Source organism: Bufo gargarizans, chromosome 5, assembly GCF_014858855.1.
Source record: "Bufo gargarizans isolate SCDJY-AF-19 chromosome 5, ASM1485885v1, whole genome shotgun sequence".
Classification (NCBI taxonomy): Eukaryota; Metazoa; Chordata; class Amphibia; order Anura; family Bufonidae; genus Bufo; species Bufo gargarizans.
The window spans coordinates 110,184,809-110,423,789 of record NC_058084.1 but is presented as its reverse complement, the minus strand read 5'-3'; the positions used below and the strand labels follow the sequence as shown (position 1 = coordinate 110,423,789).

General features: G+C 43.3%; 1 protein-coding gene across 5 annotated transcripts; it reads right to left on the bottom strand.

The window, feature by feature from the left end:
• Positions 1 to 15,871: 15,871 nt before the first annotated feature.
• On the bottom strand, positions 15,872 to 237,929 carry ASPH (aspartate beta-hydroxylase). 5 transcript variants are annotated; one of them, XM_044295090.1, is made up of 26 exons: positions 237,751 to 237,929; positions 203,275 to 203,421; positions 181,703 to 181,771; positions 157,583 to 157,651; positions 141,064 to 141,129; positions 139,523 to 139,570; positions 136,803 to 136,874; positions 134,648 to 135,208; positions 131,980 to 132,030; positions 131,298 to 131,363; positions 128,467 to 128,496; positions 123,464 to 123,502; positions 122,163 to 122,204; positions 120,118 to 120,162; positions 101,905 to 101,940; positions 89,253 to 89,338; positions 79,271 to 79,357; positions 71,216 to 71,366; positions 59,426 to 59,562; positions 57,553 to 57,651; positions 56,612 to 56,701; positions 54,764 to 54,901; positions 29,775 to 29,910; positions 28,485 to 28,576; positions 23,583 to 23,716; positions 15,872 to 18,824 (listed from the first exon to the last, which is right to left on the bottom strand). In XM_044295090.1, exons 1-26 carry the CDS (start codon positions 237,782 to 237,784, stop codon positions 18,674 to 18,676), a joined length of 2,676 nt encoding a protein of 891 aa, XP_044151025.1. In that variant the 5' UTR covers positions 237,785 to 237,929; the 3' UTR covers positions 15,872 to 18,673. The 5 variants fall into 5 exon arrangements, with proteins under 5 accessions (XP_044151025.1, XP_044151026.1, XP_044151027.1 ...); XM_044295091.1 differs by lacking the exon at positions 237,751 to 237,929 and adding an exon at positions 213,736 to 214,013; XM_044295092.1 differs by lacking the exons at positions 15,872 to 18,824; positions 23,583 to 23,716; positions 28,485 to 28,576; ... (7 more) ...; positions 89,253 to 89,338; positions 101,905 to 101,940 and adding an exon at positions 108,105 to 110,666.
• Positions 237,930 to 238,981: the final 1,052 nt, after the last annotated feature.

Below are 238,981 nucleotides of genomic sequence, written 5' to 3'. Positions count from 1 at the left end.
TCGCAATAATGAGAAATAGAACAGGTGTTCCTAATAATTCTTTAGGTGAGTGTATATCTCTTATTTATCACTAACATCCGAGAAGAAACAAAGTATTTTATGACTGTGGAACCATCTGGCTTATGGTTAGAGCAACGTGTTGGTTATATTAAGGCGAGGTCTAAACGGTGACATGTGTGGTACAACTATATTGTGATGTGTCGTCCAACATTTCTGTCGCACCAATATCGCACAACATTTTTTGTAATGATAAGCAGTGGTGTCAGACTGCGACATGCGACTGTGACAGTTGCACAAATATCCAACATGTCGCATGTCTAAGTGCGACACCACTTTTTATTATAATTTTTTTTGTCACAGTTGCAGCGTTACAACACCATTGACTATCATTTTAAAAAATATTGCGCCTTTTTTTGCACGACACATGTCGCCGTGTAGCCCTAGCCTTAGTCTGGTCCTATAGGCAATATTCAGATTAGATTTCCTTGACCAGCCATGGAATGCTTATCACAAAATTAAGTATCATAAGTCAACCTATAAAGCCCCACAAACCATATGTTCTTTAAAGGGGTTCTCTTGACATTAAAAAAATGAAAATACTTAAATATTACTTCATTATAAATATATTCCCAAATACCTTACATTAGTTATAATGGCTCGTTTTGTCTGGGGAGCAATCATTAGGAAAAACAAAATGGCCGCTCTCCTATTAGTACACACAAAGCCTGTCCTAATCACACAGCAGGACAAGTTACTTTACAGCGCTGAGCTAAAGAGCTGCCTCATCCTCCTCTCTGCTCTGCTTGTCAGGGATTATGATCCTGAATACAGTTTAATATGGTCAACAGCTGAATCTCTGTAGGAAAGGAGTTCATGAGCAGATGTGGCTAATGAGCAGCAGCACTTGTATGCAGTCTCCTTAACCACAGCCCCACATTACCACAGTCTGTCCTGTCCATCCTCTCTGTACTTCATGTCTCCTCATGAGCTCCATTCCTACAGAGATTCAGCTGAAGATCTTCTCATCTGTATTCAGGATCATAATCCCTGACAAGTAGGAGAGGAGGATGAGGCAGCTCTTTACCTCAGTGTTGTGAAATAACTTGTCCTGCTGTGTGATTAGGACAGGCTATGTGTGTACTAATAGGACAGCAGCCATTTTGTTTCTCCTAATGATTGCTCCCTAGACAAAACTAGCCGTTATAACTCATGAAAGGTATTTGGGAATATATTTATAATAAAGTAATATTTACATATTTTCATTTTCTTCATTTCAAGAGAACCTCTTTAACATCAAAGGCAAATCCATATATCTGTCATTTATGCTCAACCAGCGGTAGCAGCGGGTGCCTGTACAGCCCACTGGACTATGTTATTCATCTCATTAGCAGGCTTTAGTGACCAAGCATCAGAATTTCAGGCCAAAGTCATATCGCTGTGTTACGTTCCACTACGTTATGCAAGAAAGAAATGTATGTTGTCCTCCCATGATTCATGTATCTGTTCACTGGCTATTGTCGGCAGTGCAAGGAATTATTCAATGCAGTGTCACAGAGCTATATTTTGCCCCTTAAATTGAATAAAAAAAAAGAAGAATCAACAAGAAACAACAAAATGGTATATATCTCCTGTGACCATCTCTTGTGTAGCTGGGGCTGTGGAGAGCAGAATAAACATATATGTTGTGGAGTTTTTATTATCAGAAGTAGTGTGAGTATGATACCAGGTACTGCTCCTACAAGTGCACTGGAGGCGGAGCTTTACTGTGAAGTGCTTTCTGAATTGCTCCTGAGCCCCTCCTCACTGCTCTAATGTCTGTTGCGGTATCTTGGGTGGATCAGTGCAGAGGGGCGGGGCCATGAAGCAGCTCACTGTAGAGATCAAAGGAGAATAAACTTCCAATAACACTACTTGTGAAGATAAAACCTCAACAAAAGGTACTGCCCCCTATCTAGTGCTGTCAGCTGTTTAGCATGGTCAAAACTGCTGACAGATTTTCTTTAAAGAGGTTTTCCGAGATTTAGATATTGATGACCTATCCTCAAGATAGGTCATCAATATCATATCAGAGGGGGCCGGACACTCTGCACCCCCAACGATCGGCGTTCCTGTGAGCGCTATAGTCTCTTCGCAGCTTAGGCTTGTTTCCCATTTTACGCTATACATCTCCAGCAGGCTGCTCCGGCAGGTGAGCAGCAGCCTACTGGAGATAAAGACACACGTTTCACCAGTTTTATAACGTTCCATCCAAAAATAAGGCAGAGGCTTCATTTTTGGATGAAAGGTTATAGAGCCGGTGATACTTGTGATACTTGCTCCTGGTTTCTCCCTGCTGTGCTTCATCTATGCATTTAGGTGCCTAACAACATTTACATTTATATTAGCCTGCCGGAGATGTCTGGATCCGGCACTGGCTGATGCTAACTGACATCCGCCAGCCCCTCTCGCTATAATGGGGACTGGCGGAGATCCGGCTGCAACCCGGCAAACATGCTGAGAAGCAGCTGGACGAAAGACTGCTGCATGCTGCTACATTTGTCCGGCCGCTTTTGCCGGGTTGCAGCCAGATTGCCACCAGTCCCTATTATAGAGAATTGGGCCGGACTGTGATGTGTTTGCTTCCGGCAATGTCGAAATGCAGAGAGATCCGGCAGGCTGTTCCCTGCCAAACAGCCTACAGGATTCTCTTTAACGCAAATGTGAAACAGGCCTTACCAAGCACAGTGCTGTCCATTGGTTAATGGCTGTGCTTGGTATCGCAGCTCAGTTTCAATTACTTCAATAGGACTGAGCTGCACCTTGGCCACGTGAACGATGAACGTTACGCCACTGGCCTAGGAAGAGGCTATGGAAGTCACCAGAGCCTGGCAGTCTCTTCAAGCAGCTGATCAGCATGGGTGCTGGACCACTGCCAAACTGATATTAATGACCTATCCTAAGGATAGTTCATCAATATCTAAATCTTGGAAAACCCCGTTAAATCTGTGACAAATGTCAACACAAAGTTCCGTAGGAAGAATATAAGGAAGAACTCAACAGAAATATTTCAAGTGCCAAAGATTCCATTAGCTTTTTTTATTATTTGCAATGTTCTTCACCATGTAATAAAATGTATGCTATATCTGATTTGTCTTTGCTTGACTTTTTTGTTTAATAAGTGCCAATTTGGATGTAAACATTGTACTGTGCGAACTTTGGTTTTACATTGACTTGTGTTGGTGCAAATGACTTGCAAATACCATGTTTTATTACAACATTACGATGCAAAAGTTAGAAAACCGCGTTATCAGCCATTATTTCTGAAGAATCCCTGCTGTGGGTATGGTGGAGTAAGATGAATGTTGCCCATTTACTGCCTACTACAACTGTTCCTACCAGCTTCAGATGTTGCAGAACTACCACAGATGTTGCACTGCAAATCCATGGCACTAGACAGTACATACATGTGGACGGTGTGTTCAAAACCACTGTCCACATTTTTCAAATCCACAGCAAGCTAATTCTGAAGAAGAAATGTCACAGATTGCAGGGTGAAAGCCATGACAAAACACTCAAACAAAGATCCACCTTTAACACAAAACCTGCAATAAAGCTGTGCCAAAATGTAGCACTTGAGGATTTTGTAGTGGATTTCACCCTATGCATTGCACAGTGTGAAATTCGTGCTATAAACGTGACATATCTGCAATAGAATTGATAAGCTGTGGATTTGAAAACCACATTGTGCCCTAAATTCTGCAGGGTTCTTATTGCAGCGTCCCACATATATGTGTAAATGGGACACTTCAAACATCTGAATATATATTTATTGAATTGTAATGTATGATATTCTTTATTATCTAGCTGGCAAGTTCATTTACATCCATTCGCCCCTAGGTGGTGCTGGCAAAACATAATATATATAGTGGGGGGGGGGGGGGAGGGGGTGTCTAGCTTTGAGTAGAGTAAAGGAGGAGCAGAATGTAGTCAGAGTAAGGAGAAGCAAGTTCATGGAGTCGAGAGACAGGCTAAAGTCACCATGCGGCGGTGTTCCTTTCCTCCGGGCCCTGATCAAGCCTGGAGAAGATAACTACAGAAACCAAGCACCAGACAGTGAGTCTATACACCAAGATGTAGAGAGCCTAGCGAGGGTAACAGCTAAACTTAGCTTATGGACCTCATTAGCACAAGTGACTAGGAGTAGCTTTGAGAGTGCCTGGACACAACTGGATGATTAAGGCAAAAATTGTCCTTATCCACTACACAAGCCTTCCGGGTCATAGTAGAAAAACCTATTTATAAAAGTATCCTGCCAAATAATGAAGCAGATGTGTTTGCCTGCCACAAGGGAGATCGCCCTTAAAGGATAGCTCATAGTGACTATATATATACTGTATATCAGCATCTTTAGTGCCAGAGTGCTGTAAAGAGTGAATTTAGGATTACCACCAGGATCCTTGCCTCTAAAGTATCAGCATTAGAAGAATCCCTCCATTGACAACTGCCATTGCCTGATAATAGGATTACAAGTCAACTTATTATTATTGCTATACAAAAAGCTTTCTATTGATGAACTGTACCAACTGTCCAGAGACTATTGATTCTTCAGTAAATGTTCAACTGGTTTACAACTGACTCCTCATCATTTCCACTACTACTCTCAACATTTGCACCTATCGGTGATGGCATCACGAACCAGGGGCCCAGCCTCAAAAGCACATTACACCCATTACCATCAAGGGCACCTCAACTTCCATCTGCTTGGTGTTCCCTGTAACCGAGAGTGCCCCGGAGGATTTCATGCTGTCTTCCCATCCACTGTACGCCAGCCCAGGGAGGCATCTGCTAACTGTGAGTACATGAACTATTGTGCAACCAACAAACTTGCAGGTCCTTGAGGAGGTGGCCACGCTATATATAATATATTGTGAAGTTCAAAGGTCTCTAGGACCTAAGCGTGGCTTCTGTACACCTCTCTGACTAATATTTTATAAAACATAAATCTTTATTAATTGCTCTTTAAAATCTCTTAGAACTCTTAACAAAAAGTGGTTAAAATTCCTGAGTTAGAGAGGTAGGGATATGTGTTTTTTCATTATAGCTGTATCAATCTTTCAGATACACTGTATTCCGGCGGGGTGCCTGATAGTTCCTCAAGTCATTCCCCCTTTCCCTCTCAGTTATTTCTATCTATACATCAGCTGTATATTTAGCTGTATGTTGTCTTTCTGTCACGGATGGTGTTTCAGAAAACAAGAAGTAACAAATAAAGACCCGACTGGCTTGATCCCAAACTAAGGAACAAATGGGTGAGCCCTATAAAAGCCCTAGAGCTCTCCCTGACTGCTCAGCCCATGCAAAGATCTTTATGATAGAAAGTTGCATGTCCACGTACCTAGACTAAGTGACACCTGCAAACCCTATAATAGTGAGGGGACACGACCACCGGCACCCTACACTTAATACGGAGGGAGTCAGGGTCACCTAGAATCAAGCCAACAGGAAAAGACAAATACAGAAATAGACTTAACTGAGGAACCAGCAGTAGTAGCATCTAGCAATGAACACAATCCAGGAAGTAGTATAAACCGCAAAGTGAGGCAGTATGGGAGGGGATATAAAGGGAGGAAATGACTGCTAATAGATGACAGCTGGAAGAGGGAGAAGAAATGTCAAAGCGAAACCAAAACAAAAGAACATCATTGCATGAACTTTATATACCACTGAGCACCACCTTCACCACAGAGGTGTGCCTCTTTTCTCATATCGGACCTGTAATATGGCCATGTGCATGAGCCTTTCAGGTGCATTAACCTGGATGTAAATCTGCAAAAAAAAGGGGGTCAGTCAGCACCTCCCAGTGCGCAGGTGCACGCTGCCATGGCAAAGACCTAGAGGAAAGAAAGAGACAATGCAGCAGCATTGCTGCATTGTCTCTTTCTTTCCTTTAACCTGGATGTACCCATTCTGCACCCATAAAGGACACACCCATTTTTTCCCCAAAAAAATAGAACAGATCCCTTCACGGCCCAATCTTGAATAAGGTTTACCTTTTTTCTCCGGTTCTGCTCAGACAGATAATGCAGCCTGATGCAGCAGAATCTGAACATATTTCTGGTGCGATTTTATTACACATAATAAACAATTTCAGGTTAATTGACTTTTTGAAGAATTTGGATCCATTACAGAGAGACGGCATTAGATCAGATTTTATATTTTCAATTTTAAGATGCAAAGCTAACAGAGAAGACAGGTCATTGTGTGCATTTAATTACCAAGATACAAAAAAGGATGACAACTCATTCACCTTTATAATATCAGTATTTTATTAAAAAATCCAAGAAACAAAAGCAAATCGAAAAGCACAAATTACAGATCTTAAAAACCTTTCTTTAGAAAAATATTCTGGGTTCTGAATGAAGGACACAAAACAAACGAGACACTTATCTGGAGGCCTTGCAGATCTCAAGCCCTTTAAAAACTACACACCGAATCATGTCTTGGCAGCCATAGGCTGACAGGGCATGCTGGGATTTTTAGTTTTGCAAAAGCAGGAGACCAACCTTTGCTGTATCTTTTGATACTTGGATTTGTGATTGTAGCAAAATTTAAGCCTGACCTGTCAGCTCTCTTGATAGAGTTATTTTATTAAAGGGGTTTTCCAGGATTTTAGTATGATCACCTCTCCTCAGGATAGGTCATAAATATCAGATCAGCGGGGGTCTGACACCTGGGACCCCTGTTGATCAGCTATATGAGGAGTGCGCACGTCCCATCTCCTGTCTCTCTTCCTGCTCGCTGCTATCTCTATGGCAAGCAGAAAGAGAGACAGGAGACAGCACATGCGTGCCCTGTCCTCATACAGCTGATCGGTTGGGCTGCTGGGTGCCCGTCGATCTGATATTGATGACCTACCCTGAGGATAGGTCATCAGTATTAAAATTCCAAACAAATACAGATAGATAATAGAAGGATAGTATTGGTGTCCTCAAACAGTGGAAGGTAATATACATTGAAAAATGGATCCTTAAAACATAAGTTTTACTAAAGATAAAGATAAAATCACCCTGTAATCTCAACAGAGGATAGATAATAATCAAGGGAAACAAAATGGCCCAACTAACATTGTACATGTAGTATCCCAAAGGAAAAATGGGGGCAGGGCTATGGGACGGTTGAAGTTGAGAACAGGGAACACTTTCCCTATAGAGGCCCTGATTACACCTAAGCCCAAGGACAACCCCTAGTGGTGGGATTTCCCTGTCCTCGTGCCTGTCCTATGAAACCCTAGAATGCCCTAGATGGTTTTAAAAAATTGATATCAACACCCCGACACATTTCCCCTGGTTAGGTTCCTCAGGGGGTCAGTAATAGCGGGAAAAAAATTGCATCTAAATTTATAACATAATTGATAACATATTTGATAAAATAAATACAGATGTAACAGATTAGGCAGACTTTGAAAATGGGTACTAGATACATCACATGTTCCTGCGTAACTGGTAGGAGAGGATGCAACCTAGAAATGAAGAGACAACAAAAATATATGTGCCTACAACGAAAGTCCAAATCACCATATATACAGTTGCAAGAAAAAGTATGTGAACCCTTTGGAATGATATAGGATTTCTGCACAAATTGGTCATACAATGTGATCTGATCTTCAAGTCACAACAATAGACAATCACAGTCTGCTTAAACTAATAACACACAAATAATTAAATGTTACCATGTTTTTATTGAACACACCATGTAAACATTCACAGTGCAGGTGGGGGTAGATAGGGGGTATCCCAAGGCCTTTCTGAGACAAGCTTTTCAACATGCATTAGTCACAGAAAGTGAGACTCTACTTACCTCTAAAAGACCATCTGAGGGAGAACGGACACTGACCCGTCTCATCTCCACTTTTGATGTGGCGAATATTGAGGTTAAAACGATCCTGAACAGATTTTGGTCTATTTTACGGATGGACCCTGATGTGGCACAGAACATTTTCCCCTACCCCAGTGTAACATACCGTAGGGGTAGGAGTCTCAGGGATCGCCTGGTACATGGTCACTATGCACCCCCGACTATACCAGGTACGTGGCTTGACCGCCGACCCCTCGGTATGTTTAGATGCGGGACTTGCAAAGCATGTGACTTCATTTCTGTATCGGAAATGGTCACATGATCTGCTACTAATAAGGCCTTCACTATCTGTGATTTTGTCAATTGTAAAAGCAAAGGCGTAGTGTATATCTGCCAGTGCCCCTGCCCTAAGGATTATATCGGAAAGACATTTAAGGAGTTGAGAAGGAGGGTTTGTGAGCATATAAATGACATACGTAAGAGAAATATTACGCCAGTTGCTAGTCACGTGAATGACTATCATTCAGGCAATCCCCGAGTCCTGAAATTCTCAGTTCTGGAGTTGGTCCCTCTTTCTCCCAGAAAGGGAGACTGGGACAGGAGAATTCTCCAGAAGGAGGCAGAATGGATATACAGATGAAGATCCCAATCACCTTCTGGCCTTAATGAGAGACTGACTTTCACTTGCTTTATATAATATGTGTATTTATAGCTCTATGCAGTCCTCTCAAACATTCTTCCCCTTTTGTGTGTTAGACCTCTTCTTCCGTTATTGCTAATAGCCCCAACTGGTCATTAATGCGGAAAGCATTCGTATGAATATGTATCAAAAAGGGTTATGTTATATTAGTCACCTTTAATTCCTTAGAAGCGAATAGGCGAAACCTGGGTCGGGCGGATCCATGAGCTTGGATGTTTGCTTAAAGCTTTTTAATTCATCTCCTTTGTGAGTATAATAAAACTGTTAAAGATTACTTTCCTGGTGGATCTTCACTATGTGCACAAAATTCTAACCTCCGCAGAAGGATCGTTTGTGATAGGGCTATCCCTGCTGGAACTCGGATGTTTGGTTCCATGGAAAGAGCCTGATATTTCCTGACCTCACTTGGCAGTTACTACCTGTATTTGGCAGAGCCACCTTGTGCTCTCATTTATATGGGCAGGACATCTTCTAGAGAAGATTTAGCTTCCTGGAGGTCAGCACAGTATTGTGCTGTGATTAGTACTAGAGATGAGCGAATCGAAGCTAAGTGGAATTCGATCCGAATTTCAGGAAAAATTTGATTCGCACCGAAGCTGAATTTCCTCACGCTTCATGGTAACGAATCGCATTTTTTCCTAAAATGGCTGCTGCATGTGTGAGGACATGGAGAAAGGAACTCTGGACTTGGAGGCCTTTAGATAATTTGTGGCCATTGGCACACCGCAATGGAAGGTCCCCATAAGGAAATATTTCTCCCAGAAGGGCATCCTGGAGGCCATGTTCAGCAGCAAGTGAATGTATCTCTGGCACACAGTGTCGGTGCCAAGATACATCTTACCACAGACACGTGGTCTAGCAAACACGGGCAGGGAAGGTACATAACTTTTACTGCCCACTGGGTGAACCTTCTGACGACCGTCAAGCATCCAATCTGTGGCACCCGTGTGGATTTGGTGTTACCACTACGGATTGCATGCAGGCCTGCCTCTTCTTCTCCTCCTCCTACTCCATCCTCCGTCTCCTCCTCAGCTGACTCCTCCTTTTCCACTGCTACCGCCTCTTCCGCTGCGCCCCCCCAAGCTCCCCAGAACCTATTCGACATGCCAGGTGAGACGTTGCCATGCTGTGCTGCGGCTGTTGTGCCTGGAAGCCAAGAGCCACACCGGTCTAGCACTCCTTTCAGCTATGCGGTCACAGGCCGATCAGTGGCTAACCCCACTCAATTTGACAGTTGGTAAAGCCAATATGCTGAGCTCGCTGAAACAGGGCAAAATCACATGTCCTGAACTTAGTCATGCGGCGATTCGTTGCCAAATACCCTGGGGTCCAGGACATCTTGCGGCAGGCCAGGAAAATCTCTGGCCATTTTAGAAGATCTTACACAGCCAAGGCTCACTTGCTGACGTTCAGTGGCAACATCACCTGCCTGTCAGACGTCTCATTTGTGACTGCCCGACACGCTGGAACTCCACCTTGTATATGCTTGAAACGTGCAGTTAACAACTACCTGTACGAACTCTGTGGCAGGACAGGTTCTGGGGAGCTTGTTTATTTTCACCGTGCCACGCATGCAGACTTCTGCAGCCATTTGATGAGATTACCAAACTGGTCAGTCGCAGCCAGGGTTCCATCGTACCTTACACCTTCTTTCTGGAGCGTGCATTGTGTCGTGTCATTGATCAAACAGTCGAGGAGCAGGAAGATGAGGAAGTCGCAATGCTGGATGAACTCCTGGGGGGGGGGGCTACTCCATCTGAGACAAGTCAACAACAGGAGTCTGAAGAGGAGTCAGAGGAGGATGGTGCCGGGGCGGAGGAGGAGCAAGAAGAGAATGCTTTAAACTTTTCTGGGATCCCGCAGCTGGGGGTAGGAGACCAAGGACGACATTATCCGGGACGGTGAGCAGGTGCCAGGCCACTCCACCGCTTCAAGTTTAGTGCAAATGGGGGCCTTCATGCTTGTTTGAAGAGGGACCCCCGTATAAAAAGCATAAAGGGCAAGGACCAGTACTGGGTGGCAACGTACTTAGACCCTCGGTACAAAAACAAAATGACGGACATGTTACCAGCATCACAGAGGGCTGTCAGAATGCAGCACTTCCAGTCCTTGCTTCGAGAAATGCTGCATTCTGCTTTTGCGGGCGCTGGCAGAGGAATTTCCACTCAGAGAAACAGTTGCGGGTACCAATCCAACAGCGCATGCAAGAAGAGGGTGGTTTGAAGATGTGTTGGTCACTACCGATATGAGATCATTCTTGCACCCAACCTATCCATCCTCAGGGAACACCTAGACCGACAGGTGTCCGACTACATCGGGTTAACAGCCGATGTGGATGCTCTGAGAAGCGAGGAACCCCTGGACTACTAGGTGTGCTGGCTTGACCTGTGGCCAGAGCTGGCACAATTTGCCATGGAACTCTTGGCTTGCCCCTCGTCCAGTGTCCTGTCCGAAAGGACGGTCAGCGCAGCAGGGGGGATCGTGACTGATAAGCGCACTCGCCTAGCTTACAACAGTGTGGACTACCTCACATTTCTAAAAATGAATGAGGCATGAATCTCAGAGGAATTCAACACTCCGTTGGGGGGCTGTACTTGTATAAGCGTTTAATAGAACAGGGTCTGTAGACATCTATGTGGAATCAGCTGACGACGGTGTAAAAGGAGTGCGCTTCTTCTTGGCGCTAACATTGACCTGTAAGGCTGAGTTCACATTTGAGTTACTTGGTCAGTTTTGGCCTCGTAACTGCCCTAATAAGTGAAGTATGCAGTGATTCTAAGACCGACGCCTGTCATCTGCATGTCATATGGACTCACAGTATTATTTCACTACCAAAGCAGACTCCCTATGCGTGTTAATGCAAGGCACAGTGTTCTACACCACTATAAAGGCTCTCTGCAGACAGGAAATAGCTGTTTTTTAACGGAATTTGCCAAGAATATATTCGGATCAAACCGATTTTTTTCAACAAGAATTTGTCCAACCGGGGAATTGAATTTTTGAAAAATTCGCTCATCTCTAATTGATACGTTTCAGTGACCTCATCACTATCATTTCCTCCCCGAACATTATGGGCACCATTCCTGCTCCCAACATCAGTTTTTTAAAACCCTAAATGACAAATCTGCCTTTTTACACTGAGATAGAAACTGAATTTACAGTACAAAGCATCAGTCATGGGACTGAGCGCATTATCCCAAGTCTAGATCGCAAGAATAAAACACAATTACGTTCTGTTTTTGTTGGTAATGGGTTCCTTAATTTGAGTGCCTGAGCACAGGACGTGGATAATAACATACTCATGGTTTTCTAATGGCTGCCTTATGAGCCTTAGTTCAGCTGTGATTTAAGATGATGAAGCAGCCCACACTTGTATTACTAAAAGATCAAACAGAAATATATAAGATTACCATCAAATTGAACAAGATTTCCGCTGCGAAGGGAGTAAACATAAGATAAACTGCATGCAATATATTCACCCTGCAATCTAAATGAAAGCAATTTCACTGTATATGATAAATAGCTTATATAGTAATCCTGACCGAAGTGCTCAATCTACTTACCCTCTAACATTGAAAAAGAGATTTATAAAATGCAGAATATACAACTGACATATACAGCAGCATGAAAAGATAATGACCGCTCACACATTTACCATTTTAATGCATCTTTTACATCTTAAGATGTCATTTTCATGAGGAGCTGTTTTCATATGAGTTGTGTACTCTGGTGTGTGTATATTATAGAGACGTTTGATCAAGTGGTTTCCCTCAAAAATAGGATAAAAAGGCAGTATTAAAAAAAAAAAAAACTAAACATGGTGAAGCCAGAGTGCTTCTATACGCATCAATTTTGTCTAGTATTTTTTTTTTTACACCCTAAAAAAAATGCTGGGAAAAACACATCCATTTTTCTATGCATTTTTGGTTTACACCCCAGGAACAAAAAAAATTATTTGTGTACCATATCTCATAATTCCCATAGACCTATACCTGCATCTGGAGCTGGTGTTTTATATATATATATATATATATATATATAAAAAATTAAAAAAAATTAAAAAAAATTAAAAAAAAAGCATGTAAAGAGACACGGAAAACACTGCAAAAGTTGGCAAAATGCCAGAAAAATACTATAGCCCAGCCCCAGATTTCATTATTCTAAGACCTGTTTCAGATGAGCATGTCCTGTGCGGAAATCACACTCCGTGTGTCAGCGTGATTTCCTGTTATATACACTGCTGGTTTCGCAGGCATTTTACTGATTTATAATGCTGTGTGTCTCTGCATGACCTTACTGCTACTGAATTATACTGGCAGCATTACGTCAGTATAATTCTGTAGAATTAAGGTCATGCAGAGACACACAGCATTATAAATCAATATAATTCCGTGCGCTCCTGCGAAACCAGCAGTGTCTATAACAGGAAATCACGATCAAATACGCGGAACGCGATTTCAACACAGGACATGCTCATCTGAAAGGGCCATAAAGAGGGCATTAGCTTAGGTTTATCACAGTGGCTCAGACTGGATGATAAATGTGGTGCAGGGATAGACACTTTTCTTTGACTCTATACCAACTATTGGCTGGCTTAGGCTACTTTCACACTGGCGTTTCTGGGTTTGCCTGTGAGATCCATTTCAGGGCTCTCAGAAGCGGTCCAAAATGGATCAGTTTAGCCCCAATGCATTCTGAATGGATAAGGATCCTTTCAGAATGCATCAGTTTGGCTCCGTTCCGCCTCCATTCCGCTCTGGAGGCGGACACCAAAACGCTGCTTTACTTTGAGACTTGAGGTGCAAAATTGTGCATCTAAGACCCTGCCACACCCCTTATTGAGCATGTTGGAAAAAAGTGCACTAATTTGCACCACTTTTCAGACAGATTCTTGGAACAGACACATTAGTAAATCTCGGCTTATGTGTGAACCCAGCCTACAGCGGTTTTCTTGCATCACAGTTTATTAAAGGGCATCAGAATTGAACTTATGAAACTGGCTGACCTGTTACATGTGCGCTTGGCAGGTGAAGTTGGTCCCATGTTCATGTGCCCGCATTGATGAGAAAAATTATGTTTTAATCTATGCAAATGAGCCTCTAGGAGCAACAGGGGCGTTGCCGTTACACCTAGAGGCTCTGCTGTCTCTGCAACTGCTGCACTTTGATTGACAGGGCCAGGTGTGATGATGTAAGGGTTCCCCATCCATATAACTGAGCACCGCTCCATTTAAACCATCCAGTGCCCCAACACTGCAAAGGTCACACTATTTGTGACTTTATTTTCAAATTTTCACTTCTCTTGCTGATTTTCAAATATGGCAAGAAAAGTGGGTTGGTTGTAACGGTAAAGGGGTGGCTCAGCTGCCCAACAATTTACAGCTATTTATGCCAGATCCAGAAGTTAATGATAGTTCAAATCTGGCACATGGACTGCCTGGAGATGCCCCAAACTTATTGAGAGGCCTGTGACTGTTAATGAATTTGGCGCATTCTGCGCTGCCTGACTTTAAGCTAAGACTGGCACTCGTAGTGATGAAATGGGTACATGCAGTGGCGCTCACTTCTGTGGATTTCAATCAAGGGGAAGGAAAGGACTTTTTATTTTAAAGGAACACAACCTAGAACTGAATAATGGAAGCAGGAGATAAACTTGCCCACGGCAGGGCACCACCAGGACCTCTACACAAAGTATATTTGTGAACTTTCGTATTTTATTCGCAAGGCATTCAATTTCAAGACACTGCAGAACGGATTTATTTGATGCATTTATCTACAGAAATTCAACATACAGTGATCACATCACCTCTATCTATATACCGTCTCTCCATAAAAACCCACAAGAGTGAATTAGACATGATATTGAGATTTTGAGAAATAGTATTTTTTTTCTCCAGTGATGAGTTCTTCTCAATTTCCTCAATTCCTTCCTTCACCTACAGTACATTTCTTCATGTTTGTACAAAAGAAATATAATGTCCATATTTACACAACACATTAATTACCAAATCACCTGTCTAAGGTGCATGAACCGTACGTGGGAAGTTAGGGCAAGACCTAAAATACTGGAAGAAAACTGACCTGACTCTGCATCCTGCAAACTACTGTACATCAAACCGAATGATCATTATACAGAATTAAAAAAAATTTATCATGAAAAACTAGTGTGCAAATGATGAAAACTCCCCCAAAAAAATAAAAAATAAAACAACCTATGGACTACAAGTGTTTCTAGTAAAAAAATAAAATAAAAATTGTGTATTCCTGTATAACCTCTTAAGGGCTCATGCACACGAATGCAAGGGCTCTGTGCCCGTGCTGCGGACCGCAAATAGCGGCCCGCAATGCTTGGGCACTGGCCGTGCGCACTCCATGTTGCAGATGCAGACTCATTCAAATAAATCCGCAAGATAAGGCAAAAGATAGAACATGTATTATCTTCTGTGGTGAGGAGGCACGGACCTGAAAGCCCACAGAAGCGCTTCGTAGTGTTTCCGTGGGCTTCCGATCCGTGCCTCCGCTCCACAAAAGATAGGACATGTCTATCTTTGGCCGTATCTTATGCAACGCGGACCTATTCAAGTCAATCTGCAGCACGGAGTGAACACTGCCAGTGCACGTACATTGCAGACCCACCGTTTGCAGTCCGCAATAAGGGCATGGAGCCTATACACTCGTGTGCATGAGCCCTAAAGGAGAATTCACACAAAGGCCATGTAAAAGGCTTTATAGTGACCTAGTATGAGCTTTAATTTCTCAAACAAACTAAAGAAGCACTTTTTCTGATTTCAGCGCACATTGGCTACTGAGATTCTAGGTCCTATCTGGCCTTCTTATAGCAGTCATAGCCCAAAAGTTTAAGAAGGTTGGATAAATGTCATTTTACAAGGCTTTTATACTGCCTATGTGGACGTTCTCCAATAAGAAGTTTTTATTCCTATAAAACCATTCAATTACTCTTCTAAATAGACAATGGACATGACTAAGCAACTTCAGTTTAAAGGGCACCTGTCAGCAGATTGGTACCTATGAAACTGGCTGACCTGTTACATGTGCACTTGGCAGCTGAAGGCATCTGTGTTGGTCCCATGTTCATATGTGCCCGCATTGTTGAGAAAAATGATGTTTTGTTGCTGTCACACCTAAAACCTCAGCTCTCTCTGTAACTGTTGTACCCTCTGCACTTTGATTGAGAGAAAGCAGAGCCTCTAGGTGTAACGGCAACGCCCCCGTTGCTCCTAAAAGCTAATTTGCATATAGTAAACCACAATTTTTCTCAGCAATGCAGCCACATATGAACATGGGACTAACACAGCTGCCAAGTGCACATGTAACAGGTCAGCCAGTTTCATAGGTACAAATCTGCTGACAGATGCCCTTTAAAATGAGGAACTAAATAGTCTCCGATATTCATATCATCCTAAATTTATGAACATATAAAGATCTACACTATATGGACCTAATGAAATTTAGTAACATTCAGATTCAGTAACACGTTCATCTTATATTACATTCTTATAGTAGTAAGCCGTCAGTAACGGTCATCAATCCAAAAGGCAACATCAGGAAAAAACAGCAGGTCAAACAATAACCTATTGGGATCTGCCATCATCTACTTAAAGGCTATGTACACCTCGGGGGGGGGGGGGGGAATTTATGATGGCATTTTACTGATTTTGGGCTCAAATAATTTTTTTAATTGGTCTTTATTAAAAAATATTGAGCCCTTCTGTCAGAACGGGTTAACTGTTTGCCTAGCTGTGCTAATGGTACTTTCCTTTTCACTTTGTGCCTGTCCTCTAATAAACCTTATCTCTAAATTAATAAAAGGTCATAAACACTTATTTAAGCCACATTTTTGTCAGTAAGAAAAGAACTGAGCTATAATGAGTGTTTATAAGTTTAGAGATAAGGAGCCGTCAGCTGAGCTACCTGATGGAACAGTGTGAAAATTCAGAGCATGCTACTAGAGAAACTCAAGGCTGCACAGAGACAAAGGTTCAATTTTTTTAATAAAGACCAATGGGAAAAAATTAGTTTTAGCTCAAAATGAGTACAATGCAATAATAAAAAATTGCCCCCAAAGGTGTACATAGCCTTAGCCTCAGTGAATAGCAGCTAAAAGGGAAGCTCCAACTTTTTATTATCAAATTTTAATCTTTTGCTGATTAATATCATCAAGTCTTTATAGTGATAAGATGTTCTTGCACAGAGCTCCAAATTCACTTTAATGCCATAGGAGTGAAACATGACATACTTGATGCGTATATCTGCCACTAGAAGGAGAATGGGGCTTACTGCAAACCATCTTAAAGGGAACCAGTCCTAATAAACATGCATTCCATTCCAGTGGGAGGTCCTACTTACTGACAGCTATCTATGCTTAGTCGTGCAGAATTAGCTGTCAATCAGTCATTAGGACCACCCACTGGACTCCTAAGTCCAGAAAGAGCAAAGGTTTAAACCAATAAATTACAAGTTATACTGAATCTTTTCCCACAAAACCATATTTCAATCTGTTTAGCTTCTTCTGCTCTATAATAGGATGCCTGCGGATTGTGCTGCATTTTCATTGTGACAGGTTCCCTTTAACTGTACACAGTTGTCTCTTACGCTACTGACAGTGGTGGCGGCTGGTTATCAAGATGATATTTCATAATCCTATGCCTACATAAGGAACTGAAGCTCTCTGTCAGACAAGTGGAGCCCTGATCTCTGTAAAGATATTTTATTAAAATAATCAGCCCAACATGTTTAAATTATTCAGGGGAGGGGATTATTCATGGCAGTAATGCAAATCTTTTAAGAAAAACTCAAAAAACTTTAGACATACAGGACTGGTGTCAATATTATTTGTTCTGTATGAGATGTTGTGCCTTAGGACCTTGATGGACAATGTCTTTGGAGTCTGTCACGCGGAGTCCTTCTGTCAATAATCAAGCAATAATCAGCAATGACTATAAGACTAAAGCAATCAAAACGTTGTTGTTAAAGGTGAACTTCCATTTGTGGTATAATAATAGCATTCAGTCCAAAAATATTTTTCATTTAGTGATTTATGTTACGGGTCCATGTCTGTCCTCAAGACCACACTTCATGTCCTCTCCTCAGCTACTGTCCTAAATCTCATAGAAGTGAATAGAGAAAGTGGCACATGCACTGTGCGCTCTTCATTCACTGTGAGACCCCATTCTTGAGATAGAAGCAAATCCCAGAGGTGGGACCTGCATCTGTCAGATATTATTGTCATATCCTTTTGATAAGACATAAATGTCACCTGATGGAAAAATGTAAAGAAGTTGTCCATGCTTTTACTCTGATGACCTCGGCCGTTTCCCATCTCTCTTCCTGTCTGCTGCTTTGTCATAGACATACAGAAACGGACAGTAAGATGCGCGTGCCGTCTCCTCATACAGCTGATCAGCGGGGGTGACAGGAGTTAAACCCCCAGAGATCTGATATTGATGACCTATCCATTCCTTAGGAAAGGTGATCAATAGCAAAAGCCCTGGACAACCCCTTTAAAGTCAAGACCTAAAAGTAAAGTAGTGAATTTTTTTTATATACATTAAAGTGTATTTTATTTAACGCTATAGGGAGGGTGTTTTCCATCTGTATCCTTAAAATAAGCTACAGGGGAGCAAATTATACTGTTTTGGCACATTATTTTCAAGGCATTCAGAGTCATTTCACCAGGTTCCTGCTTACACAATGGCTACATTCAATATATTTTAAGCATTATATGGTTATGATTACATATAAAAAAAATGTGAGCAATGTGAATCATTATCGATAAAAAGAAACTGCTGAATATTTTTCCATTACATATCGCAGTAAATATTGGTAGTGAGGATCTGGGTAAAGGGTGAGGCTGGTTTGTACAAAACTGTTTAAATATAAAAATACAATTCTAGAAACAATTATAGTGGTTTTTCTTCTTTCACAAAAAAAAACTGGAAAAGAGAAAATATATATGAAACTCCTTCAATTAGTCTTCATACTAAAACAAATCAGTTACATCTTGTTCAGATAGGCAGCAAATAGACAAATAGGCAGCAACAAGGGGAAACGTTGTAGGGCTTTAGAAGGTGGCCCTATTCTCCTTCACATACTGGACCCCGGGAAGCTCTTCTGCAGATGACTAGATAGCTGGCAGTGTCCGCCGCTGATGCTGTGTGAGCTCCGGATGCCAGGCGTCCACGATAAAGATCAGGCGGTAAGAAGCAGCTTCCTGCCACACCTCATGTTCAAAAGAATCATCAAATATGAGCACTTTGCCTTCTTTCCATGACCTGTAAAATAACGGTAGCTGGTTAAAAGGCTGCTACATTTTGGTCCTTGCACTTAAACGGAATCTGTCACCTACTTTTACCACTTGTAACGCATGCCAATGCACTGCAGTGCCCTCACACATCATTCCAACCATACCTTTGTTTTGTTTATCCTCGTTTCTCACGCTGACTTTTATCCATATTCCACTGAGTCTCAAAGTGCCCAGCGGGGCATCATTAATTGCTGAAGGGGCCTAAGACTGCCTCCTCCAAGAGCCCAAGCCCACCCCTTACAAAAGCCCCAGACCGCCTTCTCACTTTGTGCCAGTGCCTTCCCTTGCGATTATAATTCTGTCCCCTCTGCTGCAACGCCCACAACATTCACCGCCCTCTGCCCACAACATTCACCGCCCTCTGCCCACAACATCTGCTTCTCTGCACTTAAAATCTCAGTCTGCAAAATTTGCTCTGGGGCCCAGAGGAGTCTTGTTATACTTCTGTACATAGGTAAGGATGGGTTCACATCACGTTTGTATCATCCATTTAGCAGATCCCTGAAAACAGATACAAATGGATGCTAACATAAGGGCATCTGTTTGCACTCATTTTATACAGACTCAGATGTTACAAAAAACATATATCCGCCACTGTTCATATGTGTCTAGTAAAAAGCTGGACAGTGACAAATATGTTTTTTTGTAACACTGAAATCTATGTAGGAAGGGTGCACTTGTGTTGGCATCTGGTTTTCTGGTATCTGCTGGCTAGATCTGCTAAGAGGATGTTAGAAACTTGATGTGGACACAGCCTAAGTCTCTTCTTGCCTTAGTTTTCTTTTTTCTTATTTATTTCTTCTTGCACCCCCACAGTTTCAATCATACTCATGTGTGTAGTACAGTGTTCATTTGAGATATGTTTGGGGCCATTTTCTTGAATATTGCGCCTATTTTTGGATTCAGGACTCCTCACCGATTCTAGGACACTAGCTTCCTCACTGAATCCATTCTTCCCTCTATTATCACAATATTCCCAGTGCAAATAGTTAGCAAGCAAGTCCAAAACATAGCAGAACGATGACTTTTGTGAACGCATCACTGGTAAGTTTTTCTGCTCATGGCTGCAAGGCCATGTTGGTGCAAGGAACACTGCATGGTGCATTGGTACCACTACTATGGTCCTTGTTCTTTGGGGATTACAATATCTCCTTAAACATTGTGAGGAGTGTTGTAGGCCAGGCAATGCTCCTCTGAAATTCTGGGAAGAAAGCATGCAAATGACCTCTTACATACCTCCCAACCGTCCCGGATCTGGCGGGACAGACCCGGATTGCAACGGTTGTCCTGCTGATCGGCATGTGGAGGGATGTCCTGCTTTCTGGCAGCTGTCCCTGTGTCCATAGGAAGCAGAGACAGTTGCCTATATTATGATGAAGCAGAGAGACAGCATCGGCTCCCTGCTTCATCATCCCTCCACCCTGCCAGTCTGTGCGTGGGGCGGGGACAGCTGGAAGTCAGCCTTGGCTCTGCCTCCTTCACAGACTAGAGCAGCCGATGTCCTGCTGCTGTTGGAAGAGGGTAAGTATACGGTGTTTATTTTTTTTTATTTTCTGAGAGGGGCACAATGTGGGCATACTACTGCAGGGCACAATGTGGGCATACTACTGCAGGGCACAATGTGGGCATATTACTGGGGGCACAAGGTGGGCATATTACTAAGGGCACAATGTGGGCATATTACTGGGGGCACAATGTGAGCATATTACTGGGGTAACAGCTGGGCATATTACTGGGGGGCACAACTGGGTATATTACTGAGGGCACAGCTGGGCATATTACTGGGGGCATGATGTTGGCATATTACTGGGGGCACAATGTGGGCATATTTCCTGGGGCACAATGTGGGCATATTACTGGGGGCACAATGTGGGCATATTACTGGGGGCACAGCTGGGCATAATTCTGTGAAGACACAATATGGGCATAAAAAATGAGCGGTGGCATGAAGGAGGAATAATTACTATGTGGGGGTATTAATGGGACTGGGTGGAATTAGGTGTATAGTTATGTTTTGGGCAGAGTTAGAGGCGTGGCCTAGTGTGGAAAAAATTTGCCGCAGAATGTGTCCCTCTATTCATTTACAAAGTTGGGAGTTTTACAAGATTTAACTATTCTTTTTTTTACTATTTTTAGTACCTTTTATTTTATTTTTAATTTGTTTATGGTCTTAATTTTGTTTATACATATGTGGATACAATAAATATCAGTTTATATATATATATATATATATATATATATATATATATCCTGGATACATTCCTTGGTGATTGAGTGCCTGTTAATATATTTATATTATAAAGTTGGGAGGTATGCCTCTTATATAATGTGGGTGCGTCTCTTCGTACATCTGACCAGTCTATGAGTAGTTCTGTCAGAAATATGTCAGATCTTGCCTTGACATCAACAATTCCTCTTACTTAACAGTATTAATTATACATCAGTGAGATACAGTACATTTGGATGGTTTCTTTTCTAACCTTCGTATGAGAATCCATTATCTTTATTTCAGAGCTGTTTTGAGGAGCTCATGGATGATGAGTATGACTACAACATCCAGACAGGGTTGAAAAGTCACAGAACTTTTATTCCAGACTTTTATTTAAGCCTCACAAGTTACTATCTTTTTGCAAAGCTTTTCATGTCATAGAGACATATCAAAAGTTTAGATTGGTGGGGCTCCGAGCGCTGAAACCTCCACTGAGGGAGAGAAACACGTGCACGGCACACTCTCTTTGCTTGCGGCATGAGATGGGCTCCACAGAAGTCTATGTGCCTGTCTCGATTCTGTCCTTCAGCAGCTCGTAGAGACTACGCTACGTGCGCTCTTCTCTCCCCTCGTTCTAAGGATTGTGGGGGTCTCAGCACTCAATATCATATCAAAGATTTAGTGAAATGTTACTGACCCTTTAAGTTCCTTACATTAAAAAGAAAAAATAAATTACAGAAAATTGAAAAGGAGTGCCCAAATTATGATACCCAATGTATTTGGAGTGTGCTACCAGTGGAAAGATCACAAGACCTGCTTGTTATAGCTTCAAAGACATTTCTACTCTTAGAACGCCGAAAAGTGAAAAGACAGATAAAACCACTGGGGGAAGTAAAAGATGAGCTGAGACAGCATGCCATCAACTGCAAGGACTAATACAATAAAATCTTAGCTTAATTGGAAGCCTTAAGGACAGCTTTCATGCTTCCAGCAGTGTTGACTTATTTATAAGGTACCGTACATGCTTTACTTAAGCCGGATACAACCATGCTTGAGAAGACAGCCCTTCACACAAACATCTGCAATGCCAGCTAGACACAGAAAATGGCAATGTCAGATTCTTCAAAAAATAATTGAAGCTGCAGAAGTCCTCTTCAGTCTTTTTTTTCTTGTTTTTATTTTTAAAATACAGTTAAAGGGGTTGTCCTGGATTTTTGCTGGTATAAATTAAAAAAGAACCAATTCTTCAATTCATCTGATGCTGCTGCAGATTATGAAACAGTGGTCACCTATTCATGCAGCCAATCAGTGGCCTAATGCTTGCATGTACAGCACAAGGCCGCTGAGGCCAGTGATTGGCTGCAGTTGTCAAGTGAAAGCTGTACCTAACGTCATCACTGAAGAACCGGCAGGCATTAATGGATAAGATATTTTTTTGTTTATTGCATACAATCTCCTGCTGGTAGGCAATATTCTTAACGTCACAGACAACTATTTTGAGAGTAAAGTGCTTCTACGATTCAACAAAATGTATAAAAAACAATCCTTGGAATGATCCCCTCCCATCTGTTACGTTGTTCTACCGGACACAAATTCTGTACTGCGCAAAGTTGCCTGACAGAAGGTCTAAAGCTGGCCACACATTTAAGATGTTCATTCAGACATGTCAAATCCTTCTTACCCTCAATGCCTGCAATCGGAAGCCCATAAACTTTAAAGGGTTGTCTCTCTTCAGCAAATGGCATTTATTATGTAGAGAAAGTTAATACAAGGCTCTTACTAATGTATTGTGATTGTTCATATTGCCTCCTTTGCTGCCTTGATTCTTTTTTCCATTGCATTACACACTGCTCATTTAGAGGAGCTACGGCCACCCTGTAATTCAGCAGTGGTGGTCATGCTTGCATACTATAGGAGAAGGCGCCAGCTTCTGTCGTGGCCGTGTGCTATTGTGATATGAACAATCACAATACATTAGTAAGGGTGTTGTATTAACTATCTACATAATAAATGCCATTTGTCTGAAGTGAGACAGACCCTTTAAACCGACATCTAAATAATGTGTGTGGGCTCTTTCGTCTTTTGGAATTTCATAGATACATCATATTAAGACTGTAGAAGTGTATAGTACTAAGACTTTGTTCACAAGGGCAATTTTCCTTCTTCATCGGGGTCCCAGAATTTTTAAAAGCAAGACTAACACAGTCTGGGCCATTTTTTTTGCTGTCAAAAATACCAGAACCCCAACAGAAACTTGACAGACCCCTATTAAGTCACAGGTTCATCGGGATTTGCCAGGATCTGCTGCATCTGCAAATTTGAATGTAGCCTAATATTTTCAAATGTAAAAACTTATCAGTATTCATCTCAGTAGCAGCTATGCTTTCAGATCTATCCAGAAGACTGTAAAACAGAATTGTGTAGAAACTGCGTAGGGAATATTTTAAAGAAAGTAACAGGAAATATAATGACACTACAAAAGATGCATTATACTAATATGCTAGTGGTAAAACATACCTGGTATCATTAGCACATCTTATCCTGCAGCCTTGACTCGGTATAACCAAACCCAAGTGCATTCGTAGTCTACAATTTGTTGGTCCTGTGTGAGGCCACACGTGAGTCCCTGGGTGCATTACAGAATATTTAATCTATGGGAGAAAACACAAAGCCTTCAGCAACTAGGGAACAGATTGCATCTAGAGTTTATCTGGAGACAACGCTCAACAATCAAGCCATGACCTAAATTTATTTCAACAGGTCAAACTCAGGTGTACATCTGCAAGCAAAATAGCACAATGCTCGTTATTACCCACTTTTTGCAGATTCTACCAAAGCATAAAGTTGGTCATTATTGCGAAAAATAGCTAAAAGATGCAATATAAAGGGAAAAACGCCCATTGTGAGGTTCTGCTGAGCTCTCCTTCCTACAAAAAAAAAAAAACTAGGTGTCTGACGATTTGGAGATAAGCCTCCTTACAGTTTTTTTGGGCACTATAACAAAAGCAATAAAGAAAGCAACTTTTTCTAAATTTAACTCAGAGTGAAGCCCAAAATTGAAGGCAGGTTGTTATAGTCCATAAGATGTGCTTTACAAGATATTTACTTGCATACTGCCTCTTTAACCCCCCCCCCCCAGGGGGCGCATTCATAGCAGCCGCTTCCTCCTGCTGCAGCTAGGGAGGCTCATGCCTGTCGTGGCCTGCTATTGCTGCTCTTCCCCACTGCCAGATGGGGAGATGCAGCAGCAGCAGTGTAGGGATCCAGAGCGACACGGTTGTTGGGAAGCAGGTAAGTATAATGAATATGAGGGGCCAGGGCATTGGGGGCAATATTTTAGACTTTTGATAACCCCTTTAAATGGTTTTAGTGAGGGAAGTGGCATATTACACTGCAACACAGAAGTTTTGCAGTGTGTTATTTAAGGTATTAAAGCATTGCAGGTTCAAGTTCTCTTCTAAAACTAGAAAAGTCTTAGGGCTGTTTCACATGAGCGGATGCCGTGCGTGTCATCCGTAGCGTGAAATGACAGCCAAGCCCCGCTCCGGACAGCAGAGACACGGAGCAGTAACATGATTGATCATGCTCCTGTGCCTCTCTGTGATCTTTTTACTACAAAATCACAGTGAGATAAAGTTGTCACCGTGATTTTGTAGTAAAAAGATCACAGAGAGGCAAAGAGCATTATCAATCATGCCAATGCTCCGAGTCTCTGCTGTCCGGTGCGGGGCTTGGCTGTCCTTCACGCTGAGGATGACACGCATGGCATCCGCTTGTGTGAAACAGCCCTTAAGTGTCTAAAAGTTTAAGAAAAAATATCTTTCTTTCATTTGGCAATGCTTTATTATCAACACATCCATAAAGACTCGTAGTATAAAATAAAAACATTATTTATTCTGCAGGTAAATGCCAGAATAGTTGTTTTCTGTTTATCTTGCGTCTCAAAAACAGAAATCAAAAAGTGGTACAATGCATTCAGAAAGTCTTCAGACCCTTTCACTTTTTTCACATTTTGTTATGTTGCGGACTTGAGCTAAAATAAAAAAATAATAACGTTTTTTTCCCATTGTTTTGCACTCAGTACCCCATAATAACAAAGTGTTAGAAATGTTAGAAATCTTGCACTGACATAAGTATTCAGACCCTTTACTCAGGACTTAGTGGAAGCATCTTTGACAGTGATTACAGCCTCCAGTGTTCTTGGGTATGATGCCATAAGGTTTGCACACCTGGATTTGGGAATTTTATGCCATTCTTCTATGCATATCCTCTCTAGCTCTGTCAGCTTGGGTGGGGATCATCGGTGGACAGCAATTTTCAGGTCACTTCAGAGACAGTTGATTGGATTCAAGTCAGGGCTCTGGCTAGGCCACTCAAGGACATTCAAATAGTTGTCCCTAAGCCACTCCTGTGTTGTCTTGACTGTGTGCTTAGCATCACTGTATTGTTGGTAAGATGAACCTGCAGTCCAGTCTGAGGTCCACAACACTCTAGATCAGGTTTTCATTAAGAATATACAGTTGCAAGAAAAAGTATGTGAACCCTTTGGAATGATATGGATTTCTGCACAAATTGGTCATACAATGTGATCTGATCTTCATCTAAGTCACAACAAAAGACAATAGCAGTCTGCTTAAACTAATAACACAGAAATAATTAAATGTTACTATGTTTTTATTGAACACACCATGTAAACGTTCACAGTGCAGGTGGAAAAAGTATGTGAACCCTTGGATTTAATAACTGGTTAAACCTCCTTTTGCAGCAATAACTTCAACCAAACGTTTCCTGTAGTTGCAGATCAGACGTGCACAACGGTCAGGAGTAATTCTTGACCATTCCTCTTTACAGAACTGTTTCAGTTTAGCAATATTCTTGGGATGTCTGGTGTTAGTTGCTTTCTTGAGGTCATGCCACAGCATCTCAATCGGGTTGAGGTCAGGACTCTGACTGGGCCACTCCAGAAGGCATCTTTTCTTCTGTTTAAGCCATTCTGTTGTTTTACTTCTATGCTTTGGGTCGTTATTTGGTTGCAACACCCATCTTCTGTTGAGCTTTAGCTGGTGGACAGATGGCCTTAAGTTCTCCTGCAAAATGTCTTGATAAACTTGGGAATTCATTTTTCCTTCGATGATAGCAATCCGTCCAGGCCCTGACGAAGCAAAGCAGCCCCAAACCATGATGCCCCCACCACCATACTTCACAATTGGGATGAGGTTTTGATGTTGGTGCGCTGTGCCTCTTTTTCTCCACACATAGTGTTGTGTGTTTCTTCTAAACAACTTAACTTTGGTTTCATCTGTCCACAGGATATTTTGCCAGTACTGCTGTGGAACATCCAGGTGCTCTTGTGCAAACTGTAAACAGTGCAGCAATGTTTTTTTTTGGACAGCAGTGGCTTCCTCTGTGGTATCCTCCCATGAAATCCATTCTTGTTTAGTGTTTTACGTATCGTAGATTCGCTAACAGGGATGTTAGCATATGCCAGAGACTTTTGTAAGTCTTTAGCTGACACTCTAGGATTCTTCTTCACCTCATTGAGCAGTCTGCGCTGTGCTCTTGCAGTCATCTTTACAGGACGGCCACTCCTAGGGAGAGTAGCAGCAGTGCTGAACTTTCTCCATTTATAGACAATTTGTCTTACCGTGGACTGATGAACAACAAGGCTTTTGGAGATACTTTTATAACCCTTTCCAGCTTTATGCAAGTCAAAAATTCTTAATCGTAGGTCTTCTGAGAGCTCTTTTGTGCGAGGCATCATTCACATCAGGCAATGCTTCTTATGAAAAGCAAACCCAGAACTGGTGTGTGTTTTTTTTTAGGGCACGGCAGCTGTAACCAACACCGACAATCTCATCTCATTGATTGGACTCCAGTTGGCTGACACCTCACTCCAATTAGCTCTTCGAGATGTCATTAGTCTAGGGGTTCACATACTTTTTCCACCTGCACTGTGAATGTTTACATGGTGTATTCAATAAAAACATGGTAACATTTAATTATTTGTGTGTTATTAGTTTAAGCAGACTGTGATTGTCTATTGTTGTGACTTAGATGAAGATCAGATCACATTTTATGACTAATTTGTGCAGAAATCCATATCACTCCAAAGGGTTCACATACTTTTTCTTGCAACTGTATCTGTACTTTATTCCATTCAGCTTTCACTTAACCCTGACCAGTCATGGCTGCCTAGTTTTCTCCAGACATGACGCTTAGAATTGAGGCCAAAAAGTTCAATCTTGGTTTCATCAGACCAGAGAATCTTGTTTTTTCACAGATCAAAAGTTCTTAAGGTGCTTTTTTTAAATTCCAGGTGGGTTTTTGTGGTTTATTTGTATTTTTTTTTACTGAAGAGAGGCTTCTTCCTGGCCACTCTTCCAAAAGACCTTTTTGTTGAAGTGATGGTTGACCTGAGTTCCTCTCATCTGCACACAGGATCTTTGGAGCTCAGTCTGAGTAACCATTTGGTTCTTGGTCACCTCTCTTACCAAACCCCTTCTCCCCTGATTGCTTAGTTTGGTAGGGCAGTCAGCTCCAGGAAAAGTCCTAGTTGTTCCAAACCTCTTCAATTTAAGAACCATTGTGCTATTTCAGTGCAACAGAAATTTTGTTTACCCTTCTCCAGAGTTGTTCCTCCACACAATTATGTCTCCGAGCGCTATGGGCCATTCTTGTCAGACTTTATATGGACAGTGGTGTTTCTTTCCAAATCATGTCCAATCAACGGAATTTACCACAGGTGGACTCCAATCAAGGTGTAGAAACACTTCAAAGATGATCAAGAGAGATAGGAAGCCCCCAAAGCTAAATTTCAAGTGTCATAGCAGAGGATCTGAAATAGTTTTTTCTTTTTCATAAATTTGCAACAATTTCTGTTTTCCCTCATTATGAGGTGTTAAGTGCAGATTAGTTTTTTATTTTATTTTAGCACAAGTCAGCAACATAACAAAATGTGAAAAAAGTTAAAGGGTCTGAAGACTTTCTAAATGCATTGTACTGTATGGACTCGAAAATTACTCGAAAACTACAAGTCTTCTTGCAGAAAACAAGCCCTTATAAAGCTGCATCAATGAAAATGTTACATTCCTTGGAATGTGGAGACACAAAAGCAAATTATTTTGTAAAAAACTAAAACAAAATATTGTCTTTATCATGCACAAATATAAAACATGTAAAACATAAAAAAAACATACATTTCTATTCATTGTAATTGTAACTACCAATAGAATAAAGTTAACAAATGATTTATACCACACAGTGAACACCATAAAAATGAATAACAAAAGCATGGTTCATTGAAATTAATACTGAAAATTAAAAAAAAAATCATAACAGACATATACTGGGAAATCAGAGTATATTCATTTTCTTTGCTCAAAAAATTGTGAGACACATGTATTCACAATCATCCTTTACCTGTCCTCTGCGGCATCCCGTGGACTCTGGGAATCTTTCCAACAAAGCACAGGTTTTAGGTGCGGCTTTACAAGATTTCTCATTCTTTCGTCCTATTGAAGAGATAAATTAGTTTAAAGTAAAGAGCAGCTGCTGGAAAAATCTGCAAATATTTCCTCACTTCAAATTTTTTTCTATGCTTAAGAGTCCAGAAGGCAGTCCTATTTGGTGAATGACAATATTTCCTGTATGACTGTGCATAAAGGGATAGCTGTATATCACTATGTAGGCAGCCCACTGAACACCTAAGCATAGAAAAAGACTATGGCATATTTCAGATGAAATCCGCAACTTTTCCCCGCTCACACCAGATCTCTAAAAGTGGGTGCGTCAGGGAAGAGGAAAGGCCGGCAGGCCTGTCTCATTTACTATTTTCTACACCTGTTTTAGGCATAGAAAAAGGTTTAAATGTAAGACAGCTCGGAAGCTGTCTTACATTTAGAACTGGCGGAGGATCTGCCGAAGCTATGGAGAGGCCAGTTTAGAGGTCTATTAAGAACTTTTAGATGCCGGTCTTAATAAATGTGTTTTTGAGCGGTATGGTGAGGCGCTAAAATAAAAAGCTAATCTTTATTATTACTAATCTATTTAAACAAACAGAAGGGGGTATATAGTAACCCCAAATAAACCGGACCAGACTGTCAACATATAAGTTGTGTGTGTCCAGAGTAATGGGAGTGGTCCAGTATATATAGCTCGGACCCACTGAGAGAGTGCTCAACAAAAAAGTGCCAAGGAACCCACATGGTCACAAAGGAAAATTCCAATTCGGGGGTGTGAATAAGGGACACCATTGACTGGGTAATGCCGCGTGGTGCAAAAAACACAAGTGAGATAGGGTGTAGAGGGTTAACGTGTTCCCATCATGGGCAATATAATTCACAGCCCTCGGGTAACAGCTCCAATAAGGTAAATCCTCTCAGGTATTAGTGGTCACCAGGGTTTAAGTGTCAATATACCTGAGGGGAAGTAAAAACAATCACCCTAAAAATCTTAAGGAAAATAGCTAGCTAAAACTTCCACATCTTGCGTCTAGGCTTGACGCGTTTCTTCAGAATGAATCATCAGGAACTACTGGTGTGCACAAGTATAGCTATGAGAGCGCTGCCACACTAGTGGTGTGTGGCAGCGTGCCCGGCACTAGGATGCCAACTGGCCACCTGGGATAAATCTAGCCATTTTATTAATCTCATATATAGGTTCTGATGAGGTCTGCTTTACAGGTTGAGAAGCACTGCTCTAAAAGATTACCTTGCTGCCACAAGGTATATTGGCTCCAGTCTCCCTTTTCTCTCAGGTTTTCATCTTCAGGAAGGAAAAGGCCTTTGCTTTCATCCATGACAGCAAGGCCCTCATCACGGATCACCTTCCAGTTGGCTTCCAAAGCCTTTGTGAGGGGGGGAAAGAACAAGATCATTAAGGCAACACACACAGCATCTCCACATCCTAGGAAACAGACTGTTCCTTCTACATAGCACAGTCATTATCTAAAAATAATATAGATCCAGTAGGTATCACATCTCAACAAGGATCTCAGAACGCAAGAAATGCTTTAGTTACTGGGGTTCTCACTGAATCAAAGTGTTGGCGGGGGTGTAAAGCAGGTAACTAGCTGTGAATAATAAGAACGACTGATGTTTTCCTGGATGCAGCTCCTCCAGCTCGGCTCATTGGTATGCAGTAAGCATCTCACCTAAGGAGAAATCTTATCATTGCCTACAAATATTACATTCGCTGTAGGAGAAAGTGAAGGACAATTTACATATTCTATTGAAAAAAAAAAGGTTGGTAATATATTTCAGGACACTGTTTCTGCCCTAATCCTCAAGTCTTGTAAAAACACAGCTTATAATAGAGATGCTAATATCATTCGCATATATCTTTGTGACTGTTTTAAGAAGCTGATGTATAAAGATTAGATCAGCTCACCTGATATTAGGTAAATGGTGCGGTGCTCAAACAACAGAGCTGGCCCTAGAATGAAAATATCTGTGAAGAAAAAAGGACTGCACTTGCTAAAAATCTACTGTACTTTATTAATATTTGGGACACTTACAGAAGGTTAAAATCAAGTCTGCTTACACGTTTAGGACTAAGTGCATTTGCACTCGAAACACATAAGCGGATTTCATTTTACCTTTTGCATGTGTCCTGAAGATGAATAAATTATAAAAGATTTCAGCAAGTGCAGAACTTTCTTCTTCATAGATATGTTCCTGGAGGTCGAGTTATACGTGAGATAACATCATGGCCAGGGGAGGATTGGTCAAAGACCATACAGGAAAATTTCCCGGTGGGCTGATACCAAGGGGGACACTCAAGCCCTCTTGATGGCTGCAGGCCAGGTACATAATGATTTGATGCTTCAACAGCTGCAAGGTGCCCTCCTGAACTTAGCTGTATTACTGTCCTCATGATGGTGATACAGTTGAATACTGTGGTGAGGTCAGCAGTATTTTGTGCTGTCCTGTGGTATTTGGTTCTACTGGGGCGGTATTCTGCGCTGCACTATAGTATTGCAGGCCCCACCTACTTCAGTTGTCTCCGCCTACTTGCTTTGGCCCATTTTCTGTCAGTTTGAACCCACCTACAACATGAAGCCACTTTTAGGCCCTTTGACAGTAATCCTATTAATAATGGCTGTGTATACACCAAAGATCACAATCATTTGAGTGGAAATCGTAGAGAGTACAGGGGACATTTACTTGTGCTAATTGTCAGACAGTGTTTACCACAATGGGGCATGCTGTGTGATAGACTTTGAGAACTTTGCATGGAGTTAGACACTATTAATTACACCAGCTCAAGACTGCTCTGACTATAACTTTGTGACAAAAAACAAGCTATCGTTTTGGAGGCACAATAATGGTTATCTTCGTTTAGGAGTAAAAGTCATAGAGGCATGGAAACAAATGCTGCAGCAAATATTTCAGACTTTTCCAATTATGTCTTGATTGTTCGCTTACCATGTGCGCCATGAAAGCCTCCAGCGCATCCATTAAATGGGCCCATAATAGAGATGCCACTAAGTGGCATCTGCCCCCCAAAGGTGCCCACACTGCATGAAATGGCGCAATCTGCTGCACAGAATCTCCAGGATAGGCCATCAATACCACATTGCTGAGAGTGTGACTGCTTTCACCTCCAGCAATCAGCTGATTAATGGGGTAGCCGCACTCAGACGAGTGAAGTGGCCTTCCTGTAGTGTACCGAGCACAATGCTGTACATTCTATAGCAGTTGTGCTTGGTATTGTAGCTAAATCACAATTATTTCAATGGGACAGAGCTGCACGAAGACCTAGGGGACTGATGAATGTGACGTCACTGGCCTAGGAAGAGGCAGCAGCGCTCACCACACCACCATTACTCCTTCCAAATGGCTGGGGAGTCGGGAGGCAGACCTCACCAAGGTGATATTGGTGACCTATGTCGAGGGCAGAGCATCAATATTTAATGCCTGGAAAACCTCTTTAAGCCCTGCTGTCTGGCTATACCTCCACAGTCAAATCTTGTAGTGACCTACAAAATCTACATTTCAAGGCCTAGTGATGCCAGTGATGTCCCCTAAACTGTAATGCTCATAATAAACCGTCTGCCACTAGGCAGTAGTGCTAGTAAAGTATTACCATTCACAGAGTGAGTGCCTACTAGGCAAAGAAGATGACCGCCATGGTTGGATGGGACCTAGCACTGTGTTTCTTCCTCTGCATGCCTTGTGTCTATTGGGAGCTTCCTGAATACAGATTTATATGGCTCCATCTGAGTCATATATATTTCCATATACAGATAGCTCCTCCTAGTGGTGGCAGCATGTAGCCAGAATGATTTAAAGGGAATATGTCAGCTTCAACTCCAGCCGGCTGGTTAACGTTGTCTCTTGGCAAACTCAACTTTCTGTCCTTGCGCACTGAATGCCCTGCAGTGGGCATCGGCCTCACTATATTTAGTGCGCCTGCGCCAAGCTGGCCGGAGATGAAGGAGGATTGTGACGTCACAGAGGAGGGGGTGGGCTGGATGGAGCAAGGAGAGGTAAAGGGAACAAGTGAAGAGGAAGGCTTGGGTTCTGGCAGAAGCCGTGCCTGGGCTTCTATAACACTTATACACGCCCCACTGGGCACCTTGAGACCACATTTGCATATGAATCAAAGTAGTTTTTCTGCACTATGGAAATACACATAGTATTAAGAAAGGTACGGTATGTTTTTCATTGTGTTAAGCAGCACCATGTAGCATTGGCTTCGGTTACATATAGTTAGATTTGCTGACAGATTCCTTTTAATTTATTAAGTCAGAAAAACAAAAAAAAAATATTTGGATATAATATAAAATTAACCAGAACATAATAATTTTGTACCTAAAGATTAAGTACATTTGGTGGAAACAGAACCCGTCCTGAGATTTGCTATAAGGGCTTATGATTTCTGTGTATGCCCTTGAATCCACACAGAATTACCCATATTTATCTCACCCACCAAACAGAACTGCCTTGTGCCAGCCACTTAACAGTGACCATAAAATAATCACATAGAAAGTGCTGTATGGAGGTACCTGGAATCATTGTGGATGGAAGGTATGTGTCACCGAGGTTCCTGACCTCGGTGAAGTAAGAGCCGGTATTTTATGTGTCAGCAGCAGCTATTGCTAATTGACACCTAAAGATTTAGCATGGTTGTTATAGCTGATCCGGGACGGCTACTAATGGGAGTAGTCAAAGTGCTGGTTGGGTGACTACGCCCCATGTTCCAGGCAGGGTTTTGGCAGGCATAAAAACCAACCAGCACTTCCAGGTGTGGTGGATTTAACTCCCTCTGACAGTGGAGCTCAGGAGTCTGTATGCTGTTAACTGAGGGCTGTGATGGGATTTGAGGTTTGAGCTGGGCTGGAGGACTCGGGTCCCTCTAAAGGCGAACAGGGTGTGAATTAACACCCAGGAGAAAAGGTGACTTTTATTGTTTATGCTTTCCTTGTGTGTGAACAAACACCAAGCCACCTGCGTTTTGTGATACACTTTAATTGCATTTTGTTATACACCAATGTGTGAATAAACACCGCTGTTTGATTCAAGAACTGTGTACTTTGCCTCTATACTGTATCCGCTAGTCCTAACTACCAGAGCGAATCCCCACAGTGCTTATAGATTACTTACGGCTACAGAATGTTCCATACCAATGCATGTGAGCTCTTATACAGTATGCATTATGTGCTCAGAATCCAACACTATATTTAAGGTGGTTGGGGACAGAATACAGATCTAAACAGACACTAAAGAGTAAGTGTTACGCAGCAGGCGTAGACCCACTGTGTCACTGAATGGATTACACCTAAGGGCATTATCTAGGTGCCCCAATAGTCTTAACCCTCTCACCCCAATACAAGGATCTGGCCTCTGCTGCATGGACACCACCAGACCACTACCTCTTGAAGTAGTCTCCACTCAATGATGGATAACCCCGGCAGGTCAAGGGACAAGAGATCAGGATATGCATGAGTTGGCCCTTAAAGTAGGGCTGTGTAGTCAGAGTCATGAAGTCAGAGTTAAAGCTGAGTTTTGGGTGGAGTCAGTAGAAATGTACTAACTCCAACCTATTGTTTAATTAATTTATTAATGATCATATAAATGTAGAAAAGTTTAGAAATGTTAATAATAATATATTTTATTTTCTGTCAATCGAAGGCCTTTATTTATCAAACAGTGATAAGAAGGGTGTTCTAGTGGTGATAGATAATATGTTCTCATCTCTCCTGTCCTTATACTATAAATAATGATAAGCAGAGTGTTAAAAACTTGATAATCAGTTCTTACCTCTCCTGTTATTATACTAGTGGTGATAGATAATCAGTCCTCATCTCTCCTGTGTTTTCTCCTGTCCTTATACTATAATCAGTGATAAGCAGCAGGGGTTTTGAGTGGTGATAGATAATCAGTTCTCACCTCTTCTGTGTTCTCCCCTGTCTCTTATACTACAGGGTGAGTCAAAAGACGCAGAACATCCTATTATTTCAGAAACTAAAAGGAAAATGCAATATCTGAATACCCCAGCAAATAATGTGTGAAGGGGCCTATCTTTTAGGCTATGTCTGGAACATGGCTGCCATCTTGACAGCCACCATATTGGATCAAGGGCAAATTTTTCCATGGGGAAGTGGGTCATGTAGCATCAAAGAAGACCAAAATTTTCTTAGAAGTTGATTGCTGATCGACACCCAGAGAAAGAAATGCCGAAACATCGGGGCTGATGTCATCCTGGCTACACACACCGTGGGTAAGATTAACCTTGTTCCTTGTATTTTGGCTGCATATACAGTGAGGAACAGAAGTATTTGAACACCCTGCAATTTTACAAGTTCTCCCACTTAGAAATCATAGCGGGGTCTGAAATTCACATTGTAGGTGCATTCCCACTCTGAGAGACAGAATAATTTTTTTTTTTCCAGGAAATCACATTGTATGATTTTTAAAGAATGTATTTGTCTTGCACTGCTGAACATAAGTATTTGAACACCTGAGAAAATCTGTGTTAATATTTGGTACAGAAAGCTTTGTTACAAGCTTTGTTGCAATTACAGAGGTCAAACATTTCCTGTAGTTCTTGACCAGGTTTGCACAGACTGCAACGGGGATTTTGGCCTACTCCTCCACACAGATCTCCTCTAGATCTGTCAGGTTTTTGGGCCGTCGCTGAGCAACATGGAGTTTCAGCTCCCTCCAAATATGTTCTATTGTATTTAGGTCTGGAGACTGGCTTGGCCACTCCAGAACCTTGATATGCTTATTACAGAGCCACTCCTCGGTGATCCTGGCTGTGTGCTTCGGGTCGTTGTCATGTTGGAAGACCCAGCCACGACCCATCTTCAATGCTCTGACTGAGGGAAGGAGGTTGTTGCTCAAAATCTCACAATAAATGGCCCCATTCATCCTCTCCTTAATACAGTGCAGTCGTCATGTCCCCTTCACAGAAAAGCACCCCCAAAGCAGGATGTTACCACCCCCATGCTTCACAGTAGGCATGGTGTTCTTGGGATGCAACTCATCCTTCTTTTTCCTCCAAACACAACGAGTGAAGTTTAGACCAAAAAGTTCTACTTTGGTCTCATCTGACCACATGACTTTCTCCCATGCCTCCTCTGGATCATCCAGATGGTCATTGGCAAACTTCAGACAGGCCTGGACATGTGATGACTTGAGCAGGGGAACCTTCCGTGCAATGCATGATTTGAAACCATGACGGCGTAGTGTTCTACCGACAGTGACCTTTGAAACTGTGGTCCCAGCTCTCTTCATGTCATTGACCAGCTCCTCCCTTGTAGTTCTGGGCTGATTCCTTACCTTTCTTATCATCAGTGATACCCCACGAGGTGAGATCTTGCATGGAGCCCCAGTCCGACGGAGACTGACAGTCGTCTTTAGCCTCTACCATTTTCTAACAATTGCTCTAACAGTTGATCTACTTTCACCAAGTTGCTTGGCAATTGCCCCATAGCCCTTTCCTGCCTTGTGGAGGTCCACAATCTTGTCTCTGGTGTCTTTTGATAGCTCTTTGGTCTTACACATGGTAGTAATTGGCATCTGACTGACTGTAGGGTGGACAGGGGTCATTAAAGAGCTCAGACAGGTGCTACTAAGTTAGATTAATGAGTGGAGCAGAGGTGGACTTTTTAAAGGCACAGTAACAGGTCTTTGAGAGCCAGAATTCTTGCTGTTTCTCAGGTGTTCAAAATACTTATGTTCAGCAGTACAAGACAAATAAATTCTTTAAAAATCATACAATGTGATTTCCTGAATTTTATTTTTAAATTCTGTCTCTCAGGGTGAGAATGAACCTACAATGTGAATTTCAGACCCCTCCATGATTTCTAAGTGGGAGAACCTGCAAAATCGCAGGGTGTTCAAATACTTAATTTCCTCACTTTATGCTTCACCATACATTTTGGCATCTACATATATACTTTTTTCTGTTGAAATTAACCTTATGTTTGGAGGTTGCTGCTTTACTTTCTGGAACCCCTGCACTTGGCCACTACCTTCTATTGTCTGCTACCATATGAATACTGATGTTGTTACTAATAATGGTACTACCCTTTAAGGCAATGTGTTTTCCAGTGATGACGCCTCACCCTGCTTCTCATCCTTATTTTATGTACTGTGCTTTTTTTAAATAACAATATCAATTCAATAAAGATTTTCATATTTTTGTATAATTGTATGTAGTTATAATGGTATGTAGTTTTTGTAGGTTATTTATGCTAATGGACTTTGGAGTCATACCAGGTACTATATTTGGTTATATAGGTAGTATAACATATATTTACCAGATTTTTTACTTGATAGGTCCCATGAGTACCCATATTGTATGTTTTTTTTTCTTTTTTATAAAAAGTAATAAGCAGGGTGTTCTAGTGGTGATAGATAATCAGTTATCCCCTCTCCTCTCCATATACTATAAACAGTGATAAGCAGGGTGTTCTAGTAATGATAGATAATCAGTTCTCATTGCTCCTGTGTTCTCTCCTGTCCTTATACTATAATCAGTGATAAGCACGGTGTTCTATCTAAATAAATTGTTATTACTAAATTATTCCCCATTTATGAATGATTAGGAGCCAGAGCTAAAGTCGGAGTTTGTTAAAATGCAGGAGTTTGGCTTACTGACTCCCCAGTCCTGCTTTTAAAGGGAATCTGTCACCAGCAACCTTTCTATCCAACCGTTTCAATAGTCACATAGTTGCAGTTCACCTGATCAAAAAAACTGTTTTTCGGGACTGAACTGCCACTCTCAATTTTACCCACACTATTCGAGATACCACATAAGTCATCAAGGTGTGTGCGTGTCCAGGAAAACGGTTACAAAATCCTGACACACTGGTATATCACCCCAATTAAATCCTCACACTACTCAGGATCCTCATCAAATACATGCTGGAGATGCCTTAGGGAGAAGGGTACCTTCCTCCATATCTGGTGGCAATGCCCCCCTATCAGTAAGTGGCGGGAGGACATTATCAGGATCTGTAATTAAATCTGCTCTTCCTCTGTTAAAGTGTCCCCCTATGGAGTTTTGCTTTCCTACTTTGACGAAGGTACGGTCCCACCTCCTTCTTTTCTCTTTAAGCAACTTCTGATTGCAGCGCGTCTCCTGATTCCTAAATTTTGGCTACAGACCCACCTTCCCTCGGTTGAGCAGTGGAGGCTCAAGGTAGATCAGCTATACCGGTTTGAGGAACTCGCCTCATGGGAGTCTAGAACCCATCCAGCCTTTATTAAACGTTGGGCACCATGGACAAATTACAGGTTCCTCTAGGCCTAATAACAATTTTAAATTGCCCTCAGCTGGTCCTCCTTGACTCTCACTCTGACACTCCACTATTGGCTAGAGTAGAGGTCAATTATCGCTTACAAATGGCTCAGATGAATATGCCGAGAGGCATACTAGCGATTCTTTGATATCTCGTAAGCTTCTGTCAATGATGTGTAGACTTGATGTGAAGGTCATGACCGCTATATTGTTTCCCTTCTGTTCCCCTGCGAGACCTGGTATACTCATAATGTACTTTTATATATCATTTATAAATTTCCTGCCGCTGTTCATCACCATTATGTCTTTAAAAAGACGTGTTCTCAGAAAGATGTATCTTGTACCGATTTACACCACTGTTGGTGTTATGTTCATGCTGTCATTTTATTGATTATGAAAATAAAATAATGAATAAGATAAAAAAATAAAATAAAAAAAACAACAGTTTTTCTGTTGTAGACCTGCGGCTCCATTCCCGAGTTATGATACTTTTTCTTAACTTGCAAATTAGGACTTTGGTGCAATAAGGGCGTCACCATTGCTTCTGCTGCACCCAAGCTCTGCTCTTTTTTTGGGCAAGCCCCTCCCTCGCTGTGATGCTACTTCCTGGCCCCGTCAATCAAAGCAGCTAAGGAGGGAAAGGCTACAGTAAATAAGCGGAGCTTACGAGCAACAAGTGCAGTGGTGATGCCCTCATTGCACCAAATGCTTAATTTGCATATTAAGAAAAAGTATCATAACGCGGGGAAAGGAACCTTAGATCAACAAAATAAAACTATAAACAGGTGAACCACAGCTGTGTCGATGAAAACTGTTGAATATGGAAGTCGCTGATGAGAGATTCTGTTTGTGAGCCAGAATAAGCGCCCGCCCTATGGGCGGAGAGAGGAACTGCAGACAGGAAGAGGAAATCTGCAAGCCCAGTGTGGAGTGGAAAGGCAGAACACCATTCTGGTGGTCTTGCCAAACGGAGTTGAAAGCTGATGGTGGGCACAGATTGCCAAAGAAACAAAGCAAGAAGACAGGTGAACATTCAAACAGCCATGCCCACTGAGAGCAGGCTATCAGTTCTGCACTCTACACACAACTCTGCACCCTTTTGCAGACTTTTCATTCATAGCCACATAGTCAATAGGCCTAAAGGGAGACTACTGGAATCACTCTACGAATACATTTCTACTGCCAATGGATGCACTCCTTGCGTTTGCTCCTAATTTTTACATGATTTTGCCCAATAATGTCAAGAGGTCTCCATCATCTACTCCATGTACTGCAATGAACTACATGTTCGAAGACATCAAATCTTAAGACTCAGCCTCTTTAAGTATACTCGTCTCAAGCATTCATCTGATCACTTTTGTCCTTTACATTAGAAATCTGTCCTATCTGACAGAACTGAAAACCTCATCTTCTTCTCCCCAATACAGAAGTACCGATTTTCTGTCATGTAAATGAAAGTACACAGTATAGCGTACCACAAGTAAATATCGACCCAAAGCCTTGGTGACAGCACAGGCTTTGTACACAGATTACATACTCATGAATATTGTCTCAGCACACGGTAGCCTCCATTGTATGTAGGTGACAGATTCATTTAAACATAGTAATTGCCATGATTTGACTGTCGTTTGAGAAGTGATAGCAAGACAGAGGCTTTGTCCCCAAAGCAGTTTTACACCTACGCTGAACTTGGGCTAACATTCATTACAGAAGAGATGTTCAATGGCTATGAAATATTATAAATAGTTCTCAAATACATTATATAAAATGTTATTCTCTAGCTACATAAATAGTCACTTCTGAGGAACATAATGATCCTACAAAACAACATTTACATCATGTATCTGGCTGCCATGGTAAGTTATACATTTTACACAGAGTTTTAGCGGAAAAAGCTATCAAAAGTGTAAAAAGCTAAAGTTTAATGATTTGTAATATCAATAGAGCCAACCATAACATTGACTAGCAACTCTCTACTCAGAAGCTGCACCGTACAAGTCTCATACACATTATACTATTGTCAGTCAAACCCCCTTATTTTGGCAGAAGCGGACAACAATCTAATGTGTATGGGGAGCTCCTGACTCTCCTCAACGATGATCTCAGGGGAGAAACTGAAAAGCACACATAGAAAACACATGCACCCACAGCCAAACTGACCATCTATGTATATGGAGGAGTTGGAAGAAATATCTGTTGGTAGAACGTTATCAAGCTAGACACCTTGTCACAGCAAGGGTGGAGCTGGAGGATTATAGGAAAAAACTATCCCCAAAAATAAAATAAAGAAAACCCAGCATATCCAATTTTAGTCAAATGTAGAAAAATATTAATAAAAGGAAAGGATGAACTTAAGTGAGATGAGAAGAAGCATCATTCAATATCCCTAGATGTTAGCAGCTCAGTAACATATGATTGATGTCCAACAGCTCCTGCTCTATGTATGTGCTGGACTGTGACATGACACACTTGATACAGTAAACAGGTAAAGTCATTATGCTTGGTCTCATATCTAGAATTCACCATCAGCAAAGACAGCGCTCCACTAAATCTTTACTCATGACTCATCTGTATTTTGTTATTTCCCAATGGAAATGCTAAGATAAAGTGTTAGCTAAAGGGCAACTACCTAATTTTCTGTGGACAATATGAAGGCTTTTGAGGTTCATCTATCATTTCAGAGCTATTTCAACTTTCCTAATTTTCTTTTACCAGGTTCTAGCTACAGGGATAGATATGTTGTTTACACCAGGTCACAGATGGACATAATGCACCAGTAGGATCTACATTGATCCATATGTTTAACCACTGTGTTCTATGTTTGTCAGCCAAGTGATATTACCTCTTTTCCAAGGACATACATTTAAGCACATGACTAAAAAGGAACACAATCGACGGGCTAAGTACACAAAAACGAGGGGCTGCTCTTGACTACCTGCTTTCTGTTATGGCTCATAGAGGAAGGTGTTGAGAAGGTCCCTATATGAGGTCCACATGTGCCATGTTAACAATTTTGTGCATCTCACTAGTGTGCTGCGGATCATAGCACTATGTTCTCTATCCAAAGCACCAAGGGGGTCATTTATTAAGACCAGCATTTAAGACGCCAGTCTTAATAACACCTTTAGCTGGTGGCAGATCCGCCAAGGTTATGAAGAGGCACCGGCCGCTACATAACTTCGGTGTATCCTGTGCCAGTCTAAATGTAAGCCAGCCTTCCGGCTGGCTTATATTTAGAACATTCTCTATGCCTAAAACAGGCCATGCCCACTTTTTTAGACCTGGTATGAGTGGGGAATAGTCACAGATTGTGGCGCAAAGGTTAATATAAGCAGATTTCTGGATAGTAAATGACCGCCCAAGTGCTGTTTAGCAATGAATGTATATTACGTTATGAATGCAGTGCTGGTTTTGACACAATTTTAGTTAGTGCACGGATATTGTATGTTTAGCAATTACTTACACAGTTAGTATGGTTTATAAAAAAGACATATGTCCATCAACTTCACCCAAGAGAAGGCAGAGGCTGTGAATGACGCAGCGCTCACCACACCACCTTTACTCCTTCCAAATGGCTGGGGAGTCAGGAGGCAGACCTCACCAATGTGATATTGGTGACCTATCCCGAGGGCAGAGCACCAATATTTAATGTCAGTGGGTCCGTCACACACAACCCTTAGTTGGCATGGCCCGGGAGCAGGCCCTGTGCCCTCCCCTGTCCTCAACCTGACTCTGTCCTTTTCTGTTCCCAGAGCCACAGAAGTATTGTATGCTGTGGGCTGAGCTCCACTATACAGCGAGGACAAGGTACTAGAGGACAGTCTGGAGCTACTGCCCAGCCAAGATCTGGAGGAAACATCCGCCGCTTCCTCCACTAGGCAGGCAAGTAGTGATGAGGAGAGTGGCGTGGGAGCTGGTGTAGCGAGCGGTCAGACTCCTGACCCAGAGACAGTTGAGGAGGACATCAGTGACGTGCAAACAGTACTCGATGATGATGATGTAGCTGATCGCACTTGGGAGCCGGGTGATGAAGGGGCTTCATCATCATCGGGAGAAGAAAGTGGCAAATTGCCCGTGAGCCAGCAAGTCAATAGCGTGGCCAGGAGTCAGCAGGATGGCAGCAGTGTAAGGTTAGGAGCCAAACATGCCTGGGGTAGACCGCCTGCTTCCCGGGAGCCTACCTGCCCGGGAAGTAGCGGTGCACAAGTTCACAGAGGCAGCGGCGGTATCAGTCAGTCAGTGTGTAGTGTTGGGGGTAAAATCACCTACTCGGCAGTGTGGCAGTTTTTTTCTTAAGCCATCGGAGGAGATGAACATGGCCATATATAGAATCTGTGGGCAGAAGGTGAAGCGTCGTCAAGGTGCCAATGTTGGCACTACGGCCCTGCGTCAACATATGCAGCGTCGCCATAAAGTGGCCTTGGAGAACCGTGGCTCCAATGTGGTGGTCCAGCCTGCCACAGCAACCGCTGTATCACCCAGTGGCACGCACCCGGTTACAGGGAGTCAAGGCTCCCTCAGGCGAAGGGAGCTGTCTGTCATTCCCATCATCTGCTGGTCCCAATGCTCCTGCTCCTCCTTCTCGTCACTCATTCCGTCAGCAATCGATCACCGAAGCGATTGCCAAGAGACAACAGTATGCGTGCACGCATCCAACGGCGCAGAAGCTGAATGTGCTCCTGTCCAAGTTGCTAGTGCTGCAGTCCCTACCTTTCCAGGTGTTGGACTCTGAACCTTTCAGAGAACTGATGGCTTGTGCCGAGCCGAGGTGGAGAGTCCCAAGCCTGTAATTTCTTTGCCAAAAAGGCAGTACCAGCCCTGCACACACATGTAGAACAGGAAGTGGGCCAGTCCTTGAGCCTGTCGGTTTCTGCCAAAGTGCACTGGCAGCGCCGACGTGTGGAGCTGTAACTACGATCAGGGACAGTACATTTCCTTTATGGGCCACTGGGTGAATGTGGTTACTGCACAGCCACACCAGCAACTTGGCCAGGTGACGCCGCTTCCGCCTACACGTTGCCATGCTGTTGGTCCAGCGACAATGTCCACCTTTGCCTCCTCATCCTCCGCCGTGTCCTCAGCCTCCACTGCAGGGACAATTCACAGTGCCCCTCCAGCATACCACATGTGCAGGGCACGGCGGTGTTATGCGGTTTTGCACCTCATTTGCCTGGGTGAACGGAGTCACACAGGGGAGAAATTGCTCCTTGTCCTTCAGCAAGAAATCAAATCCTGGATTTCTCTGCAACAACTGAAAATCGGAACCATGATGACCGACAACGGGAGGAACATTGTGTCAGCTCTGCGTCAAGGAGGGCTGAGCCATGCGCCCTGCATGGCACACATGTTCAATCTGTTTGTTAAGCGGTTCCTGAAGTCTTCCACCAATCTGCGAGACATCACAAAAAATAGGCAGGAAACTTTGCATGCATTTTAGCCACTCGTACACTGCAAACCACACCCTCCTTGAGCAGAACGGCATCCTCCAGCATAGGCTAATATTCGACGTTTCCACCTGTTGGAATTCCACCCCCAATATGTTGGACCGACTGTACGAACAGAGAAAGGCCATGAACGATTTCTTGATGATCCAAGCGGACAGGAGTACTCCCTGTGTAACTTCGATGTCAGCCAGTGGCCGCTTATGCGTGACACCTGCCATTTTCTCAGGCCCTTTAAGGAGGCCACGTTATTTGTCAGTTGCTAGCATTACGGGATGAACAATGTCATTCCATTGCTTCATGTCCTGGAACAGATGCTGGCAAATCTGGCTGGTCAGGGGACTGGAGACGTGGCCCCAAAGATCTCACGGCCACATGAGCCCTATGGGGGCTGAACTGGAGGAGGAGGAGGAGGATATTGGAGCACATGCAATGTGTAGCGAAAATGGGTGGTTTTTTTCGACACAGGTGATAGGAGAGGAGGAGCAGGAACAGCCGGAGGAGCAAGAGGGAGATGAGGAGATGAGACGAGGCAGATGACCCAGGCACACCATGGTAGTATGCAGTGGAGATGGAGGCAGGGAGTCCCTATGAGGTCACTTGCGCAAATGGCCAGCCTGCATGCTCACTTGCTGGGTAGTGACAGCCGAATTGTCACCATTCGGCAGAGGGATGACTTCTGTCTCTCCACCTTGTTGGACCCTTGCTACTGGTCCAAAATGGGAGCCTTTTTTACACCCGCTGAGAGGGAGGACAAACTGAAGTAATATAGAGAATCCTATGTAGTCAGTTTGCCGCTGCCTATCTGCGTTATCGTCCTATCCTCTCGCAGATCTGACCGGGGGGCCCTCTGAGCTTATGTTCCACTGCCATGGCTGCTGGGGAGGGGTAGGATGGCAGGAGCAGTACCAGCTCCATCAGCAGCAGCCTGAGTCTAGAGTCACTGATGAGCAGCTTTCTTCACCCACATAGTGAAGAAACTACTCAGCAGCAGCTAGACATAGAGCAGGACCTGAACAAGCAGGTAGTGACATACTTGGCCAGCACCCTGCCACCCCACATTGAAGATCTGCTGAACTACTGGGCAGCCAAACTGGATTTGTGGCCACAACTAGCAGAGTTTGCCCTGGAAAAGCTGTCCTGCCTGGCCAGTAGTGTGGCATCAGAGCGGGTGTTTAGTGTGGCAGGGGCCATAGTTACCCCAAGAGGAATTGACCTGTCCACCCAAAATGTGGAGAGACTGACCTTTGTCAAGATGAATCAGGCGTGGATCAGCCAGGATTTCCAACCACCAATTCCTGATGCATCAGACTAGATCATCCATGGTGCCACACCAACACTTTGACAAAAGAGACTGGTTTCTTCTGGCTACCATTCTGATGCTGTCACCCGCCTGATGCCACACATCTGATGCTAAGTGCTCCTTCTTTCACCCACCATCTTCATTGGGTACTGGTATTGCCACCCACCTCCACACTACGTCATTGTGCCACTCTGTAGCCTCCTCATGCTGCTGCCACCTCCATTGTCATTGTGCCACTGTGGCCTCCTCATGCTGCTGCCATCTTCACTGTCATTGGGCCACTCTGTGGCCTCCTCATGCTGCCGCCACCTTCAGACTCCTCATGCTGCTTCCACCCTTCCCACTTCATGACTGGGCCACTATTTAGCCTTTTTGGCTTGGCTGACATCATTGTTTACTTAACCCGTCTTCTGATCTGTCAGAAGGAAGGAAAAATGAGACACACAATGGATCCTCTCTGTGTAGCAGCTGTAAGGCCTGTATGGTCCCATCCGAATTGGTTTATGATTTGGTAGCCAAAAGCAGGAGTGGGTACAAAACACAGAAGACATGCAAATAATCCATTCACGTGTCATCTCTGTTTTGCATCCACTCCTGTTTTTTTTTAGCATTAGCAATACTGATGGATTACTGACCAAATGCTGACCAAGTGAAGGCGGATGCTCCACAGACAGGATCCGTTTTTTGTGGGTTATTGTTCTGACAGATCAGAGGAAGGGCAAAATAATCAATGACACAAACTTACTGCTGACACCCTCACTACTCTGTTGGGGGGCTCTACTTGTATAAGCGTTTAATAGAACAGGTTCTGTAGACATCTATGTGGAATCAGCTGATGACGGTGTAAAAGAAGTGTGCTTCTTCTTGGCGCTAACATTGACCTGTAAGGCTGAATTCATACGTGAGTTATTTGGTCAGTTTTGGCCCCGTGACTGCCTAAATAAGTGAAGTGTGCAGTGATTCTAAGTGCGACGCCTGTGATCTGCATGTCATGCGGACTCACAGTATTATTTCACTACCAAAGCAGGCTCCCTATGCGTGTTACTGCAAGGCACTAGTGTTCTACACCACTATAAAGGTTCTTTGCAGCCAGGAAATAGCAATTTTTTACGTAGTTCGCCGCAAATTTATTCGGATCGAACCGAATTTTGGTGAAACCAGCTAATTCGAATTTTTGAACAATTCGCTCATTTTTAATAGCAGATCATTAGGGGTCGGCACCCTGCACCCCTGCTGATCAGCTGTTACCTTGTAGCTGTGCTGCTGAAAAGTACATAGCTCTGTCCATTGTGCAAGTGGATGGGGATGGTAAGTGCAGAGGTGCACCTATTCACTATAATGGAAGCAGTACTGCATTTACCAGCTCTGTTCACAATACAATGAATGGAGCTGTTTAGATCTAGTGACAACTTTCAGTGGAGGAACTGCAAGGTAACAGCTGATCAGCGGGGTGTGGGGTGTCAGACCCTCGCTGATCTGATGTTGATAGTCTATCCTGAGGATAGACCATCAATATCAAAATAATGGACAACCCCTTTAAAGTTTTCACACATACAATAAAGCAGTGAGAGTATTTGGCATTGGCCAGGCATAAAATATATCGAAATTCAATGCCAGTCTCACCAGCAGAACGAGCAGCATACTGTGAATAATTGAATGCCTGCTAATCAACCTCCTGAATAAGAAGATGCTCATTACTCAAAGGCAATGTTTCAAAGTGAGAAAACGAGATTTTTGTATAACTTACCAGTAAAATCTCTTTCTCGCTCTTTCCTTGGGGGACACAGAAGACCTTGGGTATAGCTCATCTCCATAGGAGGCGTGACACTAAGTGAAAACTGTTAAGCCCCTCCTCCACAGCTATACCCTCAGCCTGGAGAGAGAGACTGCCAGTTGCGTGTCCAAGCAGTGAGAAAAGGCAAAGACCAACAAGGAACCAAAAAGCCAACTACCCAACGGGTAACAAAAACTCGGAAAACGCACAGAGAAAAAACAATGAATGGGTGGGTGCTGTGTCCCCCAAGGAAAGAGCGAGAAAGAGATTTTACTGGTAAGTTATACAAAAATCTCGTTTTCTCGCCCAGTTTCCTTGGGGGACACAGAAGACCTTGGGACGTTCAAAAGCAGTCCAAAAGGGGGAGGGACCACAGCACCAAGGTGAAGCACCCGAAAGGCATCAATGAACCGCCGCCTGTAAACCCAGGCGGGGTAAGGCAGCATCCGCCAGAGTATGCACCCTGTAAAACTCAGTAAGGCGTGCAAGGCAGACCTGTGGCCGCCGTGCCCAAATGCCCAGCCGAAGCCCAATGCCTCCGCCCAGGAGGCACCGACCGCTCTGGTGAAAGGAACGGTGACACCAAAGACAGAATCCTGCCCTAGGTGCGGTAACCTCAGCAACAGCCAATCTGATCAAGCGGAGGAAAAACACCCTGGAGTCTGTCAACCCTATGCACAGACCTCCTGGAAACCCAAGAGGCCGAACGTCTGCAAGAGTCGGAGATCTCCAAGTAAAAACGGCAAGGCCCAAACAACGTCCAAATAGGTGAGGTGTTGAAGCGAAAGGCAAACGCCACCTTCAGAAGGAAGGAAGGAAGAAACGGGATGCAGAACAGCCCTGTCCTGGAAAAGACAGAAAGCTCGTAACAAAAAAAGGGGCCATTCCGGCACCCGTCAGAGACACGACTGATACGGAACACAACCGTACAGGACAGAAGGGATAGAGAGAACTCCTGTAACGGCTCCAAGGACAAGATTGGAGCGCCGAGAGCTCAGAATACAGTCCCCAGGGCGGTACCGAAGGACAGTACAGAGGAACCAAGAGCCACTCCGAGGAAGAAGGTCTTGGCAGGCCAGAGGGCCGGGAACGCTGGAAGAGGAAGAACAGCGCCGACACTTGACACCTCAAGGAAAAGACAGAACCTTGGGGAAAGAACTTCAGAGTGGGGAATGCACAGCTTCCCACAGAACCCCAGACAAAAAAAAAAAAAAGTAAAAATCTAAAATTTAAACAAGGAGAAAACAGCCCTGCAGAGCAGGGAGTGTCTTGCCTCCTTGGACACTAAGCTAAAAACTGGCAGTCTCTCTCTCCAGGCTGAGGGTATAGCTGTGGAGGAGGGGCTTAACAGTTTTCACTTAGTGTCACGCCTCCTATGGAGATGAGCTATACCCAAGGTCTTCTGTGTCCCCCAAGGAAACTGGGCGAGAAATATCTATTTTACCGGTATTTTAAGCGTCAATGGAGAATGTGATAATAAGTATGGCTTACTATATTATTCTCCAGCTGCTTTCCTATTCAGGCACAGAACAATACCATTCTGATTACAAAAATCTCAATTTCTTGTATGAATAAATCACACTGGAAATCACTATACTAACCTCTGAATGGTTGAATTATTCTAAAAAAAAAAAAAAAAAAAAGGAGTAAACAAACTTAAAGGGATTATCCCATGAATTAAAAAAAATGCTAATAAAATGTCTGGAGTAATGCACACCATTATTTTAACTGTATCAATGGGAAAAAAAATCACTGCTCTCCAGTATAACTTTCACCTTTGTTAGCTTCTTTACTCAGCTCTCTGTAGCTCTGGTCCCTTCACTTTCTGAGGGTGGGTAGCAGCTCATTAAATGTAACAAATCAAGCATCTGCATCTCCCAGGTGTGCACGGCAGTCAGCTCTTGATTACCACTTTTCTGGGCTTCCTCTCCTGCCATAGAAGATAGTCCCTCACAAACAGCCCCAGTGACTCCACTATTAAATAGCACTATAGTATGTACTGTGCCCCCAGCCCCACAATCACGGGTACCTCCTCCACTGTCTAGAAGGACATATAGCTATATACTTCTGTGAATTTAGAAGTAGGGATGGATGAATGAACGCTATCTGGGCTGCTTCTCTATGAGATCACTGTGCCAGAGAGGAGGAAGGGAGCAGGGAAGCCATCACTGAATGCAGAAGGAGGTAGAGCAGAATTTTGCCCCAGGAGAAACAGCAGGGAGTGCTGCCACAGAGGAAAATGACAAGCTTCTACTCCTGCCATTATACATAATGGGCCAGATTTATCACTACTCTGACAGCTCACTCCACTTTAACATATGGCTAAAGTCAGTTTTAGCCAAGTCAGATTTATGATCGGCCCTTTAAGACTGTAATAAATGTGGTTTGACGGTAGCAGTTTATCCGTCAGTAAGCAGCTTTACAAAAGTCGCACATCTTTACGAAAAAGTCGCATGTTCTATTAAAAAGTCTCATAAGATAAGCATGGTCCTCACTGGAGTGAAATTGCGACTTTTCTGCGACTTTTTAAATAGTCCCAATAGTAAATCTGTCTAGAGATTAATTTACATAAGAAAACACGCCCACTTTCAGAAAACTGGCGAGCAGAAAAAAGTCGCAAATTTGTGCGCAGTTTTAGCGTTTGGGACTTTTTCACTCCATTATTCTGACCTGAGCTAATGATAAATCTGGCCCAATAATGTCTTCATAATAAAGCAAGTGGATTTTTACTAATTGAAATGGGTAAAAGATTTTGCTTTTCTGTGAAACAGTGCCACTCTTCTACATAGTTTCTGCCTGGCATTGCAGCTCTTCCTCGTTTAAAGAGGTTGTCTGGTTTCCAATACTGGTGACCTATTCTCAGGACAGGTCATCGATTTCACATGGGTGGAGGTCTGTCTCCCAGCACCCCTGTCGATCAGCTGTATGAAGAGAACGCAGCTCTTCTATGAGCTCTGCATTCTCTTCACTGTTTACCTGCTCGCCGTCGTCGCAGCCTTCTCTTCGTTGTTTACCTGCTCGCTGTCGATATAGCAGTGGTGAGCAGGTGTAACCACAAGAAGCCGTCCCCATTCTCTTCTACGCTGCTGCTGATGCAGGAGGGAGCTCAGGGGGTACCTTGTGGACATCGGGAGTTCTAATACACCTCAAATTCAGTAACTACATGACTGCAGATTTGTGCCCTGTGTTAAGAATTTTCTACCCTGGCAGGCTTCTGATCTCCCCAGAAGAATCTTTGAGAACCCAAGGAAATAACATGTAGTAAGGATAAGGGTAAACTAGGGTGTAAAAGGATGCATCACTGCTCTCATCAGGGCGGCAGTTCTATTCTCCAGGTCATATAAAGGGAGCAAAGTTATAGTGTAGTGTTTTCTTTCTCCAAAGAAAGTTTATAAACAGTTAATTAATAAGTTGTATGTACCCCAAAGTAGTTTCATTTAAAAAGACAACTGATCCTGCAGAAAACAAGCCCTCATACAGCTACGTCATCAGGACAAAAAAGTTATGGCTCTAAACATTCCGGTGGGCCTTACTGCCTAAATAGGCTTGGTACTTAAAGAACTGCAGCAAAAATGTTTATTCTCTGACCTGTTAAAAAGGTACATGATGTAATCTGTAGTGAAGGTAATCTTCTCATCAGTGACTGTATTTGTGAGCTATCATCTTCCTTCTGATCCTCAGCTGTGTCATGTGACCAACTCTCTGATCTCCAGTTGACACAGGACAGGAAGTCAGGTTACTTCTCTGTTCATTCCTATGAGACAGACATTGAGGCTCCTATAGAATACATAGAGATACTGGCTTCCTGTACACACATAAGATGCTGTGTTATTTGGAAAGTCAGATTGCTGGTCACATGACACATCCGGGGATCAGAAGGGAGGGGATAACTCACAAATAGAGCCACTGGTAAGAAGATTACAGGTCAGAGAATAATTTTTTTTTGCGGGAGTTCTTCTTTAAAGGGGGTTGTCCAAGTTATTTATATTGATGACCTATCCTTAGGTCATCAATATCAGATCGGCAGTGGTCCGACCCCCGGCATGTCTGCTGATCAGCTGTTTGAAGAGAAGGCCACACTCTGTGAATAGGAAGGATCCATCCCATTGACGTGAATCGGACAGCTTACTTGTAATTACACCTGCTCACCGCTGCAGTTGCGGAAGCGAGCAGGTAAACAATGAAGGGAAGGCAGCTGCTCGCAATGAGCAGGACCTTCTCTTTAACCACCTCAGTCCCCCTAGCTTAAACACCCTTAATGACCAGACCACTTTTTACACTTCTGCACTACACTACTTTCACCCTTTATTGCTCGGTCATGACAACTTAGCACCCAAATGAATTTTACCTCCTTTTCTTCTCACTAATAGAGCTTTCATTTGGTGATATTTCATTGCTGCTCACATTTTTACTTTTTTTTGTTATTAATCGAAATTTAACTAAATGTTTGCAAAAAAATGACATTTTTCAGTTGTCAATTTTTTTAAAAAAAACGACATCCATATATAAACTTTTCGCAAAATTTATTGTTCTACATGTCTTTGATTAAAAAAAAAAATGTTTGGGTGAAAAAAAAATTGTTTGGGTAAAAGTTATAGCGTTTACAAACTATGGTACAAAAATGTGAATTTCCGCTTTTTGAAGCAGCTCTGACTTTCTGAGCACCTGTCATGTTTCCTGAGGTTCTACAATGCCCAGACAGTAGAAAAACCCCACAAATGACCCCATTTCGGAAAGTAGACACCCTAAGGTATTTGCTGATGGGCATGGTGAGTTCCTAGAATTTTTTTTTGTCACACGTTAGCGGAAAATGATATTCCACTAACTTGTGACAAAAAATAAAAAATTCTAGGAACTCACCATCCCTCACGGAATACCTTGGGGTGTCTTCTTTCCAAAATGGGGTCACTTGTGGGGTAGTTATACTGCCCTGGCATTTTAGGGGCCCAAATGCGTGCAAAGTAGTTTGAAATAAAAATCTGTAAAAAATGGCCTGTGAAATCCAAAAGGTGCTCTTTGGAATGTGGGCACCTTTGCCTACCTAGGCTGCAAAAAAGTGTCACACATGTGGCATCGCCGTACTCAGGAGAAGTTGGGGAATGTGTTTTGGGGTGTAATTTTACATATACCCATGCTGGGTGAGATAAATATCTTGGTCAAATGCCAACTTTGTATAAAAAAAATTGGAAAAGTTGTCTTTTGCCGAGATATTTATCTCACCCAGCATGGGTATATGTAAAATGACATCCCCAAAACACATTCCCCAACTTCTCCTGAGTACGGCGATACCACATGTGTGACACTTTTTTGCAGCCTAGGTGAGCAAAGGGGCCCACATTCCAAAGAGCACCTTTTGGATTTCACAGGCCATTTTTTACACATTTTGATTTCAAACTACTTCGCACGCATTTGGGTCCCTAAAATGCCAGGGCAGTATAACTACCCCACAAGTGACCCCATTTTGGAAAGAAGACAACCCAAGGTATTCCGTGAGGGGCATGGTGAGTTCCTAGAATTTTTTATTTTTTGTCACAAGTTAGTGGAATATGAGACTTTGTAAGAAGAAAAAAAATCATCATTTTCCGCTAACTTGTGACAAAAAATAAAAATTAAAAATTCTAGGAACTCACCATGCCCCTCACGGAATACCTTGGGGTGTCTTCTTTCCAAAATGGGGTCACTTGTGGGGTAGTTATACTGCCCTGGCATTTTAGGGGCCCAAATGCGTGCAAAGTAGTTTGAAATCAAAATCTGAAAAAAATGCCCTGTGAAATCCGAAAGGTGCTCTTTGGAATGTGGGCCCCTTTGCCCACCTAGGCATGCAAAAAAGTGTCACACATCTGGTATCGCCGTACTCAGATGAAGTAGGGCAATGATCATTGGCTGGCAGGTTGATGATGTAACCCCCCTCGAACTTTTTCCGGCCCACGATGCGCATGCGCGGGCCGGCTTGGAGCGTAATCTCGCGTCTCGTGAGATGACGCGCCGATGCGTGACTCTGTCTGGGACAGCCGCCTCTGGAACGCGATCCTGCGTTAGGCGGTCCGGAGGCGGTTAAAGGGCTTCTGTCACCCCACTAAAGTTGTTATTTTTTTGGGGGCTACTTAAATTCCTTATACTGCGATAAATCAATATATAATGTTCTTACTCATTTTCCTTCAGCAGTTTCTTCAAAAAACAGACTTTTATGATATGTAAATGACCTCTCTACCATTAAGTAGGGCGGCTACTTGCTTGTAGCAGCCGCATTCTCCTTTCATAAAGACACCCCCTCCTCATGTTGATTGACAGGGCCAGCGAACGCGCTCGTCTTCTGGCTGGCCCTGTCTGTGTTCAAAATCTGGTGCCTGCACCGTACCTGTCATCAGTCAGCGCAGGCGCACTGAGAGGAGGGCGCTCGCTCGGCCGCTCCATCCTCAATGTGCCTGCGCCGATGACATCACATCTACACTCGGTGCAGGTGCAATGAGGAAGGAGCGGCCGAGCGAGCGTCCTCCTCTCAGTGCGCCTGCGCCGACTGAAGACAGGAACGGGGCAGGCGCCAGATTTTGAACGCAGACAGGGCCAGCCAGAAGACGAGCGCGTCAACATGAGGAGGGGGCGTCTTTCTGAAAGGAGGATGCGGCTGCTACCAGCAAGTACCTGCCCTACTTGCTGGTAGAGAGGTCATTTACATATTATAAAAGTCCGTTTTTTTAAGAAACTGCTGAAGGAAAATGAGTAAGAACATCATCTATTGATATATCGCAGTATAAGGAATTCAAGTAGCCCAAAAAAAAAAAAAAAGGTCTTTAGTGGGGGTGACAGAAGCCCTTTAAACAGCATATCGGCGAGGGTGTGGGGATTCAGACCCCTGCCAATCTGATATTGATGACCTAACCAGAGGACAGGTCAATACTATTAATTACCGGATAACCCCTATAATACATCATTTATTCCCATGATATCAAACCTACAAATCTATCATAATTTTCCTGAATTACATTCTCATTGTCATACTTGTACAGTATACCAGATACACATAGAATAATTGTGTCTGTATTGTAGCCTAGTGACAGATGACACATGATAACATTTCTCTGTGATCTATGATGATTTTATCTTACCAGTTGTGTGCAGCAAGCACAATTAAATACTTGTCCCTATGCTGACCGAGAGTAGAAAAAGAAGCTTTATGTAAGTGTGTGGCTGAAAGCGAATGTCCACCTTTTCTCCTTGGTCTGTTTTTAGGCCGGGAGATGTAGGATATACAAAGGAGAAAACCTGCAAAGATGTGAATTAATTTCTTTCCACTTGAAAATACCTGCAACTTACCAGCCAAACCAGAGGCACCCATGTGTAGATAGCACTTTCTACTCTCTGGATTTTTGCCCCTCATCAGTGCAAGGCAGAATACTGGTTGCTACATAAAATGCCTTCAATGTTTCTCACTGAAGTGGAACAGTGATGGTTGGACACATTTTTCAGGCAATGTTCCATGGAGGAAAAAAAGGATGCAACTTAACTTATACCAGTCATACAAGAGACACTGATGAGGGGCAAAAACTCTGAAACAGAACTGTCTATAGATGGATGTCTCTGATTTGGTTGGAGTTAAGTAGCACACTTTTTTTAATCTAGTAAAAAGACTGAAAACAGGCACTACCACTTACCTCAACGGATATCCTGAGACTTATGGTTCCACAGTGTCTGTGGGTACTGGGTACTGTCTGTGCACAACAGAAGATCCTGCAATACATCCAAGTTAGAAAGAAACAGCACAGCACTTGCCTTAGGACAAATTCACCTTCACAGGTATAACCTGATAATCACAAACTGGCCTATGGCCGTTTCATGACAATCAACACTTTCTAAAGGCCCTGGGAGAGCGTTGATTGATGTCAAATGGATGTAAGCCGGTTTCAAGTTATACTCGTGATATGTACCCGTTGTGGAGAAAATAAAAGAAGGTGAATTTGTCCTACGGCAAGTGCCGTGCTGTTTCTTCCTAACTAGGAAGCATACTTTTTTAACCATAGGACATTGCCTGGAAAATAAGTCTCTATAGAGCCCTGTGTCTTTTCAATGGAACACCCAGCTAAGGCTCCTTTTTACATATGCGGTGCAGAATTTCGGCAGGAATGCTAAGAATCAGCCAGACAAAGACCGTTGCGTGCAGTCTTTTCTTTCCGGTTGAATCTCAAATTTGCTGGGTAGTGGCCAGATCCCCGCTAGACCCCATTATAGTTAATGGGGCCGGTAGGTATTTCTACAACATCCGGCAATGCCAGATCCGGAGAACTCTGGCAAGCTGTTCTCTGCCGGAATGCTGTGCCTCAAATGTGAAACTATTCTAACTGGCTCAAACAATATATAATCAGTCACTATTGGACAAAGAAGTATGGCAACTGATTCTGCTGTGCTTGATGCTTGACTTTTCAAGGCTTACCTTCACTAAGTCACTGTAACCAGTTTCTTTTGCGGTCCACCATGGCTGAGCTTTGAGTCCATCCACATTGTAAAGTGACCTCTGCCAGACAGAAGCAAAATGTCCTCTCTTGTGGCCAACCTCGTACCATGTATATGCCTATATAAAAAAAATCGTATAACATTTCAGACTCTTGGAACTCGTATAAAGAGATGAGCAGAGAATAAGTAGAAATTTATTAGCATTAAAATGCTTTAGAAAGATGGAACCGATTTTCAATTACAAAATGTTGCGCTGCCGTACGGAGTCCACAAAACATTCATATTGTTACTGCAGTCATTGTACGGTAGAAATGCCAAACTGTGCAGAAGTTTAAAGTCAGAGAGAAAAATACTCATTGCCTTATAAACATTTGATGGTCAGATCAATGTTACAAACGATCCAACGGACGACTGATTAGCTCCATTCTTATCTTATGTGTATGGCTGGCTTTAGTGATTGTAATGGCAATATAATGTTTCACGTATTCTACCGTGTCCATCTGATTACTTAGAAACATAGAATGTGTCAGCAGATAAGAACCATTTGGCCCATCTAGTCTGCCCAATATACTGAATACTATGAATAGCCCCTGGCCCTATCTTATATGAAGGATGGCCTTATGCCTATCCCATGCATGCTTAAACTCCTTCACTGTATTTGCAGCTACTACTTCTGCAGGAAGGCTATTCCATGCATCCACTACTCTCTCAGTAAAGTAATACTTCCTGATATTACTTTTAAACCTTTGTCCCTCTAATTTAAAACTATGTCCTCTTGTAGCAGTTTTTCTTCTTTTAAATATTCTCTCCTCTTTTACCTTGTTGATTCCCTTTATGTATTTAAAAGTTTCTATCATATCTCCTCTGTCTCGTCTTTCTTCCAAGCTATACATGTTAAGGTCCTTTAATCTTTCCTGGTAAGTTTTATCCTGCAATCCATGTACCAGTTTAGTAGCTCTTCTCTGAACTCTCTCCAAAGTATCAATATCCTTCTGGAGATATGGTCTCCAGTACTGAGCACAATACTCCAAATGAGGTCTCACTAGTGCTCTGTAGAGCGGCATGAGCACCTCCCTCTTTCTACTGGTAATGCCTCTCCCTATACACCCAAGCATTCTGCTAGCATTTCCTGCTGCTCTATGACATTGTCTGCCTACCTTTAAGTCTTCTGAAATAATGACCCCTAAATCCCTTTCCTCAGATACTGAGGTTAGGACTGTAAATGTGATTTAATATTCTGCTCTCGGGTTTTTATGCCCCAGGTGCATTATCTTGCACTTATCAACATTAAATTTTAGTTGCCAGATTTTCTACCATTCCTCTAGTTTTCCTAAATCCTTTTCCATTTGGTGTATCTCTCAGGAACATCAACCCTGTTACAAATCTTTGTGTCATCAGCAAAAAGACACACCTTACCATCGAGGCCTTCTGCAATTTCGCTGATAAAGATATTAAACAATATGGGTCCCAGAACAGATCCCCGAGGTACCCCACTGGTAACAAGACCATGGTCTGAATATACTCCATTGACTACAACCCTCTGTTGCCTGTCCCTCAGCCACTGCCTAATCCATTCAACAATATGGGAGTCCAAGCACAAAGACTGCAATTTATTGATAAGCCTTCTATGTGGGACAGTATCAAAAGCCTTACTAAAGTCTAGATAAGCGATGTCTACTGCACCTCCGCCATCTATTATTTTAGTCACCCAATCAAAAAAATCTATAAGATTAGTTGGACATGATCTCCCTGAAGTTCCCTCACAGAAGTGTTTCATGGTGACAAGTGTTCCCCATTTTTTTTGCTTTAATGAACTACGGTTCAGTACCTCTTTGTCTCCAACTCTCTGCAAAGCATCCCCCAAGTGAAAGTAAAACCGACCATCATCAGTTCCAGGCTCACCAGACAACAGTCCTTCCTGAAATAGAAACACCATCGTGGATTTACACCAAAGAGCATCAACTCTGCAATTTATACACATGTGATGCCATAATGAATGAAATTCAACAAACAGGATAAACACCAGGCCTGCTTTGTGGATTTTGCTGCAGTTCCGGCACTGATTTCATTCATTGTAAAGGGTGAAAAAGATGGAGAAAATCAGCAGCATAAATTGAAATGTTGCAGATGTAAAATCCGGTCAATTTAGGCTGCAGATTTTAATACGGTGTGTGCACAAGATTTCTTAAAATCTCATCCACATTGCTGATGCTGTAAAACACTGCAGATTTTTCACATGCAAATCCACGGAGTCAAATGTTCAGCGTTAGTTAGCTGGACCATGAGCTGCACCAATACTTAACACTTTGGGGGGTCATTTATTAATCAGAAATATGCCTAAATTAGCCATATTTCAGGCGCAGATCTCAGTGAAAGGTCCTTTGCGCCACAATCTGCGACTTCTCCCCGTTTACACCAGGCCTAAAAAAGGATGCATGGCGTGGGCGGGAAAGGGGGACTGGCCGTCATTTTAGGCATAGAAAATGGTCTAAATGTAGGACAGCTTGGAAGCAGTCCTGCATTTAGAACTGGTACTGGATGTGCTGAAGATATGGAGAGGCTGGCGCCCCTACATAACTCTGGCGGATCAAGCGCAAGACTTTCTTAAGACCAATGTGTAAAACGTCAGTCTTAATAAATGACCCCCTTTGTGTCTAAATAAGATCAGCATTTCCTTATTTGTTGATGGTCTTCTGCACTAATTTAGAAAGAAGCAACGAATGCAACGATGAGCAACAAAGCTTTTTCTTTAGAAATAATGTTGTTTACCTTTAAGTAAGGAATGCTTTCAGCGATTTTATTTTCTGCTTTCAGGATGAATCCGTAATGTACTTTGGCAAAACCGTTCTTAGCATCTGATAATAAAACCTGGAAGAAGAAAAACACTGACATGAGTAAATTTGATTCGGAAAAAAAAAAAAACTGCTTTGAAAAACAGCAAGTCCCTGCTAACCAGTTTGTCCCAGGATCCACAGGTCTTGAATCGTGGATTCCGTTCATGAAATAAACCACAGCACATAGTCAGATCCATTGCCTAATGCACACCCCCAGCACCCAATCAGGGTTCATTTAGGTTCATCAGGTTCTGCACACAGGCCCATCATTTCGACAGGAAAAATATTGCCGACATAGACTTCTGCAGATGTGAACAAAGCCTAATAATGAAATGGAGTGCAGTGTGACCAAAGGGCATGGCCAGAGCCAAATGTACCCAAAGGCCCAGTAGGTGTGTATATGTTAATTATACAATGATAGTGATATGGCAATGAAAAGAGAACAAAGATTCATTGTAAATGGTATATTCTTAAAATGGGCAAAAGTCAGCGGTGGGGTACCACAAGGATCTCTGTTAGGCCTCATTCACACGTCAGTGTTTTGGTCAGTAATTTCCATCAGTGATTCTGAGCCCAAACCAGGTGCAGCTCTAAACACAGAACGAGTGCAGATCTTTCCTTTATACCTTATGTCTGTGGAGGCTCCAATTCTAATTTTGGCTCACAATCACTGATGGAAATCACTGACGTGTGAATGAAGATTTAGGGCTCATGCAAAAGAGATCGGATGCAGACCCATTCTCTCCGTTTGCAGTCCACGTCCACACGTCCGTTCCATGCCGATCTAAAAATTATAAACATGTCCTATTCTTGTCCACATTACGGACATTAGGGGCCGGCCATTCCGCTGCATTTTGCAGAACGTACATAGGTCGGTATCTGTATTTTGCAGATCCACAATTTGCAGACCGCAAAACAGTCGTGTGCATGAGCCCTTAGGCTGAATAGAGGTGGTCTATGTATAAATATATGAATGGTCAATAAAAAGAAATGGCTAATGATTATATTTTCCAAGGACATTCAATACTTGTGGAGGAAAGGCTATTTGGGCATCGATAAGGGAGAGGGTTCTTTACAGTTAGAGCAATCAAACTATGGAATGCCCTACCCGAAGAGGTAGTAATGGCAAATACTATGGCAGCAATTAAAAACTATCTAGATGCTTATCTAATAGCAAATGGCAGAAGGTTATAACTCATCTAACAACTAATGATGTATACTTGCTCTGAGAATGGTTACATTTGATGGACTTGTATCTTTCAACCTATGTAACCCCCAAGAAGTGAAAAGGGGAAGGCTGCCATTTTCTGCTTTACTGTATTTTGATAGAGCAAACATTTAAAGCCATACATGACTTTCGCATTGTGCTTTATGAGCAGAGTATAAAGGTGTTGTATACCTTTCAGAAGGTAGGCCCAAAAAACAGCTGATTATGCCAAGAGAAGCCAAAGTCAGCCAGACCTATGGTTATCCAGATGAATAATCACCCTTGCAATACGTGGGCAGCTTGAGTCCACCAGAAAGGAAGCTGCTGCATTTATTGATCGAAGGGGAGGGGTTCTTGATTGGGTGTGCTGATTGGTGAGAGTACAAAGGATGGGGCTCCCAAAGTCACATATTGATGGCTTATTCTAATGTTAGGCATAAAGATTATGGGGCACATTTTTTAAGGCCAGCGTTGTTGACGTTGGTCTTAATAAAGCCATAACCTGGTGGTGGCCTCTTCATAACTTCGGAAGATCCTCCATTAGTTCTAAATGTAAGACAGCTTTCCCATTGTAAAAACTATTTTAGTGCACTTGATTTACCTCTTCATACACTTGTTTGGCTTGCTGATTTTCTCCAAGCAGAAGATAGCCAACACCAAGCTCGTTCTTGAGTGATAGATCTTCAGGGTAGAGCTGTACTAACTTCTGAAGAGTAAGTATAGATCCTCGCATGCGGCCTGGGGTGTAAAAAAAACAAGCTGGAAAGTTAATATACAAAATTGATTTAGTTACAAACAGAGAAAGCAACATCGTGTTGTTGTTTTTTTAACGGTATAGTATCTTTAGAAAAGGCTTCCTGCATTGTGAGATCAATGTTCTATCAAAGCTGTACTGGTGCTAATCATTGCGTGCACTTGTAGTTCATTTCTCTGCTACTGCCTTTAATAAATTATGAGGATTTGGGGGAGGAGGGGTGTGAAGCTTCATGATATGCACATCCATATAGGCAGACCAATAAAAGGTTGTATTGTTTTGTATAGCGTATGGTTAGAAGATCGTAAAAAGAACCGTTCATTCGCTCCAGTATTGCTTCACTGCAGCACAGAATATATGAGTTCATTATAATGCATCTTAACAGCACAACCTTCTCTGGTTGCATAAATGAGAATGACTACAGGTGATAATGGAAATGTTTTGTTCCGGTAACTTTGTCATTTTCATTACAGCTGTGTTATTAATGTATCCAGGGAGGGAACATTGAGTCCACTAAGTAATCAGGCTGAGTGACCCATCATGTCACCGCCGCGGAAGCCCTGTCTAAACGCCTTGTCTCCAGTACCTGTCACTTGGTAATTACAGAGTGAAGAACTTCGCAGCATTATCCCCAACAAATTTCAATTCTCAATCAGTAAAGATCTGAATGTTTTCATGGGCATTTAGCTGTGTCTCTATCTGCCAATGTAGGTACATGCATCTAAAATCATGTGCACACAACTTCAGCTGTTTCTGATCTGAATATAAAGGTGATAATTATCCATAAACACGGAACTAATATCTGTACAAGGCCGAATGCACGCGGCGAGAGCGGTCCGTGGTATGCCAGGCTGGATTCCTGTTCAGAGCAGGAGCGCACGGTGTCATTGGTTGCTATGACGCCATGCGCTTCATGCCGCCGCTGCTGTACAGTAATACACTCGTATAGATCATACCAGTGTATTACTGTAGTGCAGCGGCGGCATGAAGCGCACGGCTTCATAGCCACCAATGACGCCGTGCGCTCCTGCTCTGAACAGGAATCCTGCCCAGTATACCACAGACCGCTCTCGGCCGCGGAACACGGCCATGTGCATTCGGCCTAATTCACGTCAAAGCAGGATCTACTACTGACATGCATGTAAATAATATGTGAACAGCTATATAACTGTACAGTAGAGAGTAATACTTCAGCTTCATTTGCAAAAACGATATCCAAATGACAAGGATATCAATGGGGTTCTCAGTTTTTGATATTGATCAATATCAAGGTCATCAATATCAGATCGGCAGAGGTCCGACACCCCCGCAGATCAGCTGTATGAGGAGACAGTGTGCACGCGCCATCTCCCTTCTCTCTTCCTACTCACTGCTGCTGTATGTCTATGGCAAAGCAGTGGTGAGCAGAAAGAGACGGGAGATGGCGCATGCACACTGCGCGCACAGTCTCCTCATACAGCTGATCGTTGGGGGTGCCGGGTGTCGGACCCCCGCCAATCTGATATTGATGACCTATCCTCAGGATAGGTCATCAATATAGGAGAGTCCGGAGAACCCCTTTAAAAGGGTATTGCAGCCTGGTCAATACACAGTATTAGGCTACATGCACACGACCGTATGTGTTTTGCGGTCCGCAAATTGCAGATCCGGAAAAAAAAACGGATGACATCCTTATGCCATTGTTTTTTTTTTGCGGATCCAAGAATAGGACATGTTCTATTTTTTTTGCGGGGCTACGGAACAGACATACTGATGCAGACAGCACACTGTGTGCTGTCTGCATTTTTTGCGGACCCATTGAAATGAATGGGTCCGCATCCTATCTGCAAAAAAAACGTAGCTGACACGGAAACAAACAACGTTCATGTGCATGTAGCCTTATCCACATTACGACTACTGTAGGGCATATTTTAGCATAACTTGAAACTCCTCTTTCTTGAGCTAGTATGCATTACAGGGTAAATTTTTCCGTAATTCTACGTTTCATCTTCAGCGGAACTTCATTTCAAACAGAGCAGCTTAAAGGGAACATGTCACCATGGATCACACTTCAATTTGCAGATAGCATATTATAATGCAGGCGGAGCGCAGCAGAAAGCTTTATAGCAAAAGACTGAATATGACATAAAATTTATTAATTTATACATCTGCTCATTCTATGCTGAGAAGTCATGTGGGTGGTGCTTTCTGATTAACAGCTAGCTCTCTATGGTTAGTCATGCAGAGTTAGCTGATGTTACCACCCACATGACTACTCAAAAAAGAATGAGCAGAGGTTTAAAAGACCACTAAACCCTGAAAAACATGAAAAAAGACTCTGAAACAGATGTACTACAGTCAGAGATGTGCCTTCTTTCGTCCTGACTTTCCATCTTCAGCTGGAGACTGGCTCTGTGCGCTAGCATTAGCTCACTGGCAGATAGGAATTTTGGGCAGGGTTGCATTCACTTCAAAAGATAGTCACATACTGTGAAAGAGTATAGAAGATTCAAAACTTCAGCAGCTTTTTGCAAAACCTCCCCTGTATATCTGCAGGGATACTACACAATACCACACCACTGATACTACAAGAAAGGGCTACCCAATGTTCCTGAAAGGCAAATCTGTCTAGCTATGGAAGTGTTATAGGGGTTGCCCGGGTTCAGAGCTGAACCCGGACATACCTCCATTTTCACCCCGGCAGCCCTCCTGACAGGAGCATCGGAGCAGTTCATGCTCCGATGCTCTCCTTTGCCCTGCGCTAAATTACGCAGGGCAAAGGCATTTTTTGGAGATCCGGTGACGTACCGGGGCTCTCCATGGGGCTGCCAGGAGCCCCGGTGACGTCACCGGCACTGATGGGCGGGATTTAGCTCTGCCCTAGCCAGTAAAAAGGCTAGGGCAGCGCTAAAGCCTGCCTATCAGAGCTGGTGAAATCACCGAACACACTGCCGGGCGGAAGTTTCCACTCGGCCATGTGATATTGAAAACAAAAGAGCCCTTGCTCTGCGCGATCTAGTGCAGGGCAAGGGAGCGCATCGGAGAATGAGATGCTCCGATGCTAGCCTCAGGGGGGCTGCCTGGGTGAAAATAAGGGTATGTCCGGGTTCAGCTCTGAACCTGGACAACCCCTTTAAGGAGTGTTGGGGGGTCTTTAACTTAGTGGATTTAGTATTCTGCAGTCTATTACAGCTCCCCTGGTGATAACCCAGCTTTCCCAGGAACCTGAAAGACAAATCTGCCTAGCTATGGCACTATTTAGTAGTGAGGAGTAGGATTTTTCTTGGTAGATGTATTATTTGGCAGTCTATTACAGCACCACAGAGTGATAGACCTGCTTTCCCAGGAACCTGAAAGACAAATCTGCCTAGCTATGGCATTATTTAGGAGTAATGAAGGGGATTTGTGTTGGTAAATTTAGTATTCTGCAGTCTGTATTACTGCTCAACATGGTTGTAAACGATTTTACTTGGTAGATTTATTATTCGGCAGTCTATTACAGCACCACATGGTGATAGACCATCTTTCTCAAAAACCTCAAAGGAAAATCTGCCTAGCTGTGGCACTAGTTAGAAGACAGGAGGGGGCTTTATCATGGTAGATTTAGTATTCTGCAGTCTATTACATTTTCTCATGGTGGTGACCCAGCTTTCCAAGGACCATGAAAAACCAATCTACCTAGCTATGACACTATTTAGGAATGGGGAGCGAGATTCATCTTGGTTGATTTTGTATTTTGCAGTCTATTCCATCTCACATATATGGCGCCAACATATTTATTATCGTTTTACATGCATTATCATCAATAACTTGTTACCTAGCTTTCCTGGGACTCTGAATGACGAATCTATCTAGCTATGCTACAGTATAGAGGGTTTGTCACTGGGAATCTTACTCAGATTTTTCAGGCTGTTTGCTAGCAAATCCAGCTAGGTACTCTACAATACTGGGGATTTACTAATTCATAAACAGGCTGATCGAACATTCTGCAGTCTGGGACAGCTGGGTAACTATTTCTGTGAGGCGGTGATGGGGGCATGTTGATTATATAAAATAAAAACCGTCCTAATGTGCTGTTACTCCCACGGTCCTTGCCCATGGCAGTCTTACAGTACCCTGTAGGTGCGAATGCCATCCAGAGTCTTGCTTCCTGGCATTCCCTGCATGCTACCACCTCCATACTGCTGCCCACTGCTCCAGCCTGTCTTCTTTAGAACATGCACCTGCTCACCTCTGGCCTCTTAAACAGCCAATGTGAACACTTGCTAATCCTTCCCCAGTCAATGGCTAGGGGTCCCTGAGTATTCAAGACATCCTCTTCAGGCAGAGGGTGCCTGAGCTTCAAGTTTCCTTGGTGACCAGGTATATTAAAGTCTAGTGTTTCAGCAAATTCTCTGCAATTTGCCTGCTTTATCGCCTGCCTCTGTATCCAGTGTGTCTCCAGTCCTGACCCACACTGCATGTGTGATCCTGCACTTTCAGTTTCAGTTTTGTTTGTGTTATGAGCTAACCCAGTTTGTCAGTCTTTGTCTGCATTCCTGCAAATACCCAGCCTGCCCTGCCCATGTCTACTATATCATCCTACTAGCCAATCTATCCTGTGTCGGCATTTATCTACAGCTCCAGTGTACTTTCTGGACCCCAAAACCAGAATTCAAATCCAAGTGACTGCTCAGACCATACTTGCAGTTTTGTTGTCTTTCCCTGACCTCCGTGATTCAGCTGTGAACTATACTGGGACTATCCCATGAGGTAGCGGTCTGGTTGCTCCCCTACAGCAAATTCCAGATCCCTGTACAGGGCTTAAAAGGAAAAAAACAGGGGAACGACAGAATAATGCCCTTAGGGTTTAGCCCAAAGTGAAACCAGTTGGATGGCATAGTGGGTCTACCTGGAAAGCTGATTAACTATCTCTGCAGAGATGTAAAAGCCACACTTGGTACATACATTCTGTATACACTATATCCATAAATATAATATCAGGACAACCATGAGTAAATAATATATATGTAGTTTGATCTCCAGCCTACCTTACCGTGCTCCCCGGCTTTAGAAAAGCTGCTGAAAGACAAATCTGCACAACTTGACAGATTAGCTATTAGGCCTCATGCACACAACCATTTTTCGGGTCCGCATCCGAGCTCGGGTGCGGAACCATTCACTTTAATAGGGCCGCAAAAGATGCGGACAGCACTCCGTGTGCTGTCCGCATCAGTTGCTCCGTTCCGAGGCCCGCAAAAAAAACCATAACATGTCCTATTCTTGTCCGTTTTGCGGACAAGAATAGGCATGTCTACAATGGGCCGCCCGTTTCGTAAATTGCGGGAGGCACACGGGTGGATTTTGTTTTTTGCGGATCCACGGTTTGCGGACCAAAAAAAACTTCACGGTCGTGTGCATGTTGCCTTAAGCTGTATGTCTTATAGCTAGTAGTATGACTGGTGCTGTTACCAAATCTATGCTGTACTATTAGTATTAGGAGATTTCTTCCAACAAGCTGTGTACAGTTCTGGGCTCCTGTAAACAAGGCAGACATAGCAGAGCTGGAGAAGGTCCAGAGGAGGGCAACTAAAGTAATAACTGGAATGGGGCAACTACAGTACCTAGAAAGATTATCAAAATTAGGGTTATTCACTTTAGAAAAAAAGACGACTGAGGGGAGATCTAATTACTATGTATAAATATATCAGGGGTCAGTACAGAGATCTATCCCATCATCTATTTATCCCCAGGACTGTGACTGTGACGAGGGGACATCCTCTGCGTCTGGAGGAAAGAAGGTTTGTGCACAAACATAGAAGAGGATTCTTTACGGTAAGGCCTCCTGCACACGAACGTTTTTTTACACGGTCCGCAAAAATGGGGTCCGTAGGTCCGTGATCCGTGCCCGTTTTTTCTTCCGTGGGTCTTCCGTGATTTTTGGAGGATCCACGGACATGAAAAAAGAAAAAAAAATCTAAGTCAAGTTTGCCATTGAAATGATAGGAAAAAACGGACACGGATCACGGACACGGACACGGATGACAAGCTTGTGTGCATCCGTGATTTTCACGGACCCATTGACTTGAATGGGCCCGTGAACCGTTGGCCGTGAAAAAAATAGGACAGGTCCTATTTTTTTCACGGCCAGGAAACACGGCTTACAGATGCGGCTGCCAAACGGTGCAGTTTCCGATTTTTCCACGGACCCATTGAAAGTCAATGGGTCCGCAAAAAAAACGGAAAACGGCACAACGGCCACGGGTGCACACAACGGTCGTGTGCAGGAGGCCTAAGAGCAGTGAGACTATGGAGCTCTCTGCCTGAGGAGGTGGTGATGGTGAGTACAATAAAGGAATTCAAGAGGGGCCTGGATGTATTTCTGGAGTGTAATAATATTACAGGCTATAGCTACTAGAGAGGGGTCGTTGATCCAGGGAGTTATTCTGATTGCCTGAATGGAGTTGGGAAGGAATTTTTTTCCCCTAAAGTGGGGAAAATTGGCTTCTACCTCACAGTTTTTTTTTGCCTTCCTCTGGATCAACTTGCAGGATAACAGGCCGAACTGGATGGACAAATGTATTTTTTCGGCCTTATGTACAATTTTACTAAGGCTACTTTCACACTAGCGTTCGGGGCTCCACTTGTGAGTTCCGTTTGAAGGCTCTCACAAGCGGCCCCGAACGCATCCGTACTGCCCTAATGCATTCGGAGTGGATGCGGATCTGCTCAGAATGCATCAGTCTGGCACCGTCTGTCCTCTGCTCTGCTCAGCAGGCGGACACCTGAACGCTGCTTGCAGCGTTCGGGTGTCCGCCTGGCCGTGCGGAGGCATGCGGATCCGTCCAGACTTATAAGGTAAGTCAATGGGGACGGATCCGTTTGAATATGACACACTATGGCTCAATTTTCAAACGGATCCGTCCCCCATTGACTTTCAATGTAAAGTCTGGACGGATCCGTCTGAGGCTACTTTCACACTTAGAATTCTTTTTACAATATAATGCAGACGGATCCGCTCTGAACGCAAGTGTGAAAGTAGCCTTAGCTGGCCACAGTCACTCTGTAGACAAATATTATCCAGACTAAACCCAGTCTCATCCTCCTTAACTTCATGACTCACGTGCACTAGCATTAAAGGGGGGAAAAGCAGGGGGGAGGGGTAATGGCTGCAGTCTGATAGAACAAAGCAATGCTTTTTTAGAGCATTTTTTCATGGTCTTCAATTGTGAAATCTGACGACCACAAGATCAAATAACAAAGACACATAAGAAGATTATGTTAAGTTTTGCTAGTTCTTTTTTCCTTTGCACTCTGAGTTTAGTGGCCCCTTAAATAGAATCTGTCACCACATACCTGAATAGTAGTGAAGTGTTAGATGTGTTATGGTTTCCTGATTACAACATTTTTGACCCCATCCAGATCGGTGCCTGCATTTCAAAACAATCTTACATTTAGGCTAGGTCAGGGCGCAACAGTTGTCGCGCGACATTTTGTTGCACTAATGTCTCGCGACCATTTTTATAATGGCAGTCTATGGTGTCGCACTGCAACATGCGACATGCTGCGACTGCGACGCGACAGTCGCCGAAAAATCCATCTTGAATGGATTTTCTGCGACTGTCGCGTCGCAGTCGCAGCATGTCGCATGTTGCAGTGCGACACCATAGACTGCCATTATAAAAATTGTCGCGCGACATTGGTGCAACAAAATGTCGCGCGACAAATGTCGTTGTGTAGTCCTAGCCTTAGTTTTAGGCAAATGAGCTGTCCGATGGAACGAGGACATCACCGTATAACTTCCTGCCCGCTCCTCCAGCTTTGATTGTGAGGGCCAGGCCGTGAAGATGTAACCTCACCTGGCCCTGTGTTCCAACACATGCACCGTTGTTTTGGCAGTCAGTGCAAGCGCAGTATGGTTCTGATACTTGCCCGAGCTGCACACTACAGATGATTTCAGCCCTGGCAATCATCAAGGTGTGTGCACCGACTGCTGAAGCAATGGCGCATACACAAGACGTAAGTCAGAGACAAGGAAAAGAAAAAAAGAGGGTTAGTCACTGGGCCTTTCAGAATGATGGTCCAGGGATAACTTCGCAGGGCGCCAAAGGTAGGTCAAAGAGTACGTATAGTTCGTTTTGTACCAGAATTTTTGGAGAACAAGTATATGTATATATTAAAAATTAGTGGAACAAAGGAGGGCAGGCTGCCTATGGTCTCGACCCACCCTGATGCCCTCAAGGTGGGTGATTAGGAAGAACAGTGGGGTTGCGTAAAAAACGCTAGAAAGGACCACAAAGAGGCGCCAAGATCCCTAGTATCTAGGGTTGTGATGGTATATACCCAAAGGGTGTTAGATACACATAAGTGGGGTGACAGTACTTTCACACTCACCAATTTATTTGTTAAAATTCTCACGGTCAACTCGTATATGGTGTGCAAATGGCAAATGTAGTATTAGGTAAATACAAATATAAAACCTTTGACAAATATAAAATCTAGAAATAAAATCAAGATATAAAATCAAAATTTTTCAAAATTTTAGTGACTCACTTCACCCAGGAGGGTAATGTGGGATAAAGCACAAGACACCCACATCACACCTCATGCGCCTGGATCGCCAGTAGAGTCTCACGGATGAACAATGATCACTCAGGAGTTCTTGTTCATTCTTTATATTCTTTTAATCCAAAGCCAGGGTGGGGGAGTGAGCAGCTCAACGCGTTTCGGGGCCTCTTAATGGGTCCCCTTCATCAGGAGCATATAAAGTGGTAATACAATACAATGGCGTTTAAATAACAAATAAAACACAGAAAAACCGCCAAAAACGGCTTCCCATTACGTCACTTCCGGTACTGTATGCGCTCCAAGGTGGAACGCACCGGAAGTGATGTCATATTCGTCCTCCAGAATGTCGGCTATAATACCGATAAATCCTGGAGAGACATCACAGTATTTGGGCATGATAAGGTCCTGTAGGGCCGATGGGGGGCACATACTGGCTGTTCCAGGCTTGTTTTGGGAGGGATCGTGTCCTTTTCTCTATTATGCTCACGGTGGAACGCATCCTGTACTTCCGGTGCGTTCCACCGTGGAGCGCACCCGAAACCGGAAGTGCCTCTCAAGACAGGAGTAACTGTTTTAACAACCAAAGGAAGCAGAGAAAAAAAGAGGAAAAAAAGGGGGGGGGGGGGGAGGTGCCTAGATGTTAGGTTTACACAGATGTGAGATGTGGATGTTATGGAAATAAATATGTAAATGAGTTTATTACAAAGGTGAAGGGGAAAAAAGGTCACATGACCAGCTACCTAATCACATGATCGGGGGTTACATTTCTGTTGATGACAGAATCGGATATATATGTTTCTGTACACTATTTTGTTGGAGTAATGGGAAAGTGTTTTTATGATGTTAACAAGGTGATAAAAAAGAGTAATGTTGGTAATACTAATATTCGACAGCAGTGATCAGAGTACCATATAATATGTGTTGATGATAATTAATAACAGGGAAAAATACCACTTTATATGCTCCTGATGAAGGGGACCCATTAAGAGGCCCCGAAACGCGTTGAGCTGCTCACTCCCCCACCCTGGCTTTGGATTAAAAGAATATAAAGAATGAACAAGAACTCCTGAGTGATCATTGTTCATCCGTGAGACTCTACTGGCGATCCAGGCGCATGAGGTGTGATGTGGGTGTCTTGTGCTTTATCCCACATTACCCTCCTGGGTGAAGTGAGTCACTAAATTTGAAAATTTTTGATTTTATATCTTGATTTTATATCTAGATTTTATATTTGTCAAAGGTTTTATATTTGTATTTACCTAATACTACATTTGCCATTTGCACACCATATACGAGTTGACAGTGAGAATTTTAACAAATAAATTGGTGAGTGTGAAAGTACTGTCACCCCACTTATGTGTATCTAACACCCTTTGGGTATATACCATCAAAACCCTAGATACTAGGGATCTTGGCGCCTCTTTGTGGTCCTTTCTAGCGTTTTTTACGCAACCCCACTGTTCTGCATACACAAGACCACAGGGCCAGACAAGATTACATTTCCACTGTGACTGAATGTCCTTGTCACTCAAAGTGGTTGGGGTGGAGCAGCGTTAAAAAGTGGAGCTATTGGTGCAACGGTGCACCAAACAGCTTGTTTGAATATCACAAAATCTAAGATTTCTCTGGAATGCACATTGATCTGGATGGGGACAAAAATGTTGTAATCAGGAGACCATAACACATCTAACGCTTCACTACTATTCAGGTTTGTGGTGACAGATTCTCTTTAAGGGGCCACTAAACTCAGAGTGCAAAGAAAAAAAAAGAACTAGCAAAACGTAACATAATCTTCTTATGTGTCTTTGTTATTTGATCTTGTGGTCGTCAGATTTCACAACTAGTTTACTATTAGGATATGTGGTGACAGATTCCCTTTAAAGGGAGTCTGTCACCAAAATATGATGTTATACACCACCTACGTGGCTCTCTAGCAGACCTATCCATGATTCAAATGATACCTTTGTAATTTTCTTCTGACTTTCACCAGTAGGAAAAACGCAGTTTAATCCATATACAAATGAGGGCTCGTTCAGTGTGTAGGAGCCCAGGCTGCTCTGCCTTCTTTTTACATTACTCCTCCCCAGCCTCTTCCTTGGCCCGCCATGCAAGTCCCTTGCGTCATCCACAGGACCAGCCGATATCCCACGTGTGCTCCAGTCCTCCTGATTGCTTCTGGTCCGCCCCCTAATCACTGGTTTCACGCTGTTTCCTGGCGCATGCACTGCGCATGCGCGGGATATCGGCTGTCCCTGTGGATGACGCAAGGGACTTGCAGGGCGGGCCGAGGAAGAGGCTGTGGAGGAGTAATGTAAAAAGAAGGCAGAGCAGCCTGGGCACCTACACAGCGAATGCCGCCCCTGGGCACTTGCAAGCCCTCATTTGCATATGGATTAAACTGTGTTTTTCCTGCTGGTGAAAGTCAGAAGAAAATTACAAAGGTACCATTTGAATCATGGATAGGTCTGCTAGAGAGCCATGTAAGTGGTGTATAACGTCATATTTTGGTGACAGACTCTCTTTAAAATAATATATTATATGTTATATTGAATCTTTTCCTATGAAGCTATACATCAATCTGCTCAGCTTCTCCTGAACTATAACATGCTGCCTGAATACTGCAATGCATTTACATGGTGACAGGCTCTTTTTAATGGTAATCAGTGATTGATGAAACTATGCCATCCCTTTATGGATGTGTATAAGAAGGCATTATGTTCCCAGTAGAACTATGGCCTCACATTCATTGGTCTTATAGATACACGTTAACGATGTGTAGCAGAACGATACATAATCCCGTTATCTGTTCTTCAACGTCAATAGGATTTGGTTTGAAAATAAAGTAAAAGTCTTTCGGTCTTCTTGATAAATCCTAGCAATTGCTCTGCTTGCCAATCAGTTGACACAACTGAAAATCCACATGCCAGGTAGGTCACACATTATGCAGCAGAAGAACCAACATCACGAGCATGTGTGCCCTCAGCATTACATCACATAACTGAGGACCCCCAGATCTGGACCATGGATTGTCAGGTAAATGTCACTAGTATTGACACTTTATATAAAGATCATATCTGTACACCATTACTGCTTCACGTTGGGAAGACTTACCCAAAAATTGTTGGCGATTGGCTTTTCTTCTTAGTGCAACTTTCACTAGATCAGCAGGAACATTGGGCAACCCAGCCACTTCTTCATATGAGCTAATAGCACGCAACAGAATATCATTGCTCCTCACCTTCTCGGCCACGTCATCTTCAGACTGCAAGAAGATTTATAGGTGGGTGAAGTTTGTTCAACCTGACATGTCTAAGTTAAGATCTGTTCATATCTGTGCTAGAGTTTGTGTGCATAATGGAAGCCATAACGTGCCCAATCTGACATGTGACATACCTAAGTAGTGTTTGGCAGGCCCCACTGACCCATAATGGGGTCTATTGGGGTTCGGTCAAAGTTTTTATTTGTGTCTTGACGGCAAGAATAGCATTAAATCCTCTGCAATATTTACAACCAAAAGTGGTGGAAATCTCAATGAAACTCATAGAAAGTACTACATTGGATGTGAACAAAGCATTATCTAGAAATAGACTTTTGTTGCTTGACTTTCTTACAAAAACAGTCATTTAAAAAAATATATTGTAATTCATCATCTGTCAGTTCTCTAGGCTTCTTATTTCCACTCCATTTAACTTTCTCCCTCCCCATGTTTTCCCTTCACAGCTATGGAATGGCTAATGTGAATCAATACGGAGATGATTCCTGTTATTTAAGCAGTGGTGTATTGAGAGCAGCTAAGTGTATTGTATTTTCTGCACTATTCCTCTGCTCACATGTAAGAGACTTTGACTTCTAGAACCTGTCATGTTAAACACTTCGATCTACAGGAAATATGTTATAGAGCAGGAGGAGCTGAGCAGATTGAGATATAGCTTTGTGGGGAAAGATTCACTATAATTTGTAATTTATTGATTTCAATTCCTGCTCATTCTGGGTTTAGCATGAGTAAGTATAGATACAGCAAGTCACTAAGTAGGGTTGTCATCCTAAACCCAGAATCTTTCCCCACAAAATGATATATCAATCTGCTCAGTTCCTCCTGCTCTATAACATGCAAACAAAGATTATTCATTGTATCAGGCAAAATTATAACATTTTATAATAAACTTTCTTTCCAACAAGCTTTGTAAAAAAAAAAAAAAAAAGGTGAATATAATAAACTTTGTATTACATCTTATCTAAGAAAAAAATCTCTCTTTCTCCTCCAATTCATAACTAACATTCTCTGCTGAACCCTCTTGAGATACAAAATGGACTCCCAGTTCACTGAAGGATCATATTCCATGCTGTCCATAGAAGTCGATGGACAATGCAAGGGAAGAGGGGGAAGAAGTGCAGAGAGACAAACACAGAAATACTGCCCATAAAAGTCTAAGGAGAGGGGGTGGTGACAAGGAGTGAGCTGCTAGAGGGAAAAGAGGCATTTTTATAACCTATATTGCAAGTTACGTGTACTATTGATTTATGTAAAGTTTATTTAAAGTACAGTGATCATTTGATGGCATTCAAGATCTTTGCTTGTAGTCATTCAATAGGAAGCTTCATTCTTTATTTCCAGGGTGAATGACTGTCCTGGTCATATGATGGCCACACAGGTGCATGGCTCATTATGATTACAGTCGTATCTTGTAACCAGCTATACTCATGTCTATCCATTATGTCACTAGGATAGATTTGCATCCCCTGAAAGTATGCAAGGAATTTCCTATTGAATAACAACAAGCACATATCTTGAAAACCACAAATAATATAGGATTTTTAATATTTTGTGAGATGGCTCATATATACAAAATGGAGAATAAGAATGCAAGACATCTTGTTTAAGTATAAATGAGGAAATTATCCATCATGGTCTCAATACATTGTTCCATAAATTCTATATACGCTTATTTGGAAACTACTTGGATAAAATATAAGCATGGTCATGCAACAAAAAACTGAAAAAGATCCAAATACCTCTCACTAAAGAAGACTACGCGAGAACGTAGACGTCCTTCCAATCTCGCAAGAAGCCTATAACGGGAGCATAGAGCGGGCACAGACGAGACGCCGAACTTACATGTTGGCTACCCGCCCGCTCCTTGAATATAGGGAGAGGTAAGCGCCCACATTTAGGCCACTACAGAGAAGTACCCTGCACATCTCAATCGTGAGTACAGTCTAATAACTGTATGTCGAAACTATTATAATGGTCCTGCGAATGGTGAGGTCCTGTGAATGACATGGTTGTGAAACAGGGGAGAGTATACCACCTTGCCACTATATGTATTTGAATGGTCTCGTGAAAGACATAGTTGTGAATTATTGAACATCTCAAGAGGATCCATCTATTCGCCAGGTTATTCATCTATTTTGCGTATAATATGAACAGTTGGAATACAGTTTATCTTATGGAACAATGTACTGGGACCATCATGGATCATTTCCTCATCTATGCTTAAACCAGATGTCTTGCGTTCTTATTCTCCATTTTGTATATATGCCAGTAGAATTATAACGATTAGTTGGGTGAAACAACTTTTGCAGCGGTGTCATATGGCCAAGACAATACAGATACTTGACCTTTGACATCTGACAATGCAATTCTGCATTATATACCATACCTCTTGTATATTTTATGTTTATGATTTTATCTTAGTTTTTGTGTATATACACATTTTATATTTCATGTTTTATATTTTTAAAATGTTTGAATTACATTAAATAGAACCTAATTAACAGATACTTCTCCCGTGGTCCCATCTGTGTGAGTGCCTGTCCATTTCAAATTATAGTATATTCACAAATAATATAGAAAATACACTATATGGACAAAAGTAATATAGGAGTAAATCAATATGTTAGAAGCAAACTTGAAAAAAAAAAAAAAAAAAGACTGAGTAGAATTGGAATTTCTTCAGATACGTTTGAGTAGAATTTTTCGAGAGAAATATTTTTCAGGAATTTAAGAACGTTCAATTCAGGTAGAACCGATTTGTACCCAAATGTAATTTCTTGGGCAATTGGGACTGAAACTAATTTTAATTCGCTCATCTTCAAATGGGACACCTGCACATTACACCTACAGGAGGTTTTTTTGACATCCCATTCTAAATCCATAGGCATTAATATGGAGTTAGCCCACTCTTTGCAGCTAATACAGCTCCCACTCTTCTGGCAAGACTTTCTACAAGATAATGGAGTGTGTTTGTTGGAATTTTTGCCCATTCATCCAAAGGTCAGACGCTAATGTTGTGCGAGAGAGCCTGGCTCACAATCTCTGTTCAAGGTGATTCTAAAGGTGTTTGGTGGGAATGAGATCAGGGCTCTGGCAGACTGCATAGATTGGTGCTGGATTTTATACACCTGTGGCAATGAGACTGAATGAAGCACCTGACTCTAATGACTAAGATGTGTGTTCCAATCCTTTTGTCCATACACTGTATACTGAAAATTTGAATAATTTATTGTATAACTTTCATTGTACAAACAATAACCTCTATTTTGTGAAACCACAATATCAATTCAATTCACTGCCATTGCCAGATTAAAAAAGGCAAGCAGAGGTCGGCAGAAAATGCTGCCATCAAAATGTCCAACAGCAGTTGAATCCGGTTTACATGCAGTGTTAGAACAGGCATCTTCTATAGTAAAACAGCAATAGATTCTGTCATTGTGACTATTTTAGATCTGGGGTGTCCTCTCGATATTTGCAGTAGAAGGACCGGTCTGAGAAACTTCTGAGATTCTCTCAGCAACAAAAAAATATCATTGGATGTCAAAGGCTCTAGATTTTGCGAGGCTAACGGCATTAAAGAAACATTTTCATGATATACCGGCACATTTCTGTATTACAATACTATACAGTAGGCAAGTCAATAGCCCAGATGCAAACGCAAGTCTACATTGTGGAATATTATCACCTACCCATATCACACAATGCAGTAGGACCGCCAAAAGAAGAGAATGAAACATTAGACATACTGAAAAAATACATACAATACATGCTGTTAGTATAATCTAAAAGGATGTGACTACCTGTATAGCATCTGAGTTTGTCAGGTGGCACACTACAGCACGATGTAAGTGGTTTACATACAACTGCATGTAAAAGGGAGTCTGTCATCAAAGTTTCACCTTTTTAACCCTTCCCATAGCTTTCTAGCAGCCTTACGGTTAATAAAAACGTTAGCTTTATGAGCAATCCAGGACTTATAAAACCGGCAAAAAACAACTTAGTAGCGTATTCAAATGAGGGCTCGCAAGTGCCCAGGGGCGGCGTTACCCTCGTAGGTGCCCAGCTAGCTCAGCCTTATTGTCGCTTCCCCCCCGCCCATTCTTTCCCTCTGACCGCCCATCTACTTACTTCTTGTTTCGCCGAGATCCCGCGCCTGCGCACTCAGTTCATCGTTTTTATTAACTGTAAGGCTGCTAGAAAGCTATAGGAAGGGTTAAAAAGGTGAAACTTTGATGACAGACTCCCTTTAAATGCTGCATAGTCTTAAAAGGAATGTGTCACCTAAAATTATATCTGCCAATTAAAATCAGATTTAGTGATATGTTCTTTATTCTAATCTTTTATTTTCTGATTTTAGATTTTTTTATTCAGATTTTTATGCAAGATTATGCATGCTGCCATTTTGCCTGAGCTGTTGTTAACAGCATTTAGAGGAACAAAAAAAAGAAAAGAAAACGGATAGTCAGGGGTGCACCTAGCCTTTCTGCTGCCTGAGGCGAAAACTTAAAAAGGCTGCCCCCCACCATGGCAATTTCTTAACATAACCCCTTTGCCACAATAAAAGCGGTCATTGCCCATGGCGCTTCTGCTGCCCCTCTCTTGCCCCTACCCGGTGCTGCCTGAGGGGATCGCCTCATCTGGCCTCATTGGTGGTGCACCCCTGTAGCTATTACATTCTCATCGCTATACATTGATCTATTGCTTCTCAGCATAATTAATAGTATACAATGCCATAATTAACCCCTTCAGCACCTCCACCATATATGGCAGAAATGCGGGGTTCAAAAATAGAGTCTTCTTACGAGCGCAGTGGGCGCTATAGCTGCCAGGTTTTAGCTGTTTTAAACAGAAGAGGTCCGGAGCGCATGTCTGCGATCTGTGATAATGCCGATCGCAGACATTTAAACCCTCAGATGCTGTTTCAATTGTGACCATGGCATCTGAGGCAGCGCTTCCAATGCCCAAATGGCTTTCTCGTGCTGAGGAGTATAAAATGGAAACACAAAAATGGAAAATTGTCTGGTTCTGAAAGGGCTAATAAACTGTACACTAGGCATTTGTATACATTCTGATGAAAACTAATAAGCCCACTCACCACCTCAAGATTACTAATTTCGAATGGGTACCTACTCTATGATGTTGTATAGTATTAATTATGCTTAGAAGTGATGTGAACTGTGCTGAGAAGGAATTCTCTTTTCTTTGGAATGTTAGTATTTCGAGATATGCTACAGCAGCCACCATGGCCCATAGACACAAAAGACTGGCGGGGGCTCATTGACTTGGGAGAGTTTTCTAGGCATGTTCTGTGACCTCTGCTAAGGTCACTGTACAAGGATGGGGAGTAAATAAGCTATGACCATCCCCTTTTGTTAATGGTCAGTTCTGTGTTATCTATACATAGGTGTAATCTGTCAACACAGCCCTTTATGATAATGAGATGACTGCTGAAAAGTGATCTGTACAGAACAAGAAGTCTCAACCTATTATTAGCCCTTTGAACTTGCGCTTTTTGTGCGCTGTGAAACTTTATGACCAGTGCACTTAAAAAATATTGACACTTGATTTAAACCAAATATAATTTTCTGATTATACTTTTCCTTTGTGGACCAGTCATTAAATAGACTGTCATGACGGCGGTCCATACCCACATGTCTCCCCTTAAACCACTCAAGTGTTGTTTTAGCAGTGTGCTTGGGGTTATTGTCCTGCTGGAAGGTGAACCTCCGTCCTCAAATCACGCACAGAGTGGTACAGGTTTTGATCAAGAATATCCCTGTATTTAGCACCATCCATCTTTCCATCAACTTTGACCAGTTTCCCAGTCCCCGGCTGCTGAAAAACATCCCCACAGCATGATGCTGCCACCACCATGTTTTACTGTGGATGGTGTTTTTTGGGTGATGTGATGTGTTGGGTTTTTGATGGCTGAAAAGTTTAATTTTAGTCTCATCAGACCAGAGCACCTTTCACCATACATTTTGGGAGTCTCCCACGTGCCTTTTTTACGCAAACTCACAACATGCCTTTTTGTTTTTTACTGAAAATAATGGCTTTCTTCTGGCAACTCTATGGAGCGTACGGCTTATTGTCGTCCTATGTACAGATACTCCAGTCTCTGCTGTGGAACTCTGCAGCTCCTCCACGGTTACCTTAGGTCTCTGTGCTGCCTGATTAAGGCCGTCTCTTGGCAGCTTTGCTGTTGTGCCATGTTCTTTCCATTTGGTTATGATAGATTTGATGGTGCTCCTGGGGATCATCAAAGATTTGGATATTTTTTTTTTTATAACTTAACCCTGACTTTTACTTCTCAACAACATTGTCCCTTACTTGTTTGGAGAGTTCCTTGGTCTTCATGGCAGTGTTTGGTTAGTGATGCCTCTTGCTTAGGTGTTGTGGCCTCTGGGGCCTTTCAAAAAAGGTGTTTATATGTAATGACAGATCATGTGACACTTAGATTGCACACAGGTGGGCATCATTTCACTAATTATGTGACTTCTGAAGGTAATAGGTTGAACCAGAGCATTATATGGGCTTCCTAACAAAGGGGGTGAATACATACACACATGCCAATTTTCTGTTTTCTATTTCTAAACAATAGTTTTATTTATATATTTTTCTCATTTCACTTCACCAACTTAGACTATTGTGTTCTGATCCATCACATAACATTCCGATTGACAAAACATTGAACTTAAGTAACTGTAATGTAATGTAACAAAACACGAAAAAAAGTCAGGGGGGGTGAATACTTTTGCAAGGCACTGTAAATGCCACAAGGGATCCACATATGCTTTGTTTCATAGACATACTTAGACATTTGGTTGACAGTGACACAAAAAGGTCACAGCCGTAACAATTTCACAAAGTCAATACAATCAGTCATATAGTATTCCCTTTATAAAACCAATGTATAAATTTAGTTTTAGATGGAATGAACAAGAACTTGAGTGCTTTCAATACAACCATGCTCCTAGGACAGAAAAAAGAAGAGAGGCAGAACTCCAATGGATAAGGATAAGGTGAAGTAAAATAAAAAAATAAAATGCTCCTCCCCGGCTGGTTTAAAACAAATGATGGAAAAGGGAAACAAGAGGCATGATTGTATTTAAACCGTGGATACAGTAAGATGGATATTTCTAGTGTAGCTTCCAATGATGACTGTTTTGCAGCTTAAAGTGAATGCTGAACACAATATACTGAACACTTTTATCATATATTTAAAGGAGTTAGAATTCAGTTTTTACTATAGTATATAGGTCTCCAATTCCCTTACAGAGACATAGAATTAATGAATAAAATTCTGTCTGCCTGTGGTAGTCACTAGCGGGAGAATCCATTGTGTAGTGGATTGGGCTGATTCCAGAAGTGATGCACCCAATGAAGTAAATGGGAGCAGTAGTAACCAGCTGCGTCCACTACTCAATGGATGGAGCTGCGTAGTTCCAGCACCGGAGCTACTCCCAAACAACTGACCGGCAAGGGTGTGGGATGTTGGAGCCCCCACCACTCTGATATTGATGCCCTATCCTAGGCAAAGGTCATTGATTGTTAAATCCTGGAAAACTATTTTAAGGGAATTGGGGGCGTTTTATTAGGAAAATGGAAATTAAATCACTATCAAGATATTTGAAACAACAATCAGAGTTAAATTTTGAACCTACTTAGATTAAAGGGGTGTTCAGTGGTAGCCTTTCGATGTGTGGATCATTTAGTCACACCATGGTAGACATTCGCATATTTTCTATAAGACTATAGAAGGGAAACAAGGCCAGAAAAAGATTTTTCTAAGATACTACCAACTTCTTACCTAAAAAGATCCACCTCATTATACAACCTTCTTAGACTGTACAGACAAAGTGTAATGTAATGTTCTTATTGAAATAACATACCTGAGCTTTCCCGTATCTGGCTCTTGGACTCTGGGGATATTTTGTCACCAGAAGTTCAAAAGCTTTTAAAGCGTCTTCCACTTTTCCCTGTGTATCATAAAGAAAGTAATAATTAGTGTCAATATTCAATGTAAATCTCAAAAGTAAACAGGGCATAAAACTGGCAAAACACACAAATATGTCATAACAGCAAAAATGACAGAACGAGTGGGCAAAGGTAAGTAAGCCGTGCTCAGAATAAAGAGCCCTCAAATGACCGCCTCAAAGGTGGACCTTCTGATAAACCTCTCTGCATTAGAAAGCAGCTTGACTGCTTCTGCTAAATGTGGAGATTCATATAAAATTCACCCCGAGTTCTCAGTTTGAGTACAAATCATAATATTCCATATCACCAAAGGTGGATTAGCTGTGTGACCTTGCATCGGTATCATCCAGAATCCCAGGTGCCGCTGAACAAGCCAGCAGTGGAAGAAAAGGATATGATTTAGACATGCTATAAATAGAGCAATGATTCTCAGGAAGAAGTTTATTAAATCCTCAAAACTTGGGAAGAACAGGCCCAGTTCACTTACAGATCACTGAAAACAAACTGCTAAGTCTTAAAGTCTATGGGAACCTTCATGTGGAAAACAAATAACATAAGTTTGATTCTGCAATCTTCATTGCTGCATTCCCTTGATGTTCAGTCTGCAACCTTCCCCTAGTCTCTCCCACTAATACATGCAAATGAAAATTGAGTTATGTGTTCTTTTCTCCCCATCTACATCATGTGTGAACTGCCCTTCTTGGAAGCTTACCCTTCTCTCCACATTTTGATCTGCTATGTAAAAAGTCCTGTTGTTCATTAACACTGAGCGATGGGGTAGGAAGAGCAAGGAGAGATGTAAGAAACAGGAGCAGTTCTCTGAGGGATGGATTTATCTCAGGCTGAGGAGTACCAGTCGGTAGGTGAAAAACCTACACACTCTGCAAATGCAAAATGGTTGGATGCTTTCCCCCTCTCCACATTTTGATCTACCATGTACAAAGTCTTGCTGTTCACTAACACTGGGAGATAGGGGAGACAGAAAATAGAGAGCTGTGAGAAACAGGAGCAGTTCTCTGAGGGATGGATTTATCACAGACGGAGCACTACCAGTAGGTAGGTGAAAAACGTACACACTCTGCAAATGCAAAATGGTTGGATATCTATAATGAACACTATATAGAAAGGCGCTTATATTTTTCAATTTGTAAATAAATTAATAATAAAAAAAATAGTGCAAAGCTTTCGATAACTTTAAAATATTGATTATTCTGTATGTTCCGATTGATTTACATGTTGACAGTAATAACGATGCGACAATGGGAAGTTGTACAGCTGCAGGACTATGGCTGCAAAAGACCTCGTATAATCACAGGACAAAAAATGTGTCTGAAGACTCTTAATGATATTTCTCAACGATCTCTTGGGAAGTGTAAAGTGGATCTCCATCCAAATAACAAAACCTACAAGCACTTATGAATGTTCCTCTTCTTGTGACAATAAAGTGAACTTGGATAAAAACCTAAAAGTAGCCCCATGGATCAGGAAAGGCTTAGTGAGGAGGGCTTGGGCAGTCCCCTGGGCTTTGATCCACTGGGAAATTTCCCTGTAAGGTCTATGGCAAGTCCGCCCCTGATTGTCACTTGTCAGACCAGACACTTATGCTCCAGAGCAGCTCTTCATGGTGTGACTAAGGGCAATTGTTGAACTCAGGACCAACAAAGTTTGCTAGAGATGGCACAATAAAAAGGGAAAACTCTTGGCTTCCCATTGACTGTTTATAGAACTAACACGAAATGTGCACACGGGACTAGGCACTTAGCACAAAATGCATCCATCTCCCCTACCTTGAGAAGGGGCAGCCAGCACTGTCAGCTTTAGATCCCTTCGTCACTTGCTAATACCATATTGTCGCTATTGTGTCTCCAGTTACCCGTTATTTTGGTAGCTGGCCACCTGAGCCCATGCCATGTGCATTCAAAAAGGGGGGAAAACCATGATTTTTGGGATTTTACTTTAACTGCTTGATGTTGATATTCCATAGTGGAGGACATGGTGATGCAAGGGATATACTATTCTTATTCAATGAAAGAATGATGCATACACGGAATATAATTTCTCCAGCTGCTGATATGCAAAGACAGACTCTGACGTATCACTTCTATATGGCAGCGAGCACCATAGAAATGTGAAATGCAGTAACTATGACAAGATAACCGTTCACTGAGCTGCTATGAACCGGCACAGCTGTTGCTTGGAGAATGACATGTTCTGAAGCCAAATTCTGCCTGGCGCAAAGGCCTCCATGAAGGGGAAACGAATGAAGCTTTTTTTTCATTTAGGTCGGCTGGTTATAACTGGGAGATATGGTCAAATAGGATTACACTGTGTGTGATGTAATGTGATCACTTAATCCAAGATCCCAGAGTCATGCCTTTGTTTACCACCAGTATTACAGTCCTACTCCGTAATACATCAGCCTACAGTATATGTTATTAGCATGCAACACTTGACAAACATTTCATGCATGTAACAAACACCCCCCACCCATTTCATAGGTGAAGTAGAGCCAATATTCCGTCTCTGTAAGAAAGTAATGAGATCACAAATGCCTCTGTAATGTCAGTGCTCTTGGTAACGCGATATACGGCAATCTCCTGAATGCTAAGTAAGCCCCACACTGGTGATTAGAGGTGGTTAGCCCTGCAGCGCTATCACACGAGAAGAACTGAAGGGAAGATCGATTTTTTTTTTTTTTGCGCTAAAGGCTGCGACAATAAAATAACAAGTACACGTATAAGCTGCTGATCAAACACTCAGATCATATTTTTACTTCCAAGAAGTGATCACTGGCCGTTGTTGTGTTCCGTTACGCAAAATGGGGTTCCGTTGTTCCATGATCCGTTTCCATTTTTGTTTCAGTGTGTCTTCGTTTATTTTTGGAGGACCACCAGACATAAAGGAATGTAAAAAAAAGTCTAAGACAGGTTTGCCATGCAAATGATAAGAAAAAAACGGAAGCGGACGCGGATGACAATCTTGTGTGCCTCCTCGTTTTTTAGCGGTCCCATTGACTTGAATGGGTCCGCAACCGTTTTCCGCGAAAATAATAGGACAGGTTATATTTTTTTGACGGACTGGAACCACGGATCACGGACGCAGATGGCAAACGGTGCATTAGCCGAGTTTTCAATGGACCCATTGAAAATCAATGGGTCCGCAGAAAATCACGAAAAACGGCACAACGGACACGGAATAAAACAACGGCCGTGTGCATGAGGCCTAAAAGGAACAGCAGCAGAGCTGGAGCAGCTACAGTCCAAAGTATGTTATTTTTTAATTTAGGGTGCTCCTCTTCTTTAGGAAAAAAACTGTATACTGAACAACCCCTTTAAATAATAAAGGGGATGTCCCAGTTAAAGGGAACTTGTCACCGGGATTTTGGGTATAGAGCTGAGGACATGGGATGCTAGAAGGCCGCTAGCCCATCTGCAATATCCAGCCCCTATAGCTCTGGGTGCTTTTATTGTGTAAAAAAAAACGATTTGATACATATGCAAATTAACCTGAGATGAGTCAGAGCTTGAAAATATGACTCTTCTCTGGTCACACAAGTAAGATATGACTCTTATGTTAATTTACATAAAAGGCGGGAAGTACAAAAATGCATAATACTTACTGAATTCCTCTGCAAATTAAATTAAAAGTGTAATTTATATGTTTAGGGTAACACAATGAACATTTATAAACGCTCAGTGAGGGTAGCATAGTAGAGGTGACAGGTTCCCTTTAACCACCTCCGGACCGCCTAACGCAGATGTGCGGTCCGGAGGTGGCGGCCCTGCGCAGAGTCACGCATATATGCGTCATCTCGCGAGGGCCGGGATTTCCTGTGAACGAGCGCACACAGGCGCTCGCGCTCACAGGAACGGAAGGTAAGCGAGTGGATCTCCAGCCTGCCAGCGGCGATCGCTCGCTGGCAGGCTGGAGATCCGAATTTTTTAACCCCTAACAGGTATATTAGACGCTGTTTTCATAACAGCGTCTAATATACCTCCTACCTGGTCCTCTGGTGGTCCCTTTTGTTAGGATCGACCACCAGAGGACTCAGGTAGGTCAGTACAGTCGCACCAAACACCACACTACACCCCCCCCCCCCCGTCACTTATTAACCCCTTATAAACCCCTGATCACCCATGATCACCCCATATAAACTCCCTGATCACCCCCCTGTCATTGATCACCCCCCTGTCAGGCTCCGTTCAGACGTCCGTATGATTTTTACGGATCCACGGATACATGGATCGGATCCGCAAAACGCATACGGACGTCTAAATGGAGCCTTACAGGGGGGTGATCAATGACAGGCGGGTGATCACCCATATACACTCCCTGATCACCCCCTGTCATTGATCACCCCCCTGTCATTGATCACCCCCCTGTAAGGCTCCATTCAGACGTCCGCATGATTTTTACGGATCCATGGATACATGGATCGGATCCGCAAAACACATGCGGACGTCTGAATGGAGCCTTACAGGGGGTGATCAATGACAGGCGGGTGATCACCCATATACACTCCCTGATCACCCCCCTGTCATTGATCACCCCCCTGTAAGGCTCCATTCAGACGTCCGCATGTGTTTTGTGGATCCGATCCATGTATCCATGGATCCGTAAAAAATCATGCGGATGTCTGAATGGAGCCTTACAGGGGGGGTGATCAGTGACAGGGGGGTGATCACCCTGATCACCCCCTGTCATTGATAACCCCCCTGTAAGGCTCCATTCAGACGTCCGCATGTGTTTTGTGGATCCGATCCATGTATCCATGGATCCGTAAAAATCATGCGGATGTCTGAATGGAGCCTTACAGGGGGGGTGATCAGTGACAGGGGGGTGATCACCCTGATCACCCCCTGTCATTGATAACCCCCCTGTAAGGCTCCATTCAGACGTCCGCATGTGTTTTGTGGATCCGATCCATGTATCCATGGATCCGTAAAAAAACATGCGGATGTCTGAATGGAGCCTTACAGGGGGGGTGATCAGTGACAGGGGGGTGATCACCCTGATCACCCCCTGTCATTAATAAACCCCCCTGTAAGGCTCCATTCAGACGTCCGCATGTGTTTTGTGGATCCGATCCATGTATCCATGGATCCGTAAAAAATCATGTGGATGTCTGAATGGAGCCTTACAGGGGGGGTGATCAGTGACAGGGGGGTGATCACCCTGATCACCCCCCTGTAAGGCTCCATTCAGACGTCCGCATGTGTTTTGTGGATCCGATCCATGTATCCATGGATCCGTAAAAAATCATGCGGATGTCTGAATGGAGCCTTACAGGGGGGGTGATCAGTGACAGGGGGGTGATCACCCTGATCACCCCCTGTCATTGATAACCCCCCTGTTAGGCTCCATTCAGACGTCCGCATGTGTTTTGCGGATCCGATCCATGGATCCGTAAAAATTATACGGACGTCTGAATGGAGCCTTACCAGGGGGGTGATCAATGACAGGGGGGTGATCCGGGAGTCTATATGGGTGATTACCCCCCTGTCATTGATCACCCCCCTGTCATTGATCACCCCCCCTGTAAGGCTCCATTCAGACATTTTTTTGGGCACAAGTTAGCGGAAATTTTTTGTTTGTTTTTGTTTTTTCTTACTAAGTCTCATATTCTACTAACTTGTGTCAAAAAATAAAATCTCACATGAACTCACCATACCCCTCACGGAATCCAAATGCGTAAACATTTTTAGACATTTATATTCCAGACTTCTTCTCACGCTTTAGGGCCCCTAAAAAGCCAGGGCAGTATAAATACCCCACATGTGACCCCATTTCGGAAAGACGACACCCCAAGGTATTCGCTGAGGGGCATATTGAGTCCATGAAAGATTGAAATTTTTGTCCTAAGTTAGCGGAAAGTGAGACTTTGTGAGAAAAAAAACAAAAAAATCAATTTCCGCTAACTTATGCAAAAAATAAAAAAATTCTAGGAACTCGCCAGGCCCCTCATTGAATACCTTGGGGTGTCTTCTTTCCAAAGTGGGGTCACATGTGGGGTATTTATACTGCCCTGGCTTTTTAGGGGCCCGAAAGTGTGAGAAGAAGTCTGGGATCCAAATGTCTAAAAATGCCCTCCTAAAAGGAATTTGGGCCCCTTTGCGCATCTAGGCTGCAAAAAAGTGTCACACATCTGGTATCGCCGTACTCAGGAGAAGTTGGGGAATGTGTTTTGGGGTGTCATTTTACATATACCCATGCTGGGTGAGAAAAATATCTTGGTCAAATGCCAACTTTGTATAAAAAAATGGGAAAAGTTGTCTTTTGCCAAGATATTTCTCTCATCCAGCATGGGTATATGTAAAATGACACCCCAAAACACATTCCTCAACTTCTCCTGAGTACGGCGATACCAGATGTGTCACACTTTTTTGCTGCCAAGGTGGGCAAAGGGGCACATATTCCAAAGTGCACCTTTCGGATTTCACAGGCCATTTTTTTACAGATTTTGATTGCAAGGTACTTCTTACACATTTGGGCCCCTAAATTGCCAGGGCAGTATAACTACGCCACAAGTGACCCCATTTTGGAAAGAAGACACCCCAAGGTATTCCGTGAGGGGCACGGCGAGTTCCTATAATTTTTTATTTTTTGTCACAAGTTAGCGGAAAATGATGATTTTTCTTTTTTTTTCTTTTTTCCTTACAAAGTCTCATATTCCACTAACTTGCGACAAAAAATAAAAGATTCTAGAATTTTTTTTTATTTTTTGTCGCAAGTTAGTGGAATATGAGACTTTGGGGTGTCTTCTTTCCAAAATGGGGTCACTTGTGGCGTAGTTATACTGCCCTGGCAATTTAGGGGCCCAAATGTGTGAGAAGAACTATGCAATCAAAATGTGTAAAAAATGACCGGTGAAATCCAAAAGGTGCACTTTGGAATATTTGTAAATCCCAAAGCATATTTTATGCTTCTTATCAAGCAGGGTGGCACCAAGACTTATTATTCTGAAGTAGGGGACCTCCAACATACATAGATGCTCTTGTATTCAAACAGAATGCCAAAATTCCCAGATTCTGCTCCCCCGTCACATCAGATCGTCTGGCTTGGATAGACGTCTTGCCTCTTGACTAAGTGGAATGAGTGTATGTCTTTCCTTCCAATACTCTGATTTCCAGAGTACTACAGAAAATCAAACAGGAGAAAGCATGCGCAATTGTGGGTCCATTCTGGCCATGAAAGACATGGTCCCCTCTCTTGTTAGAACCTTCCAATGGTATCTTATGTGGGCTTTCAGATCATCCAGATCTTATTCAGAGAGAACTCAGTCATTCGTTCCCATCCTCATTCCATCTGTCAGCATTTCATAGAATTTGGTGTACCTGAACTTGTGGTAGATACTTTGTTGGCATCTAGGAAAGCAAGCATTAACAAAGTCTATTGCTAAATGAGGTCCATTTTCCAGAACTTGTAGGACTCTAAAGCCCCCTTCAGACAAGCAAGTTTCATGCTGCAGGCTCGCAGCGTGTGTATTCAGCAGCTCCCGGCCTGAACTCCCAGCACTGCCTGGGTCGCATAGCATTATTGATTTATGATGCTATGTAACCCTTAGAGTTCTGGAATCTATTGTATAACACTGACAGCATTATACCAGTGTTATACAATACATTCCAGAACGGTTTCACACGGGCGTCATGTTTTTGGGACGGATAAGATGCGGGTGCGTCGCGGGAAAATGCGCGATTTTTCCACGCCAGTGCAAAACATTTTAATGCGTTTTGCACGCATGTGAGAAAAATCGGCATGTTTGGTATCCAAACCCGAAAACTTCTTCACAGAATTTTGGGTTTAGTGTTGTGTAGATTGTATTATTTTCCCTTATCACATGGTTATAAGGGAAAATAATAGCATTCTTAATACAGAATGCATAGTACAATAGGGTTGGAGGGGTTAAAAATAAAAATAAAAATTTAACTCACCTTAATTGGGCTGTGCGAACTGGATTAAGGTGAGTTAAATTATTTTTTTTATTTTTTTTAACCCCTCCAACCCTATTGTACATCATGATCAAGAGTCTATTCATCTACTGTTTGTTGGAGGGGTACCCTGGACTCCTGATATTGATGACATAGGTCATCAATATGAGATCTGTAGGGGTCAGACACCGGGCCACAACACAGGTGAACCGTCACCTGCAGCTACCTGCGCTGGAACTAGCACTTTGAGCACAGCTGGAAGCACAGCTCCATTCAATGTGTAGTGGCGGGTTACTGCAGCTCATCTCCCATTCACTTGTTCTGGCACTGGAGGCTGCAGGGAACAGCTGATGGGTAGCGTGCTGGGTGCAGACCCCCGCCGTTCGGATACTGATAACCTACCCTGAGGACAGGTCATCAATATCAGGAGCCTGGTAAACCCCTTAACTATATTCAAGAAACTTAGCCATTTAGGAAATTGAAATTATTTTCTGTTCTATTCCAAGGTTCCTACAGAGAGAGTAAGGCAAGCAAAAATCCCTTGCTAACTGGATGCATGTTCCCTGCCTAAAGCTGCTACTGAAGGAAGAACAGGAAAGTCAACATTTGAGATGTTTTATTTCTTGAAGTCCGGAAGGCCATGCAGGTTACCCAGCTTTAATAAATTATCATGGCTCAAAATTATACATCTGTTTCTTTGTTACTAACATAGGGCTTAAAGGGCATCTGTCAGCAGATTTGTACCTATGACACTGGCTGACCTGTTACATGTGCACTTGGCAGCTGAACACATCTGTGTTGGTCCCATGTTCATATGTGCCCGCATTGCTGAGAAAAATGAAGGTTAAATATATGCAAATGAGCCTCTAGGAGCAATGGGGGCGTTGTCCTTACACCTAGAGGCTCCGCTTTCTCTTCTGCACTTTAATTCACAGGACCAGGCAGTGAAAATGTCATCAGGCCTGGCCCTGCCAATGAAAATGCAGAGAGAGCAGAGCCTGTGGGTGTAACAGCAACACACCCATGGCTCCCAGAGGCTCATTTGCATATATAATTGTTCTCAGCAATGCGGGCACAAATGAACATGGGACCAATACAAATTCCATTCAGCTGCCAAGTGCACGTGTAACAGGTCAGCCAGTGTCATAGGTGCAAATCAGCTGACAGGTGCCCTTTAATTATAACTAATTAATCAATTATATGTATTAATTGGTCTTCTTTTCTTGTGTCCAATCGGGCACCAGAGGAACTTAACCCATTTCCATTCTGTACTGCCTTTTGGACTCCAGGAGAAAATTCATAAAAATGAGGTAGAAAAATGTAGACTTTTTCCATAGTTACTGATGTTTTACATGCCCTAAATAACCTGTATAACTGATGTGCACCAACAACACAATGTCTACATGAGTGATGTAACCAATGACAAATGAGTTCTCGTTTGTTCATAGGGTATAATTACACCGGGTAGCGATCGGAAACAACTGATCATGCAAGCGATCGATGGCTGGTGTAAGGGTACTGCCACACTAGTATTTTCTGCAGAAAAATTTCCATGCCAGATTTTGTTGCACATTTTACCCTCTGTATTGCAAACGGTGAAATCTGCGGAACCGTAAATTGACAAGTGTATTTAAAATCCCCATCACCGTCCAGTTTAGGCTGTAGTTCTTTTGCAGGGTATGCATTGCATTTCTTAAAATCTCATCCACTTTGCTGCTACGGTAAAACACTGTGGATTTGCTGCACAAAAAGTCATGGCAGCAAATCCTTAAATCCTTGGCGTTATCTGTCTGGTGTGGATGTAGCCTAGAAGGGCTTCCATTTTCAGAACAGCATATCAGACAGGGATTCCCTCACGCTGTAACTCCTCCTTAACTAATTCAGCCAGCAAACTACGGTATCGTACAGCCCCAAAACTGTAGCGGGAAGAGGACCTTTGCTGAAAAAAAAAAAAAGTATAAAGACTTACCCTTTTGCGTAATTTCTCTGCAGCATCAAGTTCAGTCTTTATTGTTTTATCAAACTTGTTTAACAGCTTGGGCTTTTTTTTCTTGGCTGTAAAAAAATATATACTTTATTAGATTTGATTATTAAAGTATGATTAATATATGGCTAGCTCCATGGTGAATGTGCACATTTTAAAGGGGTTTTCAAGGACTTTGATATGGATGATAAAATCGGTGGTAGTCTGACATTCGACAACACCAACAACTGGTAGCTAGCGGGATCTGCGATCACCTGAACTGCAGGCAGACAGTTCCATACACTGTGTAGTGGCCGTTCTGGGTAACTGCAGCTTAGTCCTCATTCTATTGATGCCCCACTAAAAGGGGAGCATCCAAACAACTCAAGTCAACACCGTAGGCTAATGAGCATATGAAGTGAAGTGGTTCCCGTACAAGTTGCCCCCGCTACAGACATCAAGGCGGTAATGTAACTATATAGTAGCAAACACGATCCGAATACGTTTCACTTTTAAAGTCTGAACGAACATATATTGATACATTTTTCATACCTTTTCTTTTTATATTATATTTTATGAGTTTTTTAGATATGAAATGATGTATCACATGTATTAGTCTTGATGTATTTTTGTATGAAAATCTTTTGATGAATTATTAGGGGTGATAAATTATTATACTTCTAGTTTCCATTTGTTTTGAAGTTTATATTTAAATTAAAAACATTCAGTTTTTTAATGCAGCTCCGAATGGGTGTTAACTATTTACAAACATATAATTACGATAAAGCTTAAGATTCAGATCTCAGTATGTACGTGTATTCGCTTGATGGTCAGACAATTAAACCACTCATTTTAGTGCTGGGTGTGCACCATGTGACTATGACTAGGGCCGCCATCAGGGGAGTACTGGAGGGACTGCACTTTGGTCTGTGGCATCATCAGCTACATTAGTTTTCACTATAGAGCAGTGAATACTAAGGAAACTGTGGAGCCATTTAATTCAATATGGCCCTCTCCCAGCACACAGACATTTACTAAGCTATTTATTTTACCGGTTATGGCAGAAAATTGTAACTTATTTTCCAGCATTTCTTTTACCATAAAAGGAATGCTGGAAAGTAAAAGTTAAATTTTACTGCCATAACTTGTACTAAAGAATGTATTTTACAGGTCTCTGTTAGGAACTGACCCTCAGGCCTTCACATGCATAATATAAAAAAAATATAGCATTACTGATTAGTAGCTTTATATGTACAGAAAATCCTGTGTAGTTCTATAGTGTAGTGGGAAACCTGCTGCCTGCCCTACCGAAGGTCTGGGGTTCAATTCCTAACAGACACTTGTAAAATAAGTTATTTAGTAGACAGCATTGCTGAAAAATGTCAATTTTACTTTCCAGCTCTTCTTTTATGGTAAAAGAAAAGCTGGAAAAAATAAATACATTTCTGCAAAGTAAGGCCTCATGCACACGACCGTTGTGTGCATCCGTGGCCGTTGCGCCGTTTTCCCTTTTTTTTTTCGCGGACCCATTGACTTTCAATGGGTCCGTGGAAAAATCGGAAAATGCACCGTTTGGCAGCAGCATCCGTGATCCGTGTTTCCTGGCCGTGAAAAAAATAGGACCTGTCCGGTTTTTTTCCCGACCAACGGTTCACGGACCCATTCAAGTCAATGGGTCTGTGAAAAATCACGGATGCACACAAGATTGTCATCCGCGTCCGTGATCCGTGTCCGTTTTTTCCTATCATTTCAATGGCAAACTTGACTTAGATTTTTTTTTCATTTTTCATGTCCGTGGATCCTCCAAAAATCAAGGAAGACCCACGGACGAAAAAAACAGTCACGGATCACGGACCCCGTTTTTGCGGACCTTAAAAAAAAACGGTCGTGTGCATGAGGCCTTAATGTTAATAAAGAAAAAAATAAGGGAGCAAAGAACATTACAATAATTGTGTTTTTGTTACATACTCACTATTACATATCACAAAACAGTATTTTGTATCCCTGTAATCATAGTAACTTGTGCAATATAGTGAACATATTATTCATGGTGATCGGTAAAAAGCATAAAGAAAAATGGTCTAGCCTGATGCAAAAAATAAATAAAAAATTACCAAAAAGATACGGCTATGAATGTAAGAAGGGCCAGTGGATGGGGCCCACATGGTTTGCCCCTATGGACCTCTGAAATTCCTGACGGCAGCTCTGACTATGATCACAATTTCATACTGAGGAATTGTTAATTGTAAATTTTTCAAGACAAGCGCCAAATGATGGGTGAAAAATTGCTGAACCATACTCAAAGTGTGTGAAGGCTCTCTAAAACCCAGTGGTGTTATACCTAACCCTGGATGAAATATTCTTCCGCCAAACAGAGGATGCTGCAGTCGCTGGCAGCACAAATCAGGAGACATTAAGATTACTCGTTCCTTTTGTAATGCCTAACTGCTTAATTACCAATTTGTCTAATTAGGACAATTGAGCAACTCCTGAAGAATAAAGTAACGCTCTTTTTAATCTGACTTATTATCTGAGGCCTAATTAGAAAATGTGTGCAAAAGCTAATAATTTCATGTAATTAAATATTGATTTTCTTTCGGCATTGGATTTAACAAGTACATGTTAATTTCTTAAATACTAGTAATTCAATATTTATCTAGAGTTATGTAAATAGCTCATTAGTGATGTGCAATTAGCTGTTAAAGGCTGGGATGGTAAACCTGATCTTGCACATAATGCATGGCAAGGAACACAATGCATCAGAAGATGTAACCAACCATTCAGGAGGTATACGGCCCAAACTATATACTGTAGTAACAAAATGATATAGTAAGACGTCTTTTGAACTTTCACACTTGCGTTTTGAGCGGATCCGTCATGGACGGATCAGTTCAGATAATACAACCGCATGCATCCGTTCAGAACGGATCAGTTTGTATTATCTTTAACATTGCCAAGACGGAGCCGTCTTGAACACCATTGTATATCAATAGAGGACGGATCCGTTTTCTATTGTGCCATATTGTGTCAGTGAAAACGGATCCGTCCCTATTGACTTACATTGTGTGTCAGGACGGATCCGTTTGGCTCAGTTTCATCAAGCAGCGTTTTGGTGTCCGCCTCCAAAGCGGAATGGAGACTGAACTGATGTATTCTGACGGATCCTTTTCCATTCAGAATGCATTAGGGCAAAACTGATCCGTTTTGGACCGCTACCGAAAGCCCTGAACGGATCTCACAAATGGAAAGCCAAAAAGCAAGTGGGAAAGTATTAAATCGATAACACTCAAAAGTATCTCTGAAACATAATATTTCCACCCATATGTCTACTGTCCGATGCGTTTGCTATATGGGCGCAATTAGGCAGCTTTTATAATGCAGAGCTGACTTATCACGGGAGTGTCTAAGTACTTAATAACATAAAACACAGAATAATGTGCTGACCCTACACATAAGGCCTCATGCACACAACAGGTTTTTTTCACGGTCCGCAAAACGGGGTTCCGTTGTTCCGTGAACAGTGTCCGTTTTTTTTTCCTGTGTGTCTTCCTTGAATTTTGGAGGATCACCAGACAAGACAAGAAAAGTGAAAAAAATATCTAAGTCAAGTTTGCCTTGAAAAGAATAGGAAAAAACGGACACGGACGCGGACGACAATCTTGTGTGCCTCCATGTTAGGCATTCTAATATACTCAATCCATGTGCCCTGCGATATCAGCGGAAGGTCAGGCTTTCCAAATGTGTTTTGGGGTGTATTTGTACATATACCCATACTGTGTGTGAGAAATATCTCTGTAAATGACAACTTTTTCCATTTTTTTATACAAAGTTGTCAATTTACAGAGATATTTCTCTCACCCAGCATGGGTATATGTACAAATACACCCCAAAACACATTGCCCTACTTCTCCTGAGTACGGCGATACCACATGTGTGGCACTTTTTTGCAGCCAAGATGCGCAAAGGGGCCGAAAGTTCCAATGAGTACTTTTAGGATTTCACAGGGTATTTTTACGCATTTGGATTCCGTGAGTTCATGTGAGATTTTATTTTTTGTCATAAGTTAGTGGAATATAAGACTTTGTAAGGAAAAAACTAACTTGTGCCAAAAGAAATTCTATGAACGCGCCATACCCCTTAAAAAGTGATCTTTATAGCGTCACATTGATTTTACGGTGTTTTTGCAGTGATAAAAAAAAAAGAATTCTGTCACTGCGGTGGGGCGGACTGAACGCAAGTGTGCGCACAAGATCAGGCCTGATCGGGCGAACACTGCGTTTTTTGTAGAGCCTATAGAACATGTCCTATTCTTGTCCGCAATTGCGGACAAGAAAAGGCATTTTCTATATAGTTCTGGCAATGTGCAGATCCGCAAAATGCGAAAACACATTGCCGGTGTCCGTGTTTTGCGGATCCGCAAAACACATACGGACGTCTGAATGGAGCCTTACAGGGGGGTGATCAATGACAGGGGGGTGATCAGGGAGTCTATATGGGGTGATCAGGGGTTAATAAGTGACAGGGGGGGACTAATGTGTATATGTGTTGATTGATGCTACTTACTGAGCTGCCTGTGTCCTCTGGTGGTCGATCCAAACAAAAGGGACCACCAGAGGACCAGGTAGCAGGTATATTAGACGCTGTTATCAAAACAGCGTCTAATATACCTGTTAGGGGTTAAAAAAAAATCGCATCTACAGCCTGCCAGCGAACGATCTCGGCCCTCGCGGCAGGCTCTTGGCTCTCGCGGGATGACGCATCAATGCGTCAAAGAGGAATAACCCGGCCGCCCGCAGGACGCATCCCTGCGTTAGGCGGTCGGGAGGAGGTTTATATATGGCCAGATAGGTTCCTTGCAGACAGACTATAGGAAAACGTGTCTGGGTTCCAACCAGAAACACAGAAGAGTTCTAAAATGGACATCCATGTGCGTCCGTTTTTCCCACAGGACCATTCATGGGAATAAATGAGTCTTACAGGGAAACTAGACAAATACAGAATATGCCGTCATCTTTTCTGCATGGACCAATGGTCTGTGCGGAAAATCGCTTATGCGGATGTAACCCTTCATCTTTCACACCTGCGGCTGGGAATTCGGGTAGGGCAAATATGGCAAGAATCAGTCGGACGAAAAATGCTGCACGCGGTTTGTCTGTCCGAATTTCGGCATATTTCCTGGTTAGAGGCCTAATCTCAGCCTGACCCCATTATAGTCAATATGGGAGGACTGGGAACTTAAAGTGGTCCTGAAAAAAAAGTAAAAATGGCCCCATGTTGTAGGCTGATCCAAATTGACAGAAGGCAGGGCAACACAACTAGGCAGAGACAACAGAAGTAGGCGGAGCCAGCAATACCACAGCGCAGCACAGAATACTGCCTCAACGGAAACAAAGACCACAGTGCAGCACAGAATACTGCCTCAACGGAAACAAAGACCACAGTGCAGCAGAAAATACTGCCTCAACGGAAACAAATACCACAGCGCAGCACAGAATACTGCCTTAACGGAAACTAATACCACAGTGCAGCACAGAATACTGCCTCAACGGAAACAAAGACCACAGCGCAGCACAGAATACTGCCTCAACGGAAGCAAATACCACAGCGCAGCACAGAATACTGCCTCAACGGAAACAAATACCACAGTGCAGCACAGAATACTGCCTCAACAGAAACAAATACCACAGTGCAGCACAAAATACTGCCTCAACGGAAACAAATACCACAGCGCAGCACAGAATACTGCCTCAACGGAAACAAATACCACAGTGCAGCACAGAATACTGCCTCAACAGAAACAAATACCACAGTGCAGCACAAAATACTGCCTCAACGGAAACAAATACCACAGCGCAGCACAGAATACTGCCTCAACAGAAACAAAGACCACAGTGCAGCACAGAATACTGCCTCAACAGAAACAAATACCACAGTGCAGCACAGAATACTGCCTCAACGGAAACAAATACCACAGTGCAGCAGAAAATACTGCCTCAACAGAAACAAATACCATAGTGCAGCACAGAATACTGCCTTAACAGAAACAAATACCACAGTGCAGCACAGAATACTGCCTCAACCGAAACAAATACCACAGTGCAGCACAGAATACTGCCTCAACAGAAACAAATACCACAGTGCAGCACAGAATACTGCCTCAACAGAAACAAATACCACAATGCAGCTCAAAATACTTCCCCGCCCTCACCACCATATTCAACTGTATCAATGTCTTGAGGATGGTGATACAGTTGAGATCAGGAGGGCACCTGCAGCCGTTGGCCAGGTGCACAAGTATCTGATGTTCATAAAATTAATGCTAAAAGCATCAGATCATTATGTACCCAGCCAGCAGCTATGAGAAGGGTTTGTGCGGCCCCCTGGGCATCAGCCCACCAGGAAATTTCCCTGTAGGGTCTATGACCAGTCCGCCCCTACTATTGCCTCTGAAAGATCTCTGAAAGTATGTTCCACAAATATCTCATAACTGCGACTGGATGTATTTCTTTCTTCATCCCAATATGTGTATGCGGTTCCTGCTCAGCAACTTACCATATGTGGGGAAAAAAGGTAATCCACTCATGAGACATGACTTACTGTACACCTCAGTCATGACATTTGGATAAAAGATAGTGCAGACATGTCAAGTACATCCTTACTTTTATTTCCAATACATACTCAAAGGACAAAGAATAAAATGCAGCTGATCCACTGCACTGAGCACCTGGAAATGTACCATTTACTGCTCACAAGTTGATTGCTGGGGCCACCTACTGGCCACTTTAGGAATGTACACATTCTTAGTGAGGATTTACCCTGCTATATCACTACTCAAGAACATCAGATCTACCATGTGATTTACTGAATTCTGGCGAACACAGTCCATGATAACGTGTGAACCAGTATTCTTCATAAAGTAAAATCCACAGCGTAGATATGCAGCATAAATTGTCAGGCTGTAGATTTCAAACGTGCACCACAGGTCAGTATACAAGAGATTTTTCATGAGGGTGGATGAGATTTCTTAAAGGGGTTAAAGACCTATGCTCTGGATAGATCATCAATATCAGATCGGTGGGGGTCGACACCTGGGAACCAGGGACCCCTGCAGATCAGCTGTTAGAAGAGGCCAGTCCTCCACAGCCTCTTTCTAGGTCATGTGATGTCACCATACATTGGTCAGATGGCCTAGTTGTAGCTCAGCCCTGGGTAGGATAGGTCATTGTCATCAATTCCTGGATAACTTCTTTAAAGTCTCATGTAATTTACTAATACTGCACATAACGGAACGATGGGGGTGTACTTTTAAAGTGATTCTTTTGACAAATATTAAAGGGAATCGATATGGACATGGACATCATAATGTTCTTCAATGCCTGTGGACAATCAAGACAGAAGGCATCATAGCTATCACACAGCACCCAAAACAATTGAGGGTCACTCAGCCGAGGCAGTAATTCCGATTTATTGTAGAATACCTTTTAATGGCTAACAGCAAGACAATGCCGGTCTCTTCATCGGGCAGAATATAACCTTATAATACACTCCTCAACATGGAAAATGCAACACCAAGGATGAGTCATAACGTTATGCAAATCGAAGAACCAGCAGGTGTCACTAAGATCTGCAGATGATCAAAGTTGCAAGCAATTTTGACCAAAATTTCTAGCTCCAATCTGTGGCATGTAGGAGGGGCATAAAAGCCAGATTGAAAGCAAAGTTTTTTAGCCACATGAAACCTCAAAAATGTAACCAAGTTGTGTGGGATTATTGTGCGATGCCTCCTATTTGTTGACACGCCACTTGTCGCAAACTGAGAGGGACAGAAGTGAAACACCTTGGTGTATTGCTCCGGTAAAAGGCAATGCACCTAGGCCAAGATGTCAGCACTGTTCAACGTTTTTGTGCCCTAATGGTTGGGTGAAAATTAATAAACTGGAATGACAGCAAGAGGTGCACAGAGGCGAACCTCTGCATGGACAGATCATCTGATTAGAAGAATGGCACGTACTGATCCATTCTGTACTGGAAGTGAAATTGGCCATCACATCCCAAGCCTAAGGCGGCAAACAGTGTCTACACAAACCATTAGTGATGAGCGGCAGGGGCAATATTCGAATTCGCGATATTTCGTGAATATTTTGTAGAATATTCATCATATATTTGTGAATTCGAGATTATATTCTTGGTTGAGAAATGAGCAATGTATTATTCACGTAATGAGCGCAAAATACCAGGTTGGCACAGGCAACTTTTCTACTGGTTGCTAGGGTTGTTGCTAAGCTGTGACAAAGCCTTCTCATTGGCCCACAAGCTAGAAGAAGGGAGGGATGATCACCCGATGTGTACTGTGTTAAAAACAAACAAACAAAAAAATACGAATATTTGTCATTATGAATACATAGCAAAATATTCTAAATATTCTTGAATTCTCAAGGTGCCAATATTCGCAATAGAATTCCCTTTTTTCGAATATTCGCGCTCAACGCTACAAACTATCAGAAGGTGTTCGTACAACATTGCTGCAGTTAATCCACTAACCTCATGACACCATTCTCAAAGGCTATCATGGTGCACAGCAAGATGTGGTGCTCAGACAGGCACAGGGGTCCTTTCAAAGAGCTGATCAGCAGGGGTGCTGGAAGGCGGACCCCGCCAATCTGATATTGATGATCTAGCCTGAGGGTAAGTCATCAATATCTGCAGCCTAGAAAACCTCTTTAAAGTAGTCTGCCTGATTATGAATTGGAATTTTGTAATCGAAGGGCCACAAAACTGCACAGTTGGCTGTAAAGCAGGCTGAGCATGCGCTCTTGTTCTCCATAGAGATCAAATGTGGAGTTGGAATTAGACAAGTGTGTGTTGCTAACATTTTACATGGAGCAATCAGAGGTGGGATAAGAAGCCATGGTGCTCCAAGTACATGTGGCGCTATAAGAGAATCCAGCAATCAGCTGCAGGGTGCTACCTCCTCTTCTGTATGGGTGCCCCAATCAATTGCACCTCAAATAGATAATAATGGAAGCTACAGTACATGGTAATTATCGATGAGCTATGCAGAGATCCCCGCACCATGCCACTAATATAATTGCTTCCCCTTTTTCACGGCTCCTCCTCTACGCGGCTTGCAAGCGATTACCATCAGTTTGATAAGATTTAACTGTTTCAGGCTCAAGGGTCATTAATATGTTTTGAAATGATGCTTTCTAAAGATTAATATTCTTTTATATTTTAGACTTTACAAAAATGTTTTCTTTCCTTAAATTTTTCTTTTCAAAACAGGTCCGTCTTTCTTACAGCATCAAAATGGAAGCTCTGACTTTATGGTTTGTTTGCATTATTTAAGGAGGAATAGAAAAAAAATGAAATGAATTCAAGTTTCTTTGGTTCTTTACCAATCTACTACAAAAAATGCATTTCCCTAAGTAAAATGATACTAAAATGGTACATTATTCGCATTCACTTGGAAAACCACCATCCTGTATGTTATGGGCATTGGCATCCTGGACAGGGCCTTCATTTTATGAAGGATGTATGATAAATGTATGCCTGTACTGGAGGGTGAGAAACTTTGATTTATAAATTTTTGTTTCCATATTTTATGATTTTTCTTTTTATAAGGTGGGAAATTATGTGTTTGTTTCTACATCTACAGGTGGTGACATGTGTGTCGTTTTAGTAACAAGGACATTATTTCAGTTTTGGTCACTTCCGTCACAAGTTGTGACATTGACTGCGTGGACCAGGAATTTACAGTGTCGTATTAAAAGTAAATCAAACTGCAGACTTAAAAGGGACCTGTCATGTTGAACACGGTGTCTGATCTGCCAGCAGCTTGTTATAGAGCAGAAGGAGCTGAGCAGATAGATATAGAATTTTATGGAAAAATATTCAGCAAAACTTGTATTTCATTCATTTAATTTCCTGCTCATTCTGGGCTTTATCTCTATTGTAATCTGAGTGTACCTTAAATAGGTTAAAACATAACTTTTACTTCTAACAATTTAGATAAATCTGAAGGTAATCGTTTAAATTAATAATAGTGGGGGTAGAAATTTGTAGCTAGGTCCCTTTATAGTGGTTCAGATGGCTGGGTCGTTCCAATGATCAAAAATGGCGAGTGTCACCTAAATGCTTCTGCAGTCTCAGTCTACTGTCCCTCAGGAAATCTGGTCAAGATTCGGGAAAAGCTGGCGTGGCTGTAGTTGGAACACTCGCCCTGAGAAGGGCGATCCCCAGCCTTAGGAACCTCGGGCCTAGTCTATTAACCCCTCACTAATGCTACCTAGATAACTCCTCCAACGCGTTTCGCCATATAACATAGTAACCGGTCCGCCCCCACAGCGCGTCACTTCCGACACGTGGGGAGAGAGGAGCGCAGGCTCTGGAGCTAAACGCTTACTTTCTGAGCCTCCCCCGCCACCTCAGGGTAGCTGATGCAATGGTGAAGGGGCGGAGTTCGCTGTATATAAGACCGGTAATTGCAACATATCCTTGCCACTGCTTTAGATTAATTGCTGCCGCAACACATATTGCTCCCTGAAGAGCCATTGTTATATGGCGAAACGCGTCGAAGGAGTTATCTAGGTAGCATTAGTGAGAGGTTAATAGATTAGGCCCGAGGTTCCTGAGGCTGGTGGTCGTTCTATTCAGAGTGAGTGCTCCAACTACAGCCACGCCAGCTTTTCCCGAATCTAGACCAGATTTCCTTAGGGACAGTAGACTGAGACTAAAGAAGCATTTAGGTGACACTCGCCATTTTTGATCATTAGGACGACCCAGTCATCTGAACCACTATAAAGGGACCTACCTACAAATTCCTACCCCCACTATTATTACTTTAAACAATAACCTTCAGATTTATCTTAATTGTTAGAAGTAAAAATTATGTTTTAACCTATTTAAGGTACACTCAGATTACAATAATACAGATTATAAGGCCACTGAGTTAATGAGAGGAGGACCGCTACTGTCACACAACTCTCTTTTTTCTGCTCATTCTGGTCTTTAAAGGGAATCTGTCACTAGCAATTTAGCAAAAAATTTTTTTCATGAATCCATGTTTAATAAAGAACCTTTTTTCCATCTGTGTTGTTCTTTTCATTGTGAGTCTTGTCATTTCTTCTAAAAATCAATTCTTCTGATATGCAAATGACGCTGTAAGGAGCCCAGAGGGGCGTTTTTCTTCTCCATGGTGCCCAGGAACGCTCTGCAGCAAACACCCCGATCCTCCTCTCGCCGGCATCCCAAATCCTGCGCAGGCGCAGTGCCAGCGATTGCCTGCGCTCTGATAATACGACTGAGGGCAACAGCTTCAACATGCGCCGATCCCAGTGACGTGTTCGCTGTTGCCCTCAGTCGTATTATCAGAGCGCAGGCAATCGCCGGCACCGCGCCTGCGCAGGATTTGGGATGCCGGCGAGAGGAGGATCGGGGTGTTTGCTGCAGAGCGCGGCGCTGGGGGGGGGGGGGGGGGGCGGTGTTGAGCACTTAGCCGCGCCTCTGGGAGGCGATTTAGCAGAACTTGGAGGAGTTATCAGTTTTAAAACTTAGGCGGGCACGGCACTTCAGAGGGGCGTTCCTGGGCACCGTGGAGAAGAAAAACGCCCCTCTGGGCTCCTTACAGCGTCATTTGCATATCAGAAGAATCGATTTTTAGAAGAAATGACAAGACTCACAATGAAAAGAACAACACAGATGGAAAAAAGGTTCTTTATTAAACATGGATTTATGAAAAAAAAATTTGGCTAAATTGCTAGTGACAGATTCCCTTTAAAGTCCAGGAGGCGGCCCCATCTGTGATTGACCGCCTTCCCTCTGACTCTGTATAAAAAGATAGCTGTCAATCACTGATAGGACCGGCTCCTTGTCTTCAAAGCCCAGAATGAGCAGAGATTTAAATGAATAAAATACTGAATCTTTTTCCAGAAAATTCGGTAACAATCTGCTCAGCTCCTCTTGCTCTATAACATGTTATAATAGGACATGTTCTATTTTTTTTTTTGCAGGACGGCCATGCGGACACGGAATGCACACAGAGTCTTTTCCGGGGTTTTTTTGCGGCCCCATTGAAGTGAATGGTTCAGCAAATGGCTGCAAAGAAAAACCCGAACGGACACAGGAAAAAAAAATACGTTCGTGTGCATGAGCCCTTAGGAAACTGTAATGAACGTTCTCATCAGTGTAAGTGTAAAATGGAAAATGTGTAGAGAACATAAGCCATACAATGATTCCACCTGTAGGATAACTTCATACGTCACCAGGTTGTTCATCCTAACCCTGGGTTCAGACCTGAGCGCTCTGTATGCGCGATTGTACGGGCGTTTACAATCGCGCATACAGAGACAGGCGTGCACACATTGTCGCGCGTTCCCGAATATCTATGTGAGGGAACGCGCGACAAACACCCCAAAAAAAGCTCAAGAACTTGTTTGAGCGTCGGGCGTTTTACAGCGCGATCGTACGCGCTGTAAAATGCCCAGGTGAGAACCATTCCCATAGGGAAGCATTGGTTTCTCCTTGTTGAGCGTTTTACAGCGCGTAGGAACGCGCTGTAAAACGCTCAGGTGTGATATCTGTGATACTGTCCTTTGTGATCGCTCAGTCGTGAGCATTAGTGGCGAAAACACATACACTATACAGGAAGAAATTGCTCTACCTGTCTCCTTTTTCTCTTGTGATGCCGATTCACCTCCTACAGAAAAGAGAACATAAGGACATTATAAAGATAATTATCATTTTTGTACAAGGCAGAAATCATACATTTTGTTTCCTGCAAACACGTAATACCTGATTGATCAGGGCTACAGCCTTCATTGGCTTCTAATATCGGTCTATTCCTAACTATATATTATTACGGAAATTGTTCATATTGAAATTGTTCATATTATTATATTATTATTAACGGCATTATTATGGGATGCCGTTAGAAAAAACTGAATGTGGTACCAAGACCCGAACCCAGACTTCTTCACTGAAGTTCAGGTTTGGGCTAGGTGTTCTATTCATTTTATTATTTTCCCTTATAACATGGTTATATAGGAAAATAATAGCATTCTTAAGACAGAATGCTAAATAAAACGTAAGATTCTAGCTTCATTTAGCAGGACCTGCGTTGACGTCACTGCGCTCACCAAGTGGTGAGCGCGATTACGTCATCAAAAGGTCCTTTTGCAGGTCCTGAAAGATGAAAAAAAGAAGACTATAACAGCTGCACAAACAAGTGCATTTTAGTAAGCATTCTGTATTAAGAATGTTATAAGGGAAAATAATAAAATGAATAGAACACCTAACACAAACCCGGACTTCAGTGAAGAAGTCCAGGTTCGGGTCTGGGTACCACATTCATATTTTTTTTCACGCGTGTGCAAAACACATTGCACTCGCGTGGAAAAAACGGCACATCGGAATGCAATCAGAGACAAAACTGACTGCGATTGCGTGCCTACTCATGCGGTTTTCCTGCAATGCACACACGACGCGTCCGGAGCAAATCCAGGACGCCCGTGTGAAAGAGGCCTTAGGGTACCTTCACACTTGCTTTGTGAAGATCCGGCAAGCAGTTCCGTCGCCGGAACTGCCTGCCGGATCCGGAAATCTGTGTGCAAACAGATCCGGATCAGTCTAACAAATGCATTGAAACACCGGATCCGTCTCTCCGGTGTCATCTGGAAAAACGGATCCGGTATAGATATATATTTTTGCAATTTTAAAGGTCTGCGCATGCGCAAACCGGATCCATGTTGCCGGAACACTTGGTGCCGGCATTAATGCATTTCAATAGAAAATAATGCCGGGGCCAAATACAGTAAGAGTGACTGAACTGAAGACATCCTGGACAGATTTCTCTCCATTCAGAATGCATTAGGATAAAACTGATCAGTTTTTTTATCCAGTATTGAGCCCCTGTGATGGAACTCAATACCGGAAAACTTTAACGCTAGTGTGAAAGTACCCTTCGCCTGTAGCATGCCATCCCTATAACATAAGCAAAGGTATGTGTACAGAGTTGCTAATTAGTGGGCCTGGTTACCGCCTTTCCTCTACATCAGTTACAGGAACATAAAGAATACCTCCTTGTAGCTGGTAGGGTTAATCTGGCTGATTGATATAATACCTGTCTTGTTTAAATTGGTGGTGTTCTTCCCAGGGGAAAAAATACATTTATTCTCTATGCAAATGAGGCCTTCAGCACACAAGGGGTGTAGCTAGCATTAGAAAGCAGGAGAGCTCAGGTGCACCTAGAGGATAGGGCACACCCCTGGGTGCACTGAAGCCTTCATTTGCATAAAGAACAAGTCTTCAACCACAACTAATTGTCACTAGTAATGTATTGTTTAATCAGCATGATCAACCTTCCGGGCAGTATGCCTGGTTTTATAGGGTTGATCCTGCTGACAGGTGCTCTAAGTTTAAACTTCACAGCAGGATACACAGACTATTGGGCAGTATTGTTGCAAAGTACGCAGCCTCGTCGTATAATTTCCATAACTGTGAATTCACACGACCTTATGTGTTTTGCGGTCCACCAAAAATACAGATTACGTCAGTGTTGTCCCTTTAAGGACTATTAACAATTCTCCCCCCTCTGTATGAAACCTTACATTTTCAGAACAAGTTGCAGTTTTTATAGGAACAATTTGGGGGTACATATAATGTATAACATAACTTGTATTATTATTTTTTTTACTGCAGTATGTAATGGGTATGCCCAGAGAAGCAGTCCACAGGTTTTCCGCTAATAATCCTGTATGGAGAGGATAGGGACAGTGTAAAATAGGAACTTAATTGGTGTTTGTGTGTGGGGTACAAATGTTTGGTGCAACTTATTTAACGCCATGATCCAGACACTGGTATACATCTGGTTTATGGCATCAATAAACTGACTAATTAGGTGCAAGGGTTGATTAGATGGGTGAGCAATCATCTTTAAGACCCTATATATGCCAATCAATAGATCAAGTATGCCATCTAATTAATTGGGAATAGGTCCATGTTACCCTACATTTAGGAACATGTACAGTTACGCAGGGAGACAGAATCTGTGTCAGTCCTCTACCAGCCTGTCTGCACTTCCTGACTGACCCCTTTTTCCTCCTCCAGGCTGGCTGAGATTACAGCCCGCTGAAGGGAGGGCCGCTTTAAACCTGAATATCTTAGGCTGTGTAGCAGCTAGAGATGTGATCCTTAAGCTTTTAAACAAGACAAAAATTGCTGTGCTAGCTGAGCTACATCAGAGGATAAAGCATCGGGAGAGAATGCTACAGTATAGGCAGCTCTCACTGGAGCCCATTTCTAAGGGCTGTAACTCACAATGTATCATTGCTAGGGCAGCGATCATAGTATTGTTTTAAAGCTTAGATTGTCAGTTTTCCAACAAGAATCATGGCTGAAGCCCATTCACCTGAGCTATAGCCCCACAATCCCAGAATGGTGTTCGGTCAAAACAGTATTGTCCTAGTCTGCCTGAACGAACGCCGTTCTGAATGGTCAGTGGGGGAGTTAAAGGGGTTGGTCAATTCCTATAAATATTTTCTAAGAGGTCCTAATCTATTTTCTTCTGTGACATACATCTGTATGTAACATCATAATTTACCCCTGCTCGAGCAGAAAGCCCCTGGGTCCCATCTGTGGGCTAGGTAAACACAATTCTTGTCCACTGCACCGATTAAAAATTCACACCACAAGTCAATTTGACTCTTTTTTTGGGATGAGATTTCTTAACTCACCCACTTTGCCAACACTCTAAAACGTTGCAGATCTGTCAAATCCACAGGGTATACTTCCCGTGTAGACTTAGGGTACTTTCACACTTGCGTTGTTTGATTCCGGCAGGCAGTTCCGTTGTATGCAAACGGATGTCATTTTTTCTGACTGATCCGGCATTTTTCAGACTGATCAGTCTGAAAAATGCCTGATCAGTCAGAAAAATGCATTGCAATACCGGATCTGTTTTTCCGGTGTCATCAGGCAAAACGGATCAGTTTTTTGTTTTTTTCTCATTTTTAAAGGTCTGCGCATGCGCAGAACGGAAGGACGGATCCGGCATTCCGGTATTTTGAATGCCGGATTTCGGCACTAATACATTCCTATGGAAAAAAAATGCCGGATCCGGCATTCAGGCAAGTCTTCAGTTTTTTTTTCACCGGAGATAAAACCGTAGCATGCTACGGTTTTCTCTTTTGCCTGATCAGTCAAAATGACTGAACTGAAGACATCCTGATGCATCCTGAACGGATTGCTCTCCATTCAGAATGCATAGGGATATGCCTGATCAGTTCTTTTCCGGGATAGAGCCCCTGTGACGGAACTCTATGCCGGAAAAGAAAAACGCTAATGTGAAAGTAGCCTTACCCTAATTAAAACAAGATACTGATACATATTTCTGTTCCTAATAGGTTCTTATTTTGTGATGGCAGATTTTGGGTGCAGCCATCTTGCCTGAGCTTGTAACAGCATTTTGAGACCTGCTTAACAGTAACTACAATCATTTACAAATAATAAAATAAAATAGGCACCCAGAAAGAAATGTTGGATTGCTGCAAAATGTGGCATGCCATTATGTCTCAGACAGATATGGAAACGATTACAGGTGTCTGATTAGACACTGGGTCTTGCCACAAGATAGCATAAAAGTGCTTCCCGAAGTGCCCCATAAAATGCTCTCAGAGGCAACTTTTGGGAAGTGTACTTTTTTGTGAGAGTTTGCTGAATGCTAGACATGCCTCTAGGACTCACTCGAATGGCGACACATCATTGGACAGAGAAGCAGGATGGTGGTTTTGACATATTGCCCATCTAGGCTGTTCTGACCGAGCTGTTGGGAGCAGTGGTTACGTGAGGGCATGCATACACAGTGAACAGGCTTCGGATGCCCCAGACAGACCACCAGTAGAGAGGATTTTCTAATCAGCCAACAAGCGGATCTGGGTACGAGTATTGAGGCCTCATGGTGAGCACTTCAATCCTGCCTTTGTTGTGGAGCGACACAACTGCTCCAACTGCTGGTGTGAGGATCTGGGAGCTATAGCATATGACAATTGAAGTCCCCTCTGGAAGTGACATAACGGGCACTAACAGCTCAGCCATATGTACAAGACATCCTACGGCCACATGTGTTGCCTCTCATGGCAGGGCTTCCAAATACCACTTTTCAGCAGAATAATGCGCACTAACAGCAAGCGTTTCACAGGAATGTCTCCACTAGATTGCACCACTTCCTTGTCTTGGCTGGTTGCCAAATTTATCACCAACTGAACATTTATGGGATCAGCTGGGATGCCCTATTACCTAAGGTGTGATCTATATCAGAGGTTACCACTGTAATCCAGCCTGTGAAAGACTCCTTAAAGTGTCAGTCTATTATGATGAGGAGCAGTGGCTAGTGTCAACACTTCAAGTTTTCAGGATGTATTTTTTTTATATAGAGAATACAAAAAATAAAAAATAAAAATTCTGTGATTCAAACAATAAGTCATTTTGTGATTAAATGTTCCTTTCAGTGTGTGTCATCCACTATGTCATTAACCAAGATTGAATCTCAATAAAGTAAATGGGATTTGTTTTAATATTCATTTTATACCATGCTTTGGTGACAAATCGCTACGTCAACTGATTTCAAAAGATGGAAACGTGTGTATGCAGCAATGACTTGTTCTTGATTGGGAATACAGATTAGATGCAGGTCAGATGGCACGTTTATTAACTGCAGTACCATATCCCTCGTGTAGTATACAAATGGGAGCAACAATATAATGTGACTACACAGAACATGGTCAATCTGAGAATGCATATTTATGGGGGAGATGACAACCAGTCTGCAGTAGGTTTATGTGGACTCATACGTCACTCTCAGTAAAGAACTCAAAAGCTAGAGCTGTGACCCAAACCTTGCTACATGGCTCATACTACATAGAAACAGAGCAATATAGCAAGGCTAAACTAAGTTCACATGTGCACTGAAATTCCAGTACTCTTTTCCAGCATAAAATATCAAAATACCAGAGTCACTGATTTCGGCCTATGCCGGTGCCTATCAGATCCCACTGTCTATAACGGGGTCCGTGTGGGTTTGATCATGGACACCACCATCCTGCTGGACAAAATAATGCTGCATGCAGCGGTATTTAATTTATTCTTTTTTGCTGGATCCTCCACCACAGATGTGAACTTAGCCTCAGGATGTATTTTTTTTTAAATAGATAAAACATTTTTTTTTTTAAAATAAATAAAAATTAAATGCAATTCAAACAATAAGTCATTTTGTAATGAAATGTTCCTTTCAGTGTGTGTCAACCACTGTCATCAACCAAGATTGAATCTGAATGAAGTCAATGGGATTATTATTTTTTTAGCTGGATCCTCCACCGCAGATGTGAACTTAGCCTCAGACCATGAGGCTGTAATAGGTTCTCCGGGATTTACATATTGATGACCTATCCACAAGATAGATGATCAATGTGAAATCGGCAGGGCTCCCCCTCCCGACAACCCTGGTGATCAGCTGTTTGAGCACCGCGGCCTTTTCGCTGCTATCAAGCAAAGCACCATACATTGTATAGCGCCTGTGCTGGAATGGGGCTGCGCTGAGCCCAGACCATGTGACAAGCTACATGGCCTAGGAAGAAGCCTAAGCGCTCATGAACCATTGCGGTCTCTTCGTACAGCTGATAGCCGGGATCTCGGGAGTCAGATCCCTGCCGAGGATAGGGCATCAATATGAAAATCCTGGAAAACCCATTTAAAATAAAAGACTGATTTAAAAAAAAAAATAAAAAAAAAAAAACCACAAACAAACAAACACAGTCCTACCACATTTCATTGTTTCTGTATTCAAATAATGACACAGAGCTGGTTTACTCTTCTGTATTTTATTTCAGACAAAAATACGAAAGAGGATTACTGTACATTATCTTGAAAATCCTATAAACCTAGTGAAGGTTGGCACACTTTCAAAAAACACCAAGCTTTAAAAAATTCAGTATGGGATAACAAGCTCCAAGTAAAATCATCTCACAGCATAATGCATTCCTAACCTCAGCAGCAACCTATGTTCATTATCACATACAAACTAGACAACTTATTTCACGCAATCATTCATCAAGAATTAGCTATATAATGTATTAGGCAAGAATGTAAACCCCATTATTTTTTTTCAAATCGAAGACATAAAAATAAGCAACTGCAAACTGTTATCTTTGATCCCTCTCAAAATATGGCTCTGATAAAAACACATTAGTAAATTACAAAATAAACTTGACTGTTCTTTTACCCTACATAATAATAAAAAATCACATCTTTGGAAGATTATTGCTAGTCTTTCCTACCCTGGAGTTATACATGTAAGTACGACCAACGGCCACATTTTAAGCATTACTGTCTATAGTAAAAACTGTTACCATGTACATCATTGTGGCATTGGTTTTCTGGTAAGTAACGATTAGTGGTAAATAACCCTTTAAACTAAAGAAAATCTGCTTTAAAAAGAGGTTTTCCTAGAATGGACATTTAACACTTATCTACGGGATAGCTGATCAGCGATTGCTGGAGGTCCTAGCGTTGGGACACCCTTAATCGCGAGAATGGAGGTCCCATGACTGCAGTAAAGAGTTTAAATGGTGGAGTAGTGCTCCATTCAAAGTCTACAAAACTGTCTACATGACTGATGAAGACCACCAAGAACAATGCTCAGCTATCTTCATGATTGCCATGGACTTTGAATATATTCAAACTCCTCTTCAACCACAGCAAAGAGGAATATGTGAATCAGAACTCCTGTTCTCTTGATCAGTGAGGGTCCTAGTGGTAGGGCGTTCAGTGGTCAACCACTGTGGATAGGTCACAAATATCAATTCTAGGAGAGCCCCATAAAAATACGCACCAGACATCTACCCATCAGTCACGTTCACATAGAAGGAGGAGGAATTATTGAGGCAAGGAATGTATAGCCTACAAACTTGCTTAGAGGTTGTGATGATATAAAGCACGTGACATTTCAAATGTCAAGCCCAAGTACTACCACAGGCAGTATGCAAAATAAAAAGATAATAATATGTTTGTACTAGGTAACAGTCTTAACCCAATCAATGCAATGGGAAATCCTTAAAACAAAGAATGGAGGTACTTCAAAAGAGGGTCCAAAAGAAGTAGTGTGTGGAAACTAAGATCTTTCATGTTACAAAAACTGCCCAACAAAAAATTGTGCTCCTTGCGACAACAAATTTAGTGTGTTCAAGTTTTAGTTTCTACAAATACTACGTTTCAGAAGATCTTCATTTTAGTTCTGGAGGAACATGACTTAGCCACACTTGAAGGGCACAAACATCAGTGTACACACATCTATAGCTTATGTTGTGGAACGCAAAACGAACATCATGCCGATCTCCAGCCATCCACAGCCCTAATACAAGGCAATGAATCTAGAATACTTTTCACAGTTGCCAAGGAGAACATACGAGGCATCATCCACTTTGAAGGTTTATGTTGCACTATTAATATTGGCTCAATATCAGAACATGCAACTCGCACAAAGTATGTGTCCTTTACCCCTGAGTACTGTCCAGCCTGACAGAGGAAGAGATCAGTAGAAAAATACTACAAATCTAAGAACTACCTCAGAACACAGTTGCTAGATCATTAATAGCAGAAGCAGTGATTGTCTATGCATAACCCAAGAGAAGGTGCAATTATTTGATACTTGATTACTAGTATGGGAAAGCAGAAGAAAACATGGGTCAACTCTCAGTGTCGATTACACCATAAACCCACCATGTTGTAGTGTATAATAGCCTAAATGTAATTTCAGTACACAAATATCTACGTAGAAAGTGTGTTTGGTAAAACACAAAAACGAGAGAGATCACACACTATTTTCCTACATAAAAATAATGAATTTTGCTTTGTTAGTGTTTCGTATAATATCCATTTAGTCATTATAAATTACACAAGCGCACATAAGGCTCACGCAAAGCCTACCAAAGGTCTCGGTATGTACCCACAACATAAGTTATATATTAACATCTAAAAAACAGACCCAATGCTTCTACCTCATAAATAGATTAACAAACTGTCCATTAAGAAGGGTAGATACAAACAAATGCAACAACAAAACAGAGAAACACACAAGTAAAATCCCACACAGATCTCGGCTAGATTGGAATGAAATTAAAAACTAAAAAAAAAAAAAGCCTAAAGGCTTAAAAAAAAAAAAAAAAAATAGATAGTTAAAACATAAAAAAAAGTGTACCCTAAAAAAACCTAGAAATATGGTCTAATGTGATAGTGTTCTTTCCCAGAGACTCAGGAACTGCTGCTTTGTAATATACTTCATGGGTTCCATTAAACCCTCTGTTCCCTTGAGAAGTATTTGGTTGGGGCTGGTCCTCTTGATGAAGGGGCAGGCTTTTTGAACTTCTTAAGTATCTGTAAAAATAAGGGGAGATCTAAATTAAGGACCAACCAAATACATATGAAATAAATAAAATATATAAAATAAAATAAAAATCATATACAGGACTGATTTGCCTGTTTACATTGATTAGTTGGCAATGTTTTCTAAAAGGTGCTATTTGGGGTGTCCACACTCAAGGTGCGAACATGATTCCAACCTCCAGCTACCTGTATAACTATATTGAGGTCTAATATGTGGATAACAAGCCAACCCAACTTTACTTCAAAAAGCCAATTCTGTATGCAAACCTGTGCATCCATCATTTCATTCTAACCTAGACAAGAGACAGTACTAATAAAACAAAAGACTAAATCTTAATGCAATACTCAAATGAGTGACACCTGGCATATATTAATCTAAACCACAACCCCAATTGTATGTAAATAAATGCAAATAAAACAGAATTCAGTGATTTCCAACTCTCATAGACTCATATTTTATTCACAATAGACTGTAGGACACATATCAGATGTTGAAAGTGAGACATTTTACCATCTACTGAAAAAACTATTCGCCATTTAGAACTTGATGGCAGCAAGACATTTCAAAAATGTTGGAAGAGGAGCAACAAGCAGCTAGAAAATGAAGATCCTAATAAAAATCAGCTATAGGAGCAATTTGCTACAAAATCACATGACTGCGTATAAAAGGAGCAGGTCAGAGAGTCTCTCAGAAAATAAGCAGAGGTTCGCCAACCGGCAAAAAACTGAATCTAAACATTGTGTGAAATTTGTTAATTTCAGAAACATATACCTCAACGTAAAATTGCAGAGACTTTGAATATCCTACCACCTACAATATATATCATCATCAAAAGATTCAGAGAACTGGAAAAATCCACGTGCGCAAGGGACAAGGTAGAAGGTCAACATTGGATGTATGTGATCTACAGTCCCTCAGGCAGCACTGCATTAGAAATCACTGCATAGGCTCCGGAACACTTCCAGAAATCAGTGCCTCTGAACACAGTTCTCTGTCCAATCTTCAAATACAAGTTAAATCTGGACCATGCAAAGAAAAAGCCATATGTCAAAATGAGCCAAAGGCTAAATGGAAAACTGTTCTGTGGTTAGATGAATCAAAGTTTGGAATTCTTTTTGGAAACCACGGGTGCCATGGCATGTGGGCTCCAGAGGAGAGGGACTATCCAGCTTGGTATCAGCGCACAGTTCAAAAGACTGCATCTCTGATGGTATGGGATTGCATTAGTGCCTATAGTATGGGCAGCGTACACATCTGGAAAGGCACTATTGTTGCTGAATAGGAGGTTTTAGAACAATACGTGCTCCCATCTGGACAACGTCTCTTTCAGTTAAGACCTGGCATATTTCAGGAAGAAAATGCTAAACCATATACTGCATCCATCATAACAGCAAGGTTTCGCAGAAGAGTTCGGGTGCTGACCTGACCTGGCTGCAGTCCAGACCTTTCACTAATAAAAAACATCATGAAACGAAAATTCTGGAAAAAAAGACCTTGGACTGTTAAGCATCTGAATCCTACATCAGAGATGAATGGGACTACATTCCTCTCCCAAAACGCCAGCAATTGGTCTCCTCACTGACTGTTGTTAAAAGAAGGGGGAATGCCACACAATGGCCAACATGGCAATATCCCAACTTTTTTGAGATGCACTGCTGTCATGAAGTTCTAAATGAGTAAAAAAAAAGTTCAGGAAATGGATAAAGGGTTAGGGTTACCCCGCTCTCCCGCTGCTGCTTCTCCCTGTACACGGGTGAAAACATCCTGGTGACGAGGGGAAGCAGCTTATGGCAGGCGGGGACTGGGGATGTTTTCATCTCTGTACAGGGAGAAGCAGCAGCCGCGGTGCGGGGACCAGGAGCGGCGCCAGGAACAGGGTAAGTATATTACCTGTGAGACGCCCGGCACATGGGGGGGCTGTTTGCAAAATTGGATAGCCCCTTTAAATGTCTCACTTTCAACATCTGATATGTGTTCTATGATCTATTGTTAATAAAATATGGGTCTATGAGATTTGCAATACAGATATATGCAGCCAGACCCCTTCTTTAAACTCTTTAATTGAATAAGCAACTGCCTCTGGCACACCCAGAGTCACTGCTCTTACAGTAAAGAATCTTCTATAGGCTGATGGTGAAGGCTTCTTTCCTCTAGACATAAAGGATGTCCTCATATTGTTTGGTCAGTATAAACTTTTATTGACTGCTAGACTACAGCCAAAGTATATAGTGCAACCAATATGGCTAGCCTTTCTCACTGCCTCCATCCTGATTGTACACTCCTCCCTGCACCTGTCCTAGGCGGTTTTTAATTTGTGCAGAATGAAGCTGGTTCTTACCCATCATGAAGGGACCTGTAATGACCGGCGTCACGCAAAGGGAGGGAAAAGGGAAGGCCCTGCCCAAGGGAGAGGAAAGGTGGTGACCCCTGACTCACCTTGTGGCTGGCACCTGACTGCCCTGACGTCCCTAGTCGGGTTCCTCACCCGTACGCCGATCACGTGCCTAAACCCTGGCTTTCCCTCAGATCAGCCCTAGGTAGTGAACGGGGCGGTGGGATCACTAGTCCGCACCACTGACACTAAGAGGAAAACACCAAGGAGAGGACAGACAATACAGACAAACATATAATCCCAGGTGGGCGACAACAGCAGACCACAAAGGCCCAACAGGGATACGGAGGGAAACGTTCTGGAACAACAACCAGGGAACACAGCAACACAGCTCCAGTGGGTCAGTATAGAGGAAGTTCTATATCTAGCAACCAGAGAAGTGTGTGAGGGGAATATAAGGTGGTTGGGAGTGCTGGACAAGGAACAGCTGAGGAGAAGGAGCTACGGATCCCTGAGTGAGCCAAAAAGGGTTGCAAAGTAAACCCAGAAAGCTACCATAAAGAAACAGCCCTATCTTACTACATAGAGCGCGCAGCCAACCACTGCGACTTCCTGACCCCGGGTATAACGGAGTCAGGAGTGGGTCTTGACACCCTCGTGACAGGACCTATCTGAATAAGGTTTCCTTTTTGACTCACACAATTAGATGTGTGTTAAGAACCTCAGATATATAAAAGTACAACACCTATAGCGGTAATGCCGGCTAAAATGCTTAAAGATATTTTAGATTTGATGTTCTATATGGTATATTAGCACCCTGCAGACTGCGCCTGCATCTTTGCGTTTGTATCTTTTTGCATTGCAGTCCTAGCAGATTTTTTGCCTGTGTACTTGGTTAGGAGGTGCTGACTTTGTAATTTGCATTACATTTGAATGAACCTAAATAGATCTAGGAGTCTCCTATGAAATTTAAGTTCATCTTTCGGCAATAAGTATTTATCCAAAGCATTACATTTTACCATTACTGATTTATTAATTTCTTATTTAAGGGAAGCACAGCATATTCTCTACTGCCTTGATAAAAAGTAATTGTCTATATGTGAAAGCACAGGTTCTGGTCCAAAATAACATAACCTACACTTGAACAGACCAACATAACATGGCAACATAATCTTAAAGCATCTTATATCCATGAAGGTGTGATACTAATAAATCACAACGCTCCACAATGAAAAGGGTTGGGCAGTAGCTTAAAGGCTGTGTACACCTTTGGGGGGGGGGGATTTTCTAATTTTTTCAATTGGTCTTTATTAAACATTTTGTACCACTGTCTTTGTACAGGCTTGAGTTTCTCTAGTAGCAGGATCTGGATTTTCACTGTGTTCCATCAGGCAGCTCAGCTGATGGCTCCCTATCTCTGACCTTATAAACATTCATTATAGCTCAGTTCTTATGTTACTGATAAGAATGTGGCTATATCTGTAGATAGTTGACTAGATCATCGCTAACAAGTGTTCATACAGCAGGAACGCTCGTTAGTGATTATCTGCCTGCGTAAAAGTGTTCTAATCATGGTCTTCTGAATCTGTATAGGGAACAGTGATGGTATTAGTGACCGCTCCTCCCCATACTGTGGAGGACATTGCTGTAGGTAAATGCAGTAGTCTCCTTCACTGACGAGCGGGCGATTGTTGATAATCGAAATGCTGATCTGCAGGTTTAATACAGCCCTTAAATAAATGTTTAGGACCTTTTAGTAATTTAGAGATCAGGTTTCTTAGATGACCGGCACAAAGTAAAAGTAAGAAGTACTATTCAAACAGCTAGAAAAACAGTTAACCCTTTGTGACAGAACGGCTTAATATTTTAAATAAAGACCAACTGAAAAAATAATTTTTAGCTCAACATGAGTAAAATTCAAATCATAAAAAAATAAATTGCCCCTGAAGGTATACATAGCCTTTAACATTGATTACCTATCCTCATGATAGGTCATCAATATCAGATTAACTCCTGGCACCCTCGCCGAACAGCTGTTTAAAGAGGTAGCAGAGCTCATGCCAGTGCTGCTTCCGTCGTCTCCTTTGCAAAGGCGGCACAGTGTAATTACAACTGCTTGTTGAGGACAGTCATTGGCTATAGTGGCATCTGTTATGACACTTATAGGAACTGAGACCAAAACAGCAGTTAGGGGAGCTAAAATGGAACGGCCAAGCGGGCATGTGTATGGGGCGGATCAGGAGAGGCAGCAATTGGTCAACCGAGCATTCGGCCAACCAATATCTTATGGGCATGGCCATCGCTGCAAAAAAGAATCATGGAACTAAATTTCCGCACATAAAAAGCATTTTTTTAAAACCACCAAAATGTATACACAAAACATATCTCAACTATGTAGGTTAGCAGAAATGCTCTTTAAGAGCTGAGACCAGTGAATCTCTTGCCTTCTCCTAGATGAGCAGAAACATGTTCTTCAAGAAAAGTCACAAAAAGCATGACCACAAAAAGGAATACACAGGGATTTCCATAGATTTAAAGGTTTAGGATCAGAAAACCCTTTTAAAAGGATATTCCTACAAGATACCACTGTAAGGAACACACTATAACAAACTCATTAGGTTTTCAGTATTAGTAAAAAGGAATCCTGCCTATAAGTATCAGACAGCTCCCTCTTTCCTCTGTATGACTGATGAAAGACTGATTAAGGCCTCACGCACACAGCCATTTTGAGAAAGTCCGTTCCGAATAGTCAATCCTACTTTGATCGCAGCAGGTTTCAGGCGTGGTGGGTTCTTTTCACACCAAATTACAATCTTTATAATATTAAAACCGCACTGCTCACCAGAGAATCCACTCAGACCACTTCAGCTTGCGTCGACATTAATCAATACGCCAATCACTGGTTCCTTGCTACACATCCATTCACCTGTCCTATAACAGCCAAGGCCAGATAGGCAAAGATAGTGAAGCACCGCAATAAGATTTAATCACACACCAGTTTTTATTAAACTCACAAACATGCAGAGAATATAGACATATAAAACAATTCAGGCGGCTTCCCGTCTATCACCCTTCCCGGAATAAGACATGTTCTCTGCCTCAGGGACCCGCCCAAAATACAGGTCTGTGCATGGCACCATAGAAGTGAATGGGTCAGTATGCTAATCTCAAGAAAATCAGATAGCACATGGATAAAAAAATACGGTTGCGTAAAAGCGGCTGCTGTGCGCCGCTGTTCCCCTGCTTACCGCCACAGTCAGCGGTGATCTGCTGCCAGCACTTCCCATTTACCGCTGCAGTCCTGGGCTCTGTCTGTGTAGGTACTGTTGTTCTGGGATCCACTCCACAGTTTCCTTCCAGTCCTGGCCACAGCAAGCTTGCTGCTTGCTCCCTGCTGCACTTTCTTAAGGGCCGGCGCGTGTCACTTCCTGTGCTTTATGTGTTAGGTCTGACCGACTCGCTGACCAATCCTAGCCCTCCTGCACATATACAAGTAGCTCAGCCCCCTTCCCAGATGCCTCAGTGTCAAGGTCCTTGTTAGGGTTACTGCTAGGGTTCCTGACTCGTACTTGGATTCCTGGACTCTGCTACCTGATCCCTGCCTGCTTGACTTGACTCTCCTGTTGCCGATCCGGACTGCCTGACCTGTACCTGTGCCCTGACCTATTGCCTGTTTGTCTTTGCCTCTGCCTCATCCTTCGATCCTGCACTATTGCTCCTGGTTAAGACTCAGCCTGCTGACAACACCTGTACCTCTGGTACCTTGCTCAGGTACCTCCTGGTCCGCATGGACCAGCTGCCTCGTGTGCCAATCCTCCTCAAGAGGTAGCAACCTGGTGTTCCCCTCAGGAAAGTCTATCCCCACCATCAGGGGTACTGTGAAGATCGAGGGGTTCACTTAGACAACGCCCTTAGAGGAGGTAGGACACGTGGCACAGTCGGTTCACACCCGCTGGTTCGTGACAGGTGGTGTGCATGAGGCCTAAAGTCAGTCACTGAGGATTAAGAAAATAGTACAGGCTATCATCCATCACACACTGATCACTACCAGTCCACCGCAACCCACTAGGAGACAACAGATTTCAGAAGTCCCTTTCAAAGGTACTCCCCACCCCCTCACCCCAATATTATTTGACAATAATCATCACGATTCAGAAAGGCTGATTCTTAGGGGGCTTGCCGATAACCCATCAGTAAAGTCTGCTGTACAGCAGGTTAATTCTCATCTGCATTATATTACAGGCGTTGTGCGATCCATCACTCGGCTTCATTTAGCCATACTGCGGTAAGGTTAGTGATCACCATCTCAGCTGTAACTCACAGACATAACCTATAATCCTTTCTCGGATGTAACCACGTTAAGAACCTCTGGGACAGAAATCAGCGCCAAATTAAGTTTCCTTGGGGACAGAGAACATTAATTTGCTATCCTTTGGGCAAGCATCAGTCTCATTATCCATCAGAACACAACACAGCAACAACAAATTCATTCCCGTATCCAAGGCCGTCCAGAGACACCAGATTAATCCCCTTGGTGACACAGCAGCAGATTAGTTGATTCTAGCTTTGGATGACCTCAGCATTGCCTTATTATCTACATCAAGATGAAACGTATGCATTCGCCGCCATGGTTTCTGTTTATGGCAAAAACTAGTGTCGAGAGAATCGACGTTCACACAGTGTACTTCTATCCGTATTTTAGGAAAAATTCGATTTGCTGCAAAGCCGAATTTCCTCGTGCTCCGTGGTAACAAATCAATTTTCCCTAAAATGGCGTTAGAAAAAAAAAAAATTCATACTCACTGCATCCATTTGCGCATGGCCATCTTGATTGAAGATCCCGCACAAAATCTTGTGCGAGTTTTCACGCTAAATCTTTAAATCAAATCAAGATGGCTGCGGCAGACTCTTCTCGGTCAAATGGATAAGGTGAGTATTTTTTTTTTTTTTTTTTAACAGATTAAACCTCAATGGTCATTTCCGATGCCACAATCAGTGATGAACGAGGCATCTAAGTGGTTCAATGACAGGGGCGGCGCAATCGCCATTCTCAGTCATTGCAACGGCTACTCACAAAGAAATGCACTTTGTGACTAAGTCATTTGTCACGTAGCAAATTTATTTGTGAAATTCAAGGAAGCAACCGAATCGAATGTGAAAATCGCTGGATCCATTGCACGATGGGTACCTCTGCCATCAAATGCACCCTTACTGACTTGTAATGGGGTCCATTGGGTTTCATCATTTGGACATGCAGTGCTATTCTAAATCTGCCTGAATCTGTGAGGCTCTCACGTACATGTGAAGCACAAAAATGCAATACAATTTACATCACAATTTGAGTGACTTTGTAAATGCAACAAGATGGGAAGAATTTATCACTGGCTTTACACCAGGAAACTGGCCTTAAAGGGGTTGTCTCACTTCAGCAAATCCAGCAGTGGTGGTCAAGCTTGCATACTACAGGAAAAAGTCTCTAGTGGCCGGGACTGTAGAAGTACACACAGAATGGCACTTTTTCCTATAGCGTGCAAGCTGGATTGCAGGGTGGTCATAACCATGGAAACGAGAAGTTTATAATGCGATTGAAAAAATGAATCCAGCCAGCAAAGGAATCAATATGGACAGTCACAATACATTAGTGTCTCATATTACCTCTGCCTATATGTTAAATGCCACTTGCTGAAGCGAGACAACCTTTAAAAAGAGTCATACATTTTGGTGCAACTATTGGCCGTTTTCAACAGTAGGTGTGATGGGGGAGGCAAACTTTCTACTGACTACTGTATAATTTACACCAGAAGCCGGCAGAAACTAGAGCTCAAATCTACACCAACTCAAAGCTGGAGTAGATATGATTTTCTGGTGCATGAAGAGCAGAAGATGCAACAAATTCTCAACAGTCTTGTGGATCTTACTACATTGCACTTTTTGTTAAGACTGGCATAGGAAATACTAGTCTTATTAAATTCGGACCTTTATTTATTGTGAACTGACCCTGAGCTAATGTGATATCCCAGAGCCATGTCAATTCTCCATTGTCAATGGAAACAACTGACAAGCAAGTTGTCAGATGTATCCCTAATACGATAATGTTAGCGGACAGCTTCTCCCTATATCGGATTACTGTACAAGTTATTGCATAAAAAGACAATGGCCCCAATTCATTAAGACCAGTGTCTGCTGCGCCAGTCTGCCGGAGGAGCCATGTAATTTTTGACTAGACGCAGGCCTCATCCTAAATTACGTGGCTCCTCCAGCTGTCTGTGTGGCAGAATTAAATCAGTGTATTTCAGTCATTGGTGACGCCAATGTCACTTTTCATAAAATTGGCAAGGGTGGCGTAGAATGCCAATTGTGGCTACAAATGTCACGATGGCATTGAAAAAAGTTGCAAATCCTGTAGATTTATACATTTTCTTCGCCAAAAAAGTCATGGGGGAATAATGAAATCATGAATTTCACCCCATACTTCCAAATTCCAAAAAGGGAAATTGTGAGGGCAACTCTGGACTATTACCATAGCAAAATTTGTATGTATGCCAAAATCCCCTGCTTCCTCAATCACACAGTCATAGACTTACAGACAATGGGCACATTTTGGGGCTTCATTTTTATTTTTTACTGAAATGCAAGAGCCATAATTTTGTATAAAATACATTTTTTTGTAATTGGCTTTTATTAAACATTTTCAACCATTTGTCTTCTGCAGACTGCACGTATTCTCATACTTTCCAGGCTGCTCAGTCCCGTTCAGTGAGAAATGCTTCAGACGAGCTCTGTTTGGTCTGTAGTCCCTAGGGGTTATCACCCAGTCTTGGAGAACATTCTTAAGCATCCCTCCTACCCCCTCCCCAGTGGCTGCCATTTGGAAAGATTAGTGTCATATGGCTAAACTGATCTCGTAAGTCAGGTAGAACAGTCAAAATCCTTACGTGTCGGCAATTCCTGCCTGTCATATTAGGCAGCTGTGCCTCCTAGACAATATGAGGGCGCTTCACTCCACATAGGTACCTCAATAGAGTGTAACCTTCAAAAAGCAATTTACCAAGGTAGTTGGTACCAAAATATCAAGCTCCGGAAAAAGATTGAAAAAGCGTTTTATTTACCTGCATGTTCTCCTTGCTGACCCTCGGAAGTCTCTGCATGATGTTCTGGAAGAAATATTATAGAGATTTCAATTTGTTATGAAGATTCTTAGTGAATGCAAGGATTGCCTCAAAATTAAAATTAAATCCTCCTGATATCTCAGCCGGTTCCATGACAGCACTCTTGTAGCGCAGCCAGCTTTCCATATTAAAGTCAGGTTCCTGTAATCCATTAAAAGGTTTGTGCTTTGCCACATTTTGTAGAATTTCTGATATTTTCAATGAAGAGTTACAAAGATATGCCCTTGTCGGCTTCATGTTAATTGTGGAAGTGGAACTGTTCAGTGTGGTCTAAATGTCTCTCAAATTACTGAGCCAGATACTCCTACATAAAGGGTCAGCTTAAAGGGGTTGTGCAGCGATATATATTGATGACCAATCCCCAGTGATCAATAGGAGATCCCCGACGATTAGGTGTTTGAAGAAGAGGCAGCGTCAGTGATGTGACCTGCTGCTTGTGGGCCCGGTGCATTTTCCCTATGGTTGAAGTAGACCTGAGCGCACTAGGCAAGTAGCTTAGCGCTCTATTACATGGTACACAATTAGAATAGCATGCCGTTTGGTAAAGGGGTTGTGCAGTGATTTATATTGATGACCTATCCTCAGGATAAGTAGTCAATGTCAGATTGTCGGGCGTATGACACCTAGGACCCTCCTCGATTAGCTGCTTGTCGAAGCTCTATGCGAGCGCCGCTTCCTGCTTATTACATTACACGTCGTCTCCGAGCGAGTACTCGTTACACTGCCCTTCCGAGACGAAGTGCAGAGTAATGAACAGGATGCGGCACTCTCACGGAGAGCTGCCTCTTCTTCAAGCACCCAATCGTCGGGCCTCCCGGGTGTCTCATATTGATCACTTATCCTGAGGATTGGTCATCAATATAAAATCACTGCACAACCCCTTTACCAAACGGCATGCTACTCTAATTGTGTACCATGTCATAGAGCGCTAAGTTACTTGCCTAGCACACTCAGGTCTACTTCAACCATAGGTAAAATACACAGGGCCCACAAGCAGCAGGTCACATCACTGATCATGCCTGCCAGCCTTCCCGAATACAACGGGATGCAGAAACAGTTGGATACAATGGTGAAGCAGGACGCCATGAGCTCCCTGCTCCACCATTCACTGGCCTGTGCACACCGCAACAGGCAGGGGCAACGCGGTGACGTAATGGAGCCTGCTGATCTGAGTAGAGCACAACCCGGGGGATGACGTGCTCCATTCATTGGAGGAATGGGGCTAAAACTACAGGGGCAGCACTATTGTCAGGGGAACTAAGAAGACAACACTATTGTGAGGGGGCACTAACGGGGCGTAACTACTGTGAAGCATGAACACTTGTTCATAGGTAACAGATCATTTGTGTGGACACCTAAAAAATAGTTTCTGGGCAGCAGATCGTGCAGTCTAAACAGCAGTCTGCTGTCCACAAGCAATAATTCTGTATGGTGCTGAACAATGGCATTAGCCATTACTCATCCCCATACTGTGGAGGAGATTGCTGTATGTAAATTCAGAGGTCACCTCCACTGAAAAGCAGGCGATTGTCCAGAAGGAACGCTTTCTTCCAGACAATTGTCTGCTCCAACGAGCAGTGTAAAGGGGCCTTCACTAAGCTTCAGTTTGTCTTCTGCACCTCCTACTCAGGGGATCATTTCTGGGACCTCCTGGATGGAAACAGCAGGCAACGTTGTAAGAGGCATTATTGTGCTTGTGTAGATGTGGTCCAGGCTGGCAGATTGATGGACTTGCCTTTACAGATTGCACAGTAACCACTTACAACAGCTATCTTGCTGGTCTGTTCGTGAAAACCAGTAGCTACAGAACAGTTCTGTAGGCGGCTCAAGCTGCAAATCCTCCTCCTCCAGAAAACCAAAGACATTCAAAGTGCACAGAAACATGCAAAAGGGTTTGAGTGATTTTTTGTTTTAGGGGCCAGCTAGGAGTGAAAAACTTTGTTTGTTATCTTTAAACTTTTAGCTATCCATCTGGATGTACATACCTTCTGTCTTTTCACTTGGCCTGTCGTCCACGACTGGATTTTCTGTAAAATAAAATCATTTTATAAGATGGGGAGGTAATACTAAAATGTGTTTCTTTTCTACATTGGAATATACGTGCACCACCATCAATTATCTTATAGGTCAAGTAATAATACATATGGATCACTGGTATACTTCAACTGGTATGAACAGTATAATACACAATCATGTTATATACTTATAGACAAGCAGATGTGTAGCCTCACAGAAGAATAGGTATGCAACGAGCCCCTTTTCCACTGTATGGAACCATCTTGACTTTACCTGACTCTACCCTGTTTTTCCATTTTTCCACCAGGTCAAAGTTGAAAATAGTACCTGGTACCTTTGTGGAACTTGATCTGATGGAGTTAAAGTGAGTCAAGTCGGTACCATGAAGTTACGTGACCACACTGCTGACTAGTGATTGGTCCGAGAGAATCTTCAACATACTGCTATCAGCTACACCGAAAAGGCACCACCTTATGCCAAAACAAAGTAGACCCAGTACCATGCAGTAGAGAAGTGGCTACAGTCTAACAGAATGTACAGAGGTATTCTCAATTCAGACACTAACGATGCACCATAAATGTCCTGATGGGTGTGGGTGAAGACACCCCCGATACTTAAAGGGAGTTTTGTCAGGAATTTTCACTATGTAAAAATTCAGACAGATATTAATGGCATATCCTGCACATATGCCAAACATTTCTGAGAAGAGAATACCCCTTTATGGCTGTGGATACCTGAATTATTATTTTTTTACTGTTCATTTACTGCAAATGGTTTCAATCTGGTCGAGTTGTGACCTCTGCTGTATAATTGTACACATTGGGGCAGATTTACTCTAGAAAATGCACCAGTTTTTGGGTTAATTTAGCAAAAAAAAAAAAAAAAACTTGCGTATGGGCTTTGCACTACGTTTGCCAAGTTTTACGCATTTCTGGAGCAAAACTACTCCAACTTATGGGTGGTATAAACTTAGACTAGATTGTTTTTTAGGCGCACTGTCTCACTCCCAGACAGCACGTCTGATACTCCAAGTTCACAAAGGTCCATGCGACAAAATAGTAGCATTTTTATAAACACTGTCTAGTATCAAGACTGTGATTCCTATTCTTAGAACGTTTACAGTCTGGGAGTATTAGTAAATCTGCCCCCCGTTATTAATTTAGATCATGTAGGAAATAAAAAAACGTATTGTTCATAGCAAGTAAATCCTTAAACAAGGTAAGACCTGAAACACATCATACGTGTTATTAGGGCACGATTCGGTCCTTACCAGGAATTTCATTCTGTTCTACTTCAATATGTTCATGTGCTGAAAGAAAATACAATATAAACATTACAGCAACAGAAAAACCAAATGTGAAGAGTGTAATAAAGAAGCAAATAAGAGTTTGGAATAAATCCTTGTGCGTCGCAACGCAAACTTCCCATGAGTTCCCGGTGAGACGTAAGTAACAGGCTGGGTTCAAACATGTATGTTGTGTGCCATCCAGTGCGGCAAAGTTGCATTTATCATGTAGAGGAAGTTAATATAAGCCACTTACTATAATATTGTTATTATCCATATTGCTTCCTTTTCTGCCTGGATTAATTTTTCCATCACATTATACACTGCTCGTTTCAATGGTTACAGAGCACCCTGCAATCTATCAGCGGTGGTCGTGCTTGCACACTATAGGAAAAATCCCTAGCCTATGTGCGCTCCCATCTCGGCAACCAGAGAGGCTGACGCTTTTTCCTACAGTGTGCAAGCACGACCACCACTGATGGATTGCAGGGGGTCTGTAACCATGGAAACGAGCAGTGTATAATGTGATGGAAAAATGAATCCAGCCAGCAAAGGAGGCAATATGGAGAATCACAATACATTAGTAAGTGGCTTGTATTAACATTCTCTACAAGATAAATGCCACTTACTGAAGTGAGACAACCCCTTTAAGGTACCCAGAGACATTAGTTTAAAGCCGGTCATACACATTAGATTAGATGTTGGCGGGACCAACCGACCATCTAATGTGTACGGGTGCCTTGTGAACTTCCCTGACAAACGACGCTGGGTGAGATAAGGAAATTGCCCAATTCTTTTGTTCTTGGGGAGACTAGGCACAACTTGGAATGCCTAGCAGTGACTTTCTCCCCACACTCCAGTGACACCACATCCACGTTTGGCCAGACAAGAAGGTGGCAAATTCTAAATCTATAAAAACAATGGTTTGCACAAGGACATCTCTGAATGTACAGCCCATCCAACCATAACATGAAACACAGCAGTATACGGGAAAACAAAACCACAGACGTAGGCATCGTGAAAAGGCTTATCCAGGAATTTGATATTGATGACCTATCCTCAGGAGGCACGGTGGTCGATAAGCTGTGAAGAGACCACAGCACTCACCGGAGCTCCTGCTTCTTCAAACAGTTGATCATCAGGATAGGCCATCAACATGAAATTCTTAGCTAACCCCTTTAAGATAACTGCTGGCGATTTATCACATTGCAGATGTCATTTTCCTAAAGTATGTTAACTTAAAGGGGTATTCTGTTTGTATAATGTTATCTACTGCTGGGACCCATGCTAATCACAAGATCATGGTACTTCTGGAACATGTACAGCGATCAATTTAAAGGAGGAGAGAATGTTTAAAAGAAGAAAAACTGCTACAAGAGGACATAGTTTTATATTAGAGGGGCAAAGGTTTAAAAGTAATATCAGGAAGTATTACTTTACTGAGAGAGTAGTGGATGCATGGAATAGCCTTCCTGCAGAAGTGGTAGCTGCAAATACAGTGGAGGAGATTAAGCATGCATAGGATAGGCATAAGGCCATCCTTCATATAAGATAGGGCCAGGGGCTATCCATAGTATTCAGTATATTGGGCAGACTAGATGGGCCAAATGTTTCTTATCTGCCGACACATTCTATGTTTCAATTACCTCTGGAACTCCTATAGAAATGAATGGAGTGGCTGAACACATGCCATCCCGCCCGCATTGTTCATCACATGGAGCTCCTCAAGGTACAGGGCCGTTTTCGTGATTGTGAGGGTCCCACCGATCTAATAGTTATCCCCTATCCTGTGGATAGCTGATATCTTTATATAACCAGAATGTCCCTTTAAGTGCCTTTTTAATTCCAGTTTTGGCCAACAGATGGCAGCAAAGTGCACAGAGGGAGTGGATCTATCCTATCTACTGATAAGAGTTTAACGGGTTTGGCCACTTTCTAGCTGCAGTTGATCAATGCATTTATAAGATGACAACATCACAATGATAGCCTTTGTTGACATTCTGTGCCATTTTTTATATTTCACAAGGTACAATCCCTTGTTAGCCAAAACTTTTCTGCTGTCCACACAGAGGTCATGTCCATAAAATAGCTGCTGATGGAGGGTCATGTGACCAGGCAGATCACTCAGGAGGTTGATCGATGTGTCGGATTACACGACTGTCAGCTTCCATCTTATAAACAGGACCTCTGTGCGCACAGCACAGAAGGGGGCACAGCTTATGGAATGCAGCAAATGGCACAGAATTCACAAAATCATAAAAAAACTATATTAGTAAGAGCCATATAGTCGTCTTACATACACACTGGTCAACGGTAACCAGAAAGTGGTCAATCCCATTAAGGATGATGGCGATGTAAAGGAATGTGCCAGGTATTATTGGAACAAGTTAGGAGCTTTAGAACACCTGAGTATTGTGTAAATGCCACAGTCCTTTATGGCCTCAGCTAAACCTAATGGGTAATATCACCCATATAAATAAAGGGCACGTCTTCTCGAGCATGACAGTGAATTCGATGGACTGTATAGCTTCTAGTTTCTCAACTTTTATGTAGAGCTAATCTAAAATCTATTTAAAAGGTAGAGATACCAGTTAACATCTATATCTATAGTAGCTATACTTAACATGAATATGTAGTTAGAATAAGGTACACCTATGAGAGGGATAAAATATTGGATTTCAGGCACATTTAAAGCGTACTTAACCTTCCAATAAACTCTATATTAATTAATATTAATTCGTGTGTGCATAAGGAATAATACTATTTCTGCTCATTATATGTCTTGTATCTGGCTTTTTTTATTTTTTTTTTGCAGTTTCCCCTGTGCAAAGATGGTGGAGAGTAGTTCCACTTCACACAGAAAGTAGAAGAGAATCTGCTTACTAACCTCCTTTTACTCACTCAGAAGCAGCTCCAGGATTATAGAGAACATTACAGTGAAGTACTGACTTGTACTGATGTTAATAAAGCATTTGGGCTGAGATATAAACTTCCTATTTAGCAGCCTCTTTAGACAGCAGTCTCATTGCCAATGTGTTTCTCAATCACTTCTTGCTCACTTCTCTCCCTACCCTCTCAATAGACTTGTACTGACATGCCTAATATGATGCTTCACTGAAGCTGATCTGGTGGTGAGAGGTAATCAGCTGATAACATGATAACTAGTCATTTCTCTGATAAAATATGGTAAAAAGTTTCTTGTGGTTGCCTGCACTATTTATTTATGCAAAGTTAGTGACCAATTAAAGAGGATCTCTAGGATTTTTTTTTATATTGATGGCCTATCCTCGGATGCCTCACATAGATGCCATAATGTGGTATCCGTGACCATAGAGTTCCATTGTAAAAAAAAAAAAAAAAAAAAAAAAATCATATATGTTAATGTACACGTCTTTTTACAGCACTCTGCAGGATGGGAAAGAGTAGTGTACCACGTTATTCCATGCAAAGTCCAGCAACCAAAAATGTATGTTTTTGTACAATGGAACTCTACAGTGATGGATGCCACAGTATGGCATCTGTCTCGGCTATCCGTTACATAAGTATAAGCTTTTTCATGTATGTTAAACGTATAACAAAAACGTGATGGGAACCCAGCCTAAATGACAGGAACAGAGCTGAACAGACTCTACTGACTGACTCCGTTCGGGATCCTGTCTTTTTACCCGACAAAAAAGTCCTGCACGCAAGGATTTTTTTTGTCCGGTCTTTTTGACAGAACCTGTGACAGAGGTCCCTAACAAATCAGGTGTGAACAAGCGCAGGCTACAAATTATGTATTTAAAGTTACTACAACTTTCGTTCTTCCGCTCGGCTAAAAATACTCCTCAAAAATGGTAAGAGGAGAATTCTTACTCTTCCAGAAAAAAAAGTAGCACAACCTCTGCTACCAGGTGATCCACTTCAACCCACTAGGAGACAATAAAAGATTTCAGTTTCAAAGGTGCTCCCCCCTACCCCCTTATTTGACAATGATCATCTTGATTCAGAAAGGATGATTTTTAGGGGGCTTGATAGTTATACTGGGGCCACCTGCTACTGGGCCAGGTATGTGTTATCAAGAGGCAAGAACCAGACAACCCATCAGCCACGTCTACATCAAATTTAGATGTAGCCCTCAGCAGCAGGGGTGGCAGACCATACAACTGCTATGGGGCCCAGGGCAAGAGGGGGCCCAGGGCAAGAGGGGGCCCAGTCTTAGTTGGGATTATCTCCTCTTTTACTGGAGGTGAAAACTTGGTCAGGGCTATACCCTCTAAAGCAGGCATGCTCAATATGCGGCCCTCCAGCTGTTAAAAAACTACAACTCCCACAATGCCCTGCTGTAGGTTGATAGCTGTAGGCTGTTCGGGCATGCTGGGAGTTGTAGTTTTGTAACAACTGTAGGGCCGCAGGTTGAGCATGCCTGCTCTAAAGGAACAACTTTTAGCAAGTGAGGCTGTGGAAAAATGGCCCAAGGGTCATTGAAAGGGGTTTAGGCAGAAAGCCTTCTGTCCTGTGTGTGTGGGGTCCTGGTTTGATCCTTGCTATGGGGCCCTTACTTCTCTATGTACTCCACTGCTCAGCAGTCCTCGCAGGGAAAAATTACATCTTTACATACACTTCCCATACAGCAGCCACAAATACATTTAACTGGTCATCCACCTTATGCAAGGATGATCAGTTCTGTTCTGTCACTTGGTGGTGGGGTGGAAAGGGGACACGACTGGGGGACCCCACTTATATGACGTTCATATGCCCTATTAAGGCACACCAAAAGAGGTTACTCTTCAAATACATTAAATATAATGAGGACTCTGTATATGAATTTCTTCACTGGTATTTTCTGGTACCATCTTATCTAGACAGGCAAGATGCCATCTGCAGGTTATTAATCATTTACTGACATATCTAATTATTTCTGTGTAACTTGCACAAAATCCACGTCACAAGCATTGCTTAGAGATGTAGTGTGGTGTCATCACATAATTACTACAAGCAGTCCTTACCATTAACCTCTTCTTCATGGTCATCGTCTTCTGTAGACAGAAGGGAAAGAGAAAACAAAAATGACTAAAAGACTGAGAAACATAAAAATTCTAATGGAAGAGTCACGTGTAACACCCTGATCTCATTAGTAAGAAAAGTGATGATGATAAACTGAGAGATGAAAATCCCAACTCAACACAAAGCTAATTGCGAGTTGGCATCGATTCTTGTAAAGTCGGCAAAAAGAAAGGCGACCGTACAAAGAATTATTACATCCTCTGTAGAGCAGGTTTAAAAAGGAGCATCGGGATCACTGTAAATGTAATTCGATGACTAAACCCTGATGAAGCCTGCGCAGAGAGCACGTTGGGGGTGTTGGACAGTGGGAGTAGTAGTTGTAATGGCAAGTGGTGGGTGTTGTGAATATTATCATAGGGACTCGCTTTACTTGATGTTGCTATCCGTAAATATGAATGGTTACAAAGCCATGGTGAATTCAGCATAGTGTTTGAGGGATATAGCCTCTCCTGCGATTCCCACTGCCCACGATTGTTCGGCCAAACTTCAGGTCAAAGTTCGTATTCGGGACCTGAACCCCATTGAAGTCAATGGGGACTGGAACTTCACTTTATTATTTTCTGATATTACATGGTAATATCGGAAAATAGCATTCTTAAGACAGAATGCAAAAAGAATATGGCCATTTAGGGGTTAAAAAACAACTCACCTCATTCACTTGATCGAGCTGCAGCAGTCTCTTCCATCTTCACTCAGCAGGACCTGCCATGCGCGCGAGGAAGTCAACGCGCTCTCCCACGTGGTAGAGTGTGGTGATGTCATCGCGCACATTGCAGGTCCTGTTCAGTGAAGATAGGAGAAGCTGCTGCAGCGTTATCAAGTGGATGAGGCGAGTGGTTTGTTGTTTTTTTTAACCCCTAAATGGCCATATTCTTTTGCGTTCTATTGTTTTCCGATATAACCACTTTATAACGGAAAATAATAAAAATCACCCGAACCTCAGTGAAAAAGTCCAGGTACCCGAACTCTCAAATTTTTTTTTTTCTTTTTTTTTAAGTCCCCCTAGAGGACTTGTACATGCAATCTTGTGAATACTGACTAATGTGACTGATAAATGTGACATCAGCTGCTTAGTCTAGTTTTCACACTGGCGTTAGTGTAGTGAAATAGTGAGATCTGGATCCTGCATTGCCGGAAACGACATGATTTCCGTCTGACCCCATTAACTATAACCGGGACCGCCGGAGATCTGGGCGCAAACCGGCAATACGCGAGCAACATTTTTAGTCCAGACGATTCTCTGCAAATTTACCATGTTGTGGCTGGATCTCTCCTGGCCCCATTATAGTTATTCCAGAGATATCCAGCAGGCTGCTAACTGCTGCGACAGCCTGCCGAATCTCACTAAGGCTACTTTCACACTGGCGTTTTGGCTTTCCGTTTGTGAGATCCATTCAGGGCTCTCAGAAGCGGTCTAAAACGGATCAGTTTTGCCCTAATGCATTCTGAATGGAAAAGGATCCGCTCAGCAGGCATCACTTCCGTCTCCATTCCGCTTTGGTGTCAATGGGGACGCATCCGTTTTCACTGACACAATCTGGCACACTAGAAAACGGATCTGTCCTCAGTTGACTTTCAATGGTGTTCAAGACGGATCCGTTTTGGCTATGTTAAAGAGAACACAAACTGATCCGTTCTGGACGGATGCAGACAGATGTATTATCTGAACGCATCCTTCTGTGCAGACCCATGACGGATCCGCACCAAACGCGAGTGTGAAAGTAGCCGTGTGACACTAGCCTTAGGAAGAGGCTGTGGGGTGATCAGCGGGGTGTTAGGGAGTTATGTATTACAGACATTTTGTAGATAGATTTATACAAAAAAAAAAAAAAAAAGTCACCTATAATACACTGACCTGAAGGGACCACAGATCTAGGCAGTCAGTCACAGCCTCCATGCCAATAATATAAAATAATGTATATAAAAAAAGAAGAAAAGAAATGAATCGCACATCCAGCTACTATGCTTTCATCTCATCCCTGCTACTTTAGCAGAAGACAGCACTAAATAGCGCATGTGTACCGCCTCCTATGCTACATGCTAAATGAGGCATTAGTGTACATTTTGATCAGGTGATTTTTATTAGCCTAGTATTCTGCAGTAGGGGTTAAAATAACCTACCATGCTCTCAGTTGGAGTTCCTGTGAGCTTCAGAGGAGGTGAGCTTTGACAACTGTTCACATGGTGCGGTGCTGCACGGGGGCCACTGTGCTGTTTTTCTGGCTGGTTGGTGGGGCCCAGAGCTAGGTGTGGCATAGTCAGGCAGCAGGGGTGCTGTTTGGCCGCTGGCCGGGATGGCGCCGCAGCGCCGGTGGTCGCCGTGCAGCGATGCGCCAATTTTAGGTTAGGACCCACACATAGAGGCAACCTTGGCATGGTGAGTGGTCTTATGCCTTTTGATCAAAATGTACACTAATGCCTCATTTAGCATGTAGTATAGGAGGCGGTACACATGCGCTATTTAGTGCTGTCTTCTGCTAAAGTAGCAGGGATGAGATCAAAGCATAGTAGCTGGATGTGCAATTCATTTATTTTCTTCTTTTTTATATACATAAATAAAATAACCACAAAATAATGAATTTCGGGCATACCCAACTTATTATGTCCCTGCCCACAAACCAGTAGCAGTCCTCTATATCTGTAGATGGCACACGTCCACACACATTAGATCAGCCCTGGTAAAATCAGCAGCTCCTCCACGTATTATCTAATCTAGATGACCATCTTAAAGGCTTCCAGGCTTATAATATATAAAGATAAAAAACATGGTTACCTAACGTTTCTGTTGCAGATTCCTCTGTTTCTTTCGGCACAGCTTCCCCATCTGCCTCTGGAACATCTGCAAAAACCCAGTGAACAGAAAGTTATTAAAAAAAAAAAAATTAAAAGTACTTCACTACAAAAAAAAACACCACCACAAATAAAAATTAGCTAGTTTAAAATTAGGCTACTTTCACACCGGCGTTTTGGCTTTCCGTTTGCGAGATCCGTTCAGGGCTCTCACAAGCTGTCCAAAATGGATCAGTTTTGCCCCTAATGCATTCTGAATGGAAAAGGATCCGCTCAGAAAACATCAGTTTGCCTCCGTTCAGTCTCCATTCCGCTTTGGAGGCGGACACCAAAAACACTGCGTACAGCGTTTTGGTGCCCGTCTGACGAAACTGAGCCAAACTGATCCGTCCTGACACACAATGCAATAGATAAAACACACCCGTCCTCCATTGACTTTCAATGGTGTTCAAGACGGATCCGTTTTGGCTATGTTAAAGATAATACAAACGGATCCGTTCTGAATGGATGCATGCGGTTGTATTATCTGAACGGATGCGTTTGTGCAGATCCATGACGGATCCGCACCAAACACGAGTGTGAAAATAGCCCTAGTTACAATTTTGCATACAAGGTTTAGGAGTTCTCTTGACATCTATGTATGGTAAAAATGACTCCCTACATACCGGATAATTCAGCTGGTTCTTCCTCTTCCAGCTCTGTCTGAGGACGAGTTTCTTAATAAGAAAATAAATAAAGTCAAATTATATACAAAACTGTGAAATACAAGATATTGCTTAATGAATAATAGGATTATGTGCTTGCCAATGTTTATGAGGAAAACAATACTGACATCTGGTGGTGCTCGCCTTCAAATTCTGCTGTAGACTAAAGAGCCCGTCTTGGGCATCTTATTTGGTCCCATCAATATAGGGCCTCATGCACACGACCGTATGCATTTTGTGGTCCGCAAAACAACGGCACGGCAAAAAAAAAGTCTGCATCTGTGCGCATTCCATATTTTGCGGAACGGCTGGCCCCTAATAGAACAGTACGATCCTTGTCTGTAATGCGAACAATAATCAAACAGGTTCTATTTTTTTGCAGAATGGAAATACGGACATAAGGAAACTGAATGCACACTGAGTACCTTTGCGGACCCATTGAAATGTATGGTTGCATATACAGTCCGCAAAAAAAAAAAAAAAAGGCACGGACAAGGAAAGAAAATACGCTCGTGTGCAAGAGGCCTAACTTAGATATCAAATTGCACCAATCAATGTATTTTCTGCAAAATGATATTAATTGGTCATTGAAATTAAGAGGCGCCAAATTTTGGAGAGACTGACTACAGAGTTCTCCAATGAAGGGACAAGTCCACAGAAATGTATCTCCATGATGACATATCTCATCAGAAATGTACCTTATTGATCACCTCCAGAATTTACATTTACAAGTAAAGCATATTAACAGTATAAACTACAACACTTCTACTTTAGGTTTAGAGAACACTTTAACAGGCTTCATTCTGTCCCATAGGACAACCTATCCCCTATCCACAGAATATAGGATAAGTGTATGATAGGCAGGGTGCGACCACTGGGGTCCCCACTGATCACGCTCCCCATTTCAATGGAGCAGCAGACGTACATGCATGTCCACAGCTCCATTGAACTCTATGGGACAGATGGACATTCAGGCAGCCCCATAAAGCGGAATGGAGTGGCAGCTGCTGCTCCATTCAAAGGGGGTGCAGAGGCCCCCATCTGGTGATTTTTTTTTTTTAGTTAGTTAGCAAAACTATGAGCTGGTGTAAAGTTAAACTATTATTTACACTAGTTTCTGTACATCCAGAAGGCCATACGAGGCCATGCCCCCTCCTGCAAAGCCCTGCTGAATTTTTAAAAGTGATGAGACAAGTGAAAAGTTGCAAATTATTGCACAATTATAGCATGAGCCATAATTTGCAATTTTTTTATGCCACAATAGTGGCATAAAGACTTGTAGATGTCCCTCATTATTTTGGCGGCAATGGTGAGGGTCCTGGTTTATGGCACAAGACCACTGTCTGCAGTGTTTTCTTTTAGGCAGATGGGAAATAGTTTCCTTCCTCCTGGAGGAAGGGTACCGTGTTTTTTGCTTTACAAGACGCACTTTCCCCCCTCCCCCCCAAAAGTGAGGGGAAATTTTGTGTGTGTCTTATAAAGCGAATAATAGTGAGCGCTTCCACTCATTAGTATGCATTAGGTCCGCGAGCAGGGAAGAAGTGCTGGCAGCACTTCTGGTACTCACCCTCCCTGCTCTTCTTTGATGGGGCCGGTGCTGCACGGTCCTGACCCAGTACAGCATCAGGACGTAGTGCGCACACTATGACCTGACGCTGCACGCTGTCAGGTGACAGTGCAGCGCCGGCTGGAGAAGACAGGGGAGCGCGACTGCTGCCAGAGAGGAAGAGAAGCTGCGGCGCAGGAGAGGTAAGAGGAGTTTTTCATTTTATTCTGATCTGAGGTCTGATGGGGGTATATCATTAATGGCTGATCTGGGGTCTGATTGGAGTCATGAATAAAGGGCCGATATAAGGTATGAAGGGGGTATGACATTAAGGGCTGATCTGAGGTCTGATGGGGGTATATCATTAATGGCTGATCTGGGGTCTGATTGGAGTCATGAATAAAGGGCCGATATAAGGTATGAAGGGGGTATGACATTAAGGGCTGATCTGAGGTCTGATGGGACTGGGGGGTCACAAATAAAGGGCTGATATAAGGTCTGATTGGGGTAATAAATAAAGGGCTGATATAAGGTCTGAAGGGGTTAGAAATGAAGGGCTGATTTGAGGGCTGATCTGAGGTCTGATTGGGGTCATAAATAAAGGGCTGATATAAGGTCTGAAGGTGGAATGACAGAGGGCTGATATGGGGGTCTGATAGGATGTCCTGATATTTATGGGGGTCCGATCTGAGGATCTGATACGAGGTCTGATGAAAAATATTTTCCTCCTCCAAAATGTGGGGTGCGTCTTATAAAGCGAAAAATGTGGTAATTTACATACCGTACTTTTTTTTCCCCATGGAGCACTACCTGTATGTCAACCTCTATACACCACCTGCATGTTTTCAATAAGACCCAGTACCCCACCTCAGATGTGTCAATTATATATGTTCTTTGCTGTATGCAAGTGCTGTACACTCACGCAAAAGAATAAAAAAAAAAATACTAAAAAAAATACTAAAATTACTGTAAAATAAGCTCCAAGACTGCACTACCACAAGTCCCTATATGTGTAGCCACATCTTCATCTTGAAGTAAAAACTTTTCTTTTTATATATTTTAAGAAAAGGGTTTATAACATACCTTCATCATAATACACAGTTTCATATACTTCGGGGTCGACACTGAAGTCTACTTGCACTGACATAAATGATTTTTCAGGTATATCAGATTCTTCTTCATCTGTTGGCAATTCAGCCTCTTGGTTATCCTCAAAATTGTCATCCTGAGGGTCTTCTTCCTCTGTTGCTACCTCTACTTCAGGTTGTTCATCTTCTACATGTGCTGGTATTTCTTCTGCTTCTTCAACAGCTTCATACTCAACATCATCTAAGTCTACAGGCTGTTCTGTTTCTGTATAAGGAGCATTCAGGAATTCAGTTTCTGTCTCCTCTACCGCTTGCTCATATACAGATTCTGGTTCTTGCTGCTCTGCTGGATCTTGCTCATCTCCTTGTGTTAATGTTTCTTCTTCCACATCATCATCATCATCATCATCATCATCAGCAGCCGGTTCTCTCTCCAAAACCTGCTCAGTATCATCATCAATTTCTTGCTCTTCAACCACAGGTTCTTCAGCATAAACTTCTTCCTCTATTATGGGTTCTTCTATCACTGGCTCTTCTTCTGGCTCTTCATTTACTTCTAAGATGTTTAAAACCGTAAGTAAAGGTTTATTAACGGGGTTCTCCGGGAATTAAGAAAATAAAAATACTTAAATATTACTCAAATACCTTTCATTTTTTATAATGACTCGTTTTGTCTGGGGAGCAATCATCAGGGGAAACAAAATGGCCGCTGTCCCATTAGTGCACACAAAACCTGTCCTGATCACACAGCAGGACAAGTCACTTTACAACACTGAGGTAAAGAGCCGACTCATCCTCCTCTCTACTTGTCAGGGATTATTATCCTGAATACAGATGATAAAAAGAACTTTAGCTGAATCTCTGGGGAATTTAGTTCATGAGGAGATATGAAGTACAGAGAGGACGGACAGGACAGGCTGTGGTAATGTAGTGCTGTGGTAATGGAGACTGCATACACGTGCTGCTGCTCCCTAGCCACACCTCACCCTCCTCTCATGTCTCCTCATCATCTCCATTCCCACAGAAATTCACCTGTATTCAGGATCATGATTCCTGACAAGCAGAGCAGAGAGGAGGATGCCGCAGCACTATGGCTCATTGTAGTGAAGTAACTTGTCCTCTTGTGTGATTAGGACAGGTTTTTAGTGTACTGATAGGACGGCGGCCATTTTATTTCTCCTCCTATTCTAAGTAATGAAAGGTATTTGTGAATATATTTATTATAAAATAATATTTAAGTATTTTCATTTTTTTTAATTCCTGGAGAACCCCTTTAAGTGTTTGGCAACTAATGACAATACAACCAATTACCATTGACTCAGACACTGATACTAACGAGTAGTGTTGAGTGAACTTGTGTTTTCAAGTTCTGCATACAAGATTCGGGTTTGGATTACGCTCCCATGGACCATAACTTATAGTCCATGGTAGCGTAATCCATAACTGAATTCTTAGATAACCCCCAACACGAACCTTGTACGCCGAACTTGAAAACACAAGTGCGCTCAACACTTTTAACGAGCATTTAATTCCACCACCGGCAGAATGCCATCAGTTTGTGTCTCCCAAGCTACCCTCTGCCTTGTACATCCTCCATGCTAGTATCTTAACACTAAGAGAAAACAGGGCAGAGTAGAGAGCGAGACACGAGCTGTGTGCTGCCAGCACTATGTTAGAAGCAGCAGCACCAGTAGCTATGTGAAGGTGTTACACAGACTATACTATAGTACAGGAATGCTCAACCAGCAGCCCTCCAGCTGTTGCAAAACTACAAATCCCAACATGCCCTAATAGCTGTAGGCTGTCCAGGCATGCTGGGAGTTATAGTTTTGCAACAGCTGGAGGGCCGCAAGTTGAGTATTCCTGCTTCAGTAGGACATTTTCATATCAGAATTATTGGTTAATTGTGCATTTAGGAAGTAAAGGAAAATAAGTAAATAAAAAAATAATAAAAATAATAAAATCAATGCAAAGGTGTCCATAGAATTTACTATTTAAATTCACAAAAGAACATGCTTGCTGTGATCATGTATAGAAAATGAGAAAGAAACACAGACAAGCTTTCTCCAATGAACAGGATATGTTAACAACAGAAGCAAGCACAACACATTTATCTTTATTGTTTACAGCTTCATTCATTTATATCATACCTGGTTCAGAGCGAAGTGATTCATGAACACTGGGCTCCACAGCATCTTCTAAGGAGAATTCACTTGGTGCATCTAAGGGAAGCAATAAAGCTAATATTTTCTCCCTTATTACATGTGGATTTTCATACAAATAATTATGAACTATAATCTTACAGGTCGTTCTTGTGTGCGATATTATATAGCTGGTTTAGATAGTTTAATTTGGATTAATATACTGAAGGAATTTGAATTAATAATGCTTAATGAATTTGGATTAATAATTCATAATACATTTGGATTAATAATATTTAAATCCCATATAACGTATTTTTCGCTTTATAAGACGCACACCAAAAGTGGGGGGAAATGGCCCTTTATAAAGTGAATACTAGTGAGCGCTTCCATTATGGAAGCGCTCTTTAGTACCGGAGGACCGGGAAGCGGTGAAGGCTCTGTACTCACCGCTTCCTGGTCCTCGGCTGTCAGCTGTGCTGTGGCTGCGCACAGCGTGAGGGCACTCTGTGTGTGTCGGGTCACAGCACAGCCGAAGCAGGAAGAAGACAAAGCGTGCTGGAGGTGAGGAGCAGCAGAGTCCAGAGCAGGAGAGGTACGTTTTTATTTATTTATTTAGATCTGTGGCATGGGGGCTCATAATGGAGGCTCATAAATGGCACTGGGGCTCATAATAGAGGCTGATCTGAGGCATGGGGGGGGCTGATCTGAGGCATGGGGGGGGGCTGATCTGAGGCATGGGGGGGCTGATCTGAGGTCTGATTGAGGGTCTTATTAACATTGTGGGTCTGATTGGGGCTGTCAGATTAGGTCTGATTGCTGGTCTGATCTGAGGTCTAATGAAAAAAAATTAAAAAAAAAATCTTATTGTCCCCCTCTAAAACCTAACTGCGTCTTATCAGGTGAGTCTTGTAAAGTGAAAAATATGGTATACGTATTTAAACAAAAAACTTTTTAATATACTTTATGCTCCAATTCCTCACCAAGATATATGCTACAAATGAGAAAACTTTTGTTTACATATACAAGCTGCAGAGGGGACTGTATCCTCCAGTCCATGTCATGCACGACCTCTAAACGGGACCTGTCACCTATTTGTTTTAGTAACTAGTTGCATTCCCCATGTTATAATAATTCTGGAGCATCTATTCTTATGACTTTATGTTATTCCTTCTTTTATTATTTCTTCTAGAAGTTATAAACTGATTGCCAGCCGTTTGCAATAAAGGTCCAGATGGGCGTTACCAGTTGGTGGAGTGTCCCTCTACAGTCAGACATGGGCAGCACTAAATGGCCAGTGCCAGACTGTGCAGGGAACACCCCTAACTGGTAACACCTATCAGGACCTTCATTTAAACAGCCATTCATTTACTATTCCTTTTAGACGTTATGAAACAATGGTTTAACAGAGTCACAAGAATAGATGCCCCAGAGTCAGGGCCGGCGCCACTTGTAAAACGACCTAGGCAGCCGCCTATGGCTCAATTTAGCAGGGGGCGCCAGCCCGTGCGGTTTAAAAAAAAAGTTTTTTTTAAGTACGGCGGTGGGCCCTCCCCCGCACCGCCCAGAGAGAGGGACTGACAGGGGGGGGAACGCCTCTAATGTAGCGTGGCCGAGCTCTGTTCGTTCCGCGGTACAGGAGCTTTTGTTTCCTGTACCCGGCCGGACTGACAGGAAGTGCTCACTTAGTGTGCACTTCCTTTCAGTCCGGCCGGGTACAGGAAACAAATGCTCCTGTACGGCGGACCGAACAGAGCTCAGCCATGCTACACTAGAGGTGGGGGGAAATGGAGTGAGTGACAAGGGAGGGGGGAGGGGGAGGACTCATCTCAGGCTGGGCTGGGGGAGGACTCATCTCAGGCTGGGGGGGGGGGGGGGAGGACTCATCTCAGGCTGGGGGGGGGGGGGGGGAGGACTCATCTCAGGCTGGGGGGGGGGGGAGGACTCATCTCAGACTGGGGGGGTCTCACCTGAGGCTGAGGGGGCCTGATCTAAGGGTGGGGGGCCTGATGAGGGTCTAATCTAAGGCTGGGGGGTCTGATGAGGGCTGATCTGAGGCTACTGAGGGTCTGATCTGAGGTTGGGAGGTTTGAACTGAGGCTGGGGGTCATATGGGAGTTAATCTGAGGCTGGGGGGGGTCTGAACTGAGGCTGGGGTTCTGATAGGGGTCTCATCAGAAGCTGAGTGGTCTGATATGAGGTTGGGAGCTCTGATCTAAGGCTGGGGAGGGTCTGATGAGGGTCTGATCTGAGGCCGATGTAGGCTGGGGGGTCTGATAGGAGACTGATGGAGGTGGGGGCAGATCTGAGGCTGATAAAAGGACAAAGGCAGGGACAGTTGCCAGGAAAGAGGCAGGGACAGTGAAAGCTGGGGGAACCCCTCTCTGGACTCCCCTGGGTTTAGCTTGGCTGCCGTTAATGCCAAATAAAGAACTAAATATATAACATTCTCAACTTAAAAGTTAGACTGCTATATTTGGTCAAAATGGCGCCTGTACTATATAGTGCAGACGCCATTTTGTGCTGCAAAAATACAGCATTTTAGTTTTTTTTTTATAGAAGTGCAATTTCTGTAACTTAACCCTAAGTCACTTATGTGTTTGACCAAATATAGCAGTCAAATTTTCAAGTTGAGAATTTTGCATGGCCCCCAAACGATGTTACAAATATCCAAACGGCCCTCAGCAGCAAAAAGGTTCCCCACCCCTGATTTACAGGAAGGTACTTACCATCTTGTGTTTCATGATCATCCAGAGCATCTTCTATGTCAAACACATCTTTAAAAAAAAATATATATATATATTTTAAAACAGAAATAATTTACATCAGAGAGAACCACATCAAGGAGCACAAAAGGGAAAGGTGTTTTCCTTGTTTTCTTCTACATCTGAGCAAAACATAGCTTCTATATCTAGCAGAACCAGAGGACATCTTCTCTACAAAGAGGCTTCGTGGTGAACTTACTTCATGGTCCCATCATGGTATGTACTCTCCACCAGGGAAGAATAGTGCAGCACTGTGCTACATGGTCACTTTATTTGGCCACTCACTGGCATTTATGTAAGCAGTGCATGGCAGCGTTACGTAGACTATACATGGTGCTGTTATTTAGCACTGTATTCTTCCTTGTTTTACCCAAGGGCATTCACAGACTTTGACACAGCCCTGCACACCAGTCACGACTGCAAAACAACCCTTTAATATACCAAAGGGCAATAAGAACAGATTTGGCATCTAGGGCTAGTGATCAGGGAGTTTGCACTACTAGATAAACGACATACAGGTCTCAACAACTAACCGTATCCCACTTCTGTGTGCGCTGGATTGATAATATGGTACAACAAAAATTATATTTAGCGAGTTCACACTAGGTGTGAGAAAGATGGGTCTATAGCCAAAACTCATAATATCTAACACAGGGCAGTCTTTAAAGAGCTTGTCTAATTTGCACTTATTTGCCGTATTAGTGCATACTGCACTACTAGAATCGGGTAGGGTCCCCTCTCGGGACCCCCGCTATTGGCCGAAGAAGAAGGTTAAGTCTGTAGCTTTCCTTAAACCTGGAGGAGCATAGGCTTCTTTAGAATACTCTAGGGCAGTGGTCCCCAACCACCATGCAGAGTATCATCTGGTACTGACCCACAGGGAGCACCGGAGTTGAACGGCGGGGACGGGAATTAATGGCTCCTTTGCCTCGCTGTTTAGTTTCATAGGCTGAAGGCCGCTAGGATTATTACGGTGTTTTATTATGTGCGTGATTTACCCCCATCGGTCCACAGGAAAATTATTTTGCATGAAACCGGTCCCTGGTAGAAAAAGAAATGTTGGAGACTTCTGCTCTAGAGGGGAGATCCATCAAAACTGGTATAAAAGAAAACTGGCTTTTAAATTCCACCTTTCATTTTGCAAAGGAGATCTGAAAAATGAAAGGTGGAATTTGATTGGTTGCTATGGACAACTAAACCAGTTTTCCTTTACACCAGTTCTGATAAATCTAAGTGCCTATTCATATCAGTGGTCACCCTGTAAGGTGTTTACAATGTGCTTCCCCCTACCAATAACTACTGATTCTTGTGTCTCACAGGAGCCGGGTTACCCCATCCTCCACCCCTAAGATCACATTGTCCAGATCTGATTAATGAACCTTTAATGAGAGTGATTTATCAAACTGAAAGCATTTCAAGTGTCAAGGAATTTTTCTGTGGACATAATGAGATAACAGCTGAACTTGGCATTGCCATTTATTGGAGGAACCCGGACATACCCTTACCGTTATCAGGTGTCAGGGAATCTTTTATAGCATTAATAGCTTCCTCCAGTTCTGCATCAGAGATATCTGGGGGAAAATGAAATAAAGTAAAACAGAATGTTCTCTCGGTAACTGTGTAGACGTGCCATTTACACAGGATTAACGTGTCTTATTAAGGTCACTGTATATCATTACACAGCCCTATGTACACAACCGGACTGGTTCCACAAGCGTAAACATGGCACAGGGGATGTGAACATTTACATTTGGGATTAGTAATGTAAACCTATGATCCCTATATGAAATATCCTGGCACACTGTGAAGCTTCCAAAGCGCAGGCACTAAGACGGTCAAACATCATGAAAGTCATTAGTGCCAACGATGCATTTACATGCTGCAATGACCATCATCGGTCTGTAGTGATTACTGTGGATCTAGTGATCGGCTAGAGTTATCAGATCAGAAAACCTTATCATGGGTATAAACAGAGGTCTGGAACACATTTTATCTTAAAAAGTGCCTTCATTTCAGTCAAAAATGTTTTCAGTAAATTGTGCGCAATCCTAGGCTCGGTTGAGTGTGTTTATTTCAATGACAGAGATCTTGAATCCCCTTGCCAGCGAGTTCTAGCCAACAATTAACAGGCAACTCCTCTACATATGCAATATTAGGACCCTCCCCAAAAAAAAAAAAAAAAAAGCCTTTGGTCACCATGTAATCTTCTTCAGACAATTGTTGGGGTCTTGAAAGCTGGCATCAATCTGATATAGAAGAGCAGCCTTAGAAAACTGAGTGGAAACTAAGCTTAAGGGCTCATTCAGATGATCGTATGAATGGGTCCGCATCAGTTTCTTTCAATGGGGCTGCAAAAGATGCGGACAGCCCAAGGTGTGCTGCCTGCATCCGTAGTTCCGCTCCGCAGCCCTGCAGACAAGTTAGAGCATGTCCTATTCTTGTCAGCAATCACGGCTTTTTTATCATAGGGCCGGCCATGTGTGGTCCACAAAACACTTATGGCCGTCTGATTGAGGCCTAAAGGGTATGTTCACACGCCGCAGATTTGTTGCTGCAGATTTCCGTGTGACCAAGTTGAAGCATTGTACAGTACCAGCAGTGGATGAGCTTTCCAACAAAGCTCAAAGTGGCCCAGAGATCTCTCCATTCATTGCTCCAGTTATTCTGATCAATTGATTTCAGGCTGGCAGCTCAGGGGGCATGTCTTTTCTGCTGTAGCTCTCTCCCTGTAACGGTCACAGCTTCTAACAAAAGATGGGGTTGGTGACGGTAGAAGATTTTAAACTGAGCGTGTGTGACCACCAAAGTGAGATGGACAAGAAATAAGAAAAAGAAAAAACAGCATGTTTTAAATAACTCAGTGCCTATACTAAATTTTTAATTGCATGCAATTACAAGAGTATTCAGATCCAGGATCTGGTTTGAAAACTGTGCAATACTATACGACTTCATAGGAAAAATGTGCAGGTGAAGAAACGCCCACCTGCCGCAAGTCGCCTGTGCCCTTGATCTGAAGCGCTGGGCCAAATATCCACCCTGACAATCTCACAGCAGGTGGATTCTTCTTCAGCTGCAGGGACAGCCCCTCACAGGTAAAGATGCCCTCATGAGGAGACTAATCGATTCGGTCATCTCTAGCATAGAGCAATTTGACCTGTGGTGTGGCCCATTGCAGCAGTAGAGAGAGAAATTCATAGCCAATTCTGTGCCAAAAAACACATAATACGATTTTTGCAGCAAATGTATGGCAAAACCCAAAGTGGAGTTTTCTGCTGTATTTTCCATCTCGTATAGAGATACCTTAAAAGTTATAAAGTGACCGTGGCAAAAAACAAAAAGCCGCTACCTATATCGTCCAGAAAAACATTTAGAGTATTTCCTCCAAGTCCATGCATCACAAGTGTATAAATTTGCTTAATTTAGCACTAGAAAATTATTATTTAAAAGGGTTTCCCGATACTGATGGCATATCCTCTGGATAGATCATCGGTATCTGATCGGTGGTGGTCCTTCACTCGGGATCCCTGCCGATCCACTGTTCAACTGTTCTTGCAACTTACTATGCACAGCTCCGTACATTTTATAGTGGCTTGGTATCGCGCTAAGCCCCATTCACTTCAATGGGTCCGAGTTGTGCCTAGGCCACGTGACTGATAAATGTGTCATCACTGGCCTAGAAAAAGCTACGAGTTCTGCTGGGGAAGGGGGGTCTGGGTGTCGGACCCCCACCGATCAGATACTGATGACCTATCCTGAGTAGAGTTGAGCGAACACCTGGATGTTCGGGTTCGAGAAGTTCGGCCGAACATCCCGGAAATGTTCGGGTTCGGGATCCGAACCCGATCCGAACTTCGTCCCGAACCCGAACCCCATTGAAGTCAATGGGGACCCGAACTTTTCGGCACTAAAAAGGCTGTAAAACAGCCCAGGAAAGAGCTAGAGGGCTGCAAAAGGCAGCAACATGTAGGTAAATCCCCTGCAAACAAATGTGGATAGGGAAATGAATTAAAATAAAAATTAAATAAATAAAAATTAACCAAAATCAATTGGAGAGAGGTTCCATAGCAGAGAATCTGGCTTCCCGTCACCCACCACTGGAACAGTCCATTCTCAGATATTTAGGCCCCGGCACCCAGGCAGAGGAGAGAGGTCCCGTAACAGAGAATCTGTCTTCATGTCAGCAGAGAATTAGTCTGCATGTCATAGCAGAGAATGAGGCTTCACGTCAGCCACCACTGCAACAGTCCATTGGCATATATTTAGGCCCAGCACACACACAGGCAGAGGAGAGAGGTCCCGTAACAGACAATCTGGCTTCATGTCAGCAGAGAATCAGTCTGCATGTCATAGCAGAGAATCAGGCTTCACGTCAGCCACCACTGCAACAGTCCATTGGCATATATTTAGGCCCAGCACACACACAGGCAGAGGAGAGAGGTCCCGTAACAGAGAATCTGGCTTCATGTCAGCAGAGAATCAGTCTGCATGTCATAGCAGAGAATGAGGCTTCACGTCACCCACCACTGCAACAGTCCATTGGCATATATTTAGGCCTAGCACACAGGCAGAGCAGAGAGGTCCCGTAACAGACAATCTGGCTTCATGTCAGCAGAGAATCAGTCTGCATGTCATAGCAGAGAATCAGGCTTCACGTCAGCCACCACTGCAACAGTCCATTGTCATAAATTTAGGCCCAGCACCCAGGCAGAGGAGAGAGGTCCCGTAACAGACAATCTGGCTTCATGTCAGCAGAGAATTAGTCTGCATGTCATAGCAGAGAATCAGGCTTCATGTCAGCCACCACTGCAACAGTCCATTGTCATAAATTTAGGCCCAGCACCCAGGCAGAGGAGAGAGGTCCCGTAACAGACAATCTGGCTTCATGTCAGCAGAGAATTAGTCTGCATGTCATAGCAGAGAATCAGGCTTCATGTCAGCCACCACTGCAACAGTCCATTGGCATATATTTAGGCCCAGCACCCAGGCAGAGGAGGGAGGTCCCGTAACAGAGAATCTGTCTTCATGTCAGCAGAGAATCAGTCTGCATGTCATAGCAGAGAATGAGGCTTCACGTCACCCACCACTGCAACAGTCCATTGGCATATATTTAGGCCTAGCACACAGGCAGAGCAGAGAGGTCCCGTAACAGACAATCTGGCTTCATGTCAGCAGAGAATCAGTCTGCATGTCATAGCAGAGAATCAGGCTTCACGTCAGCCACCACTGCAACAGTCCATTGGCATATATTTAGGCCTAGCACACAGGCAGAGCAGAGAGGTCCCGTAACAGACAATCTGGCTTCATGTCAGCAGAGAATCAGTCTGCATGTCATAGCAGAGAATCAGGCTTCACGTCAGCCACCACTGCAACAGTCCATTGGCATATATTTAGGCCTAGCACACAGGCAGAGCAGAGAGGTCCCGTAACAGACAATCTGGCTTCATGTCAGCAGAGAATCAGTCTGCATGTCATAGCAGAGAATGAGGCTTCACGTCAGCCACCACTGCAACAGTCCATTGGCATATATTTAGGCCTAGCACACAGGCAGAGCAGAGAGGTCCCGTAACAGAGAATCTGTCTTCATGTCAGCAGAGAATCAGTCTGCATGTCATAGCAGAGAATGAGGCTTCACGTCAGCCACCACTGCAACAGTCCATTGGCATATATTTAGGCCTAGCACACAGGCAGAGGAGAGGTTCATTCAACTTTGGGTAGCCTCGCAATATAATGGTAAAATGAAAATAAAAATAGGATTGAATGAGGAAGTGCCCTGGAGTCCAATAATATATGGTTATGGGGAGGTAGTTAATGTCTAATCTGGAGAAGGGACGGACAGGTCCTGTGGGATCCATGCCTGGTTCATTTTTATGAACGTCAGCTTGTCCACTGCAGAAAGACGCAGCAGTTGGCACCTGTGTTTCGTCATCATCAGAGACATGCTGAGGTGGTATTCCCATGTCCTCATCATCAGGAAACATAAGTGGTTGTGCGTCAGTGCATTCTATGTCTTTCACCGCTGGGGAAGGGCTAGGTGGATGCCCTTGGGAAACCCTGCCAGCGGAGTCTTCAAACAGCATAAGAGACTGCTGCATAACTTGAGGCTGAGACAGTTTCCCTGGTATGCATGGGGGTGATGTGACAGACTGATGGGGTTGGTTTTCAGGCGCCATCTGTGCGCTTTCTGCAGAAGACTGGGTGGGAGATAATGTGAACGTGCTGGATCCACTGTCGGCCACCCAATTGACTAATGCCTGTACCTGCTCAGGCCTTACCATCCTTAGAACGGCATTGGGCCCCACCATATATCGCTGTAAATTCTGGCGGCTACTGGGACCTGAGGTAGTTGGTACACTAGGACGTGTGGATGTGGCAGAACGGCCACGTCCTCTCCCAGCACCAGAGGGTCCACTAACACCACCACGACCATGTCCACGTCCGCGTCCCTTACTAGATGTTTTTCTCATTGTTATGGTTCACCACAACAACAAATATATTATTTGGCCCAATGTATTGTATTCAAATTCAGCAGGATATAAATTTGAGGCCTAGTATTTAGGCGCTGGGTGACCGGTATGGATTTAGTGACAGAATTAGACTTGGAAATGCACAGAAGCGTGTGTGTGAAGTTATTCTGAATGACCCTATGTGCACCTTCAATATGATCTACCCTTTTAGGGATAGATTTCAAATAGCTCTGATATAGCAGAAACGACTAAATTATGAAATTGCTAAATTGGGAATTGTATTTCAACCCAGAACAAAAAATGTGCTTTGACGGACACTAAATAACTTTCCCAGCCACAACAGGACAGCGGTAACGAGAGATTTAGCGGGATATAAATTTGAGGCCTAGTATTTAGGCGCTGGGTGACAGGTATGGGTTTAGTGACAGAATTAGATTTGGAAATGCACAGTAGCGGGTGTGTGAAGTTATTCTGAATGACCCAATGTGCACCTTGAATATTATATACCCTTTTAGGGATAGATTTCAAATAGCTCTGATATAGCAGAAACCACTAAATTATGAAATTGCTAAATTGGGAATTGTATTTCAACCCAGAACAAGAAATGTGCTTGAACGGACACTAAATAACTCGCCCAGCTACAGCACTAGGGACAGATTTAGCTGGATATAAATTTGAGGCCTAGTATTTAGGCGCTGGGTGACAGGTATGGGTTTAGTGCCAGAATTAGACTTGGAAATACACAGTAGCGGGTGTGTGTGAAGTTATTCTGAATGACCCAATGTGCACCTTGAATATTATATACCCTTTTAGGGATAGATTTCAAATAGCTCTGATATAGCAGAAACCACTAAATTATGAAATTGCTAAATTGGGAATTGTATTTCAACCCAGAACAAGAAATGTGCTTGAACGGACACTAAATAACTCGCCCAGCTACAGCACTAGGGACAGATTTAGCGGGATATAAATTTGAGGCCTAGTATTTAGGCGCTGGGTGACAGGTATGGGTTTAGTGCCAGAATTAGACTTGGAAATACACAGTAGCGGGTGTGTGTGAAGTTATTCTGAATGACCCAATGTGCACCTTGAATATTATATACCCTTTTAGGGATAGATTTCAAATAGCTCTGATATAGCAGAAACCACTAAATTATGAAATTGCTAAATTGGGAATTGTATTTCAACCCAGAACAAGAAATGTGCTTGAACGGACACTAAATAACTCGCCCAGCTACAGCACTAAGGACAGATTTAGCGGGATATAAATTTGAGGCCTAGTATTTAGGCGCTGGGTGACAGGTATGGGTTTAGTGCCAGAATTAGACTTGGAAATACACAGTAGCGGGTGTGTGTGAAGTTATTCTGAATGACCCAATGTGCACCTTGAATATTATATACCCTTTTAGGGATAGATTTCAAATAGCTCTGATATAGCAGAAACCACTAAATTATGAAATTGCTAAATTGGGAATTGTATTTCAACCCAGAACAAGAAATGTGCTTGAACGGACACTAAATAACTCGCCCAGCTACAGCACTAGGGACAGATTTAGCTGGATATAAATTTGAGGCCTAGTATTTAGGCGCTGGGTGACAGGTATGGGTTTAGTGCCAGAATTAGACTGGGATATGGCCAAAAAATAAACAGACTATTGCTGGTTAAATGCACTTGGTGTGACAGCTTCACCCTGATGTAGGCTTTAGCCAAAAAACAACCACACCATTGAGGGTTAAATGCACTTGGTGACAGGCGCAGCTTGCCCCTGATTTAGTATATGGCCAAAAAATGAACAGACTATTGCTGGTTAAATGCACTTGGTGTGACAGCTTCACCCTGATGTAGGCTTTAGCCAAAAAACAACCACACCATTGAGGGTTAAATGCACTTGGTGACAGGCGCAGCTTGCCCCTGATTTTGTATATGGCCAAAAAATGAACAGACTATTGCTGGTTAAATGCACTTGGTGTGACAGCTTCACCCTGATGTAGGCTTTAGCCAAAAAACAACCACACCATTGAGGGTTAAATGCACTTGGTCGCAGCTTGTGCTGGCGCACCACAAGACACAAAATGGCCGCCGATCACCCCAGAAAAATGTGACTGACAAACGGTCTGGGCAGCCTAAAAACAGTGAGCAATTGAGGATCAGCAGCTCAATGATCCACAGCTGCAGATCGATCAGTTAATCAAGTCCTTTGGAGGAGTTAATCTGCCTAATCTCGCCCTACTGTCGCAGCCGCAACCTCTCCCTACGCTAATCAGAGCAGAGTGACGGGCGGCGCTATGTGACTCCAGCTTAAATAGAGGCTGGGTCACATGGTGCTCTGGCCAATCACAGCCATGCCAATAGTAGGCATGGCTGTGATGGCCTCTTGGGGCAAGTAGTATGACGCTTGTTGATTGGCTGCTTTGCAGCCTTTCAAAAAGCGCCAAGAAAGCGTCACAAAAGCGCGAAGAAAGCGACGAACACCGAACCCGAACCCGGACTTTTACGAAAATGTCCGGGTTCGGGTCCGTGTCACGGACACCCCAAAATTCGGTACGAACCCGAACTATACAGTTCGAGTTCGCTCATCCCTAATCCTGAGTAGAGTTCACCAGTATTAAAATCTCGGAAAACCCCTTAAAACCTTTTTCGCGTACTTAAAGAGGTTGTGTAATCTGAGACACTCTACATTCACTTCTATGGGACTGCCGAAAACAGCATGGCCAGTGCGCAGTTTTTTTTTGTAACTCCCATTAAAATGGAGGCAGACTGCACTTGCGCAGTTCACTCTCATTCACTTTAGAATGGGGCCTCCAGAGATAAAGGTGGGACCTGCAACTATATGACATTGGTGGCATATCCTAGCAATGTGCCACCAATGTCTCAGATAAGACAACCCCTTTAACCATTTGGAGATTGAGTAATTTTATTCTAAAAGGGTTTTTCTGGGAAGAGCTAACTTTTGAGTGATGCCTACAGCCTGGACTTTGAAGAAATACTATGGCTTTAGCAGTGACGTGAAACTTCTAGAAACAACACCGCTAAAGCCAGTCACTCGGGACAGACCGGAGCGGAAGTGAGCAGGTAACTATGACATTTCAATAGCATAAGCAGGCTGTGGGCATCACTTAAAAGTATTTTTTTCTGAGAACACCCTCTTATAGTTCAAAATCTATTTCCTGTTTTTGCCTCTAGACATTCCAGTAGTTGTAACGTTTTTAATTTTAGGTTGACATTAGAATGAGGCCTTGTTTGTTTACAGAACTAGTTGGTGCCATTTTTGGGCACATCTGTCTTACCGATTAATTTAAAGATTCTAAAAAGTGATTTTGCAGACAGAGGAGCTGTCGTCTGTTCTGCCGTCCTTGTATTGTAAAGGTATTTTTTAAGTACCGATTGGTTCTTTCCCTTTAATTCAGTTCCCTTTTAGTACTACCATTCTGTGGAATGATGTGCCTTGTAATGTAGTGGGTTAGAGATCATACCTATCCCCCACTGTGCTGATAAGAACACATTCCTGAGTGATCTCAGAGACATGTGTAATACACACTGGAGGAGGGGCTGATGGGAATAACTGGTCTGCACTAACAATTAATTGGGATTCAACCAGGCACTTCATCCTAGGTAGGATGTAAGTATTGATTTGCCCTTTCTGTTGTACACCCTGGGGTGTCATGTGTTATAACGTGGTAGACAGCCATGTGTTATATGATCGACCGAGAACCTACCCCATATTTAGGCTGGTGATAATTATTTACTTTTTATCATGCTGTACGTGGCTTATTTGTGTTATCGTATATTTAAATCACACTTTGTAAATATATTTATTCACTTAGCCTGTGTACGTGTATTCATTCTCAAATCTGTTGAATTCACGTTACAGTCCTCATCTCTGCACTTCTGAGATTTTGTGAACAACTCATTTAAGCTCACATTTCATTAACCACTTCAGCCCCGCTAGGTGAAACCCCCTTCATGACCAGGCCACTTTTTACACTTCGGCACTACACTCCTTTCACCGTTTATCGCTCGGTCATGCAACTTACCACCCAAATGAATTTTACCTCCTTTTCTTCTCACTAATGGAGCTTTCATTTGGTGGTATTTTATTGCTGCTGACATTTTTACTTTTTTTGTTATTAATCAAAATATAACGATTTTTTTGCAAAAAAATGACATTTTTCACTTTCAGCTGTGAAATTTTGCAAAAAAAACGACATCCATATATAAATTTTTCGCTAAATTTATAGTTCTACATGTCTTTGATAAAAAAAAAATGTTTGGGCAAAAAAAAAAATGGTTTGGGTAAAAGTTATAGCATTTACAAACTATGGTACAAAAATGTGAATTTCCGCTTTTTGAAACGGCTCTGATTTTCTGAGCACCTGTCATGTTTCCTGAGGTTCTACAATGCCCAGACAGTAGAAAACCCCCACAAATGACCCCATTTCGGAAAGTAGACACCCTAAGGTATTCGCTGATGGGCATAGTGAGTTCATAGAACTTTTTATTTTTTGTCACAAGTTAGCGGAAAATGATGATGTTTTTTTTTTTTTTTTCTTACAAAGTCTCATTTTCCACTAACTTGCGACAAAAAATAAAAAATTCTAGGAACTCGCCATGCCCCTCACAGAATACCTTGGGGTGTCTTCTTTCCAAAATGGGGTCACTTGTGGGGTAGTTATACTGCCCTGGCAATTTAGGGGCCCAAATGTGTGAGAAGAACTTTGCAATCAAAATGTGTAAAAAATGACCGGTGAAATCCGAAAGGTGCACTTTGGAATATGCGCCCCTTTGCCCACCTTGGCAGCAAAAAAGTGTCACACATGTGGTATCGCCGTACTCAGGAGAAGTTGGGGAATGTGTTTTGGGGTGTCATTTTACATATACCCATGCTGGGTGAGAGAAATATCTTGGCAAAAGACAACTTTTCCCATTTTTTTATACAAAGTTGGCATTTGACCAAGATATTTTTCTCACCCAGCATGGGTATATGTAAAATGACCCCCCAAAACACATTCCCCAGCTTCTCCTGAGTACGGCGATACCAGATGTGTCACACTTTTTTGCTGCCAAGGTGGGCAAAGGGGCACATATTCCAAAGTGCACCTTTCGGATTTTGCAGGGCATTTTTTACACATTTTGATTGCAAGGTACTTCTCATACATTTGGGCCCCTAAATTGCCAGGGCAGTATAACTACGCCACAAGTGACCCCATTTTGGAAAGAAGACACCCCAAGGTATTCCGTGAGGGGCACGGCGAGTTCCTAGAATTTTTTATTTTTTGTCACAAGTTAGCGGAAAATGATGATTTTTTTTTTTTTCTCTTTTTTCCTTACAAAGTCTCATATTCCACTAACTTGCGACAAAAAATAAAAAATTCTAGGAACTCGCCATGCCCCTCACGGAATACCTTGGGGTGTCTTCTTTCCAAAATGGGGTCACTTGTGGCGTAGTTATACTGCCCTGGCAATTTAGGGGCCCAAATGTGTGAGAAGTACCTTGCAATCAAAATGTGTAAAAAATGACCGGTGAAATCCAAAAGGTGCACTTTGGAATATGCGCCCCTTTGCCCACCTTGGCATCAAAAAAGTGTCACACATCTGGTATCGCCGTACTCAGGAGAAGTTGGGGAATGTGTTTTGGGGTGTCATTTTACATATACCCATGCTGGGTGAGAGAAATATCTTGGCAAACGACAACTTTTCCCATTTTTTTATACAAAGTTGGCATTTGACCAAGATATTTTTCTCACCCAGCATGGGTATATGTAAAATGACACCCCAAAACACATTCCCCAACTTCTCCTGAGTACGGCGATACCAGATGTGTCACACTTTTTTGCTGCCAAGGTGGGCAAAGGGGCACATATTCCAAAGTGCACCTTTCGGATTTTGCAGGGCATTTTTTACACATTTTGATTGCAAGGTACTTCTCACACATTTGGGCCCCTAAATTGCCAGGGCAGTATAACTACGCCACAAGTGACCCCATTTTGGAAAGAAGACACCCCAAGGTATTCCGTGAGGGGCATGGCGAGTTCCTAGAATTTTTTATTTTTTGCCGCAAGTTAGTGGAATATGAGACTTTGTAATGAAAAAAGAGAAAAAAAAAAAAATCATCATTTTCCGCTAACTTGTGACAAAAAATAAAAAATTCTAGGAACTCGCCGTGCCCCTCACGGAATACCTTGGGGTGTCTTCTTTCCAAAATGGGGTCACTTGTGGCGTAGTTATACTGCCCTGGCAATTTAGGGGCCCAAATGTGTGAGAAGTACCTTGCAATCAAAATGTGTAAAAAATGCCCTGCAAAATCCGAAAGGTGCACTTTGGAATATGTGCCCCTTTGCCCACCTTGGCAGCAAAAAAGTGTGACACATCTGGTATCGCCGTACTCAGGAGAAGTTGGGGAATGTGTTTTGGGGTGTCATTTTACATATACCCATGCTGGGTGAGAAAAATATCTTGGCAAACGACAACTTTTCCCATTTTTTTATACAAAGTTGGCATTTGACCAAGATATTTTTCTCACCCAGCATGGGTATATGTAAAATGACACCCCAAAACACATTCCCCAACTTCTCCTGAGTACGGCGATACCAGATGTGTCACACTTTTTTGCTGCCTAGATGCGCAAAGGGGCCCAAATTCCTTTTAGGAGGGCATTTTTAGACATTTGGATCCCAGACTTCTTCTCACGCTTTAGGGCCCCTAAAAAGCCAGGGCAGTATAAATACCCCACATGTGACCCCACTTTGGAAAGAAGACACCCCAAGGTATCCAATGAGGGGCCTGGCAAGTTCATAGAATTTTTTTTTTTCGCATAAGTTAGCGGAAATTGATTTTTTTTTGTTTTTTCTCACAAAGTCTCACTTTCCGCTAACTTAGGACAAAAATTTCAATCTTTCATGGACTCAATATGCCCCTCAGCAAATACCTTGGGGTGTCTTCTTTCCAAAATGGGGTCAGTTGTGGGGTGTTTGTACTGCCCTGGCATTTGAGGGTCTCCGCAATCATTACATGTATGGCCAGCATTAGGAGTTTCTGCTATTCTCCTTATATTGAGCATACAGGTAATGAGATTTTTTTTTCCGTTCAGCCTCTGGGCTGAAAGAAAAAAATGAACGGCACAGATTTCTTCATTCGCATTGATCAATGTGGATGAAAAAATCTCTGCCAAAAAAAAAAAATGGAGGGGAAAGGCGTCTGCCAGGACATAGGAGCTCCGCCCTACATCCATACCCACTTAGCTCGTATGCCCTGGCAAACCAGATTTCTCCATTCGCATCAATCGATGTGGATGAATAAATCATTGCCGGGATTTTTTTTTTTATATATATATATATATATATACAAAATGCTTGCCAAAGCATAGGAACGCCGCCTCCTCCTCAGCTCGTATGCTTCGGCAAACGTATCTGTCACTGCAGAGGAGAAAATCCCGTCTTGCAGCGCCGCATACACCGACTTGCGTGTAATCTGACAGCAGCGCAATGCTTCTGTCAGAATGCACATCGGTGCTGCAGCTAGTTCATCGGTTGGTCCACCTGGAAGGTAAAAAGACAAAAAAAAAAAAAAAGAAAAAACCAGGCCACAACGCAATAATTTTATTAACTTTGGAACAGAACATTTAACTTTAACTTTTGGAACTAAACATTAACCTGTTTGCTTACCTGTTTTTTTTTTTTGTTTTTTTTTTGTTTTTTTACCTTTATAGAACAAACCTCTCCTCTCCCATGGGTCAATGTGCAAAGCGCAAATCGCCCAAAGATGTGGCGAAGTGCGTTATGCACTTTGTCCCATGTGAAAGGAGACGTTTGCAGCAGCTGTGTGAGTGAATGGGCCCTAATAGCCCTGTGTGCCTATCCTGGTGAGATGATCCCTATGCTAGGTGTACCTGTGTGTGGTACTTTCGGAAACAATCCCCTAAGCATAGGGCAGGGTGGTCGGGACAGTCAGGACAGAAATACCGGGTGTCACGCCTTATTCCACTCCTGCTACAGACACGACATCTTTTTCGGGGTGACGGTTGGGTTGAGGTACCAGCAACGACATTGGGGAAATGTCGCTCGTGTAGACGGCTAACTACACTGGTGGATGGGGGCACGGAACCTTCTGGATACAGGAGGTTCTCAATGATCTCTTCCTGAAATTTGAGGAAGGATCCAGTTCTCCCAGCCTTACTGTAGAGAACAAAACTATTATACAGCGCCAATTGAATCAAATATACAGACACCTTCTTATACCAGCGTCTGGTTCTGCGGGAAACTAAATACGGAGACAACATCTGGTCATTGAAGTCGACCCCTCCCATGTGGAGGTTATAGTCGTGGACTGAGAGGGGCTTTTCAATGACACGGGTTGCTCGCTCAATTTGTATTGTCGTGTCTGCGTGAATGGAGGAGAGCATGTAAACGTCACGCTTGTCTCTCCATTTCACCGCGAGCAGTTCTTCGTTACACAGTGCGGCCCTCTGCCCCCTTGCAAGACGGGTGCTAACGAGCCGTTGGGGGAAGCCCGCGCGACTAGTTCGCGCGGTACCACAGGCGCCAATCCGTTCTAGAAACAAATGCCTAAAGAGGGCCACACTTGTGTAAAAATTGTCCACATAAAGATGGTACCCCTTGCCGAATAAGGGTGACACCAAGTCCCAAACTATCTTCCCACTGCTCCCCAGGTAGTCAGGGCAACCGACCGGCTCCAGGGTCTGATCTTTTCCCTCATAGACACGAAATTTGTGGGTATAGCCTGTGGCCCTTTCACAGAGCTTATACAATTTGACCCCATACCGGGCGCGCTTGCTTGGGATGTATTGCTTGAAGCCAAGGCGCCCGGTAAAATGTATTAGGGACTCGTCTACGCAGATGTTTTGCTCAGGGGTATACAAATCTGCAAATTTCTGGTTGAAATGGTCTATGAGGGGCCGAATTTTGTGGAGCCGGTCAAAAGCAGGGTGGCCTCTGGGACGGGAGGCGGTGTTGTCACTAAAGTGCAAGAAACGCAGGATGGTCTCAAATCGTGTCCTGGACATTGCACCAGAGAACATGGGCATGTGATGAATTGGGTTCGTGGACCAATATGACCGCAATTCATGTTTTTTTGTCAGGCCCATGTTGAGGAGGAGGCCCAGAAAAGTTTTAAATTCGGAAACTTGGACTGGTTTCCACCGGAAAGGCTGGGCATAAAAGCTTCCCGGGTTAGCGGTTATAAATTGTGTGGCATACCGGTTTGTCTCTGCCACGACTAAGTCTAAAAGCTCCGCAGTCAAGAACAGCTCAAAAAATCCCAGGGCCGAACCGATCTGAGCCGTCTCAACCCGAACTCCAGACTGGGCGGTGAAAGGGGGAACTACAGGTGCGGCTGAAGTTGGGGGCTGCCAATCAGGGTTTGCCAGCACCTCTGGGATTCTAGGGGCTCTACGGGCACGTCTTTGCGGTGGCTGCGACGGGGTCACTACTGCTCGTGCCACCGTACCAGCTTCAACTGCCCTTCTGGTGCTCGCTACTTCACCAGGTTGTACGGCAGTGCTGGTACTAGGTCCAGGATGGGCTGGGCTGCTGGTGTATGCCTCACCACGTAATCCGGCAGCACCAGCCCCACTCTGATGCTCTTGAAGCGGATCCTGCGCAACCTGCGGTCTAGCAACACGGGGCCGGGTACGCCTGGTTCTATCAGGGACCTCAGCCTCCTCGTCCGAACTTTGGGTCAGAGAGCCGCTGCTTTCTACAGGTTCGTATTCTGACCCGCTGGATTCATCAGATGAGGGTTCCCACTCCTCATCCGACTGGGTCAGAAGCCTGTAGGCCTCTTCAGAGGAATACCCCCTGTTTGACATGTGGGCAACTAAATTTAGGGGTATTCCCTGAGACTACCCAGGTAAAAAAAGCAAGCCTGTCTTACAAAGGGGAGGCTAGCGAAGTACCGGAGGCCGCTGCGGTTGATAAAAAATATCAAAAGTGATTTTTTTATCGCCGCAGTGCGTGTAAAGTGGATGTGCAGCGATCAAAAAAAAATTTTTTTTGTCACTGCGGTGGGGCGGGTGTGGGCGAACGCACGTGTGGGCGACCGATCAGGCCTGATCGGGCAAACACTGCGTTTTGGGTGGAGGGCGAACCTAAAGTGACACTAATACAGTTATAGATCTGACCGTGATCAGTTTTGATCACTTCCAGATACTATAAAAGTACAAATGCTGATTAGCGATACGCTAATCAGCGAATAACGGACTGCGGTGCGGTGGGCTGGGCGCTAACTGATCCCTAACTACCTAACCAAGGGACCTAAACTATACCTAAAACCTAACGGTCAATACCAGTGAAAAAAAAAAGTGACAGTTTGCACTGATCACTTTTTTTCCTTTCACTAGTGATTGACAGGGGCTAGAAGGGGTGATCAAAGGGTTAATAGGGGTTCAGGGGGGTGATCTGGGGCTAAGTATGTACTGTTGGTGTACTCACTGTGAAGCCTGCTCCTCTGCTGGATCCAACCGACGAAAAGAACCAGCAGAGGAGCAGGCAGCCATATAACAGATCATATTTACTAATATGATCTGCTATACTGCTCTGTGATTGGCTTTTTTGAAAATCAGCAACCTGCCAGCCAATGATCGCTGGCTGGCAGGTCCTGACGAAATGCTTCTCGAAGAAATGCCGGCCCGCGATGCGCATGTGCGGGCCGGCTGCGGCGAAATCTCGCGTCTCGCGAGATGACGCGCCGATGCGTCCAGGAGGAGAAAAGCAACCACCTTCCGGACGCATCGGCGCGTTAGGCGGTCCGGAGGTGGTTAAAGGGAACTTGTCACCGGGATTTGGGGTATAGAGCTGAGGACATGGGTTGCTAGATGGCCACTAGCACATCCGCAATACCTAGTCCCCATAGCTCTGTGTGCTTTTATTGTGTATAAAAACCGATTTGATACATATGCAAATTACCCTGAGATGAGTCAAAGCTTGAAAATATGACTCTTCTCTGGTCACACAAGTAAGATATGACTATTTTATGTTAATTTGCATATATATCAAATAGTTTTTTTTACACAAGAGCTATGGGGACTGGGTATTGCGGATGTGCTAGTGGCCATCTAGCAACCCATGTCCTCAGCTCTATACCCAAAATCCTGGTGACAGGTTCCCTTTAAACTTGTAAGAACCTAGCTTAAAGCAGTCTTTCCATTTTCAACATTTATGGAATATGCACAGGATGCACCATAAAGTCTGATATATATAGGTTACACCTTTGGAACCAGCCTTTGTCACTGTGTAAAGAGAGGTGGTCATGCATGCATAGCCCTCTCCATTCACTTCCATAGGAGTTCAGATCTCCTAGATATGCCATAAAGATCCGAGATGGGAATACTCCTTTAAGTCCCATAATGGTATGTTTATTATTAATAATTTTACATAATAATGTACTTACATATCTACAGATAAGTACATTACCCTGCGCACAGGGATACATTAACAGCCAGCCATACATTATGGAAACTTGTGATGTGGTGACAACACCACTTCAAGTAAGGAGGGGAAGAAAAGTCGAAACGTAATACAAGACTGGAGTCGGAAATTGACTTACCTGATGGTAGGGAGTCCGTCTCATCAATGTCTTCAGAAGTTTTCTTAGACACGAATCTTTCTTTCAGGCCTGCATTTCCCAGTTATACAGTTTATTAATATAAATGTCTATATGCAAAGATTAAAATGCAAATAACACAAATTTCCATGTATGTTTGCTCATGTCTCCAAAATTCTAATTACTACATTGTGACAATTTGGGTCTCATTTTTAAAGGATATGCAGTCCGCTTTTTTTCTACTGGCTGAAACGATGCATCAGACTACACCGTCATGGGCACCACAATATTGACAGATCAGAACTAGTGTTGAGCAAACTTGTGTTTTAAGTTCGGCGTCTAACGTTCGGGTTATTGAAGAATCGCGTTATGGATTCTAAATTCCGTTATGGTCCGTGGTAGCGGAATCCATAACGCGATTTTTCGATAACCCGAACTTTAGACGCCGAAATTAAAACACAAGTTCGTTCAACACTAATCAGAACCATAAATGTGAACAGAGTCTGAAAAGGAACAGCAACAGGTATCTACCAGTACTGCAAGTAAACCTCTGTCCTTCCAGCTGTTGTTATGGAGCTACCACTCCGAGTATATACTTAAAAGGGCATCTGTCAGCAGATTTGTACTTATGAAAGTGGCTGACCTATTACATGTGCTCTTGGCAGCTGAGGGCACCTGCCTTTGTCCCATATTCATATGTGCCTGCATTGCCGAGAAAAATGATGGTTTAATATATGCAAATTAGCCTCTAGGAGCAACGGGGGCGTTGGCCTTACACCTAGAGGCTCTGATCTCGAAACACTTTGACAGGGCCTGGCAGAGGGCACGGCAGTTTCAGAGAGAGCACAGCCTCTAGGTGTACTGCAACACCCAGTTTCTCCTAGAGGCTCATTTGCATATAATAAAACTTCATTTTTCTCAGCAATACGGACACATATGAACATGGGACCAACACAGATGCCTTCAGCTGCCAAGCGCATATGGCGTAACATGTCTGCCAGTTTCATGGGTGCAAATCTGCTGACAGATACCCTTTAATAGGGTGTTCAGGATTTTACAAGTGATGGCCTATCCTCAGTGTCCATGTCTGATTGGCGAAAGTCACCCTACACCTTCACTGATCAGTTTCAAAGCTGAGCTTTTTCAAAGTAGCTCTGTCAGCGGAAGTCTGTAAAGGCCCTACACAGCTTTGTCAGTTGTGTCCTCCTATTCACTTTAATAGTAACACAATTTTAAAAGTAAACAAATTCTTTAATATACCAAGATAACTCAATTACATATTTCTTATGTTATTGCAAAATGCAGTATATGGACTTCTGTTGCTGCGCCTGCGCCCACTTTGATGACTATGTTTAGACATCATAGACAATTTCTGAACTGTAGCAAAACAACCAATCACAGCGCAGCTCTAATTTTTCAAGAGCTTGATTGGTTTCTATGGACAAAATTCTTTGACAATTTTCGTAAGTGAGGTCTACTGTATTTGCCCAGATAAGAACTTGGCCTTCCATGTGTTTTATGTCTTCTATCTGTTTGATAGGAAATGTCATCAGACTAGAAGCAAACTTGAGTGCAGATAAAATAAACCCAACTTCCATTAGCAAGGATATGGTATTAAGATGTGTTGAGTTGCGTTTTTTATGCAGGAAGTATTACAGTTAAAAAGGGATTTAGATGACCGTTTGACTCCTGAAATAAAATGACCGGTAATGACTCAAGTCTACAGATCTCCAGTCCAAATCATCAATGGCAGCTTAGACTCGAAGCATAAGTTGAACTGTGATCATCATTTTATAGCTGATCATCATTTTTAATATCCAAATACACTGTTCCCTCAAGTTACAATATTAAAGGGGTTCTGCAGTTCTTTTAAACTGATGATCTATCCTCTGGATAGATCATCATTATCTGATCGGCGAGGGTCGGACACCCAAGACGCCTGCCGAACAGCTGTTTGAGAAGGCAGCGCGCTCCAGGACCGCCGCGGCCTTCTCTCGGTTTCCCTCAGGCCCAGTGACGTCACGACTAGTATCACACTGGGCGGGGCTAAGCTTTGTTCACTTGAATGGAGCTTAGCCATGCCCAGGCCAGTGATACTAGTCATGAAGTCACTGGGCATTCTCAAACAGCTGATCGGCAGGGGTCCCGGGTGTCAGACCCCCGCCGATCAGATGCTGATGATCTATCCAGAGGATAGATAATCAGTTTAAAAGAACTGCAGAACCCCTTTAGAGGTTGTCCAGGCTTTTACTATTTATGACCTATCGGACCCCGCCGATCAGCTGTGCCGTCTCCCTTCCTGCTCTCTGCTTTATGTCTATGGGACCACAGTGCTGAACAGGAGGAGAGAAGGGAGACAGCACGTGCGAACTACACACGCTGTCTCCCCAAATAACTGATCGGTGGGGTGAGAGCCGGGTGTCAGACCCCTGCTGATCTGATATTGACGATATATCCTGAGGATAGGTCATCAATAGAAAAATCCTGGACAACCTCTAACTGGTTTGGAGAGGACCAATGTAAGTTAAAACCATTGAAACTTTGAGTCTATGGAAATCTAGTCGTTTTTTAAAGCCATGAAAGGTCATCCCAAAATAAGAGAAATTAAGATTTAAGAAAAATACGCAGATAACCAAGAATGATCAAACAAGTCCTTACATATCACAGTCAGGAATAGATGCTGGAAGTTGTAAATCACTTTCTATGAGGAGGACAGGAACTTCTTCAGGGTCCTATATAGCACACGGTTAACCAGAAAAATACCACAGAGCCGCCCTCACCTGACATCCCAAGAAGCAGCTTACCCTGGTATAGACAGAGGGTAATACAGGACATGTAGTGCCACACTGTACTGTACAGAGGAGCTATCAGACAACTGATACAGGGGTTTACCAGTGAAATGGCCATGTCAATTGGTTAGATCTTAGTCCAGGGCACAGTACATGTTAAGACCTCATGCCCACAGCTGTTGCCTGGCCGTGACCGTATTGCAGCCCACAAATAGCGGGTCTGCAATATACGGGCCTCAGACGCGTGCATCACTGATGCGGACCCATTCACGTGAATGGTTTCGCAATCCGGCAGGTGCGGTGTGGAACGGAGGCACCGTGCCTTCGCACAGCTAAAAAAATAATAACATGTCCTATTTTTTTGTGGTGCAGACGGATCACAGACCCATTCAAGTTGAATATGTCTGGATCTATTTGCGGCAGACGCATGGATGGTCCCCGTGCATTAGGGACCACAAACTGGCCCCCAATGCATGGAACAGTCGGGTAACGAAGTCTAATTTCAACCTATGATGGCCCAGGAAAGACCGTTGTAAGTTAAAAATATTGTGTCTCAAGGCCACTTCACTCATGTTGAATTGTCATATTGGCCATCGTGATCCAGGACATGAAGGAAACAAAAAACACCCCCAAAAAACACTGCAGAAGAGAGCACTGAATATTTTATCTTGGTATATTTTAAAGAATTAATAAAAAAAAAAAATAATGTCTACATTAATTTAATGAATGAAGGCACTGTTCAGGGCTTGAGCACAAAAGAACACAAATATGTTTCCCAAGGCAAATAAAAAAATAATAAAAATAGGATAAGGCGCATGTTGGCTAGACCGGTAAGGAAACACAAGGATTAAAACAACTGAATTTATTTCAACCCCTAATATGTAGTCATGCAAGGAAACATTACACAAGTGCCACCAACATCTCAGTTCCATCTCATATTACGACAGCAGAAACTACCACTTAAATAAAATGAAATATCAAAGAAAGCAAGTAAGAAGAAAAAAATAAAGGCCAAAAAAATAAATAAAAATCTAAAGTGGCTGAATGTACCTATGTAGCACGGAAGTTCCAGTCATTCACAAGCCAATTTACAGTACTCACTGTATTATATTGCACATTAAATATAGTAATTTTTTATTATTCCAAATCCAAAGTACTACTTAAGCAGACAGAGCGAAATGCAGATCATTGATACAATTCCTTCCCGGCTGATTTTTCTAGACAGGACAGAAGGTTCCTCTGCATCCTGCGCTGGACTCAATCATTTGTCCACCTTTGTCTCAGTCTTTTTCCCCCGGTCTCCACTGGAGGTCCTGCCGCTTGCTGTCCTCCTTGTGGTCTCCCTAGGTTTCTCATCTCTTTTGCTCCTCGATTCACTCTTCTCTACCGGTTTTTTCTCCCGGTCAGATTCTTTGGGGGGTTTCTCCTTCGATTGTTCTTGGTCATGACCTACAAATTTTTCTTTTACCTTTTTAAGTTGCTCTTTAATACCCTCTTTAACTTGCATTGTAAAGAAAAGAAAAATCAGTCACCAAGGAAGCCATTTACTAATGACACAACTTCCACTGCACACTTAACCCCATGTGGAGGTGGGAAAGGTACCCCAGATAGTCTACAAGACACTGCTCTCACGTGCGAGTTTACACAAGGTGCATTTAGACAGAAAAGAAAAAAGTTGTATGCTTGCGTTACGGTGCCTTTTTCATTATCAGCAGATTGGTACCTATAAAACTGGCTGACCTGTTACATGACCGCAAAACACTGATGCCACACATTGCCAGCAATGAATAGAGGACAAGAATAGGACATGCTGCGGACAAGAATGGGACATGCTCTATTTTTTTGCGGAGCCGCGGACCGGAAGTTCGGGGTTGCGGACCGGAATTGCGGATGCGGACAACACACTGTGTGCTGCCCGCATCTTTTCCGGCCCCATTGAAAATGAATGGGTCCACACCAGTTCTGCATAATTGCGGAACGGATCCAGACCCCATTCTACGGACGTCTGAATGGAGCCTAACTCCCATGTTCATATGTGCCCGCATTGCTGAGAAAAATGTTTTTGCTGAGTGCAATCATACATGTCCTACCTTTGTCTGTGGCTTATTTCTTGTAAAAATCATACTTTTATCATATGTAAATTTCTTCACTAGCAGCAAGTTGGGCGTGTACTTGCTGGTAGCCGCCGCATCTGCCGCTTCTAGACACGCCCCATCTCCTCTTGATAGACATGGCCAGCGAGCACTCTCCTCCCGCCGTTGGCCCCGTTTGCTGCTGAATTCCCGAGCCTGCGCCGTACCGTTCCTCGATCAGCGCAGGCGTACTGAGTGAAGGACGTGCGCTTGCCAGCTCCTTCCTCAGTGCACCTGCACCGATTACGTCACACTAGACCCGGAAGAGAAGACTGCCGATTATCGCCGATGCCGGCAGTCTTCTCTTCTGGGTGTAGTGTGACGTAATCGATGCAGGCGCACTGACAACGGAGCTGGCAAGCGCGCGTCCTTCACTCAGTACGCCTGCGTCGATCGAGGAACGTTACGGCGCAGGAATTCAGCAGCAGACGGGGCCAACGGGAGAAGGAGATGGGGTGTGTCTAGAAGCGGCGGCTACCAGCGAGTACACGCCCAACTTGCTGCTAGTGAAGAAATTTACATATGATAAAAAGTATGATTTTTACAAGAAATAAGCCACAGACAAAAGGTAGGACATGTATGATTGCACTCAGCTGACATTAGCAAATGTCGGCTAATGATAATTGCACAATGGGGGGTGACAGAAGCCCTTTAAAGTGTTTTTTCTCAGGATAGGTCATCAATATCAGATTGGTGGGGTTGTTACACCTGGCAACCCCACCAATCAGCTGTTTCGGGCAGCTGTCGAAAACCCATACAGTGGACGGCGTACTGCAGCTCAGCTCCTATTCACTTGAATGGCAGCTGAGCTGCATTACCCCGACATGACATCTAAAGGGTGGATGGAACCTTGTGCTTCCAGCTCCATCCATTCTATAGTTTCCAGCACTGGGAGTTGCCTGAAACAGCTGATCAGTGAGGATGAGGGGCGTTGGAACCCCACCAATCTCATACTGATGACCCAAGTACTGGAGAACTCCTTTAATTGCTTAAAACACAGTTCAATTATATAACGACTGTAAAATAAAGAAGTTACAGTTTCCGGTTCCCCGCGGTTGCAGAAACCTCAATCGACTATAGGTAAGCACCGATCCTGTGCAGCACTGGGGTCTTAAGTTCTATTCTGATCAGGGGCAAACCCCCACTGTTTGGGTGGGTTTCCTCCAGGTACTTCGGTTTCCTCCCACTCTCCAAAAATATACATATAGGCAAACTGGCCATCTATAAAATTGACCCTAGTGTGCGTTGGAGTTGAGCGCCTATATGGCAGCCACTGACACACACCAACTCCTGTGCTTTGAGTCCCTGTCCCATTGCAGTGTCATGCACCATGAGAGAAGGTTCGCAGTTCATTTTTCATTTTCATGACTACTTGGATGTTCTATATAACCTCCAAATGTGGTTGAGTTTTTGACTCACACACCATGCAAAAAAAATGCATACATGCAAACAATAAAGCTAAAAAAGTTGTCTGACTTCTTAAAAGGGAACCTGTCACCAGGATTTTGGGTATAGAGCTGAGGACATGGGTTGCTAGATCACTGCTAGCACAACCGCAATACCCAGTCCCCATAGCTCTGTGTGCTTTTATTGTGGAAAAAAAACGATTTGATACATATACAAATTAACCCAAGATGAGTCCTGTACATGACATGAGTCAGGGACAGGACTCATCTCGGGTTAATTTGCATATGTCCGCAGGCCATATTTCACTGGCGCTGACCCACACTAGATCTTTAATAAAAAAATAAAAAAATCTGAGGCGCCAACACAGGGTGTATCTGCTAGGCCTGCCCCGCCCGCCCTGCACAGGATGGGATCAGTGGTGACACAAGTGACAGTGATGGGGGTAGTAGTAGCACAGGTCACATCAAGGGGCACACTGGTCTTATGTCACATACAGTTTTTGTTATATGACTGTCCTGTACGGCACAAAGAGCTCTTCCGCTTTTTGCCGACCCCTGTCCTAGAGTATTGACCAATAAAATTACTGTGGGCGTCCAGTGTTTGGTGCAATCTGCCCCACAAAACAATTCAGTCGCCAGCTTTTTGTGATCTGGTCATAGTAATCTATGTGGTCTCCCAAAATGTCCCTATTAACATGCACGCTTGGCATGTCTTTACAGAAAATAATGGGCGGCGGGTACACTTTAGAGACACCAAGGATGATTTGGTGGACTACCAATATACTGATAGAAAATAGGTCCGTATAGATTTAGGTGCCTTTAGTATACAGTGTTCTTTTACCACCATTCTGTCAACTATACTGAAAAAATATATATATTACAGTTGCCGATTTCTTTGCAGATTAAGTGCAAGTTTTTCCATGAAGAAATAAGCAAGGAAAAAAGCAGTACTAGTGAAAGATTTGACAAATCTCATGTACACTTTGCGTATTTTTTCTGTGCAGAAAATGAACTGCCGTGCACATTATGAAAATTGCAGCACATCAATTGATTTTTAATGCGGATTTCACCCCTTGCAATGCAAATGGTGGGATCGCGGCAAAACCTACAACAAAATCTGCAAGTAACACAAGTGGAATTTGGTGTTCAAACACTGAAAAAATCCCGCCCCCGTGCACAGGTAGCCTTAGTGTTGGATTTTTACTCATTCATTAAGGGTCCGTTCACATGTCAGTGTGTGTTTTGCGGATCCGCAAAACACGGACATCGTCGGCACTTAATAGAAAATGCCTCATCTTGTCTGCAATTGCGGACAAGAATAGGACATGTTCTATTTTTTTCGGGAACGGAATTGCGGACCGGGAAGTGCGGGTCCGCAATTCCGTATCCGGGCAGCACATCGTGCTGCCCCATAGAAATGAATGGGTTCACAAATCCGTTCCGCAAAATGCGGAACGAAATTTCGGACGTGTGAATGGACCCTAAAACAGAAAATATGTCCTTTTTCCAAGATGAGCATGCACCAAGGAGCAGAGCGACAAAGAATGCAAAATACCTTCTGCTTTGGATTTTGTCTTGGTTATGCCTCCTGCTATATCTGAGTTTACAGTTGGAAAGTATTAGAAAAAAAAATTACAAAATACACTGACCAAAACACATACAGTAAAGCCTTGACAGACTGGGCAGCACTATCCATGCCAAAAAAAAGAATCTGGAGCAACGAGAGGGATGCGAGATGATGACACAAATCATTGTGTGCTGGTGTCACCATCTTAGAAACAGAGCGCAAGCAGGACTATTTAAAGGGGTTATCAGAGACTAAAAATGTCCCCCCCTACGCCCGGGCCCCAAACATTCGGGTGACGCTAGGAGCCTCCCTAGCGTCACCCGCAATGCTAGCAAGGCTTGTCCCCGTCAGCCATTGGCTGCTCCCCCTGACAGCAGACGTTTCCGTCCGTGTACAGGGAGAAGTGGCGGTGCGGGGACCAAGAGCGGCGCAGGGAGAGGGGAGCCAGGTAACTAGATTCAGTGTGAGGGGCCCGGGAATATGGGGGACATTTTTAGTCTCAGATAACCCCTTTAAAAGAGGTCCAAACCACCACTCCCGACAGGTCGTAACTGCTTGCATCCCCCATCTAATAACAATTGTGGAGCATCTATTTTTATGAGTGTGTGTTGCACCGTTCTCCTATTATTCCTGCTAGAAGTTTATGAATGAATCCGCCAACTGAGTGGGGTTGTGCCTCTGCACAGTCTAGCACTGGCAGCACTGGTTGGACAGTGTCAGACAGTGCAGGGACATAACTACAACCGGTAACACCTTGTTGGGGATTCATTAATAAATGTTTAATTGAAATAGACGAATAGCAAAACATAGTCATAAAAAAATTGATGCTCCAGAATGGTCATTTTACGTGGAGTACAATAATTTACTAAAACAGACATGTCCAGAGTGGCGACAAGTTCTCCAAGAACAGCCATTACTTGTCAAATCTACTTCCAACACATGCAGATGGCCGACACTAGCAATTCCAAACATCTCAGATTTTAATGAAAGCGTTTTGTATAAATACAATTACACAATATCAACACGAGGAACAATTATTTTTAAATATCGCGGTGGTTAAAATTTAGATTAGTTTCAGTCTTTTCATAGGCGCTCCTCCCAGTAATATATGCTGAATGTGAGGCCTGTGTCCAGGATGCTGCTGCCTTTACTACTACTGTATACCAGCACAGCATCATTTCGGCATGGATTTCCTCTTTCCTTTGACATGGCCTTGTGTGCGCTTTCCTCCATATCTGCACTGTGATCTGTCATGCCTGAAGACATGTACTGTATGCTCTCCCACTCCACCCTCTGATCTGCTGTCTTCAACTTCCTGCTGCTATATCCAATACTGAAAGAAGGAAGGGGAGAGCAGAAGAGCCACCTGCCAGGAGCACTGTGCTGTAGAATCTAGTCAGGGGCAACAGGACAGGCAGCTATGTGAAGGAGCTGCACAGACTCTACTACCGTACATCAAAATGGTAGTAAATTGTTAGGACAGTTTAGAATGTTGCACAACTTTGCTTTTAGCAAGCAAATAAATAACCCAAAATATTTTAGTGGACGAGCGTCCATAGGCTTTAAAGAGGACCTGTCACCTCTCCTGATAAGTCTGATGCAGTAACTACTTGCATTCCCCATGTCATAACAATTCTGGAGCATCTATTCTTGTGACTATGTTGTGCCATACCACTATTATTCGTGTTAGCATGATCAACCCCAGTAAACCATTCAGCTGCCCCCCGATCTGAGATCTTAACTCTGCATGTGCCGACTGTACTCATACCGGCGCATGCACAAGATATCAGGGCCAAGCATTGAAACAGTGAGGGTGCCTGGCCCTATCAATTAATTGGGGAGAAAGCAAAAATAAAAGCATGAATTTCTCAGACGGCTGCAAGAGAAGGGTTGTTGCACTAAGCAAAGGTTGATTAGGGTTGATCATGCTGAAAGATACTCTTTAAAAGGCTATGGACACCTTTTTTTTATAATTGCATTCTACTGTGAGCTGTGAGGAGTTCAGAGATAAGGGCTACAGATCCTGCCAGTCTGCATATACACATAAGCTGAAAACTGTACAAGGAAAACTGGAAAATTGAACCAATTGGAACCAACTGAAAAAGCAATAAGTACAATGCAATAATAAAAAATATTGTCCCCAAAAGGTATACACAGCCTTTTAGAAATGATATACAGTACAGACCAAAAGTTTGGACACACCTTCTCATTCAAAGAGTTTTCTTTATTTTCATGACTATTAAGATTGTAGATTCACACTGGAGGCATCAAAACTATGAATTAACACATGTGGAAATATATACCGTACATAACAAAAAAGTGTGAAACAACTGAAAATATGTCATATTCTAGGTTCTTCAAAGTAGCCACCTTTTGCTTTGATTACTGCTTTGCACACTCTTGGCATTCTCTTGATGAGCTTCAAGAGGTAGTCACCTGAAATGGTTTTCACTTCACAGGTGTGCCCTGTCAGGTTTAATAAGTGGGATTTCTTTCCTTATAAATGGGGTTGGGACCATCAGTTGCGTTGTGGAGAAGTCAGGTGGATACACAGCTGATAGTCCTACTGAATAGACTGTTAGAATTTGTAGTATGGCAAGAAAAAAGCAGCTAAGTAAAGAAAAACGAGTGGCCATCATTACTTTAAGAAATGAAGGCCAGTCAGTCCGAAAAATTGGGAAAAACTTTGAAAGTGTCCCAAAAGTGCAGTCACAAAAACATCAAGCGCTACAAAGAAACTGGCTCACATGCGGACCGCCCCAGGAAAGGAAGACCAAGAGTCACCTCTGCTGCGGAGGATAAGTTCATCCAAGTCACCAGCCTCAGAAATCGCAGGTTAACAGCAGCTCAGATTAGAGACCAGGTCAATGCCACACAGAGTTCTAGCAGCAGACACATCTCTAGAACAACTGTTAAAGGAAACCTGTCACCAGGATTTTGCGCATAGAGCTGGGGACATGGAGCGCCGACATCTCGCGATGCGTCAGCTAGCGCATGCGTAGTTCGTTCCCTTGGCTGATGCCAGTACAGGGAATGAACATGATGCCGACACTGCGCATGCGCTAGCTCACGCATCGCGAGATTTCGGCGCTCCAGCTCTGTGACGTCAGCCAGCAAGGAGGAGATTCGGAGGACGCGGGGCGGTGCTGGGCTCCTTTCCGCTTGACTCATCTCCGGCTACAGGACTCATATCAAGTCATTTGCATATCAATCAAAACAGTTTTTTAACACAATAAAAGTGCAGAGAGCTATGGGACCTGGGTACTGCAGATGTGCTAGTGGCCATCTAGCAGCCCATGTCCCCAGCTCTATGCGCAAAATCCTGGTGACAGGTTTCCTTTAAGAGGAGACTGTGTGAATCAGGCCTTCATGGTAGAATATCTGCTAGGAAACCACTGCTAAGGACAGGCAACAAGCAGAAGAGACTTTTTTGGGCTAAAGAACACAAGGAATAGACATTAGACCAGTGGAAATCTGTGCTTTGGTCTGATGGGTCCAAATTTGAGATCTTTGGTTCCAACCACCGTGTCTTTGTGCGACGCAGAAAAGGTGAATGGATGGACTCTACATGCCCGGTTCCCATCGTGAAGTATGGAGGAGGAGGTGTGATGGTGTGGGGGTGCTTTGCTGGTGACACTGTTGGGGATTTATTCAAAATTGAAGGCATACTGAACCAGCATGGCTACCACAGCATCTTGCAGCGGCATGCTATTCCATCCGGTTTGCGTTTAGTTGGACCATCATTTATTTTTCAACAGGACAATGACCCCAAACACACCTCCAGGCTGTGTAAGGGCTATTTGACCATGAAGGAGAGTGATGGGGTGCTGCGCCAGATGACCTGGCCTCCACAGTCACCGGACCGGAACCCAATCGAGATGGTTTGGGGTCAGCTGGACCGCAGAGTGAAGGCAAAAGGGCCAACAAGTGCTAAGCATCTCTGGGAACTCCTTCAAGACTGTTGGAAGACCATTTCAGATGACTACCTCTTGAAGCTCATCAAGAGAATGCCAAGAGTGTGCAAAGCAGTAATCAAAGCAAAAAGGTGGCTACTTTGAAGAACCTAGAATATGACATATTTTCAGTTGTTTCACACTTTTTTGTTATGTATATAATTCCACATGTGTTAATTCATAGTTTTGATGCCTTCATTGTGAATCTACAATTGTCATAGTCATGAAAATAAAGAAAACTCTTTGAATGAGAAGGTGTGTCCAAACTTTTGGTCTGTACTGTATATTATATACATTTTATTAATAATATTATTGTTATTATTAATGGTTTCTGCTCTGTGCCCCTTTTTAAAAGAGCATTGTGGAAATCTACCCAAAGGATTGCCCAAAGCACATTTTATGCTTATTCAACCAAAGCATGCAATGGTTAGTAATACACCAAAACCGTCTGAAAACAGTTATGGAAAACCAAAGTACCTGGTGCCTTGGTAGCTTTCTCCGTTATTGGAGACTGGGCAAATCCTGAGGTTTATAAAATAAAAGATCGTTAGAAATGGAATCTATAAAAAAAAACAATATTAATAGCTGTGCTATAGTTGATATTTTAGCCCATGTCAAATGCATTAAAGTAAATAAAGCAAAAATGGGATGTCCGGTCTTCATGGGAGAACAAAATATTAAATTGAAAAAAATAAAAGGCCCAGCTCTTCAATCCATGCCGATCCAGCGAAGATGCTGTTTACAAGCTGCCAGCAATAACGTGACCACTGCAGCCAATCAACGGCCTCGGGGGTCACGTCCATAATACTGGCATTACCACCAGACCCAAAAAATTTCAAATAAACAAAAACTTGATTTAACTACATCATTTTCGGGGGAATACTTTTCCTTTAAATATTGGCACACTAAAGATGCAACATTTCTTTAGTTTCAGAACCATTTCACCCAGCAACCTTCTGCGGAGAAGAGGAACAGTGCATGAAGGACAGATCTTGTTATGCTGAAACCTCTCAGCTATCTGATATGATTTATTCACCGCACTAATGTACAAGCCTTTCATAAAGTAATGGCAATAAGAGGATAATGGTTGCAGGAGAGCGAGAGGGCAAATCATGCCTTCATACAAATAAACACTCACGCACAAGTAAAATGACTACCGTACATCTCACAGGAGAATACATCTAAACTATAAGGTATAATCACTCAACTTTTTTATTTTAACGCTGAAAAAATAGATTATCCCCAAACATTGAAGGTTGTCACAGAATTCAGGGGTTCTTTTCCTTCATATAAAAAGGTTACAAGAATGCAGAGCAAGCACATGCTGCATGCATACGTTAATGCATTTAATAGATGGCACTCAGTATATATAATCATACACCAATCAAAAATGCAATCTTGGATTATAAAAATGCAACAAATGCAAAAAATAAAATAAAAATCTAACTGCAAATTGTTACAAGAAGTGCTGCATTATCATCTTGTAAGATAAAGCTTGCCAATACCTCCAAGTAATATATCTTGCAATTAAAAGGTTTTTCTAATCAAGACAACCCCTTCTTTTTTTTTTAACTGAAGCCAGTCTGGAATAAGATTTCCCCTGCAACCACGAAATACTGTATATTGGCCAAGCTTACTGGAGAGCAGCTCTTTGTCAGTGGCTTTCGGTAAGGAAGAAGGGTCCTAAACTAATAGGGCATATGAAATGGAGATTTTTTTGGGCGAGTATATGGTATACATACAGGTTACATATACTGCTTTAGGCCTCATGCACACGACCGTTGTTTTGGTCCGCATCCGAGCCGCAGTTTTTGCGGCTGGGATGCGGACCCATTCACTTCAATGGGGCCGCAAAAGATGCGGACAGCACTCCGTGTGCTGTCCGCATCCGTTGCTCCGTTCTGTAGCCCCGCAAAAAAAAAAAAAATATAACCTGTCCTATTTTGTCCGTTACAATGGGCCGCCCATTCAGTAAATTGTGGAAGGCACGCGGGCGGCTTCCGTTTTCTGCGGATCCGCGGACTGCAAAAAACGGCACGGTCGTGAGCATGAGGCCTAACTCCGTTATAAACTGAAAAATCTGCAATTACACTTACTGGTAATTGGGTTTCCTAGAAGTCTCCAAGACAGCACCATTGAGATTTCCCCACCCTGATGGCACAGGAAAAACATATGTAAAGAGGTTAAAAGGACCTTCCCTACCTTTCACCTTCAGTAATTTACCAAGAACCCCCGAGACAAAAGTTATGCAAAAATGTAATACTCAAATCCTAAAAAGAGATGGGGGGATGGGGGAATAGGTGCTGCCGTGAAGAATTCTAGGAAACCCAATTACCCAAGTGTAATTGCATATTTTCCTAGTCACCTCCATGACCACATGCTTAAAACTGAAAACTCCAGTACATCACAGAACTTACCTCACCAAACACCCTCAGAGGTTTGGGATCAAGGCCCAAAAACAGACTAGGCATTGAGCCCGACTGCATAAACTACCTCTGGAGCAGGACCAGTGGGGCAAGGAAAGCATACCCTTAAAGAATATACTTAGCAGAGTTCCATGAAGAAGGCAAGGGAGCTGCTAGTTTTGCCAACTTCCTCTACTTTCCCCCAGAATCTCCACATGGATCCTTCTTCTGGGCTAAGAAGCTCTGACCTCTCTGCAGGTTCTGTCCTACACATGGACAGGAAAACATTCAAAGGTGGAGGGTAGAGAGGTTGCTTTTAAACTGTGTTTTTTCCCATCCTATAAGCACAGGGTAATCTCAGGGGCGCCTGTCATTAAGAAGACCACGGAAAAATAGGTGTAAATGATTCACCCCCAGCCCACCTCGGTCTCCTATTCAGCTTGAGTCATATGTATGAATTTTTTGGATTAAAGGAAACACTCAGCAGGTGAAAATGGATTCACTAAACAACCCCCAGTGCTTAGAAAAGAAAACGGACTCCCTGGGGGTTAAGTTGGCACGTTTAGTGCCATACAATACATTGGCCATCACACAAATACTTTGCATCTAAATTCTTGCTCCTCCTGGGCTTTGAAGTCAAGGAGGCAGTTCTATCAGTGATTGACAGTTATCTCTGGATACACATTCCTAGAGGGAAGGCTGTCAGTCACTGATAGGACCACCTCCTTGACTTCAAAGCCCAGAATAAGCATAGATATAAAATTAATAGCAAGTTTTTGTTGACCCTTTTCCAATAAAACCACATATAAATATGCTCAGCAACTCCTGCTCTATAACACAGTGCCCTCAGCTTAGACACCATGTTCAACATGATAGGCTCCCCTTACATTTTTTTTAAAAGATGGTTATCAGGAAATACCAAACTTGGACAACTTTTCTCGTGTATGGGCACCCTCATTTCATCTGCCCTTTAGAGCAATTTGTGAAATGATGAGAAGCACCCATAGCATTGTGTGGATGACATAAACCCCACCATGTCAAAATGGGCCACATTACATACTTCCCTGCAGCCTGGACTCTAGGAGGGGGTCTTGGTTCTTCTTAATGGCACATCAGGGGGCTATTTACTTACTAGTTTAGGTTTGAAAAGTCATGAAATGGATACCAGGCCATGTGCTGGAACCAGGTCGCAATATGGGGTTCACTAACGTCACTTTAATTATGTAACATATAACATTCAAAAATCTAAAAAAACACAGGAATTCTATTTTCTATTGTTTCCCTAAATACATTTCACTAAAACCAAACATCGAACTTGGTTAGATTTCAATCAATAAGACATGGACACTAACAAACTTACTACTCAGAACATATTTGGAAACATTTTATTTGCATCAAAACCATTTTTTAATTAATAGTTAGAACAGAATAAAATTAATGGAATCTCTTTAGTTTTATGTACAACACAAAATGGATAAAAGTTATCAAGTAGTTTGATTTGTAAAACTGACATACGCCCCAATCAGCACTGTTAAGATGCATTATACAGCCAAGCAAAAGGCATGACCTGAGAATCGTGCCATAAATATGCTATAGCCACGCAAGTGCAAGCTGAGCTCTCCCGTGGTCCCATCACAGGCACCGTTCTTAATAGAGAAAGTTCTGCAAACAGGAATGGTCCTTACTTGCAATGCTCACTGGACATATAAAAACTAATGAAGCAGATGAAGATGCAAGAAGATTTCTGAGCAACTCTATTTTAGTTGAACTTGTAGAATTTGGTGCCTTGGGCCTATGAAGAACATGGAATGTAAGGACATGGAAGTATGTGCCAAATGGTCCAATGCTATTAGTAATTGAACTCCATCAGTGCTTCCCTCCCAAGCCATGGAAGGGTCATTGTGCAAAGCTTAATGAAAATAAATCAAACTGATGCAAAAACACATAAGACCTGGACTGCTGAAATCTTCACTGGGATTTAAGACCAACCCGTACTATTAACCACTCTATTGTGTACATGATCTGCCAAGTAGGACACTCGGCTATGTGGGCACCACATGGCTCCTTCAATCCAGACTGTCCACTATGAAGTGGGAGATCCCGTAGCTTGTGGCTTTACTTATGAGAAAAAAACAAAACCACAGAGAGAAATTAGTATCTGGTCTGTGAAGAGAGGTTATTGGTTCTGCAAATCCAGTATGACACAGGTCTTTTTTCCCTGAACCCCTTCGTTCTGTGACGTACCATCAACATCGTCTGTGGGATCGTTCTCTTCTTCTTCTACCATTTCAAAAGGAGTCATTACATCATAAAGAAAGGAGAGGAAGCCATAAAACCAATCAGAGCTTTCCTCAGCTAAAATATTAAGGACTTCCTCTAGAGAATCAATATTCACACTACTGCCATCTTTGGTGAGGCCTACACAAGGGTAAAGGAAAGAAAAAAGGAAAGAAAGAGAAAAAAAAAAAAAAGAGGAGCAGTTAAGTAGGCACAAGGTCTGAGGAGAGAAGGGACGTGCAAATGGCTTCATCCACTCACTTCTCTAGGACAATGAAGGTTTGAAGTGTAAAGGAAAACTGAATGAAGGTTTGACAGAAAATTTAAAACTCAAAAGATATCATGCAGATGTTCCACAGGCAATATGGGAGCACTACATCTACATCAAGGACAGGGTTAAGCTACTTTCACACTCGCGTTTGGTGCGGATCAGTCATGGATCTGCACAGACGGATTCGTTCAGAACGGATCCGTTTGCATTATCTTTAACATAGCCAAAACGGATCTGTCTTGAACACCATTGAAAGTCAATGGAGGACGGATCAGTTATCTATTTTGCCAGATTGTGTCAGTGAAAACGGATCCGTCCCCATTGACTTACATTGTGTGTCAGGACAGATCCGTTTGGCTTAGTTTCGTCAGATGGACACAGACGCTGCAAGCAGCGTTTTGGTGTCCGCATCCAAAGCGGAATGCAGGCGGAACAGAGCCAAACTGATGCATTCTGAGCGGATCCTTATCCATTCAGAAAGCATTATGCATTAAGGGCAAAACTGATCCATTTGGACCGATTGAGAGAGCCCTGAACAGATATCACAAACGGAAAGCCAAAACGCCAGTGTGAAAGTAGCCTTACATGCAAACAAGGACCAGCAGCAGTTCAGCAAAGAAAATCACTCTTAGGTCATGTTCACGTGGATATCGTGTAGATTCTGCATAGAAAACCACAACAAAGTACAGTAACACCTGCCTCTTTCTCAAGCAAGTTGGAAAAAAAATAAGAAGTGTAAAAGCCTAGCTGTGCCACTTTGCAGTACTTTTCAGACACATTAGTAAATCTGGGCCATTGTGATCATAAAAGTACATATATCCCTCAAATAGTACTTTGGAGGAAAAGCCATTTCATTTTATTACAGCTCCCAATGGCACAGCAGACCAGAATGTAGGATTCAAGCATGGGGGATAAGAGAAAAGTGCAAATAAGGACATTTTTTTTTTGGGGGGGGACTATCCAAGGAGGAATGGGAGTAGAGCAATTGATGGAAAAAAAAAAAACACTTTAGAGTGAAAAGTAGTTAATGACAACCTCTAAGTCCAAAAAGTTTTAAATTGGTCTCCTGAGACCATGAGAAAATATGTCCACATTAGTTACAGTAAATGAATTCTATTAGTACAAAATATTCCAAAGATTTGAGTGTTCATTTTTAGGAAAAAAAAAGGGCCAAAAATTCCTGCAGCTTGTTCAATACTTCCATTCATTGTAGGCCACGGCTATCTCAGTGGACGGCAACAAAATTAGAATAGCGCTCACTGACATTTCATTGGCATATAATCTTTATAGGGTTGTCCAATCCCCAACTCAAAATAAAAAAATAAATAATGGCCAGAATGTGTGCACCATAAAAAAAGAAAACCACCAATTTCCTCTGAGCAACTCTGTTGCAGTGCTGCCGATCCCATACCCGCTCCCATCTCATCCATCGTCACGTGCACATTTACAGCCATTCACATGACCACAGACGAAACATCTCACTCGGGCACTAATGAACCTCCAAAAACGATGAAGAGGACGCAGCACGTGAAAAGCACTGCAGCCCCATTAAATAGCTGATCGGTGCAGGTACTCAGAGTAGAACACCCATCGTTTTAAGACCGATAGCCTATCGCAGGGGTGGCCAACCTGTGGCTCTTGAGCCACATGCGGCTCTTTGCTTCTTCAAGTGCGGCTCTAGCTGTGGAGCCAGGAAGGAGTCAGACCGGCTCACTCTCCACCCCATGCTCAGATCTATTTTCCTGATCAGGCATTGTTACTACTTTGCAGCTCCAGCTCACTCTCCACGACGACCTGATGCACACAGTGTAAGAACGTAGTACGTGGAGACACGCACTATGACCTGACATTGCGCTCATCAGGTCACAGTGGAGAGCATGTCAGATCTTCAGAGTAGCAGGTGCCCGAGCAGGAGCCCAGTGCCTGATCAGGAGAGGGAACAGATTATTTTTTTTATTATAGAACTGAGAATGTGGGTCTGATCTGAGCATGGGGGGGGGGGGTGTCCTGATCTTGAAAATGGGGGGTCTGATCTGAGCATGGGGGGGTCCAGATCTAAGCAATGGGGGTCTGATCTGAGCATGAGGTTTCAGATTTGAGCATAGGGGCAGATCTGAGCATGGCAGTCTTGTTTGAACATGGGTTGGTCAGGTCTGAGCATGGGGGTCAGATCTGAGAAGGGGGAGATCAGAGCACTGAGGGTCTGACACTGGGAGTCTGATTTGTGTTGTCTGATCCAAGCATTGGGGGTCTGATTTTGGGGGTTTGATTTGGAAGACTGATGAGGTTTGGTGATCTTATTATAGGTCAGATAAGGATTGGGGATCTGATTTAGGAGTCTGATCTGAGGTCTGATGAAAAAAAAATATTTTTTTTTTTCTCTGCTGATAAACAATAAGAAAAAATACTTTTAGCAGACCTCAGATCAGATGAAAAATATATTTTTTTAATCTTATTTTTCTTTGTTAAAACCTAGGTGCATCTTGTAGGGCGAAAAATACGATGACTGTGTGCAAATGTATAGCCTGTGGCTCCTGGTAGTCATACTTTTTTTTTTTAGGCTCTTTGTGTATGTAAGGTTGGCCACCCCTGGCCTATCGTAAGAACAAGCTATCAAAACCCTTAACACAAAAAACAGGATTACTTTTGGATTATAAAATACATAAAAGGGAACCTGTCACTTTGAACCATGTTGACTGAGCTATAGGCAGCATATAATAGATCGGGAGGAGCGGAGCAGATTAATATATAGTTTTGTGGGAAAAGATTCAGTCAGACTTGTATTTTATTAATTTCAATTCCTGTGCTTTCTGGACTTTGGGGTCCTATCAGTGACTATGTGAAATACATAGCCTTCATGTTGTATAATAAATCTCAGCGGACGTTATCTCTTATCAGTATGCTTGCTTTTATTCCATAGATTCACGGATAATAGTATAAGGACGCGTCCGCTGAGATTTATTATACAAACGCTCTGGAAGTTCTCCTCCTCGTGCGGACTAATTTAAAAAGTCGAGTGCCGACTGCTCTTCATCTTGATCTACATAGCCTTTTACCACCCTTTTACTCCATCAACCACCCTTTTACTCCAAAGCCCAGAAGGAGAAGGAACTTAAATGTATAAATTACAAGTTTTACTGAATAATTTCCCATAAAACTATATATATATCAATCTGCACAGCTCCTCCTGCTCTATAACATGCGGCAGATTCCACAGCATGGTGACAGGTTTGCCTTAATACAGTCCTGTTTAAAAGTTTAAGACCACTTGAAAAATGGCAAAAAAAATCATATTTAGCATGGCTGGATCTTAACAAGGTTCCAAGTAGAGCTTCAACATGCAACAAGAAGAAATGGGAGTGAGACAAAACATTTTTGGAGCATTCAATTTAATGAAAACAACAAATTAACTGAAACGGGCTGTTTTTCAGCTGATCAAAAGTTTAGGACCACACCTCCAAAAAAAACCTAAGCCCCCCCCCCCCCCAACAAAAACAGAAATCCAACTTCCAAACATGAACTCAATGAGTAGCTCCGCCGTTATTGTTTATCACTTCAAAAATTTGTTTCTGCATGCTTGATGCAAGCGTTTCCATGAGGTGAGTGGGAACATTTCTCCAAGTGGTGAAGACAGCCGCACGAAGGCCATCTACTGTCTGGAACTGTTGTGCATTTTTGTAAACTTCTCTTGCCATCCATCCCCAAAGGTTCTCAATTGGATTTAGATCAGTGGAACACGCAGGATGGGCCAAAAGAGTGATGTTATTCTCCTGGAAGAAGTCCCTTGTCCTGCAGGCATTGTGTACTGTAGCGTTGTCCTGTTGAAAAACCCAGTCGTTACCACACAGAGGAGGGCCCTCAGTCATGAGGAATGCTCTCTGCAACATCTGGACATAGCCAGCGGCTGTTTGACACCCCTGCACTTCCTGAAGCTCCATTGTTCCACTGAAGGAAAAAGCACCCCAGACCATTATGGCGCCCCCTCCACTGTGGCGCGTAGAAAACATCTCAGGTGGGATCTGCTTGTCATGCCAGTAACGTTGGAAACCATCAAGGTTACATTTTTTCTCATCAGAGAATAAAACTTTATTCCACCTTTGAATGTCCCATGTTTGGTGCTCTCTTGCAAAGTCCAAACGAGCAGTTCTGTGGCGTTCAAGGAGACGAGGTCTTTGAAGACGTTTTTTGTTTTTGAAGCCCTTCAGTCTCAGATGCCGTCTGATGGTTATGGGGCTGCAGTCAGAACCAGTAAGGGCATTAATTTGGGTCGAGGATCGTCCAGTATCTTGACGGACAGCCAATTGTATCCTCCGGCTCAGTGCTGATAAAAAAATGTTTTTGGGTCTTCCACTTGACTTTTTTGTTCTATAACCCTCAGGATCATTTAAGAAATTCCAAATGATTGTCTTACTGCGTCCCACCTCAGCAGCAATGGCGCGCTGTGAGAGACCCTGCTTATGCAGTTCAACAAGCCGACCACGTTCAAAAAGGGAGTTTTTTTGCCTTTGCCATCACAACGTGTGACTACCTGACAGAAAATGACAATGAATCTTTGCACAGATTTGGCATTTTAAAAAGGCATGTGGTCCTAAAATTTGGATCAGCTGAAAAACAGCTTGTTTCAGTTTAATTGTTATTTTCAATTAATTGAATGCTCAAAAAATGTTTTGTCTCACTCTCATTTCTTTTTGTTGCATGTTGAAGCTCTACTTGGAACCTTGCTAAGATCCAACAATGCCAACAATGTAAAATATGATTTTCTGCCATTTTTCAAGTGGTCTTAAACTTTTGATCAGGACTGTATATCCTTATGAGTTGGCGGAGTCATGATCTTTACAAGCGCCTACTATTATATCATGAACAGAGCTCAACATGAAATATCCACTGTAATGTACCCTAATGAGGATACAATCTAATTCCTTTTTTTTTTTTTTTTTTATATATAAGGCTACTTTCAGACTGGCGTTTTGGCTATCCATTTGTGAGATGAGTCATGGGCTCTCACAAGCGGTCCAAAACAGATCAGTTTTGCCCTAATGCATTCTGAATGGAAAAGGATCCGCTCAGAATGCATCAGCTTGCCTCCGTTCAGTCTCCATTCCGCTCTGGAGGCGGACACCAAAACGATGCTTGACACAATAGAAAACGGATGCGTCCCCCATTGACAGATCAGTTCATGACAGATCAGATTTGGCTATATAAGACATCATACAATCGGATCCGTTCATGACGAATGCATGCGGTTGTATTATTGTAACAAAAGCGTTTTTGCAGATCCATGATTGATCCGCAAAAAACGCTAGTGTGAAAGTAGCCTAAGGTGAAGGCTACACCCAGACATGCTCTAAACATTATTAAACATCCCAGAGTAAATAGGGGTTTATTTACTGAGCAGTGCATTTGAAAGTAAATAGTGGCATAGAGGACGAATGGCACCAGACAACGCCAAGTAATCAGAGAATACACCCTTCTTTGTACAAAGAACAGGCAACGCCACTGTTTAACTAATAATGCAACATTATAGACAGCTTAAATGTTGGAGGGTACTGAAAAGGTTTAGGGCAAGGAAAACGTCTTTTTGAATTCTTCAAAAAAAATTTTTTCAGTAGGAGTTAAAAATTCACATAAATGTGGCTCTAAAATGTAGAGATAATACTGTGAAATGAATACAACTACAATAAAAATACATCTACTAAGTGGTGAAGTCATAAACGGGTCCCCAAGTGGGGTTATAAAAAATAAACCTTGTACCCATTGTGCACAATCAACCCTATTCCGTCACAAGTTCAACATGGCACCTCATGGCAAAGAACTCTGAGGATCTGAACTAGGGTTGATCATGGAGACTGATGCTCTTTAATATACACATAACACATACTTCCTAACACACAGATGGACCAGAATGAGCAGAATTGCTCCTTGGAAGCAGATTTCTGCTCCGACAAATATAAGGGAGCTTAAGGCATGCTCTATGATATATCGCATATAAAAAGACAACCCTTTTTGATAAAAAAAGGAGAATATATTGTATAGGGGGGGGGGGGGCTTAGGCATGGTGCTGAATCTCCTTAAAGAGACAAGTCCTGTACGGAGACTTACTGGAAGTTCTCCATGGTATGGAGACCCATTGGCAATGCTCCATAGGAAATGAATATGCAAAGCAGTATCTCCCAATAAAGAGAACCATCTCACCAGAGTTACCCATTTGCATATTGTTTTCCCAATAAGTCTCCATGCCATGGAGAACTTCCAATAAGTCTCCATTTCATGGAGAACGTCCAGTAAGTCTCCACACAGGACTGGCCTCTAAGGAGATTCAGCACCCTGCCAAATCCACTTACAAGGCATCGCACTGAGCCAACCAGAATGCTGCTCCATACTGATGAGGGGCAAGCACCCTGAAACATCGGTCTACGAGTGGACATCTGGCTTGGCTATATTCACTTGTCAAAACCCAAGACTTGTTGGAAAGTCAAATCTTGACTCATAGGGAGCCACTTGCTGGTGAGAGGGTTCTTTTTCTTGGGAGATATCCCTTTGCATATTTGTAAGGGGGAGGGAATATTTAGAGATAGTATCACTTAAAGCTCTATAAATCTCAAAAATATAAATATAATATTTTGAACCACAGACTAAACTGTAACAGATGCAATATACACTAACTGTACTGCTACCAGCCTGCATCTCTAGTCTTTTGGATTTCTCCTGCAAATAAAATGCCAATATCAAATACTTCTGAATGACTATTTGAGCAGTTTGCCATTAACCTAAGTAGCTATGCTTTATTAAGCTGCTAATTAAAATAATGATATGAGCAAACATGCATGAATGCCAGCCATCAAGTGCAAAGGAAAAACTCATTATTTCAAATCTAAAATCCAGTTTAGCACATGAGTTCATGTAAATTAAAGGGGTTTTCAAAATTATTACTAAAAGTATCTTGTCTCCTTTTATCCCTGGAAAACCCCTTTAAGTTAACAAATAGAAAAAAAAAAGCAGATTTCATTTCCATTTTATGAAGCTTCTCATATTCAAAGATGTAATGGAGACACAAGTTATTATTTCTATACAAGCTCTTAAACATGATGGGTATAAGCATGCATGGGATGAAACAAACAGGCATGCACATTGTGGACACATTTAACTTGCAATAAAACCATACACTGCATTATAAAGATAACCGATGTACGACTTGCCACATTACTTTACGTATAATGCTCTTAGCACTTTATTTTAGGACATGAGCAAACATAACAAAGGCAAGCTACGTAGTAAACTGCTTGCAGAATTAGGTCACGAAACCGCAAAGAAGGCTGTACTTGCCTAGCAAAACCTTGGCATCGTCCACGTCAAAATCTCCATCACCATCTGCATCGTAATCTCCCAGTTTTCCTGGTTAAGAAATTCAGAACGAAAAGTCAGAGTGAAAAGTTGCATTCATTTACTACAAGAGACTGACTGAAATCATAAGAACAGAAAATGTTAGAGAAAAAATACTGGACCCCATTAAGTGGTAGGGCAATTTATTTTCTCAAATTTGGCAGCAACCCAAGTTCCACCCCAATACTAAAACTTGAGTTTTCATTTAAGCCTTAAAAGACCCTGTGTCACGCCCATGTATGGTAGGGAGACACCACAACGAAGGAGAGGGAACAAGGAACAAGACCTGAAAGCTAGGGAAGAAAGAAGGACAACTCCTAGTCAAATCCCTAGCCACAGTCCTGACTGACTATCAGTATGAACAGACCCCAAAAGGTAGGAGAGTTCATACACAGGAGTAACTAGAGTCCTAACTCACCCTATAAGACCCTGGCGATTGTGACAGGACTGAGACTACCTGTACCTCCAGAAAGTAAGGACGAACTGGAGTCTCTCTAGGGCCTACAACAAAGGTCAAGGGAAAAACAACACACAGAAAAAACAAAATGCAAAAGGTAAAAGGAAACGCTTAACTTTCCAGTAGTTATGGCAGCAACAGGCACTCAGTCGAGAACCAAACACCAGCAGACCACAGATACCACTGAAGCTATAAACCGCACAGCATTGTGGGAGAAGCAACAATAAATAAGGAAAGTTAAACGACCACAATAGCAACACCTGGAGGTTAGAGGTGTGGCCAGTATCAGAAACAACACAGACGTCTAGCCTAATGATCCACAAGGAAACCTGTCAGTTCAAAGCCCGTGTTGCCAGTCTCAAAGATCTTCTGTCACCCACTGTCGCAGGGACATCCATATGTCTCGGTATGTCTGTGACACCCTAAGATTTTCCATTTTTGCATTTTTGTTTTTTACTCCCTGCATTCCCATAGTCCAAACTTTTTTATTTTTCCATTCACATAGCCTTATGAGGGCTTATTTCTTGCGGGACAAGTTGAACTTTTTTTTTTTTTTTTAGTTTTATTTATACAATTTCAAATACATCAATACCCCCATTTTTCACCCAATCCTGTCCCCATAGAGAGAGGAGAGAGACCAGAAAGAGAAAGGGAAAAAAACAAACAAAAAAAAAACACAACACCTTTACAATTAATCCCATTTTCCCAAACTTAGATTTTATTAAGCCAGTGATTCCATATTTCACAAAAACAATCCTTCATCCCCCTATTATTAAATATTATCCTTTCCATTGTTATCATGTTATTCACAGATATCTTCCATTCCTTCACAGAAGGCTGGTCTTTTTCTGTCCATTTTCTCAAAATAAGCAATCTCGCCTGAAACAGCAGCTTACAGAGTACTTGTTTCACCACCTTCCGCAAACCCAAAAGTATTGTACCCCCCAAAATACAAGCCACAGGGCCACTGTGTATTTGTACTCCTAAAGCTTTATCAATAACAGCTGCTATTTCAGACCAATATCTAAATAACTTGACACATCTCCATATTAAATGAACCAGACCTGCCTGATCTTCGCCACATCTTGAACACTCATCTGTGGCGCTTAAGCCCATTTTTTAGGTTGGCGATGTAACCCATGTATAACAACGAACTGAGAAACCCAGTGTGAGGCCCTTAATGACACCAAAGGCCTATTACTTAATGCATCTTTCCATTATTATCTGACAAACCATCAACATCTTTTTTCCATTATTCTTTCGCTACAATTATTATCCTTATCTTATATCTCCTTGAAATACTACCTTTAACTTTTCTATATTCCCGAGAAAGTGACTAATATTATCAGAAGGGGCTTTTTTAGATTTCAACTGGTGAATTAATTGCATTCCAAATTTGTAAATACTTTAAAAAAATCTTTTTTTTTAGGATCCCAAATTTCTTTTTCAAAGTCCTTCATTATATCCCCCTCAAAAATGTGACTCAAACATATTCCTCTATTTTCCCAATTTACATACTGCCTGATTTTCAGAATTTCACTCAAATTACAGTAATATTATTCCATATTCTAAATAACTTTTTATACACATTATTTTTTTTTATTCCTTAACAAGTGTAGTCCATTAAATTAAATATTTGATTATCACTGCTTGTGTTCCCCAAGATACCAGATTCTAAAACCTCCACCAATTTACCCTGTTTAGCCTTATCTCCCATTTTCATTATATTGCATCTCAACAAAGGGCTTACCTCCCCTTCCTTCATATTGCCAAATTGTGCCACCAAAAAATATAAGTGCCAATTTGGAAGCGACAAACCCCCCTCTTTAACAGGTAATTGAAGCATTTATTTTTTCAGCCTAGGTATTCCCGCCCTTCCAAATAAACTCCCCAATTTCTTTGTCAATCGTTCTAAAAACGTTTTTCGGCAACCACACTGGAGCGTTCTGTAATACAAACAGAACCGTGGGAAGAAATACCATCTTTACCAAAATAATTTGACCCATCATTGATAATGGTAATCTTTTCCAAATATGAATTATTTTTCTCAAGGGTCAAGTTGCACTTTCTAATGACACCATTTACGGCTGCATACCATGTAGTGGGAAACAGAAAAGAAAATTCCAAATGGGGTAGAATTGGGAAAAAAAAAAACTTCTATTCTGACGAAGGTTATCATTTTATTAATTTTTTTACACAATACACTATGCAGTAAAATTGACCTGTTATCGTCATTCTCCAGGTCAGTACAGTTACAAGATACCACACTTGCATATTTGTTCTTGAGAACCTTTGAGAATAAAAAAAGAAAAAAAAAAAAAAATCTATCACCATATTCTGAACCCTATAACTTTTTTGTAGTTATGTGCACAGGGGCTGTGTGAGGGCTCATTTTTTCAAGGGCGATCTGTACTTATCAGCGATACCAATTTGAAGTGTGTGCTACTTTTTGATCACTTAAAAAAAATATAATTATTGGAGAGTTGAAGTGACACAAAATCGCGAATTGGCAGTTTTTATTTATTTTTTCCGTTACGCCATTAGCCGTATTCCATTAATATTGTTATACTTTAATTGTATGGGCATTTTCGCAAGCGGCGATGCCCATGATGTTTATTTTTTTCATCGATTAAGTACTTTTATGTTAAGGAAAGGAGGGTGATTTGAACTTTTAATTTTTTTTTATTTTTTTTTTATTTGTAAAAACTTTTTTTTAACTCTGTTCTTTACTTTTTTTAAGTCACCTTGGATGAAAAAAAATATGAGAGTGATCCAAAATTCATTAAGTATACATAAAACATAACTTTTAATAGTATTATCTTCTAAAATAGATGGCCCTCAAGGTAAATAATAATAGTACAAATAAACAAACAAAAATAAAAACCAAAGCTTCCGTCAAAATGAATCATCACGGTACCAGTGGACAAACAAGGACAAAGCTTTTTGTGTAGTAGGAATAATGGTGCACGGCGGCACACTAAAGTGAAAACCGTTTGTCCTACCACTCAGTCGGTGAGTTCCAAAACGCATCAATTCTCCCAGCAAACAGGATGATGTCGTCCCTGGGAAAAATTTAATTGCTGCATATAAAGCGGGGATTAAGACTACATATCTCTGATGTTGCCCTAGAGTGGGGGTGCTATACTGGCCCTGATATAGCCTAACCACAAAGCACCCACCCTGACAAGGGCGACCCCGTCCAGAACCTTTCCCTAAATAAACTGGCCCTACTTAGCCCTATCCTAGTTAATCCGTACATGCATGTTTCGCTTTCAAATGAGAAGAAATAGGCTCATCAGGGGAAACACAATGAAGCTGGGCTTATCATAAAGAGTACGAAAAATAAGTACTAATGAGCTGAAACCATAGGTTTCTGTCAGTGCACCTATAAGTTCCAATTATCAAAGAAGTAAACCTATGATGTGGCTTAAGTTTAAAAAAGTAAAGGGAGGGGGGTGGTGGCAACAGATAAACGCCCCACTCCTCCATGAACAGGGGCCCGATGTTACCCGCAGGCTATATGTGGCCTAACAAGATGCTCAGCCCGCCGGTATTTAAACTCAAGACGGCCTCAGAACGAGCCCTGGCTCCCAGTGTAATGATGTAGGTGACGCCTTGGGCCGCACTAAGGCATACATGCTCCTAACTTCCTAAGTTGCCGGGTAACTAAGACACTCCCAGCTGAAATTAAAGGAGTTCTGCAGTTTGTTTAAAATGATGATCTATCATCTGGATAGATAATCAGCATCTGACCGGCAGGGACCCGGGGTTAGCGGCGCTCCAGCAGCGCCGCGGCCTTCTCACCGATTACTGCTGGCCCAGTGACATCACGACTAGTATCAACAGGCCTGGGAGGGGTTAAGCTCAATTTCAAATAAACGGAGCTTAGCCATGCCCAGGCCAGTTAAAACTTGTCGTGACATCACTGGGCCAGCGGTAAACAGTGAGAAGGCCGCAGCGCTGCTGGAGCACCGCTGCCTTCTCAAACAGCTGATCGGAGGGGGTCCGGGTGCGACAGTTGATGAAATCCCTGATGGGAAAGGTACGTTGTAAATTGGTACTATAATAATTGATTTGTTGGTCTATATTGTACTGCTGGCCACGCATCCACTACACCTAAAGCAGCCTTCAGGTTTACGGTCCACTTTGGGGAATAGGGGTGTAGTGGCTGTGAACAAGAAGGTCCTTCAGACTACTGTCCTTTCTAAATGTAATCTGTGGATATTCATAGATTATGTTCACAATGTCAGGATCCATAAGAAGGATGGGCCAGTGTCTATTTAGGACCCCTCTGGCTTGGTCTGCAGCTCCATCAAAGGTAGCGATCAGACGGATGTTTTGATCAACATTAATTTTTCTTTTAGGTACCAGTAGTTCAGTACGAGCTGTAGATAAAGCTGTTTGATAGGCTGTTCAGTACATTGTCCAGGTACCCTCTGGACAGAAACCTAGCCCTTATATTGTCCGCTTCCTTAAACTCAGTCTTTTTGGAGCAATTTCGGCATAGGTGCAGATATTGTCCACGTGGGACACCCCTCTTAAGAGGACTGCTGACTGCTACTCCAGTGGAGGACAGAGTTGGTTGAGGTCAGTTTTCTATAAATGGTAGTAGAATAATTCCTCTGATCCCTTCCTGGAAATGCAAATGTCCAAAAAAGGGAGGGTTTCTGTACTGGACTCATGTGAATCTCAATCCAATGTCACTGATGTTTAGATTCTCAACAAAGTTTGAGAAGGCAGATTTGGTGTCGTTCCAAATATTGAAAATATCGTCAATGTACCGGGCCCAGAATGAAATATCCTCGGTACCTGACAATGATCCATCACCGAAAACTATGGTGGATTCCCTCCAGCCCAGGAGCAAATTTGCATAGGATGGTGCGCGGGAACAGCCCATTGCTGTGTCCTTGAGCTGGTGGTATATTTTACCATTAAAAAGGAAGAAATTGTGGTTAAGTATTGGAGGAGTCTCAGAACAAAGCTATTGTGCTCATACTTAAATAGTGCTTTACGGCATTAAGTTCGGCTTCGTGGGGAATAGAGGAGTAGAGTGCTTCCACATCAATACTTCCTAGAATGGACTATTGATAGTGATCTCGTCTAGTCTCTTAAGGAGGCCCATGGTGTCCCTAGTGTATGACGATAGAGACACCACGAAAGGCACGAGGATACGATCAATATAAATTCTCAGATTTTGACCAATACTGCCAACCCCAGAGACAATCGGCCTCCCTTTCAATGGGCTAGTGCCTGGAAAAATTTTGGGCAAACTGTAAAAGGTCGCGGTTACTGGAAATTTCGGATAAAGGAAATCATATTCCTCCTGAGAAATGAGTCTTCTAACTTTGGTGTCTAAGAGGATGTCCCTAAGCTCAACCAGATATGATTCAGTGGTGTTGGAGGTAAGTATATCGTAACTCGCCCTATCCCATAATATATGTTCGCACATAATTTTATAGTTGTCAGAGTTCATAGTTACGGTATTTCCCCCTTTATCAGAAGGTTTAATAGTAATTGAAGAATCATTTCTCAAGCAGAAGATTGCTTCCCATTACTCCCCTGTACAGTTTTTTGATGGTGTGACTGAAGATAGATTTATCTAAACTGCCGATATAACTTGAAGGAAAACATCAAGACATGATAAATCACTTGAAAGGGGCATTTTCTACCTTTAATTTTTTAAAGCGGGGAATGGGTCCTCCCCCTCAGGATGGTTTCCCACTTCAGCCAAACTGTGTAGTAATTTAACATCACATAATAGATCCAAAGGAATTCCCAAGTCCTGCCACTGACACTTATCAATATTCTTAAAGAAGTTGTGCAATTTAAGCTTACGGACAAAAAGGTGTAAGTCCTTTGCCCAGGTAATGACATCAAAGCGACGTGTCGGGACGAAGGAAAGACCTTTACTTAGAAGAGCCATTTCTACAGGATGCAAGGGTCTGTCTGACAGATTAATTATTTCTGGCCTGTTGCTCCCATGTATTTGATCGATTTCTTAAGGGATAAGTTATCCCTTGGTCTAAAAGATTATTGAAGGAGCCTGAGGATTGCCCTCTACCTCCTCTCCCCCTACTTCTCCTATAAAGGTTTCCAATTTCATTTTTAGCGGGTTTTGTGGTTTGTTCACGGTTACTGTCAGAGAGGTTAGTCTCTGTAGTAGACAAATCAGAAACCATTTATCTGCTAGGTAGTTTGTCTTTTAAAACTGAATAAGCCTTGTTCTCTTTGAACTCAGCTAGGGCTCTATTGAACTGTCTGTGCTTGTGTTCTCTCAAATAACATTGATATTTTTCAATAGAGATCTGTAATTACTTCTCTTTATTAATGAAGTCTGGGTCTTGGGAAAATGTTTTGGTGACCTCAATTTGGGCTTTGAATTTACCACTGAGGTTCTCCAAGTTAATTTTCTCCTCTTCCAATAATAATGTCATAAATTGCAAGGAACTAGTGGTAGCTAACTGTTCCCACCGACTATTAAACCCCAGACTTCTTTGTTTGTAGACGGGGATTAATGAGATTCTGAGACCTCTAGGGACGATCCCGTGTTTGATATAGTTGAGGCTCTGGACCTCCCACCAACCAGATAGATGTCCCCTGTATAGTTTATTCAATTCTTTAAATGCAGTTTTAAAAGATGGAGTGAACTTCTTTTGAATGTATGTTTTGTCGGAAAAAACTTCCTTGGCCTCATTAAGCCATGAATCAGCATTAAGGCCACCAGCCAGGAAAGCTGCCATGCCAAAAAATTTCAAACTTAGGGAAAAATTAGCTACTACCATTTACAGAAAACCGACCTCAACCAACTCTGTCCTCCACTGGAGTAGTAGTCATCCTACCCCTCTTAAGAGAGGTATCCCATGTGGACAATATCTGCGCCTATGCCGGAATTGCTCCAAAAAGACTGAGTTTGTTAAGGAAGTGGACGATCTAAGGGCTAGGTTTCTATCCAGAGGATACCTGGACAATGTAATTAGAACAGCCTATCAAACAGCTTTATCTACAGCTCGTACTGAACTACTGGTACCTAAAAGAAAAATGAATGTTGATCAAAACATCCGTCTGATCGCTACCTTTGATGGAGCTGCAGACCAAGCCAGAGGGGTCCTAAATAGACACTGGCCCATCCTTCTTATGGATCCTGACATTGTGAACATAATCTATGAATATCCACAGATTACATTTAGAAAGGACAGTAGTCTGAAGGACCTTCTTGTTCACAGCCACTGCACCGCTATTCCCCAAAGTGGACCGTAAACCTGAAGGCTGCTTTAGGTGTAGTGGATGCGTGGCCAGCAGTACAATATAGACCAGCAAAGTTTTATAGTACCAATTTACAACGTACCTTTCCCATCAGGGATTTCATCAACTGTCGCACCCGGGGAGTAATTTACAAAATCACTTGTGATTGTCAAAAAGAATACATAGGCAAGACCAGACATGAATTACGCAGACGCATAGGGGAACACTTGGGGGACATCAAAAATATGAGGGACACGGCTGTGTCCAGACATATCAACGAATGCCATCAGGGCAATTCCAAGTGTATCAATTCCAAGTGGGCATAGAAGCAGTCGGACCCCTAATTCGAGGAGGTGACTGGGACCGCACTCTGTTACAACACGAAGTCCGTTGGACTTTCATCTTGCATACAGTCTCTCCCTTGGGTTTAAATGAACAGCTTAATTTCAGCTGTTTTAACTAATCTACATATTTATTTATATATTACAAAAGGTTTTTCTCTAATACCTAAGGGCTGAGGTGCTCCTCTAGCCTTTCAACCCTACCCCCCCTTTCTCCCCTTTATATTCCCTTCATCCTTCTCCCTTTTTTAATTTGTATTTTATTTTTCATTTGGTTTATTTTTTTCCTTAATGGCCATATCATTCTAATGTACCATGTTCAGTATTCCTGTGTCATGATGTTCAGGTAACTTCAATAACAGTTATGCGATAAATGCCAATATCCATACTGCGCGGCCCCGCTACTGACAGGAGCCGGGAACACGTCCGGGCAACCTAGTCAGTCAGGACTGCGTATGTCTTAGCACGGCCTGACGCGGTCATGTCATCATACGCCACTTGCGTCACTCTGCTGGGAGACTCTTAGTTACCCGGCAACTTAGGAAGTTAAACCCCATATGCGTTAGCGCGGCCTGAGGCGTCACCTATGTCATTACGCTGGGAGCCAGGCCTCGTTCTGAGGCCGTCACGAGTTTAAATACCGGCGGGCTGAGCATTTTGTTAGGCCACATATAGCCTGCGGGTAACATCGGGCCCCTGTTCATGGAGGAGTGGGGCGTTTATCTGTTGCCACCACCCCCCTCCCTTTACTTTTTTAAACTTAAGCCACATCATAGGTTTACTTCTTTCATAATTGGAACATATAGGTGCACTGACAGAAACCTATGGTTTCAGCTCATTAGTACTTATTTTTCGTACTCTTTATGATAAGCCCAGCTTCCTTGTGTTTCCCCTGATGAGCCTATTTCTTCTCATTTGAAAGCGAAACATGCATGTACGGATTAACTAGGATAGGGCGAACTAGGGGTCGCCCTCGTCAGGGCAGGTGCTCTGTGGTTAGGCTATCAGGGCCAGTATAGCACCCCCACTCTAGGGCAACATCAGGGATATGTAGTCTCAATCCCCTCTTTATATGCAGCAATTCAATTTTTCGCAGGGACATCCTCATCCTGTTAGCCGGGAGAATTGATGCGTTTTGGAACTCACAGACGGTGTGGTAGGACAAACGGTTTTCACTTTAGTGTGCCGCCGTGCACCATTATTCCTACTACACAAAAAGCTTTGTCCTTGTTTGTCCACTGGTACCGTGATGATTCATTTTGACGGAAGCTTTGGTTTTTATTTTTGTTTGTTTATTTGTACCATTATTAATTTACCTTGAGGGCCATCTATTTTAGAAGATAATACTATTAAAAGTTATGTTTTATGTATACTTAATGAATTTTGGATCGCTTTCTTAGTATACTTTTTGCAATTATTGGTGATCTGCAGTATACCTACTTCATTATCTCCCCTCTTTTTCCCCTAAGTCACCTTGGTTGACAATAACTGGCAATCGATTGCCCATTGTGTTCATTGATGGCTATATAGCCATCATTGAACAGTTAATTTGCAATATAACAATACAATGCTGCCACCCAGTGGCCTGTATTGGTATATTCCTGAAATAGACTCCCAAGCCTGCTGAGTTTTCGGGCTATTTCAGCAATGTAACAGGTTCCCTCAGCCAGGGAACGTTGTTACGGGAGCAGAAGCGCGCGGCTTCCACTTTCGGACTGCTCTGACGCCGTGGTCACATTTGACCACGGCATCTTAAAAAGGGGAAAATGTATGCAATCAGCCTTATGGCTGATCGCATACATGTGCCGCAGGTCTCTGCTATTTAAAATAGCAGAAACCTGGAGGGTATGGCGCCCACTGCACGTGCCATGTTTAAAAACCGGACTTCCGCCGTACCTGTACGACGGAGGTCCTTAAGGGGTTAACAACAGCTTGACAAGAATGTGTCATCAGAAAATTACCCATTATTTACATCAAGTGTATTTTTTAAGGATTATTGGGAAAGTTGTTTCCATTTCAATATATATCTTAAAACAAAATCTTTCACAGTAGCCACTAAGCCTAATAACAGGGTGACAATTCCTATTCTGTAGACATCACAGGAAAATTACAAAGAAAGGTAACACAGGATCCACCATTTATAATAGGTGATGGACACAGCTTATCTAGTCCCCTCCCTGTGCAATGACTTTTGCACAGCCCCTTGGACTTCTGCACAGGTTATAGAGCATGGCTAGAAAGCTCCTTCATAGAAGTCAAACATCTGGCGACATGTACAGAAATCTTGAGTGGTTTCGTGGCACTTGTTTTCACAAGATTGAAACACTATTGTGCGTTTTTGACAACCCAGTAAGAATTTTACTACACAGATGTACGAGACAATACAGTGCTCATCATAAAGGTATAGTTACTTGTCATCTAAAGGGGTTTTCCCCATCTGAGACAATGGGGTATATCGCTATTATATGTCCCTATTGTCTGATAGGTGCAGGTCCCTGCACCTACACAGAAAACGGAGACCTGAAAGTTGAGGAAGCTGCACTGCGCATGCATCCCCGTTGCTCTTAGAGGCTCATTTGCATATATTAAAACATAACTTCTCAGCAATGTGGGCAAATATGAACATGGGACCTACACAGATGCCTTCAGCTGCCAAACGCACATGTAACCGGTCAGCCAGTTTCATAGGTACAAATCTGCTGACAGATGCCCTTTAACCACTTCAGCCCCGCTAGCTGAAACCCCCTTCATGACCAGAGCACTTTTTACAATTCTGCACTACACTACTTTCACCGTTTATCGCTCGGTCATGCAACTTACCACCCAAATGAATTTTACCTCCTTTTCTTCTCACTAATAGAGCTTTCATTTGGTGGTATTTTATTGCTGCTGACATTTTTACTTTTTTTGTTATTAATCGAAATGTAACGATTTTTTTGCAAAAAAAAATGACATTTTTCACTTTCAGCTGTAAAATTTTGCAAAAAAAACGACATCCATATATAAATTTTTCGCTAAATTTATATTTCTACATGTCTTTGATAAAAAAAAAATGTTTGGGCAAAAAAAAAAAAAATGGTTTGGGTAAAAGTTATAGCGTTTACAAACTATGGTACAAAAATGTGAATTTCCGCTTTTTGAGGCAGCTCTGAGTTTCTGAGCACCTGTCATGTTTCCTGAGGTTCTACAATGCCCAAACAGTAGAAAAACCCCACAAATGACCCCATTTCGGAAGGTAGACACCCTAAGGTATTCGCTGATGGGCATAGTGAGTTCATAGAACTTTTTATTTTTTGTCACAAGTTAGCGGAAAATGATGATGATTTTTTATTTTTATATTTTTCTTACAAAGTCTCATATTCCACTAACTTGCGACAAAAAATAAAAAATTCTAGGAACTCGCCATGCCCCTCACGGAATACCTTGGGGTGTCTTCTTTCCAAAATGGGGTCACTTGTGGGGTAGTTATACTGCCCTGGCAATTTAGGGGCCCAAAATGTGTGAGAAGAACTTTGCAATCAAAATGTGTAAAAAATGACCGGTGAAATCCGAAAGGTGCACTTTGGAATATGTGCCCCTTTGCCCACCTTGGCTGCAAAAAAGTGTCACACATCTGGTATCGCCGTACTCAGGAGAAGTTGGGGAATGTGTTTTGGGGTGTCATTTTACATATACCCATGCTGGGTGAGAGAAATATCTTGGCAAAAGACAACTTTTCCAATTTTTTTATACAAAGTTGGCATTTGACCAAGATATTTTTCTCACCCAGCATGGGTATATGTAAAATGACACCCCAAAACACATTCCCCAACTTCTCCTGAGTACGGCGATACCATATGTGTGACACTTTTTTGCAGCCTAGATGCGCAAAGGTGCCCAAATTCCTTTTAGGAGGGCATTTTTAGACATTTGGATCCCAGACTTCTTCTCACACTTTCGGGCCCCTAAAAAGCCAGGGCAGTATAAATACCCCACATGTGACCCCACTTTGGAAAGAAGACACCCCGAGGTATTCAATGAGGGGCCTGGCGAGTTCATAGAAATTTTATTTTTTTTGCATAAGTTAGCGGATATTGATTTTTTTTGTTTTTTTCTCACAAAGTCTCACTTTCCACTAACTTAGGACAAAAATGTCAATCTTTCATGGACTCAATATGCCCCTCAGCGAATACCTTGGGGTGTCTTCTTTCCGAAATGGGGTCACATGTGGGGTATTTATACTGCCCTGGCTTTTTAGGGGCCCTAAAGCGTGAGAAGAAGTCTGGAATATAAATGTCTAAAAATGTTTACGCATTTGGATTCCGTGAGGGGTATGGTGAGTTCATGTGAGATTTTATTTTTTGACACAAGTTAGTGGAATATGAGACTTAGTAAGAAAAAACAAAAACAAACAAAAAATTTCCGCTAACTTGGGGCAAAAAAATGTCTGAATGGAGCCTTACGGGGGGGGGGGGGGGGGGGTGATCAATGACAGGGGGGTGATCAATGACAGGGGGGTGATCACCCATATAGACTCCCGGATCACCCCCCTGGTAAGGCTCCATTCAGACGTCCGATTTTTACGGATCCATGGATCGGATCCGCAAAACACATGCGGACGTCTGAATGGAGCCTTACAGGGGGGTGATCAATGACAGGCGGGTGATCACCCATATACACTCCCTGATCACCCCCTGTCATTGATCACCCGCCTGTCATTGATCACCCCCCTGTAAGGCTCCATTCAGACGTCCGCATGTGTTTTGCGGATCCGATCCATGTATCCATGGATCCGTAAAAATCATACGGACGTCTGAATGGAGCCTTACAGGGGGGTGATCAATGACAGGCGGGTGATCACCCATATACACTCCCTGATCACCCCCTGTCATTGATCACCCCCCTGTAAGGCTCCATTCAGACGTTCGCATGTGTTTTGCGGATCCGATCCATGGATCCGTAAAAATCATGCGGACGTCTGAATGGAGCCTTACAGGGGGGTGATCAATGACAGGGCGGTGATCAATGACAGGGGGGTGATCAGGGAGTTTATATGGGGTGATCATGGGTGATCAGGGGTTCATAAAGGGTTAATAAGTGACGGGGGGGGGGGGGGTGTGTAGTGTAGTGTAGTGTTTGGGTGCGACTTTACTGACCTACCTGTGTCCTCTGGTGGTCGATCCTAACAAAAGGGACCACCAGAGGACCAGGTATATTAGACGCTGTTATCAAAACAGCGTCTAATATACCTGTTAGGGGTTAAAAAAAATCAGATCTCCAGCCTGCCAGTGAGCGATTGCCGCTGGCAGGCTGGAGATCCACTCGCTTACCTTCCGTTCCTGTGAGCGCGCGCGCCTGTGTGCGCGCGTTCACAGGAAATCCCGGCCCTCGCGAGATGACGCGTATATGCGTTGTCGTGTGCAGGGCTGCCGCCTCCGGACCGCACATCTGCGTTAGGCGGTCCGGAGGCGGTTAAAGCACCTCTGCCGCCAGGATCAACCCTATTAAACCAGACATACGGGCTGGTAGGGCTCATCATACTGATTAAAATGCCACTTCCTTTGTCTGTATGCTAAACAGCTGCAGAGAAATCTATTGTTTTACTCATATGCAAATGAGAAGTTCGAGCACCAGTAGGCGGGCTGAATGCTTTGAGCACTGCTTTGTAACACCCCTGTGCTCTGCACACTCCCCCTCCTCTTGATAGACAGGGCTAGACATGCTGAGGGCAGAGCTGTGTCCTGGAATCTACATATCATATACTCTACACTGTACTATAGCTTCCCCATACTGAGACCTGCTCAGAAAGCTAATATATATATATAATAATGCTTTATTCACAGGCACAAAATGTGATTAGAAAGACACTAGTAGTAGGTGTTCGCTTATAAGCATAGAAAAAATAAAATAAAAAAACTTATCCAGTGGTAGTAAGGTATGGTGATAATAAGTGTATGGTTGAATGTAGAGATCCCAGGTTTGAATCTTGGGAGAGACTTCCAGGTTTCTCTTCCACATTTAACCCATAATAAAAGTCTAGGGGGGGTCATTTATCTAAACTGGTGTAAAGTAGAACTGGCTTAATTGCCCATAGCAACCAATCAGATTCCACCTTTCATTTTTCAAAGCAGCTCTGAAAAATGAAAGGTGGAATGTGATTGGTTGCTATGGGCAATTAAACCAGTTCAACTTTACACCAGTTTTGATAAATGACCCCCTATAACTATCATATTAAAAATAATGTTTTTACGCTTAAAAAGCTAATAAATATTGCTGGTTTCTTTATAATCATATAGTGTGCCTGTGAATAAACCAGTAATAGTTTTCAAAAAAAACAAACAAACAAAAAAAAAAAAACGGAAAGAAAAAAAAAGTTTATAAAAGTCTTTCCCAGGATTCAAACCTGCAATCTCTACAAGCAGAACCACACACTTACCACCAAGTTATAGCATTACCACGTAGAGATGCATGTTTTTCTCTATGCTTATAAGCTAACATACACTCACCTAAAGAATTATTAGGAACACCATACTAATACGGTGTTGGACCCCCTTTTGCCTTCAGAACTGCCTTAATTCTACGTGGCATTGATTCAACAAGGTGCTGATAGCATTCTTTAGAAATGTTGGCCCATATTGATAGGATAGCATCTTGCAGTTGATGGAGATTTGAGGGATGCACATCCAGGGCACGAAGCTCCCGTTCCACCACATCCCAAAGATGCTCTATTGGGTTGAGATCTGGTGACTGTGGGGGCCATTTTAGTACAGTGAACTCATTGTCATGTTCAAGAAACCAATTTGAAATGATTCGAGCTTTATGACATGGTGCATTATCCTGCTGGAAGTAGCCATCAGAGGATGGGTACATGGTGGTCATGAAGGGATGGACATGGTCAGAAACAATGCTCAGGTAGCCCGTGGCATTTAAACGATGGCCAATTGGCACTAAGGGGCCTAAAGTGTGCCCAGAAAACATCCCCCACACCATTACACCACCGCCAGCCTGCACAGTGGTAACAAGGCATGATGGATACAAGTTCTCATTCTGTTTACGCCAAATTCGGACTCTACCATTTGAATGTCTCAACAGAAATCGAGACTCATCAGACCAGGCAACATTTTTCCAGTCTTCAACAGTCCAATTTTGGTGAGCTTGTGCAAATTGTAGTGGAGATGAGTGGTACCCGGTGGGGTCTTCTGCTGTTGCAGCCCTTCCGCCTCAAGGTTGTGCGTGTTGTGGCTTCACAAATGCTTTGCTGCATACCTCGGTTGTAACGAGTGGTTATTTCAGTCAACGTTGCTCTTCTATCAGCTTGAATCAGTCGGCCCATTCTCCTCTGACCTCTAGCATCAACAAGGCATTTTCGCCCACAGGACTGCCGCATACTCGATGTTTTCCCCTTTTCACACCATTCTTTGTAAACCCTAGAAATGGTTGTGCGTGAAAATCCCAGTAACTGAGCAGATTGTGAAATACTCAGACCGGCCCGCCTGGCACCAACAACCATGCCACGCTCAAAATTGCTTAAATCACCTTTCTTTCCCATTCTGACATTCAGTTTGGAGTTCAGGAGATTGTCTTGACCAGGACCACAACCGTACATGCATTGAAGCAACTGCCATGTGATTGGTTGACTAGATAATCGCATTAATGAGAAATAGAACAGGTGTTCCTAATAATTCTTTAGGTGAGTGTATATTGCTGGTGTCTTTAAAATCATATATTGTGCTTGTCAATAGGGATGTCCCGATACCATTTATTTTTTTATTTTTTTTAAGACCGAGTACCGATACTTTTATTTAAGTACTCACCGATACCAATTACAACAGCGGTGCAGTTACTGAAAAATTTAAGCTGGAATTTGGTTGCCATCGACAACTGTTTTACTTTTCCTTTGTACAAGGGTTAATAAATGGGCATGCCATATAAGGAGGGGGAATGGGCATATGAAGGGAGAGAATGGGCATATATTAGTGTTTCCCAACCAGTGTGCCTCCAGCTGTTGCAAAACTACACCTCCTAGCATGTGGCTGGAGGCACACTTGTTGAGAATCACTATTATATGCCCATTCCTCCCCATACCCACCTGGCCCGGTGTAATCCTTCCCATGCGGATGCACCAGAGTACTGAGAGGAAGTGGCTTTAACTTCCTCCCAGTGTTAGGTAACCGCATGGGACTTGGGAGCTGCCGCACAGAAGTCCCATCCCCACGCTGATCAGCTGGGAAGCCGACACTGGGGAGTGTGCAGAGCACAAGGGGTGTTACAAAGCAGTGCTCAAAGAATTCAGCCCCACCTCCTGGTGCTCGAACAGCTCATTTGCACAGGAATAAAAATGCAGATTTCTCTGCAGATGTTTAGCATACAGACAAAGGAAATGTATTGTTTTAATCAGCATGATGAGCCCTATCAACCAGCATGTCTGGTTTAATAGGGTTGATTCTGGTGACAGAGCTGCTTTAAAAGGGTATTCCCATCACAGACAAAGGGGGCATTTCGCTAGGATATGCCTCCATTGTCTGATAGGTGCGGGTCCCAAACCTGGAATCCACACTTACAATGAGAACGGAGCGCATGCGCAGCCGCCCTCCATTCATTTCTATGGGGCCGCCGAAAATAGCCAAGCGCTGGCTGTGCGCTCCTATTCACTTCTATGGGAGCAGCACTTGGTGGTGGACGGACCCCGGGAAATCCGGGGTCCTCCGGCCAAAGCTCTCCCCGCTACGTTCTCCTAGCGATATGCCCCCCATTTTCTGTGATGGAAATACCCCTTAAAGTCTCATATGCCAGTCATTTGCTAATCACAAATGTAGGAAACTAATACCTATATTTCTTTTAAAACCTGTACAAAAGAAAAAAAAAAAAAAAAAGCAGCACACTTCGAGATTGCACCCTGCATTTCTCTGGATCCAGGACCAAAATCCAAAAGTCACAAAAGATTTAAAAAAACGGAGGCAGTGACATGGGGTGGAGTGACTGGGTTCCGCCTACTCCCCTTTGTTGTTAGTATTTATACATTTGTGGATTGGAGATGCTTTAGTAATCAGGTTTGTAGGGGTCCCGCTTGTTTTCCCCCTACTGTTTACATGTCTATGGAGTATAAGTTAGGGTGAGCCCTGTATGTAATTACAATTAATAATTAGCATTTTATATTTTTTATCACTGTAAGGATATTTGGGCGATATTCATATTATGAATTCTGATAGTTTTATCATGGTCACAATATCACAATGGAGTCATGTTTTTGGAAAATTACTTTTTACAGCATTTTATTGTATAATTGTATATTATGTATGATAATGATCACGTGTGTATATAAACCTTGATTTGGCACATGTTGCATTACTTGACAAAGGCTTCATTGAGTTGAGCTGAAATGTTGCACTAGCATGGGTGAATAAAGACATCCACTTTTTTTTTTAACTTCTTATTGGAGTGCTACCAATGTTTTTTTCATCTTTTTGGTGACTGCACTCAGAACAGAGAAGCCCCCCTTCCTTAAATGGTGCCTAAGCAGAGCCAAAGCTGGCCATACCGATCAGATGGGGTGTCCAATCGACAGCTGTCACCCCCAACTCCTCGAGCACCGATGTGTCCTGAATTGGGAAGAAAGCTGATGCCCTTTATCTGCTGTCGAGGGAAAGCCTGTATACACATTAGTTGGTCATCCCACCGAAATCATTGGGTTGGATGAAGTTTTATTTAATCTGTAAGGCCAGCTCAAGCTTAAAGTGAAATTACCGCTCTTCTCCTCTCATCTTGTAAAGTGATGGTGTATTGCAAGGACATGCCATCACTTTATGATCAGCGGAGGTTAGACCTCTGGGACCTCCACCAATTCTCCATCAAGAAAGCATTTTTTCTCCAGCAAGTTTTAAAAGGAAGACATGGTTTGGAGAAGGTAATGTAGAAGGGTAAAAAAAAAAAAAAAAAAAACACAAAAAAAAAAAAAAACAACAACTTTGTTACCTTGAAGAGCCTCTGACAAGTTATAACGGAAATCCTTTGCCTTGGCTGCATGTGTGATAAAAATATAGAAATTTGTACATTTATTGTATATATACGGTATATACACCAGTATATATTATAACCTGTGAGATCTGACAACTTTACCCTGAACATCATACATTATCTATATTCACATGAGAAGCCTTCTACAATTTATAAAACCTGCCAAATGAAGAAAACAACATAGTCCCACAACAGGCAAGTATTCACTGGGGAGAATGTGCTGGAAGCAGTTTATTCCTGCATGATGGTATCAGAGCAATGATGTCAACACAACGTAAACTTAAAAATAGCAAAAATTCTTGAGTAAATCTTGGCAGCTTAAAAGGGGTTCTCCAGTAATCATTAAAAAAATGAAAATACTTAAATATTATTTTATAATAAATATATTCACAAATACCTTTCATTACTTTGTCTAGGGAGAAATCATTAGGACAAATAAAATGGCCGCCGTCCTATCAGTAAACACAAAACCTGTCCTAATCACACAGGAGGACAAGTTACTTCACAACATTGAGCTAAAGAGCATCCTTCTCTCTGCTCGTCAGGAATCATGATCCTGAACACAGGTGAATCTCTGTGGGAATGGAAATTATGAGGAGACATGAGAGGAGGGTGAGCAGCAGTACTTGTTTACAGTCTCCATTACCACAGCCTGTCCTGTCCGTCCTCTCTGTACTTCATGTCTCCTCATGAACTAAATTTCCTAGAGATTTAGCTAAAAGTTCTTATCATCTGTATTCAGGATCATAATCCCTGACAAGTAGAGAGGAGGAAGAGCATAAGGCAGTTCTTTATCTCAGTTTTGTAAGTAACTTGTCCTCATGTGTGATCAGGACAGGTTTTGTGTGTGAATTAATAGGACAGCGGCCATTTTGTTTCCCCATATGATTTCTCCCCAGACAAAAACGAGCCATTATAAATAATGAATTGTATTTGAGAATATATTTATAATGAAGTAATATTTAAGCATTTTATTTTTTTTAATTCCCCGAGAACCCCTTTAAAGTGGTTTTCCAGGGCTTCGATTTTGATGACGTATCCTCAGGATAGGTCGTCAATATCAGATCAGTGGGAGTTTGACACCAGGCATCCCCACTGATCAGCTGTTTTGGGCAGGGTACGGAGCTGGTGGCAGACAGCTCTATACACTGTGTAGTGGCCAGGTCAGGGTACTGCAGCTCACATCCTTTTCAAGTGAATGGGAGTTGAGCTGCAGTACGCCGGCACCGGAAACTACACAGTGTACAGAGCTCTACACTGAATGGTTTCCTAAGCTGGCAGCGACCCAAAACAACTAAATCGGTGGGGGGTTTGAGTGTCGGATCCCCACCTATCTGATATTGATGACCTATCCTGAGGATAAGTTATCAATATCCAAGACCTGGAAACCCCCTTTAATTCATTAGTTTCATTCCAACAGAAAAAACTAAAACACGTGTGTTCCATAAAGATGATATTTCAAATGAGAAAAATGCTGCTCATACTTAAAGGGAACCTGTCACCGGGATTTTGGGTATAGAGATGAGGATATGGGTTGCTAGATGGCCGCTAGCACATCCGCAATATCCAGTCCCCATAGCTGTGTGCTTTTATTGTGTAAAAAAAACAACGATTTGATATATATGCAAATTAACCTGAGATGAGTCCTGTCCCTGACTCATCTCAGGGACAGGACTTATCTCAGGTTAATTTGCATATGTTTTAAATAGTTTTTTTTTTTACACAATAAAAGCACACAGAGCTATGGGGACTGGATATTGCGGATGTGCTAGCGGCCATCTAGCAACCCATGTCCTCAGCTCTATACCCAAAATCCCGGTGACAGGTTACCTTTATAAAAAATAAAATAAAAAAATGTACAAGAAGGTATAGTCAAGCATTAACACAAAATGATGCATCTATAGACAAGCAAGTATTTTCTGATCCATCCCCTAAGTGAATGACATGGTGGGACAGTTATCCTTTGTACTCATATTGAGGTTGTGTAACTAACCCGAGTTAAGATAGACTTAGGCCTCTTTCACACGAGTGATGCAAAACTTGTCAGTGAAAAACTGAGTTTTCCTTTAGTTTTCTTCAGAGTTTTCAGCAAATTTGTTCATTTCTTGCATTTTTCCTGCACCCACACAGATGCAGTTTTTGAGGCTATTTTCACACGCGATAAAAAAAAAACTAATGAATAACACACAACTCCTAGCAGCCGTCCGTGAAAAACATATTGAATTCAGATGCCTTTGGTTTTTCATGCAGCCCCATTTATTCCTATAGGGCCAGGGCCGTGGTGCAATGTATCCTGAACGCAGAGCTGATCAGTGAAAAACAATGCTCACGCATATACCAATTGAAATAAATGGGTCGAAACTCACTTGTGTGAGAGAGGCCTAAGGGTATGTTCACACGGTTAAAATCCACAGCAGAAACATCAGCAGCAGCATTGGTAATTTGGTGGAGGTTTTAGAAAAGTGGTTGCTGGAGGTTTCTCCATTTCCCCATTGAGTTCCATGAAATCCACAATCAAATCTGCTTCCAAGACCTAACATGTCACTTCTCAAGTGTCTTTCAAATCAGCTACTGAAAAAACCTCGACCGTTTGACACTGTGTGCACAAGGTGGAGTCCTTTACATTAAAGTTGGCCAGTGTTGATTGTGGATTTAGCAGCAAAAAACAGTTTCCCGCTGATGAATCAGAGGCAGATTTTACCTGTATGAGCACCTTAGCACCACCTTAACCCCTTATGTCCAGTGATTATCTGGAGACTTATTTTACATAAGGCACTTTTTTGTTTTTACTTTTTAACTACCTTCAGTAACAAAGTTCTATTACAGCATGGAAAATGTACAATATAACAAGAATTAAATACTTCCCACAACACCAAAAAACCAAAAGCATAATACAACATTAAAGGTGTTCTTCTATGTTTTCAGACAACCTGTAGAAGGAAGACCGTCTCACCACTACCTACCATTCTGTTGGGCCGCTAATTCCGCAATCTAGACTGTGCTTATGTGACCGCCTGACTTTGGCTGCGGGCTGTTCCGTCAACATGTTGACCAGAACTGCTCCTGTGTCTTCCTGCGAAGCTGCTTAATGGGACAGCTCTTTCCAATTCAAGTGAACAGGCAGGAGCCGTCCCATTGAAGGAAATGGCAAGGGCGGAGTTGTAATTACCTCCTAGCCTTCGCAATTGCAGCGGCGTGCAGGTGTAAACAGAGCAGAGAAGGCAGCGCTCGTACAAGCACTGCGCTCTCTTCAAAGATGTGATTGGCTGGGGTGTCGGGAGTCGGACCACCGCCGATCTGATATTGATGAGCTATTCTTAAGATGGGTCATCAATAGAAAAAAGCAGACAACCCCTTTAACATTTGTTCCAATAAACCAGACAGTTCATATAAGCATATGGCAAGCGAAACATTCTTTCGGTTGATTAGAAAAAAAATAAAAGGACAATGACAATCATGAAGAAGCCTTCCCAAGTTCTTACCAATAAATTCTTCATAGTCTACAAGGTCAAACCACACGACAGCAACTGATGTCCAAACACCCAGCAGAGCAATAACCATGAACCAAGTGAAGAAGGAGCTGCCGGACAGGCCTTCCTTTTTCCCATTCTTGCCTCCATGTTTTTGGTCTGTTTAAAAAGAATATAAAACACAATATAAGTAAAAAAAAAAAAGTTTTCCAATTTTAATACAGGATAACACATTAAATGCATTGTAGTCTATGTTGTATCTTTTGTAAGACAGCAACAGGAAAAGTATTTGGGGATCGTTATAGTTTCTCAAGATATGTGTACTAGGTTCCAGGGAGTAGGTATCACTTCCAGGAAAAGCTAGATGAGATACAAGGAATCAAGGAAAGCTGAGTATTCAAGCAAAGAGTAGTTTGCTAAGGGCTTTAGTAAGTCCTGTTTTCAAGACTGGATTTTTATGGAATGAAGGACACTTTGGTAGTGGGGCCTATCATTCCCTTCCTGGCCAGTGCAAGTTTTCATTGTAACAAAGTCCAGCTCATTACTGGGCTATTAAGGTGCATAATGTACATGAGAGAGAGAGCCCTCTGAGGAGACCAAACCTGTCTGGGATGACGGTTACTTTGATTGCTAGCCTCAAAGTGGACATTTGCTCTAGTTGGGAGGTAAAATACATTAATGTGTGTATTCACACATCCATGGTTTTTCACAGACCATGGGTCCTTGGACCACGGAAAAATCCCTTGTCCATGATTACAGATCCCCCATGCACATTACAGTCTATGGGTCATGGATCCCCTATGTTTGGTCTGTGGTTTTCACAAACCATTGGTAGGAGATGCTCTGGAATTTTCAGCCGAGCAGTGCCCACAGAATATAGATTACACACTGAGAGCAAAAAAGTGGACACAGACCAAAAATGAATCCTTCACGGACATCTTCACGGATGAACCACTGACCATCTTGTCATGGATGTCATCATGGACAGGGATGTGCGAATGAGACCTTAGTGCTCAGCCCAACTAAAGCGGGCTTCTCCGGGACTGAATAAAGTCAATTAAAGTGAGCATGTGCTTGAACAGTAAATTCCTAATGAAATAATGATTCTGCAGCATCTTTCTCAGAATTCTCCTGGAAACATATGACTACCCAGACTAAATCGTACCCCGTATTTCAAAGGATAGTATTGGTCAGCGTTTGACTGTGTAGACATACTTTATGAAAACCATTAAAGGGAGCCTGTCATGCTGAACCTGTTAGCTGAGCTACAGACAGCATGTTATAGAGCAGGAGGAGCAAAGCAGACTGATATATAGTTTTATGGGAAAAATTTAGTATAACTTGTATTTTAAATATTTCATTACCTGCTGTTTCTGGGCTTTGAAGTCCAGGAGGCGGTCCTATCAGTGACTGACAGCTATCTCTGTATATACAGTCATAGAGAGAAGGCTGTCAGTCACTGATAGGACTGCCTCCTCGACTTCAAAGCCCAGAAACAGCAGGAAATTAAAAGTATAAAATACAAGTTTTACTGAATCTTTCCCATAAAACTATATATCAGTCTGCTCAGCTCCTCCTGCTCTATAACCTACAGTCTGTGGATTATTTTTCATTTTCATGGTGACAAGTTACCTTTAAAAGTGAATTTGACACCAGACTCTTATTTTAGGAGGGAAGGGGGGGGACAAAAAGTTTCCCCTCTACAGTGGGGCCCATTTTTAACACAGGAATCTGTCACACCGATTTTGGACTATTCTACAGTCATACATGAGTAGTACTGCAAATAAGGAATCCAAATTACTATTTTTTATTTTCCTACTGCCCCCAGTTCACCGACTTTCAGCGCTCATAGCGGTGCTGAAATACACAGTGTGCTGTTCTAACAGAATGGAGGACTCATAGGCACATGCACAGCAGTCCCGACAATGTATTTCAGCACAGATCTGAGTGCTGACAGCGGGGGATCAGAGGACTGTAGGAAAACACAAAATAGTGATCTGGACTTCATATCTGCAGGACTACTCATGTATTACTGTAGATAATAATCCAAATTTAGGTGACAGATTCCCTTTAGGTACTGTTCCAGAGCACTTGCCCCTAGGGTTGTCACCATGCCAAAATTTTGATTCGATTTCTATACCATGAAAAAAATAAAATAAAAAAAAGCTGTGTGCATTCCGCATTTTATGGAACGTTTTATTTAATAATTTTTTCCCCTTTAGGGGCTAGAACCTGGGATCTTTTAATCCCTTGTCCTATTCACCCTAATAGAGATCTATACGGGTGAATAGGATCTCACACTCCCTGCTGCCCTGTGACAGCAGGGAGCTTACCATGGCAGCCAGGGCTTCAGTAGCGTCCTGGCTGCCATAGTAACCAATCGGAGCCCCAGGATTACACTGCTGGGGCTCCGATCACAACTACCACTGCACCACCAATGAGGAGGAGGGGAGGGGACTCTGTGGCCACTGCCACCAATGATTTATTACTGGGGGGGGTTAAGGGCGAACTGCGCCACCAATGTTTTTAAACTATTAATACAAATACAGGAGGCAGGTGCCAGCGGCAGAATCACATAGTCCGCCTGCTGTTTTTGTATTAAATGGTTTAGTGATCATTAGTGGTGGAGTGGCCACAGACCCTCCCCTCCTCCGCCCCACCCTCTCCTCATTGGTGGCAGCCGCAGCACAGGGGGAGGGAAAGACTGCTTCCTTGTCCCCTGTGCTGCTGAGGGTACATGGAGCACACAGAGCAGCGCGCTCCATGTTCTCTGATACTAGGCTGCGCTGCACAGCCTAGTATGGTAAATGGCAAATCCTGGTATCGATAATTCGATACCTGGTGCAACCCTACTCGCCCCACAGGAGCGGCGAGAAGTTCTGACATTGAATACATTTGACAACCGAGAAGAGCAGGAGTGAACTAAAGAACATCACCGTAGTACAGCAACAGCTTTGGCAAGAGCCATGCATTGGGCAGCAACACCTTGTGTAAATGTCCATGCCACAAACATTGAGTCACTGACAACAATGAATTTTATGGCACAGTCATCGATCAGAAACATAAACCATAGTTTTATCGCTGACGTTTCTCAGCATTAACACCAACGATCATTAGTACAGCTGTAGTAATAGCTGACCTGTGTAAGAGCAGAAAATATATGTCAGTATAGCCACGGCTTCTCAGACACAGCCACGTTCAAGATGAAATAGTGGTCATTTTCCGAAATTCCTGTCAGTCACCTTCGCACCACATTTTTTTATTAGAAGAGTAAAAATACTGTTAGCAATTTTAAGGAGTATTTTTAGCCGTTTAGCCGAGGAGGGTTACGAATTTTGAGGCAATTTATATTTATATTCAGGGAAACCATTACTAGTCTCCTCTATAATGTAACAGAGCTAGATAAACAATGCCCACATAACACTGCTCCTTGGCCATTACACACACGCCGGCTCTGCTCCTTGGCCATTACACACACGCACGGCTCTGCTCCTTGGCCATTACACACACGCACGGCTCTGCTCCTTGGCCATTACAACACACGCACGCTCTGCTCCTTGGCCCTTACACACACCAGGCTTCTGCTCCTGTGCCATTAACACACAGACGGCTCTGCTCCTTGGCCATTACACACACACACAGGGCTCTGCGCCTTGGCCATTACACACACACAGGGCTCTGCTCCTTGGCCATTACACACAGGGCTCTGCTCCTTGCCATTACACACACAGGGCTCTGCTCCTTGGCCATTACACACCATGGCTCTGCTCCTTGGCCATTACACACACGCAGGGCTCTGCTCCTTGGCCATTACACACAGGGCTCTGCTCCTTGGCCATTACACACAGGGCTCTGCTCCTTGGCCATTACACACAGGGCTCTGCTCCTTGGCCATTACACACAGGGCTCTGCTCCTTGGCCATTACACACAGGGCTCTGCTCCTTGGCCATTACACACAGGGCTCTGCTCCTTGGCCATTACACACAGGGCTCTGCTCCTTGGCCATTACACACAGGGCTCTGCTCCTTGGCCATTACACACAGGGCTCTGCTCCTTGGCCATTACACACAGGGCTCTGCTCCTTGGCCATTACACACAGGGCTCTGCTCCTTGGCCATTACACACAGGGCTCTGCTCCTTGGCCATTACACACAGGGCTCTGCTCCTTGGCCATTACACACAGGGCTCTGCTCCTTGGCCATTACACACAGGGCTCTGCTCCTTGGCCATTACACACAGGGCTCTGCTCCTTGGCCATTACACACAGGGCTCTGCTCCTTGGCCATTACACACAGGGCTCTGCTCCTTGGCCATTACACACAGGGCTCTGCTCCTTGGCCATTACACACAGGGCTCTGCTCCTTGGCCATTACACACAGGGCTCTGCTCCTTGGCCATTACACACAGGGCTCTGCTCCTTGGCCATTACACACAGGGCTCTGCTCCTTGGCCATTACACACAGGGCTCTGCTCCTTGGCCATTACACACAGGGCTCTGCTCCTTGGCCATTACACACAGGGCTCTGCTCCTTGGCCATTACACACAGGGCTCTGCTCCTTGGCCATTACACACAGGGCTCTGCTCCTTGGCCATTACACACAGGGCTCTGCTCCTTGGCCATTACACACAGGGCTCTGCTCCTTGGCCATTACACACAGGGCTCTGCTCCTTGGCCATTACACACAGGGCTCTGCTCCTTGGCCATTACACACAGGGCTCTGCTCCTTGGCCATACACACAGGGCTCTGCTCCTTGGCCATTACACACAGGGCTCTGCTCCTTGGCCATTACACACAGGGCTCTGCTCCTTGGCCATTACACACAGGGCTCTGCTCCTTGGCCATTACACACAGGGCTCTGCTCCTTGGCCATTACACACAGGGCTCTGCTCCTTGGCCATTACACACAGGGCTCTGCTCCTTGGCCATTACACACAGGGCTCTGCTCCTTGGCCATTAAACACACACACACACACGGCTCTGCTCCTTGGACATTACACACACACGGCTCTGCTCCTTGGCCATGTCACCACAGGTCCTGTACACACAATGTAGCGTTTAGTATTGAGCTGACCCTGGTGAGGGGAGGGGCTTCTCAGAAAAAGGGCGTGGCTTCCTTTGCGCCAGACCTTGCAGGGTGCAGATTCTGTGCTCCGGACTAGATAAAGACCATGCGAAGAAATACTCATGAGCCTTTTTTCATTTAGTAAAATGGCCTAAAACAGGAGTCTATGACGCTTGTACAGGCATTATTGCGACTGCTGCTCTCGACTAAAATATCTGATAACATGAATACATACATTAGATTTAGTATTCCTGAATATTAACTTTATGCGCACTATTTTCTGGACCTCACTATATGTGACAAGCTCTCAGCTCTGTCAGCTTTACCCTGAATACCAGGCAGACAACACAAGCTCTAAGGACAATGAAAGCTTCTCTCACTGACTATAGCCGACAGCAAGGTCTCCTTTCCCACATAATTCTGTAAAATGCATTTACACCAGAAGATCATTGTAGGAACGCCTGTTAGCGATGATCTGGCAGTGTAATACTGCCGCAAAACGCTCATTCATCAGGTAACTGGAATCTTTTAGCAGGTTTAAAAATCCTTGTTCGTCGGCGGCAGATAGTGCCGTGTAATTACGATCTGCTGCCAGCAAACAGTGGCCTTAGTGATCACTCCTCCCTATACTGAGGAGATCGCTGCATGTAATAGCAGCGGTCTCCTCCACTAGCGAGCAGGCGATTGCCGGGAAGGAACGCTTCCCTCCCAACAATGGCCTGATGAATCTTTACATATAACATAACCCTAAGGACTAAGGAGAGGTCAAAAATACAAACAGGCTACACAACCTCTTTAGTTATGAGATAGACGAGATAGACAGACAGACAGACAGATATAGTATAAACATAATAAGCAGTTAGGCAGTAGGCGCGCTATGCAAATACCACCGACAAATCAGGGTTGGGTGCTGTCATATCTATATCTGATTACATTAGGTCACAGATTCTTCTACGTATCCTTGGGCCTGAATACTCATCAGATCATCCACTATGTACATATATAACCAGGAATAAGCTAATGAATTGCATAAATTAATGGCTTTCCCAACCCAAATGAATATTTACAGAAAAGGACTATTTAATCATTTTCTGTTACCTTTCATTTTCTTGGGAATCCTCATCTTAATGCGATTACAACGCTGCCTGGATTCCTTGAGCAATACATCTTTATAGGGTGTCTGAGGTCAAACCCCTCTACTTTCCTTCACAAACCCCTTCCGCCTGCTGCTAGGGAGCAATAATCTGCAGGACAAACAACTAGCTCTGATGACACCTAAAATTTTAGTGTGCAAAACGCCAAGTGCAACAGCGACGGCTCTGCTCATTTCCCCGGTAAAGCTGGGGTCACAATTAGCATCTAGCATGTATGCCAGAAGGCTCCTGACATCAAACTAAACATGTCCACAGGGTAACATTAGCCAGATGGCGGCTGAGAGACTTATTTCTGTCTCCATCTGGCCGGTATACATAAGTATGAATGTATGCGATACATCGGAAGGTTGCATTTAACATACATGAGCCAGGCCGTAAGCATCGAACAAAAGGTATTATTACACTGACAGATCAGCCCGGTGATTGTCGGGAGGAAGCAGGTTAAAAAGATCCCGATTTAAAATGTCAAGGGCCCTTGCAGACGAGCGAGTGTCTCGCTCCAGACTCGCAGCGCAGCTCCCGGCCTGAACGCCCAGCACTGCCGGGGTCACATAGCATTATATTGATTTATGATGCTATGTAACCCTTACAGTTCTGGAATGTATTGGATGACACCAACATAATACTGTCACTTATCCAATACATTCCAGAACTCTAAGGGTTACATAGCATCATAAATCAATATAATGCTATGTGACCCCGGCAGTGCTGGGAGGTCAGGCCGGGTGCCTCGCTGCGGACTCACTCGTCTGCAAGGGGCCTAAAAGATCATCGGGTAATCGGCAGCAGTATTAGGCCTCGTCCACACTTCAGGGTTTGGTCTGTGATTTCCATCAGTGACTGCAACGAGTACTCAATGAAATCGAGTAACTCGACACCAAAAAAATCCTCAATGCAAATTTTTTGCATCGAGGTATCGTTTGTCACGTGACCACGGAGCGGGAGTGAAGCGCTTGCTATCACTCCCGCTCCGTGGTCTCCCCATGGCCCACAATTTGCTCCAAATACCCACCTTGTTGGAACGACAAGGAAGTGGGCGGGTGATTGGTGGCTGTGTGCCGCTGTTTGGGTGCGGCTTGTGAAAGAGTGACAAGTCATAGGCGGGTCACTGTGGAATGGGATGCGTGTTGTGGCTGGGCCTCCTTGAAAAAAGTGATAGACTGTGGGGAGGGCCAATAAGAGTCGCATCTGCAAAAAATGGGCGGGATCACGAGGCAGATTGATGCTGACAGATTGCACCGATGTAGACGCCCGGGCCGGTGAAAGCAGTGTCTGGCTCCAGAGGTCGGGGGGGTTGGGTCGCCAGCCCAAGGCCTAGGTGCCTGGCACTGACTGGATGTACAGCTCCCCTCCCTGCCCGGAGGGCAAGCAGCAGTACAAGTTGGATGACTGACACTGTGGCTACTGTGGATGTGTCCTAGTGAGGTAGAGTTGTCGGGGGTCCCCACAGGTTTCTAGTTCATTTATCTAGGAAGGTGGCATCCTGTGAAATCTAGGACCATTCATTGAAGTCAGTGGAACTGGCTGGCGCTGAGAGAAGTGGCATATAAGTCACATTGCGGCGTGCATTGCATGGCACCAGGCTGAAAGGGGTTTGGGCTGATGTGTAGCTAAGGGATCAGCTGTCATGCCCAAGGATGGCGGTGTAGCAGTGCTGGAGTGGAAGTGAATGGGTCGCACGACCCTAAAATCTGGAGTTTCTGGGGTCGGGACAGCTGATGGCACCAGGGGGGGGGGGGGGGAGAGCCGATGGCACCGGGGGGGAACGGATGCACTTGGGCTGATTGCACAGGGGGAAATAAAGAGTGTTGGGACTGATGGCCGGGGGTCTGAGGAGTTTTTATAAAAGGAAAACAGTCTATTAATTCATTTTGAGTGAATGACAGTATCAGACAGTAAGCACCAGATAAATCTAGCCTATCACATCCAGTTTTCATCATATTTGTGGGGCTTCACATTCGGAAATGTATGTTGAAGTAAAATTTTAATTGACCGCATCTCTCATTAGGCATGATTCAATATGAAATAAAGTGAGCACTGGAGAGTGGGGGAGACACATATGCAATCTGTACAGCTGCCTAAACACATTACATTAATCCTGGCACTTTCAGCTGCCCCCTGGTGGCAAAATAATATCACTCCTTAAAGGGGTATTCCAGTATTCCACAGAATAGGGGATAACTATTAGATCGTTGGGGGTCCTACCACTGGGACCTCCACCGATCACGAGAACCCTTACAGCTCCCCCTGATAAGAATAGAGCTGCCAGCCGCTCCATTCATCTCTATGGGAGTTCCAAGTAAAGAGCCATCTCCGTAACTCCCATAGAGATGAATGAAGCGGCCACGCGCATGTGTGACTGGCTGCTCTGTTCTTTTCAGGGGTGCTACAGGGTGTACAAAGCTGTCACGATCGGTGGGGGTCCCAGCAGTAAAACCCCCACTGATCTAATAGTTATACCCTACCCTGTGGATAGGGAATAACTTGTAACAAAACAGAATACCCCTTTAAGGCGGCCAAAAGATAACCACTGCCTGAAAGCTATTCCCATCTCCCCAGACATCTGTCATCAGAAGAGAGTCTGGAGGCAACACATATACAGTTGGTCCATACCACCAAAATCAGCGGGTCGACATGCACGAAATACACCTATACGTATACACCTATGGAATTGTTCACATTTGCGTTGGAGGCTCCGTTTGGGGTCTCTGTTACAGATTCCATGAAAATGGCAGAGAGAAAACCCTGTTTCCAGTAGGAAAATTAAGATTAGAGCCTACAATTTTCATTTTTAGGGCTAACGCACACGACTGTTGGCAGTTTTGCGTTTCTCAAATAGCGGATCCGCAAAACACGGATACCGGCCATGTGCATTCTGCATTTTGTGGAACGGAACATCCGGCCCCTAAATAGAACTGTCCTATGCTTGTCCATAATGCGGATAAGATTAGGATGTGTTCTAAAATTTGGCGGATGGCACGGAACGGACAGCAGCACACAGTACGCTGTCTGCATCTTTTATCTCCCCACTGAAGTGAATGGGTTCACATCCGACCCGCAAAAAAATGCGGATCGGATGCTGACCAAAACCACGGTTATATTGGAATGCCCACGGGAAACTGGCAATTTTCCACAATAGGTTGTGTTAACTCTTTGTCGCACACTGTGGATCTTGCTGTAAGAAGGGTTCCAACCCAGTTAGTACTAATAAATACAACTACAGCATCAGGATTTCGATCTGGATAGTAGAGAGTTTTATATGACAAATGGCAGAATTTATACTGTCGTATGACAAAATGCTCTACTATCAAGATCGGAATCCTGATGCTGTAGTTGTATTTATTACTAATTTTCCACAATATGAATTATTTCTACCAGTGACAATTGTTTGCATTGTGGGCCATACTGTGAATTTACATTGCAGTCCATTTGTGTTGCAAAAAATATGGACAAAAAAAGTTAAAACCAATAATGGAGATTCTATTAACTGGAACAGACAATATTTTGTACAATTTACATCACTGATGATATTGGTCTGTGGCCAGCTGATATTTTTTCGGTTTCAGAAGACTGGTTACCAATTTATAAAATTATAAAAACAGGTCATGTTTTTGATTTCTTCATCCCTTGACTTTATAAAGAATCGTTTTGGTGCACCGTATTTCGCTGACGGATACAGAATCCGCTCCGTTCATGATGCTATTTTGACATAAGCAGTCGATCTGCCAGCAAATGTAACATCAGAAGAGGCCGTTCTAATTTTACTTTTCTTCCGAGTCCCATATAAACTAAGGAGTACGCGAGATAGGTAAGAACGTAAGTCTTCTGAAAACCAGTTCTGCTATACAACACATTCGAAGAATATGAAGATTAGACTGAAAAAAATTACAACAAATCTATGGTCAGACGATAGGGTTCCGTGATATTCATGAGAAGGTGCCCCGAGGCTGGACCTGTACCCTTATGTCCTTCCAAGAGTTCCTGCTGCAATAGGAGACATTCAAATGAACTTAAACCGTTCTAGTTTGTGTGTCTGGAGAAGGAGGGGGCTCATGGGTTGACACAGACGAAGGAGACCCTACCCCTTTAGAATTTTTAGAATTATAGACAGCCCGTGTTTACTCTAACCTGACCTATATGTGAAACCCCCCGTACAACAGCGAGTAGAACGTGTAGCACACAACATCTTCTACAACAGCCTGGACTACTCTTAGTCCAAATCTGGAGAACATAAAAAAGCTTGATTACTGTACCTGGATCCTCCATCATGCCTTCAGCACTCATCTCCCATGAAGATCAGCAAAAATTTATGCTAAGAAAAATTACTCTGTCTCCTCCGATCAATAACACCCAAGGAGGGAACCAGCATGCCCCATCCAGGAGGGGTGAAATGGCTTTGCACAGTTAAGTCAGCTAGATTCCGAAACTAGACCTGCCCAGCAAGGCTGCCGAATATCTCTCTATTAATAGCCCAACCTTCCAAAGCCAAACTCTCGCAGGCACTCATATGGAAATCCTGCGCTACGAGTAACGAGTACTTGCAGGCCTTAACCTCTTCATCCCCACAGAAAAAGACTATGCCGTTCTTCACACACACACACACACACACACAACGTAGCAGATGATGACGAACACGTTCAATCAGCACCGCACCATATAATCCATAACTATTTGGAGAGCGGATTAGCACACACTGCTGTACAGCTGGCTCCCGACCACATATATTCCGTCAATCCATTTACTGCTAAAGCGCATCGATTAAACAGCAGCTGCAGAACCTGCCCACAACGATACGCTCTGCTGGCATTTTCTTTTGCCAGTCTAAAACAATCATTCAACTATGAAAGATGTTAAAAGTGAAAGACACAATAATTCAGTGAGAGAGAGAGAGATATATAATCTCTATCTATATACACACACATATACACACAGTTGCAAGAAAAAGTATGTGAACCCTGTGGAATGATATGGATTTCTGCACAAATTTGTCATAAAATGTGATCTGATCTTCATCTAAGTCACAACAATAGACAATCACAGTCTGCTTAAACTAATAACACAAAGAATTAAATGTTACCATGATTTTATTGAACACCCCATGTAAACATTCACAGTGCAGGTGGAAAAGTATGTGAACCCTTGGATTTAATAACTGGTTGAACCACCTTTGGCAGCAATAACTTCAACCAAACGTTTTCTATAGTTGCAGATCAGACATGCACAACTGATCAGGAGTAATTCTTGACCATTACTCTTTACAGAACGGTTTCAGTTCAGCAATATTCTTGGGATGTCTGGTGTGAATCGCTTTCTTGAGGTCATGCCACAGCATCTCAATCGGGTTGAGGTCAGGACTCTGACTGGGCCACTCCAGAAGGTGTATTTTCTTCTGTTTAAGCCATTTTGTTGTTGATTTACTTCTATGCCTTGGGTCGTTGTCCTGTTGCAACACCCATCTTCTGTTGAGCTTCAGCTGGTGGACAGATGGCCTTAAGGCTACTTTCACACTTGCGGCAGGACGGATTCGACAGGCTGTTCACCCTGTCGGATCCGTCCTTCCGCTATTTCGCCGGACCGCCGCAGCACGGCGAAAGGCCGCCGGACTAAAAGTCCTGCATGTCCGACTTTTTAGTCCGGTGGCCTCTCACCGCGAACTGCTGTACTGCGCCGGAGCTCCGCCCTGTCCCCATTATAGCCAATGGGGACAGAGCGACGGTCCGGCAAAATAGCGGAAGGACGGATCCGACAGGGTGAACAGCCTGTCAGATCCGTCCTACCGCAAGTGTGAACGTACCCTAAGTTCTTCTGCAAAACGTCTTGATAAACTTGGGAATTCATTTTTCCTTCGATGATAGCAATCCGTCCAGGCCCTGACGCAGCAAAGCAGCCCCAAACCATGATGCCCCCACCACCATACTTCACAGTTGGGATGAGGTTTTGATGTTGGTGTGCTATGCCTCTTTTTCTTAACACATAGTGTTGTGTGTTTCTTCCAAACAACTCAACTTTGGTTTCATCTGTCCACAGAATATTTTGCCAGTACTGCTGTGGGACATCCAGGTGCTCTTGTGCAAACTGTAAACATGCAGCAATGTTTTTTTTGGACACCAGTGGCTTCCTCTGTGGCATCTTCCCATGAAATCCATTCTTGTTGAGTGTTTTACGTATTGTAGATTCGCTAACAGGGATGTTAGCATATGCCAGAGACTTTTGTAAGTCTTTAGCTGACACTCTAGGATTCTTCTTCACCTCATTGAGCAGTCTGTGCTGTGCTTTTGCAGTCATCTTTACAGGACGGCCACTCCTAGGGAGAGTAGCAGCAGTGCTGAACTTTCTCCATTTATAGACAATTTGTCTTACCGTGGACTGATGAACAGCAAGGCTTTTGGAGATACTTTTATAACCCTTTCCAGCTTTATGCAAGTCAACAGTTCTTAATCGTAGGTCTTCTGAGAGCTCTTTTATGCAACGCATCATTCACATCAGGCAATGCTTCTTGTGAAAAGCAAACCCAGAACTGGTGTGTGTTTTTTTTATAAGAAAGGGCAGCTGTAACCAACACCTCTAATCTCATCTCATTGATTGGACTCCAGTTGGCTGACACCTCACTCCAATTAGCTCTTGGAGATGTCATTAGTCTAGGGCAGGCATGTCCAAACTGCGGCCCTCCAGCTGTTGCAAAACTACAACTCCCAGCATGCCTGGATAGCTTACAGCTATTAGGGCATGCTGGGGGTTGTAGTTTTACAACAGCTGGAGGGCCGCAGTTTGGACATGCCTGGTCTAGGGGTTCACATACCTTTTCCACCTTCACTGTGAATGTTTACATGGTGTGTTCAATAAAAACATGGTAACATTTAATTATTTGTGTGTTATTAGTTTAAGCAGACTGATTGTCTATTGTTGTGACTTAGATAAACATCAGATCACATTTTATGACCAATTTGTGCAGAAATCCATATCATTCTAAAGGGTTCACATACTTTTTCTTGAAACTGTATATCCTTCTATTCCTATGATGCAGCAAGATACAACCGTGCAGAAAGATATTACATGCACACGTAACCTAGAGACATAACGGGCACGATCAGCAGCGACTGAGTACATGATTGATGGCAGTCAGCTAAATGACTGTCTAGGTCAGGAATCAGCAACTTTTGGCACTCCAGCTGCAGTGAAATTACAACTCCCAGCATGCACACTTTCTTGGCTGTTCTTGTAACTCCCACAGAAGTGAAAGGAGGATTCTGGGAGTTGTAGTTTTAGAACAGCTGGAGTGTCTGAGGTTGCTGATCCATGGTCTAGGTTAACGAGCTGAAATGGGGAGGAGTATTCCAAAACCAATGCATCCCAGAAATTGGCTTCTGCAGGACAGATGAAGTATTACATGGCAGTGGGTCAAATGAACAGCCATGCGTGTAATAGACAAGGCTGGGTCTGCCGAAATGAGAACTGCTGATGCCGATCTGGCTCATAGGAGAAAGGTCTCGGAGAGCGGGACCTGTGTCTATGATGTCCATATGGCCTGATGGGACAAACCCTTTAGGAATAAAGTTCTCTCTGTGTTAATGAATGTTCATTTTACACAATTGTTAATAATTATTTGTCTTCATTATTAACTTTCCTAAAGTGGTATTCCAGTTATAAGAAGCTATGCCCTATCCATGGGATATGAGAACTATTAGGTCGATCGGAGGCCTTCCTCTGGCACCCCCACTGATCATTAGAACAGGGCATCTGTACCCTTTGAAGCCCCCCTCCCCAAATGGAGCAGCTGGTCAGACATGTGCGCAGCCACTCCATTCATTTCTATCGCATAGATAGCAGAGTGCTATACTCTGCTATGTCCGGAACATCCATAGAAATGAATGGAGTGCCGGCACACATGACCAACCAGCTGTTGCGTTCATTTCAGAGGGCTTCACAGGGTATTATGGGTCCTCATTCTCTTGTCTAAACAGTAGGACCTTGACAGATTTAAGAGTTATGAGACTGTAGAAAATGTGAATGTCATAACAGTCTTATACTAATAGCGTCACAAATGCAAACCAAAGCACATATGGCAAATCATCCGGTGGTGCTTGGCATTGACAGACAATGTCTTCAAGAATCCAGTGCACAAGAAAAAGGAAATGACGGCACTCACCTTCGGATGTAAAAAACTTTATTTATTCTTCCATTGTTAAAAAAATGGGTCAGCGGGACAGACAACATAAAATGCACATGTACAAGATCAGCAACAGCCGTTTCGCGCTTGTATGCACTTCCTCTGGCCTCGGTCTGTATGCGAGTGCAATGCAGGTCTTAATACCACACCTGATGCTCAACCCGCCCACAGGTGATATAGTCACTCCCTATACTGGGAGGTTACTAACAGTAAAGACCGGATTACACCACATATACCAACAGACCCTTTACACAAAACAACGCCAACCTGATATCCAAAAACAACATAGAAAAACGATCTACATAAACACTCCCATGTACAGCTTATCATAGGGTCCCGTCGCTACAGAAGAAGAGTATCCACCTTCCTTCTCTCCTCAGTAATTCCCGTTCTCTGTCGCCCCCTTGTGGTAGAGGTGGCACTACCTCCACTCCTGCAAACCTCAGGACTCTGCGATCACCGTGGGCCGCATTTATATGTTTTACAAGGCGGGGGACCTCTCTGCCAGTATTTAAGGTATTTAAACGTTCGCGAAACCTCTCAAAACATACTGTGAATGGTTTTACCGATATAGAATCTCCTAAAAATACAGGATATTACATACACCACAAACTTCGTTCAGCAAGTAATCAATGTGTTCACTCTGTGCCTCAAACCCCCAAAGAACACCACGTCCTACTGGGGGTTAAAGGCACAGAACGAACAATTTCCACAGAGTCTATTGCCCTTGGGCTGAGAGCTCGTCTAGCCACATAGTTGCCCCACGTACAGTGAAGCGACTCCGAACCAACCTGTCTTTCAGGGTATGACATTCCCGGTGTATTGCGGCAAACCCGCGCGATTAGGTACGCAATTGCAGTCAGTTTTGATTGTGATTGCATTCCGATGTTCAATTTTTATTGCGCGGGTGCAATGTGTTTTGCACCCGCGTGATAAAAAACCAACTGTGGTACCCAGACCCGAACTTCTTCACAGAAGTTCAGGTTTGGGTTCGGTGTTGTGTAGATGTTATTATTTTCCCTTATAACATGGTTAGAAGGGAAAATAATAGCATTCTGAATACAGAATGCTTAGAAGGTGATCAATTGAGGGTAAAAAAATAAATAAATAAAAATGAACTCACCTTCTCTTGATCGCGTAGTTCCCGGTCTCTTCTTTAATGATGAATTACCGGCTAGGACCTGTGGTGACGTCAGATCACATGCTCCAATCACATGGTCCATCACCGTGGCATCAGGTGGCAGCTAGAAAATTGTAACAGAGAATTGGTTGCCGTGGGCTTGCGGTAGCCCTCGGCAACCAACTCTCCCCCCTGTACGGATATGAGAACATCCAAGAACTCAAACCTATCACCTCCATATTTGTATGTGAACTTCATGTTCGTGGCATTTACGGTATTAAGATGTTCTACGAAATCCATGAATAGGACCTCCGTCCCTGACCACGCCATGAACACATCATCCACATACCTCAGGTATAACTTAATCTAAGGGAGGAAAGGGTTGGTTGTGGAGAAAATGTAACGATCCTCGAACCTTGCCAAAAATAAATTGGCAAAAAGGTACATGCGACAGGAGTCCGCATCGCCGTACCAGACTTAGGTATACCAGGAATCCCCAAAGACGAAGGCATTACTTTTCAACACCTGGCATAAGCCTTCTCTAAAATAATTCAGAAAGGCTTCACTTGTATCCGTATTTTTTTAGAATCGTAACTACGGCTTCTATACCTTCGTCCTAGGGGATCCAAGTATATAGGCTTTCCACGTCCAGGGACACCAACCGATACTCCCTCTGCCACACTGCCAGTTGAATAACAGTTGATAAAAAAAAAAAAATAGAACATGTCCTATTCTTGTCTGCAATTGTGGACAAGAAAAGGCATTTTTCTATGAGAGTGCCGGCGATGTGCAGTTCCGCAAAACACATACGGACGTGTGAATAGACCCTTATTTACAGAGGACCTGTCACCTCTACTGACATACTGGGGTCCATTCACACATCCGTATGTACTTTGCAGACCCGCAAATTGTGGATCCGCAAAACACGGACATCGGCATTGTGTGTTCCGCATTTTGCGGACCGCACATTGCTGGCACTGTCATAGAAAATGCCTTTTCTTGTCCGCAATTGCGGACAAGAATAGGACATGTTCTATTTTTTGCGGAACGGAATCCGGAAGTGCGGATGCGGACAGCACATTCCGGCCCCATTGAAAATGAGTGGGTCCGCACCTGTTCCGCAAAATTGCGGAACGGATGCGGACCCATTTTGCGGACGTGTGAATGGACCCTAACTACTCACATTCCCAATCAATAACCATTCTGGAGCATATTTGTGCATTGTCCTGTTCCTATATTAGGCTACATGTACACGACCATTGTGTGTTTTGCGGTCCGCAGACCGTGAATCCGCAAAACACGGATGGCATCAGTGTGCGTTCTGCAATTTGCAGAACGGCACGGACAGCCTTTAATATAACTGCCTATTCTTGTCCGCAAAGCACGGACAAGAATAGGACAGGTTATATTTTTTTAGCGGGGTCACGTAACGGAGCCACGGATGCAGACAGCACACGGAGTGCTATCCGCATCTTTTGCAGCCCCATTGAAATGAATGGGTCCGCATACGAGCCGCCAAAACTGTGGCTCGGATGCGGACCAAAAAAACGTAATGTGCATGAGGCCTTAGTCAGACCATAAAATTTACAAATAAGTTGTCAACTGGGCATTACCATTCCCCTTGTCCAAGGGGCACATCTTTGTGAAGTTTGCTACTGTCAGCACTAATTGGACAGTGTCAGACTGCGCAGGGACAAACCCCAACTGGTAACACCCAATTGGCAAGGGGTTATCAAGACCTCAGGAAGTGGCTGAGTCACGGTTCCTACATACCTGGTCCCGGCTCCATTGCCATCTCTGCAGCTCCAGCATCAACATCCCCTTGACGAGTACCACGTGACAACTGCAGCCAATCACTGGAGGCAGCGGTGACCGAGCTGCAGAGATGGCTGGGGAGCAGTGGAGTCAGTACCAGCAAGTATGAACCTCACCGCAGGTTGGCCACTCTTTGAGGCCTTTTTAAGTCTTGATTAACCCCTTTAATAAACATCCGGTAGGAATAACAGAGGGAAATCTCAACATGTACAAATACATGCCCCAGATCTGGCATTCCATGTACAGTACAACAGACACGTCAGGAGAGGCGACAGGTCCAGCAAATGCTCTGCAACCTGGGAAACAGGAGACTGGCCATGGATGTCACCCGAGGTTTCACTTATATAGCGTCACTATATTCCACACCCAATGGGGCTCACAATCTAAGTTCCCTATCAGTATGTCTTTGGAGCGATGGAGGACACCAGAGCACCCAGAGGAAACCCACAGAAACACGGGGAGAACATACAAACTCCATGCAGATGTTGTCCTTAGTCAGATTCGAACCTAGGACCCCAGCGCTGCAGGGCACCACCGTGCGGCCCATCTGTTGGCGGGAATCTACATATAGGGCTGTCTTCACACATGGAGAAAAAAAAAAAAAAAAAAAAAAATTATATATATATATATATATATATATATATATATATATATATATATATATATATATATATATATGTATATATATATATATATATATAAATCCACCAGAAAATCTGCATCATAAAGACTGTTATCCTATGGGAGATGAAGAGCGTCGTTTCCTGCCCTGTATGTTCTGCAGTATAAATAATGGTATGTTGCGGTATTTCTAAAGCAGAATGTCTCCATTCATTTCAATGGGGGGGCGGGGTAATCCATAGAGAAATCTGCAACAAAATACCCTTGCAACAGTCTGCCTGCGTATTTTCTGGTTGATTTTCCGCCAGCCTACGGCACTCGGCTATCTGCATTGGTTTAAAGAGGACCCATAATCCTGCGAAAGGTCCTCTTTAAGGCCTCATGCACACGACTGCTCACGTGTTTACAGTCCGTTAAACTGGACAAGAATAGGGCATGTTTTTTTTGCAGGTGCCGCGGAACGGACATACAGTGTGCTGTCCACATGCGACCGCCAAAAATGCAGACTGGACGCAGACAAAAACTATGGTCGTGTGCATGAGCCCAAACAGAAAATGATGCAGAAGGAGCACACGACCTGCTGATCTCTGGCGACTTCTGAGGGGAGAGACGGCACTGGTTTTAGACAAGTGTAATTGGTCTGTATTAATATTGTAAATCCGTGATCACAAGGACACGGGCCATGTACGGCAGGTGGTTACACAACCGTATTGTGTACAGTGAATTCCTTCCATCAGAAACCTGCCAAGACAGAACAACATTCTTTCTACTCCCAATATCCTACGGCACTGACAACCCTGCCCCGCTCGCACACTGCATGCTACGTCACGTGTGATACCGACTACAATTACACAGTGCATGCAGCAGATGCTTCACACAGCATTTCATCTTCACTATTTATGGTGTGATGAATGCAATGCAGCCAGACTGAGAACATTCAATGCCGCCATGTCCTGCCCTGATGCATCGGATGTTGCTGCATGCTGGCCAAACAAAGCGATAGTCTACTTTCACACTTGCAATTTTGCCTGACCCGGCAGGGCTCAACAAAAACGCTTCCGTTACTCATAATACAACCATCTGCATCCGTTATTAACAGATCCGGTTGTATTATCTTTAACATACCCAAGACGGATCCGTCATGAATTCCATTGAAAGTCAATGGGGGACGGATCCGTTTTCTATTGTGTCAGAGGACGGATCCGTCCCCATTGACTTGCATTGTGGGTCATGACGGATCAGTCTTGCTCCGCATCCCAGGACGGAAAGCAAACCACAGCATGCTGCAGTTTGTTCTCCGGTATGAGAATGGAACCGAATACATTTTGGAGCATTCCGTCCTGTTCAGTTACGTTTTGTCCCCATTGACAATGAATGGGGACAAAACGAAAGCATTTTTTCCGGTATTAAGACCCTATGGCAGATCTCAATACCGGAAAATAGAAACGTTAGTGTGAAAGTAGCCTAAAACTAGTATGGACGATTGATCATTTGCAATGGCTGATGATAATATGATTCGCCAGTCTATTTAATGTGAATGGCATGACTGGCAAAAGTTGCTGGAAAGGAATTTTTTTTTTTTTTTTTTTTAACTCATTCTCTGATCAACCAGTTTAGCCTCTGGCATCACTGGTAAGGATGAACCCATGTGTGGCAAAACCAACCTCACCACTGGGTTTTGGAGGGGCCTGGCTACCAGCCTCTTGCCCCAGGATTATGGGCCCTCTCATCAGCCAGGACTCCTTTGTTCACAAAGGACTTGTACTAACTTGAACCCCTGGTCTAATTCGTGCCATTTTGGGATGTTAAATGTCTATTGTAAAGGGTGGGACATTGTATACGTTGAGTAGTGAGGTCTGTTCCTTTGTCTCTCTGTGTGTATTGGCGATGTCCCTTTGTCCTGAGAGATAATTGAATTTCGTCTCGGTTGTCTCCAGGACAGAAGACATTGTGTATTCTCCTGCCTGTGATGATTACATCAACCCAGTGTGAGGTAATTGTATCATAGGCAGAGGGAAGAATTTTGTGTGGGAGTGTCTGAGTGCATTGTACGTGGTTATTGGCTGTTTTTACAAAACCCTGTGGGTGGTAACCTTGTTGGAAGAGGTGTATAAATCAATGCGTGTGTGTTCAAATAAAGAGTTCCTGTTTTTACCCTTTACCATGTTGAGGCTGGTGTTTGGGTAACTGATCGACACTGGGGGGGATTGCTATACGCTGAAGATTTGCTATACTCCCCTGGCATAACTACTAGCTCTTGTAAGAGCTGTTCCTGCTCTTTGGTTTTAGGAGAGGTTCACCCACTGGAGCCTGGAGCCTTGTCGTAGGTTCAGGGTGGGTAGGAGACGGTGAGACCTCAACCAAGCTTTGGCGGTTCGTGGGGTCTGCAGTGCGTACAGTGTCAAGTGGAATGCTTGGAGTCCTCGGGAAGCACTAGGAGCATCCATCGACGGAGGTACCCGGTCGGGGTGCTAGGAGATCCATTACATTACCCATGGATGACTGAAAGACTGCGGCACTACGGGTGATTATCTTATGTGTGCGGCCACAGTGGATTTCAAAGCGGCACCATATGAACTATCACGCCGTTCTCATTGAAAACAAAGGGAGGTGGAATACAGGTGGCTAGCACTCTGATTTCAGTGTTATATACACTTCGAAATCAGTGTTAAAAAAAATGACCCCGTATAGTACGGGGAAAGGGATGGTGGGGGGAAAAGACAAAAAAACAAACAAACATAAAAACAATACAACTATTCGTACAAGCACGTTTTGCATCCTTTCAATATACTCAAAATAAGAAGCCCGTACCTCCTTGTGAACTTGGTGCATCTTACCACATGGTCTTTTTGCCAAGTTTGGCATCTAAAATTAGTAAACCTTCGTAAATCTGTCGAACTGTATCCAGAATGCTCCTAGATTGTGTAATCGCATGCACATACGTAAAGCACGCAATGTAGCTAATCACTGCACCAAACTATAATTTACAAAAACCTAAATTAACATACGCTGAGCAGATTCCATTTAACGCCAATAATATGCTGTATTCACTTTCGATATAGTAGGAAGGACGGATCTAGTGTCCAGGATTTCTTGTGCCACACAAGGCAAATATATATATATATATATATATATATATATATATATATATATATATATATATATATATATATAATAAAAATAAAAAAAAGGCACCAATGACATAATTGTACTAAATTAAAAAAAATAAACACACAATAGCCTCATTTTACATATGCATTGTGAACTCCCGTAGCCAGTTCCAGCAGAGGAACAGACTGCCAGAGTCTGGCCGCACATCGCCGGATCCCCATTGACTACAATAGCATCAGACTGCCTTTTGGCATAAATGCTGGCTCTTGGCCGGACAAAAAGTCCATCTGGAAGCTGACGTTTATACCGTAAAGTGGTTGGGTCCACGTCGGATCCCATTGTAGTCAGTGGGGATCCGGCTATGCTGTATACAGCGAACTCCGGCAGTCTGTTCCTCTACCAGAAAAGTCAAAGCATATGTGAACTAAGGCTAAGGAAAAAAATAAAATGATCAATATCAATCCCATACTCCTCAATCCATGCATTGTTAACCAGCATATTCAGGTCAAAGACTCCAAAGATATTACAGATATCATGCAAAATACAAAAAGGGTGCAGAATTATAGCATCTACCAAGAGGCACACCAAGGCCACACAATTACCAGACTGGACTCTTCATCGTGAATGTGTCTTCTGGCTTGAAAACAACATCTGAATATGAGGAACAACATACATTGTAATAAAACATGATGGTACAGTCTTTAGTTATAGGGCCTCTGTCAAGGCAGTGCAGTACTCCAACACAGAGTATCAGAAATAGGGAGAATTTACCGAGATGCATTTCTCACACATATGAAGGCTTCAAAGTGTCCTGGAACCAGTGAGACAGTCAAGGTTTTAGCCTCTGCGCACCCTGTCCTCGCCCACCCCAAGGAATACAGTCTTGGAGACATTACTTGTGTTACTGGGTGCTGCCCACAGAGGGCAGTATACCTGTTCTGCACAGAGTAGGACAGTTTTTCTAAGTACATGGACAAGCAGGTGGACAGTCGTTGCTTTGTGATAGGAGGGGTGGGCAGGGCACTGTGGGCCCTAAATAGGCACTGGATTGAACAGTTAGGACTCATGCACACCACATCATGGGTCCAGGAAACATGACCTGTGTGTCGGCTGCATCTTTCAGACCTATGGATGATCCACTGACCTGAATTCAGTGCATCATAGCCATTTAAGCTGTGCCTACAAAGAGAAATATTCTAACATTATGACAAATTATCGGTGGTTTAAAACATATGTTACAAGTATCTGACTGACAGGGTGCATGTGTGACCTCCCATGACACATGGTTACTTCTCCTCTTGCTGATGCCTTATCTCTGCAGAGTCCTGAGATTCCCATTCCCTTTCTCTGGAGAGATTGTGTTTCACATGCTGGGCAACAAATTTCACTGTATTATGATTAGCCCGCCGGATCCGCCGATTTGGATGTAACTGAAAGCATTTGTGAGACGGATCCGGATGCGGATCAGTCTTAGAAATGCATTGCAAGAACGGATCCGTCTCTCCGCTTGTCATGCGGACAGACGGATCCGTCTTGTATTTTTTTTTTCAAATTTTTTCGGATCCGACACTAATACAGTCCTATGGGGAAAAATGCCGGATCCAGGCAAGTCTTCAGTTTTTTTCCGCCAGAGATAAAACCCTAGCATGCTACAGTTTTATCTTTTGCCTGATGAGTCAAAATGACTGAACTGAAGACATCCTGATGCATCGTGAACGGATTACTCTCCATTCAGAATGCATGGGGATATGCCTGATCAGTTATTTTCCGGTATAGAGCCCCTGTGACGGAACTCTATGCCTGGAGAAGAAAGACGCTACTGTGAAAGTACCCTTAGGGCTCTTTCACACTTGCGCTGTCCGGATCCGTTGTGTACTCCATTTGCCGGAATTACACGCCGGATCCGGAAAAACGCGTAAGAACGCATAATATTTTTCTTTACAGTATGGGGCGGGATCCGTACGACGTATTCGGAAAAAAAACGTTGCCGTTGGCTTCAGGATTTCCAGATCAGTCTCTTTTCGCGCCAGCCAAGCCCTTCCTACTTCCAGGCGCAGACGCAACTTCCGGATCCGTCGCTGCGTCGTAACAACTGAAGATGTTAGGACGGAACCGGATTAATGCCTTTCAATGGGCTATTATTCCGGATCCGTCGATGTGGCAAGTGTTCAGGATTTTTGACCTGAGCAAAAAGCGCAGCATGCTGCAGTATTTTCTCCGGCCAAAAAACTTTCCGGTCCTGAACTGAAGACATCCTGATGCATCCTGAATGGATTTCTCTCCATTCAGAATGCATGGGGATAATCCTGATCAGGATTTTTCCGGCATAGAGCCCCGACGACGGAACTCTATACCGGAAAAGAAAAGCGCAAGTGTGAAAGAGCCCTTAGCCTCTAATACCGATCAGTATGATAAGAATTCACCTGGAAGAGGTAGCATTACTTGAACCAGCATGACTCATACCACTGTCAGCTTCAACAAGTTCATGTACATGACAACCATGGGAACCTTAAAGTGAAACTATACCAATCGGATAATACACCCCGGCAAAGTTCCAGGTGTTAATCTTCTTTTAGGCCACTTTCACATCAGTGTTTTGGCATTCCAGTTTTGAGATCCCGCAGAGGTTCTCCGAGCCCAAACGGTTCTGTTTAGGGCCAATGTATTGTGATTGGGGAATGCTCCCTTCCAGTAGCTGCGGTTTTGTGTCCGTTCATCAAAAAGGAACAAACCGGATCAGTCACTAAAACAATGTAAGTCAGGGGTGCCGGATCTGCTTGTTTTTAGCAACGGATGGGGCTTGTTGCATTTTGATTTAACACAGCCGCGTCCTAACTGAACGGACGCATCCTGATGTGGTAAATCAAACAACCATTTTGATCCGGTTTTCAGATCCCCTGCTGGATCTCAAAACTGAAAACCAAAGCGCAGATGTGAAAGCAGAAAATCCGATGTCCCATTCATGTACTTACTATGCTGAATGCTGCAATCTTAGGCCAGACACACACCAGCGAGCTGACTGAGAAACTCGCAGCGTCAGTGCGAGGCCCCGTTCTGAACTTTGCTCCTGACAGGATCGCACAGCATTAGGTCTCATGCACATGGCCGTAGTTTTGCTCCGCATCCACATTTTTTGCGGATCAGATGCGGACCCATTCATCTCAATGGGGCTGCAAAAGATGCGGACAACACACCGTGTGCTGTCTGAATCCGTAAGTCTGCTCTGCTGCCCCGCAAAAATATAGAACAGGTCATCTTATTGTCTGTTTTGCGGATGGAGTGGAAACAGCGGCAGAAATCAGAGACTGACCCTCAGGTTTATGCTGTTTTGAAAGCGGCGGATCCTCCTGCAGTTCTAGTGCCATTCAGTGGGGCTGATCAACTTGCAAGCACCTACCAGGGTTCCCCGCAATATCTGCGCCAAAAAGGAACATGCACCTCCCTGATGCAGTTTGGAAATCCACAGAAAAATCATCGCGGCTGAATGAGTGGCAGTGCGGTTTCCGATTAACACCTGGCTGATTCCATGTGGTTTTCGGCACAGAAATCTGTGCACAAAGGCCTCATTAAACATGAACGTTGTTTTGGTCCGCGTCCGAGCCGTAGTTTTTGCGGCTTGGATGTGGACCCGTTCACTTCAATGGGGCCGCAAAAGATGCGGACATCACACCGTGCACTGTCCACATCCATTGCTCCGTTCCGTGGTCTGCAAAAAAAATATAACCTGTCCTATTCTTGTCCATTTTGCGGACAAGAATAGGAAGTTATATTAATGGCTGTCCATGCCGTTCCGCAAATTGCGGAACGCACATGGACGCCATCCGTGTTTTTCAAAACCGCAATTTGCGGAACGATCGTGTGCACCAGGCCAAAATCTGCTGTTCAAACATGCCCTCGGACAGCTGCGGTATTTTGTTTGTTTTTAAAAGGGGTTGTCCTTTGAACAGCATTAATCCCCACAGAATGGGGTTAAACTGCGAGTGGACACCTAACAAGTAGGTGCAGTCACGGAAAATAAGCCATGGCCGCATAAACAGCAGTGCAGTTTTGAGGCAGAATCTGCTCCAAATTCCGTAGGTGAGAAATTCCATGTGAACTAGCCCTACGGCTACCTCACACGAGTGTGTTCAGCCCAGAAAACAGGCGTCACATGAACGTGGTATTTCCCGGACTGAACGCTGCTCCTCTGAACTCACAGAATAGGGCATTAGGATGCTGTGAGTTTGGGTCACTAGAGCAGCGTTCAGTCTGGGAGATGCGGCAATCACACGGACAGCGTTATCCAGATCGAAAATGCTTGTGTGAAATTAGCTTATTAATGCATTTTACAATTGCTACAACCTGCACTTCGGATCCCAATTACCGTGACAAACATAAATCCACCATTTTCATTAAGGCCGTCCCCAGACAAAAAAAAATAAAATGAACAGGAAGACGACTGCAACACTATGCAGACATGTGGGGAAAGTAAAGGGAAACTCTAGGGAAAAAGCGGTACTCATCCTGTGACTCTCAGGCTGTTGTGAAACTGCAGCCCTCAGCATAAGGCCTCTTGCACACAAACGTATGTATTTTGCGGTCCACAAAAAACGGACCCGTAAAAATTACGGATGACATCCGTGTGCATTCTGTATTTTGTGGAACGGAACATCGGGCCCCTAATAGAACAGTCCTATCCTTGTCCGTAATGCGGACAATAATAGGACATGTTCTATTTTTTTGCGGAACGGAAACAAGGAGTACATTCCATGTTTTGCGGACCCATTGGAATGAATGGTTCCGTATACGGTCCGCAAAAAAACGGAACGGACACAGTATGAAAATACGGTCGTGTGCATGAGCCCTAAGGGCTTATGCACACAAGCGTGTGTGCCCTGTGCTAAGGACCGCAAATAGAGATCCACAATGGTCGGGCACCATCCGTGTGCTCGCGTTTGCGGATGTGGACCCGTTCATTTGAATGGGTCTGTGGTCCTCAACATATGTTCTGCACTGCCATTTTATTTTTATTTTTTTGCGGTGCGGAGGCACAGACCGAAACCACTACGAAGCTCTTCCGTGGGCTTCCGATCCGTGCTTCTGCTCCGCACCAATCCATATCTTGCAGATTGCAAACCCGTTCAAGTCAATGGTGCTCGTATATTGCGGACCCACTGTGAATGAGCCCTAAGTGTGAGCATGCTTGGCGTTGTAGTTTTGTCACAGCTGGGAAGGCACGAGTTGATCTCTGCTAACCATGAACGACATTTTCTCCATCCTGAGGCCACAAAAGGGTTAATAAAGCCCTTTTTATGTTATTCAAAGGAGGAATGTCCTATGTTCTTTTCCAGCTAAGATTCGGCTGATTCAGCTCTTGTACATGGGGACGTTTTGTGATGCACTGAACCACACATCACGATATTACTGCCACCTTAGTGAGCCCGGCTTTCATAAGAGCAAATTACTGGAGCATCGGTGGAACAAATTAGAAGTCTAATCAGGGGACGCTTTGTTTCAGAGTACAAAATCACATGAAAACGGATTTTCCAGTAATTATACTCATATGCCCTGTAACCCGCATCACCTAATGAAAGCTTCAAGCTCAATACTTACCCGAACCCCACTGCTCCGGTCGCTGGCTGCAGCAGTGCACCAGACCCCATCCATACCCCACCTTCTTCTCGGGGCACAGACATGGTCACCTGAGGCCAATGACTACCTTCAGCAGTGACATGCTGCTTCAGGGCACACCACCACTGAAGCCAGTGACTGGCTACTGCGGCACATCTACACCCAACCAGAAGAAAGAGAGGAACGAGAGCCAGCGTGCAGGATCAGAGAGGGAGTAGATAAGTATGGCTGTCAGTAAGCAATGCAGGCTACAGAGGGAAAATGAATATACACTCTAAGGCCTCATGCACACGACCGTTGTGTGCATCCGTGGCCGTTGTGCCGTTTTCCGTATTTTTTTTCGCGGACCCATTGACTTTCAATGGGTCCGTGGAAAAATCGGAAAATGCACCGTTTTGCAGCCGAGGCCGTGATCCGTGTATCCTGTCCGTCAAAAAAATAGGACCTGTCCTATTTTTTTGACGGACAACGGTTCACGGACCCATTCAAGTCAATGGGTCCGTGAAAGAACACGGATGCACACAAGATTGGCATCCGTGTCCGTGATCCAAGGCCGTAGGTTGCTTTCATACAGACGGATCCGAAGATCCGTCTGCATAAAAGCTTTTTCTGATCTAAGTTTTCACTTCGTGAAAACTCATTTCCGACAGTATATTCTAACACAGAAGCGTTCCCATGGTGATGGGGACGCTTCTAGTTAGAATACACTGCAAACTTTGCACAAGACTGCCCCCTGCTGCCTGGCACCACCCGATCTCTTACAGGGGGATATGATAGCACAATTAACCCCTTCAGGTGCGGCACCTAAAGGGGTTAATTGTACTATCATATTCCCCTGTAAGAGATCAGGGCTGCCAGGCAGCAGGGGGCAGACCCCCCCCTCCCCAGTTTTAATATCGTTGGTGGCACAGTGTGCGCCCACCATCGGCCCCCCCTTCCTCCCTCTATAGTTAAAAATCGTTGGTGGCACAGTGTGCGCCCACCATCGCCCCCCCCTTCCTCCCTCTATAGTTAAAAATCGTTGGTGGCACAGTGTGCGCCCACCATCGGCCCCCCCTCTCTCTATAGTAGTAACAACCATTGGTGGCAGTGTGCGGCCTCCCATCCCCCCCCCCCCCATCATTGGTGGCAGCGGAGTTCCGATCGGAGTCCCAGTTTAATCGCTGGGGCTCCGATCGGTAACCATGGAAACCAGGAAGCTACTGCAGCCCTGGTTGCCATGGTTACTTAGCAATAGTACAACAGTAGAAAATTCATACTTACCTGCTTGCTGCTGCGATGTCTGTGACCGGCCGGGAGCTCCTCCTACTGGTAAGTGACAGTTCTTTAGCAATGCGCCGCACAGACCTTTCACTTACCAGTAGGTGGAGCTCCCGGCCGGTCACAGACATCGCAGCAGCAAGCAGGTAAGTATGAATCTTCTACAATTGTACTATTGCTAAGTAACCATGGCAACCAGGGATGCAGTAGCTTCCTGCCACCAATGGTTGTTACTACTATAGAGAGAGGGGGGGCCGATGGTGGGCGCACACTGTGCCACCAACGATTTATTACAATAGAGGGAGGGAGGGGGGGGGCGATGTGGGGCGCACACTGTGCCACCAACGATTTATAACAATAGAGGGAGGAAGGGGGGGGCCCGATGGTGGGCGCACACTGTGCCACCAACGATATTCAAACTGGGGAGGGGCGGGGGGGGGTCTGCCCCCTGCTGCCTGGCAGCCCTGATCTCTCACAGGGGGATATGATAGTACAATTAACCCCTTCAGGTGCGGCACCTGAGGAGTTAATTGTGCTGATCACGGCCCCCTGTAAGAGATCGGGTGCTGCCAGGCAGCAGGGGGCAGTCATGTACACAGTTTTTCAGTATATTCTAACCTGAAGCGTCCCCATCACCATGGGAACGCCTCTGTGTTAGAATATACTGTCGGAAATGAGTTTCACGATGTAGCTCATATCCGACAGTATATTCTAACGTAGAGGCGTTCCCATGGTGATGGGGACGCTTCAAGTTATGTTCGGGTGTCCGCCTGGCCGTGCGGAGGCAAGCGGATCCGTCCAGACTTATAATGTAAGTCAATGGGGACGGATCCGTTTGAAGATGACACACTGTGGCTCAATTTTCAAACGGATCCGTCCCCCATTGACTTTCAATGTAAAGTCTGGACGGATCCGTCTGAGGCTATTTTCACACTTAGAAATGTTTTAACAATATAATGCAGACGGATCCGCTCTGAACGGAGCCACCGTCTGCATTATGAACACAAGTGTGAAAGTAAAGGGACTCCTGACTTTACATTGAAAGTCAATGGGGACGGATCCGTTTGCAATTGCACCATATTGTGTCAACGTCAAACGGATCCGTCCCCATTGACTTGCATTGTAATTCAGGACGGATCCGTTTGGCTCCGCACGGCCAGGCGGACGCCAAAACGACTTTTTTTTCATGTCCGTGGATCCTCCAAAAATCAAGGAAGACCCACGGACGAAAAAACGGTCACGGATCACGGACCCCGTTTTTGCGGACCGTGAAAAAAAACTGTCGTGTGCAGGAGGCCTTAAAGGGATAAAACACACGACCGTTGAATGTTTTGCAGTCCGCAAAACATGGAACATGGATACTGGCCGTGTGCATTGTACATTTTGCGGAACTTAACAGCTGGCCCTAACAGAACAGTCCTATCCTTGTCCGTAATGCGGACAATAACAGGACATGTTCTATTTTTTTTTAGTAATTTCCAGTTTTCTTTTGCGGCTCCACTGAAGTGGAGGGTTCGGCATACAGGCCGCAAAAAAACACGTGTACATGAGCACAAATACTGAAATTGCAACACAAAGAAGGACCAGCCGTAAGGTTAAGAAAATCGAGGAAGTAGCAGGTGACGCTAAGATCTGCAGATAATCACATTTTCAAGCATCTAGCGCTAATATTAGGCATGTGGGAGGGGCATAAAAACCAGATTAAAAGCAAAGTTTTTCTTAGGGCTCATGCACACAAACGTATTTTCTTTCCGTGTCTGTTCTGTTTTTTGGCGGACCGTATATAGAACCATTCATTTCAATGGTTCTGCAAAAAAAAAAAAAAAAAAAAAAAAACACGGAAGGTACTCCGTGTGCAATCCGTATGTCCGTTCCGCAAAAATATCCTATTATTGTTCGCATTACGGACAAGGATAGTACTGTTCTATTAGGGGCCAGCTGTTCTGTTCTGCAAAATACGGAATGCACACAGACACCATCCGTATTTTTTGCGGACCGCAAAATACACACGGTTGTGTGCATTAGGCCTAAGCCACATAAAACCTCAAAAATTGGACGCCTCCTGTTCATAGATGTGCCAGCCATCGTCACAAACTGAGAACGACAGAATCAGTGAACTGAGAGACCTTGGTTTATCACTGGGGCAGATCTCTTCACACCTAGGCTGAGATGTCAGCACTGATCAACGTTGTGTGTCCCGATGGTTGGAAGAACAACAATGAATTGCAATGACAGCAAGAGGTGCAGAGAGGCGAACCTCTGCACTGATGAATCATCCGATTAGAAGAATTGCGTGTAGTGATCCATTCTGTACTGCAAATGTAATTGGACGTCACATCCCAAGCCTAGGGCGGCAAACAGTGTCTACACAAACCATCAGATAGTGTTTATACGACACTGGACTACAAGCAAGACGTCCAGATATAGGTGGCCCATTGACCTGACTCACGCCACCGCTCTCAATCATGGTGAACAGCGAGACAGCAATGGAGGTCTATCCTCTTCAGCGATAAGTCCTGCTTTTGTCTTGAAAGCAGTAGTAGCTGGTGACTGGTCTGGAGACCACATGGGCAACATCATGAAGAGGCCTTCACAAGGGAACGTCACACTGATCCTAACCCCAGGATTATAGTGTGGAGTGGCATAATGTAATATCGCTGGACCTCTTTATTTCAGATACGCTAACAGCTCGGTGTTACATCGATTTGGTCATGGAACCAGCGGTACAGCATTCCTCCAAAGTGTCCCAGGAACTGTTTTTCCACAGGGCAACACCAGGTCAGGTCAGGTCAGGTGTTGCTTGTGCTTCTGTGAGAAGCTTGTGTGGCCGAAGGCCTCTTGCACACGACCGTATGTCTTTTGCTGTGTTTTCACGGAGCCGTTGTTCCGGTTTTTGTTTCCATTTTTATTCAGTTTTTCTGCAAAAAATCCCTGTATGGTTTCCTTATGCGATCCGTTTTTTGCGGATCACAAAACGGAACCATAAAATTTGCAATCATTATTGTAATGTACAGAATAACAGATATACGGAAATACAGAAACGGAATGCATATGGAGTACATTTCTTTTTTTTTTTTTTTAGCGGAACCATTGAAATGAATGGTTCCGCATTAGGACCGCAAACTGCAAAAACAGAACGGGAAAAAGAAAAAGTTTGTTTGCAAGAGGCCTAAACTTGATACCATTGCCGGCAGCGTCTCCGGACAGCGTCTGAGCACATCTGGGACATCATTGTTTGCCAATTGCAAAGTGAGCTGCCAGCAGAGGATCTTGATTTGCATGCTCAAGAGTACTCGGCGTGGCAGAATATTTCTCAGACAACCTGACTGATAGGATGCCAAGGCATGTAAATGCAGGTATTTCTGTACATGGCCCTAGGGCTGCAGCTATCTATTATTTTTTTAATCAAGTATTCTACCGATTAATCCAACGATTAGTCGAGTACTCTAATAAAAAAAATAATAATTTTCCTTTATAAAAACTCATCAGACCCCCAATGCCATCAGTCCTCAGCGCCATCAGGCTCCCCCCAGTGCCATCAGGCTCCCCCTCCTAGCCATCAGTCCCCAGAGCCCTTTTTCATGCACTGCACTGTCCTCCTGACGTCACACAGCATCAGGTCATAGTGCGTGCTTACGTGCACTACATCCTGACGATGTGTGTATGTTAGGATACAGCGGCGAGTAACGGCAAGCGCTTCACTAACGCTCCGTGGTCACATGGCACAAACGAATCCTCGATGCAAAAAATTTAGATCAAGGATTTTTTGCGTTGAGTTACTCGATTTAGCCGAGCAATCCTTTCAGCCCTCACCCTCAATACTGAATAAATGAAAATGTTTTTTATATTTTGCCTCTAGTTGTAGATCAATAACATGTCTATCCATCCTGTGATTCACGGCTTTTCCTTCTCGGTGCTGCAATGTTGGAGAGTGCAATTACTGGAAAGTGTCTTTAAAACCAATGCCTTCGTTGTCAAAGAGCCTACAGGCTATATTGGGTGCAAACGGCATTGCCCGCCATGGAATACTCTGCAGCAAGTTGTAGAACAATTGTGCAAAAAGCCGACGCACGTTCAACCGATGGAGATTTGGAGAAGATCAACTACGTAGCATAAACGTAACAAAGATCCACAGTGACCACTGCCCACGTCTTGTAAGGTGAAAAAGCATACATGGGGCAAACGAGGTATTGTAAATGAGAATGGATACATAGAAATAAAGCTTATATAGACATACATAAATATAAAACTAAGGGGGAGATTTGTTAAAGGGGTATTCCCATCTTAGACAATGGGGGCATATCGCTAGGATATGCCCCCCATTGTCTGATAGGTGTGGGTCCCAGCGCTGGGACCCGCACCTATATCGAGAACGGAGCGTGGAGCGCTGTGGCTGGAGGACCCCAGATTTCCCGGGGTCCGTGCGCCACCAAGCGCTAATCCCTGCCTCTCCCATAGAAGTGAATGGGAGCGCGCCGCGCATGCTCCCATTCATTTCTATGGGGCAGACGGCAATAGCCGAGCCAGCACTCAGCTATTTTCGGCGGCCCCATAGAAATGAATAGAGGGCGGCTGCGCATGCGCAGTGCGCTCTCCTTCACTTTCGGGGCTCCGTTCTCGATATAGGTGCGGGTCCCAGTGGTGGGACCCGCACTTATAAGACAATGGGGCATATCCTAGCGATGAGAAAACCCCTTTAAAACTGGTGGAAAAGCAATCTGGCTTAGGGTACTTTAACACTTGCGTAATTCTTTTCCGGCATTGAGTTCCGTCCTAGCAGCTCAATACCGGAAAAGAAATGATAGGTGCGGGTCTGACGAAACTGAGCCAAACGGATCCTGGCACACAATGTAAGTCAATGGGGACGGATCCATTTTCTATGACGAAATCTGGCACAATAGAAAACGGATCTGTCCTCCTTTGACTTTAAACGGATTTGTCACTAAATACATTGAAAGTCGATGGGGGACGGATCAGTTTTTATGCTAAAAAAACAAAAAAAAAACGGAAAAAAAAACATTGTTTTCAGTGCCGAATCAATTTTTTTCCCGTTTTTACGGGAACAGACACAAAACCGCAGCTTGCAACGGAAGACATCCTGATGCATCCGGAACTGATTTTTTTTCCATTGAGGACTAAACGGAAAAGTTTTTTTTTTTCCCGGTATTGGTATCCTCTGCCAGATATCAATACCGGGAAAAAAAACAACGCAAGTGTGAAGGAAGCCTTAGTTGCCCATAGCAACCAGATTCCTCCTTTCATTTTTCAGAGATCCCTTGGAAAATGAAAGGCGAAATCTGATTTCTATGGGCAACTAAGCCAGTTTGATGAATCTCCCCCGATAACTAAACGAGTCGAAGAGATCCATGGACAGATTTACATGCAAATGACAAGACAAGAAAATATCAGAGGCCATAAATGCAAACAGATAGCAAGTGGATGAGGGGTGAAGGTCCGATCTGTGAAGGCAGCAGAAGAACCTCCACGACCTTGTCCTCGTTAACGTTTAACCAGAAGGGATCCATCTCTGCCATTGCGATGCCACCCGCTCCGTGTCCTCAGTCACTGCAACATCTGGGTCACAGCTTAGTCCCCCCCAGCTCTACTACACAGCAGGGAGGTGCCAGATCCTAAACATCTGCTCTCCCCTCAACTCCTCCTCTGGAATCTCCTTAGACCCTCTCCCAGAGTGACACGTGAGCAGGGCCTCCCACCTGGAGACACAGCAGTCCCATTCATTCTTTACTTCCATGGACCACATTGTCCACGTCCTGCATTGGAGGCATCTGAGCTCCTGCCTTCTACAACAGCTCGGTACTAACAGGAGAGGCGGTTCCGCTCAGAAGCCCCCGGGTGAATTTGGACTACAGGTGGCCATATCTTCCTAGACATCAATACAGGCGCCAGAAGCTGGTTTCTATCAGGAGCGGCTGATGGGAGTTGTCCTGCCCCGACTTAATCAGTAATCTGGAGATCACGACGTGCAAATTCCAGATGCCCAATCACTTGGCAAGGCCGGTCCCTACCCCGGAAGACGATTCAGCTGCCATTCTGAATCAAGGCAAGGTGGTTATCTTGCCCTGATTACACGGTGACTTCTCGCACGCGCCTACTATGTTGGAGAGGCGCCAACAGGCAACTTTGCAAAGTGACTCATTCATTTTCATTGTGCAGAATAGTAGGCGCAACATGGCTGCAAGCGTGAACTAGTGAAAATGATGGCTAAATTAACCCAAATCTGCAGGCAAGTGGTGTGGTATATAGGTGATGGCATGCCCAGTACCCGTACCATATAATACTGATGCCACACTGCCGCATGTGTTCATATGGGTGGGAAATGAAGATCTTGGGTTGCAACAAAGTTGCATGAAGTAGCTTGCTGCAACTTTGTTGCAAGAACTGTCACCAAGTCCCCCCCTTACACATAGTAGAGTATTATACACATCAGCAGATAACTCATATCATACACTTCAATGGCAGCATCCATTCACACTGAACAGTAAATGGGGAGAACTACAAATCCCATAATGCCCTGGGGCAACACCAAGCACTGCACATACTGACCTCTTCTCACTGATTTGGCTTTCTTGGAAGGCATGCTTGTTCTGTGTAGGTATTAGAGGTAAATGGAAGCACAGCAAAGGTTTTTTTTTTCCAGTGACAGCAGCTTCAGCTCCCCAGCCCTGGCTTACAGAATGAACCGAGCAGCACGCTTCGTTACGTGACCACCCACCTCCCCTACCTCTCCGTCCCGTGGTACACGCCTAATTTCCTGATTGACAAGAGCCCTGCGCCAATAGCCATCCTGAGAGGGCGTGGTTTATCTAGTGGATACGCCCCCGGGAAGCGCACATTCACTAAGCCTTGACCCCATAAGAGCACAATAGTGGGCGTGGCTTGACCTAGTGCTGAGATTTCGCTTATGTGTTCCCGCTGCGTTCCAAGAGCGTTGAACGTGGCAACATGGAAGCCTCGGAGATCTCGCGAGATTTCATGGACGGAGACATTTCCCCGGCTAATGTGTCTGTGCTGTGGCTGCGGGCGATGCTGATCCTGCATAGCAGACACACACATATCTAGATCTCCAGGACTCCTGTGTCATCTCCGTACCTTACATTCACAGGACAGTGAAAAAACGGATAAGATGTCAGTATTTGGTAGCCATTTTGCATCAGTACGGGCATCCATTTTTTGGCAGTTTATTTCACCCATTAAAAAAATAGATGAAATTTATATATTTTTTTAAATCCCGACCCCTGCAGTGGCCACAGCACATAATAGGGCCCCCAGTATAGATAATGGCCCCCAAGTATATACGCTACTCACTAAAAGTTATAGTTGGCTTGTAGTGAAATTTCAGGATGAAAGTAAAATGCGCTCTGACCTTTAGGGCTCTTTCACACGAGTGGATCCTGTGCGGGTAATCCACTGCGTTAGGCTACTTTCACACTAGCGTTCGATCGGATCCGATCATATTAATGCAGACGGTGGCTCCATTCAGAACGGATCCGTCTGCATTATATTGGCAAAAAAAAGCTAAGTGTGAAATTAGCCTGTGCGGATCCGTCCAGACTTTTACATTGAAAGTCAATGGGGGACGGATCCGTTTGAAGATTGAGCCATATTGTGGCATCTTCAAACGGATCCGTCCCCATTGACTTCCATTATAAGTCTGGACGGATCCGCACGGCCAGGCAAGCAGCGTTCAGGTGTCCGCATCCATTCAGACTGCATCAGGGCTGGACGGAAGCGTTCGGGTCCGCTCGTGAGCCCCTTCAAACGGAACATTACAGGT

Bases quoted from the DNA above. Each gene is read 5' to 3' on its own strand.
- ASPH (XM_044295090.1), bottom strand. From the start codon at position 237,784: ATGCCTTCCAAGAAAGCCAAATCAGTGAGAAGAG. The intron at 141,130-157,582 runs GTAAGTCAATTT...ATTTTCCCCCAG, and splicing joins GACGGACTCCCTACCATCAG to ATATCTCTGATGCAGAACTG. The intron at 131,364-131,979 runs GTATGTAGGGAG...GGGTTTTTGCAG, and splicing joins AGAACCAGCTGAATTATCCG to ATGTTCCAGAGGCAGATGGG.